The 288,358-nt window shown below is 35.8% G+C and overlaps 2 protein-coding genes across 2 annotated transcripts; both read left to right on the forward strand.

The window, feature by feature from the left end:
- Positions 1-34,789: 34,789 nt before the first annotated feature.
- LSM8 (LSM8 homolog, U6 small nuclear RNA associated) lies at positions 34,790-38,770 on the forward strand (the record flags this gene model as incomplete). The annotated part of the gene is made up of 4 exons (XM_084229191.1): positions 34,790-34,820; positions 35,756-35,796; positions 36,400-36,527; positions 38,636-38,770. The coding sequence occupies 4 exons, from the start codon at positions 34,790-34,792 to the stop codon at positions 38,724-38,726; spliced, it is 291 nt and encodes a 96-aa protein (XP_084085317.1). The 3' UTR covers positions 38,727-38,770.
- Positions 38,771-43,186: 4,416 nt separating this feature from the next.
- ANKRD7 (ankyrin repeat domain 7) lies at positions 43,187-216,282 on the forward strand (the record flags this gene model as incomplete). Its single annotated transcript, XM_084230618.1, has 6 exons — positions 43,187-43,474; positions 46,610-46,724; positions 46,878-47,051; positions 47,939-48,045; positions 48,855-48,992; positions 215,937-216,282. Exons 1-6 carry the CDS (start codon positions 43,257-43,259, stop codon positions 216,280-216,282), a joined length of 1,098 nt encoding a protein of 365 aa, XP_084086744.1. The 5' UTR covers positions 43,187-43,256.
- Positions 216,283-288,358: the final 72,076 nt, after the last annotated feature.

Below are 288,358 nucleotides of genomic sequence, written 5' to 3' on the forward strand. Positions count from 1 at the left end.
CATATAAATCTTCTTAATTTGATACTCATTTTACCAAACTGTCTAGAAAATGAATATTTCACTTTGGAAGTACAGATCACTAGATCTTCACTGTTTGTGCTTTTTGGTAAGTTTCTTGGTCAGTTCAAGGTTTTTTAGGGTTTTTTGGGGGGGTTTCTTTTTTTTTTAAAGCAGCTCTAATGAACTTTCTAATTTTGAGAGCTACATAGATTTCCATAGAGATATATTATAACCTATATTATAACTTATTTCAGTGCGATATATTCTCCATAGAGATCTATGTAGAAAATTATCTATTTTTTACCTCTTTCTGTCTCACATTGCATTATTAGGAAAGAACTTTTCAGTATGAATTTCATGAGATCAAGCAGATGACTAATTCCTGTCACACAGTTGCAATCATTTCTTAACTTTTCCTTTCCTGAAAATATTCCCTACTCTGTGATGTGTTGTTCTATATCTGTATCATTTATTAGGCAGAAAAGATTTAATATAAATACAGAGTTGATTTTTAAAGTAATTATTACAGGGAAGGAGTGCTTCCTGCATGCAGGTAATCTTACAATTCTTGATCTAGATGCTGGTTCAGTGAATGTGTTTGGTTGCTTTGTGAAAATTCTTCCAGCTGTGTAGTTACGATTTGTGCACTTCTTTGGTTCCACTAATCCACCCACAAATGCCTACTATGTCCCTGAAATATCATAATACACCCCATCCTGAAGTCACCCCTTTAAAGCACAGTGAGGTTATTTTTTTAAGGAGCCATTACTTGCTTACTTTGCCTTATATTAACCCTATACCAAATTATACGTGTATATTTAATAGGACAAGCCACATGAAAGAGTCATTATTTGACCATTCTACAACTATTTTATGAGGTTCAACCAAATAGTTTAGATATATACAATTATAGGGTATGTCGGTTGAGAAACTATATTCAGGGACTTGGAAATTTGAATGACTTAGTAGAAGATAACTTTGTGAAGATGTCTTATGATTTACATAAAATTAACACTCAATTTTTGTTATTATTCATCTTTTCCAGACAATTACTGAGAAACGATGGGAAGCTCAGACACCTTTTTCAATGTACACGACTGAAAGATGAGTAAGACATACCTCTAAAAAACATATAATCCAATGGTCTGTACTCCATTTGAATTTCAATGAAAACATTAGCTTTAGAAGTCTGTGCTGCCAACAACAAATGTTGGCGAGGGTGTGGAGAAAAAGGAACTCTTCTGCACTGTTGGTGGGAGTGCAAACTGGTCCAACCACTATGGAGAGCTGTGTGGAGATTTCTGGACCTACTAAACATAGAGCTTCCATATGATCCAGCAATTCCACTCCTAGGTATTTACCCAAAGGACACAGAAACATCAATTCCAAAGAACACCTGCACCCCTATGTTTATAGCAGCACTGTTTACAATAGCTAAGCTTTGGAAACAACCCAAATGCCCAAAAATAGATGACTGGATCAAGAAGATGTGGTACATATACACCATGGAATATTACTCAGCATTCAAAAAAGATAAACACATGCAATTTGCAGCAACATGGATGGCGCTGGAAGGGATCATGCTCAGCAAAATAAGCCAAAAAGAAAAAGAAAAATACCGGATGGTCTCACTCATAGCAGGAATCTAGAAAACTTAAATAAGGGACCAGGAAAATGAATAACTATAAGAAAGTAAAAATCAGAATCAACAAAAACTATGAAACAGAGACACTTTTGAGGGGGTGAGGGGCGGGAGGGGAGGGATTGGGATCAGAATGGGGGGGTTGCAATTGTATGGGGAATATAAAAATAAAATTTATTAAAAAAAAAGTCTGTGCTGCCAGCTGATTATTATATTTAAAATTCTATTTTCTCTATTTGTATAATTAATGTAATTTGTTTTGAAAAAAGAAATACCTGCTCATTACTAAAAAATGTTACAGAAATGTGCAAGTTAGAAGGTAAATTTCCTGTACTGGTGTGATCAATTATAAGATTTTATAACCTATTTCAGTGCGATATATTCTAGTCATATTAAGGAATCACAAAATAGTTTTGTAATAAGACCTCGGGTCTTGTTCTGAGGAAATACAAGTATAAAAAGAGGCAATTACATTCCAGAGATTCTATGCTGTCAAAATACAAACATGTTCAAGGAATCCTGTGACAAATATAAAACTGTATATAATCAATATATATATAAAATAAAATTGTCCAAAGATTCCTGTTGGAAAAGCTTGAAGGAAAGGAATACTTCTTGAATAAATATAAAGAACAAAGAAATTCCAAAAATAAAAATAAAAAACAAAAACAGTTCAGAGGATTCTTAACTTAACAAAAAGTGAAGAGTTATTTGACTACTGGAATACATCACAGTCTGCCACGGTTCAAAAGTGACTCTTTCCATTCCAACATCAAATAGTGAAGAATGAAAAGCCAAAAGTCCCTTTGCAAAACTTGGCCTGAAGTTTTTGCGGAATGTCTCAACCCTCCCAGTGATCTGGGCCAGAAGTCAGCTAGTTTTTCAGCCTTCTCTGGGATAAGTTGTGCAGTGGAGACCAGTGGTAAGGTATCAAGAAGACATTTAAAAGAGTTTATTCCAGAGCATACACTGCACAAATCCAATTCCTTTGCAGTGATAAGTGCATTATCTCTAGGACTAAGGTTAACAGAATGAATTGAGAAGGCTATAATTGTGAGAAGTAAACTAAACAGTTTTCAAACTTTTGTATTAGATCATCTTCATACTCTTAAAAACTATTGAGGACCTTAAAAAGTGCCTTAGGTGGGTTATAGCTAATGATATTTACCAGTTACAAATTAAAACCAAGAAAGAGTTTAAATATTATTTAACTCATTTTAAAGTGGCAGCAATACATCTATTACTTATTGACATGAACAATTTAGTTTCATGAAAAAGAAAACTTGAGTGACATACCTCCATGTGTCTGATGCTCCTAGGCATCTTGCTATGCATGCTGAAAATGCAAGATTCTGACAGCTCTTCTGGTTTTCTCATGGTTGTGTAAAACAGTTAATAGCCTTGAGAGATAACGTAAAGTCTCCCTGTAGGACAAAGAACAGATTTGCTTATCTCTGACTCTACATGGCAAGGCCCCAAGATCAGTTCCTCTCCTACCATGCAACTCACTGTGTGTATGACCATCCATCTCTGCCCATCCATGCCCTTCTGGAGATTTGGCACTTACTGGGGAGACTAATGTGAACTTGCTGAACCTCTGGCTATTAGCTTTGCAGTAAGTAATAAAGTCTATTGACTCCAACACAGGAGTCTCAACAAGTCATCTTATCTCGCAAACAGTGAAATACCTCAAAGACTATAGTTCTTGATAAAAACAGCAACAAAAAATATAATGAGAAGAACAATGTTCACTTTTTTGCAAAATTTTAATACCTGGATAATAGAAGAGAGGTTCTCATCTGATTTAATTCCTATAATATTTTGTTTTAGCTGGAATAAATGAAGAAAAGCTGGCCTCACACATACATGAACTGGAAAGAAACAACTTTGCTGACATGGCAATAAGATTTCAGGATCCCAGTGGTCCTGCTCTATGGATACACAGTTCAGTGCCAACTTAAGATGATTTTACTGTAGGACACTCTGCATTTACATGACTTAGCTATTCACAAAATCACTGCTCCTGAAGGTGAATTTGCAAATAATTTTAAATTATTGGTTTTGTAACTATTATTGTTGCTTCTGTTATTGTCTTTCAATATTTGTTACAAAAACTTCCTGTAAATCCACTTATCCATATAAACCATAAAATTTGTTCTCATGTGCTATATAGATCATTCATGGGTATCATTAAAAGCTGTTTATTCTTCAAAGCTGACTTAAAAATCTTTGCCTTTCTGGACCCACCAATCTCAAACTATTATTTCATAAGTGCTGGTCAATTCCAATCAGCCCTCCTCCTACCTCCTTCATTGAAAGATCCATCCTAAACTAGACTCACCAGCTCATACAAACAGCCTATCTTTGACCTTCCCAAGACAATATTAGAACATTGTCAATATAATGTTCTCCCTTAGTGCAATAAGCAATAAACTTGATTTTCCTTTATAAATAGGTTAGTTTGGTAGTCTTTATAAGATGTTGTCAATCAACAATTTCCTATTTAACTCATTTTAAAATGGCAGCAATACATCTATTACCTAGTGACATGAACAATATAGTTTAATGAAAAAGAAAACTTGAGTGACATACCTCTATGTGTCTCGTGCTCCTATGAATGGGTCTCTGTTTTTTTTAAGGTTTATTTATTTATTTATGCATATACAAGAGCTGGGGTACAGGCCAGAGACATGGAGGGTGAGAGGATTCACCAAAGATAGAGTGGGGAACAGAGCAGGCAGACTAACTGAAATACACTGCTGAAGGGAGCAGCAGGCAAGACAGGAGAGTTCCGCTTTACCATGTGGGTTGCTCTCTGGCCAGCGGGGATCCAACTCATGCTGCAGAGGCTGCAGTTTGCTTCATAGTGTGGTGCTTAACCCCTTACACCACAGGGAAGCCCTGAATGGGGCTCTGTTTTGAAAAACTAAGTATCAGATGTGCTTAATCAGATCTTTTCTGCATATATTGGGGAGAAAAAATTCTGAGGTTCTTTATTACATGAAGAAATCTTGCTATCATTAAATCCTATAAAATTAGGGTTGCCAGATTTAGCAAATGAAAATACTGGTCACCCAATGAAATTCTAATTTCATAAAAACAATGAATAATTATTTTGGTTTAAGTATGTCCCAAATGTTGCATTGGACATCTTGTTTTATCTGCCACCTCTACATAAAACCTGTGTGGCAGGATGTATGGTTCTACTTTAATAATAAACATTTTCCAATAAATAAATATTAGCTTATTCTTGGTCCTGAAAGATCCCAATCACATTACAAAACCAAATATAATAATTGTCTTACTTTCGTTTGGTAAGGAAATTATAGGTGAAGTATGAAAGAGCAAAATTTCAAGGTAAATGAAAAATTCTCACTCTCTCAAAGAATCCTGAAACTATTTTGTTTAAAATTTTGTGCACCAAATTTTAAGATTTTAGTACAAGTACAGACTATGTGGCATGACAGTAAGAAACAGAACTGAAATTATATGAAGAGAAAGTCACGGAAATGCAAACACTATCCACAGCATAAAGAAAGTAAGCTGTGGGGGTAGAGTGGAGATGCCAATGATGAGATTATTCTCCTTATAGTAACAAGTGTTGTGGGTTTTTCTTTTCCTACATATCTTCTAGGCTCCACATATTGCAATGGTACAGTCCTTACTCTGGATTTCAGGGCACACACATGGCACACCTAATATTCATCCCATCCTCATGCCCAACATTTGTTGAGACCATCTCATGTTCAAGGTGAATGAACAAGAACAATCTTCAAACTCCTTGATATAATACTACAATTTTACATAACTGAAGCATTTGGAGATTTAGTGTTTTACATATTAATAGCATCTGACATAGAAAAAATATACCAAACTGAGAGGTATATTTGTGTCTCTCCAAAATTTATGTTGAAATCATAATCCTCAATGTGACAGGATTAGGAGGTGGGGCCTTTGGGAACAGATTAGGTCAGGAGGGTAGAGACCTCATGAATGGGACTGGTGCCTTTCTAAAAGAGATCTTATGAAGATTTCTCCCTTCTATCCTTGAGGACACTGAGACAAATCTGCTTTCTATGAACCAGGAAGTGAGCTCTCACCAGACAACAAATCTATGGACAACTTAATTGATCTTGGACTTCCATTATGCAAGAACTGTGTGCAATCTGCTGTTTCTGAGTCATCCAGTGTCTGTGATGTTATAGTAGTGTAAGTGAACTAAATTCTCATATAAGGACAACAATCACATGGGATTACCCTAATAACTTCATTTTATTTAATTACTTCTTTAAAGACTCTATCTCCAAATAGTCATATTCTAAAATACTAGGGAGGTTGGGACTTCCAACATATGAACAGGGGAAACACAATTCAGTTCTTAACAATTCCCCCCCAAGTCTTGGTTTCCTCTCTCATAAAATCAGGATATTGGAAGTGAACAATCTAAAGTTTCTTCTCAATCTGTGATTTATATATAATAAATCAATTACCTGCTACACTTTATGAGCTACAAAATTAAAACTAGTCAGTGTAAGATTCAAGAAAACTAATATTCATCAATAGAAATGTCTGAAATCATGATGCCAATATAATGTTAATGAAGATCACAGATGGTAGATGTTAATTTGAATTTCAAATAGTTTTAGCTTTTTAAGTATAATGACATGATTCAGCAAAATTTGCATGAAAGGAAAAATGTAAATAATTGTCTCTATCTTATTCCAGCAGGATATTCTGCATATATCTGTTGAAACTTCTGATCAATGCTAAAAACAAAAGCTTTTTAATTGAGACTATGAAAATTAGGTAATTCTATAATACTATGGCCTACAGCTTGAGGCTATAGGAGATTTGTATTTGCATTTCATTCTTGTTCTTTATTTTCTGTAAATCTTTTACAACTAAATTTACTGAGTCACCCAGTATCTGAACTTTTCTCAAAGCTCATCATTCTTTATTAATGAGCTAGCAGCAGAAAAACTTCTGTCTTCAAATTCTCCTGAAGATATTCAGGGGGGAGCCATCAATAACCTTTCTATTGCACATCCAAAGTCTCCATAAACTCTTCCAATGCATTTTGGTCATAGTCACAACACCAAGAATGCTTTCAATGAGAAGTGATCTAGAGCAGTGGATTATAAAATTGGTCACAGCACCTTAAAAATAAGATTATCCAAATCTCATCTGTGCATATTTTGATTCAATATATTGAGCCCAAATGAAAAAATCTGACAAGGATATTACTCCATACCTTCTCTCCCCAGAAAGATTTTGATAAATATGATTCACCTGTGTTTGGCAATTGCTGCTAGAACCCTGGATCTCATAAGCTTTGTAATTTTGGAATCTATCTGCACCCCCTGGAGCATCAGCATGGTTTGGCTTTATTCTCTGTTGCCAAAGATACTCTTTATTCCACAAGGTCAAAAACCATATGTCAGGGAATAATAGCATGTTGTGAAGGTATGGAGATTCATTTGAGATATTTTAACTAACTAGGGAAATCCTATTCCCTAATCATCAAAAACCATATATCCCTGATTCTAACTTACATAAATCTGAAAGAAAGGGTTAAGACAATTTTCTTGCCTAACCTTATCCCAAGGTACCAGTCTGCAATAGTCATCTGTAAGAAAAAAATTTGGAAGATTCTGAAATGTAATAAGAACACTACTAGTTGATCAATTCAGGTATTTCTGCCTTTGCCTTTGACTATCTCATTTTATAAAACACAGAAGTTGTAGAAAAAGAGCTGCACAAAACTGTTAGTATGAGAGCAATTTCTGTCCATAAAAATGCAAATTACACCCTGGGAACTGTCATTGATTATTGCGCTGTGAATATTGACCAGTTTTGTACCCATTTGTAAAAGTCAGCATTCCTTATCTGAGAATAAATATTTGATACTTTGAGCTTTCTTTTGAGTAGTTTATAATCTCATACTTGTCTCATTAATCAATGATTTAAATAAAAGAATTGACGGGTGTTCACTCTGTAAGAATTACGAACACATCCATTTTTAAAATTTATCATTTAACTTGTTCATTTATTAGACAAAAGCTTATTGACTACATATCAAATCCCATATTTGTTATAATAGTAAACAAAAGACACATAGCCCTTGTTTTTATAACCTACAATTGAAAAAGAAACAAAGAAGTAAAAAGGTTCAAAGTAAGCAAACAGTAACAATTATTGTGTCTGTGAGTTAAGCGGATGTCTCCCAAAGATCCCAGTATACTGGCATTTATGCTCTTACGCCAACCCCTCCCTTTGCGGATGGGTTGGATTTATTTACTTTTTTATAAAGGATGCATTGGAGTGGAGTGGGATGGGATGTATGGAATGGATTGGAATGGAATAGGATGTGATGGAATATAGCTTTTTACAAGTACTACAGAAATAAAAGAAATAAGTTCATGATGCTACACTATTCACATAATAGTTCCTTTTAACATAGCCCAACAAATTTCAATTAACCAGCCTTTGTTTGTATCCCAGGGTTTCTTCTACATGTTTTCCTACACTGGACATGTCCTTACCTCCTTCCTTCCTCCTTTGCTCCTTCCTTCCTTTCTTCCAAACATGGGCCAGTGTAAGAAAAAATATAATAAAGGAGAAAGTTCACAGATTTAGAACTGGAAATGACTTATAAATAAATAACTGGGATTTATTCTGGCTGTCATTGTAAAACTTTGGGGAATTCTTTGACTATTTAAGTAGACATGTTATTGTTTACTTTTCAGTGTTGCTGTGAATATTTGAATTTCAAATTTTGAAGTAATATATTAAAGAACTCGTGCAAATAAACCCTACGTAATAGTCATCGTTATTATATTTTCCTTTTGCATGTTAATTTTCTTCAGGCTGCCTTTGTGATTTTAATAGCAAAAGAAATGGCCAATTCCACCCACGTACCTCTCCCAGGATTTAGAAAATCCTGTCTCAGTGTAAGGTAAACATCAGTAGAAAGTTTGCATCTACAACATGGAAATACTGGTCCTTCAGAGCTTATTGAATGCTCAAGAAGGGTGGTTTGTTTGCTAACACCTGTTAAGTAAAGCAGAGGCTAAAAGCACAGCAAATTTACCACAAGGCAACCTACCTAACCCCATGCATGATGATACACTGAAATATAATTTATCAACAATGTAAAATCGTTTAAGTTTTTGAAATAACTTTGGCAATAGATATTTGATTACCTCCTTGGTAAGGAAACCCAGAGAACAGGGCAGAAAGGAAGAATTCATTTTAATAATATAGTTTTGGTCTATAAAAACAATTGTATTATATGCAAGTATCACCTAATCAAAATATTGTCAAATAAATTTAAATGTATCTATTCTGAATCACATTAATATTGTATAATATTTCCCAGTCCATTTTATTCTTCTCAACAATTCTGTTTTTTTTTTTTCTTTTTCATAGACAACAATACTATTTTCTAAACAAAGTATCACAAGTAGCAGTTTCTCATTCCAGAGCAAAAGCTACGCCAGATGCGATTTTATCTCCAATTTTTCATCCAGGTTTTGATGATCATCTGTGGTTAGGAAGGAATTCACCTCTCTTCTGGGCCTCACCCAGAGGCAAGAAAACAGTGAAACTTCCCACCATTTTCAATCCAGCTATCTTTCATTAGCAATAGCTTCAGGCAGTTCATCCCTGGCCAGTACCCAGGACACATCTGGAGGCATCATCTAAAGCCCTGGTTCTTCTCCACCCTTCACCCCAGAGATTAGTGTATTGCTGGGGTGTGACCTGTCCTGAGATCCTGTGTTTGTTCTGGGAACATCATAATAATGATGATGAGAAAGGAAAAACAAAACACTCAACAAGTCTTAAAATATTAAAGCCATTTTAATTGCTCTTAAATTCAATTAATAGTAGCAGTTACTTTAATGAGTTTAGGATTTCTTATCTGTTGGATGGTTAATGGAAATTTATGTCTTCAAAAACTGTGATGTCATCATATTAAAGATTCAGAGAAAATAAAATAAAGGCTTTCAGGCACAAATAACTCCTAATTAACCGGGACAAACCAAAGGTTTTCTACCTGTGGTAGAAAAGAACCAGATGAGGCCCTGCTGTTTGTTGGGATACTTGCTGGTCTAAGAAGTTCTGCTTCTGGCTTAGGTAGAGACATAAAAGGTCTGGGTAAAGGACTATTGAAAAGAAAGGAATGAGGGAGTGCCAGGTTCTCCACCTTCCTGGAAAGGAACTGTAGAGCCCCCGCTTCCACAGTGGGAAGGCACACCCACTCACCCCCAGACTCCAGAGGGTCCTTGTTCTTTGTTTCTTCTGTTTCCCAGCCCACAAGTATTTTCCTTTCCTAATTTTTTATCTTTCATTATAAACTCATTAACCTCAGGGACTTTTATTTTTATTTTTAACATGGGCTCTTTCAATAGGTGTGTTTTTCATTTGCTCTTCCCAATACCTATCAAGCTGTATGATTTTGGGCAAAATACCTACTCATTATTTGCCTTCTTTTCCTTGCTATAAATAGAGCTGATAATGGCCCTGCCTCATGGGGTTCTTGAGAGAATTAAATGAGTAGGAAGAGGCAAATTTCTTGAAATAGTGCCTGACATGAAGGAAGCATTAAGGGGGGTAGATGTTATTGTTTTTATAGAAAGTTTCCCTTATTTTCTACTTATTCTCTGGTTAGCTTGTTTTACTGAATTCTAATTTTAGCATTATCTTTGTTTTTTTTTTTTTTTTCTTACTTTAGGTTTCCTTATCTATCAGTTTAAATCATTATGTCTTATTTGGTCTGCTCTGTTAGCAAACTTCAATGACTAGTTTAGACTTGTCTTCCCAATTTTTTTGGCCTCTTTGTTCTCCTCTTTTTTCTTTTTGGTTTGATTGTTTGTGGTTGGGGTTGGAGACTTGATGATGATTTTTAATGACTTGTCTTCATTAAGGGGAACAAGAAGGCAGTCTATAAAAGTGGTTACAAACTTTAGTATCACCTACAGTCATCTGAAGGGCTTACTAAAACAGATTGATGACACCACTCCCAGAATTTCTAACCCATTCTTTTTGGACAGGGCCCAATAATCTGCACGTTTAACAAGTGCCCTGATGATTCTGATGCTGTCAGTTTGTGGCCACATTTTGAGACCCACTGGTCTGGAGGAGTATGAAAAGCACAGGCAGTTCTTAGCCTGTAGTCCATTATTACCATGTATCCACGTGGAGCTTTACTGGATTCTACCCAACTCATTCCACTTCCTGCTTCGGTATGAACTTTTCCCAGGATCCCCTTCTATATATGTCATTGATTTGCAAAAAAAAAGTGACTATCCAAACTTCATCCCATTTTCTTGATGAGAAAATATGTGACTTTGAATCCATGGTATCCAAAACATATAATAATTGGGTTTTAGGCAAAGTATGGCATTTGCATGCTAATGAGGAAGAGCAGGGTGAACTTCGCACCCAAGAAAACACAGTTCTATCGTGTTGCTTATGAGGAGTCAGGAGTGCTCTGGTAGAAATTCAGTTCTTCATGAACAGCTGGGACTATAGCAAACTAAAAAGCTTCTGCACAGTGAAGGAAACCATAACTAAAATGAAAAGACACCTACTGAATGGGGTGGGGGGGAGCAGGGATTGCGCATTATATATCTGACAAAGCACTGATACACAAAGAACTCATAAAACTTTACAAAAAAATTAAATAACCCAATCAAAAAATGGGCAGAAGAACTAAACAGACACTTCTACAGAGCACCTTCCAAAGAAGATATACAAACTGCAAACAGCACATGAAAAAATGTTCACCATCACTTACCATTAAGAAAACATATGACCACAATGAGATACCATCTCACACCCATGAGAATTGCCCATACCAAAAAGACCAGAAACAAGCATTGCCAACTGTGTGGAGAAAAGGGAACCCTCATACACACTGCTGTTGGAAATTCAGTCTAGTCCAGCCCTTATGGAAAGAAGTATGGCAGTGTATTGATCTGCCATTTGACCCAGTAATTCCACACCTAGGCATCTACCCCCAAAATTCAAAAACACTAATTCGAAAGGATAATTGCACTCCCATGTTTACTGCAGTGCTATTTACTATAGCTAAATTATGGAAGCAACCCGTGGTCCCCCAAAACAGATGAATGGATGAAGAATATCTGGTGTGTGTATATATATAATGGAATATTAATCAGCAATCAAAAAAGATAACCTTATGCCATTTGTGTTCATATTGATGGAGCTGGAAGGGAAAATGCTAAATGAAATAAGTCAGAAAGACAAAGATAAATACTGGGAGGTGTCACTAATATGTGGACTATAAGTGACTAAACTAAAGGATAAAGGCAAGCTTAAAAGCTAAACTTTGTTGTTTCTTTTCTTAATTTTTTAAAATATTTAAAATATTTTATTTTCTATAATTCTTACATCATTTTTCATTTTTGCACAATATATGCATTTTCATTTTGGTAATATTCCCCATACAATTGCAATCCCCCTTATTTTGACCTGAATCCTTCCTCTCCCCGCAACCCTCCTACCCCCACCCCTACCGCCACCACAGTTCGTCTCTGGCCCATAGTTGCTTGTTGATTTTGATTTTTACTTTGTATTAATTAGTCTTTTTCCTGGTCCTTTTTTTTTAATTTAAATATTTTATTTTATATAATTCTTACATCTTTTTTCATCTTTGCACTATAAACCAGAGACACACTACGGGGGGCTGGGGGGGAAGGGAGGGACAGGAAAAGGAAGGACTAGAGTCAAAATAAGGGGGGGGTGCAATAGTATGGGGAATTTAAAGCTAAACTTTGAAAGCTGACTACAGAACTGAAGTACCAATTGGGGAAGGTCAAAGATGGAGTAAGAATAAAGAGGAAAGGAAATACAGTGGGTAATACCTGAGAGGGGTATCCAAATATTACTTCAATTAAAAATAAATAAATTTAATTTAAAGAAATTCAGGTTCCTATCACTGCTGTCATATAATTTGGAAATATAATTTGGAAAGAATGAAGGCAGCAACAACTAAAAGGCCTACCAGGACAAATCTCTGCCCCATTCTTTTCTCCCCAAGGATGACTTTTCCTGTAGCGGATGTATATCTCTTTTCATGCATGTTTTTATAATTTTACTTTGTTATCTGTGTATCTGCCAACAATATGTGGTATTATTATGTGTTATATATTTAGTCTGTATCTTCCCCCCATTCTTTGATCATGATCTATATCTCTCCCCTTCTACCTACATTATCCTGTTTTGTTTTTTAAAAAGATTTATTTATTTATTCACACAAGCACTGGGTACAGTCAGAAGCGTGGGAGGGTGAGAGAATTCACCAGAGCCAGAGCAGAGAACAGAACAGGCAGACGGACGAAATACACTGCTGTGGGGAGGAGCGGGCGGCAGGAGAGGTCTGCACTCCATGTGGGACCCTCGCCCGGTGGTGGGGATCGAATTGGTGCTGCAGAGGCTGCGGGCAGCTTTGTAACCCAGCGTTCAACTGCTGCGCCACTGGGGAGATCCTATATTATCCTGTTCTTAAACCCTTCACACCTCCAAATTATAAAAGTAAAGGATATGTCTGACCTAGTCCATTCTAAGGTTTTCCCTTTGTACCTACAGAGTTACAGGGTTCTGTTCTGAGAAAACTAGAGTCCCACAAGGGATACTTTATCAAGTTTGGATCCAAACCACACTGAACATTAAGATAACTGAAATCTCCCTCCTCTCCCCACTGATAGCGTTGAGTCCTGCACTGAAAGATTTTTCCCATTGAATGGATCCTTTCCTGGCATTATTTTTTTTCCTTTCTCCTGCCTCTCATACCCTGCTATCTCAATCACACTGAAATATTCCATAGTGTGGAAGATCACCTACCTGTTTACAGACAAGAGAAATCCGCTTTACTCCAAATAGCTCACCAGCAAGCTCTAAACCAGTGGGGTCAACCAGAAATCCTGCCTCATCCACTAACTTAACCCAAATGGGCTCAGCAGATTGAATGTGGGGTGATCTGCTCTACAGAAAATGGTACCCTGCAGATCACAAGCTACATAGCACCACCAGTGAGTATGTCTTTTTTTAAGCCTGATAGGCCTGAATATGATCAGGCTTCCAAGAATCTCTTCCTGCATTTCAGTTGTTTGGTACTCAACCAGTAAGGTCTCCCAAATGTTGATATTTGTTCATGTTAATGGCCTGCTAGATCTCTGAATTTTTTATTATCTTTTTCTCTATATTGTTCTTTGGGAACTTTTAGGTCTCTAACCATGAGCGAGGTAGAGGAGGGGAGAAATCTTTTATGAAGATTCGCATGGAGTCACTATCTTTACCTTTCAGTTTTCAGGTTTCTGTTGAAAAATTGCCAGTCATTAGGAAAGAAATCTCCTGGGATCTGAGATCTTATTCCTTGACAGGTGCATATAATATGTCTCTACATTAAAGTAAGCATATACTCTAGCATCTAAATTGGGACATTTTTGAGAGTACCAAGTACTAAACCATTTAGTGTTCTAGTAAGACAGAACAACACCAGATAATCCACACAAATCAGATACATGGTCATGGCCACCCTGTTAATGTGCATATTTCTGCAAAAGAGGAGCCTTCCAAAGGAAGCACCTAGCAAACAGGCTGTGGCATCACCCCTGCCAGAACCATCTGCTTATGTTAGAGCTCCAAGAAGCCTTGAAACTGTCTAAGTCATATAATATATATTTGGACACATGTGGGATCTATAGTCTAACTGACTGGATTCTTCTGATGGAGAAATCTGTACAAGTCCATGTTATAAACAGAAATTTCATTATCTGTACTGTGTGTTTCTGTCTTAGCTCAAAATGTAGAAACTCCATGAACATTTCCTTTACCTTATTCTTATAAGGACATTTTTCTTTGGATTTAGACCTATGTAGATAATCCAAGATGATTTCCTCATCTCAAGATTCTCACCTGAATTATATATGCAAAAACCTTTTTTTCAAGTAAGGTAACATACATTCTATGGACTAAAATATGGACATATCTTTTGGTAGACTATACTTTAAGTACTACAAATATACTAGTTCTTCAAACTTTAGTTAAAAGAGCCATAAAATGGGGTGATAATCAAGTTTCCCTTATTTGAAGGATAGATTTTTAATTTTTTGCAAGGAAAAAAAAAGATACCTTCCAGCCTCTACAAGTTGCAGCAGGAGCACTTTTGGTTTTAGTTTTCAGAATGTAAACATCCACACTCTCACAGAAATGCCTGGTCTTTAAACAGGTCTTGCCTCATTAGCGGTTGTGTCCACCTAACAGACAGGCACAGGGGCTCACTGATCCACGTCTACCCACACTGTTTCTTTGCCATCCAGTGATACTGCTTTCGTACATCTGTTCTCCACTGGTTCACAATCCTAAAGTCTGGAGAGGGATTAGGATCTGTGTCACCTTCAACTCTGCTCTGGCACAGGCCAAGCTCCATTCATCCTCCAGTTTTAGTTGCTCACATAGAATCCCACCACAGTAGCCACTGTACTATCAGCAACACACACTTAAAGAGCACTTGCTATTTGTCAGGAATGTTCTAAGAGAATTACATAGACTGATATGTTAAAGGGGATCAGGAATATGCCACTTTGACATAAGGATTATTTCGAGCTGAAGACACTGAGGCATTCCTGAAATGCCTTATCGGCCTAAAAGCAGAGCCTCCCCCCAAAATTCAATTGTCATTAATCCCCTCCCAAGAACATCTATAATTTTCTGGGAGACCAGTAGTGGGCACTACATGCAAACACATTTCACAAACTATCATATCACCATATAGTCTCCTAGTGGCTGATTTATCTTTTCAAAGAGTCATTTGCTTTTCTATAATTGCTTTTCACCACCTCCTCTTGTCCTATTAAATTAGGTATACAGTGTCCAAATTCTAACCACCCTTTTGAGTTACTCATCTCTGAATGTTCCCATATGTACGTGCAATGCACATGTTAATAAACTTTTGTTTGCTTTTTCTCTCATTAACATATCTTTTGTCACTTCAATTTTCAGGACTTTCACCAGAGAACTTAGGAGGAAAGAAGAAAAAAAGAATTGATTCCTCCCCTACAGAACGAATGTATTAAATTAACTCATTCAGTCACAACCTTATGAAGTAGATGTTTTCAGCTGAGGAATCTGAGACATGGAAAAGTGACTCAGTTTAGTTAGGACCCTTATTGTTACAACAGTACATAGAACCTGAAGAAAAAGCTTTTAAGAGTTGGAATGACCCGGGAGGGAGGGCAGGGGTGAATACATAAATGCAGGATGGGGTGGGAAGCTAATACCAAGCTTCTTGAGTTGGTGACAAAGAAATTGTAGGATCAACTTAGATAAATTAGAATTTTAAAGTCTTTTGGGTTTATGAATGTTATCCTGGGTCTGCCTAGACAATTGAAAGTTTACTAAACATACTAATAATATCTTTTGAAAAAAATCACATAACAAAATGAATTCAAACCATTCTTTAACTACAACAGCCTAAAACAATACTTAAATTTATCAAAAATAGACTTCTGATAGGAAAGCTAAAATTTTCCACAAGGGTAAAGCAAAATTATCATCCTCCCTTTAATTTTTTGTAATTTGATTCATAATAGTCACATGTCACTCTGAGATGACTTGGACACAGTCCCACAGAGACCAGAAAGATGAAAATTGTTTTATAGACTAACGATTATAGTTTATGTTATTATCTTGAATCATGAGCCGCCTGAACAAACAACAGGCTTTGCAAGCTTATTATTGCCAGAAAAGAGTTGCATACCAACTTTTTAAATGTGAAAATAGTTACTTCTGGAGAATATCCCAGAATTTTTAACTAGATTATAAAAAACAAGCCAGTACAACAAGTTATCTTGGCCATCTTGGTGGACACTGAACAAATAGAACGTCTCTCCTCAGAGTCAGGTACACTATGGGTGCTAAGAAGAGGGTTTTTTTAAGTTTTTGATTTTGTAGTTATTTATCTGAAGAAAGTATCTGGTTATAGTGCTTTAAGTTTTTTTCACACCAAATCAAGTGTTGCCATGCTACATGGTACAGAACTTTTGCATTCAATTTTATGTTTGTTATGCTAGAACAGAGTCACAATTCTACATAGGGGCATAACTTTAATCCTTTGCAGGTATTTTTCTAGTTCATCTCAAGTGAAGTAGCTATGACAAAGGTTAACAAAGAAAATACATACAATATTTGGATACAAATCTGCTTTGCACCCTACCCTTATCACTCTTCCTTTTATTTGTTCAAATATATTCTACTGGTCACATTTCATGCATTATTGTAAGTAGCTATAAGTCATTTTTGAAGAAGGTGAGGTATAAATAAATTGTGGATGAAATTTAATATACTTTACATACATTACTTCAAATATCTTTACATCAAGTATAAACTCAACGTCTAGACAAAAATACACATAGAAACACTGAAACTCCTCCAAACTTCACATAAAAACTTGTCCTTCCAGCTGAACAACTGAATTATTTGTGAATGAAGGTGATGAATCTTAATTCATAAATCACATTTAAAGTCTTTGGGTAGCAGATATTTTATATTCCTAAACAGGAAAATTTTTGCAACAGTCACCTTTATTAAGGAGACAGTATTTTCTTTCTAATAAAGCTTAGTCTATCTTGAAAAAGAAATGCCACATGCACATTTAAATGCATTATTTCTAAATCTGGAGACTCTAACTTCTTTGCAGAAATGGTCAAGACAGAATGAGTCACCCTCTCCAGTTGTTTACCAGCTGACAAAGGGCTAAATCTTCCCCTGGAAGTTGAGCCTTAAACCCTGAAGCACACATTCAGCCCTTATAACACAAGCCTGTTATTGGAAAGACTGGAACTGGAAATTCAGCCATTTCCATAAGTTCCAACTTCATTCTTTACAAAGAACATGAAACGCTTTTTCTCATCAGATAAAATATCTAACTAAGTTGGCTCCCTCCCAAAAGAAGTCATAGAGAAGATCTTGGGTGCAGGTAGTTTATCCGTTGATTATCCTAGGACCTAGGAGGGACAGACCAGGGAAAATGAGTTCAGAAAGTAGGAAAATTCAATGAAAGTGTTCATTGCCAAAGTTCTGTGGGCAAAAAAAAAAAAAAAAAAGCTTAATTCACCAGCACATAATGGGAAGCATGCATCACACTTCCCAGAATTATCTTCCTGAAGGACAGGAGGCTGGAGCCTCTAATCCACCAGCTTTCATCTCTCACTGGTATAAGACTGTCCTGGAAGTTAACTCATCTATATTTTCAGGATTTCTGGTATCAGAAAAGGATTTGTGGCAGAAAATTGAAAATCCAACTGCCACTTGAAATGAGAAGTACAATCTGTCTGAGCTTGCACAGAGGTATATACCACAGCTTCAGCTGAACTCATAGGTAAGTCCAAGGAATGAGATCAAGTGTCTCACAGGTATCTAATAATGTGCCCCTATGTGATGGATAGTTCATGTGGCAACCCCCAGTGAACCACACCTCTTGGGTAGTTCCCCTCTAGGTTCTTTGCACTGGGCTGTGACTAATACAATAAAACAGAACTGATGCTGACCTATTCTGGTCCTAGACCTCAATTGAGCCTGGATGCTTCTGCTTCCGACTTGAAATGCTTGCTGTAGGACCATTCCTTCTTGGACCCTAGTCACCATAGTTTAGAGCTCAATGTGACTCATATGGAAGAGGACTGAGATCTAGCGGAGAAGTCAGGGTGAGATCCCTGTCAAGGCTGTAGATGACTGATGCTGTCCCAATGACCCAGTCAAGTCACAGAACTATGAGTTGTAATAAAGACATCATTTTATATTCTGAAATTTTTTGGTATTTACTTTATTCAACAATCAGTAATTATCAGTCAAGTAACCTTGAAGTAAAGAAGGCTGTCTAAGTGCCTAAAAGGGAGAGACAGCCTCATATTCTATGACATGTTCACAGGAGACCTGAATTTTTTATTTTATCTCGTCCTTACCAAGCCAAATAGCTACCCCTGTCATATCCCTGACCATCAGTTGTAGTTCTGGAAGATTTAGTTATTTAAATAATTTAAAAAGGAAGTTTTTGATTCTTTTTGCCAAAATATGTTAAGTATTCTTCTATACATTTTTATGTATATGCTAACCTTCCTACCCAGTATGGATGGTTATAGTTACCAGATTGAATGTTCATACAAGAGTCATTGAAAAATCATTAAACAAATATTTTTAGTACCTACTATGTGTGAGTCCTAGTCTACCATGCTATTATAGTAGTGAACAAAACAGACACAAATTCCTGTCTCCTTGGAGACAGGAAGTTGACAATAAGAATACATAGACTATGCAGGGTAAGTGTTAAGCATGGTAAGTGTTCAGGAAAAAAAAAAATCTGTGAGGTTGAAAATGTTAAAAGATGGTGAAAATGTTACGTTGAGTGACCAAAGACAGCCTCATTAGTTAAACATAGATAGAAAGGCGAAGCTCTCTAAAAACTAAGACAGTAAATTCCAAAGTATAGGATCTGGGAGAGGGAGTATAAATGTAAGAGATGGAGAAGGAGCAAGCAGAGCAGAAAAAAGTCAGAAAGTTTGGTGTCTATGAAACCAAGTAAGAAAATGTTTCAAGAAGGACATTATTAATGACTATGTCAAATGCTGCTATCTGATAGTTCAAGAAAAATGGGTTTGAGGGAAAGTCAGTCAGACAATAAAGATAACTCTTTTAAGGAGTTTTGTTTAAACAAAAAGAAGAAAAATGAAGCTAGCAAGTTTTTATTCTTAAATGGGAGAATACCAGCAGTTTGTATGTTAATGAAATATTCCCAAAGAGAAGACATAATTATGACTCAAGAGGGTGAAGATTACCACATGCTTTTAGTGGGTGAAAAGGGATAGAGTATGGTCCAGCAGTAAGAAGTTGGCCTTAGCTAAGAGTACGGACAATTCAAGTTCACCCTTAGTAACAGGAAAGAAAATAGATGAGATGTAGGGGGTAAGTAGATGAGATGGGGTAGTTAGGGAAGTTCTCCTGTGAAGGCTTCAATTTGCCAGTAAAATAGGAACCAAGGAATTAGTTATGAGTGACTATGGTGTAGGTATTAGAGGTTTGAAGGGGGGCTCAGAGGGATGAAGCAATCAAAGGGAAGAGTGGATTAGGGATACACAATATACCCAGTGTAACCTATTTAGAGACAATATTTGTGGGTACAAGCCAGGGCAGTCAGTATCTCTGTGTATTTCATTCTGTTAGCTGTGCAGGTGCAGGAGCAGCAGAGTTGGAGGTAGCCAGGCAGCATTTCCTCCCTCCCTTTCTTCTCCTTATGAAAAGATCCATTCACTCCTCCCTAATAGACAGGAATATTGTTCGGAGAACTTGATGAATCTGACTTAGCTTTCAGTACTTTTCCCAGTATTGTTTTACACAGTCTTTATCTTTTGTCATTCATTTTTCCTCTCTTCTGTTGCAAAAATGCATGTTTTTCTCTTTTTACTACATATAGTGAAATATAGTTGTATAGACAATATAGTTGTATTCTGACTAACCAATTTTACAAAAGTGGTGAAGGCGACTGTGGAAGCAGAGCTATAACTGTGACTGGAATAGTATCTCAACAAAGTTAAATATCATGTATTAAGTACCTTCTATACCCTAGGCATTTAACATACACTTCTATTCCTTTCAACAAGTTCCTCAACTTCAAAGGAATAAAAGTTTAGAAAGGAAAATGAGTCACCCAGCTAACAAATGCCAAAGCTGTGGTCCAAACCCTGGTCCATGTGTCCCACAGTGCTGACTCTGGCCACTCCAGCACACTCATAGGCCTTATTGACAAAGCAACACCATGCTTGTGTCATCCTATTTTCAAGTAAACCTATTCAAATCCTGGTGAGTGGGTGTGGGCTTGCCCAAATGTCCTTAGTCCCAGATGTTATTTCCAGTGTTTTTTTTTTTTTCCCCAACATCTGACTTTATCTGCTCCTTGAGACAAATATTCTAGTCTTCATATTGCAAACCTAACACATCCTTAAATGTTGTTGAGCTTCCAATAGTGTTCTCCTGTACAATTTTAAACCTCTGGATACATTTGCCTATATTTACAATGCCTTGACACTACTGATATTTTGGGTCAGCTAATTTGTCTGTGTGTGTACATGCAGCCCTGGCTGAGAATCACTGGATTAGAAATAACCACTATATGAGAAATCACTTTTTCATTTAAAAAAAATCTCATTTATTTTTTACCTTACTTTCCATAACAATTAAAGATATATTTGTACCATTTGGTTTTAGAATATGGCTTTTGTTCTGTATTGCTTTTATGGAGGATGAGCTCTTCTTAGACTGTTACTTTTGTTGTAACTTTCAAAGAACTTCTTATCTCAATGTCATCACCTCTGGTCTAATTAATTGCAAAAGCGTCTATACTAAAAAAAAAATCTGTAATAGTATTTATCACTTTCTTTTATAGTGCTTATAAAACAAAAGTCCCTGCACATATTTCCAGTTAAAAAACTTTTATCTCTGGTGATGGATATTAGCTGTTTTTAAATTCTATTGCAAGGAAATTCATGTGCTGGCTCTTTCAATAGTCTGTCCCTATGGAATAACTATATATTGTGTTTTATGATCTTTACGAAAACCACAGCTGCCATCTAGTGGCCAGTTACCCAAACTGAGTGTAGAATGGATGAAATCAACTGTCGTATTTCTCAAATACAAAAATTTAAAATTAAATTCAATGTTCTCATATAGAAATTTTTGAATCAATTTCACATATATGCAAACATAGTTTTTAACTGCTGAGCTATTCCAATGTTCTTGCCCAAGTAAAATTAATTCCCATGTATAAGGTTTTTAGGTACAACATGTTTTTTATTTGCAAATAAGAGCTATGTAATAAACACAGAATGTCCACATCACCCCTTTGATTACATGCAAATGTCCTTTCCTAACCTCCGCTTTTTCCCTTAGAGACTTCTCTGATGAGTTGAAGTCATTTAACAAAACACAGGACACTGAACTCAACTAAATAGGAAGATCTTGGGAAAAGTTCTTCAGCTGGCAGGGCTCACTGTCATTGGGCCCAAAATTCTTCTACAATCAGACTGAAACAGTTTTTAAACCTGAAGGTTAACTGGTGTGGTTACAGAATTTACTGAATTGGGGGTCTCCCTGGTGGCACAAGGGGTTAAATATCAGCACTATGAAACTATTGGTAGCTACTGAAGCACTAGTTCCATCCCTGGCCAGGGAGCTAACCCACACAGCACAGCAGACCTCTCCAGTCTCACTCGCTGCTCCCCTCAGCAGTATATTTCAGTAGATCTGCCTGTTCTGCTCCCCACTCTGGTGTATCCCCTCGCCCCCCACCCACACCTCTGCCCTACACCCCAGATTTTGTATGCATAAATAAATCTTTTTTAAAAAATGACTGAATTGATCCATCAATTCAACCAAATAGGCTGCTAGGAAATTAGTCTAAATAATTAAAAAAATAATTATTATGAAGTATTTCATTACCACTAAAAGAACCTCATCACAAACTCATTGCCTTCATCAATTATGATTATACACTTTCAAGTGTCTCATTTATGCAATATTCAACTGTTATAGCAACAACATATTTAACTAATAATGCAGATTGGATGGAAAAGTACAAAAGAATGGAAGGAGAGTGAGAGATAAAGGTTGGCAATTCAGTTTCAACTTTAATTGCTATTTAGCACTTGAGATCTGACAAATCTATTTCTAATTCATATTTATGAGTTACAAAGTGTATTTGCTTTAGCAGAAAGGCATAACCAAATGTCTCTAGAATATGCTGAATTGTTCTATTGCTTTTCCTCTTTTGTTGAGATCACTAACATGCTTTGAAGCCAAATGTAGCATATGTATAAACTCAGGTATTTCTTATTTTTCTTAATCGCTCCTAATGCATCATCAATTTGCAAGATTCATTTTTATTACTAATACTGAAATCTTAGCAGTGGCATGACGCCCATTTCTTTACTTTCCAATACTTACAATACTTGAAGAAGTTCAAGAGATTATTGCATAGATGGAGAAATGTGGTTTTGGGATCTTCATGTCCTATTCAAAGTAATAGAACTAACTGTGGAAGATGATTATACAACATTCAACTATTGAAAGAATAACTATTAGTCCTAAAGCCACACCGTAACCTGAGACTACACACACAATCAAGATAGTAAGATGAGTCTCTTAGGACCAATCAGGCGTCACATCCCCTGTACCTCACTCATCTGCAGGAGTCCCAGCCACCCTAAGTCATTCTTTATCTCATAATCTCTTAACCCACAAGCTATGTGTATACTCTCCACTTCCTCCTTTCTCCTTTCCAAACCATTCCAGTGTCTCCTGTAATCCCTATCTGGGATCAGCAACACTTGTTTCTTTAAATACTCCCTTTACCTCCTTGCCTTACTGGAAATTTAGCTAAACCCTGAAGGGGTATGAGGACCAGGAGTTAAGGTAGGTGTATTCCTCACACCCCATTGCTGTTTCCCAATGACCTTCTGCCTTTCCCTCTGCAAAAATCACTCTTCCTTTAATGCTAAATATCACCTGGATATTACTACTGCTTCCTACAGCTTTCCAAGTTCTTCTGAAATTTCTTAGTCACATGTCATGCACTAGTCTTCTGTTATTAGCAGTCTTCCATTCCACCCATTTTCCTCACTTTATCCTTGGTGACTTTAATATCTGAATGACCCATCAAAAAGGCCTAGCTCCTGTTTCTTGATTTTCACATTCCACTGACATTTTCCTTTTTCCACCTCTTTTGCCCATTTTATGTTCACATCTTAGGTCTTTACATCTCTGAAAATATATTACCCTTTTTAAAAATTGCAAACAGAAACATAACTTTTTTAAGTTTCCTACACAGTTCATTGATACAAGTACTTCCATACAACCATATGGTTCTCCAGTGGTGTGAGGATATTGGATCCTTCCATCCTACCACTTTCTTGTTCTGCATCAGCCCCCTCCTGTCATCACATCCCATCTTGGTCAGAACAGATTCCATTATCATCAATATAGTGGCCCTCTGCAAATACCTTCAACTTTTACAACTTCCAGGTCCTTCTTTCCCTCAATTAAGTTAACCTTACAAAACCCCAATGCATGTATGAACTTAACTTGCCTCAGACTTTCTCCATTTTTACCTAAACAGGAAAATATTAGTAATCACAAAAATCACATAATCATGTCTTTACTTTAACTCATAATCTCAGACCGCAATTTGAATCTTGATACTGTTATAGGACAGGGAGAGGGGCAGCCCAAACCCTGCAAACCTGCCTATTCCAAATGGGTTCTGCCATCCGCCGCATCAACACAAAACATAGGAGACTTTAATGGGAAGGAACTTTAATACAACTAGGAAACAATACAGGTAAGGCAAAGAGTCTAGTTTCTAAGTGAAGCACCAAAAGTTACCCGTCCCCTCGTGGGTAAAAGTCCATCCAAATAGGATTGGCCCAGAGCAAGGCCCCAAAGCCTGCTACAAGTCTAAAGCATCTTCCAGTGGGGACCCACAGAAAAGGGTCACAAACAACCGGACAAGCCCGGAAGGAAAAGAGCAAAATCAGCATCAAGATAAAAACTGCCATTGTCACCTCCCCATGGGTCTCACCCACATCTGTGTCACCCAGTCTACGACCAAAAGACAAGCGCAGTTTCTTCACGTGTCTCTAGGCTCCATGCGCCTCCTCCAGGTCTCCTTCTGGCTCCATCCTGCTTCCTTCCTTCCTCAGTCTCTTCTTCTGCTTCTCCTCTTCCTGCTCAGCTCCACCCTCCCTTGGGTGGGGCAGGGAACCTCCCCCTTTCCTGGGGACCACCCTGTTACAATACTACTTAAAAATATGCTGCATTTGTCAGGTAAGTTTGCTCTTCTGCTCCCCAGAATGATCATAATGATCAGGTTCCTCTCTCTTCCATCTACTGCCTCATCTGTTTCACCTTTATCTCTCAAGTGGTGTCAATGTGCATACTTTGTTGAGATCAAGGCTGGCCAGATGGAAGCATCCTCATCCTCCCTTCTCCAAATAACCAAGTAAGTGAGTCATCATCTCACCTACATCAAACCAAGAGATGTAAGTAATATGTCAGAATATAGATGGGAACTTCAGAATTTGAGGTAATTGATTTTAGGTGGTAAGTTAGGTATGATTTCAGATTTAGAATGGTGAATACCATGTTCTGCAGAAAATAGACTTTGATGAGACACACGTTATGTTCTAGGACAGAGGTTTACAATCTAAGGACCTTGAGCCCAATGTAGCAAGTTGACTGTTAGAGTAAATAAAGTTTTATTGGGCATGGCCACCTCCATTCATTATATATTGACTCTGGATACTAGTATGTTGCAATGACAGGGATAATAGTTGCCACTGAGCCATATGACCTCCAAAGCCGAAAATATTTATTTTCCTTTTACAGAAAAATTTACCAGTCCCTATTTTAGAAAGATAACCCTGGCAACAGAATGAAGGATGATAATGGAGTCAAATTAGATGCACAGAATATGTGTGGAGGGAAACTGTGTTAGTTTAGGTAGAATGATGAAGGCTTATTCTAAGTTAATGGTAGCAGATATGGAAAAGAGAAAAAAATTGAGCTATTTCATGTACAGAACCAGTAGGATTAGATAAGTAACTAGATATGAGAAGTAAAAGATAGGTTTAAAAATGACTCCAAATTTTTTATTTCTTGGTGACTGAGAGAGTAGAAGAATTCTCAACTGTGATAGAAGAAAAGGGGTAGGAGAGTCAAAGTTTCCAGAAATATTAATGCTTTTTATTTTGGTCAATTCAATACCTACAAGAAATGGAGCTTGCTCAGATTATCCCCAAACTGATTTTTAAGGATTGGTATATAAATGGTAGTCCTGTGGGAATAGATGAAATCACTTCAGAAATATAAAATAAACAAAGTTTTTTAGAGGTCTGCATTTAAGTGTTGAAAACTTATGACCACACAAAAATCTACACACAGATGTTTGTAGCAGTTTTATTCATAGTCAAAACTTGGAAGCAAGGAAAATATCTTTAAATAAGTGAATGGATACATAAGCTATGGTATACCCAGAAAATGAAATATTATTCAGCATTAAAAAAGAATGAAGCCGCCAAACTATGAAAAGATGTGGAGAAACCTTAAATGCTTATTATTGTTACAGAATCCAATCTTAAAAGGTGACAGTCTATGATTCCAACTATACGTCATTATAGAAGAGGCAAAATTAATAGAACCAATAAAAGATCAGTTATTTTCAGGGGTTTGGAAGAAGAAGGGACAAATGTGTTGAACATAGAGGATTTTTTAGGGCAGTGAAATTATTCTGTATGGCACTATAATGATGGATATATGTAATTTATACAGAATATATACAATGCCAGAAGAGTATATTAATGATAATGCAACTTCGGAGTAGGAGAATAGAGGAAAGGGAAAGATAGGAGGGCAGATGAGCTTTATTTACCTTATTATATTTCTCAAAAAAATTTCTAGTAAAAGACGTCAAAAGAGAAGGGTCTATTTTGTCAGAAGGAAGATTAAGGGGTGGGGGCAGTAGGTCCTAGATGTCAGGAAAGGAAGGAGGTATGTTTTCCAGGGTTTATAAAACATTATCATCTGACTTTGTAGACAAGTGAAGTAGAATTAAGATGCAGAAACTCTGTTATCAGTCAGAAGCCTTGGGGAAAGTTTCGACATAATAATGGGGGTGGAAGCCAGATGGCGGCGGGGGTGGGGGGGTGTAGAGAAACTTGGCATTAAAGAAGTGGAGGCAGTGAGAGCAAATGGTTCATTCAAAAATGCTGGCAATGAAGAAGGAGAGAGAAAGATATACAGTAGTTTGAATGAGAAATATGTAATTTGTCTGGTGCTTCAATTTCAGTCCAGGTGAGTACTCAAGTAACTCACTATTTTTTGTAAAACATGGAGCCCTTTATAGTGTCAAAAATTAATAACAAATAAATATCTTTTTTCCTTAAGGGGATGTAGGGGATACCTGCAAAATAGTTCACATGTTAATATGCTATAAAAATAACATTAATGGCCTGGTTCAAATAAAAAAAGACATGAACAGCAAAGTTGGATAAATTGAAAAAGGTTACCATGAGACCTAGAGAATTTCTGGGTGGGTTGCTCCCAAGCTAGATCCCCACAGAGCAAGCTCGAATCTTGATCCAGTCACCCAATCCAAGATCTATCCTTCAACATCACAGACTGAGAAGCTTAACCTCATCCATGTGAAAAAGATTAGCAGGTCTCAGGAAACTGACCCAAACTAACAAAGCTAGTCAGAGATTATTGTTTAAACCGCTTTACTATTTACAATAAGAAGTATACTTGCCAAACAGTTTAGATATATCAGCCTGACCAGTGAGCCCAATTATCATAAGGGTGTTTGAGAAACAAAGAAACAGAACAAGGAGTTACATGACTGGATGTGTAATGACACCTGTCTTCCATGTGACAATAGCAATATCCTTGTCAAGTGGCCTCTTGAATTAGCCTAACAGAATATTCTCTCTTCAGATGAAGGCACACTCTTGTAAGTTTTCTTTTTCTGTAGCTTTATTTCTAAACATCCTTTTCCTGAAGTGCATATCCATTCCTTGCAATAAATAATACCTTTCTGCTTAGGAGAAGATACACCTCTTTAAGATGATTCTGCTTTTCTCTGCACTGAGTGCACTACACTTGTTTAACTTTCAAAGAGCTTTGGGGACATGCAGAGTTCCCTCCATATAGAAGACAACATTTTATTTGTATTTAGATGTGCACTGGCACATACTGAAGGGTGGAGTTAACATTTCCCTAATTTCAGTAATATCTGCATTTTCATGACTTTTTTACTATATCTGAGTAGGACTATAATTTCACTGTTCTTCAAATAACCTCACTTCTTTACTTAAACTTATGGTTAAAGGATATTTTATATTTCTACTATTTAATAGCAATCCAATCTATACTTAAAGAAAATAACCAATAAGAATCTTCCTCAATAATTTATGTCTCACTACTAATATGTGTGCATATATTTATGTATGTCACCACTTATTACCACAGTTGCTAAGATATGACATATTGCTTTTGTATCTTATTTCAAGTCTAATACAGCACATATAATCCTGGCCTATTATTGAACTTTGCAAAAATATTAGCTTGGTAGAACATCAGCACAATCAAAGCTTGATGTGAATGCTATTTCAACTACTAAAAAAAACTTTAAAAAGACTGTAGAAAATATGAGTTATTTATATGGAATGTTCCTTAGGATAGTATCTTTAAAATGAAACTAATTCTCCATGGAAAAATTTAGCATGTCTTTCAGGAAATTCTGTAAGAGTTCTTATGATGGTGCACTTAAAGGTTATCAATAAACCATTTATTGCTGTGGAGGTGGTGAGTTCAAAACATTTTGAGACATAAAGAGGTATAGTTCTTTTGGTCCTACAACAAAATGTTAATTTTGCGCAGCTCATTCTATTCAATTTATATAGTACCTTAAGACATGGCAACACATTTGCAAGGAATTATTAAGTAAAAGAGAAAAATAAGGAATTACGGGGTTCATTGGAAATGGTACAAAGTGTATATTTTTCAGAGGCTCTTTGAAAATGTATACAGTAATAATCAGGCACAGGCAACACAGGAGGTAAAGCTTCAGAAATATTTCTCAGTACTTTGAATTGGCAGTGGCCTTGGTAATGTTTTTTATGGAGAAAGCTTATGAACATGGATCCCAAGGGAAAACAAATATTACATTCTGAACCATAGATATTTAGGTCTTCTCACTAAAAGGATAGCAATTGTACAGGTCTCCCCCCAAGCCAAAGGACTCTGAGTGTTGCATCCTTCACATTAACTGTTAGATGTTCCTCTTTGCAGAGAAGCAAAGAACCTTCTCTGCTGCCATCTTGGCGCTATCTACTAGAAGGACAGCAGTTGTGTCATACACCTTTAAAGCTTTTCCCCCAGAAATAGGCTCATGTTATTTAAAAAAACGTAAGCACATTCAAAATGAAAAAAAAAAAAAAGCAGACATGTAAATAATATTTTAGATACTACAAATATTATATATAACTGAATTTATAAGCTATTAAGACTTTCATTTAAATTCATCTTAGGGAAGAGAGGATATTTGTTGCTGCTTCATCAGCATCCAATTCCCCCTTTTCAAACCTAAATGGTCTCACTTTCCATAGAACTCACCCAGCCCCTGTACAAAGTTGCCATGTGATTTGAGAGGATAGATTCCACCCGCTAATGAAGCTCACCAGAACATCTCTCCACTACCACCAGTGATTGGTTCAGGGATGGGTATGTATCGCATTTTAACCAGTGAATGTGAAAGAGTTACTAAGGACTCCTATGAACAAAGTGTCTTTGCTCTCTTTCCACAGGAGGGCAAAGGAATTGATCTGGACAATGGTAGAATAATGTGCGTGCTATTAATGCTACCATGAGGGGTTCTAGCATGAAAAGGAGTCCAGCACCTGGAGGAGGGCTGTAAGAATCAAAATGGTACTAGTATTCTGATGGCATCATGAGCTTATGAGTCTAGATTTCCCAAAAGTCTAAAATTAGAACAGTCTATATAGACAATTCAGTTACATGAATTTATAGATGGAGAGAAATAGATTTATCTCTCTCTCTGCTTTGCTTTTTTTCTTATTTATAAAAAGATAAATAATGTTCCCAGTAGTTAACTGTGTGGTAACAACAAACACCACTATATATTTTTCTTTCTGCTTTCCTATGGTGATTTTATATCTAACTATATTCTATCTGTGTATCACTGTTACATACATTATATGTGTGAATAAGTTAAGCCCAGCACAACATTTATATTTATGGAGAAGACTTCTGTGCATGTGAGCACACATAAACTTCACTGATATGTGTGTTTCTCTGGAGGACTGTTTGGAGAAACAAATTTAAGGTAAAGTTACTTTATTTAAGATAAAGATAAAATGAACATCTAAAATTCAGGTCAGAATGGGGAATTTTGATGCATCTGTAGTCACCTATTTGTATGAGTTCATTTGTATGAAATGGAAAGAAACTACAAAGATCATTTTCTTCACCCATCCTCATGGTCCTGTGTCTAAACTCTGGGGGCAGGGGGCAGATACAGACAGAGCAAGAAAGTTGTTCTCATAGGCTTCTGTGAGATCAGGTACACATGCAGTCTTCCTTCATAACCCAATAACAAGCTATGGTATAGAGACAAGGAGATGGGCATCCTGCTCACTAAAGATCTGAATACAGTATGACTTTCAGTTTCAAGCAAGATATTGAGTATAGATTTCTTTTCGGTATAGATTTGTTTTCTTTTGATGGTCTGAAACTTCAGAAGGTTTAAGAGGAAGTCCCCTTCTCTCCAACAGTTCTCACAGATTGCATGGGAACACACATTTATTTAAGCTGAAAAATAAAGTCAGCTAATAGGTTTGCTAAGCGTGTGCTTTGTCTTAAACTTGTGAGCTAAAGCTGCAGCTCCAAGGTTTTAATAAAAATACATTTAAAGTACATCAAGAAAATACCATGTGATGGTAATTACATTCCTTGTAATGTATAAACTTATGATACAAAAATTTAGAATTTTAAAGTAAGCTTATTTAAAGAGTTTTTTAGTTAAAACTTTTTTAATTAAAAAAAATCTAGACATAAAATGAGCAAAAAAAAAAGTTTGAATATCACTGTAGCTCACTGCTACACTGTACTTCCAGAAAAATTCCACAGTCAGAATTCTTTGCTAATTTTACTATCCCTTTTTAAATTTTACTATTTCACTGCTGCATAGTGAAAGAAAATATCAGCATAATGGAAAGACAGCTAATTGAATGGGAGATCTGCACATTATACATCCAATAAGGGGTTAATATCTAAGATATATAAAGAACTCTTTTCAACTCAACAACAACAACAACAAACAAGTAAAAAATGAGCAGATGATCTGAACAGACATTCCTCCAAAAAGGACAGAGATAGTCAACATGCACATGAAAAAATGCTCATCACTTATAGGGATATGCACATCAAAACCACAATGAGACATCACCTCACACTTGTGCGAAAGGCTTACCTCAAAAAGATTAGTAATAGCCAGTATTGGTGAGGGTATGGAGAAAAAGGAATCCTCATATACTTTTGGTGGGAATGTAAAATAGTGCAAGCATACTGGAAAATAATATGGAGCTTCCCCCCCAAAACTTTAAAAATAGAACTACCACATGATACAACAATTCCACTTCTGGGTTATCTACCCAAAGAGTTATATGCATCCCAGTGTTTATTGCAGCACTATTCATAACAGCTAAAATATGGGAACAAACCTAAGTGCCCACTGGATAAAGAAGACAAGGTATTTATACACAAAGAACTACTATCTGGCTATAAAAAGATTAAATTCTGCCTCTGCAGCAAAAAGAAAGGAACTTGATGGGATTATGTAAAGAGGAAATAAATCAGAAAGAAAAAGACAAATATTGAAAGATTTCACCTACATGTAAAATGTAAAGAAACAAAGCAGGGAGAGAGACAAAATAAAATAAAAATAAACCAGTGACTTTCACTGAGGTTACTAGAGGGGAAGTGGTTAGGGGGTAGGGACAAGGGTAGAGCAGGTCCAATGGATAATGGTGTCTCTTTTGCTTGTTTAAAAATCAAGGTTATGGGCCTCCCCTGGTGGCGCAGCAGTTGAGCACTGGGCTGTGAAGCTGCCCGCAGCCTCTGCAACACCGGTTCGATCCCCGGCCGCTGGCAAGAGTCCCGCATGGCGCTCAGACCTCTCCTGCCGTGCACGCTGCTCCCCTCAGCAGTGTATTTCATTAGTCTGCCTGTTCTGTTCCCCACTCTGGCTCTGGTGAATTCTCTCACCCTCCTGCATTTCTGACTGTACCCAGTGTTGTATAAATAAAAATAAATAAATTTAAAAAAAAAATGGCATACCAAAAAATAGAGGTTAAAAAAAAACTTAAAAAAAAAGGTTATTACAACAAAAAAAATAATTTTAAAAGGTTGCTTCAAAGATAAACAGAATAAAATCAAGGTTACCTTGTTCAAGTTATTCTCTATTTGAACCCTACTTTTCCAACTGACACAAGTAGCAGATTGAAATTCAGATAGGCCTAGAGTTAATTTCCTTAATTTATCACTTCTTAGTTGCATGATTTTTGCCAAGTTACAGAATAACAATGATTTAACTTTTTTAATTTAATTTCTTCTTTGGAGAATTAGTAAAAGAAAAAACACACAGAAATCACAGCATTATGGACCCAGTTAGGTTGAAAAACACGAGGCACAAATGGGGTGGGGGAGTGATAGATAGCCTATCATAGCAAACCAGACACACACAAAATACCCCAAACAAGTAACAAGAAAACCTCTGTAATTTATAGTGTTAAGTGAACTAAGTTCTCCATATCAATTACCTTTCTTCTATGTATACTAATTATTTCATGTTTATGGTAAATGGTCTGTACCTATTCAGAAAATTTCCTTGTAAAGAGAGACCATGATTTACTTATGTCCTTTTCTGCTTAGAGAACCCTAGTTAGATCTATTCAATAAATATTGCTGAGGCTGACACTTGTGAAACTTGTAGAAATATAAATCAGTATCATGTAAGATTGAAAGTAAATTTTAATATTTCAATTGTTATTGCCATTTTCCATGAACCATTCACAGAAAAGTGCAAATTCAGTTCCCTCAGATTCTAGCATGTGTCTGATTCTTCAGGTTAATGCAAGAGCACAGGCTACAAAGGGATTATTTCTTCTTCTCAGATTCATTAAGATCCTCTTCAGCTGTGCTTCCTGAGATCATTTTATTCATTTTTAACTAACAGAAAGTCAACTCCAGTAATGTCAGATGCCTACAGAATTCCTTTATACACTTTCCCACCTTAACTGACCAGTTTTTGATAACTCTTGACTATTGTTCTAGATATCTGGAAATGAGTTACTAATGAAGGGAAAGTTCATGACCATGTTAGGAAATAAACAAAATATAAAAGAAAACCATGGTTTTCTGCTCAAGGTTTAGAATCAGAACTAATGGAATGAGTGTCAATCCAAACATACTTTGGTTGTCTCTCTCACAGTAATAGACATTCATTTAAATGATGACTTAAGTTGAAGTATTCATTGTAAGCCTCTTAATCTTTTAGGTGCCGGATGCTTAAATATATATATATTTTGTTAGAATTTTAATTTTCCATATGAGATGCTGAACTTTATACCCATGTACTCCCAAGGTTACAAGGTTCATTTAATTTACATAAATCACATGTGTTATGTTTTCATCTTACTAAACGGCCTTCTTTGTTCTTAACAGAACATCCAAATGCCAGAGATGCCATTTCTGTCCACATCTGTGTTTCTTAGGGACTACAGAAAATATAGTAGTTTTAAGACATGTAAAAAAAATTCAAAGAGTTTCATGATACATCATAAACACTACACATCTGCTATTTATCTGGCAAATTAATTTAATGGAAACTTCACAAGGTCGTACTAAGAATTTAATGTACTTATGATGAAATTAGTTTAAGTTACTATGCTTTTTTAAAAACTCCTTATTAATAATTCATTTATCACTAATTAGTGCTTTCACTTTCTTTTGAAAGACTTCAAAGCCTTCACACAGTATCTTCCATGTTTTCACTTACATTTATTTCCCCCCAGCAATCACTGGGACAATCACCACCTAATTTCTGACTCCATGTGGTTTCAAACAGGTCAGAATAAGTTTCAGTATGCAAAATGTTCACCATTTGGGAGTGATCAGTAGGTAATTTTGTGGGTACACTGTAAAACAGATGCTTCACTTTCAGAAGAAAACTGCTGACATTTCAAGTTATTTCAAACCCACAATTCTCCAGTTAAGAAATCACAAGCCTAACTGAAATGAAGAGATTATGAAAAGGGAATTAGCTTGTCCTGGTACTTTGTATAGAGAGCCTTTTATAACTTCAACTCCTTTGAATTTAGAGCACACCAGTGAAGTCAAAATGTGACGTTTTCTGGTAACATTTGTAAATATCCAAAATAATAGCTGTTGCAGGATCTAAGGCAGCAGGTCCAGATGAGTTTACATTATTGCACAAGGAATACCCACCCAATTCCTAAGCAGGGCCAGAACCAGAACCCTCTGGTGCTCATCTAGAAGACTTACTGGACCAATCTTTTCCAGAGAGACGCAGCGGCAGACGACCAGCCTTTCATTTAACTTACCCTGAGGGACTTTGGGGGCGTGGTGAAAGGGAGACTTTTTTTTTTTTTTTTAAATGGGACCCTCGCCGGTGGCCGGGGATCGAACCGGCGCTAGAGAGGCTGCGGGCAGCCTCGCAACCCACCGCTCAACGGCTGCGCCACCAGGGGAGGCCCAGGGAGGCTTTTTTCTACAGGAGGCTCACACACCTTTCCCAGTCTAGACTGTTTCTTCAAGAAGTAACAAAGTCTCCAAGGTGGCTCACTTTCAGGGGCAAATGCAGAACATGCAAACAAACTTTCTACTGCTGTGCCCTCCAGAAACGTTTATGCTAAGATTCCAACGTCAGTGCCTGTCTACTGCCATTCACCTGATCAGATTTCATTTTCGGCCCATGGGACCCAGTATTAGGGATTCCACTTTCCTGCACCAACACTTCACCAGAAAATTGTACTCATCTACTTCACCTGCGACGAGCACCTCTCATTCCGTTTTCTCCCGCCTCCCCCGTCTTCTCTCAACAGTTTCTGCCTAGTAACGCCCACATTTCCTTCCACTCCGCTAACAAACTCCCTTTCCCAAGCTCACCCGCTAACCCCACTTTAGGAAGTTTCTTCTTTTTTTTCCGCCTTCCGTTCGCTTTTGTCTCTCGCGGCGGCCGAGATCACCGACCGGAAGAGCGGCAGAGGCGTACTGCGCACGCGCACTACCGCGTCCCCGCTGCGTCTCTCGCATCTGGTTGGTCTGTCACTTTTAATCTGACGCGGGAGGCCGCCCGGCGGTAAGTCTCGCGATATTTGCCGCCACCCGTCGGCGGAAGTTGCCGCCGGTTCCTGGCGGGTTTTTCCAGCTTCTCTCGTCGTCGCGGGAGGTGTGCGGTCCGGAGCCGCCGGGCCGGGGATCATGACTTCCGCTCTGGAGAATTACATCAACCGTATCCTTGGGCCGAGCGCCGCGAGTGTTACCCGGAACCGCGACGAGGCTCGCGTTTGCACTGCGGAGGGAGGATGCTGGAGGGGTTCGGGGTCCGCGGTCCGGGGTCGGGATCGGCGGGCCTGGGAGTTAGGGGTCCGGGACTGGAGCCCCCCGAATTTGCGGGCCCAAAGCACCGTTCAGTTTCATCCTAAAAAAATGTAATGTGATTATGGAACTTCTCGCCTATTTTTTTAGAAATCAACTGTTGGCTGTTGGTTCGTGTTTGGGAATAACACGGACAGTTGTCCTGGCGGCGACTGGACTGTGGTCTTGTAAATCCATGTGCTTGTTTAATCACAGTCTTTGCACATGTTCAAGAGGAGCAGAATCAGATTGTTCACAAATTGAATTCCTGACCCTTTACCATTTGAAATCTAAACTTTTTTATTGGTAGAAGGAAAAGAATGCTGCTTGTTGTAATGGATCGTCGTGCTTGCGTGTGCAAAGTTGGAAAACAAAAGTGAAATACTAAAGGCACTGCAATGATGTAGACATGTTAGTACCTTGTAAGATTGACTATAGTATCTTTTCTGAATTTAAGAAGCCAAGTCCTGAAAGACAGTTGACTCGTGTAACGTCACTCAGCGTTGATGAAAATTCTCATTGTAGAGATGAAGAAACGTGCCTAAGAATGAGTGAAATGTTTGGTTAAAGTCATTGGCAGTACTCAGTGCCAAATAGCCCATACATTGATCAATACAAAAAGGTTTTTTTTCCCTTTAATTGGGTAATTACGAAGTATTAAAAAGTTAGAACTCAAAAGTTTTTTGTTGTGAATATAGTGGCTGTGTTGCAAGGTTCTATAACTTTTTTAAATTCAAACCATTTTATTACCAAATTATAAGTTTTCAGTTTACATTCCCTGAGGAATGATTTCCTTGACTAAGTTGTCAGGAACTGTTGCTGTTATTACTTCTGATGGGAGAATGATTGTGGTAAGTATTTAGCTTTTTCATTCTCTGTTTACTTGTACTGCTTCTCTGTGGTTCAGATACTAGCTCTGTTGCTTTCTATCCTTGAAACCTTCAGAGCTTACTTAACCTTTCTGTGCTTCAGTTTTTCTTTTATGATGTAGGTATCAATATAGTATCTACCTCAAAGGATCTATTGATAGATTAGTTGAAATATTGTGGTGAGGTATTTAGCACAGAGCCCAGTACTACTATGTAATAAAAAGTGGTAGTTACATTGCTATAGTAGGTATATCTGGCTTCTAGATATATATGTATCTTTTATTTAGTGTTAGTGTCAGGATTACATGAGCTTTTATGCTATTTCCTTTACACTGATTCATAGATTTCCTTTATGTCTCTCAGCAAGTCTACACTAGCCAGATATATGGTGCAATTTCTTTGCCCCCTCTAAACCAACAGGGTAAGTTTTGTACCCTTAGAATACTGGTGGTTTTATACAGTGAATTTATATTTAAAACAGGTACTTCTGTTGGGTACCTGGAAACTATAATTGTAATATTGCTGCACTTAACACACTGATGTAGACCAGAATATTTTTTTTTTCTCTGAATATTTTCTTTACAGGGAACACTGAAAGGTTTTGACCAGACCATTAATTTGATTTTGGATGAAAGCCATGAACGAGTATTCAGCTCTTCACAGGGAGTAGAACAAGTGGTTCTAGGGTTATACATTGTAAGAGGTGACAATGTGTAAGTACTACATCTTTTTAAAGCAGATTAAATATACAGCATATAAGGAGGAGAGGTTTTTTTTCTGAAAATGTACTGTGTAAGCCTTATGTAGTTAATAGAATGTGTTCTTTTTTTTTTTTTTTACAAATGTGGTTTCGCTTAATTTACTTAAATTGAGGCAACTCTATTCATTTTGTCTAACTTTCTTCAGGAGCTAACCAGAGCCTTCTTTTTAAAAATTATACTGTAAACTACTGAGATTTGTCCATATTCTAATAGCTAAGGCTTCTGCCTAATACTCAATATTTTGTTAAAGAGACTTCTTAAAATTTTTTTCCTAGTCTCAGGTGTCACTGGTGTCTTGATACCAAAGTGGGAGTATTTGCACAGATATCAGTAAACACTATAAATCAGCCTCCTTTTTCTCCAGAGAGCTGTTTTTCAAACTTTGTCTACCTTGAGGATTTTAAATGGTACTAACTTTTTTTTAAAGATTTGTTTATTTATGCATACAAGAGCTGGGGTATAGACCAGAGGTGTGAGTATGTGTGAGGCGGTGTGGGGAGGGGGTGGTGGTGAGAGGATTCACCAGAGACAGAGTGGGGAACAGAACAGGCAGATTGACTAAAGTACACTGCTGAGGGGAGCAGTGGGCAAGTCAGGAGAGGTCTGTGCCATGTGGGTTGCTCCCTGGCTAGGGATTGAACTCGTGCTGCAGTGGCTGCTGATAGCTTCATAGGTTGCATCTTAATCCCTTGTGCCACCACGGAGGCCCTAAATGGTACTAACTTTTAAGCATGGAATTGAGATCTTCGACTTGTTTTTTGTTGAGAGAACAATATAAGACTGCCAGAGTTTGGTACTTTCCATCTATTAGATAATTAAAGACCTCACATAGTTTAAAGCAAAATTGTTGCAGCTGTGTCAAATTCGGTGCCTGCCCTACATATGGCAGGCACCGGTCCAGAAGGCTGCCACAGTGACACTGTGACTCATGGGCCCTGATCCCCATTCCTGGGCCTCAGGGATAAGTTTGGTTACAGACAACCAAGCAAAATAAAGTGCTCAACTGGGCAAATTCTGTATTACAAGTATTTGACTGTAGAATTTACTCTTATTAAAACCAAATAAATTTAAGCCAAATAGCCAGTTTTTTATGGAATAATTTTTTATATGTATCCTAATCTCCGCATGTAACAATAACTGTATGTATTAGAGAGTCTTGGCTTGGTTACCTATATAGTATTAATGAAATTACTGTTATGGGTGCACGTTAGTATTGAATCAAAGAAAAATTAATGGTTTTAAGCCTATTAGTCATCAAAAATCATTTGGTAGATATCTAAATATTGTTGCTACTGCTGTCTTTTATATATAAAGAACTGTACTTTTTATCTTGAATTTAAATTGAGTAAACTGCAAAATCATGAAATGAAACTACTAGATACTATATACCATTGAGACATTTAGTTCATTGATGTTATTCAAATAATAGACACTTGTATTTGCTTATCGAGTAATGGATTTGATTTTTTTTTTTTTAAAGATTTATTTATTTATTCATGCAAGAGCTGGGGTATAGGCCAGAGGTGTGGCGGGGTGAGAGGACTCACCAGAGACAGAGAGGGTAACAGAACAGGCAGATTGACCAAAGTACACTGCTGAAGGGAGCAGTGAGCGAGTCAGGAGAGATCTGCTATGCCATGTGGGTTGCTCCCTGGCAGCCGGGGATTGAACTCATGCTGCAGAGACTGTGCATTGACTCACAATGTGGTGCTTAACTCCTTATGCCACCAGAGAGGCCCTGGTTTAGATTTTTTTACCCCCAATTTAGTCCCTATATTTAGAAAAAATCATAAGATTGGAAATTTTGAGTTTTTGAATCATCTGTTCCATATGTGTCTATATTTCTTTAAAGACTCATGATCCAATTACTATATTTGATCAGTCCTTTTTATTAGTTCCTGTAGTAATGTTGCCTTCAAATCTTTTTTTTTGAGTTTTGTCATTTAAATTGATACAATTCACTGCCTCATGATAATGTAACTTATTTTACTGTGTCCTCTCAGCTTTACTCAGAAATGAGATTATTTTAACTGATTTGTTTTTCCCTTGAATAATTACAGTGCAGTCATTGGAGAAATTGATGAAGAGACAGATTCTGCACTTGATTTGGGGAACATTCGTGCAGAACCTCTGAACTCTGTAGCACACTGAGGAAAGACTACACACATGGGAGAGCTGTAAATCTTTGTACAGAAACTTACTCTGAGGATGATGTGCAGAATTTTAATGAATGTGTAATTGTGGATTTTGACTATGTATTGATTCATTGTAATATGTAAATTAAAGTATTTCTACATTTTATTGAAAAAAATTTTTTTTGCTTAAATTATAGGCTTGGTAGCTTGGTTTTATTTTTCTATTAAATGGTGTAAATATCTAATGGGAATTTTTGGAAAAATATTTTAATTATGAAACCTAGTTAAAAAGAATTTTTTATGCGCTATAAATCAAGCATACAAAGAACTACCAGTAGAGCATACATAGTTTTCTTTTCCTGCTTATTAAGTCACAAGAAGGTAAGTCTTTTATAGTTATTTGAACCATCCATATTTATCACACTGCTTTGGTAGTTGTTCCCTAGCACATTTGAAGTGTGTCTAAAAATGTTTGGTTAAGAAAAAGAAAAATGCTAATAAAGTTATATACTATATGAAAAAAAAATATGTTTCCACATAGTCTTAGAAACAACCTTAGCTTTCAGTTTGAAAACCTGGGAAATTTCCAGAATTAAAGGAGTTTTTTGTTATTTATAAAAAGGAGGAGCTACACCTTAAGTTTCCATTGAGGCAGTGTTTGCTGTAATTGTCAACAACTTTCCATAACTTGGTTCCATAAAGCTGATGGGAAAATAAGTAATTGTGGTTTCTCAGAGCATGTCAGGTCTATTTTCTGCTTGATTATTTGAGTGTATCAAGTAGATAATATTCCTCATCTACAAGTGAGCTTTCTCAAACTGTACATTTGGTTTATTACACTTTAGAAGAACCCATAGAAACAATTTGCTAAAAGTAGTGCTTAGCTATCCAGTCTGGTCCACCAAAATTCTTTTCACCTCCTGTAGGCCAAAGTCTATGTGATGAGAAGAAAATAGAAAAATGTTTACATTCTTGTAATTTAAACAAAATTTAAGTAGTTTTCTCTTGAAAGTATTGCCTTGAGGACCATATGGTCTCTGTTATAGCAGATTAGCTCTGTTTTTGTACCATGAAACAGCCATAATACATAAATGACAGGTTGTGGCTGTGTTCCAATGAAAGTTACAGTAGGTGGCAGGCTGAATTTGGCCTGCTGACCGTTGTCTTAAGGAGATGATGGCTGATTTGTATAAATGTTGATAATGGCTTCTAAAATGGATCCTTTCAGACTAGAGGTAGATTTCACTCATTTTTTTAATATTGACTAGTTTTTTGGTTTACAGATAAAACAGGAAAATATCTACACTCACAGAAATAAGACTAGTAGAACTGTGGAAATAGTATTCTTCATTGGACATGAAACACCATCTACCGGATTAATTTGATGTTCAGGAAAATGGGAGGATTAAACAAAAGTTTTGCTAGTACTGGCTATAAATATTTGGCTTTTGTAATCTAAAGTTTTATAATCAATTTAGTAATATGAAAATGATGCAACATGGGGTAAAGAAAGTAAGGCAAGAGTAAGAATTATAATGTGGGTGTTCCATACAAGGCTTCTTTCAAGTTAGACAAGAGCAGGATGCTTGACCACCCTGGGGCGGGTGACTGATGTGCTTTGCGCCCAAAGACTAATCAGTGGAACACCTTGTTAATGTGGAACGCCTTGTTAAGATTGGAGCCATGGGTGGGAGTCGGGGTGTATATCATTGGACTCACCCTCCCAAAAGCCCAAAATCCAGTTTCACCCACCCTTTGTAAACAAAAAGACCAGGATCTTGCTCTTGAGGGGCATTCTGCATCCTATAGCCTGCTACATGACTCCTGTTTCTTTATCATTGTCGTGTAGCTGATGCAACATTGTAAGACAAATATTTTAATAAATATGGTACTGTGGAGTGGTAATTATAAATTTCAAGTGAGAGTTAGAAATTATTCAATTGTGAAGTGAAATGTATTCTCTGGAGGAAATCTAGAGTCAAGATGTTTTCCCATATTGACAACGCTAATGACATAAGCCAATACACAAGCCATACTCCCTCAACAATAATCAGTTTCTAATATGTGTCTTCTGAAGTCTTTTAAAATGCCTAGTAAAATATTGTTCTAGTTGATGGCAGGAAAATAATTACCAAAATAGGAATTAAGTAACGTTATGAATAAGGGAAATAAATGAAAATATACCACATTGGTATGCAATATTCCTTGGTGCAGGTTGGTAACTTTTTATGTTCATATTTCATAACCAGTTCAAATTTGATTTCTTTTTACATGAGTATTGTAAGGAAATCAACATGATTAATATGCAAGTGTTAACATTTTAATGTTCTTTAATGAGATTTATTCTGTAAAGAATTTTGTATTTTAAAAGGCTCAGATCAATTTTAATCTGTTTTATTACCTACGCTTTGTGATGCTAGCTAGCATTATCTGTGCAGTTTAATGAAAGATGTTTCTTGGTGAAATGTTTTTACTGAAGTTTTTTGTAAAGGGCAATTAACTGCAAAAGGGACTTCATAAAACATAAGTCTTTGCCGTCAAGGAGCTTAAATACAGGGTAAGGCCATTTTCCTATAAAGTAAACATAGACATGGGGAAGGCATGTATTGCATGCTATGAGAGTCCATAGGAGAGAGAAAGGTTTAAGATCAGTGCTAGGATAGACTAAATTGATTAATAGAATCATACAGCAACTTTTATGATAATAAATCCTATTGTTTGTAGGAATTTTGCCTGTGGCTTGGGCATAAGTGGGGGATAAGAGCTTAAGAAAGACTGGACATTTTAGGTTGACAGCAGGAAACTATCAATAATTACAGACCATCTACATATACTTGACCAATTACAGACCATATACTTGAACATGGACTGTGTTGTGGCTTTGCTTATATAAAAATCATAAAAATGGAGAGAATTTTAAATAATTACAGACCAAGACAATTACCTGGAAATGCTTTCCCTTACTGCAAAAAGATAAGTAATGAAAATCTAATCAATAAATTTAAGTGAATGCAAGCATCTTAATGCCTGTCAAGTAATATGTCTTTCTGTCTGCCAAAATAAACAGTTTAAACATCACCTTGGATCATGGTGTCATTGGGGAGTCATCTAAGAACTTACTACATTTGCTTCCTATTGTCACTAGAGGTAGAAATTTAGAGCCCTGAAGAGTCCTAAATGACTTCAGTGGAAATGTCTACAGGCAGAACTAATTGAACCCAAAGACTAATAGTGCAACTATAACATCCTGCAAATGAAAACCCTTTCAACCCTATGTAGCATCTTTGAGGAAGCTTTAATTTTAGTTTTCCAGAGCAACCGTCACATGACTCTACTGTCTGCAATACCACTAGATTGGAGTCTCACCAGTGGTCCTTATGAAGTCAGAATAATATTTTGAAATTATTTTTACATTAAGTGAAGAGAACAACTAATATCAATCAGTACAACTTAATTATCAAATCATTATGAAAGTCTAAGTAAAGATAAATTGCTAAATGGTTTTACCATTTTGTCATTTCTGAGAATTGGTAATTAATTGGTAAATCACAATGTACTTTCTACTTTTCAGTCATAACAGAATCTATCCCCAAGACAACAGTTTAAGTGAACTAAGTTCTGCAATCACTAATGCACACTTCTATTTTTCTTAAAATAAGGAAGTTCCCTATCATTAACTTTTGATTGGCAACTAATGGATAAAGTCTCCCTGTGTTATGTGTGTACTACTATATATGTTACATTAAAGTTTCAGTGATTTGGAATTTGTGATACTTGAACATGGGCTGTGCTGTGGCTTTGCTTATATAACAAGCAAACAATTTAATTATAAGAACAAACCTTTAGTGAACTGAAAATGCACTACTCATTTGTACATAAACATTTCTATCAAACCAGGAGAAAGTGGCTTATAAACTTAGCTATTTTAAGTAAACTGTACATCATGGAATTTCGAGCTGAAAATAGTACAGGCCCTCTAGTTAAATTTCCCTTTTATTAAACAAGAGAAAGTTTAAAACTAGGCGTGGGTGATGGAGCAATCACACCTATTGTTCAAGAGGGGCTGTATTATGTGAACCTTGGTGAAATAATGCAGGCAGACTGGAAGGCACTATCGCTGGAGGAGATTCATCCTCACCACGAGGAAGGTAATTCTGAGTCTGTAAGAGTTCAAGCCATTATATTAGGTCTATCCTTGAAGGACAAGGGTTTTCTTTTTGTTCGTTTGTTTGCTTGTTTTGTAAGAAACTGGGTAGACTTCTGCCCAAAGGCTGTTTGTTAGATCTAAAAAGAAGTCTGAGTGTGGCAGTCCAACATCTGAATTGAAATTGCCCTGGGCGCCACTGAGACTAGCCCCCAACCTACGCTGCAGACACTGAGTGTTGCCAGGCAACCGAGAACTCGAATGGCCCCACGCAAGCTGCACCGTCCTTTTCCTGTCTTTGTCCCACTTGCGGTAGAGGGTCAAGGGACTGGCGCCCAGAGGCATGTGGAACTGTAGGAGGAGACATGCTGGTCTGACTGAGTGATTGGCACCTGCACTGCCATGCAGAAGCTTTTCACCTGGAGTCGGAAGGGTGGATCCCAGGGCCCCTCGGCACACCTAGGACAGGCTAGTGTCAGTGCCGCCCAATGGGGCTACCGCCTTCGAAATAGAGATTTAAAGAAACTTCACAAAGCTGCCTCGGTCGGGGATTTGGAGAAGGTGAACTACTATCTGCAGGTCAAGAAACATGATGTGAACCTGCGGGACAGGCAGTACAGGTGAGCAGAGCTGCCCTGAGTGACAAGGGCACAGTGGAGGGGAAACAAGACTCCAGGGCCTCCAATCATAAACAGGACTTGTCGGGGCTGCCATTGTTGTCACTCTAGAGTTCACAGACCAAAGAGGTCTGGTAACCTTCCACAGAGGGTGACCCTCCTTTTTTCAGCTTCTTAATCTTTAAAAATGCTTATCCCAGTATGAGGAAATTTCGGCTTCCCTGATTCCTTCTCCTTCACCACCACCTAGTCAGCCCTGGGTTTTTCTCCCTTTCTTCATCTGCTTTGGATTAGTTTTATTTATTTGTTTGTTTGTTTGTTTGTTTGTTTGTTTGTTTTTTGGTGTATATTGCCCCCAGCCATCTAAGAATTACCACTTGTAGGAAAAGGGAAAAGAGTCAAGATGACCATCTCTACTCAAGGATGGTATTTACATCTACAAGATTTTAAGACCTGGAAACAGTTAACAATATTAATGCAGGTTACCTGTGAAAATTTTCTTCAATTGCAGAGTAGCTTCAAACAGCTCATTAATAACCACTTACTGCAAAACAAAATTAATTTTATATAGTAAGAAACAGGTTTTGTGTTTGACTTTAATAAAAAAAAATGTACTATATGTTTTAAAATCTTTTGGGAAGTTTTTAAATTATAGGGTCTGGAAAATATCCTCTTTGATCATAGTTGGGTAACTGGTTAGAAAGAGGTTATGTGTCAGCTGTTAGTAATTTAACTCTCCCTTTTAATAAAACCAGAGTTGGCTGATTTTTTATCCAACTATCCTACACCACTCCACTGACTTACTTGACAAGATAAGGTTAACCTCAGCATAACTTCATTCAGTGGTCAATTCTCAGTTTTACCTGGCTGGCATCTCTGCCAGGTATCTTACTTGCTCTCAGCAGTAGTAATTGAAATATTATGTTATCTTTCAAGGTTTGGGATTTACTTGACATTTTTCCTACTTTTATGGACTCTTCGGACTCCTTTGCTGGTTTCTCCTCATCTTCCTCACTGGTGAATATTTAGGACTCAGACCTTGAAATGATGTTCTTTTTCTTTTAAAATCTTCACTCAGTGAAAATAACAGGTTGTTTTTAAAAATATCTATATTCCAATGCTTTCCAACATTTTATATCCAGTGTAGCCTACTCCAAATTCTAGAACAAAAATGCCTGCACTTCCATTTGGCTATGTAATAGGCTGTGATGTGCTGATAAATGTTTAACAATAGGCTCTTGGCTAGAAGTGGAGTGGAGAGAGGCCTGATTTCAAGTTACCAATGTGATGTCAACTGGCTCCATCACCGTTTAGGCATTTCAAACTGAGATAGGAAACATTGCTAAACTGTGCTTTTGTTATTCCTCTTTGAATCTGCTCTTCTCTTTCTATAGTTGCCATCCTTTTTCCCAGTTGTTTAGACCTAAATTCATTCTTGATTTCTCTCATTCTTTCACATTCTGTATCTAATTCAAAGCAAATCCAATGGCTCCCCCTCCAAAATATATATAAAATCCAACCATTTCTTGTCACCTTCATTGTTAGAATTCTAGTCAAAGCCACCATCATGCTTTAACCACAATGACTATAGTAACCTCCTGGCTAGTGTTCTGTTTTAAACTTTTTAGTTTATTCTTAACACAGTAGCCAGAATGATCCTGTAAAATGGACACCAAATGAAGTCATTTCTTGCCTTAGTACCCATGTGCTTTCCATCTCACTAGGGGTAAAAGGCAATGTCCCTTCAATGGCCCATGTAGCCCCACATGACATCCCCCCACTCTGTTACCTCTCATCTCATATGACTCTTATTTCGTTAACCTATAGCTGTTGAGGTCTCCTTAGTGTTCCACTGGAATGCACTAAGTGCATTGAGTGTCTTTGAACTTACTGATTCCTTTGTGTAAAGTGTCTTTCCCTCTGATAGCCTCAGGGCTTGCTCTCTCACTTCCTTTAGGGATTTGTCACATTATCAATGTATTGTTCCCTGATTACTCTGCTTTATGAGACAGTAAAAGATTGGGGGAAAACAGAACTTGAATGACATCAGCTAACCTGAGGCCCTAGACTAGCACTAGGCACTAGCACTCATGGGATTTAGATTTTCTATAAATTCTATGAATTAAAAAGTAACAATATAAACTAAAGTCTTAGACTGGGAATATAATACATTGGTAAAATAAATGTTAAGACTTTTTAATAAGAATACTTTTAATTTTAAAGTGTTTCTCTAAGATACTTGTAATTATATGCCTAATTTTATTCTTTCCAAAACTCAAACACCATTTTATTTTCTAAAAGAAACCTATTTTTTAAAACTCATTATAGTTAAATTTTCTTTAAAGTGAAACTAAATAAGTGTTGATATTCAAATCATTTGCATAGCCTTTTAAATTCAGGTAAAATCAATTAAAATTAATGTAAGTTTTATGTAAATATAAATAAGTACACATAGAAAATGCCTATATATATATAATAAATGATCTGGCATGATATTGGTTATAATATATAACTTCTCCACTTAAGACTTTCCACTAGTGGGGCCATGGCGCAGGTGGTTGAGCGCAGCGCTGTGAAGCTGTCCACAGCCTCTGCAGCGTGGGTTTGATCCCTGCCAGCCAGCGAGGGTCCCACATGGCGCGGCAGACCTCTCCTTTTGTGCCTGCTTCTCCCCTCAGCAGTGTATTTCGTCAGTCTGCCTGTTCTGTTGCCCACTCTGTCTCTGGTGAATCCTCTCACCCTTCTGTGCATCTGGCCTGTACCCCGTTCTTGTATAAATAAATAAATAAATCTTTAAAAAAAAAAAAACAGACTTTCCTCTAGGGCCTCCCTGGTGGCACAGGCGGTTAAGCACCGTGCTGTGAAGCTGTTTGCAGCCTCTGCAGTGTGGGTTTGACCCTGGCTGGCCAGGGAGAATCCCACATGGTGCGGCAGACCTCTCCTGTCTCACCCGCTGCTCCCCTCAGCAGTGTATTTCGTCAGTCTGCCTGTTCTGTTCCACGCTCAGTCTCTGGTGAATTCTCTCGCCCTCCTGCACATCTGGCCTGTACCCCAGCACTTGTAAAAATAAAATAAAAAATCTTAAAAAAAAAAAAAAAGACTTTCCTCTAACTTTGTTTTTTTGTTATATTGATACAGGACACCTTTGCACCTGGCCTGTGCTAATGGATATTCAAATATTGTATCCCTCTTAATTGAGAAGCAGTGTAAAATAAATGTCTGGGACAGTGACAATAGATCCCCATTGATTAAGGTGTGTTAATTTTTCCTCTTCAGTTAGGATGTATTTGAGTTCTTTTAATTAACTTTTGTTGGCATTTATATTTTAGGACATAGTATTAAACACCAATTTAATATATTATATTGTAAGTAGTAAAATGCTCATCTAGTCTTGTTGTATTGACAGGCAGTACAGTGTGAAAAGGAACTTTGTGCTACTATTCTTTTACACCATGGTGCAGACCCAAACCTGGCAGATAAAGATGGCAATACTGCTCTTCATTATGCTGTCTGTGGTCACAGCATCTCACTAGTCAAAAAACTGCTTAAACACAAAGCCGATATTGAAGTTCACAATAAGGTTGTATATTTGAACACCTATTTAGAGTTAATATTTTAGAAAATAATGAAAGCTATTCATTTGAAATAATTGATGTCCGTTGAAACCTATGCTATATAAAAAGTGAATTTTCCAAACTGAAAGTGGGGAGGAGGGAAGGAGAATGAGATTATCAAATACTGATAATATTTTTCTTTTCAAAATGTCTTTATCCATTTTACTTGACTTTGATCTTGACCTCCAAAGCAGCACCATATGTTAACAGTCATAACTGTTTAAATGTCTGTATCAAATGAAAAAGATGTGATTTTCTCCTAAGTGGATATTGATTAAAAATCATAAAGCCTACTTTTTCTATGCTGATATACTCATGAATAATGATGAGAATAGGACTGAATTAGAAAATCACTTATGCTAAAAATAATCCAACTTTCTTATTAAGATTATGGATAACTGAGAAATGTATATTTTTAAGGCATCTTAACACTTTAATTCACTGATACTTTGTCTATATGACAGCTCAAAATAAGTGCCAGCATTTGAAATTTCATTAAATGAAACCCTATAGAAGCCCAATTGTAACAATATTATGAAAAAGTGAATTGATGTTTTGCAATACTTACTTTAAAATTAGGTATTCATCACTTAAATATTCCAGGATGCTTTTGTCCACAATTTGAATTAAGGCTAACTTAGAAACCTTAATTTTATTTTTTGGCTGGCTTAGCTCCAATTTATTTCTTTGACCTTTGAATCGTATTGTGCTATGTCTCAAAATCTTTTAAAAATTAAAGTCCATATTGAGAGGTATCTTATAACCACATGTATTTTTCAAATTGAACTTAAATCTAAAAGGTGTGCAATATTGATACAATATTTTAAATAACCATTTTGAAATTTTTTTTCAGGATGGGTATACTCCACTTTTACTTGCCATTACTAAAAATAATACAGAAATGGTAGAATTTCTTCTGAAGAGAGGGGCAGATGTGAATGCTTCAGATAAGGATCAAAGGTATAATTAATGCTAAGTAAGAGCTTATAAATACAGCCACCTAGTCAGATGATATATGACATTGAGAAATGATCTGGCCACATGATTTGGGACAAATTATCTAGATTTCTGGATCTGTTTTTCAACCTATGAAATCAAACTGTTGGGCTATATTAATTGGTGGATTATTATAACATTAGAATCTTAAAATAGGAACTCAATCTCTAAATCCAAGATGCTTTAGTTAAATGGAAGTAAGGGACCCAGAACCCCTTAGGTTGTTTCCATGTCCTAGCCATTGTAAATAATGTTGTAGTAAACCTTGCAAAACACACAATTTTTTGAGTTGATGGTATATTTTCTTTAGCTAGATGCCCAAGGTGGGATTGCTGGATCACATGTATTTCCATAGTCTTTCAAGATAAATCCAGAACACTTTTTAGAATGTCTGTACCAGTTAACATTTCCACTAGTAGTGTAACAGGGATCTTCTTTCTCTGTATTCTCTCCAGCATTTGTTACTGGGAGTCCTTTTAAAATATAATTTTCTCATGGATATGAGATTATAGCTCCTTATGATTTTGACCTGCACCTCCCTTGTTAAAAATAATGTTGAATATTTACCCTTGTATCCATTTAGCTATCTGGATATCTGCTTTGGTGGATTGTCTATTCATATCTACTATCCATATTTTAATTGGGTTTTTTTTTTTGAGTGTGTGTTTAAGTTGGATGAGTGCTTTTTGTACTCTGGATATTAACTTCTAAGATGGTTTTAAAAGTAGAATGCATGTTTAAAATTCATAGATATTTTTTCCCTCTTGCTCCAGAACAGCCCTTATGATTGCTGTCAGTAATGAACCAACAAATATAGTTAGTATTCTTCTTCAGCAAGAAGTGGACCTATCTTGCCAAGATATTCATGGATTCACGGCTGAGGAATATGCTTCTTTCAATGGTTTATCTATGTAAGTAATACTGCAGCCTTTTAACAGTTATGTGGGATTTGACCAGACAGAAAAAACCATGGACTCCAAAGCACAAAGCTAGAATAGGTTCTGTAATAGGGGTAATCATGTTATGAACACTGGACCCAGGGATCCTTGATTTCCCCTGTTTGTGGGGATCAATCAATATAAGAAATACAGGTAGGCACAGTCTATAGATTAATTTGTATGTAATAGAATATACTGTGGAATGGGAATTTGTGCATGAAGGGACAATTTATGTGAAGAAGTGGCAAGCTCTATAGCTAAGGAGAGTTCTGGAATAGATTTATCCCTTATGGCTCCCAGAGGAAAACTACCATGATGGCACCTTGGTCATAGACATCTGGCTCCCAGAATTCTGAGAAAATAAATCTCTGTTGATTTAACCAACTAATCTGTGATATGCTGTCATGGAAGCCCTAGCAAATCAATACCCCAAATATAACCTAAAGTTACTTTTTCTTTGTTGCTCTAGTTGCTCATTTGTGATAGCAGGAAGAAAAGAAATGCTGGAAAATGGAAAGGATGTAAATAAAAATGGTATTTATTTGGGCCTCCCCTGGTGGCTCAGCGGTTGAGTGCAGGGCTGCAGCGCTGGTTCCTTCTCTGGCCGCCAGCAAGTGTCCCCCCCCCAAAAAAAAAAGGTATTTATTGATGAAGTTAGCTTGAAAGGACACTTGAGGACAGTAGCAAGTGTGCGACATACTTGAGGAGGCATTAATGTCTAAAGTTTTGATTTGATGATTATGTTTTATGAACTGAATTGACCATAGGTGCTGGAATTCAAACATATTTTCTCTTTATGGATAGATTTCACCAATTAATTGCTAATTATGGAAAGGACAAGAAAGTTAAAAAGATACACAAATCCGCAAAGACAACTATGGTCACTACATTTGATAGAGAAAATCAGAAGGAAGGTAAGAAAATACAAACTGAGCAAATAATTTTGCTTGTTAGTTTTTGTCTGATTCTTCAGAAGTGTGTGGCTTTCTTAAATTATATTTAGGATTTTAGTGGAAATGCTTTCAGTTTATCACCATTGAGAATGATGTTAGCAACAGGTTTGCCATATATGGCCTTTATTATGTTGCCATATATGGCCTTTATTATGTTAAATGTAAGTTGAATATTATCAAATGTGTTTTTCAGCATCTATTGATATGATCATATGATTTTTATTTTTCCTGTTGCTGAATGTTGAGTTACATTGATTAATTTTTAAATTTTGAGTCACCCTTTCATCTCTGGAATAAATCCCACTTAGTTATGATGTATGGTCCTTTAAATGCATTGTTAAATTCAGTTTGCTAAGATTATGCTGAAGATTTTTTCGTCTATGTTCATCAGGAAAAATGATCTGTAGTTTGTGTGTGTGTGTGTGTGTGTGTGTGTGTGAGAGAGAGAGAGAGAGAGAGAGAGAGAGAGAGATTTTGTTGGTTTTGGTATCGTGGTAAAGATTGTCTGGTTTTGGTATCGTGGTAAAGTTGTTTGGAAGTATTCCCTATCTCTTATTTGTTTTTGGAAGAGTTTAGGAAAGTTAGGTATTAGTTGATCTTTGAAGATTTCATAGAGCTGGTAAAACCATGTAGTCCTGGGCATTTGTTTTGTGGAGGACTTGATTATCTTTTCAGTTTCCTTGCTTGCAATAGGTCTGTTCAGGTTTTTTATTTCTACCTGATACAGAATCAGATGGTTGTATATTTCTAAGAATTTGTCCATCTATTCTAGGTTATTCAACTTACTGGCATGCATATGTTCATAGTAATCTCATATGATTTGATTTTCCATTTGATCTATTCTAATTTCTTAGCTTTCTCCAGAATTTTTTAATCTCCTCTATTGATTCTATATCCTGCATCTCGATTATTTCCTTATTTACGACTTTTATTTCTAGCATCTGTTCATTAATTTTATTTTCAGGACTTCATTTGTTTTTCTGAAGGTTTCTTTTTGGTGGTATAAGCTTTTCTGTGTTTTCTGGCATTTCTTTGAATTTCTTTATCATGGGAGTTTTGGATTCTGTATGTAATATGAAAAGCTTCCATATTTTTGTAGTTGGTCTAGAAATTTGTTCTCTCTGTGTGGTGAAATATTCCTATGGGGATTCATAGTGTCATGTGTTGTATCTTTCTATCTTCCTATTTTGAGTTTTCTAGGTTACTGTTCTTTCAAGTGTCCTAAGATTGCAGATTTTCCACTTTTCTAGTCGATGACTAGAAGTGATCTGCAGCTGGTTGGTCAGGCAGTGGAGAAGGAATTTGGAGGAGTCTACTCTCTGTTCAAAGAGGCCTGCAGGAGTGACTCATGCAGGAGTGGTGTGTGGGAGGAGTACTGCTGAAAGCCCTCCTCTCTGGGTTTCTAGACTTGTGCCTCAGTTGCCTATAGGGTCTCACTGTTGTGCTTCATGGGATCAACTTGAGTCCTGATGGGTGGGTAGGGGGGTGCCATCCTGTACCATCTTCTCCACTGGGGACCTGGCTGGCCTGAGACAACCTAACTTCCTCTGCACATTTCTACCCTTAGATAAGGATCCCCCTCCACACTAATCAGCTCTCCCCTTCCTAAGGCCACCGACCAAATACAGGAGCACATCTCTGAAATTTGCACAGCAGGCTCCTACCTCAACTGAAGTCTCTAGATGCCTCTCTCCACCCACCTTTTGTTCTATGAAGTTGAATTTCTTCAGTGTGCATTCGTCAGTGTCCACGAAGTAATTCTGGTGTTTTGAACTCTTGATCTACATTCTGCAGCCTCCTTGCCAAATACATGTTTCTCTCTCTTTTTCTCTCTTTTTTTAAGATCCACATAGCTATAAGAAGTAAAGAATTTCTGTGATTTATACTTCATTTCTTTAGGGAAAGAAAGCAGCAGAAAGTACAGAAGTACAATTTCTACTTTTGAGTATGTCCTGAGGGTAAACATTTTAACCAACCCCATTTTTTATCCTGGTAATCCACATCTCCAGTTTCTAGTGAAATGTTAATATTTTTATTTTTAAAGCATAACCTAATATTTATTAGGTAAAAAGAACTAGGCAAAAATATTGCAAAAGATGGCAAACTTTGGAAGTTGTATTTGTGTCAGATTAAAAGGGAATAACTTAGTTATGTTTTTAAAAAAATGATTATAAAATGCATAAGTATTTGTGCTAAAATTATGATTGCATTGATGCTGAGAATAGGACATAAGAAAAATGCTTAGGAGTGAAAATATTTGAAGGTAAATGAAGAAATTACAAATATCACTTGTTTTCTAGATGTGTAACCTCATTTCTACAAATCCTTTACTGCTGCCTTGAATTAGAAAAGTCTGTTTTGAAAGAGCAGTTAAACGAAATTTTACACCATTTTTGCTGACTACGTATTGAAGAAAAGTTTGTTAATGGAGAACAGCTTTTCACCTTAGAAGAAATTTCAAAAGGAAAACATCTATTTCTTGAGCCATCAGTTGAAACAATACAATTTATGTTTGGTATGTAGACAAAGAAAAACTTTTCAGTCAAACACCGAATGGGATGCTAGTGTGAAAACCCTTTGCAACATACTGTAAGCATGTATTAAAACATCTAAATAATGTAAAAGTAGTAACATTTCAACTAAAAAATAGAGGAAAAATTATCAATAACTTTGTGTAAATGGGAATTGTCTTTTGTTTATAAGTATATTTGTTGGTGATGCCTTTTTGAGTTTTTAGAAATACTACAGTAATACATATTCAGAAAATTTGGGTATTATGGAAAAGAGAAAAGACAATGCATTACCCATAGTCTCATCACCCAAACAGACCATTTGTTAAATATTTGTCATGTTTCTTTCTATAGTCCTTTAAAGTGTACTTAGGTTTTTTGTTTTTTTTTTCCCTCAAGGGAGTTTATGATTTTGTCTTTTCTTTTCTAAAACACAGTAGATAGTATGCAGTTTTCGCTGTGCTCTTTGCTGCTCCTAAAACACATCCAGGGCCTCTCTGGTGGTACAAGGGGTTAAATCTCAGCACTATGACGCTATTTGCAGCCACTGCAGCATGAGTTGGATTCCAGGCCAGGGAGCTACCCACATGGTGCAGCAGACCTCGCCTGTCTTGCCCGCTGCTCCCCTCAGCAGTGTATTTCAGCCAATCCACCTGTTCTGCTCCCCACTCTGTCTCTGGTGAATCCTCTCACCTCCCCCCACCCCGCACCTTTGGCCTACACCCCAGCTCTTTATGCATAAATACATAAAATAAATCTTTCAATAAATAAATAAAACACATCCAGCATGATCTGGCTTCAGAACTATTCCTGAGAGGATTCTCCTTTAAGCTGTGCCTTCTCCAGCTCCTCCACCGTTCTCATCACTTAGCGTGCTCTATTATCTATCCCTTTGCTCCTTGCATTTGGAATGCAAGCTCCATGAGAGCTTGAACATTTTCTTCATAGCTAAATGCTACCTCTTGTAAAATGTCTAGTGTATCCTAAGTATTCATTTTGCTGAACATGCAATGATAAACTACACTGGACAGGTACTGTTTAAGCACTTTACATATATTAATTTATGTAATATTTATATAGTCTCACTGAAATAAGTGTTATTCATATCCCCATTTTATGATGAGGATATTGAAGAACAACATGGTTTGATGACTAATTTGAGGTTACTGAGCTAGAAAACTAAGAGCAGCCAGAATAAACCCATGTACTCTGGATTTGAACTTACCCAGTCTGACTCCAGCATTTGTCTCATTAACCAATATACTACACCATCTTTCCTATGAACAGATGAATTAAATATTATACACACATAAGTGCCTTATGTGTGTGTGTATACACATCTTTCTAATTTTCAAAGGCACTTCTATGGGACAGTGGTGGCCCTATCTGAGAACCATCATAGACTGCTCAATGTGGTTGGTCCTCTGGTTTAAAACCACAGGCTCTGCCAGCACCAGTCATTCCCCGGGGGGCTGGTGCTGCAGTGCTGTTTTCCAGCAAACTGGGGACCATGCCTTTGCTTGGATTACTGAACCAACTTATTTTAACTCATTTCCATGTGAACAAATCCTTCCCACACTTGATGGGGTTGCCATCTTTTTGTGTTTTTCTAGCTTTCTCTTGTTCAAGAGTCACTTTTTATACTCACTAATTTCACTAATCCCCTCTGCTCTTTAGTTAGTCAACTTTCCTTAATGTTACTTTCCTGAATTACCTTCAGGGGCACAAACTATAGGGCCTTGGGTGAGAATCATCATCTTAACCATTCTGTCCTTGTTTCTGCATCTGGCAATCATGTGAGAGTAACTGAGAATGAAATTATTTAGCACAGTACCTGATAAAGACATGTTGTTTATCAAAATGTTAGTTTACTTTCTTTTTCCTTGGGTTGAAGAAACAAAGCTGTAACCCAGTTTTTCTTTTGTTTCTTTCCTTATTCTCTTTGGCTTACTATTTCATTTCTATGCAGACCTTAATGCAAAACTCACCATACACGCTAGCTCTTATGAAATTTCACATGCTATCAGGCATATCATTGTTTCCTAGTTTGACTGGAGTGTTACTGGGATTGACTGGGATTAAAGAAGATTGGGATATTATTCAGCAAATATCCACTCTTCTTTCCCTGACACTTTTCCCTTCCCTGCTTACTTGGCTTATGCATGTGACTTGTATGGGTAGAAGTGACAGATGGCCTTTTTCTAGAAGCCCATCATCCTCTTGCACTCTCACCATCCTCTAGGAGAACAGCATGTTCAGCTAGCTGCTACTTCTTCAATTTGGGTTCTAGCATGAGATACACAGTGCAGATCTGAATTCAAGTCTAGCTGATACCAGGAACCCAGGTAGGCTTAGCGAGGCCATAGTCTAATACTCATGAGTGAGAAATAATTGCTTATTATTTTAAGCCATTTTGGGATCTTTTACTGTCTCAGCAAAAAGCTGACTAATAAATAAATATGGGGAAAGAACCATAGCGTGTAGCTCCTGACATGTCATTCACACAATTCACAAGACATGCATTCTGGGTCCCATTCCTGAATTCCAAATACCTCCCCCCTCCCTAATTGTCCTTTAGCCCCTCAGTCCTACTCCTGCTCATAGGTCTTTCTTATTCAGAATTGATTTCCTCTTGCCAGTGAAACTTGTGAAAGCTGTACCTCACTTGCAAAATGTGTACTCAGGTGCATTCTCCAAAATTCAGGTTTTTCTTCACAATCATTTCACCAACTTCAAGGATAAAAATTTTCCATCCATCATAACATGGATGCTTCTATTCTTTGATCTATCTGGGGTATAAATGAATCTGACTCAGGTTTAGGTTATCACATTCTTCCTTTAAAAGAAGCACCTGATATTTATTTCCCAAGGAGTTGTATTAGTTTTCTATTGATGATATAACAAATAATCACAAATCATGGTTTAAAGGAACATAAATTTATTATCTCACAGTCTGGAGGTCAGATGGTACAAATGGGTGTTACTGGCAGGGGTGGGGCTAAATTCAAGATAAACTCAAATGCACAATGCATTTCTTTCCTTTTTTTTTTTTTAAGATTTATTTATTTATTTATATAAGCACTGGGTACACTGCTGAGGGGAGCAGTGGGCTCGGCAGGAGAGGTCTGTATGCCATGTGGGACCCTTGCTGGTGGCCAGGGATCAAACTGGTGCTGCAGAGGCTGTGGGCAGCTTCTCAGCCCAGTGCTCAACTGCTGCACCACCAGGGGAGGCCCCACAAAGTATTTCCTTTTTTAAAGATTTATTTATTTATTTATACAAGCACTGGGTACAGTCAGAAGCACGGGAGGGTCAGAGAATTCACCAGAGCCAGAGCAGGGAGCAGAGCAGGCAGAAGGACCGGAGTACACTGCTGAGGGGAGCAGCGGGCGGCAGGAGAGGTCTGCACACCATGTGGGACCCTCCTCCAGTGGCTGGGGAGCAGCCAGGGATCGAACCAGCGCTGCAGAGGCTGCGGGCAGCTTCGCAACCCAGCGCTCAACTGCTGCGCCACCGGGGAGGCCCAATTTCTTTATGGAGGCTCCAGGGGAGAATCTGTCTCCTTACTTTTTCTAGGTTCTATGTTACCCATATTCCTTGACTCTTGACTCCCAGAAATTTAATTACTCTGACCTCTGCTTTTATCCTCATGTATCTTTCTCTGACTCTTCTGCCTCCCTTTTTCACTTATAAAGACCCTTGTTCATGGGCCTCCCTGGTGGCACAAGGGGTTAAGACACAAGCTATGAAGCAATTTGCAGCCTCTGCAGCAAGAGTTTGATCCCCAGTCGGCCAGGGAGCAACCCACATGGTGCAGCAGACCTTTCCTGTGTCACCCACTGCTCCCCTCAGCAGCGTATTTCAGTCAGTCTGTCTGTTCTGTTCCCCACTCTGTCTCTGGTGAATCCTCTCACCGCTCATCTCTCTGGCCTGTTCCCCAGCTCTTGTATGCATAAATAAATAAATCTTTAAAAAAAAAAGACCCTTGTTCACTCAAAAATCCAAGATCCTTAGCCTAATCAAGTCATTTATCCCTTTTATAACAGTACTTCTCTTGCAGAGAGGTGCTTTTTGATGATGTCATTTTAATAGGTGTGAAGATACCTCATTGTGGTTTTGATTTGCCTTCCCCTGATATGTTTAGTGATATGAAGTATCTTTTCATATCTTATTGGCCACTTGAGTTTTCCTTGGACAACTATCTTCACTGTTTCTGTGCATTATTTGCCTAGGTTATTAGATTTTACATTATTGAGTTGTATGTCTTCTTCATATATTGTGGATATCAACTACTTCTCTATATATGATTTACAACTGCAGTGTACCAATCGTCAAATTGGTTTTTCATTTTGTTGATTGTTTCTTTTGCTGTTCAAAATCTTTTTAGTTTGATGTACTCAAATTTATTGATTGGCATGAATACCTGAAATATCAAGGCTACTAACTTGTCATTTTATTGCATATGATTGAGTATATAGAAATGATTTTAATTTGATAATTCCTTATATTAATTAATTCCACCCCCAACAGTATCTTAAGCCTTTGCTTAACTATTTTGTATATGTTCTATTTTAATATGTTCTATTCATGGGATTATTAATATTTCCCCTCTAGACATAGTTATTACTTATAAGTGATTACAATATAATCACTTATAAATCTAGAGCATTTTACACAGAGGTCTGCTTATGATACATTTTCATTTTATTTCAACTTCAGTGATGAATAATTGTGACTGTTTAGTCCCCATAGGTGAGAAAATTTTTGTTCATATAATCTTTTATTTTTTTGCTTTATTTCTGATTCATAAATGATTATTACGTAATAGAACTTTGGAAGGATTTTGTACTGGGGTATAAATATTTAAGGTGCTGTTAGGGATATTTTACTTGGCACTTGCTTCATTTATTAAAAAAAAACTGTCTTTTTTATAACAAAATCTATATTTCTATATCATCTTTTTATTTGATTCTCCTCATGTAAATGGTTGCCATCTAGTGGACAATCTACGTACAAGCTCAGCTTTGTAAAATAGGGTTATGCTGGACATATACATGATGTTACTCCAGAAAAGGAAGATGCCAAATGTACCTTCCTTTTGACTTCTATCTACACATTAAAGCGCATGCATGCTCTAGAGATAGGAGAGGCTGAACTGGAAGGAAACTGGAGCTGATGTTATCATAGAAATACATCATTATCCTTCAAAGTCAAAGTTTCCTCTTGAGAGTCAGGCATAAATGTTTCCTAAGAGGTGCTATCAAGAAAACATGTTATGGGGCATCCCCGGTGGCCCAGTGGTTGAGCGCTGGGTTGAGAGCCGCCCGCAGTCTCTGCAGCGCCGGTTCGATCCCCGGCCGCTGGGCGAGGGTCCCACATGACGCGCAGACCTCTCCTGCCTCCCGCTGCTCCCCTCTGCAGTGTATTTCGTCAGTCTGCCTGTTCTGCTCTCTGCTCTGGCTCTGGTGAATTCTCTCACCCTCCTGTGCTTCTGACTGTACCCAGTGCTTGTATAAATAAATAAATAAATCTTAAAAAAAAAAAAAAGAAAACATGTTATGATTCTATCAGCCAAATCGGTCTCAGTCTTTTGGTTGTTGCAGTATCTCAAAGTTACAACTTAGAAGAGCCTGCTACCAGTAATGATTACACATCTAAATACACATTTAAAATATATATAAGTATATATGTATCTCTCTCTCTATATATATATGTATGTAACAGAAAAGCAAATTAAATCTCACAAGCCTGCAGTCTATGTTAATTGTATAACAAGATAAAAAGACTGACTGTCACACTGAATTCTACAGTGAACAGTCTTTCAAAAAGCATGGAAGCCACAACGAATTATCTAGCACTTTACCGAGACCTTAAATTAAAATTTGCCGCAAGTAATTATTTTACAAATATATAATTCTATAATAATCTTCAGTCAGTTGTGTCAGTGTCAAACTGTTATGGGGCAACCCTGATATAAAAACGGGTTGCCTGGCTATGGGTCCTCACCCGCGCTTAAAAAGGGACTTATTAATACTCCACTACAGGCACACAAAAAGGTTAATAAAAGGCTTATTTACAAGGGAAAGGAAATTAAGGAAATATACAACTCAGGGAGAAAATAGGGAAATAAAGTCTTTAATGCATCCTACCCGATCCGCCAACCTGGAAACCCAAAGGCACTCTCCGAGCTGGCTGAATGCTGCGAGCTGGCCGAGAGCCAAAATGGGGGATCCCCTCCAAAGCCCATGTGTCTGGCTTTTATACCAACCTGGCTGCTTAACCCCACCCTCAGGTCCCAGCCACCTTCCCTTTGGTGGTGATGGGATTTGGAGTTCCCAGTGTCTTTGGCTTTGGTCTGGAGTGGGGGTGGAGTCCACAAAGCCTGTATGGAATTAGCTTTAGGACATCCTTTTCCCCCTAATAAGAACAGTGCACAGACTCAGATTACATTTACTTTATACTAATAGTTTTTTTCAGTTCTATAATTTGTATGAGTGACTTCAAACTCCACCAAATTATTCCCTCTTCTAGGCAGGATGAAAGTAAAGACTTCCTGTTGTGTAATAGAATGTGTGCTTGCCTAAAATGCCAGGAAACATTATCAATTCAGCTCTGTCACAGAGAAGTTTATAAATTTGACTGTATCTCCTAATCTTTCAAAACTCAGCTTATTCATGTGAAAATTGTTCTATGAATTAAGATCTTTAATGTATCATCTTTAAAAAATTTTTGATTAAGTATATGGAAAGGCCAAGATATTAGAACAACGAAAACATTTTGGAGAAAAAAACAAAGTGGGAAAAATCATTATACTTGTAGACTTGTTATACCCTGCAGTAATGACTATCAAAGTGGTATTGGTGGAGAAATAGCCATGAAAATTAGTGGAATAGAAGAGAGAACACAAAAATAAACCCATGGAAAAAAGCTTGACTTGTGACAAAGGTGTAATAGCAATTCAATAGAGGAAAGTATTTCAAAAAATGGTGTTGAAACAATTGGCTATTCATAGGCGAAACAAAAACCAAATAAACAAAAACAATAAAACCCTGACTTGTGTCACACCTTATATAAAAATAAACTCAAAGTGGATCTTGGATTTAAAAGAAAGATGTAAAAGTGTAAGATTCAGGGCAAAAAAACCCAGGAGAATATCTTTGGGATATATAATTGGCCAAAGAGTTCTTAGATCTGACACTAAAAGCATAATAGAAAGAATTGATAACTTGGACTTCATAAAAATTGAAAACTTATTCTCTATGAAAAATCCTGTTAAGGACCTCCCCAGTGCCGCAGTGGTTGAGCGCTGGGTTGTCAAGCTGCCCAGAGCCTCTGCAGCGCCGGTTCAATCCCCGGCCGCCAGGCAAGGGTCCCACATGGCGCGCAGACCTCTCCTGCCGCCCACTGCTCCCCTCAGCAGTGTACTTCGTCAGTCTGCTCTCCCCTCTGGCTCTGGTGAATTCTCTTACCCTCTCGTGCTTCTGACTGTACCCAGTGCTTGTATAAATAAATAAATAAATTAATTAATTAATTAATTAATTAATCTTTAAAAAAAATTTAAAACCCTGTTAAGAGGGTAAACATATAAGCTATAATCTGGAAGAAAATATTTGCAAATTATCTATCTGACAAAAGAATTTTGTCTAGTATATATATAATACTCTCAATACACAAGAGAAAAAAAAAGCAATTCATGAAAATACATGAAAAAACATTTTGTCAACAGGATATACAGATGGTAAATCAGCACATGAAACAATTTTCCACATCATTAGGGAAATGTGAATTTAAAACAATGAGATACCACTCCAACCTATCAGAATTTAGATAACAAATTAAATGAAAAAAACCAATCAGTGTCAAATGCCGGTTAGGATGCAAAGAAACTGGATCACTCATACATTGCTGATGGGAATGTTAAAATTGTTCAGCCACTCTGGAAAAATATTGGTAGTTACTTAAAAGAGTAAACATATATCTACCAGTAATTGTATATATCCAAACCAGTAATTGCATTCCTGGCACTTATCCCAGAGAAATGAAAACTTACATTCACACAAAAAAATGTACACAAATAGCAGCTTGATTTGTAAGAGCTCCAAAATGGAAGCAACCAAGATGTCCTCCAAGGGGTGAATGGCTGAACAAACTCTGTCACATCCATACTATGGAATAGGAATCAATAAACAAAATCATACCATATTATTGGTACCATGTTCTGGGTGAATCGTCAGATAATTATGTGGCGTGAAAAAGGAAGTCCCCAAAGTTATATGTTGCAGAAATAAATTCTAGCCTTTTACGCAGGCAGGGGAAGAACAAGTGGTACTTCAGGAATGGTGAGGTCAGGAAAGCTTTATTACTCATGCCTGATGTCCCAGATCTGGCTAGTCCTGTAAGGTCTGAGCACAAGTCTAGGGACAAAGGGTTTCTTTTATATATAACCATCTTACATTGATAACATCAGTGGGTAAGCACAAAAGTTTGTGACAAAAGACAGGTATTCAAGGATGCCCTGGGAGATCAATCAGCCTGGCAGCTGTCTGGCCTTGTTAAAAGGTAACCTCCTTTAGGTAATCTCATGTAGATAGGCTTTAGAGAGGCAAAACTTGTTGTTTACACTTACTTTGCATTAATTACTGAACCAGACCTGTGACTCTTTTAGCAGGAAACAGGAAAGATTTCATTTGATTAGCGGTTCCCTTTCAATATACTATGTAATTCCACTTATATAACATTCTTTAAATCAAAATTATAGAAATGAACAACACATTAGTAGTTGCAAGGGACTAAATTGATAGTGAGAGGTGGGAAGGAATAGGTGTGGCTGTAAAAAAAAGGCCCATACAAGGTCTCCTTGTGATGATGAAAATGTTGTATAACTTAACCCTATCAATGTCAATAATCTGATTATTGAATTATAGCTTTGTGTGTGTGGGGAAACTAGGGTAAATGGTAAATGAGATTTTCCTATCATTTTTACAATTGCTTGTAAAATGACAAGGTTCTAAAATTTGAAAAGTTTAATTAAAATTACACATATACAAAAAATTACAAGGGCAAAACATACTCCTCTGAAGGTATAGTTAAGTAAGGATAGTTTACTTCTTCCAACTGATACCGGAATTGTCAGGCCTAGTCTCCCAGCCAGGAACAGATCCCAGGCTGCAGGGGCAGCGCGGAGCCCCAGCCACTAGACCCCCACGGGTTGGTGTCTCACGAAGCCGCAGTAGGAAATTCGCAGACGCTCAGGCAAGCAAGCGAGAAGAGACAGGTTTGTTTATAGAAAGAAAAGTTTATTGAGGAGAAAAAGAGCAGAAATAAAGTGGGACTCCCAGGCCAGGGAACCAGGCCTGGGAGGGGCAAGGAAGCCAAAGTGGAGTCATATCTCAGGGAATATGTACTTTCTTTCCCTGATTATTCTAAAGCTCCACCAGTCTCTTTGTGATTGGTCAGTTCTCGGCTGTCTCACTTAATTTGCTACTGAGTAGGGGATCTTCACATTCCTTATCTAACAGATCTGTCTTTGCCCATTTGTTACATCTTTATCTTTATGGCCTAGTCTTCCTGGAGAGCATCTCCACACTTTATCACCTAAAGAAAACCAGGACCAACCTGGAATGTGTGTTTTTCCCATTTGTTATTAATGGTCCTAGGATGTTTGTTTTTCCCAGTGGAATTGGTTACATTCCCTTGGTTGTCCTTATCTCTAAAGCCTCCCTTAATTCTTCAGAGGTCCCCTCCTGCACTGTCCCTAAAACTGCCTAATAACCCTAGCTTGCCCTGTGTCTCACAACCTAATATAAATTTTAGAGAACTTCCCTCAATGTTTATATGTCCTTGAAACCTCTAAGTAATCTCTATGGTTGGAGAAGCAGGCTCTGTTCTATGTGTAAAATGTTTATATTTCTCCAGAGATAAGCAAGTTATTAGTAAAAATAGAATTCTAAAATAGGTGATGTATTTATTTTTCTAAACAATAGGTGGCACCTGAGTTTCACGGATAAAACTGATGATTCACACCTTTGTAGCAGAAAATGTGACTGCACTTTTCAAATTAACCTAAAATTTAATTTACATACAAAATACTGTCACAGTTTGGAATGTTTTTAAGTACTTGTTAATTGAACATTTTTTTTTCTAAAATTAATATGGGAAATTTTGCTATCCTTTTTTTAATACAAAAATAACCTATAGATTAAATAATGCAATTGTATGTCCTTTTGAGTATAATTTGTACATTATCTGAAAAAATTTTTCTCTCAAAATCATACTGGCATCTTTAAAATCTACAAGCTAATGCATTATCAAATGTTAATTTTTTAAATTTTATTATTCAGATGTGTAGAAAAACTAATTGAAGTATTCATATATGAATAACTTTTTTCTAATAAAACTTACATTATTTGGAAATATTTGCCTTCTAACTCTTGGAACTTTTGTATCTTAGCCACAAAAATGTTTTCATGTTCTTCATATAGGAGTTGAAACTTGCTCTCTGGCTATTTAAACCTGAGGAACTACCCTAACCACTTCCTATTATTCCCAGGTTATTCCTTAACCCTCCCCCCACTTTTTTTTTTAAAAGCCTAGCACCTTCTGTGTTCTCTACTTGTAAACTCACAAGTATTCAGAGCTGTTGATATTTTTCCTGATAACCTCTAGGTAATATTGTTGTAACATTTATTTATATTTATGGCTTCAATCTTTTTGGTGCCTCCAGCACATAATCCTTCAGAGAAGAATAAGAAGAAAACCATCCTGTACCTTTGCCTTGACAATCCCTGCTCTTGCCTTCAGCCTCACACCCCCCAATCAAATGGGATAAAAGCCTAAACCCTGACTAAGTGACTGGTAGAAACAATCCTAGGTTTCCACTGAGAGACTGAAAATGAATCCATGCCTTGTCATTTTTGAAGCTTTCACACCTTCGTTAAGTTTCCAAACCTAACTGAGCTCAGTTTCATTACAATCTGGTCTGTTGTGAGAATTAATTTAAGTTAAATAATATATGTGTAGCTGTTCTATAACATGGGCCTTATTAATTTTTTTATATTTATGGAGAGTAAAATTTTCAAAATGAATTCAATTTATAAATTCAACCTATTGTTAGAAGAGTAGTAAATATAAATTTTCAGTTAGCAGTTGGCAGCTATAGAAAAACTCAGAAAACAAAAAGAGAATGAGGGAAAGAAAGAACAAAAGGGAGAAAAAAGATAAGGAACAAGGAGAGGAAGAAAAAAATTCTCTCTATTTTGTCAGTGCTCAAGGTAGAAAGCATCTGCATTGTCACAGTCTCACCCTACGTGATCAGAATATTACTATGAGATCTTTGAGCTAGGAGTTTGGAAAATCAAGAACTGTCATGAAGAGAGTTTATTTTCATTTAAGAAAGTGAAGACAGACTTCAGGAAAGATAAGCAGAGCTGGAAGGACTTTGGTACTCTGAGCAGTGTGCTGGGGGAGCGGCAGTGTTAATACTGAGTTGCTGGTTAAAACCTAAAGATAGACATCATCTCAATAATGCACTATACTATCATAGTCATATACTTTCATTTAATATGATATATAATAATTTTGTGAAAGTCTATCCTATTTGTGAAAGGACAGTTTTTTTTTTGAGTGGTAATGTTTCATATATTTTTGTCCTTTAGCACTCTAAGTGTTAGTACTATTGTTATAGGACAGGGAGAGGGGCAGCCCAAGCCCCGCAAACCTGCGTATTCTAAATGGGTTCTGCCATCCGCCGCATCAACACAAAACATAGGAGACTTTAATGAAAAGGAACTTTAATAAAACTAGGAAACAATACAGGTAAGGCAAAGAATCTAGTTTCTAAATCAAGCACCCAAATTTACCCATCCCCTCGTGGGTAAAAGTCCATCCAAATGGGATTGGCCCAGAGCAAGGCCCCAAGGCCTGCCACAAGTCTAAAGCATCTTCCAGTGGGGACCCACAGAAAAGGGTCACAAACAACCGGACAAGCCCGGAAGGAAAAGAGCAAAATCAACATCAAGATAAAAGCTGCCATTGTCACCTCCCCACGGGTCTCACCCACATCTGTGTCACCCAGTCCACGACCAAAAGACAAGCGCAGTTTCTTCACGTGTCTCTAGGCTTCATGAGCCTCCTCCAGGTCTCCTGGCTCCATCCTGCTTCCTACCTCAGTCTCTTCTTCAGCTTCTCCTCTTCCTGCTCAGCTCCACCCTCCCTTGGGTGGGGCAGGGAACCTCCCCCTTTCCTGGGGACCACCCTGTTACAATCCCCCCTTTTAATTTTTATTCCACCATATCTATGGTGGCACAGATCTCATGGTGCAATCTTAGGAGACAGTCTTTTTTCAGGGTTACAATGTGTGTAAGAGAAGCAACAATTAGTCAGGAGCATTGTCCATGAATGTCCAGTATGACAGTTTTCCATTACTTGAAAATAGTCCATTATCCAAGCCAAAAGAAAAAATATCTTAAAATTGGTTCAACTTATGCAAAAACAAATTTTCTCAACCTTGATCCCAAACTTTAACAGCATAGCAAAAGTTTGCAAATTAAATCTACTTTTAAACCATTTTTCCTATTTTTGCATAAAATCACAGGGCAGAAAATAACTAACAGCAATTTTTAGCTGGCTTTGTTGAAATACTCCACACAGGATCAGAGCGAACCGGTGGCATCCAGTCGATGTAGGCTTCAGGTATAAAGTTGGTCTCATCAGACTCCACCTGGGTGGGCTTTCCTCTTCTCGAGGGTACCAGGGCATTTTCGTTGGCTGGGGTTGTCCAGTCCTGCCAATGGAGGCAAGCTTCCTCACCTTCTTTGAAGGTCTCTGGAACCCTACAAACAAGGCAAACAGGTTCTCCTCTTCTTGGTTCAGCTCTTTTTCAACTTTTTGGAAGAACTCCACACAAAGCCACACAATCAAACTCACGTTCAATTATTTTGTTAAAACAGACAAAATTCCTATGGAAGTTATGCAAAAACAGACTGTAAGATAAGTAGCAAAAAATACTACCACTATTTGTATGCTGTGTTGGTATTAAGGGGAGAGAAAATGTGACAAGTTAGCTTTGCTGGAAAAAAAATTGCAACCTTGCTGCAGATTGTGGTTACTCAAAACAAAACAAAACAAAACTTTGTGGATTTAGGACAAAATGCATAAAAAAATTACCAGTATTATGTCAAAGAAAACTTGTAAATGTCAGAGTCTCCTATGTTTTGTGTTGATGCGGCGGATGGCAGAACCCATGTAGAACAGGCAGGTTTGTGGGGTTTGGGCTGACCCTCTCCCTGTCCTATAACACTATCATATATAATATAAAGTCTATCACTAAAACATGTAATCTGATTATAAAATAGATAACAATGATTTAACTTAGCAGTTCTATCTTAAAAATAAAAATCTAAATTATAAAGTAGTTTTTTTTTAACTCCTGAAGTTATGTTTTATTTCAGCTTTTATTTTTATACTCCAGAGATTTACTGCAGTTAAATATTTTAAATCAGGAGTTATTTATTTTCTGTAAATTCAATGCTTTGTAACAGAAAAATAGGCAGGTCCCTATCTATATTTTCTACTTGAGATGGCTGGTGTTTTATAAATATATTTGTAGATGCCAGGTTTGGGTGACAAGACAAATATTTTACCCAAGTCTTTGCACACAATTAGCATTTAGCAGAAACAAATCCTTATGGAAGTGGAGGAAACACAGTCACTTATTTGAGCAGTCTCTCAGAATTTACTCTGAATTTGCCTTTGGTGGGTACACAGGATAAACTTTAGGTGCCTTAAGGAATCATGCCTCAACAACATTTTCCCTTTTACTCTTAAACTTGTGGTGTCTGTCTATTATTAAAGACATCTACAAGCGATTTAATAATATATCCAGTTTTTTTTCTTTTAAAGATAAGCTATACTCAGGATTCCACACCAAAGAAATTGTCACTGCTGGTGCACTCAGGCTACAACAAACTGTGCTGGGGAGAACATACTTCAAAATTAAATAGTTTATAGATTCCTTATAGTAGAGCTTTTTTTCAGTTAATTTACTTTTGCAAACGTTATATTTATAATTAAATGGCCAAATCAAATCAAACCTGCTGAATCTAGAGTGAACATGACCTTTGTGTTCTGTGCTGAAGCATTCATCTATAAACTGTCAGCAAATTCTATCAATATTCAATTCCCCTGCCCAGTGTGAAGCAGAAACTTCCCCCACCACACATACATCCATGAGGAGAGGAGTTAAGGAGGAGGGCAATGACATGGTCTGTCGCTTCCTATTTATGAAAACATGGTTCCCATCTTGTCTGCTCTGGGTGGGAATGCAGTAGCACACTGCAAACACATTTACTGTTCACTTATCTGTGGAAAATAGTTTCCATGAGCAAATTTAAATAAGGGGAAAATATGCTTAGATTTTTTTGTATAGAACAAATGCTGCTCTCATATATTTCCTTTCGCTTGGCAATACTGCTGAACTCAGCATAACTTGTTGGTGCTGTAAACTGTTTAATAAATCCCCAGCTCTATAATATATTGAAAATAACATGGAATATGACAGACAAATCAGCAGTGGGAATGACTGCTCATACAAAATGATCTAGTGCTAAGTTTAGTTGGATTTTATTGGCACTAGTGAACATTTTATATTGTAAAAAATCCTAAGGAGATCTTATTATTCATGTTTCCTATTAATCTTAGTAATATGGAAGCTAGTCCTTTATGAAATTGTAGCTACTGTTTTTGGTTGTGGATGACAAGTAATCTTCCTGATTGGTCCTCTTCTGATAAGTTTGTTTATGGGGAATTTCATCTACTGTCATAGCTCAAGAAGACTAATTATGACATGGAATGATTACACATACATATGCATAATATGTAGGATTTCTATTGCAAAAGAATCCCAGAAAGAAATAGAATCAAACTGTTTGATGATATGAGACTTTAATGACTTAAGAATTTAAGGAATTATATGATTAAGGAAGCCAAGCTAAGGGATGTGGAGCCTAGTGATATAGAGATGTCGTTACTGGAGTCCATAGGTAAGGATAGAAAGTATAGTAGTGGAGGAACGCAAAACACTGCCAATACATCTTAGAGAAAATAGCAAATGTGTAATACACAAACCACTTTCTCCCTGTGCACTCTAGTTTACTGATGTCTGAATTGACTGAATACAAATGGGAGCCAATTGACAAGATGCAGTTCAGAGGGTTCAGCATCTTGGAGTACAGAGCAGGGTGCAGAGAAGGGCTGAGGCTGACCCTGGCACAGGGTAGGTGGACAAAATAAAAATGACTAATAACCAATGTACTCAGACACAAACTTTATTAAAATAACCTTTTGTACAGGCTACTTCTAATATGATTTTTCTACTTTGGGCCCCAAGTAGAACCTTAATTGTAAGGTATTCCAATTTAACAAAACTTGGAGAAGCTCTTTAAATCTGTACTTAATGTGTTGTACATTAAGTGGCTTGTGAGTTCCGAGTATCTATTTGCATCTCCTCATCTACAAAGAGGTCATGCAGACCAGGAAGAAAAAGTCTTAACTTCTTTTCACCAGTGGAATTCAGATAATGCTATTTTGCAGAGAAAAAGAAAAATGGCTTCTAGGGAGATATAGGTTCTATTTAATGACTATGGCTGATTGACAAGATGCAGTTCAGAGGGTTCTACTTCTCTTATTACTACTTCTCTTATTACTTGGAAAATATTGGATGAAACAGTGTTGTGTTGGTGGTGACTCTGGAACCAGAGAATGTAGTTGTCTGCTGGGCCAGTGACTCCCTACAAGATTCTCCTATCCTGAGCTTTGCAATCCCAGCTTGGTTTGCTTAGATGACCAATGGTAAAATTTGTGTGACTAGCCAGAGCGTGTCTTGTCACAAACAACAGGATACTTTTCTTAACTCTATTAGATGTAACTGAGAAGATTCATTCTTCTTACCTGTCAAGAGTAGAAATGTAGATTTCCTACTTATTAGTCACAGTTACAGAGATCTCAAAGATAGCACTAATTTTGTCAACTTGGATGGGTGGATTTCTAGCCTGGCAATAGTTGCTTTAGTACGACAGCCAAGAAGATGACAGTGGAATTTCAGAGTCCACCTTAGAGCTCCGTTATCAACAGTGTGGGAAGTAAAATCAGTTCTGATTTGTTAACATAGGTACACACATTGGTATTCTAGGCAAAGACTGAACTTCTATAACCCAGCAGATGGATAATTGGAACATTGAGATTTGAATATTGATGTGACTATATCTGCATTTACCACCTGGTGGAGCTCACATACTGAAGATATAACTGATACACTAAGTTAAAAATAATCTATGTGTTTAAAAAGATAATCTAGTAAAAATATTAATTTGAGAATATGTTCTCCCTATAATTTTCCTTTCTCTCCAGTTTAAATAGTTTGCTATGGTTGGTGATGTCTTGCTTCAGGTATTGGGGAAGTTAGAAAGCAGAGGGGCCTGAAGAGGAAATGCAAGGAGGAGAAGTCTATGGAGCACAAGGCGATAGGAATAATTCCCAGAGATGGAAGTAGCTGAGGTCTGTGGATTTGGGAATTGTTTATTTTTCCATATTGGCATTTCAGAGAGGCAGCAGTCATTACAAGTTTCCATTAGCCCTAAAGATTCTTATGTCCCAAGTTTGATGTGGATGCAGCAGAGGCTGGAGGAGCAAGCAAACTAAGAGAATGATTTTTAGCACAGATTGATGGCTCATGACCAAGGGACTAGCTGCACCTCTGTGGAGAAGAAGCAGTCCCAAGAGTAACTGGATTGACTATCCTATCGGCATGGTCTGCTGGGGATGTAGGGTTATAATTAGTTTACATAAATTATTGAAATAGCTCTTGTGCTGTTAAATGTGTGGGCTAAATTTTTTAATCCTACAGTGATTCCTATTACAAAGGAGTTTTCCTACCAACTAAATAAAAGTTGTTTTGATTAGAATCTGGTTAAAAGTTTTCACCAGGGTGGCCACCGGGTAAATTGTCTGTTTTTGTTCAAGTTAGATTTTTTTTTTAACCTTAGGTCATAGGAATTTTCATGTTTTAGGACTTTTGTTCTGTTTCTACATGTGCACTTGCTCAAAGATATCTCCAAATGAATCCTTTATCTAGTGATTACTATGAAGTCCTGCCTACTCTGCATGTTCTAGAATAATGTTAGGTATCTTGACTGCAAGTTACATTGCAAAGCTATTGCAAGTGAAACAATATGGTAGTGGCATAAAACTAAACATAATAGATCAATGGAACAGAAAAGAGTGCCTAAAAATAAAGTCACACATGTATGGCCAATTGATTTTTGACAGAGTTTCCAAGAATATATAACATGAAATAGATAGTCTCAGTAATACATGGTGCTGGGGAATGGGTATCTACATGCTGAAAAATGATATTGGAGCCTTGTCTTACACCATACACAAATGCCAACTCAAAGTGGATTAAAGACTTGAGCATAGAGCTGAAAACCACATATCTGATTGTGGTTAATACCAAACTAGAAGAAAACATAGAGGATAAGCTCCTGGACATTGGTTGTTTTGTATTTGGCATCAAAATTACAAGCAACACAAGCAAAGAAAGTAGAAATAAATCAAACTAAACATTTCTGCGTTGCAAAGAAAACATCAACAAAATGAAAAGGGAAGTTATGGAATGAGAGAAAATATTTTCAAACCACATATCTGATAGTGATTAATATCTAAACTATATAAGGAACTCATGCAACTTATAGAAAAAAATCAAATACTCCAAATTAAAAATGGGCAAAGGAACTGAATGGATATTTTTCCAAAGAAGACATACAAATGGTCAAGAAGTATAAGAATGTGACTAATTATCAGAGAAATGCCAGCAAATCAAAACCACAAAGAGATGTCACCTCACACCTATTAGAATGTCTATTAAGAAAAAGGCAAAAGGTACAGAGAAAAAGACACCCTCACACACTGTTGGTGAGAATGTAAACTGATATGGTCACAGTGGAAAACTGTGGCGTTTCCTCAAGAAATTAAAAGTGGGACTGCTGTATGATTCTGCAATCTTATTTTGGGACATACATCCAAAGGAAATGAAATTACTGCCTTAAAAAGATACCTGTTTTTTCATGTCACTGTAGTATTATTAATAATAGCCAAATATGGAAACAACCTGAAAAAAAATGTAGAACTCATTGAAAGAGTAGAATGGTGGTTTCTAGGGACTGGGGGTGGGGTGGAGGAATGGGGAGCAGTTGGTAATAAACCACATAGACTAAATACCTTATTTACAGTGTGGTGACTACAGTTGAAGATAGAATATTAATAATTGAAATTAGCCATGCAAATAGATCTTAAGTATTCTCATACCCACCTCCCCTCATCCCTCCCCCTGCCTGCAAAAAAAAGGTTTCTATGTGAAGTGATGGATGTGTTAGCTAGATAGTAGGAATCCTTTCACAATGTACACTCTAAATATATTACAGTTTGGGCAACTGTTCCTCAGTAAAACTGGAACAAAAATATATCATGGGAGCTGTTCCATGCTTCATAACAAAGCACTTGACCCAATGCTGTGTAGACCCCTTTGAAGCCATTATTACCTGACCACTCTCCCCTATCACCTGAGCCCCTTACCTAGACCAGAGAAAGTGTGAACACACCATTTTTTTTTTTTTTATTTTTGAGAGTTGTCTAATGTTTCTATTCTCTGCCTCCCTCAGAATTCTGTATTCACTATAATGATTGGGTGAACCACTGTGACCATGGGTAGTCATATGGAACCTCTAAGGAGATGACCTCAAAAAGATTTTCTTTTTGAACCCTACAGAATGATCTTTTCATTTAATCCCTCAGCCAGGTGCCTTTTTGTCCAAACTCTACAATTCCTAAGAAGCAGCTGTATTTCCCACATCTTTAGGTAGGAAAAGTTAATAACCTAATTTGGGTATGAGCAATAATAGCCCTGTTTGTTCTTTGTGTTATGGCATTGTTTTCATAAATGGATGTTCTATTTTCATCACAAAGAAGGGGAACTAACATTTTCTATAACAACCTCATGTGACTACTTGTTCTGTCAGTCTGAGAAGAGGGGCTGTGCAGGTTCACTGCACTCCTTTATCAAGACAGTCTGAAGCTATAGATTGTTATGTATATTACCACCTTCATTAATTGTTTTATTGTCTACTATATATAACAGATTATGTGGGCTTTAGAATTTGATTTATTTTCTTCCTCTAGAACAGGGTTTCTCAACTGTGATACTATTGACACTTTCAGATGGATAGTGTTTTGGGAGACTGTCCTGGGCATTGTAGGATGTCCAACAGCATCTTCGGTCTCTGCCCATTATATGCCAATAAGCATCCCCTTCCCTGTCATAACTGCCTAATGTCCCCTGGGTTGCAAAATCTCCTCCAGTTGAGAAGTATGGTTCTAGAAGAAACTGGTCTTTTTCATATTAAAATTTCTTTTTAGATGTGTTGTTAATATGCACAACACATACTGAAAGTTTTGTATTCCCTTTTTATTTCTTTGTTTGTTTGAAGAGTCATTTAGCATTGGAAAAATACATTGATGGTGTTTTGTATTACAGCAATTTCTCTTAGCTGTACAGATATAAACCTTGGGGAAGGCTCTTTTAAGAGGGCACCCTTTAGATTAAACAGAAATGCATGCAAATGCAGCTATTGTTGTATATTTTATGTGACTATGTTCATTTATAAGTTTGTTATTCTATTATTTTTGAGAACAGAAATTCAAATGAATAGTGGAGTCTAGCTTAAAGAAGAAAACTGGAAAAATGGTGTTTTAGTTTTCTAGCACCAGAAAAAGGAGAATAAAAATTGTAGTAAAATGCAAAATGTCAGCATTTTGAAGTAGTTTGTTTTAGAGACAGAGAAATCAGATTTCCTCAAAAGGTAATCCTTTAAAAGATGTACCCAAATAGAATTTTCCCATGTTTTAAGACAATAAACCTTACATTCAACACATTTAATTTGCTAATAAAAACTATTCATTCTCAAGAATTCCTAAAAGGCATACTATAAAAAAGTACTCAGTTATTTCCCCAAAGGCTTATTTCCAAAAGATAAGAAAGCTCAAATCTAAACCTTCTTTATGACTGTGTTAAGTACATCGATTACACTACTTTTTGCTATAAAATCTCTTTTGATAGAAAGAAGCAAAAATTAAATCTGTGTTCTGCATGCCAAATCTTCGCAGTGTTTCCCAGCTGTGTTGGCATTTCACGGGAGGCTCTTTCTCTTTGGAGTCAGTGTAATGAGCTGTAATTGATGGCAGTAATGATGATGACGAAGCATGAAGTGAGCATTTCTCCTGTAAGCTCACGCAAAGGGTTTTGTGTAATCATTTCTATGTCAGTCTTTTAAATTTTTATAGCGAATGAACAAAAATCATAAAAAGAAAACTCTCCATTTTGATAGTATAATTGTTTTTGTTTTTGTTTTGCTGGCCCATAAATCTCAAAGTTCTTTTCTTGTTTGGGAGGTTTAAAAGTGGATTATTTTCCAGATCTTGAGTTTCCTCCATTCTACAAATTCAATGATTCTTCTTCAAAGTGCTTCTTATAATTTAAATAATTTTGGGAAGAAAATGCACAAATCAATGATGCAGTTATGAAATGTACTTCCTTTGTTCTTTTTGGGATTGCTACAATTTTGCTGTCAATTTTCAAAGTAATGTGTGAGTGTAACATTGTGAGTGAGTGAAAGGAACAAATAGCATTACTCCTGATGGATATATAGATAGATAGATAAATGTAGAACCATGCTTCTAGAAAAAACGTAATATTTTAATATGTAAAAAAATATTAAATATTCTGACTGGTACAAACATGTAATCCTGGAGTTGAAAGAGACCATTGAAAGGCCCAAGTTCAAAGATTTTAACTCACTGAAAAAAATCTTTTCCAAAAAGCATGATGATGTCTAGAATGCTAGTTATTGAGGAACTTCAAGGAATGATGAGAAATTTGAAGCTACATAGGGCTAGTATACTTTCTTGACTAAGTATCTCACAACCCTGTTGTTTGAGTGTTAGTATCCCTATTTTATAGAATAGAAAACCATTGCTGGGGAAAGCAAAATAATTTGCTCATCAGTTCACAGATGGAAAGTAGTTAAGTGGCATTTAAACCTCAGTTCTCTGAATTTAAGGGCAAAGCTCCTTCTGCTTTGTTGCATGCAATTTATTTTTTACCCCAACATTTTTGAAGGAATTTTCAAACATTCATAAAACTTGAAAAAATTATATATACTCTCTGCCTAGATTCTTGTTTTATATTTGCATTTTATACATTCTTTATCCATCCCTTTCTTAATCATTAATCTATTTTTTAATTGAGGCAAAGTATAACAGACACTAGTATACTTCCCCTTTAGCACATATATTCTTTTTTTTTTTAATAATAAATTTTATTGTTATATTCCCCATACAATTGCAGCCCCCCCATTCTGACCCCAATCCCTCCCCTCCTGCCCCCGCCCCCCTAAAAGTGTCTCTGGTTCATAGTTTTTTGTTGATTTTGATTTTCACTTTTTTATAGTTATTCATTTTCCTGGTCCCTTATTTAAGTTTTCTAGATTCCTGCTATGAGTGAGACCATCCGGTATTTTTCTTTTTCTTTATGGCTTATTTCACTGAGCATGATCCCTTCCAGTGCCATCCATGTTGCTGCAAATTGCATGTGTTTATCTTTTTTGAATGCTGAGTAATATTCCATGGTGTATATGTACCACATCTTCTTGATCCAGTCATCTATTTTTGGGCATTTGGGCTGTTTCCAAAGCTTAGCTATTGTAAACAGTGCTGCTATAAACATAGGGGTGCAGGTGTTCTTTGGAATTGATGTTTCTGTGTCCTTTGGGTAAATACCTAGGAGTGGAATTGCTGGATCATATGGAAGCTCTATGTTTAGTAGGTCCAGAAATCTCCACACAGCTTTCCACAGTGGTTGGACCAGTTTGCACTCCCACCAACAGTGCAGAAGAGTTCCTTTTTCTCCACACCCTCGCCAGCATTTGTTGTTGCTAGTTTTTTTAATATGTGCCATTCTCACTGGTGTAAGATGGTATCTCATGGTAGTTTTGATTTGCATTTCCCTGATGGCAAGTGATGTTGAACATTTTTTCATATGCCTGTTGGCCATTTGCATTTCCTCTTCAGAGAAGTTTCTTTTTAGCTCTTCTGCCCATTTTTTGACTGGGTTATTTTCTTTGTTGTTGTTGAGTCTCATCAGCTCTTTGCAGATTTTTGTGATCAGTCCTTTATCATTAGTGTTGGGTGCAAAAATGTTCTCCCAGTTGGTGGGGTTTCTCTTTGTTTTTGTTATTGTCTCTTTTGCTGTGCAGAAGCTCTTTAATTTGATGTAGTCCCAGCTGTTTATCTTTGCCTTCACTATCACTGCTTTGGGTGAAGTGTTTGTAAAGATGTCTTTGATGTGCAAATCACGTAGTGTTTCGCCTATATTTCCTTCTATATATTTTATGGTTTCAGGTCTTATGTCTAGTTCTTTAATCCATTTTGAGTTGATATTTGTGTATGGTGTGAGGTAGTGGTCAAGCTTCATTCTTTTGCATGTAGCGACCCAGTTTTCCCAGCACCATTTATTGAACAAACTTTCTTTGCTCCAATGCATAGTCTTTGCTCCTTTGTCAAATATTAGTTGACCATAAATCTGTGGGTTTATTTCTGGATTTTCTATTCGATTCCATTGGTCTGTATGTCTGTTCTTGTTCCAATACCATGCAGTTTTGATGATTATGGCTTTGTAGTAGAGTTTGAAGTCTGGGAGTGTGATGCCTCCATTCCCTTCTTTTTTTTTCAGGAGAGCTTTGGCTATTCGGGGTTTTTTGTGATTCCATATGAATTTCATCAATAATTGTTCTATTTCTTTGAAGAATGACATTGAAATTTTGATTGGAATAGCATTGAATCTGTATATTGCTTTTGGAAGGATGGCCATTTTAATAATGTTTATTCTTCCAATCCACGAGCAGGGGATGTCTCTCCATTTCTTTGTGTCTTCTTCTATTTCTTTTAACAGTGTTTTATAGTTTTCTTTGTATAGGTCCATTACCTCTTTTGTTAGATTTATTCCCAAATATTTGATTTTTTTGTTTCAATAACAAAAGGGATGGTTTTTTTGATTTCTTCTTCTTCAGATTTATTGTTTGTGTATAGGAAGGCTACTGACTTTTGCGCGTTGATTTTGTATCCTGCCACTTTACTGAACTGATTGATGAGTTGAATTAGCTTTTCTGTGGAGTTTTTGGGGTTCTCTATGTATAATATCATATCGTCTGCAAATAGTGATAGTTTGACTTCTTCTTTTCCTATTTGGATTCCTTGGATGTCTTTCTCTTGTCTTATTGCCCTGGCTAGGAATTCCAGTATTATATTGAAAAGCAGTGGTGAGAGTGGACATCCTTGTCTTGTTCCAGATCTTAATGGAATTGCTTTCAGCTTTTCACCATTGAGAATGATACTGGCTGTTGGCTTGTCATAGATGGCCTTTATGATGTTGAGGTATGTTCCTTGTATCCCAAGAATTTCAAGGGCTTTTATCATGAATGGGTGTTGCACTTTGTCGAAAGCTTTCTCAGCATCTATTGATATTATCATATGGCTTTTATATTTCTTTTTGTTGATGTGTTGGATAACGTTGATTGATTTTCGGATGTTAAACCATCCTTGTGCCCCTGGAATGAATCCTACTTGGTCGTGGTGGATTATCTTATGGATACATTGTTGGATTCTGATGGCTAAAATTTTATTGAGGATTTTTGCATCAGTGTTCATTAGGGAGATTGGCCTGTAGTTTTCCTTTTTTGTGTTGTCCTTGTTCGGTTTTGGTATTAGTGTAATGTTGGCTTCATAGAACGTGTTTGGTATTGTCCCTTCCTTCTCAATTTTTTGGAAGAGTTTGTGAAGGATAGGCACTAATTCGTCTCTGAATGTTTGGTAGAATTCATTTGTAAATCCATCAGGTCCTGGGCTTTTGTTTTTGGGGAGGTTTTTGATTACCATTTCAATTTCGCTAATTGTAATTGGTCTGTGTGGTGTTCTATTTCTTCTTTATCTAGCTTTGGGTGATTGTAGAGTTGTAGGAATTTGTCCATCTCTTCTAGATTGTTAAACTTGTTTCCATATAACTGTTCATAGTAGTTACTGATTATTCTTTTGATTTCTGCTGTGTCCGTTGTGATTTCTCCTCTTTCATTGATGATCCTGTTTATTTGTGCTTTCTCCCTTTTTTCCTTTGTGAGCCTGGCTAGGGGTTTGTCTATTTTATTGATTTTTTCAAAGAACCAGCTCTTGGTTTCATTGATCTTTTGGATTGTTTTTTTAGTTTCAATTTCATTTATTTCTGCTTTGGTTTTTATTATTTCTTTTCTTCTACTGGTTTTGGGGTTTTTTTGTTGTTCTTTTTCTAGATCTTTGAGCTTCGAGATTAGGTTGTTTCTTTGCGTTCTTTCTTGTTTCTTGATGTGAGCTTCTATTGCTATATATTTTCCTCTTATTACTGCTTTTGCTGCATCCCATACATTTAGGATATTGGTGTCCTCCTTGTCGTTCAATTCAAAAAAATTTTAATTTCTTCTTTGATCTCCTCATTAGTCCAATGGTCTTCCAGTAGTGTGGTTTTTAATCTCCATGAGGTAGGAACGTTCCTTGCCTTCTTTTTATGGTTTATTTCTAGTTTGATGCCTTCATGGTCAGAAAAGATGGTTGATATGATTTCAATCTTGGTGTATCTGTTGATGTTTGTCTTGTGCCCCAGTATGTGATCGATCCTGGAGAATGATCCGTGTAGCACATATATTCTTAATTAGAATTTAATTTTTTTTTATACTTTAAGGTAGCTATTTTATAAAACTGCTCAAATCTAAAGTATAAAATGGGGTGAGTGTCCATAAATTCATGTGTTTGTGCTACCCCACCATTATCAAGATCAGAACATTATTTAGGAAGACTCTCATAGCTCTTCCCAGTAAATTCCCTTCCTTCATCAAAATTATATTGATTTTTTTCCCCCTGCTTGATTAGTTTTGCTTATTCCAGAATTTTATACAAATAGAGTTATATAGTATATACTCTTTTGGGTAAAGCTTCTTTCATGCAATATCCTGTTTTGTGACTCATCAATGCTGCTGCATATGTTATTACTATCTTTCCTTATTGAATAGTATTCCATTTGGAATACACTGCATTTTGTTCATCCATTTTCTTATTAATTAATACCCAAATAGTTTCTAGCTTTTCAGGTATTAAGAATATATTGCTGGCTTCCAGTTTTTGATTAAACATATGAAAAGCCTGGAACTCATCCCTCTATCCTAACAAGAAATAAAAAGTTGATTCCAAAGCTTAGCTATTGTAAATAGTGCTGCTATAAACATAGGGGTGCAGGTGCTCTTTGGAATTGATGTTTCTGTGTCCTTTGGATAAATACCTAGGAGTGGAATTGCTGGATCATATGGAAGCTCTATGTTTAGTAGGTCCAGAAATCTCCACACAGCTCTCCATAGTGGTTAGACCAGTTTGCACTCCCACCATCAGTGCAGGAGAGTTCCTTTTTCTCCACAACCTCGCCAACATTTGTTGTTGCTATTTTTTTTTAATATTTGCCATTCTCACTGGTGTGAGATGGTATCTCATTGTAGTTTTGATTTGCATTTCCCTGATTACAAGTGTTGTTGAACATTTTTTCATATGCCTGTTGGCCATTTGCATTTCCTCTTCAGAGAAGTTTCTTGACTGGATCAAGAAGATGTGGTACATATACACCATGGAATATTACTCAGCATTCAAAAAAGATAAACACATGCAATTTGCAGCAACATGGATGGAGCTGGAAGGGATCATGCTCAGCGAAATAAGCCAGAAAGAAAAAGTAAAATACTGGATGGTCTCACTCATAGCAGGAATCTAGAAAACTTAAATAAGGGACCAGGAAAAAGAATAACTATAAGAAAGAAAATATCAAAATCAACAAACAACTATGAACCAGAGACACTCTATGGGGGTGGGGGGAGGAAAGGAGGGCTTGGGGTTAAAATAAAGGGGTTGTAATTGTATGGGGAATATAAAAATAAAGTTTAAATAAAAAATACATTAGAATGGAAAAAAAATAAAATATATGGTTGCAAAAGCAAAAACACTAAAAAAAAGAAATAAAAAGTTGAATGGACTGAAAAATCAACAACTCTTTTTAGTTCTATATGGAAGAGGGGGGAACCAGGCAAACTACTGCCGAAGATTGGAGAGACAGAAGAGCAAATTCAGGGAGTCATGATTTACAGAGGCAGAGACTTACAAATAGAAAACAATATGGGAAAGAGTGTCAGAGTAGGAAGGTCTAAATTGCAGTTGACAAACTGCTAGAAGCTTTGTGTTTATAACTCTGAGATTTAAGAACACCAGAGGGGCACTAGGATATTGGGGGACCTTCAGAATATTGTGAGATTTACCTGTACCGTTCGTCAAATGAATAAATAATGTAGGAACTGGATGGATAATACAAGACAGTTTTCCAATTACTAGTCATTTTGGTGTCCTCAATTGCTAGATACCTAAATGTTTCATTAAACATTTGACAAAAATCATTGTTTATATATGAGGACTGATCATCATTTATTAATTTGATGGGCTGGGTCTTCCTCTCATATAAGAAAATAAAGAAAAGATGTGAGATATCTCAGATGTGCATTTGAGTTTACAGCTGGGGAAATGCAAAGGCAAACACAAAGTTCTAAGAGAATCAGGATGCAATCTGGGGACAGAGTTCAGAAGTGGCATGGGTCATCTGATGATGAAGAAACATGCAGTAAATAATCCAGTAAGTATTTGCTGATCTCTGTGTTCAGCACTGAATTTGGTAATGTGGTAGATATAAGAGGAATTTAATATATCTTTTCTGTGAATTAGCTTACAATTTAGTGGAAATAATATAAATAAAAATCATTGAATTTTGGAACTTTGGAAATAACAACTCCGGTGGAAAAGGCTGAGTAAGAGAAGTTAGTAAAAGATGCAATTCTAAATCTGCGGATGAAAGGCCAAAAGCTTTAGAAAACAAAGGATAATTCAATTTGGTAACATCCTGAATTAGTCAAACAGTCACATTGTTTATAATCTGAGTATTATATTGTTATAACAAGGAGCAGTTATTTTTCAATTGGAATGACTTTTTGATAATTAATTTAAGCAGAATTGCAATTGTCAGCATAGACTGTCCTGCTGGTGCAGAGGGCAGCACATCCTTTCTTGAGATTTATTACCATGTGGAGGAAACTATGAGGTGTGACTGATGGATGCCTGTTAGTTAGTAGAGCCAAAGTTGATTTCCTTTCAGCTATTAGCATCTTCCTCTACATAAAAAAAAATTGCAGTAGTGGTCACTGTTTTTGTCATAGTGTTCTATGAGTTTGAACTCATGCACAGATTTTTATGATTATCCTCTCACCTGGATATAGAACAATTGCAAATTGCTGCAAAATTTCTGATGTTGATTCTTTTAATCAAACTCTCTCCCTTACCCCTAGCCCCTGGCAACCATTGATTTGTTCTGTTCCAATAGATTTTTTTCCCCCAGAATGTCGTATTAATGGAATTATGTGGTCCATAACCTTTCAAGACTCTGTCACTCGGCAAAATGCATGTACTTGGGTTCAAATTTTTGTGAATGAAAGGTTCATTCACTTTTATTGATCATTAGAATTCCTTTGTATGGATGTACTATCCTTTGCTTATTCATTCAATCACTGAAGTATAATTGGATTATTTCCAGTTTGGGGAGACTATAAATAATATAAACATTCATGTAAATGTTGAAATTAAAATTTGAATTAAAAATGCTTGCTCTGAAAACAACAGTTAAGAGGATGAAAGGACAAGTCATAAATAGAAGGATATATTTGAAAATCACATTGTATCCAGAATATAGAAAGTTGAGTCTTGAATTATATTAGAAAGGGTTTGCCCTGAAATAAGGAAGATGATTTTAGGGAAATTGAATGGTAATGTTGTTAGGCCAGCCAGGATTACATTTTGTTCTGAAATGAAACAATAATAGAAGCATTATAATGTAGCTATAACAGAAATGTAAAATAATTTGAAAACTAGAAATAAGCTTAAATGCTAGGCTTTGGTAGATATATATGTATGAAAAGGGATGAGATATTTGATGCAAAATTTTAACAGTGGAAGAAAGAGGTTATTGCCTTTATAAGGTTTGCTGCACATATTTAAAATATGAGAATGTCTGAGCATGAGTTCTGGCATTTGAAGAGCTTTAGATGTGGGAAGTCAGGTCACAGAAGTGATCAACCAAAATGCCATTATTCACAAAATATGTGGGGGGCGGGGGACACATGATTTCCTGGTTGTCTTAAAGGTTGAACATATTAATGGAGATCAGAGAGCAGAATGGAAATTTGGGTCGAATTAAATCATAAATCTCCTGGAATATGTAAGGGCAGAGGTGGTTAGAGGCTTTGAGAAACAAGCATAAAAGGATCTATCAAGAGCACAGCAAATGAAAAAGCATTTATGAATGAGGTGGAAAGAAAGGACAACTGGATGGTATAAAAGAAAAATGCCTAAGTCGGAGCATGTGGCTGTGGATGTTTCTAGAGATGGCAGTCTCATTTCTGAGTATTCTCCTAAGGACAAAGATACATACTTCATGGAGAGCAGCAGCTGTGCATTTAGAAATAGAGAAACTTACATTGTTTTCAGAAGGAACAATCTTGGCGAAATTTAATGCTGGTTATTACATTCCTCTTCCAGATGTTTTCTGAAATTAAACTATGTTTGCTCCTTGCTTTTTTCACTCTGACATACTCCTGGAAACCACAGTGTGAAGCATGGATTTCTAAAGGGAATAGCATTTTCCCCAAAGGATCTATGTTATAATTAGTGATTTCAAATAACTCATGTAAGACAAAAAATATGTTGTAAATGCAAAATAATAGGTGATAGAAAATGAAATTTAATAAACATATATTATATGCTGTTATGTGGCTAAGTGTTCTGTAAATTCCAGTTCTCAATTAGAAATGATTTTAAAAAAATATGTCCCAGATAAATTAGAAGGAAGCAATAATCTACAGTCTTCTATACTTTAGGTTGCATATCACTTAACTTTGCAAATGAGTTAGCAAATTAATTTTTATCTACTTATCACTATCTATCTAAACATATCTGTATCTGCCATTTTATATATTTGTATGCATACATGTTTTATTTTTTTACTTTATTTTTTTATTTATTTATGCATACAAGAACTGGGGTATAGGCCAGAGGTTTCGGGGGTGGTGGTGAGAGGATTCACCAGAGACAGAGTGGGGAGCAGAACAGGCGGATTGACTGAAATACACTGCTGAGGGGAGCCGCAGGCGAGACAGGAGAGGTCTGCTGCGCCATGTGGGTCACTTCCCTGGCTGGGAATGGAATTCATGCTGTAGTAGTTGTGGATAGCTTCATAGTGCTGACACCTAACCCCTTGCAACACCAGGGAGGCCCCTGCATACATATTTTAAAGCAGAACAGGAGCAAAAGACCTTAAAATTTAAGGGCTATTAGGTAAAAGGGGACTGGTGGTAAAATCATTAGCATTTTGAAAGAGCATACGTAGACCTATGTTTGATAAACATTACGTCTTAGACAAGTGACATAATCTTACAGAGACTATATTTTCTCATCTGTGAAATGAGGGTAGAAAGACCCACTTCCTTTTGTTCTGGGGGATTAAATGAAACAGTGGTAGTACAGATGCTAGGGAGTGTCTCACATCTAACAGGGTGCCATTAAGGGACAACAGGGTGCCTGAAAAAGCCAGAAGGACAACGAAGTTTGTCCTGGATGCACATTACACTGCTATCTTATTCCACGTTACCTCAGGGTTTCCTGTTTTTGGTTTCTCTTGCCAATATCAAAGAGGGTTTATATTTGAAAATTAGCTGGAATTTTTTTAAAAAAATGAACTCAAGTTTTGAACTTGCTTTATGCCTTTTTAGGAGACCTGGACATCTTCAGGAACTTTATCACTTATTTCTCAGGAGATAAACAGTTTGTATTAATAATGAGAAAATGCCCCCATCTATTTCAAATATATTCATTTCATAAATACATGAGTGCTCTAGAAGATTTCTGGGTAAGTCTTCCATTATCTAAATTTTACACATGAAGGTCTTTAGTGTCCTTCTTAGCTCCATTAAACAGGCCATTCTTAAGAGACATGACTTCTCTAAGATGTGATAGAACTGGACTCAAGAATTGCCCAGCTTAAAATTTTCCATGGAAAAAAAAAAACTTTCTTTACAATGTTATGGAAATTTAATGAACACCTACAATTATAATAATAGAAAACCTATAACTACATTCCTCTTAAGTAATGAACATCTTGGTATAGCAGGAGCTTGGTTAATTTAGAGCAAATTCTTTAGAGTCATCCAAATCTTTTTTTTTTTTTTTAAAAAACAGTTTTCCTTAGCAAGCACACCAGCAGGAAATCTTACCTCTTTTATAAAAATAAAGCAGACATCTCTTGATATCAACATTCTATTTCTATATTTAAAAACATGGCTAATTCATCATTACATTTTAGATCTGACTCGTGCCATCACATATCCCACAAGAACTAATTAGGTAAGCTTATATAGGTAATGATGGGGCATAGGATAGGGAATGAGAATGAAGAAAGTGTTTTTTTTCTAATCAGATTTTAGTTCCCTGTGACCTATAGATGTATTCAGTATGTATCTTAAGTTTGTACTTAAGTGTTCGATGACTAAGGGCATTTTTTTGGTTAAGAAAAAGAATTCTAATAGTGTAGACCCAGGATGACTGAGTAACTCACCCATGTGGCTTCACATGCCATCTTTAAGGGCCTCCCCGGTGGCGCAGCGGTTGAGCGCTGGGTTGCGAAGCTGCCCGCGGCCTCTGCAGCGCTGGTTCGATCCCCGGCTGCTCCCCGGCCACCACAGGAGAGTCCCACATGGTGCGCAGACCTCTCCTGCCGCCCGCTGCTCCCCTCAGCAGTGTACTTTGGTCCTTCTGCCTGCTCTGCTCCCCGCTCTGGCTCTGGTGAATTCTCTCACCCTCCCGCGCTTCTGACTGTACCCAGTGCATGTATAAACAAAACAAATAAATAAATAAATAAAGCATGACTCTATTAAAAAAAAATTAAAAAAAATCTTAGTTAAGATAGAACGACTTTGGTGGAAAGAAAAGCAATGTCAGGTAGGAAGATTACCTGGAAGATAGAGCAGACAAAGAAACTTAAGTTCTGCCTTCTCTACTGAAGTGAGAGAAGGAGATGAAGATTTCCCAGTGCTTGCTTTTACAGAGAGAAGTTTACAAGGAAACTCTACCCAACCTTCAGAACTACTCCCATGAAATCTGTCTTTTGCCATAAATATGTTTTTGGGTGGCATATTTTGCTCCCCTACAGTCCTACCTTTGAACTTCTCAGTTAAGTTCCACAACTTAGAAGTTGTCTAATCACTAATTTCACCATCTTTCAGTCCTGAGAAGAGATCAGTTCAAAAAATAGTGTCCAGTTTCTGGAGGTAGTTGTGTAGGTGGGCCCCCAAAGTTAAACCTAAATTGTGTGAGCAAGAAGAGGCATTTCTAAGGAAACAAAAGAAAAACAAAGGATAAATATTGATACAAACCACAAATTGAATGTGAAGAACTGAGGGAGGTTAGTTGAGATTTATAGATGTCCAAGATGAAATATCTTCATATGAGGAATGGCCAGGCAGTGGTTCATCCATTCACAGTTTGATGTCCTTTGGTATTTAGGAAAAAAACAAAAATTAGTCATGTTCAGGCACAGCCACTGTAGTCATCTTTCTGATGCTGATAACTAGGTCTTCTTTTCCAATTCTGTCCTTGAGAAAATTCCTCTCTTCTTGATGTCCCCCAAATGTCCTGGGGTTTCTGGGCCTACCAAGGGGTGAATTTATCCTGTCTTGATAGACCTTTTGGAACCTAGATGTTTTCATATTCTGAAGGTGTCAGAAAGAAAAAAGCAGTTCTGCTCACAAAAAATGTAATTTAATATTGATACAGGTCACAATAAGCTAAAAAAAAAAAGTTGTCTTAGCTCAGTATGATTTGAAGCTCTAGATCACATCTTCTGAGCCACCCTAGGAAACATGCAGCTTCCAGGTGTTGGAGATCTCCTGCCTGGCTCACTAGACTGTCTGGTGTAAAGGAAATCATCCTGTACCCCTCTGGATTCTTCGAGGTTGGTAAATAATCAAGCAACGAGACAGGTTGATAAACATCTAAAACAAATGTGATAACATTTATTCCATCTACATATATGGGAAAGAATCAACATAACTAACTCAACAATTTTGAGTTTTTATTTCTAATTGATAGAAAATAAAATAGAGAACTTTGAAAATAAATTTTCCTGAGTAATAAAAAACAATTCTGGGGTATAATAATACTTGTGTTATTTTTTAAACAGTTTTCAGTATGTAAAGTACAGTTAGTAGCACACATTTAATTTGCTCAGTAGAGATTTCACCTCCCTCTTTTATCATATTGGTTCTTTATTCCCTAGATAATAATTTTTGTTTGATACGTATCTTACAATACAGTTGGAGCACTGAGCTCTTAAAAAAAATCAATAGCCTTCTTATGGAAAATTACAACTCTAGCTAGAAAATTCACACATTTTGGATACTTATTTTCTAATGTGATTTGTCTAATTTTATCATCATAATAGGTCTTGGGTAAGTATTGTTTTCTTTTTCTTTTTTAAAAAAGATTTATTTATTTATTTTTATACAAGCACTGGGTACAGTCAGAAGCGCGGGAGGGTGAGAGAATTAACCAGAGCCAGAGCGGGAAACAGAACAGGCAGACTGAGGAAATACAATGCTGAGGGGAGCAGCGGGCGTGGCAGGAGAGGTCTGTAGCGCCATGTGGGACCCTCGCCGGCGATTGGGGATCAAACGGCCACTGCAGAGGCTGCGGGCAGCTTCCCAGAGCGCTCAACCACTGCGCCATCAGGGGAGGCCATGAGTAGGTATTTTTTTCATAACTAACAGTCAATAGAACCCAGGTTCAGAGAGATGGAGTCACTTTACCAAAGCAAGTGACACGAGTCTGTATTTAAAGTTCCATATTCTGATCTTAAGTCTAGTGCTTTTCTCATGATTTGATAATATTCCACAATAAACTGTTGGAAGTAACTTACTGTGGTTGTTGCAAACTATGCATCTTTAAAGCAAAGATTATTAAATCTTCTAGGGAGCAGAGAGCTTCTTTCAATTGTTTTTAAGAGAATAAAACCATAAAGGAAAATTTTATTCTACAACATAATGAATATTTTATAGGAGAAAACTTTTCCAGGCTGTGCGCTGTGAATCAAGGCCGCGCAGGGACAAATGAAACTCCTGAGAGCAAGAGGCAAGAGAATGTTGTAAAATAAGGTAAAATAGTAGTCAATCAGTGACCATGCAGAGTCAGGAAGGTGAGCGATTCAGTCATTGTGGCTGAATATGATACACAATAAGCACCTTTTGCTAAGTCATGAGACATAAATGACTTGGGTGTCCCTAATCTTGAGAGATTCAGGTAATCCTAGATTTATTTCTATTTCTTTATGGATGATTGTCCTTGATTATATCACTCCATCTCTGAGTCTCACATTGAGAGTTAGTTAAGTAGACAGAAATGACAAATGACAAATTTTAATCAAATTTCCCCCAAAGCTGCACCAGGTACAGAGATCTTAGTGAATTCAGGAGAATGTGGTTCTCTGTCATTTGAACTCTGTGACATTATCCTACAGTGTATCACAGCAATTAAAAAAATAAGTCATTGCAGACACCTACATGTCCCTAAGCTTATGAAAACTGGATTTTCTAGGACTTGGTGGTATGTAAATTACAGATATCAACTTTTACTTCTCTAGCTCAGTAACTTTCCTCTTGCTTCCCAGACATTAACCATAGTTTTTTAGGCTACTGGACCCTCTCTGCCAACATAGGTTTATGACTCTAATGGATTTGTCATTTTCCTGCTGGAAAGGAACTGAAAAGCTAGTGAAAACTTATCATTTTCAAGCTTTTAAATGACTTTTAGGTTAGTGCTAATAACTTCTGAATCTATAGTTCATAATTTTTGGTTAAATCATATAATTCTCCTATTTTGTTTACAGTCTCAAGAGTCTTAGCATAAAATGCTACTTTCATCATTCTAGACCCTTAAGAAAAATTACCTGCCAGTTTGAATTAAAGGCAGTTCCTTTTGTAAATAAAAGAAAACTGTGCTGTTCAGAAGAACTAAACAAATCCTAAACATTTTGTTCTGATACTTTAAAAATTTACACAGGAGGATTAAAAAAAATAAGCAACATAATAATATGTTTTAATTATTTCTTTTTTTTTAATAATAAATTTTATTTTTATATTCCCCATACAATTTCAACCCCCCATTTTGACCCCAATCCCTCCCCTCCCTCCACCCACCCCCCAAAAAATGTCTCTGGTTCATAGATTTTTGTTGATTTTGATTTTCACTTTCTTATAGTTATTCATTTTCCTGGTCCCTTATTTAAGTTTTCTAGATTCCTGCTATGAGTGAGACCATCCGGTATTTTTCTTTTTCTTTCTGGCTTATTTCGCTGAGCATGATCCCTTCCAGCGCCATCCATGTTGCTGCAAATTGCATGTGTTTATCTTTTTTGAATGCTGAGTAATATTCCATGGTGTATATGGACCACATCTTCTTGATCCAGTCATCTATTTTTGGGCATTTGGGCTGTTTCCAAAGCTTAGCTATTGTAAATAGTGCTGCTATAAACATAGGGATGCAGGTGTTCTTTGGAATTAATGTTTCTGTGTCCTTTGGGTAAATAACTAGGAGTGGAATTGCTGGATCATATGGAAGCTCTATGTTTAGTAGGTCCAGAAATCTCCACACAGCTCTCCATAGTGGTTAGACCAGTTTGCACTCCCACCAATAGTGCAGAAGAGTTCCTTTTTCTCCACAACCTCGCCAACATTTGTTGTTGCTAGTTTTTTTAATATGTGCCATTCTCACTGGTGTGAGATGGTATCTCATGGTAGTTTTGATTTGCATTTCCCTGATGGCAAGTGATGTTGAACATTTTTTCATGTGCCTGTTGGCCATTTGCATTTCCTCTTCAGAGAAGTTTCTTTTTAGCTCTTCTGCCCATTTTTTGACTGGATTATTTTCTTTGTTGTTGTTGAGTCTCATCAGTTCTTTGCAGATTTTTGTGATCAGTCCTTTATCATTAGTGTTGGGTGCAAAAATGTTCTCCCAGTTGGTGGGGTTTCTCTTTGTTTTTGTTATTGTCTCTTTTGCTGTGCAGAAGCTCTTTAATTTGATGTAGTCCCAGCTGTTTATCTTTGCCTTCACTATCACTGCTTTGGATGATGTGTCTGTAAAGATGTCTTTGATGTCCAAATCACGTAGTGTTTCGCCTATATTTCCTTCTATGTATTTTATGGTTTCAGGTTTTATGTCTAGTTCTTTAATCCATTTTGAGTTGGTTTTTGTGTATGGTGTGAGGTAGTAGTCAAGCTTCATTCTTTTGCATGTAGCGGCCCAGTTTTCCCAGCACCATTTATTGAACAGACTTTCGTTGCTCCAATGCATATTCTTTGCTCCTTTGTCAAATATTAGTTGACCATAAATCTGTGGGTTTATTTCTGGATTTTCTATTCGATTCCATTGGTCTGTGTGTCTGCTCTTGTTCCAATACCATGCAGTTTTGATGATTATGGCTTTGTAGTATAGCCTGAAATCTGGGAGTGTGATGCCTCCATTCCCTTCTTTTTTTTTCAGGAGAGCTTTGGCTATTCGGGGTTTTGGGTGATTCCATATGAATTTCATCAATAATTGTTCTATTTCTTTGAAGAATGACATTGAAATTTTTATTGGAATAGCATTGAATCGGTATATTGCTTTTGGTAGGATGGCCATTTTACTAACGTTTATTCTTCCAATCCAATCCATGAGCAGGGGATGTCTTTCCATTTCTTTATATTTTCTTCTATTTCTTTTAACAGTGTTTTATAGTTTTCTTTGTAAAAGTCCTTTACCTCTTTTGTTAGATTTATTCCCAAGTATTTGATTTTTTTTGTTTTGATAATAAAGGGGATTTTTTTTTTTCATTTCTTCTTCTTGAGATTTATTGTTTGTGTATAGGAAGGCTTCTGACTTTTGCATGTTGATTTTGTATCCTGCCACTTTGCTGAACTGATTGATGAGTTCAATTAGTTTTTCTATGGAGTTTTTGGAGTTCTCTATGTATATTATCATATCATGTGCAAATAGTGATAGTTTGACTTCTTCTTTTCCTATTGGGATTCCTTGTTTGTCTTTCTCTTGTCTTATTGCTCTGGCTAGGACTTCCAGTATTATATTGAAAAGCAGTGGTGAGAGTGGACATCCTTGTCTTGTTCCAGATCTTAATGGAAATGCTTTCAGCTGTTCACCATTGAGAATGATACTGGCTGTTGGCTTGTCATAGATGGCCTTTATGATGTTGAGGTATGTTCCTTGTATCCCAAGAATTTCAAGGGCTTTTATCATGAATGGGTGTTGCACTTTGTCGAAAGCTTTCTCAGCATCTATTGATATTATCATATGGTTTTTATATTTCTTTTTGTTGATGTGTTGGATAACGTTGATTGATTTTCAGATGTTGAACCATCCTTGTGTCCCTGGAATGAATCCTACTTGGTCGTGGTGAATTACCTTATGGATACACTGTTGGATTTTGATAGCTAAAATTTTATTGAGGATTTCTGCATCAGTGTTCATTAGGGAGATTGGCCTGTAGTTTTCTTTTTTTGTGTTGTCCTTGTTCGGTTTTGGTATTAGTGTAATGTTGGCTTCATATAACGTGTTAGGTATTATACCTTCCTTCTCAATTTTTTGGAAGAGTTTGTGAAGGATAGGCACCAATTCATCTCTGAATGTTTCGTAGAATTCATTTGTAAATCCATCAGGTCCTGGCCTTTTGTTTTTGTGGAGGTTTTTGATTACCATTTCAATTTCGCTAATTGTAATTGGTCTGTTTAGGTGTTCTATTTCCTCTTTATCTAGCTTTGGGTGATTGTAGAGTTGTAGGAATTTGTCCATCTCCTCTAGATTATTGAACTTGTTTCCATATAACTGTTCGTAGTAGTTATTAATTATTCTTTTGATTTCTGCTGTGTCCGTTGTGATTTCTCCTCTTTCATTTATTATCCTATTTATTTGTGCTTTCTCCCTTTTTGCCCTTGTGAGCCTGGCTAGGGGTTTATCTATTTTATTTATTTTTTTGAAGAACCAGCTCTTGGTTTCATTGATCTTTTTGATTGTTTTTTTAGTTTCGATTTCATTTATTTCTGCTTTGGTTTTTATTATTTCTTTTCTTCTACTGGTTTTGGGGTTTTTTTGTTGTTCTTTTTCTAGATCTTTGAGCTTCGAGATTAGGTTGTTTCTTTGAGTTCTTTCTTGTTTCTTGATGTGAGCATCTATTGCTATATATTTTCCTCTTATTATTGCTTTTGCTGCATCCCATACATTTAGGAAATTGGTGTCCTCCTTGTCATTCAATTCAAAGAATTTTTTAATTTCTTCTTTATTCTCCTCGTTAGTCCAGTGGACTTCCAGTAGTGTGGGTTTCAATCTCCACGAGGTAGGAGAGTACCTTGCCTTCTTTTTATGGTTTATTTCTAGTTTGATGCCTTCATGGTCAGAAAAGATGGTTGGTATGATTTCAATCTTGGTGTATCTGTTGATGTTTGTCTTGTGCCCAGGATATGATCGATCCTAGAGAATGATCCATGTGCGCTTGAGAAAAATGTATACTCAGATTTTTTTGGGTTTAGTGTTCTATATGTGTCTGTTAAGCCCAAGAACTCTAGATCCTTATTTAGAGCTTTAGTGTCTTTACTTATTTTTTGTCTTGTTGATCTATCCATTGTTGATAGTGGTGTGTTGAAGTCTCCCACTACGTATGTGTTTTCTCTGATGTCTGTTTTCAGAGATGTCAATAGTTGTCTGATATATTTTGGTGCCCCTTCGTTTGGTGAATACATGTTAATGAGTGTTATTTCTTCTTGAAATATTGTCCCCTTGATCATAATGTAATGACCACTGGGGTCTCTTTTTATCTTTTTAAGTTTGAAATCTCTTTTATCTGATATGAGTATAGCTGTTCCTGCCTTCTTTTTTGGTCCATTTGCTTGTAGAATTGTTTTCCATCCTTTAACTTTGAGTCTATTTTTATCTTTTGCAGCTAAATGTGTTTCTTGGAGACAGCTAAAGGTTGGGCTTTGTATCTTAATCCAGCCTGCAACTCTGTGTCTTTTTATTGAAGAGTTTAGTCCATTTACATTTAGAGTTAGTATTGATATGTTAGCATCTGTATTTGCCATTGTGTTTGTCTTTCCTTTGATTTTATTTATTTATTCTTTTAATAACTTTCTTTGGCCTTCTTTTGTTGTTATTCGTCCCTCTGAGGTTCTGGCTTTAGGACTCCTTGTAGTATTTTTTGGAGTGGGGGTTTAGTCGTAATAAAATTCCAGAGTTTCTGTTTGTCTGGGAAGGTCCTTATTCTTTCTTCAAAGAGAAAGGAGAGCTTTGCAGGATAGAGTATTCTTGGTTGGCATCTATTTTCTTGGAGTCTCTTGACTATGTCCCTCCACTCTCTCCTTGCCCGTAGTGTTACTTCAGAGAAGTCTGATGTCAGTCTGATTGGTTTCCCTTTGAATGTTATCTATTTCTTCCCTCTTGTTAGTTTCATTATTTTTCCTTGTCTTGGATTCTTGGGAGCTTTACTATTATGTGTCTTGCTGTATTTTTCCTTTTGTCATGGAAGTTTGGTGTTCTTCTTGCTTCTTGTATATCAATTTTCAGCTCCTTCTTCGCATTTGGGAAGTTCTCTTCAATTATATCCATGAATATTTTCTCTGTTCCTACATTTCTCTCCTCTCCTTCTGGGATTCCTATAACTCTTATATTTCCTTTCCTCATGGAGTCAGATAGTTCCCGAAGTCTTTCTTCGGTCTTTTTCCTTCATACTTCTCCTTCCTTTTCTGTTTTAGTTCTTTTTATTTCTGTGTTTTTGAGAGTACGTATTCGTTCTTCTATTTCATCTATTCTGCTTTCATTGCTTTTCCCAGAGTTCTTTAGCGTCTCCATTAATTCTTTGATCTCCTGCATTTCTTTTACTTCCCTCTTTAGGGACTCAATTTCATTCTTCTGGTCATTAATTATTTTCCCCTTATCATTGTTTTCCTTTATGACTTCTGTCAGTTTTTTAATCACAGCAATTTTAAATTCTCTATCTGGAAGGCTCAGAAGTTCTTCCAAGTTACTGTCGTTGCAATCTGGTAGATGGTTTTCTTTTTGCGGTGTGCTTTTTTGCTGAGGAGTTGCTGGGTTGCATGTGGTTTTTCTACTCCCTACTGCCTGTTTTTAATTTGCCGTATTCCTTGTGACACTGTGTTGCTGGTACTGGCCGGCATCTTGGGCGACCTTCCCAGCTGACCACTGGCTCCTCTGGGGAACTTCTGCTGGGTTCACAAGTCTCCAGCAAAGAAAGGTCCCTGCTGCAAAATGGCGATGTGGGAACGTGCTCCGTGTATGCCCCGTCTGCCCCAGTGGTGGGTGCTGCTCCCCTCTGGGCTGGAACTGCAGGCTAGAAGGCGCCCGGCATGGGCAAGCCTCCCAGCTTACCTCTGGCTCCTCGGTGAGCCTTCTGCTGGGTTCATACAGTCTCCAGCAAGAAAGGTCCCTGCTGCAAAATGCCGGTGCCGGGGATGCACTCCCCTGCACGTTCGGTCTTGTTTCAATTATTTCTTGTTGTAATTATATGTTACTGTATGAATAAGTTTGTTATAAATTATGCAATAAATATAATTATGTTATAGATATAAATATAATTTATAATTATTTATATAATTATAAATATAACATAATTATAAATTATGTTATAAATTAGTTAGAGATCATGGAAAACATATAGCAAGGTAGCAGACTGCAATGAAAATTGTAGCATGCTGGATTCAGATGATTCTAGACTCATTTCTGTTTTGTTGTGGCTGTGAGACCTCATCTGAGACAATCCATCTCGAAACTCATATTTCTTATTGGTGAATTGGGATAATAATATTTGCCTCCCACACATTATTGACTGAATTTTACCCCACATATTTCAAATATAATATGTATGAGCCTCATGGCACTACTTACATAGCTCCTTATCTTAATCAGTACTTCCACCAGGTAATGTGGTGATTTATATTGAGTAGTGAAAGGTATTTTACTTATAGGTGAAAATAACAGGAGGTGAATTTTCTATGGAAAAGGGAGGGACACAGTTCTCAACTCCATTGTGGGAAGACCTCCCGAGTATTGCTTTCTGTGCTTTTTGCCTAGGAAAGTACTGTCTTCAGATTGACTAAAACACTTCCTTTAATTAATTTAGAGAACTCCTTTAATCAAATTGAGGCGTGTGCATGGCTAGGCTATGAGAATGGTTTGGGATCACTGTCTGGAACATACAAGAAAGGACCAAAGATATTTTTCTTAAACAATGCAAGAATTAGGGACTTGATAGCTATCATTGCTAATTTTCAGAATGATCATATGTAGGGAATATTGGACTACTTTTATGAACATTTGAAAGACAAGACTAGGATGAATAAGTGGACATTATTACTTGTAAATATTATTTTTGTTCACAATATTTTATATAAACTCTTTATAATCCTATTCAATAGGTTTCAGTAAGAATGCAGTTAATTCATTTTGATTATTTTCCAGACAAAACTTGGAAATATTTGTGAAGTCACTAAGTTTTAATCCCATATAAGTTTCAATTAGAATTATTTTGCTTGAAAGAATTATCCTTGTAATATGAAGTCTTCTCATAGTGAGAGTAAGGTATATATCTTTAAATATTCCTAAGAATATTTCCTGTTTGTAAAAAAAAAATTAAAAATTTACTTCCGATTATCCTTGCAATTATTGATGAGGTTATTTCCAATTTAGTCCTTGTATTTTATTAATACTATGTTTATTGACATAGTAAAAAAAAAGATGACTGGATAAAGAATTTACTGTATATATACTCAATGTAATACTATCAAAAAACATGAGCTATCAAAAAACATGACTTTAGTACCTTTTGGGACAAAATCAATGTAATTGAAGCATAATGCTGAGTCATTATGCTAACACTGATAATGTTTGAAATTGTTTCTTAATGATTTTGCTCTATCTCTATATCTTGTTATTTCTTAGTGACTTTAATATTAATATGACCAATATAAAATTTAGTCCATTCCCTCTTTTAACTATTTTACATTCCAAATTTATTGAATTCAAATAAATTATTTTGATTACAGTTATACTTAGGACTCATTAGCATAGCCATCTACATAATTGATCTACCCAAATATTTTTGGAAGATAATCTGAAGAAAAATGGATACTGCAGTGAAACTTTATATCGAAAGTGAATCTTTTCATTTAAACAGTTGATGAAAATGATTTGTTCATCTGTTGCTGTAATAAGGTTTTCTCCAAAATGTGTTCTTGCATCCATGTAGATATTTGCAATATGATTTTCAGCTATGCCTGAACAATACCACATTGGGTTCTTCTGTTATCTCCTATCCTCCTGTGTCCTCAGGTTGCTTTTATTTCAAAATCCAAAATAAAAAAATGGCATCCAGACCGCCTACTTGGGAAAGTCCACTGCTGTCCTCTTCAGTATCTTTGATGATTCCTGGGTCATGGAGAATAGAGGTTAGTTTTCATTTTTTGTGAGTGGCAATCTCTTCCTCTTAGCTGTCACTCTGAGCGCCTGCCACTGATGTCCTTTTCCCACAGCGGGCTCCGTTTCATCTCTCTTCTCACTTTTTCATAGTATCATTGTCTGATTTCACACCTGGGTATCTTTTATTGATGTTTTAATGAGTGCAGCAAGCACAGAAAACAACTTAATTAAATACTATCACTGTTGTTGGAAACATTTTGCATCATTCACACATTGTTCCTTCCATTATTAACACATGATCTTCCTCAGTGGCCATGTTCCTCTGGATAATCCCCTCCTTCCAACATATTGCTGGAACTACTCAGCTCCACTCTCTCTTTTCTCCTGACTTGTTCTCAAAAATGTTACAGCTTCCCACTTGTACAGAAAATTTTAGTTTTTTCATTGTTTTATCTCCTCTTTATAAATCACACCTTGGACATGGTGGAAGTATGAATAAGAAGTTACCTTTTTTGCTAAACGAAGTCCATCAAGGTATTTTTCTGTACAAAAAAAAAAAAAAGACAAGAGAAAGTACAACCTCAGATTAGTATTGATATTTCCCTTAAAACCAAAGTCACACAGTTCAGTGAACCTTGACCTTATCCTCAGTCTCTACAGACAATAGTGCCTTTTTGACAGCCTAAGGTAAGGTAAAGACTGTCCTAAGCATTAGTACTAGGGGAATGTTCTGGCTTGTCTCTCTTCACTTTATTATCTGTGGGACTGAAAGAAGGAAATTTATGTTATAGACAACAGGAATGAAATGGAACTTTTATGTTAAACACAAGAAACTTCAAAAGATAGAGAAACAGTTTCCAGGACCACATGAGTCTTACAGATTGCTTTTGAATTTTTATGATGTTCATTATTTGTAAGCATCTCTCTTTAATTATATGGCTTCCATAACAGTTTTCTCCTCCCTTCTAAAGGAACAAATTATGTAGAATCCGTCTGTGGTTAAAAGTCAGCATCTGATAAAAATGTAAGTAAGAATTTGTTCCCCATCATAATTGTGAGGAATCATGGTTCCTATTGTATAATTAAATAAGCGAGAATGCAGAATAATGAAATGACTCTCAACCCATACATCATAGACTGGCACAGTTGAAGAGTAAGGTCAATGAAATTTGTTTCTGACTCACTTTTTAAATTTCTGGGTAAAGTTCATTCTCTCTAGAGTGCATGGAGCTGTTTTTATGGGAGCAAGAAACTTGTGTAGTAAGAGGAGACTGTTCATAATCATCTCATTAAACTTAAGAGGGTAAGGATAAGAGTCAACTTCACAGACTGTGTGATCCAGGTCAGTTAACTGATGGGTAAAATTCCCTTGTTTTTATATATCCTCTGTGGTTTGGAGCCTTGCAAATTGTACATTGTTAAACTAATTTCATACTCTCATTTTCAAAGTGTTTAGGCTATCATTTATTATCAGCACAATGCAAAATATAAAATAATCAGGAATATGTACATAATAAATTAGTTTAAACAGAAGTGACTGGTCATGGGTTAAGAGTAATGATATTACTTAGTTTTGTATCATCTTGCCAAATCCAGGGGGAGCATCACAGTTAAACACAGCAAGAGAATTCTGTGACTGAAACGGATAATAAGTTGGAATTGTCTATCGCCAAATAAAAGTGTCTATGGCAGACACTCGAGTCTTTTTGCACCATAAACTGCTAGAAAATATCTCCTCTCAGCTTCAATGGGGTAAGAGACATGGTCTTCTGATCGTTATAAAGTAAGAACTCTTAAATGGACTAACTTGTAAAGCACCTTAAACAATTTCTGGGCTTACGTAAGGGCAAAATAAACATAAATTTTCTTTTAATGCTGCATTTGAGGTTTTTAAACAAGTAAAGGAAAACTTTTCATAGGACTTGCAGAAAAAAATTTAATTCCTGTGCAAACTTTGAATAAAATTTCAAGATTTTTAAAGAATTTTAAAATAATGTTTCACTAAATTAGTTGGTTTTACTGTGTTTTTAAAAATTACTCAGCTAAGATGACAGTAAATAACTTACTTTTGAGATAATATTTCCCACCTTTTAGACATAGTTATGGGTAAAATGCAAATTTGGTATGAATTTATCTAAGAGAGCTAGTATATCCAATAGTCTTTTTCAGAGTAAGGACTGACCTGAACAGCAGTACAAAGGGAGTGTTCTGGCATGACCCTCTTCACTTTATTATCTGTGGGACTGAAGGAAATCAGAAGTCCAAGCCCTCAGATATTTTGCCCCAAGTGCTGCCAACTATACTAAATATTCGCCTGTAAATAAGCACTGCACTTGTTAGCCTGTCTGATATTTTTGTCACCTTCCAATCTGCCTTACTTTTCCAGTTGCACTGTGTAACCTTTTATCCTTGTTCCTGGGGGATTTTTCTAGATACTTGATCACTTTCCCTGACTTCTTCCTGCTCCTCTAACTGGTAAGTAGTAACCCAGTTTTTTCTCCTGACTTTTAATTGCAGCATTTCCTAGGGGATTTGTTTATTTTGTTTCTGATTCAGATGTACTATGAAGTTACTCTTAGTGTTTTTTAGATTTTGAAACACTTGCCTGCCTCCCCTCCCCACCAACCCAGTTCCAATGCAGTTTGTGGACTTGTTAGGGTGTTGTATGTGGTTGTTGTTTGATTAACAGTTGCAGATTTGATTTCTTGATACTTCAAGTCCTTTATTCTTACTCTTTCCTATTGCTGCTCACAGTTTGACAGGCTATATTTATGTAATTAGTAATAAACATGGAGAAAGAAAGTAGGGAGATTTTACCTAGTGCTTCACTGATGTCAGACTCGGTCTATTCACAGATAATTATTCAGTGGGGCAATTTTTGTCCCTGATTTGGAGCTACTGTGCATCTTGTACATAGAACTTGGGATAACATTTTAAATAGAGAATGAAAACCCAGACCATATACTTGGTGTTTTGTCTCAAAAACAAAATATATGGGGAGTTTCCAACATATGGATGCTTTGGTGTTAAACTTTAGGCATAATCTATATTGCTATCCATGTGGAAACATTAAACTAGTAGATATTTTATTTGATATGGTTATTATCCAGAGATGTAAATCATCAAATGAACCTTAGTAGAAGGAGTTACATATTGGAAATAGGAATAGTAATTTAAGACAAACAATAAAGATATCCATTAAAATATCTATTAATATAAAATGAAATAACTCTGGTAGTTACTTTCTTCTATTAAAAAATATATTTAAAATTATTAAAAAACCTGCCTAGACTGAGGTAGATTGTATTTATACAGATTAATAATGTCAAGTGACTTTTATTTTGTCATATTAAAGGTGAAAAAATTGTACGTGGTTACTCAAGGCAAAATTGATGATTTTTTAAAACAAAACTATTTGGAAAGAATTTACTTGTAAGTATGCATTCTTATATTGCCAATAAACTCATGACTATCACAAATGAAGGGAAACAGAAATTTATGTATAAAAGATAGTTGTTCTTTACCAGTTTCATTTTAACTTTGAGTCTTAAGACTCTATTAATGTGTAAGCAGTAAAGGGATACTCTCTGTCTGCAGTATTTTGTATTTTTTAATTTCAAGGCCTCTGTTGTGGCAATCACATACTGATTAAAGACATTTGTTTTTTCATTTTTCTACTAATATTTTAAGTCATAACTCAAATGATCATAAAGAGATATAAGCATAAATATTTAATATGCAGATCTGTGTAGTTTATTTTCCCTAATACTTTAGTTTCCAACTCACTTTCACATTGCTAATCATTCATCCAGAGTTCCTGTGCATATAACTATAAACTCTGCCTCCCCAAACCTCCCATTACTCAATCAGTAAAATGGGGATCTTTGTAATAATGATAGTTCTAATTTCAGAAGGGATTCAGTGACGTAATACTTGTAAATCACTTTAGCATGGAGCCTTGAACATTATAAATATGTAATTAATGCTTCATTTACAATAATCATATTTTTATATTATTTCCCATTGTCAGTAATTATCATTGCTCTGGCATCTTTTTCATTGCTTTTACATTACCTTTCCCATATGTTTGCTTCCTTACTAATTACCTGCTCTGATAAGGTAGTGGTTATCCCTAGTCATCTCTATTCCTCAGGGCTTTGCATGGACCTGCATTATTATAAGTCAATAAATGTTCGACATTTGCCAGATTCCCAGCTTCAATGCTAAAGCAATAATAAAGTTTCACACTCTGGACTTGTAGAATGGCTAAAGAAAATGTTTCTTCATATGTTGGAAGGCAAAAGGATGTGTTATGTACCTTCCTAAAATTCTTTCAGTGTAATCTCTGATGAGTATTCTTGGGATTTCTGGCAGTCATTCTCTGTTCTTTCTGTGGGGTTAAACCAAATTCTTAGGGCCTTACATTTTTAGCACTTGGAAGTTATTTTACTTCCTGTTTTTGAGTTTAGAACTAAATGCTATGCTTTTTCTATTGTGTGCGAGTTTGGTGATGCTATTTTTTTTTAAAATTTAAAAACATTTTTTTTTAATTTATGCAATAGCTGGGGTACAGGCCAGATGCGTGAGAGGGTGAGAGGATTTACCAGTGACAGAATGGGGCGCAGACCAGGCAGACTGTAAGCACTGCTGAGGGGAGCAGTGGGTGAGACAGGAGAGGTCTGCCGCATCATGTGGGAATCTCCCTGGCTGGTCGGGAATTGAACCTGCGCTGCAGAATTCACTGCAGAGACTGCAGACAGTTTCGCAGCACTGTGCTCAACCTGCTGCGCCACCAGAGAGGCCCCGTGATGTTATTTATTTTATGTCTTTTTCTAACCTCTGAAAATGGAATGGCAGAAGGTATCTTTGATTAGTTAACTCTTCTGTGTCAATTTCAAATATCAATAGAAGTGATTTTTTTCCCCTGAATTTTCATTTTTGACAATTTCAAAGTTTGTGCATTTTTACTTACTCAGAGACAATATTATTGGAGTATATAGATTTCCTTAGATTTAACATTTAGTAGCTTGTTTTTAATATTACCATGTTTCTCTAGCCAAGTTAGAAGTAGTTTTGAGTCTCAGTAGGATTTGTCAGTTCTGTTGACATGAACACAGGTTTAACATTTAAAACTGAGTCCAAGATAGTATCAGAGGAAGTTCCTTGCTTCACTCCTGAAAGGATCATCCAAGGTATCTGGATAGGCACTACACCCAGACAATCCTGTGGCTTGGGATAAAACTGGAACACTTCATAGAAATCAGAGACTGTAAGAGGTAAAACCTCTGTGCCATTTTCTAACTATATTTATAACTATAACTGTGGTATTAAAACTGAGCAGATGGTTAGAACAGGAACCTTGAAATTAGGTTTCTGAGGTTTCTATAGCCTCATTCTTGCCACTTGCTAAGGATGTCATGTTGGGTGAGTTATTTCAGTCTTTTCATCAATATATCCTGTCATGCAGGATTATTGTGAGTAATATTTCAGAAGTTGTCTCTTTGTGTAGTCCCTGAAATTTGGTTTAAGATTTGAGAGTTCTGTGAAAGATCTTTTATTAGTCTACCCTATATAATTTACATTGATTTTAAAAGTTGGGGATTTGTTGGATGCTATGAGGAGACTTGAACTAACCCTTGAACTAATCCTTTGTTACAATACAGTTTCTCTACCTTAATTATAAGTAGGATAAACTCATGGTCTGCTATCATCAAGGTAGAAGTGACTTGTATATATCAAAACTTCTTAGGATCATGATTTTCTTGGGCTTACTACATCCCTAAAGCTGAACACAAGAAAACTGAATGGCTTGGTTTGCATGATCTCTGGTTTTCACCTCAATAGAAGGAGTTGCCAACAGTAATGTCTCAATTCTTAATCAGGGTCCTACATTATCCCTTACCTCTTTGTCTTATGTATCTTAAAGAGGGATGTTCAAAGTTATGTTAAAAGGGGAGTCTTATTATTTTTTCGCCTACAGTAGAGGGGCACTATGAATAGATAAACTTTTAATCTTATTTTTGCAGACTAAACTTAGTAATATTACAAATTGACATGTTTTTGGTGACTACAATGTGTGGATCAGTACAGATTTATTTCTAATTTACGTACCTTAAGTAGTACCAAACCATAACATCTGAACTAAATTACATTCTTGCAAATTCTTTATTTTCTTTTCTCCAAAGAAAAGATATCACATTATTTTGGAAATTCCCCATACAAGTTGTGAAAAAAAAAAACCCATCAAATGTTTTGCATGCAGCAATTCAATGTCATTCCCACTTTCCTCTTAGGGAGTACTCTTCATTTAGAGTGAATTGTTCTCATTTTCAAGGTCTATGGAAAATGCCATCTTCTTATACAGGAAACAATTTTGTGGTAAAACTATCACTATGAAAACAATTTGTTGGATTAACTGAAATATTTTAATTATATCAAAGTATGATAGCTTTATCTTAATAATAGTAAATATAAGGATAGTTTATGTATTACATGACCCTATTAATAAAGTTGGTGGGATCTATTTATTAGTGTATTATAAAAAAAGAAACTTCACTCATTTCTTTGGAAACTGAAAATAGTCTGTAACTTTCTTGTTAGAGATATCAAATATTGAAAAAATAAGCAAATCTTATGACTATATGCAGGAGTTTTCACTTGTGATTAATAAACAGTGTTTTCATATGTAAAATATTTATGTATATAGATAATTCAGTTTCACTGGTACTAGAGATATTTTGGAAGCAATATTAAAAATAAAACATTTATGTTTAAGACAAACATCATAAAATGTCATATGTTATCTTTTATTAGAAACATTTTGACATCACAAGGTTATTCTAGATGTTCCTTTTCTATTTATAATTTCCCTTCTTTCCTAGTATGAACATTGCCTTTCATGTTTTTTATTACTTCTGTGTAAGAAACTTTGAGATATTCACTCCTAGCAGATTGGATATAACCTAACAAGAAAAAATGTCATGAATCAAATGCATGATGACCTCAGGCTAAAGCCTGTCTGTGTTACTGTCCATGGAAGGAAAACAAATGCAAGCATCTTAACAAGATTTATAGATTTCTGTTGATTCACCTCAGGGATATTTTAGAATGTCCCAGAGTACAGTGGTTTTGTGATAACCAGTGGAAGAAGTTATGGCCTGTCAGTTTGCACTTTAAGTAAACTCCAATTACTCTTATGGTGTGTATCAAAACTAAGTTTTTTGTTATTTGATAGTATGATGAAAGAGTACAGATATGTGTATTGCTTTTTTAGTACCAAGATTGTAGTGTCAAATTCTTCCAGTGTCTAGAAGACTATGTCAGTAAGCCCTGGTATTTATGTCCCACATGTAGAGGTGAGTACAAAGACGGTGTTTTATATTTTAGGAGCTTATGGTCTACTTGGGGAAATATGCAAGCTAACAAAAATTTACTTGGGTTACCTTTAATACTAAAATTTTGGCTAGATTGTACATGAGAATGAGGACAAGAATAGTCTAATGGGAATGCAGAAATAGGCCAGGGATCATAGAGTAATTTAGAATCTAAATCTAATTAAACTTTAGCACTTATCAGTAAGAGCTTCTCTATCCCCCTCACTCAAATATATAGTCTTTATTGTTTCTGCTTCACTGAAATCATCCGTTTCACTTTCTATTATGGACATCTTTTATCTGCCTCAGTTTCAGCTTACTTTTAACATAAACATAATCATATTTTCACTTGTGGATTACTCTGGACCCTGATATTTCATGACCTTTCTTCATGTGCGTATTTTTAGCTCCTGCTTTTGCTGCCAGCTCTTCTGCTCCCTCTATAGCTCTTGTTTAGAATCTTAATGGAGGAACTTGAATAAATTATCTAATTATTGTCATGCATATTTGGTTACACTTTAGTACTGACCAAACTATAGATTCACTTCCCTTTGGTCAATTGCTATTTGTTGGTCCACTTCCTAAGAGGCAGAATCCTATAGTATATAGAATGTGGCCTCCTAGAGGTAATGAACTACTTGACATTTCTCCCTCATCCTGCTTTGAGTTTCTTAGAAAAGGACCATGGAAGTGGAAGGCATGGCTAAACAATCCTGAATAGGAAGAAATGCAATATGCTCGAAAAAATTTACATTCTATTTTCTATGTAAGTTAGATGAGAAAAAAATTACAACTTTTGTAGCAGGTTTGCGGGGTTTGGGCTGCCCCTCTCCCTGTCCTATAACACTTTGACAAATGCAACTGAACTAGTGGCTTCAAGGATCCAGACCTCATTAACAAGAATGAAAGAAAGAGGTGAAAGGCTTAGAATAATTAATTTTAGAATTTAGAGAACATTTGTAATTATCATGGCAAACTACCCGAGACAAGGAGACTGAAATATAGATTGAGGTAGATATGATTGTAGGTCTACTGACTCCAAGTTCATTGCTTTTTTTATTATAGCCTAATGCCTGCTTATGCAACTTAGGGAAAAAAAATATGTGTAATCTAATAATTTGAAAGGGAAACTTAATGCCTTGCTTCCTATTTTAAAGTCCTTCATATCGTAGATCTTTTTCTGAATGACTCCATTTATGGTAAGGGCAAAAAGAAAGAACTTTTTAAATTAAGAACTTCTAAAATTTATGATCTGATAAAGAACATCCATAAATTACTATATTGATGTTTAAACTTTATCTTTGAATATCAAGTTTTTATTTAAGTCAGAAATGAAGTCTTTAACTTTGGTTCAAGATGACTGATTACTTATATTTAACACTATATTTCCTTAAGAAATCATAAAAATGATAAAGATACTTTGGAATTTACAGAAGAGTACATGGGAGCAATCATTACACAATATATTTAAATACATTTCTGAAATGAAAAATGGATTGAAGAGTGCTAACTGATGAAACAGAACAGAGAAGTCATAACTTAATACATGTTCAGAGATATGTTGATTAAAAGGGAGTTGATCTGCTTGGTAGAATCTCAGAGAAGCTCTGAACTCTGGCAAGGTGGTTATGTGAAGGTGAAAACAAGAGTGAAGCAAGAGTGAACAACAGTTATCGTCTGAAGTGTCTCCCTCTAGTAAATGAGGAAAAAGCTCTTTCATCTGGTCTATGTGGAATCCCATCAGCACAGAGTACAGTCTGGAGCCTCACATGCGCATGCTGACGTGACATCTACAAGCCCCTTCTTCACAGACATAACTCACAACACATAATTCTTAAATGTGTGAAAGCAGACATTTGAATACAATGTGAATATGGGAGAGTCAAATATTAATGAGAAGAAATATTAGAATTAGAGAGTGAATCACAGGAGAAATGAAATCTAAATCTTACTTCATTTTATCCCCCTATTAATCCTGCAAGGCACTCAGAGTAAAGCTTTGCAGAATCCTATGAATTTTCCCTCATGATGAAAAAACTATCTCCTCTTTGGAATTGAATCCTTAATTTGTAGGGAGGAAGGGAACAGACAGTTTTCCTCTTGGAATACTAGTAAAAACAGATTTCAGCTGGAGAAGAAAATCAGAAAAGTCTGTCCCTAATTGAGGACAGGGAAGCATTTAAATGGCTAAGAGAGTCAACATACTGGGTTGAAGGATATGGTATCTGAAAAAGTTTAAAAAATGAGTTTGACAAAAATTTAAGGAAACAGGATACTAGCATAATTCCAAACTATCTTCACCAAATAGAAAAAGTAGCTTTATAAACAAGAAATGTGGCATATAACACATAAATCAAATGGCCAAGTTTAACATCATCAGTAATAATAAATGTACATTAATGTATGTATAGTATCCAATGTCGTGTCTCTGAAAGTATGCATTGAAAAAGGAATATTTCATCATAAATCATATCACCTCATTCTAATTATAAAGATATATCAGAAAAACTAAAAAATTGAGGAACTTTCTACAATATACCTGATAATTACTCTTCAAATGTGTCAAAGTTGTAAAAGGCAAATCAAGTTTTAATAACTATTAGCAATAGGAAGAAAACTATGACCATTAAAGACTATGCAAGATCCTCAATTGGATCGTGAAATAGAAAAGGACACTTGGGAAAACTGGTGAAATCCAAACAAAGTCTCTTATTTAGTAATGTTAATTTCTTAATTTTGATCATTGCGTAATTGGGGCATTCTAGGTGAACAATATAGAGGAACTCTACACTATTTTTACAGCTCTTACTAAATCTAACGTATTTCAAAATATGAAACTAATTATATGCATAATTGTATGTCAATTATACCTCAAAAGATCTGTCAAAAATGTTAGAATTTGAAAAAGACTCTAAGGTATCTAAAAAATAATGAAGTGAGTTAATATAGGTACCAAGAAAAACAGTAGATTAAACTTTTGGGAGAACAATGTTCAGAGATAAAAAGGAGTTTCAGTACAATCATAGTGACTGGGAACTTAGAAAAACATTACAGATACTGTAAAGCCATAAACATGGATAATTCATTTAAATTTCATGATAAAAACTTCCCCTTTGTGGGGCACAGGAGTTACAGCTGTGGGCATAAAGAGTAGGAATTGTAATTCTAGGACTCTTCTTGGAAAGAAAAAGAACTTACATACTTACAAATCACCATCTGCTACCTGACCTTTGCAGGTGTCCTCATTTTACCAAATGTGGTTTGTGGGATAAGAAATGTAGGTTTAAGTATCTTGTTTGAATTTTCATAGTTGACCAGAGTATTGATAAAATAATATTAGCAGGGGTAGAAGAAGGGGTGTTAGGAAGATCATCTTTATCTGTCATATCAGGAAGTCAATAGATAACATAAAGATGATTGCATAATAAAATGTACATAGAGCAACATTATTTGGGGGAGAGAAGTTATTAACTCAAAGAACTAAAAAAGAAAAAGTAAAAATAATTGCTGGAGGGCATGGGAATTATCAAGAAAAGGAGAACTTGAGACAGAGGCGTATAGTCCTTCATTATAAACCTTTCTATGATTTTTGAACTGCATATTTGTTCATATTACTTTTTTAAACTGTATTGGCAATAAAGCTAATAATGCACTATATCTATAAACCAATTAGCAGGAAAAATATGTATGTGTATATTCTTTCCTATGTCTATGTATATACACACACACACATACAAACATGCATATATGTAAAAGAATCTTACACGTCCCACATTATAAGCTATCAAATGTAAAACTAAATCACCGAGCATGATATCTAGCAACAGATTTAGAGATTTAGTGGCAGCTGTCTTCAAGCTAATTATTTAAGCAATGTCATTTTTTCCAAACTGAAGACAACAAACTGGTACATTTTCTTAAAATGAAAATCACCCAGCAACCATGTCTAAAGCCTATTTGAATATAAGTAACAAGTTCATTTGTCCAAAGCTCCTTGAAGATTACTCATTTAATTGAAGCCCTGTACGTTTATAATTGAAAAATGATACTGATAAGTGATTCTTTTAGGAATAGGTGCCTAGTGAGTAAATGTTTGGGATAATTTGACCTGAAAACTGATGGTATGATTAATTAAATATATAGTAAGTCAACTATTGTGAGACAAAACGGAGTGAATATTTTGAAAAAAGTTAATTTACATCCTAGTATTGAATAATTGAATAAGAAATAAGTTTACATAATTGTTGTCCTATATAGATTCATGTCAAAATCACGTCCCTTTGTGGTTCAGCAAATGACATTTTTAGGAAAGACATCATTGACATTCACAACTGAACCTCAATGTTACTTGAGATGATTTCACTGTGGATAGAAGATCCAGACAAATATCTTGGCTAGAAGTAAGAAAAGAGGAATTTGGTACTAAAAGAACATCCCATCTAAGTCCTTAGGGAAATATGAGTGTCCATAATCAAACATAAATGGATCTGCATAATTTAACACTACTCCAACTGTCTCAGATATTTATTCACAGGGACTTCTTCCCAGTTGTCCACATTTTCCTGGCTCTCCGACCATTCGCTGGGATTCTGGTAGGAAACCTATGTTCCTTTGTTCTGATTGTCTGTCCTAAGTAATGATCTTCAGCATTCCTTTTAGAAAAAGGTCTCAGAGGGGCCTCCCTGGTGGTGCAAAGGGTTAAGTCGCAGCACTATGAAGCTATCTGCAGCCACTGTAGAATGAGTTTGATCCCCGGCCAGGGAGGTGGCCCATGTGGTGCAGCAGAACTCTTCTGTCTCTCCTGCTGCTCCCCTCTGCAGTGTATTTTAGTAGATCTGCCTGTTCTGCTCCCCACTGTTTCTGGTTAATCCTCTCACCACCCTGCACCTCTGGCGTGTACCCCAGCTCTGTATGCATAAATAAATAAATATTAAAAAATAAAAAAAAAAGAAAAAGGTCTGGCAAATACCACTTTGGCTTCAGTCATTTGTGTTGGTCAGAGATTTGTTCATTCTACCAGTCTCCCAACTGGGAAAGGAAATGGAAACATTTGGCATGGACTAGAAGCATTTGTAGATGTGGTTGTCTGGTTGACCAATCCCAATATGCCCCCCGCACCCCCCCACTCCGATTTCTGGTCCCACTTCTTCCCTTTCTCCTTTTTCACAGAGCAATGATAGCACAAACCCAGTGGAGTCACCTTTTTAAATCCCAACTCCACTACGTATTAGCAATGTACCTTTGGAAGTACAGATGCCTTTAGAAGTTTCTCCTTTCCAAGACTGAGCTTCCTCATCTATAGAGTATGAAAAATAATTGCATTTCTTGATAAGATTTTTGTTATGAGAAGTGAGATTTAGCATGCAATGTGCTTGGTTAGTACAGTGCTTGGATGTAACTGGAAGTCTAAGAATGCTAGCTATTATTATTTTACCTTTTTTCTCTACTGTCAAAAATACTTTGTAGTATATGGTGTGAGGGCATTGATAAATAATCTAAACTTGAAAAATGTGTCCAAAATTAATTACTAAGTATAAATAGGTTGGTGGCCTACTCTAAAATTAAGAAATTAAATGACTTTATCTGTGAGGTAATCTATGCTGCTTAATTCTATGCTAAAAAGACTATTTTAAAATGTATACTTGGGCCTCCCGGTGGTGCAAGGGGTTAAGCACAGCACTGTGAAGCTATCTGCAGCCTCTGCAGTACGAGTTTGATCCCTAGCCAGGGAGCTACCCGTATGGCGCAGCAGACCTCTCCTGTCTCTCCTGCTGCTCCCCTCAGCAGTATATTTCAGTCAGTCTGCCTGTTCTGCTCCCTACTCTGTGTCTGGTGAATCCTCGCAACCCCCATACATCTGACAGGGACCCCAGTTCTTGTATGCATAAATAAATAAATCTGTAAAAAAATAAATAAAATGTATACTTGCAAAAAAATCTATTATAACGTGGATTATAATTTTTATACATTCATCTAGCAAATCCTGTGAGGAGAGGGTTAGCATATATTGCCTTGTAATTGAAACCCAAAATTGTTCTTTTTTGTGCTGCTTCCTGAAACAAATTTCCTTCCTATGTTTTTTGAGGAAGTTTTTCTCAGTAATGTTCAGTTCCATATCTGCCATTGATTTAGGATAAATGACTAACTAGTATTCATATAATTAACTGATTTTCTAAAAACTATAATGATTATGTCGAAGCCAAATTTGGTAGGTTTATTTTTTCTCCCAGTGATATGCTTTCAATATTCACTTTGATGGCAACTAAAATGCTGCTCCAGTGCTCTTAAGATGCTGTCAGTGCAGTTTTAGAGTAAATAACATTATAATGTCAATGTATGACCAAGAAGGTGACATGATGTCAAGGATATGCTCTGTACGACTGTATCATAAATTCAATGGAAAATGCATATTTATGGAGACTTTCTTAAGATGTCAAAATTGAGTCATGCAAATGTTGTATTACTGAGAAAATACAAATCAAGTCATACAAAACTTTGTTAAAGATTATGTAAATTCTACTGAATAAAGATAATTTCAAGTAGTGGCAATCAGATTATAAGGTGCTGTCACATCTCCTGTGACACTCTGGGGGCTTTCCCCAGCCCCTGTTGACAATGCCTAATGTCCTTGGAACTGAGAGGGTTTTATGGAAAATAATTTACAGGTTCTTCCACTATGATTTGCTGGTAGTACTAAGGGAATTCCAATTTTATGATGGGTTAAGGTAATTAAGATGCTCTAATTCCCAGTGATGGCTGCCTTCCAGTCTCCTGTTGTAGTACCAGAAGAATGGAATGGAGATTTGGAACTATTGAGGGCTTCTCTAGGTAGAGAAAGGTGCATGTTGGACTCTCAGCTTATTTCTGGATTTCTCCCATTATAAATTAATTCCTTGGGTTAAAATTTTTAAGTGCGTTGCTACCAGGAAGAGCAGCAACACATCAGACTGTTTCCATGTTTACTGAAATGCTTATTAAAGTTCAGTAAATAGATGGCACACATCTGAATTTATTGGGATGTTTGTGGCAAAAAGCAGACTGTTTCCTTGGCTTTCTAGCAGTTATTAAGTCAGAATATCTGGGGGTTAATATTTATTTCCTCCATATAAGTGTGTTCTGAAAAGGCCTAGTCACCTAGTCTGGGCTAGGGAAAATCTAGTCATTAATCATTCTAGCTCCAGATCTGGCACTTATTTATTTCTCTGGTTTTTGGAATACTGTTTCTCTGTTTGAAGCAGTGTCTGCTACTCAGTATTTTTCAAAGATCCTTTGGAAAGGACATTAACAAGATAAAAGTCTTTGTTGTTCCCTTTCACCAGTTCACTCACTTTTGCCTAGATAGACTGAGAAGCAGCACCCAAAACTACTTGCTTTTTGTATTTCATTCCTAAAAGGAAGGCAATAAAATAATTTATTGTCTTAATTGGAACACTCCTGTGAGAGAAAGCTAGTGCTATTTGATATTATGCTGGACTATAGGAGAAATCAAAGCTCTTCCAGACAAAGTTAGACATGGTCATCTTAACTCTACGTGCTTAAAGCAGTAGTACCAATTAAACTTTACCAATCAATTCTAAGTTACCAATTACAGGCTCTTAGTCAATTTTTCTGACAGAAATTCAGCTCAATGTATCTTTATAAGGCCAATTATAATTCTCTTGGTGTCCTCTGTCTTCCTTAGTCTTTCCCCTAAAGTCTACTCCTTTATCCCTGCGGTTTATTACATGAAGACATTGACCAGAAGGATCTGCAGAATCTGGGAACTTGTTGGGAGTTTCTTTGGCCCAATCTTTTAACTACAAATTCAGAAACTTGGGGATGTGGCCCAGTACTCAGTATTTTAACAAGCCCTTCAAGTGATTTTATTGTACAAACTAAAGTTGGATAATCACTGCCTTAACCTAGGATTGCCCATATTATTTTCTTTCAGTTTAATATGCCCATGATACTAATTCACTCTCTTCTCCCCTTCTGCATGAGTGAACTTGTGTGTTAATAATAGGTAAAACCTGGAAACAACCCAAATGCCCAAAAATAGATGACTGGATCAAGAAGATGTGGCACATATACACGATGGAATATTATTCAGCAATCAAAAAAGATAATCTCATGCCATTCACAACACTGTGGATGGAACTAGAAGGAATTATGCTCAGTGAAATAAGCCAGAAGGAAAAAGAAAAATATCGGATGGTTTCACTAATAGCAGGAATATAGGGAAACCCAGTAAGACATCACTGTAAAACAATAAAAAGAGTACAAAACACAACAAAGCAAAAATGGACAATTATAAATCAGAGACATACTGCAGGGGAGGAGGAGGGAGAGGGATCAGAGGGAGGGAGGGAGGAGCACAGGAGACTGAAGTGACAGTACATGGGTGCATTGGTGAAGGAAACTCTATGGGGACTATACCTGAGGGGGTGGGAAGCAAATATTGTTTAAAAATGAACAATGATGTAAACGATAAAAAAATTAATATTAAAAATAATTCTCGATCTTCTTCAATTGGTGAAGCTGAAAGGGTAGGAGGACTTGGGGCCTGATTTATTCATTTATAAGACAATTTTTAAGCATTTCTTATATAGTAGATATGAGAATATGAATGAAAATCAGATTTAGATTCTGCTCTTAGAGCTGTGAGCTGTCCACTAGAGAGACAGAAATGTAAGTCAACAGTTACAAATGTAAGTCAATGTAAGTCAACAGTGATAAATGCTTAGAACTGGATACTGTGGACTAAAGTTTCTTTACACGGACATTTCATAGAATTCATCTCTCTAGATCACAGACCCACACGCTGTAGGCTTCCTAAGGGATGAGGACACCTCAGAGGTCAGTGTTAGAATGCAGATTTTAAAAACACCATGCTAGGGCCTTTACTTTTAAATATGATTAGCTTCAGGATAGCTACTATCTTATCTTCTTACAAAATTAATAGTCATTAATTTTTTGGTCTGAGGGGATTTTTCTGTTAAATACATCAAGTACTTAGGAATCAACACTAAATGAATGCACCTACTTGGCTTCTAAAATGACCTTAGAAAAATAATATTAGTCAATATTATTTAAAATTTCTTCTTCTCAGTTTCCTCATTTGCCACGTGTTATTAGAATAATGAGTTCTTTCTTTATAGGTTTAACGTGAGAATAAAAAAGCTAGAATGATATGAGGCACTTAGTATACACTCAGTAAATAATATTTTTTAATACATTATTTAGTTTTAGATAATTTTGTACTTTTAGTTTTAACACTAGGAAGGTTTCTTTGCATAATGTCCTTTACATTTTTGAAGGTATACTGGAGAGGGCTCTCATGCTTTTTGCTTATAAACACTGATTCAGAGAAAATGGTAAGAGGCTTAGACTCACAGCAAGGTGGGTTGATTAGACTAGATGGGATGAGATGAGATGAGAAAGTAAATATCTTGATTAGGAGGAAATCAAGAAAATGGTTAGTTCTATTTCAGAATCCATCAATCTGTCTGATTGACACATAGACTTAAAAACGGTCATGACATGGCTTATTCACTTTTCAACTAATTTAAAAATTATAAAAACTTAATGACCACATGCTGTTAAAGCTCCATTTTAGAAATTAGCAATTGATTTTGTGGCACTTTGCAATTCTTAAAGTCTCTTCATTAGTGCAGAGTGTAATCTAATCACATTTGCAGAGCGAAAACTAGACCTTTAGATAGAGGGATAGTCTGGAGCCAGGAAAATTGGTCTTTCCTGATTGCCATGACAAATACTGAGCCCTTTCCAGTCTCTCAAGAGAGTCTTTCTTCAGTGATCTCAGCTTATTCTAGCCAAGGTGTTAATGGTTTAATGGTACTTCCCTGGGGTATTTTGTTTGAAAGATGAAACCTATAAACACAACAGTGACATGAATAGCAATTCGGGAAGAATTTCATCAGTCTAGACAGACTGCTTTTTTTGGAGGTTGGATTATCAATTAGTTAACTTTTCCTCTCTATAGACCTATGTGTGTGTGTGTGTGTGTATGGTTTATGTGTATACATGTATATAATATATACATGCATACATAAATATAGTATATCATGAGTACATATATAACAAAGTGTATAATATGTAGTATGTTGTGTCTATATAGGTGGATATATATATATATATATATACTTGTGTACATATATATCATCTATCTATCTATCTATCTATCTATTTATCTATCTATCTATCTATCTATCTATCTATCTATCTATCTATCTTTCTACCTGTTGGTGATGTCACCCCTTAGAAAAGTGTGTCTGGTAAGTGGCAAGGAATACCTCATTGTGCTCAGTGAGTGATGCCATTAAGCACTTATATCTTATGATACCCTTCTTTTGATTCATGATTCTGAAATTACTGAAGACATTATGTAGTGTTTTTTTCTGGGAGTAAATGCACTGAACTCACTAAGACAGATAACCACTTTCTCATTCTTATTCTGATCAAAATAAATTGAAGTCTTAATTTTCTATACTAGGTTTTTCTGACATTTAATAATGTCACCTTTCTTAAATTCGATTATTTCGATGAATACTTAGGAGATAGAATTTCTACCCCTCAGTACCTGAAATCCAAACAATAGGACTTTGTGAGGTGAATACCACCATAAGGATTGAGGGATGAAGAGCCTCGGCCTCATTACAAGGTGTTCCTCCTAGGTCTGCATGGTCTTTGATCTGCATGACCTTTATTTGCCATCTTCAAACCAAGCCTGTCCTTTGAGACATAATTTGAATATAAATCTATTAAACCACACCTCATGCTCTAATTCAGAACTAGTCGTGTGGTTCAGGATAGCCTTGGCTCTCCATGCACTCAATCTCTCCATTTCACTTGTAACACATTTGACTTAAGAACGACACCATATTCAATTTCTTGGTTAGAACAGAACCTTGAGGCATAGCTTATAAATATAGCAATTTCATAAATATATGTTGCCTCAATTAGAAAAACTCAAGGGTCTCTTCAGGGCCTTGAGTCAGACAGCATTAGACAATCACTGGAGACCAGGTGTTTTCTCACAAAATATGAAGTGTTCTTACCAATCAAAAAGAGAAAATATAAACACCCGATAGGCACACATAGCAAATAGCCAATTCATATATACACAGAAGCAATAAAAATTTCCAGTACAAATATGAACAATCAAATTAAATAAACGAGGTACTTTTTTTTAGATGCTCTTTTTTTTTTAACCAACATATTGACAAAGATTTTAAAGATACTCAATATCTCATATGTGGGAATATGAGGAAAACAAGTATTTACATAAGATGGGATTCAAAATAGAACTGTTAACAATTAAATTGATACAATCTTCCTGGAAGTGTTACAGAGCAGCCCCGATTTTGAACTGGTTCCTGGCTGTGGGTCCTCACCCGCGTGCTTAAAAGGGACTTATTAATACTCCACTACAAACACACACAAAAGGTTAATAAAAGGTTTATTTACAAGGGAAAAGGAAATAAGGAAAATGTACAACTCAGGGAGAAAATAGGGAAATAAAGTCTTTAATGCGTCCTACCTGATCCGCCAACCTGGAAACCCAAAGTCACTCTCAGAGCTGGCCAGACGCTGCTAGCTGGTAGAGAGCCAAAATGGGGGACCCCCAAAGCCTGCGTGTCTGCCTTTATATCAACCTGGCTGCTTAACCCCACCCTCAGGTCCCAGCCACCTTCCCTTTGGTGGTGATGGGATTTGGAGTTCACAGTGTCTTTGGCATTGGCCTGGGGTGGGGGTGGAGTCCACAAAGCCTGTATGGAATTAGCTTTAGGACATCCTTTTCCCCCTAACAGAAGGACATTTGGCAATATGTATGAAAGCCTTTAAAATGTGTATACTCAATAACTCCAGTTCTTGGAATTTATGTAATAAAATGACCAAAGAAGTAAAGAAAAATAGGTGCTCATAGATATTTACCAGATTATTCTGTACCTTTTTTCTTTTGCCACTATAGCATATATTCCATTTATATAAAAATCTTTCATCATACTTTATAATCCAAATATATTTTAATGGCTATATAATATCCCATTATATTATTGCAGTATAATCTATTATCCTAAAATTAAATTATTTTCACATTTATGTTATTATAAATAATGCTACAATGAATTATCTTCCTCTACATATTTCTTTACAATCAGGTCCTAAAATAGGATCTAGTCAGACAAAGGAATAAGAAATATATGTTTACATGGTTGACATGCATTGCTGAAATGCTTTCTAATTTTGCTTTGATTGTTTTGATTTAAACTTCTACTATCAGTACATATGAATCCATCTTCCCATTGCCTCATCAGTAGTATTAAACTTTTAAAATCTTTTTTTAACTCAAGAGATGAAAAAATGGTTTACTATTATGCTTGTATTTTTCTTCCTTGATTATAGTTAAGGTTCAACTTTTCATATATTTTTAAGTCACTATTTATTTCAAATTTTATAATTTGTCTTTTCTTTGACTTTATTTTGTGCTGGTCCTTAGGAGTTTGCCTCATTGATAAGTGTGACCTTTACACACAAAGGTAGTAAGACCTTTTGTTGCACATGGATTTTATAATCTTATAAAATTATTAAGTTCATATCTGTTTGTTTTTGAGGTATATATTAATGACTACATTTTAAGAGATAATGTATGTAGACTAAAAAACAAATACCTATATAAATTTGTTAAATTATTTACATTTATGGTTTAGTTCATCTAGATTTTCCTTGGAATATGCTTTTATGGGAAAGGAGGTTTAAATTTAAGGTTATGAAACAGGTGATCTAATACTACTCATAGGGTCTAGAAAGAGAGAAATTGCTATAGACTGAATTTTTTTTGACTTATAACAGAGAAACCAAATGTTGCACCCACAAACATAAAATAGTGCAAGATCTCATTATCAAACAAGAAAATTATAGTTTGTAACTATCCATTTGTAAAAAAAGTATAACAATATTTATTATTAATAGTAAGAATGTAAAGCAACCAGAACTTTCACAAACTTTTAGTGAAAATCCATACTAGTGCAAATATTTTGAAAAGTAATTCAGAAATTCCAGTAAACCTAAACATATGTCTTTTCCCTGACCAGAAATTCCATTTCCATAGAGGAAATGATGACAGCATAAACAAAGCTTTATGTTTGAAATGATCAGTGCAGTTTCTATAATAGTTGAAAATTGAAAAGCACTTCAATGTCCATTAACTGGAGAACAATTATTATAAATTGAAATATGTTCATGCAATGTATAATATTCTTATCTACAAATACTGTAGTTTCAATGAACAAAAAACTTACTGAGAGAAAAGGAATTTTAAAAAGGGATATCTTAAATGTATACATATTAAATTATATCTCTATATAAAGTTAAAAACAAAAAAGGGCATATATTTTCATGTGTGTATGTATATATATGGATATATATGCATAACTTGTAAAGTATGAAAGCATGCATTAGTAAATAAATTTTAAATTTATGTTAGTAATTTTAATTTAGAGTGAAAGAATGATTAGAATGAAGTCAGAGTATGTTACACAGGGATAATTTTAATGTGACTCCAAACAATTATGGAAAACATTAAGATTGGACAGGAAGTAAGGTAGATCAATAGATCTTTTATATTCTACTTCTCTGTGTGCTCAAAACTCAGCAGTGTACTTTGGTCTATGTACCTATTCTGTTCTCCACTCTGTCTCTGGTGAATCCTCTCACCCTCCATACCCCCACACCTCTGATCTATACCCCAGTTCTTGTATACATAAATAAATAAATCTTAAAAAAACTTACTATAAATATTTCAATGTATTTTTTATTAAAGTAATCATAAACTAGTATTTATTTTCTGTGTAGTAATATTGTCCTCCTTTTATGTCTCTGATAATTAAAGTTAGCTATAAATATAATTTGTCTAAATCATTTGAATTAAGCTCATCCAAAATGAAATAAGTGAAATATTACAAACTTTAAAAAAGTTGAGACACAGATGTTGACTGTGTTTAGTATCATGTTAATGTTTCTGATGGGGGTGGTCCACTAGCATTAGGAACTTTGAAGTAAGCCAATTTAACTTTAAATGTTTTTTAGGGCAAGACTTTGTATATATTTCAATGCAACACAAAGAAACATCAGTTGTTTTACTTATGGCAACTAGCTGAAGTGTTTGCTCTGGGGAAGTAAAAGTATTGTTGGAACAGGAGAAAAAGTGAAACGTTTTTTGATTAAGCTATTTGTCATTAAGGAGTAAATTATTAATAGCTTGATTGAAGCACTGCCAACAAATTTGCTTTTGAATTATGTGCCTTAATAACTTGAATGAATGCACCTCCTTCTCTCTTTTTTATTATACCATGTTTAGAGTACATCTTTAATCAATCTTATTTACTCATTTCCCTTCTTAATTTAATACACATGTTGATGAAAACACTAATGGTTTTAAACTGTTCAGTCCTCCAGTAAGAAATACTGAAACAGACGTTGCAGTAAATTCAAAATTATTCTATTATTAACATCTTTATAATCAATGGTTATGCTCTTACTAGGTCACTGTCATAGTGAAGCACAGTGGGTATTTGCCCTCAAGGGATCTGTAAAGTCCTCTTGGAAACTGAGAATTTCTTTCCATTGATAAATGTTGAATGTATTCTAAAAGAGGTTGAAAATTCCTATTCATGATGTCTAACAATGGAAGAAAAGTTGCTGGTTTGTTGCATATATCATGACTTGTCCAGTATAAAGATTGCATCTATAAATACTGCTGTGCTATCTGACTTTCTCATGCCCAAAAGCACTTTTAATTATTGCATTCACTTTTTAAAAGTGTTTTACATTCATGAAACTACATTTCCTGCATATTCAGGATTGATATGTTCTTATTCTTTTCTCACTATCATTTGATGGTCCACATTCAAAGCAGACAAATATCATACCTAACAATAAAATTCCAGTGGTAATTTATTTTTAGCAAGGATATTGTTTTTAATTTCTGTTTCAGAAAAAATTAGATAGAAACCCATCATTTGAAGATATTTTAAAAATTCCCTCTAAGTAAATCACCTGTGGTTGGATTTTAATACTCAGTTGAGCCAATAAAGTATTATGATTTCATTATTTTTATTAGGGAAATGAATGTTCTTAGCATTCATATTTCTACAGAAACAATAAGGTTTAGACCATTGAAAGAAAATCTTAGAAGGCATGACTGCAAACAGCATTATGTCACTTAGTAGGCCTTGGGGATAAATTCTACAAAATTAAAGTCTTTATATTATTCATTTACTTGGGACATGTTCATCACCTGTACAGAGTTTAACCTATACCATGGTGACAGGACACATTATATAGAAGAAACAAGGTGTATACGCAAATAACTGTTTTGGGTTTTCCAAAGACAGATTCAGAAAGTAAGCCACGAGAGTTGGAAGCATTTAGAATTTATTTCTGCTTTGTGGTAGACAGGGAATTGTATCTTAACTTTAAAGAATGGACAGGATTTAGATGTGATGGTGATAAGAGGTGGAGAAGGCATTTCCAGCAAAGGAAAGAACTTTAGCAGAGGTGTAGAATCATGACTATGGGGTATTTACAGGGACCTGTGAGAATGATTAGAAGCCAGTCTCCATACAAGGAATAGCAGAAAGAAAGACTAAATGACTAGCAGAGAATAAAAAACTACTCAATAGCAGATTAAGTAGCTTGGGTTCCCTCCCTCCCTCCCTCCCTCCCTCCCTCCCTCCCTCCCTCCCTCCCTCCCTCCCTCCCTCCCTCCCATCCTTCCTTTTTGAGGGAGAACAATTTTAATAATGGTAATGATTATATTGCACTGTTACTGTGTGCCAGTTTCTTTTCTGAGCATTTTCCACATATAGGTAATTTAATTCTTGCAAATATGAGTTGATTATATTTTTATCCCTCATTTCTAAAGGAAGAAATGGAGGTCCTTAATGTCGTTTTTGGAGTTGTTGGGTTTGGAGAATGGGGTCCTTGTGTTTACTCTGGGAAAGGTTTCACCAGAGCTCTCCTTTCACCAGCACTGGTGAGTTCCCAGGTGAGTTTCTCCATGACACAGACATTAGTTGTATCCCAAAGGGCAGGTTTATTATTAAAGGGAGAGAAGAATAAAGGACACTTGCATAGCCACAAACAGGCAGAAAGAGCTGCCCGGAAAAGGACAGGTTTGCTGAGAGAGGCCTGCAAACCTGACACCCCCTACAATAGTCTGATACCTGCTTGGGTCTTGTGCTTTGTGATCTAGGCATTGGTGCCTAAGGATCTTAGGTCCTATAGCTGGGTTAATGACTATTAATCCCTTCTACCCCCACCTCTAGCTCTTGGCATCGTGTGAGCCAGGTTTCTGATTTTGTGGTGCCTCCTTTACAGTTTTTCTATCCTTATCCTCCATCAGTCCATAATAGTATAGTAACTCCTTTCAAATCATGCACTTGAACCCAGTCATACTCTGGAGCAATTGCTGAGCACTTGAAATGTGACTAGTGAAACTGAGGAACTAATTTTTTAAACAGTATTTGATTAATTTAATTAATGTTGACTAAGTTGAAAAATATTACACTTGACTAGTGTTGCAGGACCCCTGGATCTAGAACCTCCTTTTTTTTTTTTTAAAGATTTAATTTATTTATGCATACAAGAACTGGGGCATAGCCCAGAGGTACAGGGCAGCGGGGGCGGGGAGATGTGAGAGAATTCACCAGAGACAAGAGTAGGGAGCAGAACAGGAAGATGTACTGAAATACATGCCAGAGGGGAGCAGCAGGCGAGAGAGGAGAGGTCTGTTGCGCCATGTGGGTTAGCTACTTAGCTGGGGATAGAACTCTTGCTACAATGGCTGGGGTAGCTTGAAAGCACTGAGACTTTAACCCCTGTGCCACCAGGGAGGCCCTAGAACTCCCTTTTTATTGAACCCCAGGCTAATAGGAATTCAGCCAATCACCACTGAGAAACAGACCTTCACCCTGCAGAAGCCTCTTATCTTCAGGCAATGATTCCAGAACCAGTTGAAACCTGTGGCCTCACAAAGGCAGATGGCAAAAGAAGCTAGCAGCCCTATCTGCTCTGCACTTGCCCAATTACAGCTCTGTCCCCCAAAACACTGCCTGTTACCCTGCCCTGCAACCACACAACACAGGACAACTCCCTCCCCCACCCCCCCACCACCACTCCCCGCACACCACCACTCTCAGCTTGGGAGCAGGGCCCTGGCTTGAAACCCATTGACTCTTTCAAAATTTGTGAGGGATTATTTGGAGAAAACCAGGCAAAGAGCCTTTGGGCTGTGTGATAACAGTGCTTATTTTACTGGAAGCACAAGTCCAGAGCCTGTGCTTTTTATCATAATATTTTGAGCAGAGAAGAAAAGATGATGTTCCATAGCAGTAGTTCCCAAACTATCTTATCTGCAGTAAGAGTAGAAGAAATGTTCTCATAGAAACAAGCTCAGAGTCCAAATACTGCACAGTATTTTCCCCAGTTGAAAACCCACAATTACATGACTATATTAGAAGGTTATATAGTAAATATATCATTTTAGTTTTTTAAAAAATCTAGTCTTCCTCCAACTTAATTGGCAAGAGACTCATCCACTTAACACATTGAACTAGTGTTTTGCTTAAGCTGCCTTGAGGTAATGCTCCTCTAGGATGATTAAAATGACAGCAAGAATTAAGAGGCTGTGCAGTGAGGAGAGACTACAGGCTTCCTAGCCTTCAGGCTGATTGCTGAACATGGCTAGGTGAGAATTAATCAGAGTTCCAACTGGGCATATGGCAGTGAATGTAGAATGGGTATTAGCGTGTGTGTTTGTGTGTGTGTGTTTGTGTGTGTGTGCAAGCAAATGGCATATCTGATGTGGGAGTTATATATGAGGTTTAACAGAATTTCAGGGCTAATTAACTGTGAGGATGGTTTGCCATAAAACAGAAATAAGGATTAAAAGAAATATATTTATGAGAACGTACATTCAAGTTTTTATATTGTTAGACTGATGTGTTGATAGAATAGGCTCATTTATTAGATATACTGGGTATGTATTCAGTGATATTGAGCAAAAAGTTTGAAATGTATGTTGACTCAACATGGAAGAGAAGTTATGACTGTGGTAGAGATTTTGGAATTACCCAAATAGGGGCACATATTGATATCTTGAGGATAAAATTGCTAAATTGCTAAGGGAGACAATTTAATTTATTATTTTATTATATATTATTTATTGCATATTTTATTACTTTATTATACAGTTATTTTATTATTTTAATATATTTATTTGGACAGAGAATTAGAGAGGACCAAATACAGAATCTTATATTAGTTTAATGTAAATTCATGTAGCTTGCATATTGTCTATAAATATGCACTTTTGTGTTAAGCTATTTTATTTTATATTTATTTTTTTTAAATTTTTTTTTTAATAGAGGCATGTTTTATTTTATTTATTTATTTGTTTGTTTGTTTTGTTTATACATGCACTGGGTACAGTCAGAAGCGCAGGAAGGTGAGAGAATTCACCAGAGCCAGAGCGGGGAGCAGAGCAGGCAGAAGGACCGAAGTACACTGCTGAGGGGAGCAGCGGGCGGCAGGAGAGGTCTGCGCCATGTGGGACCCTCCTCCGGTGGCCGGGAGCAGCCGGGGAACGAACCGGCGCTGCAGAGGCTGCGGGCAGCTTCGCAACCCAGCGCTCAACCGCTGCGCCACCGGGGAGGCCCTGTTAAGCTATTTTAAATAGTCTGAGACATAAATAACTGGAAAAAAGAACTGAACATTCAAATAAAATCTCTAAGTTTAACTTTATATTAATTTTATTTGACATTAATGAATTCCTGTGTGCAATTAACTTTTTTGTTAAAAAATCAATAAATATATTCTGAGCATTTTTTATATGCCAGGTATTGTTTTAGATGTTGAGTTTACATCTTTGAAACATACTTTCTGAAGATTTCTGTTCCTTAACTTATTAAATTTGATTAATATTTAATCAATCATTTAGGCAGTATTATTTTATTGAGCATATAGTATAATATAATTTCTTAAAAAGTAATGAAAATAGTCATGATTTCATGGGAAAAAGGAAAAATCACCCATGACTTAAAATGAAGAAATAGATATATTTCTGTATATTTCCATTAAATTAAAAATATGAAGCAGTGGGCTAAATTTAAATGAGAGATGGTAGAACTTATAACAATAAACTTTTTACTAGAAATTAGAGACAGAAAATGAGTTTCTAAAAAGGTTATTAAAGGTTTTTCACTGGGCTTTTTTTAAGAACATACACAGAAAACTTAGTTTGGGAACATCAGACTCTCAATATGTGATTTTAATATCTTTCTAATCCTTTAATTTTACAAATTAAATAAAGGTTTACATGAAGTGTGCATGCTTACAGGTTTTAGTTAGGACAAAGTTAACTTTGTCAGCATGTGACAGTGGGTAACATAGGGACCCAAACTGTTAAAGGGTGCATGCTCTAAAAGGGATTTGGTCATCTACATACACAAAGTCAAAGGAAACAGATTCCTAGTGTGATAGATTTTTAATAGAACTGGTATGCCTAGAAAGAGAGAGAAGAAAGGATTTCAAATAATAATGCCTCAATGAAACTACCAACATTACTCAACACTTGTGGGCAAATGTCCAAATAGGCTGGGCCTGAAACAGGGCTGCTGAGCCTGAAAGCTTGCCAGGAGTGTAAGGCACCAGGGAACCATAAAAAAAGAGGTTAAGTAGCTTCCAGAGAGTTGATACAGAGAGAGACTCAAAATTCAAAACATTCCACATGAACCAACATGAAATCAAGGTAGTAGCTGCCATTGTCTCCGCCAAGGACCAGGAGCAGCTTCCCCACACATCTCTCACCCATGTGCATCTTCTAAGTGTCTGTACATGTCATTCCTCCTCACATATCTCTCCACATGCCCTCTTTCCATGTATCTCCTAGCCCGCTTCTTCATTCCACATCCATTTACATATCCACCTTGCTCCCTCCCAGATGCCTCCCACTCAGGAAGTCTGGTTCATGGTACGCTAGGACTTGGTGTCCAAGGCCATTGTGTGTTAGTGGGGGTAGAGAAAATCACACATTCAAGGCTCCAGCCCTTTTTACAGAGATGTATTTTATAACAGTTTAACATGAGATGACTCACACATGCCCCTGTAAGTTTAGTACATATTCTTAAAATTAAAGTTATAGCAATTCATGATATAAGTAGAGGTAAGGCACTAATCATTAACAAAAACTTAATTAGTAAAAAATTTCATCTTCATTTTTACTGAGTTCAAGAAATAGTAATTGTTACTAATGGCGACAGAGAGGTCTGGACTTCTCTTCCTTCCCCTTATCAGTTTAGTAAATTTGAACTACTGATTAAGTAAGGGGCTGTCTTGGAATTTAAATCTCCTCTTCAGGATCATTCTACTTGCCAGGAGATGGCACTAATGCACTTTGCTCGATAGTCCAGAAAACAAATCTATAAGCCAAAGGTTTCCTCAGTAATGCATGATGTAATATTGTGTGAATTAAACACTTTATTTCATTCCACTTCCTACCCTTCAATTATTTCTGTTGCATCTTAAAGATTATTAGTTATCTCGCCATGTCTGTATTAAAAGGCCAATTTGTTTTACCCTTAGTATATAATATGTGCTTTAACTAAATGATCTATTTCATTTTGTAATTTATTTTAAGAAATGGTCTAGCCCCAGAAAGAATAAAAATATTTATGTATTGAAAGTCCAGAGGTACTAGGCTTATAAATAACAATAAAATGCAAGAATGTCAGTGGAGCTCAAATTCAACATAAGATTGAGTGGTGATCATGTGAGCACCACTCTTCATATTAATTTCCTTCATTTTTGGTAGTTTTTATAGTTAATGGATTTTTTTCTTTATGAAGATATTTGAGTTTTTGCATCCAATAAGTTATAAGATAATCTTATTCAAGGATTCAGTACTTAACAATTTTTACTTTAATGTTTAAAAATTTTTAATCCTCTTGTGTTGTTACAGACATTCAGATACTTATTTAAGAGTATAACTCAAAGAATTATTTGTATATTTTATGCTATGTGTCAGGTATTATGCCAGCTGCTGAAGATATGAATGAAGATGAAATAGTTTAATATCCCTGCCTTCAAAAATCTCATAGTCTTCTGTAATGCAGATCTCTCTACACCTTAAATTGTTTTAATATTTTTGATGCTGTAATGCAGATTGAACTAATGAATAGTTTGTGATGCTCTTAAAAATTAATTAATGAATTAAAATTAAGAATGTGGAAGATACCTACAATGCCTTTGATGTTTCTAAAATCGTAATGTCTGTTCTGTAAATATCAGTCTCTTTTTAACTCATATTTTAATATTGTACCTTCATGAGGTTGACACACTTGCTGCAAAACCAAATCAATAACCAATAAAAGACAAAACCAAAGTGTTTTATGAAAGAAAAAGTTCCATTTAAGGAAAATTGGTAATAAATGTCAGAATAACTTTTAAAGTCAGTTCAAGGAGGTATCAAATCACTGTAGTGAAACCCTTTTCTTCATCAAATACAAGTGTCTGATTTAAACTCTGATGCCCAGGTATTGACCTCAAAGTGGGTTAGCTGAAATAAACTCATTTCCAATCTTACAACTAGCTATGTGCGCAGAGGTGCCTTTATTTTACAAATCCTCGTCATTTTAGATAACAAGTTGGGGCCTACTTGTGTGTTTTCCCTTTATTTTTGTCTCTCTTTCTGCTTTTTAAATTCTGGCTTTTATGTTTTAAATTCATGACTAAATAATGAGCCTTGAATTCTTAGACTCCCTTTCTCTCAACCGAATTGAAGCAGAACCCTGGGCCTGTACTCTCTTTCTCTACCTGTGACCTCACCATGCCTGGATGTGCTTATATAATTTCCAGGTTTTTAAGTAATAAATCTTTGTTTTTTTTCAAAGTTTCCTAAATGTTTTTGCTGCAGGGATTCTTGCAATCTTAATAAGAGCAGGAGGACCAGTTCAGCCAGACCATTGATTATCAATAGGTTGAAACCAGCACAATATAATGACATTGTTGTAGTACCTAATCCTCACAGAAATGGTTGCCTATTGTTGATTTCCAGAAAGCACAGACCATATAATGTTTATAATCTTTATGTCCATTAAATAAAAACTTAGAGAACAAGCAAACAATAATAAAATGACAAGAGAGAAAGAAGCATGAAATAAACTATAGTTTTGTGAGTTTAAGTTCTGAAATTGTAGTCTATAACAGGCAGAATTTATGTCCATAAAAATGACAAGTTTGTGATAGTTTGGAGTCTTATACCCATGGAATGACAGGATGAAATGGAGGAGATCATGAACTCTTGAGTCAGGTTTTTTGAAAAATGACCAATAAAAATATTTAGTGTTGTTTAAAACCCCCATGTTACAACTGTATAAATGTATCCTATTAAACAAAAATGACATTTAATAGTCAGAATGATTTTTAAGTGAGGTAAGATTGGGGATAAGTATTTGTTCATGCCATTATTTCCAAATAGATGTTCCTATCTGCAAATGGGTAGTTCTAGCATAAGTAACACAGAAGAGACATGTGTATGTATTTACACATACACACACACACACACACACAATCTAGATCACAAACAAAAAAATTGTTTCAAATTTACTGATTAAAAACATTGTTATGCTCCAAATAAAAGAATGATTTTCAGATTTCTTTAGTAGCAGAACTTTTCTTTAAAGGAATTCTTAAGTAGATGTCTAACATGCAAAATATGTAAAAAGAAGTTCTTTTTTTCTAGAAGGACTTGGGGATCACTGCCATTTATTTTTTTTTTTAGACCCTGACTCATGATTACTTAACCTCAAGGCTATAAATTTCTCAACTTAAAAGACTTAAAGTTCAACTTAAAGTTCTTTTCCCCATGGCTCACAATAGCAACATTTGAGAAGGTCTTTATTTTCCTCTCCTCCAATAAGAAGTAAATTAAAGCATAAAATTCCCATGTTTTTCTCTACTTGCATTTAAAAAAATTTGTGGTAAGAACTCAACCTGAAGTCCATATACATACATATACGTTTTTTATATATAGTGTGCATATACACTATATATATATTTTTATGATGATCTTTTCTTCACTGAATTGCCTTTGCAATTTGGTCAAAAATCAATTTTCTTACATGTCTAGGCTGTGCCTGGATTCTATTCTGTTCTAGTCATTGATTTTTTTTTTTGTGACTAACACACTATATTAATTATTGTAGTTTTATAATTGTTGAAATCAAATAGTATAGTCCCCAACTTTGTTCTTTTTCAAAGTTGTTTGGGGTATCAGATCCTTTACATTTCTGTTTCAATTTTAGAATCAGCTTTCATTTCTACCAAGAAGACGATAAAGAAACATAAAACAAGCCCTCCTGGAACTTTGATTTTATTGAGTTGATGCTACAGATTAATTTAGAGAATTTACTTTTGAACAACATTATATCTTCTTGTTTATAAGCTCAGAATATCGCCCCTTTGTTCTATCAACAATGTTTTACAATTAGTGTCTATTTCTTCAACATATTTTTTCAGATTTATATCTAAGTATTTTAACATTTTTGATGTTATTGTAGTTTTATAAAAAAATTCAATTTTTGAATTTCTTGCTATTATATAGAAATGTACTTGATCTATCAAGCAAAACTTGGACCAGAGACTACTAAAAGAATCAAGAATGGGCCTCCCCGGTGGCGCAGCGGTTGAGCGCTGGGTTGCGAAGCTGCCCACAGCCTCTGCAGCCCCGGTCGATCCCTGGCTGCTCCCCGGCCACTGGAGGAGGGTCCCATATGGCATGCAGACCTTTCTTGCCACCTGCTGCTCCCCTCAGCAGTGTGCTTTTGTCCTTCTGCCTGCTCTGCTCCCCGCTCTGGCTCTGGTGAATTCTCTCACCCTCCCGCGCTTTTGACTGTACCCAGTGCTTGTATAAATAAATAAATAATAAAATAAATAAATAAATCTTTAAAAAAATAATAAAGAATCAAGAAAGACACTGATATGAGCACGAGAAAGGAGGAGAGGCTAAAACTTAATCCAAGCTCAAATCTATTAAAACAAAGAGCTGAACAGATTTTAGAGCTACAGTGGGTGGGTGTGGAAATGTAGGTCACCTGTTTTTGCTAATTGATAATACACAATAGAAAAGTAAATATCTCCTATAGGTAGTTTTAGAATTTGGAGAAAAGTGTACACTGTAGTTATGCTCCTACATTTCCACAGAAAAGAGAGATTTGGGCCTCTCTGGTGGCACAGGGGTTAAAGACACAGTGCTATCAAGCTATTGCCAGCCACTGCAATATGAGTTCCGTCCCCACCAGGGAGCTAACCCACATGATGCAGCAGACCTCTCCTGTCTGGTCTGCTGCTCCCCTCAGCAGTGTATTTCAGTAGATTTGCCAGTTCTGCTCCCCATTCTGTCTCTGGTGAATCCTCTCAGCCCTTGCACCTCTTGGCTACAATTCAATTCTTGTATGCATAAATAAATAAATAAATAAATCTTTTAAAAAAAGAAAAAGAGATGAGAATTCTGGGTGACTACATTATAAAGGGAGAGATCCCAGGTCTTTGAGAGTGGCTTAAATATTTATACCTCAGAGAAAGGATTTATAATGAAAAGTCTACTAAATTAAATGTACAAAAAAAATGGGGGTGGGCAACAGAAACTTATAATCAGGAAGATGCATATCTAAACTTGAGTCAAAAGGAGAATGAGAGTCATGGCAGCATAAATCTTTCCTTTTGTTTCTCCCCTTCAATTTACAATGAATAAGACACCCATAACGGAACAAAATGACCTCTTACAACATTTCTAATTCTAATGTTTTCATGATTCTATGTTTTAAAAATTCTCTAAAGGTCTCTTCACTGGTATAGAACAGACCTTAAAGGAGATTAAATTTTCAAAATTCTAATAACTATGATATTCTTATATCTGTTTTGAAAACTTTTCCAGAAGGGAAGGTGGAAGGCAGATGGGTAATTGGGGATAGAGTGGACAATGAAATGATGAAGGTTTTTACAATTGAATGTTTAATGGTGAACTTAATGTAGTATATACACCTGTTTCTTCTCAATGAGGCACTTCTGAAACTTATGTAAATGTTATAAGGCACTGTTACTTCAATTACAAAAATGATAAAAGAAATAAAATAAGTTTCTTTTCAAATCTTGAAAAATGAAAAGACTGATTTCTGATTATCTGTATTCTTTCTGTATACATCATTTCCATTAGAGATTAAATTAACAATGACAAATTACTATTAAAAAGGACTTCATTGAAATTTGTGAAAATTATCTATGAATAACAACTGCCAGACAGAGTACAAAGCTTAATTATATATAGTATACAAAGACAGATTTGTATTCATGAATGCATAATTATTAATGACAAAGAGAAAAAACTTTTGACAAGTAATTGTTTCATTGTGAAAACAAAATTTTAACTATTATTCTAGTTCCTTCAGGAATAACTTTGACATATCTCACATTGGCTATTACATAATTTTACTTATATGTTCTCTTAGGTGTTTTTGAAATGACTCTGGCTCTGGGGACTTCAATGTGAAACTATTTTCATGTTAATGTACTTCAACTCTGCTCCAAGTACCCCCTACACAGTCCTGTTATGTCTCTACTGTCTACTGTTGTCTATCCAAATCCTCATTTAACAGACATCAGCTTAAATATCAGTTCCAGGAATGCTTGAAGAACATTTTCCAGGATACCTTGAATAGATCAAATATCCCTGCTATTCACTCTCATTGAACACTAGTCTTTTATAGCAGTAATAATAATCATGATTAAAATAACATGATTATTTGATGTATGCTTTGGGGGCTATGATGCCAAGCTCTAGGGGTTATGACTTGTCACTGAGTTCCCAGTACCTATCCAAGCACAGGGTAGGTCCTCAATGACAATTAATTGAGGGGATAGGGAATAAATGAAGGGTAGGTGTTGATGCTTGATGGGAAAGTATGATTAGATTTTGGTGTCATTTTGTGCTCTCAAATGCCTTGGCTATATGCAATAAGACATATGAATGCACTTTAACACAGTTGGGAATATTATTTAAATACTTCTGGTACTGGGGCCATCCTGGTGGTGGAAGGGGTTAAGCACAGCACTGTGAAGGCATCTATAGCCTCTGCAGCGTGAGTTCAGTCCCCAGCCTACCAGGGCGCTCAGGGAGCTAACCCACATGGCGCAGCAGACCTCTCCTGTTTCTCCCGCTACTCCCCTCAACAGTGTATTTCAGTCAATCTGCCTGTTCTGCTCCCCACTCTGTCTCTGGTAGCCTGTACCCTAGTTCTTGTATGCATCAATAAATAAATCTTTTAAAAAATTTAAATACTATGGTACATATTTTCTTATAGCAGCTTCATTTATAATTTTTTTTTGACCTAGAAGAACTGGGGGGTAGGCCAGATATGGGGAAGGGCGAGGGGATTTACCAGAGACAGAGTGGGGAGCAGAACAGGCAGATCTACTGAAATATACTGCTAAGGGGAGCAGCAGGCAAGACTGGAGAGGTCTGCTGTGCCATGTGGATTAGCTCCCTGAATGGGGATCAAACTCAGGCTTTAATAGTGATAGTGCTGAGACTTAACCCCTAGGCTACCAGGGAGGTCTTTCCTTTATAATTTAATTGGTTTAGATTAAAAATCATCTAGCTTGTTGGTTAGGAACTTGAGATTAGTTAAGTTTGAAGTTGAGTATTCTAGTTAATTTTAGTCAAGGAGGGGAACTGTTTCCATGGATTCACAGTATAAAAACCCCAACTGTGTGGTACATTGTCTTGATATCATCAGTAGCATCACTCAAAAGAGCAAAGTCGTCTTAGAACAATTGTGTGTGGTATGTAACTTCACTTTAAATTCAAGTTACCCAATATTTATTGAGCTCTTGAGATTACTGAGAGAGTAACTGGCTTGAGAAGCACAGTATCTAGCAGAAAACCAATACTGAGTCCATCTCTTATAGATAGTTATTGTCATTTTGTATGTCTGCTTTGTATGTCTGCAGCTTGTCTGATTTACCTTCCCTTTTTATGTGAATTAAATGTCTAACAATTCTGCCATGCCCAAAATAGTAATTTATGTCAATAGATACAATTTATGATAAAATTATGTCACAAATTTTAGCTGCAGATTTTTGATTACTCAGACTCTCCCATATTGTGATAATTTGATAAATGGAGCTATTTTATATCACAATTTGAAAACTTTTCCCCACAAACCATAGAATAATAAAGCAGGCATTGTGGACCAAACCCCATTAAAGTAATTTTTCATTGATTTTCAGAGGAATATTTGAAATACAGGCAATTGCTTCATCTATACATTTCCTACATTAGTCATACATACAAATTGTTAGCAAGTTTAGAATTTCAAGCAATCTAGATAACTCATTACCTATTGTAGAGAAGTAATATTTCATATACTCTACTCCTGCTTCATATTGCTACCAGTTTTATACTACCACTCAGTACTGTTTTGTAGATACTGCATTAAAAAGAAAACAATTTTCAGGTAATTTCAGTACTAATTGATAGGTATTATTTATGAAATTATAGAAGCAAGTTACTATGCCACTTCACTTGATGAAATCTTTTTCACACTGAAACTTAAAGGAAAAAATGATTTTTTATTGAGATAAGTTCAAGAAAGAAAAATTACGTACACTGCGTCAGAAATTTGAATATCTTGCAAGCAGCCTGCCAGACTCAGTGAAGTCCATAAAGTAGTGAAAAAGAAAATCAAATCATTGGATCTTTTGTTCTATTTAGGGAAAGTATTTTGACTCTCTTGATGACTATAGAATCCTTTCACTGAGTCATACTTTTTTCTGCTAACATACTTTTGACTAACTATTGTGAAAACAGCCTCAATCTCTCCATGTCTGTCAGAAAGAAAAAAAAAATTCAGAATTTACTGGGATGAGTAAGAAAGTCAAGTAATTTATTTATTTGACTTAATGAGCTACAATATAATACTGTAAACAATTGTAATGTTCCCTTGATGCATTTGAATTTTTATTGTCTTTGAATTCATAAAATACAGTGGAATCCAAATTTATAAGTTGGCATTGTTCCAAAAGTTTATTATTGTTCTGTCCTAGTCTCAACCTGTCTGTAATACTGCTGTTGATTAGAAGTGCCCGGGAGCACTCACCTGGACCTGGTGAGCTTCCCACAGATACTTCCCCTTTCCAAGCCTATGTTAACTGGACTGACCCTTGCAGTTTTTATTATTGAAAGATGCCCTTAGTGTACAACCATCAGGAAACTGTGGGGAAAAAAGGTTTATTATTTATATGACCTGGAAATTACCTAGCAGACCAGAGGTTACACAGTGAGGTTGTAGGAAAAAGAGTGTATATGAGGTTCTGCTTGTAGTGGGGTGGAAGGTGGAAACCTGGCACTTCCAGGGCTCACTGCTTACTGGTGAAAATAACACATAACAACAGGAATCTGAAGTGAAGAAAAAAGAAGTGACCAAAATGGTCAATTATTGAAAGAAACCAAGATATTTAAAACATAGAGCTTCAGTTGGGGGAGGTTTTTTTCTGACTCATTATCAGTTTGGAGTATGGCAATGTATTTATTTGGATAGTCCTCTTTTTTTTTTTTATAATAAATTTTATTGTTATAATCCCCATACAATTGCAGCCCCCCCATTCTGACCCCAATCCCTCCCCTCCCGCCCCCGCCCCCCTAAAAGTGTCTCTGGTTCATAGTTTTTTGTTGATTTTGATTTTCACTTTCTTATAGTTATTCATTTTCCTGGTCCCTTATTTAAGTTTTCTAGATTCCTGCTATGAGTGAGACCATCCGGTATTTTTCTTTTTCTTTTTGGCTTATTTCGCTGAGCATGATCACTTCCAGCGCCATCCATGTTGCTGCAAATTGCATGTGTTTATCTTTTTTGAATGCTGAGTAATATTCCATGGTGTATATGTACCACATCTTCTTGATCCAGTCATCTATTTTTGGGCATTTGGGTTGTTTCCAAAGCTTAGCTATTGTAAACAGTGCTGCTATAAACATAGGGGTGCAGGTGTTCTTTGGAATTGATGTTTCTGTGTCCTTTGGGTAAATACCTAGGAGTGGAATTGCTGGATCATATGGAAGCTCTATGTTTAGTAGGTCCAGAAATCTCCACACAGCTTTCCACAGTGGTTGGACCAGTTTGCACTCCCACCAACAGTGCAGAAGAGTTCCTTTTTCTCCACACCCTCGCCAGCATTTGTTGTTGCTAGTTTTTTTAATATGTGCCATTCTCACTGGTGTAAGATGGTATCTCATGGTAGTTTTGATTTGCATTTCCCTGATGGCAAGTGATGTTGAACATTTTTTCATATGCCTGTTGGCCATTTGCATTTCCTCTTCAGAGAAGTTTCTTTTTAGCTCTTCTGCCCATTTTTTGACTGGATTCTTTTCTTTGTTGTTGTTGAGTCTCATCAGCTCTTTGCAGATTTTTGTGATCAGTCCTTTATCATTAGTGTTGGGTGCAAAAATGTTCTCATCAACAAAAAGAAATATAAAAACCATATGATAATATCAATAGATGCTGAGAAAGCTTTCGACAAAGTGCAACACCCATTCATGATAAAAGCCCTTGAAATTCTTGGGATACAAGGAACATACCTCAACATCATAAAGGCCATCTATGACAAGCCAACAGCCAGTATCATTCTCAATGGTGAAAAGCTGAAAGCAATTCCATTAAGATCTGGAACAAGACAAGGATGTCCACTCTCACCACTGCTTTTCAATATAATACTGGAAGTCCTAGCCAGGGCAATAAGACAAGAGAAAGACATCCAAGGAATCCAAATAGGAAAAGAAGAAGTCAAACTATCACTATTTGCAGACGATATGATATTATACATAGAGAACCCCAAAAACTCCACAGAAAAGCTAATTCAACTCATCAATCAGTTCAGTAAAGTGGCAGGATACAAAATCAACACGCAAAAGTCAGTAGCCTTCCTATACACAAACAATAAATCTGAAGAAGAAGAAATCAAAAATCCATCCCTTTTGTTATTGAAACAAAAAAAATCAAATATTTGGGAATAAATCTAACAAAAGAGGTAATGGACCTATACAAAGAAAACTATAAAACACTGTTAAAAGAAATAGAAGAAGACACAAAGAAATGGAGAGACATCCCCTGCTCGTGGATTGGAAGAATAAACATTATTAAAATGGCCATCCTTCCAAAAGCAATATACAGATTCAATGCTATTCCAATCAAAATTTCAATGTCATTCTTCAAAGAAATAGAACAATTATTGATGAAATTCATATGGAATCACAAAAAACCCCGAATAGCCAAAGCTCTCCTGAAAAAAAAAAGAAGGGAATGGAGGCATTACACTCCCAGACTTCAAACTATACTACAAAGCCATAATCATCAAAACTGCATGGTATTGGAACAAGAACAGACATACAGACCAATGGAATCGAATAGAATATCCAGAAATAAACCCACAGATTTATGGTCAATTAATCTTTGACAAAGGAGCAAAGACTATGCATTGGAGCAAAGAAAGTTTGTTCAATAAATGGTGCTGGGAAAACTGGGTCGCTACATGCAAAAGAATGAAGCTTGACCACTACCTCACACCATACACAAAAATCAACTCAAAATGGATTAAAGAACTAGACATAAGACCTGAAACCATAAAATATATAGAAGGAAATATAGGCGAAACACTACGTGATTTGCACATCAAAGACATCTTTACAGACACATCACCCAAAGCAGTGATAGTGAAGGCAAAGATAAACAGCTGGGACTACATCAAATTAAAGAGCTTCTGCACAGCAAAAGAGACAATAACAAAAACAAAGAGAAACCCCACCAACTGGATAGTCCTCTTTGAAGTGGATGGTGGCAATCAGGCAATCAAAGCTTAAGTCATACATTTGCATTACAAAGAGAAAACCTAACTGTCAGGGTGTTTATGCTATAATTAGTTGTTTTAATTTTAGAACACACAGTCCCAAAGAATTAAGTCTACAAATGGTGATTAATCTGGAAATTATTAATTCAGGTCAAAAGAATATGTTTCCCATAGTGAATGATCTAGTAAAGGACCTAGAACCTAGTCTATCCCTTTCTCCATTAATTATTTACTTGGGTAAGCAGGAAGAATAAATGTCTGGGATAATTCAAAACCCACTGAAGTAAACATGTTTCCACATTAGTGACTTTCTACATATGTAAAATGGTAAACTCAGAATGTATATTAATAGGGTTTTAAAGGGCCTCCCTGGTGGCGCAGTGGTTGAGCGCTGGGTTGCGAAGCTGCCCGCTGCCTCTGCAGCGCCGGTTCGATCCCTGGCTGCTCCCTGGCCACCGGAGGAGGGTCCCACATGGCGCGCAGACCTCTCCTGCCGCCCGCTGCTCCCCTCAGCAGTGTACTTCGGTCCTTCTGCCTGCTCTGCTCCCCGCTCTGGCTCTGGTGAATTCTCTCACCCTCCCGCGCTTCTGACTGTACCCAGTGCTTGTATAAATCAATCAATCAATCTTGTATAAATAAATAAATAAATCTTTAAAAAAAAAAAATAGGGTTTTAAAGATAAAACACAGAAAATGAATATCCCAAAATAGCTAAATAAAAAGGAACAAATATGCAATAAATCCTGCAAATTTATAAGTAAGTGATTGTAACCAGAAATTCAAAAATTCTATTAGCTTGTTTTTTGACATTAAGTGAAACTCTATTAGAGGTATAGAAATGAGGTATATTCATGATGCATCAGCCAGGACAATGCCTTGATGAAAAAAGACCACTTGGGCCTCCCTGGTGGCACAAGGGGTTAAGTCTCTGTTGTCTGATTACTATAAACTATCTGCAGCCACTGCAGCACAAGTTTGATCCCACAAAGAGCTAACCCACATGAGCAGCAGACCTCTCCTGACTCACCCACTGCTCCCCTGAGAAGTGTATTTCAGTAGATCTGCCTGTTCTGCTCCCCATTTTGTCTCTAGTGAATTCTCTCACTACCACCCTCCTCCTCTGGCCTACACCCCAGTTCTTGTATACATAAATAAATCTTTAAATAAAGGCCTATTGAGATCTTCTTTTACTGTTTTCTGCATGCATCATTTGAAAAATCATTTTCAGATATTCTAATAGAATTAAACATGGTTGGTCGGTGGCATTTCTAATTTAGTCATTTAACCCAGCCTTTTTCTCCAGTGCCTAATTACTCTTAGCATTATCAGTTGGCATGATAGAATGTGGTAATTAAGAATATATCCTCTAGCTTTACCAATGTTAGCTATATTAGCAGTTACTGGTAAATATAGTCAATATTTGCTATAATATTTATCTTCAGTTTCTATTTGTTATCTCTCTCTCTATCTTATCATCATGTATTTTGTGAGTATGTATACATTTTTACAATAAAGAAATTATTTTATTTTATTTTTTAAAGATTTATTTATGCATACAAGAACTGGGTACTGGCTAGAGGTGCAGGGAGTAAGAGGATTCACCAGAAACAGAGTGGGGAACAGAACAGGCAGATTGATCGAAATACACTGCTGAGGGGAGCAGTGGGAGACTCAGGAGAGGTCTGCTGTGCCATGTGGGTTGCTCCCTGGCTGGGGAGCCAAGCCATGCTGCAGTGGCTGCAGACAGCTTCATAGGTTGCGTCTTAACCCCTTGCACCCCAGGGAGGCCCAAGAAATCATTTTAAAATAAGAAATTATAAGACAATATTATTACCTCTAGATCAATGCTTTTATCTGGGAAAAAAAAAAAAGCCTTGCTATTGAAAGAGGTTAAAATCACATTCCTTCTTGATTTTGGATACAGTACTCAATATACATTCAACAGTATGGGCAGTGTTGTACTGGAAAAAAGGAAACCACCTCACATCTCCTAGTGGGCTTCCTAGCTTTTTGACCTTGAACTAGTCACTTGATATCTCTTTAGCTGAAAGAAGATTTTGATCTAAAACACTGCCTAGTGGGCCTCCCGGGTGGTGCAGCGCTTGAGCGCTGGGTTGCGAAGCTGCCCGAGGCCTCCGTGGCGCCGGTTTGATCCCGGGCTGCTCCCCGCCCAGGAGAGGAGGGTCCCACATGGCGCGCAGACCTCTCCTGCCGCCCGCTGCTCCCCTCAGCAGTATACTTCGCTCCCTCTGCCTGCTCTGCGCCCCGCTCTGGTTCTGGTGGATTCTCTTGCCCTCCTACGCTTCTGACTGTATCCAGTGCTTGTATAAATAAATAAATAAATAAATAAATAAATAAATAAATAAATAGATAGATAGATAGATAAATCTTTAAAAAAAAACAAAGGAAAAAAACACTGCCTAGAATACCCTTCTAGTTTTAGATCTATAGTTAGGGAACAATGTTTTAAAGTACATATATATTTTATATACTTATATAGATAAACACATACACATATAATTTCACATCTAATTTTTGCTAGTATCGGTAGTGTTAGATATGGAATATAAATCAGAATGATGCTTTGAATAGTGAATTCAACCATAAATATTAATGATTTTGTGGATACATACCTCTAAAGAGGTGTGAACCAATACTCTGAGTCAGATACAATGTTGTAAATCAGTCTTATCTCAATTCAAAAATATTACAAAATATTAATGATTTTTCTCTTAACTAACCAGGTAACATAACAGCCTTTTAAATATTTGATATATGGATATAAAGACATAGAGATTCAAAAGCTGGATAGCTCATTAAGATACATTTTATTTAAAAAAAAATTTGTATTGAATTTTTACATTATAAGCACTTTTAATTTATATGCTGTTTTGGGTAGTAAAAATCCAACATCCAGTTATTCCAGAAACAGTAATTTAACTTCACGACCTTGTTTGGGTACTAAGTAAAAAATAAGTCATAAGTCAATCAGCAAATTCTTTCTTAAAACAGTCTGTGACTTGGAAAAACCAATTAATCCACCTTTTTCTTTTCTTTTTTAAAGATTTATTCATTTATGCAAAAAAGAGCTGGGATGTCAGCCAGAGGTGTGGACAGGTTGGGGAGGGGATTGGTGAGAAGATTCACCAAAGATTGAGTGGGGAACAGAACAGGCAGACTGACTGAAATACACTGCTGAAGGGAGCAGCAGGCAAGACAGAAGAGGTCTGCTGTGCTATGTGGTGGGTCAGCTCCCTGGCTGGGTTTCAAATTGTGCTGCAGTAACTGCAGATAGTTTCATAGTGCTGATACCCCTTGTGCTACCAGGGAGGCCCTAATTAATCCACCCTTTTCAAAGATTAATAGCCTGTCAATGAATTAAAACACCTTTCCCCAAATTTAGTTCCTGCAATTTGAATTATAGATACATTCACGGGGATCCTAACACTACACTAGGACACTACAAAGCTTGAATTATTTCAAAATTATATGTGTTTCGTATAAAAGAAAAAAAAAATCTTTAGGATAGAATCCTTGAAGGGGAATTAGAACAATGAATCTAAACACCATGGTATGTCCTGCCTAAGGCATCCTTTGAAATTTTGAGTCTTGTCCCTATTTGACAATTATTTTAAAAGTGAAAATGTACTTATTGTTTTGTCTCCAAAGTTGAGCACTTTGCAAGTTTGTTAGACATTCATGTTTATTAAAATTCTTCCACACTTTCTGTATCTGGGAGCATTTTTAGAGATAAATTCTTACTTTTACTTCACATCTTCTGGAATGATGATATTTCTTTTACCTTAGAATTTTATTTACTTTTCAAAAGTAGTATGTTATATAAAATATTCTGTAAAACATTTGCTTTATCCTAATTTTTCTGTTTTCTGGTGTCTCTTAACCTTTTAATGTCCCAATATTCTAATTCATTATCTCAGGCTCACCAACATGTATCATTTATTGTGCTTACAAAGTACTTAGCAAGGGCCTCCCTAGTGGCACAAGTGGTTAAGTGTCAGTACTATGAAGCAACCTGCAACTACTGCAGCAGGAGTTTGATCCCCGGCCAGGGAGGTGACCCACATGGTACAGAGATCTGTCTTATCTTGCCTGCTGCTCCCCTCAGCAGTGTATTTTGGTCAGTCTTCCTGTTCTGTTCTCCCCTCTGTCTCTGGTGAATCCTCTCACACCCTGCACCTCTGGCCTATAACCCCGGTTCTTGTATGCATAAATAAATAAATAGTTATTTATTATTATTATTATTTTTAAAGATTTATTTATATTTATGCAAGCACTGGGTACAGTCAGAAGCATGGGAGGGTTAGAGAATTCACCAGAGCCAGAGTGGGGAGCAGAGCAGGCAGAATGACGAAGTACACTGCTGAGGGGAGCAGCAGGCAGCAGGAGAGGTCTGCGCACCATGTGGAACCCTCACCTGGCGGCCAGGGATCGAACCGGCGCTGCTGCAGAGGCTGTGGGCAGCTTCGCAACCCAGTGCTCAACTGCTGCGCCACTGGGGAGGTCCGTGCATAAATAAAAAAAAAAATGTACCTATCAAGCACAAAATCTTTAGAAGTGCTTTATTGTCATTAGGTAACAAAGACCTGCTTGGCAATAAAGGCTTTCCACAAAGAGGGTTCGATCCAGCTCTCACTTTTTTAGTTTACTTTCATGCATCTAAGTTCCACATTCTAGCCAATCTTAATTGTATCCACTTTCCCTCCAATGTGTGGAATATGGAATGTTATCACAATTGTGTCTTTGCTGATTTTGGTTCCACTCTTGACGACCTTATCTTCTTATTTCTAATGGAAACTTTATAAGGAGCATTTCAAAAAAATCACATTTCTTCATGTAAGCTCATTTGATTTCAGTGAGTGTTTATCACCATTTATGGCATATACTATGTATCATATACAAGTTGCCCTAAATTACTCTACGTGGTGATGTCAGCACTTGAAGTTGTGGCTTCGTTGACTCCTTCACATGACACTGTGGGACTTGCGACTTGCCTCATAACAGAATTTGAATGTACACTTGTTTAATTGAATTATACCTAAATGGTAGTTGGTTAAATTGAGTCTTATTGAAAAGGTAGAATCCAGGCCTACAGCAAAAGTTCTCAAAAATTCCTATGGATTTTCATATTTGATTTACTCACTGAGCTGGAAGCATTGGAATAATTGCCCTGATTTAAAGAATATATTTATAAACATCCCTTTAGGGAAATACCTTTCCTCTCTTTCCTTCAGACCCATGAAATAATTCCACAAGTAACTCTTCCAAAAGCACGATGTGCTTTAGGCAATAAAACTTTAAAATACAGTTAATATTTAAAGAGGACAGTCTGAATATGAGAAGTAGAGAAAAATATCCCTTTATGCTTAGAGAGATTTGATTTTTTCACTCTTCACTTTAAAGAAAAGGTAAAATAGAGCTGACAATATGGACAGGAAGTGATTTTTAAAAAGTGACTTTAACAAAGAGATAATAGAAGGTCCCTAACTATCATTCTAATTAGAAATTGGTACTTATAAAGTATTTTAGTATGGGAAGACATCTGCTTTTAACCAAGATGTAGTAACAGGAAGTAAATTTAGTCTACCAACAGAAATAGTAAACAAATAAAATATAAAATTGGACAGGTAGATCAAAATATTCTATGGGTGGGCATGCTGGACACACAGAGGTAGCAGTAGTAAACACTGCTTATGTTGTTGAGATTGTGGCGAGCCTTCATAATCATTTTGTATGTGAATCATGTCAACACTAGGGCAGAAAGGTCATTTGTAAAAACTGGATAACATCAAGTGGGGTCTCAGTTTGCTTGTTTAGTGCCTCTTCCATCATAGATGTTTTCAGATGGACTTTTAACATGTAATACATAGTTCTTTACACTCTGTGCCCCCCCACTGTGTCCATCTTCCCCAGGCATTATTTTTCTTTGATCTTCCAACCTTTTCTCTTTTAGTCCTCACACTAAGATAAACACTTAGAATGGGAACCTATATAGTTCTGGGGATACTTCTCCTTCCACACAAATGAATGACCAGGTAAACTTCCATAGCCTACATCCATTGGAAAGATTTTTACAAAACTTTGTCATGTCTTTCAAGCTCTTTCCTGAGTGAAGTTGTAATGCAGTCACTGTCCACTTTTGACTTAAATATGTATACTGTGGCAACATTATGTGAAAACTTGTCTTCAGATATAAGCTTCACACTTTTCTCCTTCAGCTTATTACAGAGGAAGCCCTGCCTGGTCACACATATGAGCTGAGGGAGAGTTAGTGACTGAAAAGGGGTCTGAGACACCTGTTTATGTAGCTTGTCTGCATCCTCTGGTCCCATTTGTACTTGGTCCCAGCTTATGACAGACTTATGCTGGGCCCACCTGTTTATAACTTGGTAAGTATTACAGGATCCAGATTGTGCTGCGCAATTTTGGGTGCGTGTCACTTGGCTTTACATGGTTAGGTCTATCATGGTCAGAAAATGTGCCAGAAGCTGTTTTCTAAAAGCTTATAAGTCTCGGGGACCTACTTTTTATTTTTTTCTGCTGGGCTATTCATAAATTTGGTACTGTGTCTTTCTGCCACTTACTTTTCCAAAATTGTAGCATTTATGGAATTGTATCACCTAGGAAGCAAGTTCCTTTGAACCTCCTACATGATCCTTTCCTATTCTAGATTCAGCTCCAAAGTGACATAATTTTGTGTCAGTTTTGCTTTGTGGTATATGGGTGAGAGACTATTCTAGGTGTGGAATAACATATTCTTTTCAGAACCCAAAGATGCCTGTGCTTCTTTTTTAAAGTAAGGAATGCAAAAATGCAACACTGTATCTTTGACTTTGGAGGAAATATCTTTGCCCATTACCACTGAGCCCCTACACTTTTACTGAAGTGGCAGTTCCCTGAATTTTCAGAAGTTATATCTTCGGCTCTCTGTAGCACTAGTGTTTTATCAGGTCTTTCAGTATTTAAACAACTGTTGTTTATCTTGCCCAATTATATTTATGAACAAATGTTCAGGGTGATTTTTTGGTGGGATGTATATATGGTCAAAATCTCTGTCACATTATGACAGAGTTGGAAGGATGAAGCTAGACCAGCTGCAAAACTTTAAATATATATTGTTATCTGTTGTATATGAATTTTTACTTTTTCTCACCCTCTTTTCCGATTGAGATAAAGAAGAATCCATTTTCTAAATCAATTCCTACATACCATCCAAATTAATCTAGTCTAGGAAAACTGCCCATCTGACATGGCATTTGTGAATGGGATACGATTTGGTTGACCTTAAGGTAGTTTACAGACATTCTTTAGGATTTATCTAGCCATTGTGGGAGCCATATTGGTGAAGTAAATAGTATATGTTCCTACATCCTAAATGCTTTTAAAAGTGGCACTAATTTCCATAGTCTACCCCAGGATGTGATGCCATTTTTTATTTATTTATCTTGGTCTAGCGTTTGGAGATCATGTCAGAGGATTCCATTTGGACATTCTTGGTCTCTTCTACTTGGTCTCTTCTACCACAGACCAAGTACCCAACATTGCTTTTTATTTAACTGCCAAGAATGCCAGTTCATTTGAGATTAGGTACACTGCCACTGGGTGAGTGTGTGAATCTGGTTAATATACTGTAAGCCAGACTTTGGTCAGGACTCCATTTACTATCTAGCTCCCACATGCCCCCATTCTAATATGGAGGTCATGATGACACCGTTTTTCTGGTATTGATGACATCTTGAATCATGTGTCCTCAAACATGGGTATTCTGCTTTCCCAGGTATAAAGCTACTGAGGTGAATGGCCACATATCTGTGAGGAAAGGCAGGCTATCATTCCACTACATACTTTTCTCAATTTGTGGAGACAATTTCTCCTGAGGACTTGGTTCACTCATTAATTGATTCTGTTTCTAAAACCTGACTACACTGGGAAAGTAATAACAACATTTGATTGGGGAAACCACTCTCAGCCTTTTACACATTGATTTCGCTCACTTTTTTTTTTCCCCTCACATTTTTTATTGTGGTAAAATATACATAATATAAAATTTACTATTTTAACCATTTTAAGCAATTCATTGGCATTAAGTAGATTTACTTTGTTGTGCAGATAATACCATATCCCTTTATAGAACATTTACTCATCTTAAACGGAAACACTGTACCCATGAAACATTAACACCCTATTTCTCTTTCCCCTCCCCTCTAGTAACTAGTAGTTTACTTTCTGTTTCTTGTTCATGTTTGAGTATATATATTAGGCAGTAACCTTTTTGACTGCTTGCCTATTTGTTCCTGGGGATGCGTGTTCTATTAACTATTTCCATAATATTCTACTGGTTTGGCGCTCTGGCTGCCACTCTGATCTTGTTGCTCATTAAAATAATTATTATCCCCAGGTTTCTGGCAGTTAAGCTGCACCACCTGGTCTTTATTGCTGCAGGGCCCTACCATCCCTTTTGCTATCAACAAGCTAGTTTCTGTGATTAGCTCTACCACCAGCCCTGGCCTACAGAGGAGAGCTATTACTGGACTTGTTATGATGCTAATGATGCTCATACCAGCACATTTCCCCCCCCCAGTTTTATTGAGAAATAATTGACATACATCATAGTATAAGATTAAGGCATACAGCAAGATGGTTTGATTTGTATATAATATGAAATGATTATCACAATAGGATCAGCTAATATCCATCTTTTCATATAGACACAATAACAAGAAAGGAAAAAAAAATTCTCCTTGTAATGAAAACTCTTAGGACAGACTCTTAACAACTTTCCTATAAATTATACAGCAGGGTTAGCTATGGTCATCATATTGCACATTACATCCTAAGTATTTATTTATCTGATAACTGGAAGTTTACATCTTTTGATCCCCTTTCTCCAACTCCTCTTCTCCTCACTCTGCCTCTGATAAACACAAGTCTAATCTCTTAATCTATGAGATCAATTTTTGCTTGTTTGCTTTTAGATTCCACATATACATGAGATAAGAGAATTTGTCTTTGACTTCATTTAGCATAATGATAGCACCTTTCTTAAGATTTTGGTAAATATTATAGTCTCTAGGCCTTCTCAAGGAACATAGTCCTCTTTTGAGTTTTGTGGCCTCATATAACAACTGTTATAACAAACTAAATCCCTGAGCTTTTAAATTCCTTCCTCTACCATCTGCTATAGCAATTCTATATCTCAATCTTGGGTGACTTTCTACTAGCTTCTGTTAGAAATCCCAACAACAAATTTGTACCATCTCTTGACTTTTCACTATTAAATGCTGTCTTCAAGTCAATAAACTCTATATCCTGTCTTATGCCCAGATGCCTTGACTGAGCATCTGCTGTGTCCAGTTGTATAAGTTTTGTCTTGGCCCCTGTGATCATGCCTGCTGCTGTCATAGCTCCTTTGGGGCACAGTCTATTTCCTCCTTCCCCAGCTGCATTGTCTGTCTTCACACTAACTACTGGTTCCCCAGCCTTCCTTGGACCCTCTTCTGAAAGTAGAGAGTTCCTATTGGCATGATTTGGTAGGTTACTGTTGACATCTAATGATTTTGTTACCATTAATTTATATAGAAGAATTTTAGGCATTCCTGGACCTAAGAAATAACCTACCAAATCAAAACCAAACAAGGACCTTTCCTTTTGGATAGTGGGGTAAACATATTTAGCTCCGATGGCTGGGAAAAGAGGCCAGGGAAGATCCTTAGAGGACATATATTGCTTTTGTACTATTTTTCCACATGGAAGGAGTGTTAGTGTTGAATGGGAAGGATTGTCAGAAAATAGTGGGAAGTCAAAATCTTTACTTATACCCATCTGATGTTCCTATATCATGTTACAATATCCTAATGTTACCCATCTTCAGCATGAAAGTCCTACCTTGATTGAATATTCAACCATCTTTGGAGCCAAGCCGTTCTGACAATTGAATACTGGTCTTGATCTTCACCTTTCTACTTGCCTACTGTATGACAGGAGGGCTATTTCTAAACTACCAAAGGGATTCTCGTGCCCTCAAACTTAACTTGCAATTATTTGTTAATTACTCTGAGATTTTCATTATCCACCTTTAAGGAAGCAATTGAGTAAAAATTATTTAATCCTGTTATCTTTATATTTATTAATTAACCCCATGTACAGTTCATGCCTGAGTTTTCATCCATTCAGGGCATAACTCACCACATTTCCCAGGTTGCTACAGGTGGATGTTTTAAGAGTTGGAATATTCCCTCATGTCAGAGGCTGCTATATTCAACTTGCCATTCAAGATGAGAAGTACCTTGTCAGCTGCGAGTGAGTTACATTTCTCATTTCCCATCTTAAAAGCTGCCATCTCAGACTAATCCTGATACCAGCTGTACCCATTAGTTTATCTAGAAATCAGATGTTGACACAAATTTTATTGGAGGGTAATGAAAGGAAAAATGAATAAGAAAGGAGGCAATCAGACAGCGTGCAGAACTGAGTGTCTCTGCTGCTCAGTAAGGATCTCTGGAGTAAAGATTTACTAGAGGAAAGTTGATAGGATTCAGTCCTTTCCTTAGCTTTAGTCTGTTCTTTGACTGGAAACCAAGCTCGCAGGTTGACCTTGAATCAAAAGATAAGGCAGATTTTGAAAGAACTAATAGCTGGATGGTATCACTGACCACATTCCTCACAGTTAAGCAGTTGAGTCTTCTTAAAGGGGATCTGCAGGTCACATCATCATGTTTGCCAGAGCTCTCATAAAATATCTGCTTACTTATTAATTTTTGAATCTTTTTCTGATTGTGAGAATAAATCCAGAAATTGGACACCTCAAATGCCGTTTAGTAGAGATGTTCTTCACTTCTCTGAGGGAAAGGTAGATAGCTGGCAGAGTTGCACTGAAGAGAAAGGGCCTCAAGGGGAAATTAAATGATTAAATGATTATCACATTGATTTCAACTGTACGCACTAATGTGTTCTTTACTTTTTCATACAATTATTGATTTCAGGAGAATGTAGAGTTTGAAATAAAAGGATCAAATCCTTCAAAGGCATCTTACATAGGCAATGTTAATTAAGCAATGGGCATTTAAAAAAATACCATAGATATCTGAGGTATGTTCAACTTAGAAATATAATATTTGCATGAGGAAGACCACATGAGGAAATACTAATAATTAGGCACCTGGAATATAGGTTTCCTGTGTATACCACTATAGTTCAGGTAATGTGGTAACTTAAGGCCAAATTGTTTAAATTTTACTTTTATTACTCTTTAGAAAGTAGACTTATCCACTAAATGAGTAGTTAGTGAATAATATTGCAGAAAATCCAACTTTTAGACTTTCTAGAAGCTCATGATTTATTTGTCAGTTCTATCTACTTCAACATTTATTATACTTGTTAATTAAAGCATATCCCCAAAGATCTCTGCTTGCCAACCATGTATTACCCTGATTGGAAGTGCTCTACATATCTCAAGGTAGAGACATTTAATAAAAGCATTGCTCAAAACATTCATCTGACCAATTCATATTGGCCTCTCTACTCTGGGGAACCATATATACTTGAAAGTAGAGTTTCATTTAAATGTTGCATGAATAGGTTAATTAACAATTCTACATTGGTCTTTGCCAACAGATTATGCATTTATTTGTCAATTTCAGACTCTTAAGGTTCACCTAGCACAAACAAAAAGGCAAATTTGCTATAGGAGTGAAGGAAAAAAATGTCTAAAATAACTGCTGCCTAAAGCAGTTATTTAGTCCTTCAATGGATTTGCATATAAAAATTTGGGATTTGAATTGAATTTCAAAGCAGTGTTCTGAGGATAATTTATAGCTCTCTTGGAAAGAAGGAGAAGGGGAAAATAGGAAAGAGAAAGAAAGCAATCAGTATGATGGGGAGAGACTAGAATTCTAAATGCAACAGAGCAGGCATGGGGGTGGGGGGGATTCTGTAATGGGATGGTCAGAAGTTCAATACTAACATTCATCATTTCCATTTTTTTATTGTAAATCCTAATTTGGCTTCTTCAAATCTTTGGTAGACTGTTATGTACATAAATGTTTATATATATACACATAAATGTTTACATATATACATATATACATAAATGTTTATGTATATAAATGTTTACATATATACATATATACACAAATGTTTACATATATAAGGTTCATGTTATATATATATATATATATGGTTAATGTTATATAAGGTTAATGTGTTCTCTTGTTGTGAAATTGCTTGATTGTTTTAAAGAATTACAGGAAAAGATTGCGGCAAAATTCTATGACTAGGCTGATTCAACTCAGAGAGGAACATCAGCAACAAGAAAAAATTCACAGAATTAATTCAACAGAAGCCAGGATGATCATGCAACTATCACACCCTTCCATATTCCACCCATTACCCCCTAATCCTGTGATGAACAAAAATCTTGGGAACTTAAAAATTTTTTTCCATTAATAGTGGGATTAAAGTTCAAGTTCATTAGCTAGGATTTAAGGAGGAGGTGATCCAGTTAAAATCTGAGTTGCATAGGGATACTGGGATCCAAGGATAGGGATACTATTGGCTACAGTAATAATGTCACCAAATCTAAATAGTTTCCTCAACCACTAATCTGAGTTATTGTGTGTGTGTGTGTGTGTATGTGCGCACACACACATTAGCTTTTTAAAATTTAATTTTTAATTTGATTGTGGTAAGAACACTTAATATGAGATCTTCTAACCTGGTTTTTAAAGCCCACTGTGGGAAAGAAAGTTTTTAATATTCAATAGGTCCAATATTATACAGCAGATCTCGTGAATGTTCTTATCATGGTTAAAACTTTATACCTGTTGCATTTGTTTTTATTCACTTTAGAAGACTTTCATTCTCCACATGGTAGAAAATTCACCTTTTAGCAGTTATCCAGAAGAAATGCCTCAACTTGCTGGGCATTCTACAAATGCTGAAAAAGGGTATGATTTCCTTGACTCAGATGATGTCGTATGCACCAGCCAACTGTGATATTATACAATTTGCTTGTATACTAGTAGGTGGATTTTGTTTTAGAGAATTTTGGGATGCATTATTTCTATGTTCCTGTAGCCATCCATTTATTTTTCTGATATATGTGTCCCCCAAAATGTAACAGGTGTTTTAATCCACTGGTTGAAGAACATTATAAACTGCCTTTTTCAATCATAAATCATGTCAACATTGAAAAATAACATCTACTAAGATTTTAGGGACATGGTAGCAAATTATTAATAGAACAATTGAGACAAGGGGAAGGATGCAACTTATTACAATCAGGAATGGATGATTGATGGTAGAGCAAATTTTTTTCATGAAGAATTTGTTACAATCCCCAAAGACCATCTGGAAAGTCTTCACTGGATGTTTACCAGTGTATTTTGAGTTTAATAACAGTCCTAGACATCTCTTAATTAATCACATCTGTCAAATGATGTTGAAGATAGACACCTAAACATGATCTCCTCAAGGACAGTCTGGCTTTAGTGACTAATTAAGAACTTCAATCACTCAAAGTAAGAGGCTTGAAATTGTGATATATTATTTATTGATTTTCAGCTGCTCTATCTTAGATCTCACAGGGTATAGAATACTTAAGCTATGTTTAAATATATATTTGGTGTATGTGTGAAAGTATGTATATGTAAATGTTTTCAATAGGTGATATTTCTGATTTTCATGACCAACATTGTATTCGTTTGCTAAGTGATGGCAAACTGGCTATTCTTTATAAATTGTGTTTACATGAGGGATGAGCAGTTTATGAAAAATGATTTCCTTTTATTTGCATTATTCTTTCAGTCCTCTCCTTATTCTTAATATTTTCTTATAATATACTGAAATAATGAATTAACCCTAAGGTCTCAGTTGTTTAACCCAATAATAGTTTTCTCTTGCTCAAGAAACATATTCTGTGCAAATTAGAAAGGCTTTGGAATTACAGTCACTCAGAGACAGAGGCTGACAGAGGCTCTGCTACCTTATATTTGAACCATCTGGAATACAAGGCTCCCCCCATTCCTGTGATAGGGAAAGAAGTCTCTAGAGGGCTTCTCACTTATAATTCAGCGCTTTGCTCTGGAAAAGACATCTTTAAATCTCTTAGCAGAACTATTCACTTGGCCCCACCAAACCGAAAGGACTGGAAAGGTTAGTAGGGCACATGAGGCAACCAGTGAGCAGACTGTCTTTGCCACACTATGTTCCAGACTTAGATTTGTTGAGAAGAGAATGTCTAATGAAACTAAGTAAAAAAAAAAATGTAAATACCAAACTCCTTATTCCTTTTTTTTTATTCCAATGGCACAGCGCATATAAAAGATGATGACATCTTCAGACTCCAAGCTTACTTTCTTCCTGATTTACATGCAGAGGATATTGCTCTTTCTCCCTCCTGTAGCTCATGAGTTGAGTGTGAATTACTTACTCAGTGTGTGAGAAAAGTCCTGAGATTTTAAAGTGACACTTTCCCAGAGTAAATGAACACACAAAATCCTGCAGAAAACTAATCTATTGTTCATGTGGTGTAAAGTTAATTTCTGGTCAAGAACTTAATTTATGGTAAAAATACAAACCTTAATGCCTGCACCTCCTTAACTCATTCTTACTTGACCCATACAGGCTCTTTGAATGGCCACAGAGGATGGAAAATACTTCTTTTTTATCCTTTGTTCCTAATCTCCTAATGAGCAGCAGGTTGAACGAACAGAACCAATCCCTGTGTCTAGCTATTTACTATAAACCACTGCCTTTTTATGGAGCCTTTCCCATAAGACCCATAGTAGAATAGGAGTTGATAAAAACCAAATGAGATGTAGTGAACTACAACAGTAATCAGAGATAACTAGCTATATTCATATTGTAGAGAATATTAGGGCTTTTCTTGTGAAAAATGATTAGCATAGCAACTAAGAGATTATTCTTTTCATTTAATGACAACTTAGAAAGTAAACTTAAGGAATGTGCTGATTCTGGCAGGTATGATGTGCCTAGCTATTTAATAAAATATCACAAATTGATTCTGAATTAGATTCAGTAGCAACTCAAATTGCCAGCAGAGAGAAACATATTCTCCAGTGGAGAATCCTGTAGTGAGTCTTATTTATAAGATCAAAGTCATTTTTGCTTCAATCAAATACAAATACATATTTATTCAACAATTTAGGAAAAGACTTTGTGGAATAAAAGTCTGGTTGAATTTCTTTTGGTATCTATTTTTGCAAGCTTTTTTTAAAAACAAAGTCACTGTTGTGGGTTTTTTTAGAGATGAACCATATGTCACAAATCAGGATCAACATTTATGATAACTTATAAAGAGAGGAAAGTGGCTAGCAAAAAAACATTTAAAGTATAAAATTGGATACTGAAGGGCCTCCCTGGTGGCACAAGGGGTTATGACACAACCTATGAAGTTGTCCACAGCCTCTGCAGCACAAGTTCAGTCCCAGGCCAGCCAGGGAGCTACCCACATGGTGCAGCAGACCTCTCCTATCTCCCCTGCTTCTCCCTTCAGCAGTGTACTTTGGTCAATCTGCCTGTTCTGTTCCCCACTCTGTCTCTGGTGAATTCTCACACCCACCCCGCACCTCTGGCCTGTACCCCAGCTCTTGTATGCATGGATGGAGGAATCTTAAAAAAAAAAATTGGATACTGAAAACTTTCCATCAGAGGTCTTTAAAAAATAGATTAGATGTTCATCTGTGAAGAGTTCTGACTTTTGAGATAGGCACTTGTTTTGTGTGGCTAGAATCACTAGAATGGTCATGAATGCATGGAGATGGAAGAAGGCAGTGCATATGAGCACCTGGGAGAGAGAAAGACAGCAAGACAGACTACACATTTCTGCATTTCTCAGGAGAACGTAAAAGCACAGGGGAGAAGGTTATAGGTTCTCTGGACGAGAGAGTATGGGATTGAAACCAATGAGATGGTGGCGGGTTCTGCAGTGTGTGAACTAATTCCTCTCTGAAACTCCTCCAATCTTTAGCTGAGTTACCGAATGAATTCTTATGACGAGCTCTTTTATAAAAACCAGCACAAGGGCTAATATGCAGTGTGCTAGGATCCATAAGCAGAGACAAACTCAACCCAGAACTAAGTTTGGAGATTTGTAAAACTTTTATGGAGATACCATACATGTAATAATTACTGATACCATTCAGGTAATAAAGTCTACATGGTAACTAAACCTCAGTAGATATTATACAGGCAAGGAAGAAATATTTATTATGCTTTATCGATTGAGGTAAAACCAAGGTAAAACAAATAATTATGTGATATATCTTTAGGAATTAGGGAATTCCTACAGCTTTCAAGATTAGACAAGTATCTCTGAATGGTAGTAGTAAAGAAGTAGAAACTTGGACCTACAACTGAAATGTTACAAAACACAAATTTATAATATGCACCCCCACCTCTTTCATAGATTGTTCTGCTTGCACAATTCTAAAATTACTGGGTTTTGTTATTTATTTATTTATTTATTAAATTTTTAAAAAGACTTATTTATTTATGCATACATGAGCTGGGGCACAGGCAAGAGATGTGGGGGGTGAGAGGATTCACCAGAGACAGAGTGGGGGACAGAACAAGCAGATTGACCAAAGTACACTGCTGAGAGGAGCAGCAGATGAGTCAGGAGAGGTCTGATGAACCATGTGGGTTGCTCCCTGGCCGGCTGGGGATCGAACTCTTGCTGCAGAGGCTGTGGATTGCTTCAGAGTGCAATGCTTAACCCCTTGCGCCACCAGGGAGGCCCCGGTTTTCCTTTTTTAATATGCTCACTTATTTTGTGTTTTCTTTTGATGCACTAAAATTGCTAGATAACAATATTGAATGACCCACCCAAAGTTCTGTACCCACAGGGAATGTAGATTGGTTTCTGTGTTTTTGAGATGAATACACATGACTAAAATTTTCTAAAATTTACATGTACTGTCAATGCAGCATTTAAAATTTGGTGTCAATTTACACAAAATCCAATATCACTTTAGTTATTTTTTAATCTAAGGACACTGTTGAATACTTGGGAATTTTTAAAGAAAATCAAAGAAATTTAATTTAATGTCTGCTATGCTATCCTAGCTTCTCTCTGATAAGAACTACAGTCATTCAATTAAGGACACTCATTCACTGTTGGTGGGAATGTAAATTTGTAAAGTATGTGCATTATACAGATTCTTTAAAAAAACTGAAAATGGAAATGCCATTATAATCCAACAATATCCTCCTAGGTATTATGCAAGGAATAGGAAAACACTAATATGAGGTGTTTTATGCATCATTACATTCATTACAGCATTATTCCTAATAGTCAAGATATGGAATCAGCCTAAATGCTTATCAGTAGATGGCTGGATGTATCAATTGTGGAATATATACTCAATGTAATGCTATCTATCTATTAAAAATGATGCAGTTGTGCTTTTTGTGTCAAAATGGATGAATCTTGAGGTGGCTATGCTAAGTGTCATAAGTTAGAAAGTGGTTGTTTCAATCATTTGCAGAGTATAAACAACCAAAACAAGCTAACTGTTAAAGCACATTATAAGTCACTCTCCAAATTTATGAGAAATACAGTCATTACCGAGGGGAAGAGAAGGGACAGGGAGACACTGGGATTGGTGGGGGGTAATGAGATAGTGTATTGACATCAGAGCTTTGGTGGAGGATGAGTGAAATGTGTGCATGTTGAGGTGTGACATTTTCTCCCTAAGTTATATAGTTATAAAGCTGAACAACAAATCAGTAAAATCTGACTTAAAAAATATGGTGTAGGCCCTCACTGGTGGTTGTTTAAGTCTCTGACCTATTAAGCTACTGTCAGCCATTGCGGCATGAGTTCAATCCCTGGCCAGGGAGCTAACCCACATAGCTCAGCAGGCCTCTCCTATCTCATCTGCTGCTCCCCTCAGCAGTGTATTTCAGTCAATCTGCTTGTTCTGCTTCCCACTCTGTCTCTGGTGAATCCTCTCACCCCCCACACCTCTGGCCTACACCCCAGTTTTTGAATGCATAAAAAAAATAAATCTTAAAAAAATATGGTGCAATGTAGTCAAGCTCTACACAAACCTTTGCTGTCTTGGTCCGTCTATGAATTTGGCATGTAAAAATATACAATAAGGTTATATTCTGTTATAGTACATAGAGGTTCAGGTATCTGATTCAAGAATGAATGTGTTCTCTGTTGATTTCATCCAAAATGACATTCATTAAGATGCCTACATTAGGGCCTCCCCGGTGGCGCAGCGGTTGAGCGCTGGGTTGCGAAGCTGCCTGCAGCCTCTGCAGCACTGGTTCAATCCCCGGCCACTGGAGGAGGGTCCCACGTGGCGCGCAGACCTCTCCTGCCACCCACTGCTCCCCTCAGCAGTGTACTTCGCTCCTTCTGCCTGCCCTGCTCCCCGCTCTGGCTCTGGTGAATTCTCTCACCCTCCTGCGCTTCTGACTGTACCCAGTGCTTATATAAATTAAAAAAAATTATATGCCTACATTAAATGGCATACTAATAATTTTATGACTGACATGTAATGGTGAGTCACATAGGAGTGGCTGTTTGTTGATGGCATATTTTTATTATGTGTGTTTTCTTTAAATATGATCATAAGTGACTGCTTCTGATGAGCATATTATCAAGTTGTTATGTCAGATAAATTATATTACAGTCGAGGGAATGGAATCACTTCAGGTAATTTGCATGATTCTCAAGATTCTAAAGTTCTGAACATGAATGTCGCTTTCACTGTGTCTATAATGAGGTTTTCAGAGAAGGGGATATATATAGTAAAGTCTTGACTACTGAGTACTTTGAGCCAAAGGGGTTAATCTAAAGAGGGGACATACTTGGATTGCTCTTCGAACAAATCCACTGAGGATAGAATTGTAAAGGTGAGAAAAAGTATTAATAAAATATAAGCCACTTTTGCATATCAGCAAAGAAGGCTGTGTTAGATAGCATTATTTTCAGATTGTCTTTCTAATTGACTTATTCTAGTCTTTAACATATAAAGATCTTTCACAAATAAAATATTTTTATTTATATTCTTGCTAATAACTATACATATTTATTTTGGAAGAGACATTTATTATGAGAAGAAGTGGGAGGGAAAATGATATTCAGATGACAAACTGAATGAGTCAGTATAATTCAACTATATGGCTTTTTAGTCCCAAGAAATTCATCTTATTATATCAAGTGTTGAGTATTATGGAGTCAGTCACTAATTTTGTAACTTATCTGATGAAAATATTTAATTACAGATTCATAACTAATATATATGGATACAGAAAAGATGTGAGAAAAAAATTTCCATGTGGACAGTCATTATAGTTACACATGATGAACTTCTAAACATCTGTCTTCTAAGCACACATGATTGCTGTCTAAAATATAAATTGCTAAAGTTGAGAAGTAAAGCTACTGTTTCAAAGAAATTAGGTTTTTGATATCATTAAAATTACACAGAGGTGAATTTTCTATGTGAGTATTATTTTCCTTTCCTGCATTTTACTACTACAACAGAAATCTATTTTTAGTGAATTAGATGATTTCTTGCTCCCTAAAAAATAGTATGTAGGGTATTTGACGAATTAGTGTCTCCATGGTGAACAAGTTATTGACCAGGGCTGTGAAATGAGAATGTCCATGGGGATCCCTGTGGCCATTGATAAACAGGCCCCACTGTCATGGTTCTTTCTGAACGTGTTCATCGTTTTTCATCTTTTCTCAGTACCTTTGCTGCTTTTTGGGGTGTTTTTTTAGTTTACTGTGTCATTTTACAAGTACTTATCAAATATAGTTTAAGTTTTTCCTACCTAAATTTTGTGAGCTGTGTTTCAGCTCACAGTTAAGAATAACATGTATTGATACTACATTAAATTCACTATAAAAAGTCTAGTTCTGTCCTTCACCATACAATTGTCTAGAAACCTGGATTTTAGTGACTTGTAAATCAGAAAGTTCTTGTTTATAGATATTTTGTAATTAACATTTCTGTAAGAATTTTTGTTATTCATGAAATCTGTCTTGTGAATTTAAGCATGTACAGAAGAAAATTCATATGGCACATTTTCCTTCCTATTATTCTGCTAGTATTTAATGCTGACTGATCCTTGAGCCTTGGGTGGTTATGGCTGGTGAAGTTAGTTCATGTATTACATTTAAATAATGATATATATATTCTATAAATGGTGCTATTGATTAAACCAGTCATTTATCAAGATGTACATTAGGCCTCACATACCTGGAATTAATCGGCTGTACTTGGTTTCTAAATATAGACTGCCACTGACAAATTATTCTCCTTTAAAGACAGCTGATGTTTGCAGGGGGAAGTGTGTTTCCACATATGTATAATAAAAGTAATTTCTAAATCAAAATCTAAAAGATCAAAAATTATTCATTATATTGTAATTGCTAATAATTGGTTTATTATTCTTCATCACTTCCTTGTCTGTCTTCTAGATGGGTAGAATTTTAATAAAATTTATATTCCAATACCGGCCTAGAGCTCAGTTAATCAAAGGAATTTTTTTTTATTTTTAAATCTAGTCTAGAGACAGTTGATCAGATGTTATTCATAGTTTTGGCAAGACATAACCATGGCCCTTAACCAACTTGTGTCAGAAAAGAATAAAAAAAATACACATTTGTAAGGGTGTAGTAAAAATAGACCAAATGCAGAAGAGGTAGATTTCTTAGATAATGAACTGTTTTTTTAAACTATAAATATTGTTAAATATTTTTAACTATGTACAGCATCCAGGCACAGCTCAAGAAAATGGATCTGTCCCTTCTCATTTTCTATGTCCCATCAAAACCAAATCTAAGTGTAATATGAGATAGAACAAAATCCAGTATAAATTGATATTGAAAATAAAGATAATCTAAGTTGTTGGTTTGTTTAATGCTTAAGCCCATTTGTAAACATGACCATGGAGCCAATGTTATTGTTATAAAAGGTAGGAAACATTAAGAAAATTCATAATTAGAGGAATTAACACAAAAATAGAAATAAGTTCTATTATCTTGCTTTATCTATAATTTATGCGTGTTTTACCAAGGTAGCTTTGGTTTATAGCAATGTGTGTCATTCAGAAATATTGGTCCCACCTTTTCAGGTATATCTTACAACACCACAAAAGTGTTAGACCTCTAATCCTAATTTTTTTTCCTCTCTTAAAAGTAAAAATAAAATCATATATGTCTTTTGGGGCAGTCTTTCACCAGATATGTGGTTCTGAGACCTGAGTGTCAGAATAACCATCTGTTATTCACAGTAAAAATAGTTTGGCAGGGTGTTGTAGAAATTTAAGGCAAGAGAAGACTTTCTACAGGAAGTACTTTTGAACTGCCTCAAATATGGCTAAGGGTATGAAAGAAGAAAACTGGGGTTTTATCATGTTGGCATCAGCGGGTAGATTTATCTAGTAATTAGGAAGTATGGGTAGGAGTATCAAAGAAGAAACTCAGCTATGGGAAAAGCAATAGGAGGCATTAAAACCCGCAGAAGAGGTCTCACGCACGTTCGAGTACAAACAAATCTACCTGGACAGATGTTTAGTTGTTGTCGTGAAGTTGCTAATGTTAATGAAAAATAAATTTACCCATAATTATATTACCATCCCCAAATTAAATGCTTTCATTTGTTTGTATAACCTTTGTTAATATGCAGATAGAATGTCAGTGTGGTTATGAACTATTCTTTCACAGTCTCTTTCCCTTTAGAGTATATCAGAAAAACTATTGCTGTTCAGTGTTTTTCCCTGTTTCATAACTTTACATATGGTTGGTTATTATAATTAATCTTACAAAATCAGATATATAGCAAACACAAATCTTATTTTATTTATTTTAAGTTGTATAGCATTTTTTAAAGTTGTACAATGTGATGATTTAATATATGTGTACCTTGTTATATGATTACCACAGATGTGTAACTTGCGATATGATTACCACAATTGAGATAGCACATCCATCAGCTAACTTAGCGCTATATATATATATATATATATATATATATATATATAAAGACTTATTTATTTATAAATACAAGAACTGGGGTACAAGCCAGAGGTGCAGGGGGGTGAGAGGATTCACTAGACACAAAGCAGGGAACAGAGCAGGCAGACTGACTGAAATACACTGTTAAGGGGAGCAGCAGGCAAGACAGGAGAGGTCTGCTACTTCATGTGGGTCAGCTCCCTCATCTGGGATCAAACTCATGCTGCAGTGGTAGCAGACAGATTCATAGTGCTGCGACTGAACCCCTTGTGGTACCAGGGAGGCTCTCATTTAGCTATATTTTTGTGTGTATGGCAAGAACCCTACTAAAGATACTCTTTTAGTAACTTCCAGATATCAATATATAAGACACAATTATTAATTATAATCAAGATGCTATACATTCCACCCCCAAAATGATTTTACTTTATAACTAAAGTCTTGTGCCCTTTGACCATCATCTCCATTTTTACCCTGGCCTCAGCTGCTGGCACCTAATGCTCTATACTCTGATTCAATAAATTATTTTTATGTTCTTCATATAAGTGAGATTCTTGCAGTATTTATCTTTCAGTGTCTAGCTTATTTCACTTAACATAATATCTTCTAGGTTCATCCATGTTCCAAATGGCAGAATTTCCTTCCTTTTTATACTGAATAATATTCCAGCATAATGTCTTTATCTACTCATTTGTTGATGGGCACTTTGATTATTGTCATCTCTTGACTACTGTAAATATACTACAATGTCAACACAGGGGTGCAGATAACACTTCAAGATAGGAATTTCATTTCATTTGGATAAATACCCAGAAGTGGAATGAATGGGTCAAATAGTAGTTCTATTTTTAAATTTTTGAAGAATCTCCACACTGGTTTGCATAGTGGCTACCCCAATTTACTTTTCCACCAACAATGCCCAAGGGTTCCTTTTTCTCCATACCCTTCCAACACTTGCTATACATTGTCTTTTTGGTAAGTCATGCTATCAAGTGTGAGGTAATAGCTCACTCTATTTTTTATATTCATTTCCTGTACCTGTTGGTCTTTGGTACATCTTCTTTGGAAAAATGTCTATTCAGGTCCTTGCTCATTTTTAATTGGTCTATTTTTTATTTTTTTGCTATTGAGTCGTATGAATTGCTTATACATTTTTGCTACTAATGCTTTATTAGATACATGGTTTGCAATTTTTTCATAAATTGGCTTATTTTTCATATATGTGGGTGAATATTATTGATTTTGTTGTTTTACAAGACCTAATATTATTATAATTTATAAATTTGCTTTTATATACTTTTAATGAATAATTGAATATAGCTTCTACCCAGAAACTTGAGAATATAATGAAAAGCTTTTCAGTTTGTATTCATAACACACTCAGAGGTTTTCATTTTATCCTAAATTAAACACTATAATGTATCCTGACTAGCAGTATTATGTCACTTAGTGGGTAAACAAGTAAAAAATATATTTTAATTTTGTGGTATATAATAATTTTTTGGTATACCAAATACATTACTTTTTCTGAAGAATGGTATTTTTACTGATTGCCATATATGTTTCTGTTGTTTTGAAATAATTTAATAAGATTTTGTACCTGATTAGTCCAAATAGTTTGCTATTTTATTTGGTGTCATGCTATTATTATTGTTGGTTTTAACACTTGTATAATATTTTTTTAAATAGTACATTTTTTTTGGTGTTTTGGAATTTATTAATCTCTTTAGAAATCATATTTGATAAAAAATACAAAATTAAAGTGAGGAAAGGGCATTTTGTAATAAAGATGTGAACCTTAGTGGGATTGGAATAATAATGATAACATTTCATTTTTCATAGCAAGACACATCTTGAGTACGGACCTCATCAACCCACAGGGTACCTAGTGAGGCAGAAAATAGAATTTGTGTTTCAGAGCTATGACAGAGAGTTAAAACAACCTATCTTGGGACAATTTCACTTAGGGCAGAGGTGGAATTAGAATTAAAAAGTACTTTGGTCAACTTGAAACTAAGCTCATTTAAGACATATCAATAACACACTGTTTTTCTTTAAAAAGGAAGTTTAACATTTTAAGTTTTTCTTAAAAAGAAGCTGACAGATGTGTGGTCAGTTAGAAGCTTGTAGTCAAAGGAACCATTTAAGTGGAGTTAGAATTTGCATGCAGAATATATTCACTCTCAATGACTAGGTATATCTATGTACAAATGTTATCAAAATGTATTTCTTTTTTTCTTTTTTTAAGATTTCTTATTTATTTATGCATACAAGAGCTGTCAGGCCAGAGATCCCGGGGGCGAGTGCATTCACCAGAGACAGAGTGGGGAACAGAACAGGCAGACTGAATGAAATACACTGCTGAAGGGAGCAGAGGGCAAGACAGGAGAGGTCTGCTATGTCATGTGGGTTGCTCCCTGGCCGGCTGGGGATCGAACTCGTGATACAGAGGCTGTGGATTGCTTCATAGTGCGGTGCTTTGCCCCTTGTGCCACCAGAGAGGCCCTCAAAATGTATTTCTTAATACAAATGTGACAAGAAAGGATTTATGAAATACAAAGATATGTCCAGGGCTTTCCTGCCATCCAACTACCCACAAATAATAGGGTCTGGCAACTTGCTTTCTTGGAAAGTTCTAAAAACCTTTCTCTTCCCTTATGTTAAGACCTGTGCCTTTCCACTTAAAGGACTGCCAGATAAAATACAAAATACCCATGCAATATTTGGTACATGGTTATGCTACAATATTATTTTTTATCTGAAGTTTAGATTTAACTGGCAATCCTTAATTTTTATTTGTTAAATCCAGCAAACTTTTCCTTCCACCCACTGACTGGACATATGAGAGTAAGAAAGTCCAGTTGTACTTTTCCTCTCTTGTGCTATTCATTCATTCATTCATTCATTCATTCATTCATTCATTCATTCATCTACCACATATGTAATATCTAAAATTTATATTAGATCCTAAATGTAGAAATGGACAGTAAAAATCTCTCCTAAAAAGTGATCAAGTTGAACAGTCATTAGCTAATACAGTCATTAGTATTCTTAATGCAGAATTAAGAATAAGAATTCAGAATTCTTAATAAAACTGAAAGAAGGGACCTTTCACTCTCATGAGTGAGGTTGGGTGTCAAGAAAACACCTCAAAGAGAAAAGGGTCTCTGACTAAAGCAACTGTTGTGATTGTAGATGGGAACATAAAAAGGCAAAAAGCCAGCCTGAACATTGAAAAAGATAATGGTTTGCATGGGGACGGAAACAAATGAAAGTAACATACAAATGCTTGAAAAATTTTTCCCCCATCTGCATTTTATAGACTAATCAGTATTTAATTACTTGTTGAATTATTTCCAGATTGTTTCCTTTATTTCTTCAAAAGTACCCTCAATTGTAAAAGGGGCAGTTTTTAAACTGGATGAAACATCTCACATATCTGGTGTAACTTTAATAATGTCTTTGAAAACAGTACTATTGAAGTTAATTTCTTAAAACCTAACAGGGTAATGTTATTGAGCCATAGCACCAAGACCTACTCCTCCAAGTACAGATACTCCATGTTGCTTTCATGATTTAGAGATGTTGTTTTCATGATTTAGTTTTGTTCATTATTGCATTTCAAGAGCATATGTTACAATTGATGGGATGAAAACTTCTTTATCTTTGAATGAATACCATATAAACTATGTCCAGTTGTGAGATGAAACTCTCAAGGTCATTCTGTAGGGGCAAGATTAAGCAGATATTTAGCAGCATGCATTCGTGCTTTACTGGATTTCTCAAACTTAGCACACATCAACCATCTGGAGTGCAGAGGCAAACTTCATGAATTTGTTCCAGTTTGCTGTGTTTCTCTTGTGGTGAAGCACAAAGTAATAAAGAGATAGTTGTTGGTGGATAATAAGATAGGGAGTTGGGGTGAGTAAACCCACTATATAGTGACAAGCAGCTTGCAAATAGCTCAGTAGTGGCTGGAAATTTATGATAACATTAGTTATACACCATTAATTTTATCCTTGCTCACACTGGGAAGTAAAGGAAGGTAGAGTCATTGAATCCAAGGGTTCACAATAAACCCAAAATTGACCACCAGCTTCTGGCTGTTCAATACATCATCAGTGCTGGCAATATGTATCCTAGAAAAAGCAAGATCAAAAAGACCAATGAAGATCCTGTGCATATATATTAAAGGTGTTTCTTCTTTTGCTTATGGCATAGTAAACATATTTAATGATGTGAAGTGTGTCTCATTGTCACAATTTCTAGAGCTCTTCTTTCTATATCACTTGTTTGGGGGCTAATTTTAAATCAACAGTGCATGTACTTTGGTGTTTCTGAACACGGACAAAATTTGCTTCTTGGATTCCCACATCAGGTTTGCCAATTAGTGCCCCTGTGAATATGACCTTGAGCAGGTTGATTGACCTATCTGGGCTCTCTTTACCTACAATAAACAGATTACAAGCGACTATTAATAATCACTTTAAAAGTTAATGTTCTAAGTTAGAAGGCAGTGACTGTCAGAGTCAATTAAAAAAAAAAAAGACCTAACTCTATGTTTTGTAAAAGAAACACACTTTAAACATACAGACACAGATTAGAAGTAAAGGGTCTGAGAAAGACATATCATACTAGCAGTAATCTATACTACAGATAGGTGTGTGGATTGGTACAACTACTTTGAAAAACAGTTTGACAGTATCTATTAAATCCAATTATATGTATAACCTATGATTTAGCAATTTCTTTCTTTAGGAATAATTCTAAAAGAAATTCATCCATATTTTCCCCACAAGAAATGCATATAGATGTTCATATCAGCACTATTTCAATAGCCCCAAACTACATATCAGTGATAGAATGGATAAACATGATTGATAGACTCATACAACAGAATACTATACAACAATGAGGATGAATGAACTATGGAACAACAGTATGAATAAATCTTACAGATAAGTGGAACAAAAGAAGCCAGCCAGACACAAAAGCGATTTATTGATATAAAATACAAATAAAGTACAAAACTGAAAATAATTGGAGTCCAGATAGTGGTTACTCTATTTGGGAGAAAGGACAAGCAGTGACTGAAAATGGCATTGTGGATTCTTGACATTTTCTGCTTTGTGAACTGAGAGCTGATTATATGATTGATGTAATCACTTAGTGAGAATACACTGGCCCATATACTTATGGGCTGCTCACTTTCTGTACATATGTTATATTTTAATAAACAAAAATCCTAAAAGGAAACAAGAAAAATAGAGTTGCTCAAAGAGAATATAAACCCTGCAATTGTGAAAAATATCAGAGAGAAAAGAGAGAATCATTATAGGTATTACTGTGTTAACACAGAGATCATGTTGTTAAACTCAAATTGTGAAGGAAAATGTTAAGACTTTTACAAAGATGACATATAAATGTTGATAAATATTTTATATTTTTGTGTATATCTAAGAATAGCCTCAGGAAGTGTGAAGAACACACTGGAGATTCTGAAAAATGCTAAAAGCAACAAAAATGTGTTTTCAGGCTTAGGAGTAATAAGATGAACAAAGAAAGGAAGGGACAAATGGTTGGGAGTTATAATCTGATATTAGATTAAAAATAAGCAGAACTGTACTCTTTTGTTCTTTTCTTCTAAATAGATCACTCTTTAAACTTAAAATGGTAGATTGTGATGAAAGACAGGAGTAAAAACATGAGGGCCACTAAGTATTTTTAAGTAAATTCAAATTTCCAGATAAAGGCAATTTTTTTCAGAGGTGCTGAAAACCTTGTTAAGGTTCTTTCTACATTTGTTAATCTTTCAGGGATAAAAGGAAGTGGGAGGGAAATCATAAATCTGGAGAAGGGTAATATTTTCTAGTTTTTTAAATGGTTGCTTCTGGAAGTTATAGGATGATAATGTTAATATTGATACTTTTTAAATTTTCAGGCCAAATTTTTAGACCAAATAGTTTTGTTAATACAAAGTCTGGGCGGCAGGTAATGTGTGGTGAGAGATATATTCTTTTGTTTAATTCTTAAAAGGACCTACCATATATATTTTGATAGTTTTCTCCTCATAGATTAAGAAATTATAACTATTCCAAAATTATGAAGCCATTATAAATTTAGCTGATCCTGAAATTTATTCTTCTCATTTGTCACATTCCATAGATTCATGTGCTTTCAAGCAGTACTACAAATAAAACTGTAGATAGAGTATATTGTAATTTTACAATTGCTTTTGACAAAGTGAGTTATGAACTCCATCTAGACAAAGTAGGCTAATAAGATTCATGCCATAACTACAATATTATCTAAAAAGGTTAATTAATAAACTAAGTTCCAGAATACTCTTGCCTCTTCCTGACTGAAATTGTTTAATACCTTAATGATAATTAAAGAGGTGAATGGATGACAACAGATAGAGATTACTGACACACAAATTGTTAAAGGAAATTTACATTGATTCTTGCTCAGTAGTTATTTACTGAGTGCCTGCGAGATATTAGATCTGCTGGCTGCCTGTGTTGCAGCAAGATAGAAGTCAAGCATTGCCCTTGCTCTTGTGGAACTCTGCTTAGTGTGGGCAGATATTGTATTAGAAATGAGTGCTTCTCAGCGTAAGAATTTAAAACTGGAAGTAACCTATGCTGAGTGTTCACTCAAGCTTTCTGGGCATATCTTTAAAGTCAGAGTTGAAGAACAAGTAAAAGCAAGCTAGTTGAAGGAACTTAAGGAAATGTATTTGGGGTACAGTGGGTGAGGTTAGAAAAGGCTTTTCAGGCAGAAGCAACAGTTAACACAAAGGCCTTAGGGCAGAGGAGACCATTGTGTATTTTCTTGTATGAAAATATACAAAATGCCAGGAGTATGGCTGTCATTAGAGCTATAATGACGAGCTGAAACCAGAGATGAAATGAAAAAAGGCTGTAGATAACATTTGGTATTTTCAAATATATATATAATTTCAGAATGATGTGAGATTTGGGTTGACAAGAAGAGGTTTTATTTGGCTACCAGTCTCAATGAAAGAGAAAGCAAAAAGATAAGCAGCTCAAAAACAAAAACCAAAAATCCACATTCAACTGCTTTTGCAGGGATTTAGGAAACTTATTCTTCTACTGTGAGTTTGTGTTTATCAAGAGATGGCACATTGAATGTTGTTGTAGGTGCTTCATTGAAAGAGATGATTGAAAAACTATTATTTCTGCAGTGGATTTGGAGAGTTCATTTGAGAAACAAGTTAAGAAGCTGTGAGGGCTCAGTCTTCAGAAGAGCAGATCAAGCAGAGACAACACTGCATCTTAAAACACACGAAGAATTGTCAAGTAGAGGAAGCAGATCTATAGTTTTAAAAAAAGTAGATTGTGGTTTTTGACAATAATAACTTTCCAAGTAAAGCAGCTCTCTCCACAACATATTCCCGGCCAGAGGCATATTTAAAGGGAGACATAACCATTTTTTAAGGATACTGTCAATCTTTTATTGACAGTCGGAGATAGAGATTGAACTACATGACTTTCTCATTGCTAAGAGGCTGTGATTATGTGTTTCCTGTACTATATTTTATTTTTATTGTGTTACACTGTCATGGGTTTAAAATTGGCAGTGGTTCACAATTAACTTTCAAGATTATTGCTTTCTAATTATCTACCAGAATACTGGCTTCTATCTTATAGATGGCTTAATTAGTTGTTCAACTAAAGGTCTTGAATATAGTTATGTTTGATATACAGATAGCATTAGCAAATGTGATTAGATAACAGAAATCAATTAGAGGAATAAGAGTTGTAAAAGAAGAAATAAATAATATGCATTTGGAGATAATATGATTTTTTATTAGGAAAACCCCACAGAATAAATCATAGAATTAACTTAAAATAATTCAATAAAGTACATAGATTATAGCATTAAAAAAGTATGCATATGTTGCAAGTGGTTGAATGGAATGTGTATGCTCTTTGGAAGCATGAAGAGGGCATGAATATTATGGAAGCCATGCAGGCTTTGGGTCCAGGAATGGCAAGACCAGTAGAATTGTTAGGGGGAAAAGGATGTCCTAAAGCTAATTCCATACAGGCTTTGTGGACTCCACCCCCACTGCAGACCAGAGCCATCAAGACATTGGGAAAGACAAATCCCATCACCACCAAAGGGAAGGTTGCTGGAACCTGAGGGTGGAGTTAAGCAGCCAGGTTTGGTATAAAACCAGACACGTGGGCTTTGGTGGTGGTGGGGGGGGGCACCCTTTTGGCTCTCAGCCAGCTCGCTGCTCTCGGGCAGCTCTCAGAGTGCCATTGGATTTCCAGGTCAGCCGATTGGGTAGGATGCATTTAAGATTTTATTTCCCTATTTTCTCCCTAAGTTGTACATTTCCTCATTTCCCCTTCCCTTGTAAATAAACCTTTTATTAACCTTTTGTGTGTGTCTGCAGTGGAGTATTAATAAGTCCCTTTTAAGCGCGTGGGTGAGACCCACAGCCAGACAACCTGTTTTATATCGGGGCTGCTCTGTAACAGGATCACCCCATTGCTGACTGTGGAGAAATTTAATAAATTTGACTTGTTTTATCTTAACAACCAGACCGTTCCTTCTGTAGCTCAGAGGAGAACTCCTTCAATACCATCTGCTGGAAATATCCTATAATCTTTATGCTCTCCCTAGAGTTCTTTAGGTTTCCTATTTATCTTTGCTCAAGTTTAGCTGGATTATAAAGTTTATGATTATGAAATATAAATTAACAACAAAAACAAAGGAATATATTATAGTACAGTATAAAAACACAAACTGAAAGGAGATATTAGATCTGGGTTCACATTTGAGAAAGTCAATCATTTCTTTCTAGAAAATGCATGTTTCTATCATACACATACATAATCATCATTTATGAATTGTTGAATCAAAATAAAATAGTCTAAAATTTATGAGGAAAAATTATAGAACGGTGGAAGAAAGAGGAAATTAAAAAGCATGGAGACAAGGATTCGAAATTCAACTTTGCCCTATCTTGGTTGAGGAGTGATGCAGTAAGTGAAATTTTTCAAAGCTCTGTGTGTGGGGGTGTGAGGGGTGGGGGTTTAAATCTGCATAAGTAGTGGGGGAAGGAAGAGATCAATATGAAATTGAATGCATCACAAGGTAGTAATACCTTAGGAGATCAGGTTCCTCTACTGAAGGAAAAAATTACAAAATAACTGAACAATTATCTTTCTTGTGCAATCCTCTTTATATTAAAAATGAATACATTAAATCAGTGACAATTTGACTCTCTGCTTGAATAGCATATTGTAGTCAGGCCTGTGTTCAAAACTTAGATACATTAGGTCAACATTAGTTGCAAAAAATTTCCTGTTGCAAATTCTTTTACCTTCTTAAGATTTTTTTTTCACAATATTACAAACTTTTTGCCTACAGACAAGTACAAAATAGACTGTTACATCAACAGAAATTTGTACCATTCTTAGAGATTTTGAATTGTAGACTCCTTGAGGCAAAGCTTAATTATTTTGCTAATGTGAAGAGGAAATGCAAAGTTAGCATCTTTAACAGAGATATAAATTTGATGATGTTGGAGTAATACTTTCTTGTATTTCTGCAGCATTTAAGTGCTAATTATGTACTTTTGCATTTAACAAAATTTGACTTTTTAAGCACTCTTTAACAGGCTTGGCCTATAAACTATCTGACTTTCACATACAACAGAAAATATCATCCACAGAACAACTGCTATCTTCCTGTAAAATTAATTAGCTGTTTAACCACTTTAGAACTTTAGAAGTTAAGTTTAGAGCCCTTGGGCTAATTTCTGTGAGACAGTGATAGAACAGATGTGTGATTAAAAATTATTTTAGAAGTAATAATGGCAAAAAATAATTGTTGTTAATGTAGAGCATCAGAAGGAATGGACTGTTAAAAAAAAATCCATCTGGGACATAAAGAGACAAGTTCTCATTTTTTTCTTTCTTTTGAACACTTAGTATGTGTGATTTGCTTTGCTTTGATGTACTGGCAAAGCTTTATTTAAAAATTCAGCCAACAATGTGTTGGTTCTCAAAACATGTTTTAGGTCTAGGCCTGGGGATCTGACAAGCATCAATAGTTAATTAATGCATCAGTTTAACACCACATTTAGAAACATTTTCATTTTATAGGCAAATCACAGTTTCCTCCATCCCTTATTTTAATATGCATATTTTGAGGAAAGTTAACAATCATTGAAAAAAGTCATAAAAACATAGGAGAAGATAGTTTGGGAATGTAAAAGGTGAAGATAGTTCTTGTGACTGTCAATATTATAGGTAGTCAAGGCTAAGATTTCTAAGTTAAACAAAATTTAGAAAAATCACATATACATAAGCCATTTCAGTACTAGGCCAGATAAAACAGTGTGCAATTTGATTTTATAATTGGAGTATATAATGAATTTAAATTTAATGTAATTATACTTCATTTACACCTACTCCATTGAAATTTATTTTATATATTATTGCTTCCTGTTTTCATCTCTTGCCTTTTTTAGATCAATTATTTTTAATTATTTAGAAAGTTCACAATAGAACATTTATACAATGTTGTCTGTTTTATTCAAGAGTATTGCTTCAGAACCCTTTAGTTCTTTTTCTTTCTTTCCTATATTTTATATTATTTTTTTCTTACATATTAGTTTACATATATATACCCCTACTAGATTTCCTATTGTTATTTTTTGCATAGTTTATACTTATTTATATTTTCCTGTTGACATTTTAATTTCATTATCTGCTATTTAATTTCTAAAATTTCTTCTAATTATTTTAAGGGATTTTAGTTTTCCAGTAAAATTTTCTGTCTTGCTTTCTATTTACTTCAACATAGAAAATGCATATATAAAGGTTATCTCTGATAGTTCCAATAAATTCATCATCTGTGGGTCTTGCAGTCTGTTTTTTTTTTCTCTAAAACATTTTATTATGTACTCTTTAAATTGTATTACTGTAACAGGGTGGTCCCCAGGAAAGGGGGAGGTTCCAAGTTCCCTGCCCCACCCAAATGGAGGGTGGAGCTGAGCAGGGAGAAAAGAAGGTGCAGAGGAGACTGAGGAAGAAAGAAAGCAGGATGGAGATCCAGAAGGAGACCTGGAGGAGGCACATGGGGCCGAGAGACACGTGAAGAAACTGCGCTTGCCTTTTGGTCGTGGACTGGGTGACACAGATATGGGTGAGAGACCCGTGGGGAGGTGACAATGGCCGCTTTTATCTTGATTTTGATTATGCTCTTTTCCTTCCAAAATTGTCTGGTTGTTTCTGATCCTTTTCTGTGGGTCCCCACTGGAAGATGCTTTAGACTTGTGGCAGGCTTTGGGGCCTTGCTCTGGGCCAACCCCATTTGGTTGGACTTTTACCCACGAGGAGACAGGTAACTTTGGGTGCTTGATTTATAAACTAGATTCTTTGCCTTTCCTGTATTGTTTCTTAGTTGTATTAAAGTTCCTTCCCATTAAAGTATCATATGTTTCTTGGTGATGAAGCGGATGGCAGAACCTATTTAGAGCAGGCAGGTTTGCGGGGTCTGGGCTGCCCCCTCCCTGCCCTGTAACATTATAACTAAATTGACTGTTGAGGTATAAAACTTTACAAATTCTCTCAGAAATAGTCTATTTCAGGAATAAAAGCTTAACATTGAAAATGTGCTATTTAGGTTACCAAAATACACATTGAAGCTTTCTTATAAGTATTAGTTGAAATTAAACTATTTGATACATCTTTTGAATTATTGTGCTTTGTTATCTGTTGAAGTGGGAAATGAATGAATTATTTCTGATCACCCATATAGTTTGGTTAATTTAGAAGTAGATTATTTTGATATTAGTATGCAAGTGAAGCTGTCTTACATTTTCTCAGTTCTAATTGAAAGTAGACTCTTAGCTGTGTATTTTCACATAAAATTTAATAATAGCTTATATTAGTTTAATTTCTATATTTAATTTTTTTCCCAAAATTGGGGGCCTCCCTGGCAGTGCAAAGGTTAAGACGCAGCACGATGAAGCTATCTGCAGCCACTGCGGCATGAGTTATGACCCACATGGCATAGCAGACCTCTCCTGTCTCACCTGCTGCTACCCTCAGCAGTGTATTTCAGCCTGTTCTGCTCCCCACTTTGTCTCTGGTGAATCCTCTCACCCCCCTACACCTCTGGCCTACACCCCAGCTCTTGTATGCACAAATAAATATTTAAAAAAAATTTTCCCCAAATTATATTATCTAAGTAGCTGTTGAAATACAACCCACTATAGAATAGAATAATTACCAAAAATCATAACTAGTTGGAACCAATCATTAAAACTTTAAATTCCCATGTAGGAAAATAGAAATGAATTAGGATACAGATGACCTAATACTAATTAGCTTACTGACTGTTTCTAATTCACATGTTACTTCTTAGTTTGAGTTTTTCAGATCTCAATAAAATAAGTGTTAAATCCAGAACCTCATTTTATCAGCTTTCTTCTAAGCTACTTCCTCTCTCCCCAATGCCTTAACACATATTCTACACACATATCTTACCAAACTACTACTTCTATTTTCCATTTGTGAAGAAAGTGACACATAAATACATGTATTTTGTTTGATATTCTTAAATTGGATACATTTAGTTTTGTTTTCTTCTTACTACACATAGCAGTACATTACCTATAGGTTTTTTTTTTCCCTTTTAATCTTTGTATTCTCAATGAGAGAAATCACAGTCTGCAAATAAAATCTGCTTGCAAACTTGCAAATAGGCATGTAAATAAAAATTTTAATAAATTCTCGAGGATATATTAGTTGACAATTACAAGATGTAGATTTCTAAGTCCTGTGTTTGGTAAGTCATTTAAATTTTTCTACATTTATAATTGCAGATACATGCATCTTAATATAGCTTGCTACTAGGTAATATTTCATTCTTTTCTAAATTTCACAAATTTGCTCTCTACAGCATTCAAATATTTCCAGCTGTTACCACTTTGGAATTTCCAATATACCTGGGGTAGTAAAATAAATTGAGAGACCAAAGGTTAAGTGCCTTTAACAACAAGAGAGGTGCAGTGACTGTCTCCAAATGTTTTGCCTGAAGAGAACTAATATTGTTATAAAATTGAGCTGTTACATGAAAGAAAAAAAAAAAAAGGCGAACTATGAATTGTGTGCTTCCTTGGCAGGTTTGGTAATGGATTTGACAATTCTGTCATTCAGTCATAAACCTCCAATTACGGCCAAGGCACTAGAGCCACTTCAAGATAACAAATAAAGGCTTCATTTACTCACTGTCAAATCACTCAATGTCCTCCCTGTTGTGTCACTAACTAGCTAAGAGTGAGGATGGCAAATAGGAGCAATTTATATAACTAGGCACTCTATAGATACCCAGAAACAGAATTTTAAGTATAGCAAAATTGCTTGATGATGGAATATGTCAATGGAATATTCATGTCATTAATTCTACTTATGTCATTCTTGTAAAAGCAAAATGTAATCAGTAGACTTGCAGCCTGCCAAATATTATGAAAATGTTAGGTGGATTAAACTGCTTTTGTTCTGAAAAATAGCAATAGAAACATCAATATTAACTTACCATATGAATTAAAATGACTTAAGTATTGTTAATTTACTTCCTAGCTAAATTCAGAATAAAATTGGAATAATGATTGTATAGAAATGATTATGTAAAGAAACTTTCTCATATTTAGCATGCTGATTTGTTTATTATTTATAATATGCTTATATATATGCATTTATGCAGTACATATATATTATGCATTTAAATATATACATAAATATATACAATTGTGCATCTAAAGTTCTATATGTCTAGATGAGAGCAACCAAGGACAATATTTTAGTATATGATAACAATATAAAGTCCTTTTCTTTTGATTTGCATACCCTCTATTATTGAAAGACTGAAGCAAAACTTTAATTTTATTCTGAACAGATTTGGGGACTTCTAAACTTCATAAAAAGATTATATCAAGGAGGGAACATGGCAAGATAAATGTGGGAATAAAGACCTAGATATTGTCTGACAGGAAGATATATATTTATATGCATATACATGTGTATATATGTAAGTTTCAGCTTTATTGTGGTATAGTTGATAAACAAAAATTTTCATATAATTAAGGAATACAAAATATGATAAGTTTGAACATACATATATGAAAACATCTCCACAATCAATCTACCCCCCAAAAGTTCCTTGTGTCCTTTAGTAGATTTTCAGTTTTGATTTTTTTTCTGTAAGGTGAATATTAAATAAATTCACTTGTATGAATCTAGAATAGAAATTAATAGAACTAGAGACTAGAATGGTGGTTGCCAGTGGCAAGAGAGGGGAAATAAGATTTAGTTACATATTGAATTTTAGATAGTCTATGGAACATTCAACGAATTTTTAGTTATAGAATAAAATCTACACATAAATTTATGCACACTTACGCACACACAAATGCCCTTACCTTATTTCAATCAATATCACTTGATGCTTTACTTTCCTGTGTATCCTGTACTCAGGAGTCTCAGACTTTCTATGAGACCCCAAATTCTTCATTCCCTGTTGCGGCAATGTTTTTTCTGCAGTATTTCATGATTCTGTTGTGGATAAAAGCCAAAATTAGTGTAACATTCATAATAATCATGTATACCAGCCAAATACTAATTGTGACTATTCTTAAGTATATTCATACTTTAATAAACATGTTAGTGCATGAAAATATTTGCTAAGGGATATAGTGCTGAAATCTTTATTCCAATTAAGAGTTATAATAAAAACTGACTTCACTTCTAGTAGCAGAAAATCTTTCAAATGCTTTACATTCTCTCTCTTTCTGTATTGCTTATTATGTCATAGGGCAAATACCAAAGACAATTACAACTTACATATAAAAGTGGGAATAGAGTGGGTCAACACTTCTAACATAATTGAAGCACTAGATAAAGAAATATGAAAGGACAAGGTGCTTGCCCAGTTGGCACCAATAATTGAGTATAAGCTGTAACTTAAGTAACAAAGTAGTCATAATTCAATAGGATGGCTTATTTAAAACATGTACAAGATTTTATGTGTCCCTAGGAGGGAAAGCAACTCTTTCCTGCCAAGCAATAGTGGAATCTGAAATGTTTCTTGGAGAGGTAACTGAAAAATAAGCTTATTATGATACAAATAATTCTCCCCCCAACAAATATCAGATTATTTCAAGTAATATATATTATTTTGAATGAAACAATAAAAAATTGGCTCATCAATTGAACTCATTTAGAATATTGAAACTCTAACACCAATAATTTTTAGACATTATAATATTAAATGTACACTTGTTTTTTAAGGGATAAAATCATCTATCGTGTTTTTAAATTAAGGCAAATTAACTTAGATAAACCTAATTTGCTGTTTTAACTAACATTTCTTCCATAATAACTGTAAAATTGATGCTTAATCATACTTCCAGAAATTGTATTTTATATTGAAAACCAATACAATAAAGATATCCCTATATAATGTGTTGCTAAATTGCAAACTTGAGTTGACACATATTTTAGATTAATGTATTAGTTTATTTTGTAGCAATTTTGTTACTGGACAGCTATTATTTACTGTGTAATATTAGCCATTTGAATGAGTTAAAGAGAAATAGATCACTAGAAGAGGAATTCTTGTTCTGTGAAAGGTCATTTCAAAAGATGAATGTTAATACTTAGTTCAAAGGGCAGTGAGTTGCTAATAACTTTTATATTTTTACATTAGAGGCATAGAAGACAGATTTGCAAATTTGCTTCTATGTATAGTACACAAGTCATCCTGATATGCTGAGCTTCAAGTGTTCTGTTGTTTCAAGTATGTTATTGTAAACACCTTCTTGAGTCTTGGAAAAGTTATATTTTTACAGTCATCCTACTTATACTATTTTGTTGGTTTTTCCTCCTTCTTTTCCTCTTTCTTATCCCTTTTCCTCCTGGTCCTCTCCTTAGTCTTTTTTTTTCTTCCTTCTCTTGTATTCAAGAGAATGAGTTCAGCTATTCCATATCTAATAAAAAGAAGTTAAATAGAGCATATCTGTTCATATGTATTATACATACATATTTAATATTATTAAAGATTCATGGGAAATTGTAAAGATAGTAACAAGGAGTCTTGTGTGCATGTCTTATTTTCTCCCATTGTTTGCATCTTACCTGATTGTCATGCAGTGTCACAACCAAGATGTGACAATGATACAATATGTATGTATAATCTTTAAAGGGATGGAAATTTTGAAGGGGTACATTCACACCAAAGGAATAGAAAATCAACCAAATTCTCTAATTCAAGGTATAAGAAAAATAGTGCTTCATAAGACTGTATTCTATCCATTTTTTTTTAGTATTTTGTGTATGGCACACAGTCAAAAAGAAACTCACATTACAGCAATTTCTGCGCTCATGAAATATTAGGTTATTGCTTGGTGATATATTTTTGCACATACCATATGTCCTATTGATGAACATGGACTGGACAGTCATTTAAGACTATAGTGAACTAAGTATTACATTGAATAAAATTTTCCTCTTCATCTGCTTTAATTTATTCTACTTGTAAATGCCATTGCTTTCACTAACTACAGAATAATTCTTACTCTGGGATCAACTACACAGTTTAGAATTAGACATGTGTTGCTTTATCATTATATGAAATTTCAGGGTACCATTTTAATTACCATAACTTTTATAAAAATATTAGAGCTTAGACAATGACAAACATGATTACATTTGAACCCTCCAAATTATCCAAATTATGTATCATCTCTTCTTCATATTTCATTGATAGAAGTTTCAAAAAGTAAACACCTAAACAGATATCTATTGTATTTAAAGTATTATCTAATATATATCAATTTATTATCGCTAATAAATCAATACTTATGTTAAAATTTTCAAAATTACTTTCTTTTTGCTTTGCATATTATTAGAAAAACTGTTCTAAAGCTTTTTCTCTTCATTTATTATCACTGAAATATTCTTACTTTTTTTTTTTAAAGATTTATTTATTTATACAAGCACTGGGTACAGTCAGAAGCACGTGAGAGTGAGAGAATTCACCAGAGACAGAGCAGGAAACAGTACAGACAGACTGACCATACACTGCTGAGGGGAACAATGGGCGGCAGGAGAGGTCTGCACGCCATGTGGGACCCTCACCCGGCGGCCGGGGATCAACCCGTGCTGCACAGGCTGCAGGCAGCTTCGCAAACCAGCGCTCAACCGCTGCACCACCGGGGAGGCCCTGAAATATTCTTACTTTTAAAGAAATCCATAAAAGTGAAATCTTGTAAAGGGCAATTCAATTATAAAGAGACTTGCATATATCTTTTCACTTAATATTATGATGAAATTACAAGTACTTATTACTTTACACTATGATAGTATGCACAGACAATATTGGATCAAATATAGTGATTATTTGTAGAATTGTATCCACCCAAATTCATATGTTTGAATTCTAATCCCCAGTATTTCAGAATGTGATTTTATCTGAAGGTAGAGTTTTATATGCATAAACAAGCTAAAATGAAATTATTAACTCGGAACACCATACAATATAACTGATGGCCTTCTTGAAAGGCCAAATAGAGACAGTCATACACACAGGGGCATGTGAAGGAAATATTGGGGCGATACTCCTGTAAGCCAAAGAATACCAAATATTGCTAGTCATTTACCGGCAATTATGGGGGAGACATGAAACGATTTTTCCTCACACCCCACAAAAGAACTCAATCTTGTTGAGTCTGATCTCAGACTTCCCGCATCTAGAACTGTGACAGAATATATTTCTGTTGTTTATGCCATTCAGTTTGTGGTAATTTGTTACAGTGACCCTAGCAAACTAATACAGTAACATATTACCATTGGTATATTAAGCTGTAATATGAAATCTTAAGCAGCATTTCTCCTTAATAACAGTTCTAAGTGCAGTACATATTGCATTTGAATAATTTACTTTGTTGCTGTTGCAGTAAATGTAACTGAATGAGATTTTAATAAAGGATTAATGGACAATATAGAGTAAGCTTGATTAAGGAGTAAAATGTTATCCTTCATAGAAATTCCATGTAAATTCTATAGCTAAATTGACTTTTCAAATGCTACCGGATCATACCACTTCTCTCAGATGCACTGGATTTACACATCAGCAATCTCTAAAATCTTTTTATGTGTTTCTTCTTATGAAGCAAACAATACAGTAATCACACTTAAAACTGAGGTATAGAACAATTTGTAATCTCATACTAAAAGAGGATAAAATGCTATGCTCACTTTGGAAAACATTTTGCAGGTTCTTATAAAATTACACATATTCTTAATATAAAACAGCTCTTTCACTCCTAGGTATTTAAGATAAAATAAAAATGCATATCCACAGAATGATTTTTTTTAGATTTATTATTTTTATTTATACAAGAGCTGGGGTACAGGCTAGATGTGTGGGAGGGTGAGAGGATTCACCAAAGACAGAGTGGGGAACAGAACAGGCAGACTGACTGAAATACACTGCTGAGGGGAGTAGTAGGTGAGTTAGGAGAGGTCTGCTGCACTATGTGGGATTCTTGCCAGCTGGCTGGGATGGAACCCTCCCTGCAGAGGCTGCGAACAGCTTCAAAGTGTGGCGCTCAACCGCCTGCGCCACCAGGGAGGCCCTCCATAGAATGATTTGTTAATAAATATTTATAGCAGGTTCATTCACAAGTGTTCAAACTTTGAAATAATGTCTAACAACAGGTTAATGGACAAATTAAATGATATATTGTTATATATCATTAAATATAATATATATTAATCAACAAAAAAGAAAAATTTATGAATGGAATACCCATCAACAATAAAAAGTATAAACTACATACAATCTGGATGACTCTAACTGATAAAAGTTAGACATAAAATATCATATAATGTATGATCCCTATTACATGAAATTCTAGTAAAGAAATGTTTTCTCTAATGGCAAATCCATGTCAGTTGAGATCCATTTAAGGGTACAAGGGATTTACTCCAAAGAGGTACCGGAGAACTATTTGGGTTTTGGAAATGTTTTATATCTTGAGTATGGCTGTTACATGATTAAATTCAATAACTGCATAATGTAAATTAAGTTTATTGCTTATAAGTATCAAAGCACAGGCTTTGAATTTAGGCATGCTTAGATTTGAAATCTGATTTTTTTTTTTTAACTGGGAATGTGATTATGAGAAATTTACATTTCCTGAACCTCAGTTCCTTCATGTATGAGGGAGATCAGGGTACTCTTTACAAATACCATTAATATATTTGACTGTTACTTGTAAACTCTTCCTATGCATCAATCATTCTGCCAATAACCAGGAAAAAAGGGTTTACAAAGAAGGCATGATTCTGGTCTGTATGGAACTTGCAGTCTGGAAAAAAAGGTAGATATTAAAGACTATCCCTAAAGTGATAAAACTACAAAAGGAAAATAAAAGCTCTTAGAGCAATGAAAAGGGGAATTAATGAATAAATATGGACCTCAGGCTGTAGTATCAAAGAAAGCCTCCTTCAGGAAGGACTGTTTCAAATGTAATGTGAGGCATGAGAAATGTTGACCAGTGACAGGAAGCAGAGGGGTGTCTGCCATAGGAAAAAAGTTCATGCCATAAGCTTAGGGTATTTATAGCACCAGAGGAAGGGCTAAATTTGGAGTGAGATGATGTAGTAAGGAAAATCACAGAGGTTCTCCTAAGTTACTTCTTAGAGTCAAATGAGGTGATACAAATATTTAACTCAGGAAACATGAACAAATCAGTACTTTCTTGGACCAACCATATGAATCATGTTAACTAATGTTGCTGTTGTCAGTATTGCAATTATTTGTATGCCTGTAAAGTATTTCAACTGAAATTTATCTTTCTCTAACACATTTCTTTCAGCCTTTGAAGGGTACTATATATTTGCTAGGAAATTATGAAAAGCTAGATTCAATAGAAAATATAATTTGGAGAGTACTAAAGTCTTAACAATTTCATCACACTGTTGTTTTTCCAGATTTTGGCATTTATTATTTTTAGACTACAGTAACTACTCTAGTTTTCAGTTTATAAAGTGTCACTATGCTGTATTTATCAAAGTTGCTCTGACTCTTTCACACATGACATATTAACAATCCCATGCTTTGGTTGCTACTGTTTGTATTTTTGGTTTTCCAGGTTGATCTTTTAATTAAGAAAACAATAGAATAAATTGAATTGGTTATATGTACTTTTGTTGCTATTTTCATAAATGTCAACTCTGTGGACTTGTCAACTACCATCAGGATCTGTACCCTGTGAGAATAAACATCAGTCAGCTGACTTGCTGAGCTTTTTCTAAAGCTCAGATTTTATGGATTTTTACTTCTAGTTGATATTTTTTCCCTTGAATGCAGGAGTAACTTATTAATCTTGTGCGTTGGCAGAAGAAAACTTATTTTTTTCTTCCACAAAGATTTATAAGAAGGTCAATAACATAAATAAAAGGTAAGAAACGAAGAAACTGTGTGTATAATACTGATTAACAAACTCAATTTACCTGAAATGGAATAAAGTCAATCAAAATGTTTTGAGACTCTGAGGTACTCTTCTTTTTCTCTCACTATTGTAAAACTGTTAGTGGGCAGAATGAGGGGTGGCCCAGGACCCCCAAACCTGACTGCTCTCAATGGGTTCTGTCATTCACCACATAAAGACAAAATGCTCTCCTACACAAGACCTTTAATAAAAGAGCTTTAATATGATTAGTGTGTAATAGAGAGAAAAGTAAGATATAGTTAAACTAGTTTCCAATTAAACACGCAAAGTTATCCATCCCCTCGTGAGTAAATGGCCAGTCAAATAGGATTGGCCCAAAGCAGGGCAATTGGGGCCCAAAATCTTGCCACAAGTCTAAGGCACCTTCTGGTAGGAATTTATAAAAAAGGGCAGAAGGTGCCAGGCAAGTCTGGAAGAAAAAGATAAAATCAAAATACAAGTCAAGGTAAAGGCTGCCTTTATTAACTTCCCATGGGCTTCTCACCTATGTCTCTGTTTTTTTCAAGTGTCTCCTTTCATGTCCCTGGTTCAAGTCCAAGGCCAAGAAGCAAACACAGATTCATCACATATCTCTGCTCCATATTTTCTCTCCAAGTCTTCCTTCTCAGTCTTCCTCCTTTACTTTTTACCTTCTGTCCTTCTCCCAGTCTTTTCTAGCTTCTCCTGGATGCTTAGCTCCAATCTTTCTTGGGTGGGGAAGGGAAGTTGGAAACCTCCCCTTTCTATGGATATCACACTGTTACAAAAGTGTAGCGTAAAATATGTTCTTACCATCCATGTGTTTAGAGATATCTATATAGGTAAGAAAGAAGAGTTAATTAAAAGCAATGATAGCAATATACAAATATTTTTTGTTGACAGCTGAATGCACAGTGGCATTAAATTTGTTCTTCTGGCTAGGAGTTGTGCTGTATTGAATGTTTGTTATATTTATGTTGTTGTGAGGCTTCAAATTCCTCTAGGATATGTTCTCTGAGGGTTGTGGACTTTGCTAAGTACTTTTCAGAGAGTATTTTTTTTTAAAGATTTATTTATGCATACAAGAACTGGGTATTGGCTAGAGGTGCAGGGAGTGAGAGGATTGACCAGAGACAGAGTGGGGAATAGAATAGGGGATTGACTGAAATATACTGCTGAGGGGAACATGTGGGTCACCTCCCTGGCCAGGGATCAAATTCATGCTTCAGTGGCTGTGGATAGCTTCATAATTCTGAGACTTAACCCTCTGCACCACTAGGGAAGCCCCAGAGATTATGTTTTGCAGGTCTTGTAGTTGTAAGCCCTGTTGATGTGAGTGTGAAGTTGGGGAAGTGGAAGCATTCTATAATCTTATGACTAAATTTCATTCTTTAGTGGGCTTGGACCCCTGGGCTATGAATTTCACGGTAGTTTTTGTCCCCAGTTAGATGGAATAGGAATCTTTGAAGGGGCAAAAGAGTGATAAATGTCCTTCTCCTGTTGAGGTAATAAAGCTTTTAAAGTCTTCTCCTTCATAAAGTAGTCTTTTGTTATGGAGGATGTCCTAGATATGTTTCAAAATTCTCCTCTCCCTAAGTGTTCTGACTAGAACTTTTCTGGCTCTTTACCACAAGCATCTTGTGCGGTCTTGGATGCCAACCAGCAATAAAATGGACCCACCAAAAACTGTAGCCCCAGGTGTTTCTCATTCTTACTTTAGTCCACTTTCAGCTTCCAGCAGGTAAGGAGATCTAAATTGTGACCTGGAATTTGCTTGTCTCTCCAGTGGGTCTTCAAAAAAGTAATTGGATCTGTGTTTGTGAAGTTCCTTTTGTTGTTGTAGGATGAGAATGAGAACTTCCAAGGACTTCTCTTGATGCAAAAACAAGAACCTTCAAAAACCATTTTTGATACACTAAAACTAATGTTTCTAAGCCGTGAGTCTATAAATAACATGTTTGGTATTGTAACAATCAGTCTAAAGCGAAGCCATGAGGAGTTGAACATCCTGCCTCATAATGAATTCTTCTGATGTCCGCTTCTATCTAAATTTTTATAAATGCAAACTGCAGATAAGCAAGGAAGTAATTATAGCTGTGGTTCTAAGGCAGATTAACATACTACATTTTTGTCATGCTTTTCAGTTTGAAACCCATTTTAGTGTGTTACTTAATTTGCATATGAAGTTGATAAAACAAAAAGCTACAATAGCAGTATCAGAGGAAACATTGTGTATTTCTCATCTTTAATACAGTGTTTTATTTCCAACTTAATTTACTTGAAGAATATTCTTGTGTATGCTTTATATTCTTATATATGTTGTGTGTTTCCATGGTTCTTGCTTTGGGATACAATATATATTTAGAATTGTCAATGTGTCCTTCTCAAAGTGAGCCAGAAACTAACATTGTGATCTGGTAATGTTGAGATCAAGGAAATATTTGTAATTGCCAATAAAGACATAAGAATTATCTGTATATACTAAAGGGCTTCATATAAAGAGTGAACATTCTGTCATATGAAATATAAATAGAATAGAGGAGAGAACAGACAATACAGAAATGGAGAATCAGAAGAAGAGACTCTTACAAGGTTAGGAAATATTTTCTTTAGTCAAACTCAGATGTTTAGCTCCAGTTCCCTGGTTAGAAGAATTAATTACAACTTACTAGAAATGCACGGTACATAATGTTTATAGCATATGTGTATTTTTTACACATATATTGCCAAAGGAATCATATTTCCTGCCGCCATTTACATGCAGCTACCTTGGTCCAGCTACTGGGAATTACGGGCAGACCTTACTGGCCAGGTGAAGTTACAGAACAGGGAAGACAGGTAGGCTAAAGGAGAGCTCTTGCTTCTGTGGCCTAATTTGCACCCTGGTACTGATGGGAAGGAGACATGGCAAGAAACACATGGAGGAGAGACATGTGGAGACACTTGATAGACACACATGAGGAGAGATACAAGGGGAGGCTGACAATGGCAGCTGCTATCTTGATGTGGTGTCTCCTTGTCTTAGCTCTCTGGGATGTGCTTCAGAACTTTCTCATGGGTCATTTCCAGAAGGTGCCTTCAACTTATGGTACGTTTTCAGGCCTTACTGGCCCACTTTGGGCTGACTGTTTGCCTGGGGATTTGCCCACAAGATGATGGGTAACTTTGTGTGTTTTATTGGAAAAAAGTAGTCTTTCTTTTCTGTTCTCTCTATGCACACTAATTCTATTAAAATTATCTTACACTAAGAGTCTCCTTTTTTTTTTTTATAAATTTTATTGTTATATTCCCCATACAATTGCAACACCCCCATTCTGACCCCAATCCCACCCCTCCCGCCCCCGCCCCCCTAAAAGTGTCTCTGGTTCATAGTTTTTTGTTGATTTTGATTTTCACTTTCTTATAGTTATTCATTTTCCTGGTCCCTTATTTAAGTTTTCTAGATTCCTGCTATGAGTGAGACCATCCGGTATTTTTCTTTTTCTTTTTGGCTTATTTCGCTGAGCATGATCCCTTCCAGCGCCATCCATGTTGCTGCAAATTGCATGTGTTTATCTTTTTTGAATGCTGAGTAATATTCCATGGTATATATGTACCACATCTTCTTGATCCAGTCATCTATTTTTGGGCATTTGGGTTGTTTCCAAAGCTTAGCTATTGTAAACAGTGCTGCTATAAACATAGGGGTGCAGGTGTTCTTTGGAATTGATGTTTCTGTGTCCTTTGGGTAAATACCTAGGAGTAGAATTGCTGGATCATATGGAAGCTCTATGTTTAGTAGGTCCAGAAATCTCCACACAGCTTTCCACAGTGGTTGGACCAGTTTGCACTCCCACCAACAGTGCAGAAGAGTTCCTTTTTCTCCACACCCTCGCCAACATTTGTTGTTGCTAGTTTTTTTAATATGTGCCATTCTCACTGGTGTAAGATGGTATCTCATGGTAGTTTTGATTTGCATTTCCCTGATGACAAGTGATGTTGAACATTTTTTCATATGCCTGTTGGCCATTTGCATTTCCTCTTCAGAGAAGTTTCTTTTTAGCTCTTCTGCCCATTTTTTGACTGGATTATTTTCTTTGTTGTTGTTGAGTCTCATCAGCTCTTTGCAGATTTTTGTGATCAGTCCTTTATCATTAGTGTTGGGTGCAAAAATGTTCTCCCAGTTGGTGGGGTTTCTCTTTGTTTTTGTTATTGTCTCTTTTGCTGTGCAGAAGCTCTTTAATTTGATGTAGTCCCAGCTGTTTATCTTCGCCTTCACTATCACTGCTTTGGGTGATGTGTCTGTAAAGATGTCTTTGATGTGCAAATCACGTAGTGTTTCGCCTATATTTCCTTCTATATATTTTATGGTTTCAGGTCTTATGTCTAGTTCTTTAATCCATTTTGAGTTGATTTTTGTGTATGGTGTGAGGTAGTGGTCAAGCTTCATTCTTTTGCATGTAGCGACCCAGTTTTCCCAGCACCATTTATTGAACAAACTTTCTTTGCTCCAATGCATAGTCTTTGCTCCTTTGTCAAAGATTAGTTGACCATAAATCTGTGGGTTTATTTCTGGATTTTCTATTCGATTCCATTGGTCTGTATGTCTGTTCTTGTTCCAATACCATGCAGTTTTGATGATTATGGCTTTGTAGTATAGTTTGAAGTCTGGGAGTGTGATGCCTCCATTCCCTTCTTTTTTTTTCAGGAGAGCTTTGGCTATTCAGGGTTTTTTGTGATTCCATATGAATTTCATCAATAATTGTTCTATTTCTTTGAAGAATGACATTGAAATTTTGATTGGAATAGCATTGAATCTGTATATTGCTTTTGGAAGGATGGCCATTTTAATAATGTTTATTCTTCCAATCCATGAGCAGGGCATGTCTCTCCATTTCTTTGTGTCTTCTTCTATTTCTTTTAACAGTGTTTTATAGTTTTCTTTGTATAGGTCCTTTACCTCTTTTGTTAGATTTATTCCCAAATATTTGATTTTTTTTGTTTCAATAACGAAAGGGATGGTTTTTTTGATTTCTTCTTCTTCAGATTTATTTTTTGTGTATAGGAAGGCTACTGATTTTTGCGTGTTGATTTTGTATCCTGCAACTTTACTGAACTGATTGATGAGTTGAATTAGCTTTTCAGTGGAGTTTTTGGGGTTCTCGATGTATAATATCATATCATCTGCAAATAGTGATAGTTTGACTTCTTCTTTTCCTATTTGGATTCCTTGGATGTCTTTCTCTTGTCTAATTGCCCTGGCTAGGACTTCCAGTATTATATTGAAAAGCAGTGGTGAGAGTGGACATCCTTGTCTTGTTCCAGATCTTAATGGAATTGCTTTCAGCTTTTCACCATTGAGAATGATACTGGCTGTTGGCTTGTCATAGATGGCCTTTATGATGTTAAGGTATGTTCCTTGTATCCCAAGAATTTCAAGGGCTTTTATCATGAATGGGTGTTGCACTTTGTCGAAAGCTTTCTCAGCATCTATTGATATTATCATATGGTTTTTATATTTCTTTTTGTTGATGTGTTGGATAACGTTGATTGATTTTCGGATGTTAAACCATCCTTGTGTCCCTGGAATGAATCCTACTTGGTCGTGGTGAATTATCTTATGGATACATTGTTGGATTCTGATGGCTAAAATTTTATTGAGGATTTTTGCATCAGTGTTCATTAGGGAGATTGGCCTGTAGTTTTCCTTTTTTGTGTTGTCCTTGTTCAGTTTTGGTATTAGTGTAATTTGGCTTCATAGAACGCGTTTGGTATTGTCCCTTCCTTCTCAATTTTTTGGAAGTGTTTGTGAAGGATAGGCACAATTTGTCTCTGAATGTTTGGTAGAATTCATTTGTAAATCCATCAGGTCCTGGGCTTTTGTTTTTGGGGAGGTTTTTGATTACCATTTCAATTTCGCTAATTGTAACTGGTCTGTTTAGGTGTTCTATTTCTTCTTTATCTAGCTTTGGGTGATTGTAGAGTTGTAGGAACTTGTCCATCTCCTCTAGATTGTTAAACTTGTTTCCATATAACTGTTCATAGTAGTTACTGATTATTCTTTTGATTTCTGCTGTGTCCGTTGTGATTTCTCCTCTTTCATTGATGATCCTGTTTATTTGTGCTTTCTCCCTTTTTTCCTTTGTGAGCCTGGCTAGGGGTTTGTCTATTTTATTGATTTTTTCAAAGAACCAGCTCTTGGTTTCATTGATCTTTTGGATTGTTTTTTTAGTTTCAATTTCATTTATTTCTGCTTTGGTTTTTATTATTTCTTTTCTTCTACTGGTTTTGGGGTTTTTTTGTTGTTCTTTTTCTAGATCTTTGAGCTTCGAGATTAGGTTGTTTCTTTGAGTTCTTTCTTGTTTCTTGATGTGAGCTTCTATTGCTATATATTTTCCTCTTATTACTGCTTTTGCTGCATCCCATACATTTAGGATATTGGTGTCCTCCTTGTTGTTCAATTCAAAAAATTTTTTAATTTCCTCTTTGATGTCCTCATTAGTCCAGTGGTCTTCCAGTAGTGTGATTTTTAATCTCCATGAGGTAGGAAAGTTCCTTGCCTTCTTTTTATGGTTTATTTCTAGTTTGATGCCTTCATAGTCAGAAAAGATGGTTGATATAATTTCAATCTTGGTGTATCTGTTGATGTTTGTCTTGTGCCCCAGTATGTGATCGATCCTGGAGAATGATCCGTGTGCACTTGAGAAAAATGTGTACTCCGTTATTTTGGGGTTTAGTGTTCTATAGATGTCTGTAAAGCCCAATTGCTCTAGGTCCTTATTTAGAGCTTTGGTTTCTTTACTCATTTTTTGTCTTGTTGATCTATCCATTGTTGATAGTGGTGTGTTGAAGTCTCCCACTACGTATGTGTTTTCTCTGATGTCTGTTTTCAGAGAGGACAACAGTTGTCTGATATATTTTGGTGCTCCTTCGTTTGGTGAGTACATGTTAATGAGTGTTATTTCTTCTTGAAGTATTGTCCCCTTGATCATAATGTAGTGACCATTGGGGTCTCTTTTTTTTTCTTTTTGAGTTTGAAATCTGTTTTATCTGATATAAGTATAGCTGTTCCTGCTTTCTTTTTTGGTCCATTTGCTTGTAGGATTGTTTTCCATCCTTTAACTTTGAGCCTATTTTTATCTTTTGTAGCTAAATGTGTTTCCTGGAGACAGCAAAAGGTTGGGTTTTGTTTCTTAATCCAGGCTGCAACTCTGTGTCTTTTTATTGAAGAGTTTAGTCCATTTACATTTAGAGTTAATATTGATATGTTAACATCTGTATTTGCCATTGTGTTTGTCTTTCCTTTGATTTTATTTATTTATTCTTTTAATAACTTTTTTTTTTTTTGGCCTTCTTTCATTGTTATTCGTCCCTCTGAGGTTCTGGCTTTAGGACTCCTTGTAGTATTTTTTGGAGTGGGGGTTTAGTTGCAATGAAATTCCGGAGTTTCTGTTTGTCTGCGAAGGTCCATATTCTTTCTTCAAAGAGGAAGGAGAGCTTTGCGGGATAGAGTATTCTTGGTTGGCCTCTGTTTTCTTGGAGTCTGTTGACACTGTCCCTCCACTCTCTCCTTGACCGTAGTGTTTCTTCGGAGAAGTCTGATGTCAGCCTGATTGGCTTTCCTTTGAATGTTATCTGTTTCTTCCCTCTTCCAGCTTCATTATTTTTTCCTTGTCCTGGATTCTTGGGAGCTTTACTATTATGTGTCTTGCTGTATTTTTCCTTTCGTCGTGGAAGTTTGGTGTTCTTCTTGCTTCTTGTATATCAATTTTCAGCTCCTTCTTCACATTTGGGAAGTTCTCCTCAATTATCTCTTTGAATATTTTCTCTGTTCCTACTTCTCTCTCCTCTCCTTCTGGTATTCCTATAACTCTTATATTTCCTTTCCTCATGGAGTCAGATATTTCCCGAAGTCTTTCCTCGTTCTTTTTCCTTCGTACTTCTCTTTCCTTTTCTGTTTTTGTTCTTTTTATTTCTGTGTCTTCAAGATTACTTATTCGTTCTTCCATTTCATCTATTCTGCTTTCATTGTTTTTCCCAGAATTCTTTAGTTCTTCCATTAATTCTTTGATCTCCTGCATTTCTTTTACTTCCCTCTTTAGGGACTCAATTTCTTTCTTCTGACCATTGTTTTCCCTCTCTAGGGACTCAATTGCATTCTTCTGATCGTTGATTATTTTTCCCTTATCATTGTTTTCCTTTATGACTTCTGTCAGTTTTTTAATCACGGCAATTTTAAATTCTCTTTCTGGAAGGCTCAGAAATTCTTCCAATTTATTGTCGTTGCAATCTGGGGGCTGGTTTTCTTTTTGTGGTGTGCTTTTTCTCTGGAGAGTTGCTAGGTTGCGTGTGGTTCTTCTCCTCCCTACTGTCTGTTTTCTAATTTGCCGTATGCGTTGGGACACTGTGTTGTTGGGACTGGCCGGCAATTTGGGTGGGCTTCTCTGCTCCCCTCTGGTTCCTCCAGGAGTCATCTGTCAGTTTCAAGCAGTCTTTACTGGAGAAAGGTCCCTGTTCTAAAATGCCGATGTGGGTACTCACTCCCCTGTGCGCCTGGTCTGCCCCGGCGGTGGGTTCCTGCTCCCCCTCTGGGCTTGGACTGCAGGCCAGAGGGGGTCTGGCGTGGGCGAACTTACCCCGCTCACCTCTGGCTCCTGAGGAAGCCTTCTGCAGGTAGTCTTTACTGAAGAAATGTCCCTGTTCTAAAATGGTGATGTGGGACACACTCCCTGCGTGTCTGGTCTCAGGCACACTCTTCTGCGCGCCTGGTCTGCCCCGGCTGTGGGTGCTCGCTCTCCCTGTGATCTCAGACTACTTGTTCGGAAGGGGCCCAGTGGTCTAACTCCCCAGCTGGCCACTAGCTCCTTCAGGAGCCTCTGCTGGCTTCAAGTCGCTAGGTGGCGCCAGAGATCTCTCCTAGAGCCCTTGGGGAGCTGATTTTCCACCCCGTGGGACAGGGAGCAGAGCGGGGATGGTAGGGTACATCTCAATGGCTTTGGGGTGCTGTGTCTGCCTTGTGCCCCACCATCGTGGGGAACCCACGCCCCTAATTTCGTGCCCCGGGTCTCAGTTCCAAAGCCCTCAGTTCCAGGATGTGGGTTGTAGCCCAGATCAGTGGCGCGGGAATGGCGCCTTTTGAATCCTGCTTCCCTGCCTGGGTGCCTTGTTCCTGCTCACTCAGGGAGGGCCTCCGAGGTCTCCCCCCAAGCCTAGGTCGCAGCACGGGGACCTGGGCCCGATGATCTGATCGGATCAGCGCGCCGCTTTCTGTGCAAGCTTACTGGGCGGCCGGGCTGTGTGCTCGTGCTGGTCTCCTCCTGGGGGGCGGGGCTCTCTTTAATGGCGCCTGGAGCTCACCTCCACGGCGGATCCTGCAGGGTTCTCCACAGCTCCCGTTCACGGGGTGTGCTGGCTGAAATAGTTCCTTTCCACTCACAGTCCCACTTGCTGCGTCCGTTTTTCTTGTTGGCCGTTTTGGTTTGTTGTTTCCCTCCTCTCTGCCGGTCGGAGAGTGCCGACTTTTGGGCGGGGGAGGGGAGCAGGGTTCTGTGCTTCCCTCCCTTATGGTCCTCTTTTATGGCCGAGTCTCCTTTGTTTTTATGAGGTGGATGACAACATCTATCAATAGTTTTAGAGCATGGAAGTTTGAGGGTTGTTGGGTACCCTTTGGTCACATGCTAAAAATATAACTAGTTTGAGAATATGTATGCAGTACAGATAGTTGACCTTTCCTTATCTCTGTCTTAGAGTGATTCAGTCATTAAAAATTTAGTCTTCTTGGGCCTCCCCGGTGGCGCAGCGGTTGAGCGCTGGGTTGCGAAGCTGCCCGCAGCCTCTGCGGCGCCGGTTCGATCCCCGGCTGCTCCCTGGCCACCGGAGGAGGGTCCCACATGGCCCGCAGACCTCTCCTGCCGCCCGCTGCTCCCCTCAGCAGTGTACTTCGCTCCTTCTGCTGCTCTGTTCTCCGCTCTGGCTCTGGTGAATTCTCTCACCCTCCCGCGCTTCTGACTGTACCCAGTGCATGTATAAACAAAAACAAACAAATAAAAAAAGAAAGAAAGAAAACATGCCTCTATAAAAAAAAATAAAATAAAATAAAAAAAAGATTTATTTAAAAATTTAGTCTTCTCTTCATCAATTCTGAAATGAAAACCCCCTGAAAGTATTGCAACTTTGGACTGTGGAAATAGAGATAGTACTTTTCAACATACTCTGCAGAAACTATTCTCAAAATTTAGCATGCACCAAAATAAAATGGGAAATTTGCAAAAAATGCAGATCCTGACCTAACCTGCAATGGTGATACACTCTGTTTTAGAACAGTTAAATTGAAATTCCAGAATCAGTATTTTTAACAAGCACTTCAAAGAAGTGTCATATTGTGTATTTTATAATACACATTGTATTTTTAAAAAAGATTTATTTATTTATTTATTTATACAAGCACTGGGTACAGTCAGAAGTGTGGGAGGTTGAGAGAATTCACTAGAGCCAGAGTGGGGAACAGAACAGGCAGACTGACAAAATACACTGCTGAGGGGAGCAGCAGGCGTGGCAGGAGAGGTCTGTGCACCATGTGGGACCCTTGCTGGCGGCCAGGGATCAAACTGGAGCTGCAGAGACTGCCAGCAGCTATGTAGCTCAGCACACAACCACTGCGCCACCAGGGGAGGCCCTATAATATACATTGTATTTTATAATGTATTTATATATATAGTATATATATATTGTATATATAGTTATATATATGTATTATATATATAGTTACATATTTTCTTGTTCTGATAAATTTATGTTTCATTAACAATTCTTCCAGTAACTTACATAGCTAATATGATAGTAAAATGTTTATGTTATTAGTGTCTCTGATATTATCAGCATATCTCTATGATAACTTTTCTCTGTAGGAGGGAATGTTGTCACTGAATTGGAAAATCTAAATGCAATGGTGATAATTGGGTCCCAGGCCAACTGGCTATCTACAGTTGCCAAAGCAAGGTGACCATGGTTACCATAATGAAAGAAGAGTCAAAGTAGCAGACAGATAGTCTAACTCTCAGACATCTATGTGGTGTTGACTAGTTAATCATGATGTTCTTAGAAGTGAATAGATGCAAAGTTCATTAAATTCTTCCTCAATTTGTGTAAGTGGAAGAGTTCTAGGAAAGGTACAAAGGTCTACTTTGAATCATTAAATAGTTATGTCCCCAATCAATTCACAGACTTGAGTCAGTTTATAGACACAGTCCTTAAAGGTATGTTATAAGCAGTTTCACTTATGGGCTTCATATATTCATAGGCTGAATATTATTACTGTTTCATTTACATATAAAGAAATTATTGCTCCATTTAACTCAGGGATTTTTTTTTCCCCTAGGGAACTAGCCAGAGACAGATAAATAGGTTTTGAACTCACGTCTCTATGTTAAAATCTCATGTTTCTACTATTCCAAAATGCAACATATTTCTCCCAGCTTTTGGATCTAAATGATTCTTGCAAAAATGAGGAAAAGTGCTAATGGAATTCATTCAATCAATATAAAGTTGCAGTGAGAAATCTTGTCTTTCTATAAATCACTGTGCTAGATAGATTCAAGGACCTCAAATCCCATATTTTCCTTTCACCCCTTCCTGATTACAATAAAAATAAGTCTGACTCTAATGGTAAATTGGAAAAAGTACTTTAAAAAACAATTAACATAAATATCAAACAATATTTTTAAGGAAGTACATTGATATAAAATATAATCACTGTATATTGTCAAATCTGTTGTTCACAAAATAGGGGCTTGTATAATCCCACCTATTCACGGTGAATTCTTGAATTCATTTCTTAACTTCTACTTTAGAGGGGAAAAAATAATTTGAGTCAATCTCACCAAATAATTCACTGAGAGAAGACACAAAAATAATCAATAATAAATTATTGCTTCCTTTGTAACTCCTGCTTCAAACTGAGGCATGTTCTTTCTAGGCAAGGCTTAAAGTTTCTCTTTGTAGTTCCCCTCTGTGTCTCCCAGGATTACAATTGCTAATGTAAGGGCTGCTGAAGGTAGCAGTAAGAGGTCTTTAGAAGTAAGCTGTTATTGTTCTCAGTTATCTCTTTATAATAGTGAGAGTAACTGTACTCTTATCCAAGGTAAGAATTATGCTGAAAAACCTCCAAAAACAAGGATTTATCACTTTCTTTATATGTTAAGTGTAAGTGGTTCACAAAGAGGAATTTTAAAAGCCAATTAAGAAAATTGTCCGGTAGTATTAGGTTGTCTTCTTAAAATTTGACATGAATAATCTGAGATTCTGAAAAGAAAATGACAGAATTTTTGGACCCAAATAATACGTTAGCCAACTAATATCTTTCTTATTAGTATAATTTTTTTAAATAATAAATTTTATTTTTATATTCCCCCATACAATTGCAAATGCCCCATTCTGACCCCAATCCCTCCCCTCCCGGCCCTCACCCCCCAAAAAGTGTCTCTGGTTCATAGTTTTTGGTTGATTTTGATTTTCACTTTCTTATAATTATTCATTTTCCTGGTCCCTTATTTAAGTTTTCTAGATTCCTGCTATGAGTGAGACCATCCGGTATTTTTCTTTTTCTTTTTGGCTTATTTCGCTGAGCATGATCCCTTCCAGCGCCATCCATGTTGCTGCAAATTGCATGTGTTTATCTTTTTTGAATGCTGAGTAATATTCCATGGTATATATGTACCACACCTTCTTGATCCAGCCATCTATTTTTGGGCTTTTGGGCTGTTTCCAAAGCTTAGCTATTGTAAATGGTGCTGCTATAAACATAGGGGTGCAGGTGTTCTTTGGAATTGATGTTTCTGTGTCCTTTGGGTAAATCCCTAGGAGTGGAATTGCTGGATCATATGGAAGCTCTATGTTTAGTAGGTTCAGAAATCTCCACACAGCTCTCCATAGTGGTTGGACCAGTTTGCATTCCAACCAACAGTGTAAAAGAGTTCCTTTTTCTCCACAACCTCGCCAACATTTGTTGTTGCTAGTTTTTTTAATATGTGCCATTCTCACTGGTGTAAGATGGTATCTCATAGTAGTTTTGATTTGCATTTCCCTGATTACAAGTGATGTTGAACATTTTTTCATATGTCTGTTGGCCATTTGCATTTCCTCTTCAGAGAAGTTTCTTTTTAGCTCTTCTGCCCATTTTTTTGACTGGGTTGTTTTCTTTGTTGTTGCTGAGTCTCATCAGCTATTTGCAGATTTTTTTGATCAGTCCTTTATCATTAGTGTTGTGTGCAAAAATGTTCTCCCAGTTGGTGGGGTTTCTCTGTTTTTGTTATTGTCTCTTTGGCTGTGCAGAAGCTCTTTAATTTGATGTAGTCCCAGCTGTTTATCTTTGCCTTTACTATCACTGCTTTGGGTGATGTGTCTGTAAAGATAACTTTGATATGCAAATCACGTAGTGTTTTGCCTATATTTCCTTCTATGTATTTTATGGTTTCAGGTCTTATGTCTAGTTCTTTAATCCATTTTGAGTTGATTTTTGTGTATGGTGTGAGGTAGTGGTCAAGCTTCATTCTTTTGCATGTAGCAACCCAGTTTTCCGAGCACCATTTAATGAACAAACTTTCTTTGCTCCAATGCATAGTCTTTGCTCCTTTGTCAAAGATTAGTTGACCATAATTCTGTGGGTTTATTTCTGGATTTTCTATTCAATTCCATTGGTCTGTATGTCTGTTCTTGTTCCAATACCATGCAGTTTTGATGAATATGGCTTTGTAGTATAGTTTGAAGTCTGGGAGTGTGATGCCTCCATTTCCTTCTTTTTTTTTTCAGTAGAGCTTTGGCTATTCAGGGTTTTTGGTGATTCCATATGAATTTCATCAATGATTGTTCTATTTCTTTGAAGAATGACATTGAAATTTTGATTGGAATAGCATTGAATCTGTATATTGCTTTTGGTAGGATGGCCATTTTAATAATGTTTATTCTTCCAATCCATGAGCAGGGGAAGTCTTTCCATTTCTTTGTGTCTTCTTCTATTTCTTTTAACAGTGTTTTATAGTTTTCTTTGTATAGGTCCTTTACCTCTTTTGTTAGATTTATTCCCAAATATTTGATATTTTTTGTTTCGATAATAAAAGGGATGGTTTTTTTGATTTCTTCTTCTTCAGATTTATTGTTTGTGTATAGGAAGGCTACTGACTTTTGCGTGTTGATTTTGTATCCTGCCACTTTACTGAATTGATTGATGAGTTGAATTAGTTTTTCTGTGGAGTTTTTTGGGTTCTCTATGTATATTATCATATCATCTGCAAATAGTGATAGTTTGACTTCTTCTTTTCCTATTTGGATTCCTTGTATGTCTTTCTCTTGTCTTATTGCTCTGGCTAGGACTTCCAGTATTATATTGAAAAGCAGTGGTGAGAGTGGGCATCCTTGTCTTGTTCCAGATCTTAATGGAATTGCTTTCAGCTTTTCACCATTGAGAATGATACTGGCTGTTGGCTTGTCATAGATGGCCTTTATGATGTTGAGGTATGTTCCTTGTATCCCAAGAATTTCAAGGGCTTTTATCATGAATGGGTGTTGCACTTTGTTGAAAGCTTTCTCATCATCTATTGATATTATCATATGGTTTTTATATTTCTTTTTGTTGATGTGTTGGATAACGTTGATTGATTTTCAGATGTTAAACCATCCTTTTGTCCCTGGAATGAATCCTACTTGGTCGTGGTGGATTATCTTATGGATACATTGTTGGATTCTGATAGCTAAAATTTTATTGAGGATTTTTGCATCAGTGTTCATTAGGGAGATTGGCCTGTAGTTTTCCTTTTATGTGTTGTCCTTATTCTGTTTTGGTATTAGTGTAACGTTGGCTTCATAGGACGTGTTTGGTATTGTCCCTTCCTTCTCAATTTTTTGGAAGAGTTTGTGAAGGATGGGCACTAATTCGTCTCTGAATGTTTGGTAGAATTCATTTGTAAATCCATCAGGTCCTGGGCTTTTGTTTTTGGGGAGGTTTTTGATTACCATTTCAATTTCGCTGCTTGTAATTGGTCTGTTTAGGTGTTCTATTTCTTCTTTATCTAGCTTTGGGTGATTGTAGAGTTGTAGAAATTTGTCCATCTCCTCTAGATTGTTGATCTTGTTTCCATATAACTGTTCATAGTAGTTACTGATTATTCTTTTGATTTCTGCTGTGTCCGTTGTGATTTCTCCTCTTTCATTTATGATCCTGTTTATTTGTGCTTTCTCACTTTTTTCCTTTGTGTGCCTGGCTAGGGGTTTGTCTATTTTATTGATTTTTTCAAAGAACCAGCTCTTGGTTTCATTGATCTTTTGGATTGTTTTTTTAGTTTCAATTTCATTTATTTCTGCTTTGGTTTTTATTATTTCTTCTTTTCTTCTACTGGTTTTGGGATTTTTTTGTTGTTCTTTTTCTAGATCTCTGAGCTTCGAGATTAGGTTGTTTGAGTTCTTTCTTATTTTTTGATTTGAGCTTCTATTGCTATATATTTTCCTCTTATTACTGCTTTTGCTGCATCCCATACATTTAGGATATTGATGTCCTCCTTGTCATTCAATTCAAAGAATTTTTTAATTTCTTCTTTGATCTCCTCGTTAGTCCAATGGTCTTCCAGTAGTGTGGTTTTTAATCTCCATGAGGTAGGAAAGTTCCTTGCCTTCTTTTTATGGTTTATTTCTAGTTTGATGCCTTCATGGTCAGAAAAGATGGTTGGTATGATTTCAATCTTGGTGTATCTGTTGATGTTTGTCTTGTGCCCCAGTATGTGATCGATCCTGGAGAATGATCCATGTGCGCTTGAGAAAAATGTGTACTCCGTTTTTTGGGGGTTTAGTGTTCTATAGATGTCTGTTAAGCCCAAATGCTCTAGGTCCTTATTTAGAGCTTTAGTTTCTTTACTTATTTTTTGTCTTGTTGATCTATCCATTGTTGATAGTGGTGTGTTGAAGTCTCCCACTACGTATGTGTTTTCTCTGATGTCTGTTTTCAGAGAGGACAACAGATGTCTGATATATTTTGGTGCTCCTTCGTTTGGTGAGTATATGTTAATGCATGTTATTTCTTCTTGAATTATTGTCCCCTTGATCATAATGTAGTGACCATTGGGGTCTCTTTTTATTTTTTTGAGTTTGAAGTCTGTTTTATCTGATATAAGTATAGCTGTTCCTGCTTTCTTTTCTGGTCCATTTGCTTGTAGGATTGTTTTCCATCCTTTAACTTTGAGCCTATTTTTATCTTTTGTAGCTAAATGTGTTTCCTGGAGACAGCAAAAGGTTGGGTTTTGTTTCTTAATCCAGGCTGCAACTCTGTGTCTTTTTAGTGAAGAGTTTAGTCCATTTACATTTAGAGTTAATATTGATATGTTAGCATCTGTATTTGCCATTATGTTTGTCTTTCCTTTGATTTTATTTATTTATTCTTTTAATAACTTTTTTTTTTTGGTCTTTTCTCGTTGTTATTCGTCCCTCTGAAGTTCTGGCTTTAGGATTCCTTGTAGTATTTTTTGGAGTGGGGGTTTAGTTGTAATGAAATTCCGGAGTTTCGGGCCTCCCCGGTGGCGCAGCGGTTGAGCGCTGGGTTGCGAAGCTGCCCGTGGCCTCTGCGGCGCCGGTTCGATCCCCGGCTGCTCCCCGGCCACTGGAGGAGGGTCCCACATGGCGCGCAGACCTCTCCTGCCGTCCGCTGCTCCCCTCAGCAGTGTACTTCGCTCCTTCTGCCTGCTCTGCTCCCCGCTCTGGCTCTGGTGAATTCTCTCACCCTCCCGTGCTTCTGACTGTAACCAGTGCATGTATAAACAAAGCAAACAAACAAACAAACAAACAAATAAATAAAAGCATGCCTCTATTAAAAAAAAAAAAAAAGAAATTCCAGAGTTTCTCTTTGTCTGGGATGTCCTTATTCTTTCTTCATAGAGGAAGGAGAGCTTTGCGGGATAGAGTATTCTTGGTTGGCATCTGTTTTCTTGGAGTCTGTTGACTATGTCCCTCCACTCTCTCCTTGCCCGTAGTGTTTCTTCAGAGAAGTCTGATGTCAGCCTGATTGGTTTTCCTTTGAATGTTATCTGTTTCTTCCCTCTTGTCAGCTTCATTATTTTTTCCTTGTCCTGGATTCTTGGGAGCTTTACTATTATGTGTCTTGCTGTGTTTTTCCTTTCGTCTTAGAAGTTTGGTGTTCTTCTTGCTTCTTGTATATCAAATTTCAGCACCTTCTTCGCATTTAGGAAGTTCTCTTCAATTATCTCCTGGAATATTTTCTCTGTTCCTACATCTCTCTCCTCTCCTTCTGGAATTCCTATAACTCTTATATTTCCTTTCCTCATGGAGTCAGATATTTCCCGAAGTCTTTCTTCGTTCTTTTTCCTTTGTACTTCTCTTTCCTTTTCTGTTTTGGTTCTTTTTATTTCTGTGTCTTCAAGAGTACTTAGTCGTTCTTCCATTTCATCTATTCTGCTTTCATTGTTTTTCCCAGAGTTCTTTAGTTTCTCCATTAATTCTTTGATCTCTTGCATTTCTTTTACTTCTCTTTTTAGGGAGTCAATTTCATTCTTCTGACCATTGTTTTCCCTCTTTAGGGACTCAATTTCCTTCTTCTGATCATTGTTTTCCTTTATGACTTTTTTAATCATGGCAATTTTAAATTCTCTTTCTGGAAGACTCAGAAGTTCTTCCAAGTTACTGTCGTTGCAATCTGGAGGGTGGTTTTCTTTTTGTGGTTTGCTTCTTTCCTGAGGAGTTGTTAGGTTGCGTGTGGTTCTTCTACTCCCTACTGTCTGTTTTCTAATTTGTCGTATGCATTGGGACACTGTGTTGCTCGGACTGGCCAGCATCTTGGGTGAACTTCTCCGCTCCCCTCTGGCTCCTCCAGGAACCATGTCTGGCTTCTGGGGTAGCTTTCTGATGGTTTTAGGCAGTCTTTACTGAAGAAATGTCCCTGTTCTAAAAGGGAAAGCGGGACGCAGTCCCTGCACATCTGGTCTCAGGCACACTCTTCTGCGTGCCCGGTCTGCCCCGGACGTGGGTGCCCGCTCCCTCTGTGGGCTCAGACTGCTGGTCAGAAGGGCCTGGCATGGGCTAACTTCCCAGCTGGCCACTGGGTCCTCCAGAAGCCTTCTGCCCTTTTCAAGAAGTCTTTTCTTAAGAAATTTCCCTGTTCTATGGGGTGTTTGTGACTTTTTTTCTGGTCACTAGGTGTCGCCAGAGATCTCTCCTATTGTCCTTGGGGGGCTGTTTTTCAACCCCACCACCCCCGTGGGACAAGGAACAGAGTGAGAATGGTAGGGTAAACCTCAACGGCTTTGGGGTGCTGTGTCTGCCTTGTGCCCCACCGTCGTGGAGAACCCACGCCCCGAATTTCGTGCCCCGGGTCTCAGTTCCAAGGCCCTCAGATCCAGGACGCGGGCTGTAGCCCAGTTCAGTGGCGCGGGAATGGCGCCTTTTGCACCCCGCTCCCGTGCCTGGGCGCCTGGTTCCTGCATACTCAGTGAGGGACCTTCACCTCAGTGAGGGCCTCCGCGCGTCTCCCCGCAAGCCTAGGTCGCAGGCGCGGGGACCTGGGCAACCGCGATCCCAATTTGCATTTGCTTTTCAAGCGTGCCAAACGCGCCGCTTTTCCGCGCAAGCTTACTGGCAGCCCGGGTTGTGTGCAGGTCTCCCGGTGTCTTTGTTGTTCTCTAATGGTGCTCGGAGCTGTTGGCTCACCACCTCGGCGAATCCTGCAGGGTTCGCCACAGCTCCCATTCACGGGGTGTGGTGGCTGCAATAGTTCCTTTCCACTCACAGTCCTGCTTGCTGCGTAGTTTGTTCTTGTTGGTCGTTTTAGTTTGTTTTTTTCCTCTTCTCTGTTTGTCAGAGAGTGCAGACTTTGTGGGTGGGGGAGGGGAGCAGGGTTCTGCGCTTTCCTCCCTTCTAGTCCTCTTTTATTTATTAGTATAATTTTTGATTCATCTTATCATAAGCATGTGGCATTAGACTCATGGTGAGATAATCATACTGCCACCAACTAAAAACTAACTTTCTTTTCAGTACTGTCTTTCTATTGAGGGCTGTTTCATACTATTGAGGGTTGTTTCATATCATTTTATTAACTCTGTCTTTTGATGCACCATAAGTATCTACTGATCCTATCTGGTCATTGCCAACTTTTGTTGTGTTATTTATTGAAAATGATCTGTTCCTATACCATTAGAATTCTTTGCTTTTCACATTCAGCTGAGAAGCATTCCACAAACATTTGTCATAGGGTTGCTTAATTGTCAATATATCTATTGACTGCAAGATTTTGGCTATGTTCTTTTTCAAACTTTAAAACATTTTTCTGATACCACACTTCCTTAATAGAAGAGAATTAAAAGACTGACTCAACTATGAATGGCGAATGTAACACTATAATTGGTGCTGGACTCATTGCAGGGGTAAACATTTCAATACATAAAAATTAATAAAAATGGATATAAATAACGAGGTGATATAAACAGGAGAATTTCAGTTACCCACTATTTTTTGTCACATCTCTGATCATGGTGAGTTACTTTTATTTTTAAATTTTTCCTCCCACGTTTGGGATAGATACCTTATATCCAGCTAAAAGGAGTTATTTGGCCTTTTCTGCTGCTCTATTAATACTTTCAGTGGTTGCCCCAAATATTTAAGAATGCTAAAATGGAACAAAAAGACCTAAACATATATCATGTTCTAAGAAAAGAGACATTTACAAAATATCAGCTAAAGAGAAGTTTTTACTTTACTTCCCCAATGGAATTTTTACTTTAGATCTTCACTTCTTAAATGAAATTTTGCTGAAAACATCAAATATAAATTATAAAACAGTGGGCTTCTGATTAAAACAGTGCAGGAAATGAGCTCATTAGGAAAGTACTATCAGAGAAATGCAAATTAAACCCACAATAACCTACCACTACATACCAACTCGAATGATTAGAATTAAAATAAACAAACAAAACAAACCATTCCAGGTACTGACAAAGGTGTGGCATAACCATCATTACTGGTCATGACGTAAAATGGAACAGTCATGTTAAACATAATACTACGGCAAATTTTAAAAATGATGCAAATAGGCTTAACACATAATCCATTCATTTCATTACTATATGTTTGCACAAGTTATAAAAACATATGCTCAATTTTACATATGTGTTCATATAAAGGTGGTAACCTTTAATACAACAACTGAAAAAAATAGAAATAGAAATATCCAACAAGTGGTGAAAAGATGAATAACTTAGTGTATCACATAGGAGATACCTTCTTTTTTTTTAATATATATATTTTTTTACAGAGGCATGTTTTATTTATTTGTTTGTTTGTTTGTTTATACATGCATTGGGTACAGTCAGAAGCGCGGGAAGGTGAGAGAATTCACCAGAGCCAGAGCGGGGAGCAGAGCAGGCAGAAGGAGCGAAGTACACTGCTGAGGGGAGCAGCGGGCGGCAGGAGAGGTCTGCGCGCCATGTGGGACCCTCCTCTGGTGGCCAGGGAGCAGCCGGGGATCGAACCGGCGCTGCAGAGGCTGTGGGCAGCTTTGCAACCCAGCGCTCAACCGCTACGCCACCGGGGAGGCCCGGAGATACCTTCTTGCTCCCTGTTCCATGACAAGTTTGAGAAATGACCAGGTATCTATCTCAGGTCCCTAGACACCCTAAATAGTCCCTTAGCTCTATAATGTACACACAATGTGAAACATGCTTTAACACTATAAGGTACCACGCAAATATCAAAGCGTGGGGTGCTTCTGTTCTTAGATTCTCCCAAATCTTTTGAGGATTTTCTGCAGTTACCTTTCACATTTGAGAGAGATGGGGGGTGGGGAATGTGCAGCATAAATAAATACAAATCCTACAATCTAACATTGTTTCCTTTGATTTATCTTTTTCTTAACTGGCTCAGGGGAACTTTGTTTCATTTAGAGTAAGAAAATTAATTATGGCTGATAAATTATAAAGTGAGAAGTCATTTAACATCCGTTTCTTCTTTCCTTTACTATGAAATCTCAATTATTTTTTTTGTGAAAGTCACAAATCTGTGACTGTTAAAACTCTGAAGGAAAGCTTTTATGATGCCAAATTGTACCAACAAAAGTTGTATAATCACCAGGAAGGACATATTATATAATGTCTCTCTATTTGTGACCATGAAGGTAGTGGATAAGGAGATGCTTTCAGAGACTCAAATCACATTTGCCAGATGTTTTTTTTTTTTTTTTAACTTTAAAAAAAATTAATTTATTTATTTATACATGAATCAGGGTACAGGCCACATGCGGGGTGGTGGGTGAGAGGACTCACCAGAGACAGTGCAGGGAACAGAACAGGCCGACTGACGAAATACACTGCTGAGGGGAGCAGTAGGCAAGACAGGAGAGGTCTGCCGTGCCCATATGGGACCCTTGCTGGCTGGCTGGGATGGAACTGGCGCTGCAGAGGCTGTGGATAGCTTCACAGCGCTGTGCTAAACCGCCTGTGCCACCAGGGGAGGCCCATGTTTTAATAGAGGATATTATTATATCTGGGAGGATTTATCATTACAATTGACTAGCAATGTTTTTCATCCTTTCCTTTCCCAAATGGGAGTTTAAAAATTGTACTGTTTTTGTTTCTGCAGCACCATTTAATATAGAATGAAGCAGGAAACATATCTATTAATTTCTAGTCATTAGTCTTATGTGGACTAGCTGAGGAATGCCCATAACCCGGGGGACTTAGACTTTGAGAGAGATGCAGTAGGTGAATTAGTCAGGTTCCCTTCTACCCCTGTCTTGTGAACTGGTAAATGTATTCTTTCTGTGTATATTTTCAATATACCAAAAGGTGTTATTATATTAGAGATCGTTAGTTTTTCCTAAAATCTATTACTATATTCTTCCTTTAGAAATAAAATCTTCAAATTGTAACTGGCCACAGGTTCTGCCCTCTTCCTCTGCTCCCCACTACTCCACCCCCACCCTATTCTTTGTAGCTTGTGTGGTCATGGACCAGCGAAATGTGAGCAGATGTGAGATGGGCAACTTTCAAGACATGGTATGTCCTTTACTTCCTATGTTTTCCATTCCTAGCACCTGTAAATTGGATCTTGATTATAGTAACTGAAGCTACAATTTATGTGTGGAGGATGGTAGGAAATAAAAGTGGAGTAAAATGGGTCATCAATATGGCCAATGCTAGACTGGACCACACCCATAGATTCTTATGAGAGCATGGGCTATATTTTTACTTATTTAAGCCACTATGGTTTTGGGTTTTTTTCTTATAAGATATTCCCAAACGACCTAAATAATACAAACATTCTTTCAAATGTAGTATGTATTCCCTTAGTCCTTCAACTTCTTAGCTTTTTATATTCACAAGTTTGGACTCCTAAAAATCAAAAACCCTGATCCCTTAGAGTAAAAGAAATCCTTTAGTTTTGATGTCTTCCTCAGGCAATGGATGCTGCCAATTCATTGAAGAAAGGGGCAAGACTGTTAGGAAACTGTGCATGTATGTATGTGTATGTTTATATAGTCCAAAATATTATTCTGCTACCGAGAAAGTCTTTTCATACTATTTACTTCAATTCTGAGAGCAATGCCTATGATTGTTTCATCTCCCTCCCTTGAGATGGTATATCCTAAATGGATTTTACTCTTAACTTTTTTATTTACATTTAAGATATACTCCTTGTTGGTTGATCTATCAAAAATTTATTACATTTCTCTGTGCTTTCAAATGCTCATTCTTTCTAAAATTGTTTCAAACCTTTTTCAATATGTTTAAATATCCAGCCCCCTACTTCCTTCATGTGCATGTCACAGAGAAAATAGGAAAGGTGTTAGAGTCAACTGTAACAAATTATCATTACTGCAGCAGGCTGCGCCTCCCATACTGTCTCTTGACAAGGACCGGGCATTGGGGGAGACTCCTGAGAAGCAGGGAGTTCCTGTGCTCCCCCGAAGAGGGAAAGTTGTACTTCCCAGAAGAAGGAAGTTCGTGCACTTCCCAACGAAGATCTGAACTAGGGAGTCTCCATGGCAACGCCTGCTAATGCTCTCCTCTTTGTTCTTGGTTAATGCTGAAGTAAGTTAGTTATAAATTGGCCTGTGAAAACCTAATTCAGACCCAGGTGACAATTGGCTTATTGTTCTTACCCATGAACTATACAAAAAGAAGTAAAAAATTGTTTAAGGTATAGTTAGGAAAGAAATGTTTTGGCCCTGAGAAATATGGAGAACAAGCTGCCCTGAAACAGCTGTGCTAGGAAACCATAGCCTAACCTGGGGGGTACCTGTTTGCAACAATAATACATTTGCTGGGTATGCAAGAGGTTAATTATTTGCAGGCCATGTGGAGGTTAGGAATTTCTAGTTAAGAGTTAGACTTCAGTAGAACTTACATAGATTTGATGAGTTGTTTTAGATCACTTTGAAGTAATTGATAATAGGTTAGATGAATTGAGTACTAGAGAATGGGTTGATTTTAGTAATATAGCATAACAATGGACTTTCATGTCCACTCTGAAATTAGTAAGGCTTGACAGGATGATTGATTGTTACTGAATATTGTACTGTCTTAGACAATTGATTATGTTAGAAAAAGAGTTGTACCTAGGAGAGTAATTGTCCCTGTTGATTTTCTTAATCAGATTAAAGAAGTGTCCTTTTGTAGTATGAGATCAAGAGGGTCTTTGTATATTCATGAGAAAATATGTAATGATTGTCTCTGTTCTGCTTTGATGCTTATGCTGATGTAATCTCAGTGCTCAACTCAAGGTATAAATAAAGACCTGCTGAGACCCTCAGTAGGAGATACTTGCACGAGCTAAGGTGTCTGTGTCTACCTCACTTCTACCTCGCTCCACTTCCCCTCAGCCCTCCGAGAGAAAACTTGGCCGACGCCATCCTCTCCTCTTTGAGACCTCTGACACAACTTCTAGCTGGAGCTGGTCTCCAGCACATTACCACATCTATAAGCCAACCATCTTTTATATATCCATATCACTAATCATTCATTTTAGACTGGATTTATGGGTAGAGGTATAAGTCCCTTTAAGTAAGGCAAAGCAATCATCTAAGCTTTTCCTCAACATCATATATTAGTTACCTCTTCTTCTGTATATTGCTCTATTTGTAACTGGGTTAATTTCATGATTATTTAAATATAATTTCAAACGATTTCTCCCTTTTGCAGATAATGGATAGGTCTATTACCTTGACTGGTGATAGCTTGATAGGTGTATGCAAATGTCCAAACTCACCAAATTTTATGCATTAAATATGTGCAGGTTTTATATTTAAATTATATCTCAGAAAGAATGGTATTAAAAAAAATTGCCCTTAACTCCATATGTACCTCCACCAATGGTCTCACCTCTCTACAGCCAAAATGACTCTTCAGGCCTCCCTTCTGAGCCTTCATCCAAATAGGAGACCATATATGCACCTAAAATTTAACAAGATAAAAATTGAACATATAATATTCACTACTACTAGTACTCTTTTTATGTTCTATAAAAAGAAAAATCAAGGAGAATATATTGATTAACAGGTCATTCACTGATTTCTTAGATACAATAAAAACACAATTAGTGAAATAAAATTGATACATTACACTATATCCAAATGATGAGCACTTGACTTTTCCCAGTTTTATTGAGATATAATTGACATATAACATTGTGTACTCTTAAGATGTATAATGTGATGCTATGATATGGAGAAAAAGGAACCATTATGCTTTGTTGGTGGGAATGTAAACTGGGGACAGTTGCTATGAAAATAGTATGAAGGATTCTCCAAAAAAATTAAAAATAGAACTACCCTATGAGCCAGCAATCTCACTTCTGGATATTTATCCAAATGAATTGAAATCACTATTTTGAAGTAACATTTGCACCCTCAAGATTTCTCTCCAACTCTCTTCTGCCTACAAAACCCCTGCCCTGTTTTTGTATTAATTCTCAAAGTTTCTAGCTCTTTCTTTGATGATTGACTGCCATCAACCCAAGTCTAGGTTTGTAGTATAGATGGAATCGTATCTTCACTCTAATGTTTATATTTTGCTTCACACAGATGGCATAAAATACCAATACAAAAAAAATTTATAAAATAGTACCAATTTTGCATTGTAATTGTATTAACACTGACTGTATACTAAGTGCTGTAAGAGACTTTGTCATGTCTTTTGCATTTCAGTTTATTATAGTTAACAGTATACTGTTAACTATAATAAGAAACTCATTTATCAAATATAGAATATAAATTATAGTTATATTTATAATATAAATTATAGTTATATTTAATATAATGACACTAGCTATAATGATATTATAATAGAGAATACAGAAAGGGAGATACATAGACAAAAACAGGAAATATAAGAGAATAAATTTTAGGATGTTAGTTGTGGGCAAAACTGATGAGAAATTTTAATTGAAAAAGGCATTTAAGTGGTTTCTGAATGGTGGACAGAATTTGGATCTACAGAAATGTTTTTAATGTAAAAGAATAATATTTATCAAGAGACCAAGATAGAAAAATCCAAGCCCTTTTTTAGAGACTAGAGGGAAATCCTTTTGATAATTGCAAAGGAATCATGTAAATAAAATGAATACTGAGTAGACAGTCATGCCATATTCATGACTTTCTTAGTATAAAATTAAAGATTGGCATTATTTTGGTTTCTCCAACAAATATAACACATGTGAATGTGGAGAAATACATATATATTTTTATTTTATGATCTTCTTCAGTCAAAATTGTGCAAAAGGCACAATGTGGAAGGTAGAGCAGATTTGCCTACATAAAGTGTTACTGTGACATTCTGTATTCTCATAATATGTGTATTACATTAAACATGATATTTTAATGACACAAATCAAGGGTTTTTGTTTTTGTTTTTAAAGATTTATTTATTTATTTTATACAAGCACTAGGTATAGTCAGAAGTGCGGGAGGGTGAGACAATCCACCAGAGCCAGAGTGGGGAGCAGAACAGGCAGACTGACAAAACACACTGCTAAGGGAAGCAGGGGGCGAGACAGGCGAGGTCTTTCCCGCATGTGGATATCTCCCTGGCTGGCCGGGATCGAACCCACACTGCAGAGGTTGCAGTCAGCACTGCACTCAACTGCCCTACCAGGGAGGCCCAAGGTTTATTTTTCCAGGGCGTCATAAAATGAACACCTAGTGAACAATTTACTAAACATATTTCTGTCTTAGGAATATAAAATCAAGTACAATATGAATTTTAAATCCTATAAGTAAATTAAAATGAAAACAAATGATCAGTGTTACCATGAACTGAGCTTTATTATAAGTTTTGATAACTTATCTAGCATGAATGGTATTATCTCTTAAGGAAGATGCTTTATAAATAATGAAACTCACCCCATTAAGTCTATCTAGGGATTTCTGAAGGCAGCTTAGGAAAGCCTTTGAGACTATATCCATTCTTTATGTATTTCTGAAACAAGTGTCTAGCTAAATTATTTTTTAATTTGAATGTTCTACATGGAATCCAAAACAATACGTTCTTTATATCCTAACTGGGTCCAGCCTGGATACCAAGGCTGAACACCTAGCAGATAATTAGAGTTAAATGAAGGTTTCTCAGTGAAGGAGAAGAAACAGTGATAAAGGGGCGGAGCAACATGGCGGCGAGGAGACGCTGCGAGTAAGATCTCCCATTAAAAAAAGTTAATAGGGAAGAAAAGCGGCAGGTCCCAGTGAGAACTGGGACACGGAAGATAAACGGACGACTCCAGCAAACTGCCCAAAGAAGAAAGTGGCCATAAAAGAGGACCAGAAGGGAGGGAAGCGCAGAACCCTGCTCCCCTCCCCCGCCCACAAAGTCGGCACTCTCCGACCAGCAGAGAGGAGGGAAACAACAAACCAAAACGGCCAACAAGAAAAACGGACGCAGCAAGTGGGATTGTGAGTGGAAAGGAACTATTTCAGACAGCACACCCCGTGAACGGGAGCTGTGGAGAACCCTGCAGGATCCGCCGTGGAGGTGAGCTCCAGGCGCCATTAAAGAGAGCCCCGCCCCCCAGGAGGAGACCAGCACCAGCACACAGCCCGGCTGCCCGGTAAGCTTGCGCAGAAAGCAGCGCGCTGATCCGATCAGATCAACGGATCGCAGCTGCCCAGGTCCCCGTGCCTGCGACCTAGGCTTGCGGGGAGACCTCGGAGGCCCTCCCTGTGTGAGCAGGAACAAGGCGCCCAGGCAGGGAAGCGGGATTCAAAAGGCGCCATTCCCGTGCCACTGATCTGGGCTACAGCCCGCATCCTGGAACTGAGGGCTTTGGAACTGAGACCCGGGGCACGAAATTAGGGGCGTGGGTTCCCCATGACGGTGGGGCACAAGGCAGACACAGCAGCCCAAAGCCATTGAGGTGTACCCTACCATCCCCACTCTGCTCCCTGTCCCACGGGGTGGAAAATCAGCTCCCCAAGGGCTCTAGGAGAGATCTCTGGCGCCACCTAGCGAATTGAAGCCAGCAGAGGCTCCTGAAGGAGCTAGTGGCCAGCTGGGGAGTTAGCCCACACCTGGCCCCTTCCGAACAAGTAGTCTGAGCCCACAGGGAGAGCGAGCACCCACAGCCGGGGCAGACCAGGAGCACAAAAGAGTGTGCCTGAGACCAGATGCGCAGGGAGTGTGTCCCACATCACCATTTTAGAACAGGGACATTTCTTCAGTAAAGACTACCTGCAGAAGGCTTCCTCAGGAGCCAGAGGTGAGCGGGGTAAGTTCGCCCACGCCAGACCCCCTCTGGCCTGCAGTCCAAGCCCAGAGGGGGAGCAGGAACCCACCGCCGGGGCAGACCAGGCGCACAGGGGAGTGTGTCCCCACATCGGCATTTTAGAACAGGGACTTTTCTCCAGTAAAGACTGCTTGAAACTGACAGGTGACTCCTGGAGGAACCAGAGGGGAGCAGAGAAGCCCACCCAAGATGCCGGCCAGTCCCAACAACACAGTGTCCCAACGCATACGGCAAATTAGAAAACAGACAGTAGGGAGGAGAAGAACCACACGCAACCTAGCAACTCTCCAGAGAAAAAGCACACCACAAAAAGAAAACCAGCCCCCAGATTGCAACGACAGTAACTTGGAAGAACTTTTGAGCCTTCCAGAAAGAGAATTCAAAATTGCCGTGATTAAAAAACTGACAGAAGTCATAAAGGAAAACAATGATAAGGGAAAAATAATCAACGATCAGAAGAATGCAATTGAGTCCCTAGAGAGGGAAAACTATGGTCAGAAAAAAGAAATTGAGTCCCTAAAGAGGGAAGTAAAAGAAATGCAGGAGATCAAAGAATTAATGGAAGAACTAAGAATTCTGGGAAAAGCAATGAATGCAGAATAGATGAAATGGAAGAACGAATAAGTAATCTTGAAGACACAGAAATAAAAAGAACCAAAACAGAAAAGGAAAGAGAAGTACAAAGGAAAAAGTACGAGGAAAGACTTAGGGAACTATCTGACTCCATGAGGAAAGGAAATATAAGAGTTATAGGAATACCAGAAGGAGAGGAGAGAGATGTAGGAACAGAGAAAATATTCAAAGAGATAATTGAAGAGAACTTCCCAAATGTGAAGAAGGAGCTGAAAATTGATATACAAGAAGCAAGAAGAACACCAAACTTCCACGACGAAAGGAAAAATACAGCAAGACACATATAGTAAAGCTCCCAAGAATCCAGGACAAGGAAAAAATAATGAAGCTGGCAAGAGGGAAGAAACAGATAACATTCAAAGGAAAACCAATCAGGCTGACATCAGACTTCTCCGAAGAAACACTACGGGCAAGGAGAGAGTGGAGGGACATAGTCAACAGACTCCAAGAAAACAGATGCCAACCAAGAATACTCTATCCCGCAAAGCTCTCCTTCCTCTTTGAAGAAAGAATATGGACCTTCCCAGACAAACAGAAACTCCGGAATTTCATTGCAACTAAACCCCCACTCCAAAAAATACTACAAGGAGTCCTAAAGCCAGAACCTCAGAGGGATGAATAACAATGAAAGAAGGCCAAAAAAAAAAAAAGTTATTACAAGAATAAATAAAATCAAAGGAAAGACAAACACAATGGCAAATACAGATGCTAACATATCAATATTAACTCTAAATGTAAATGGACTAAACTCTTCAATAAAAAGACACAGAATTGCAGCCTGGATTAAGAAACAAAACCCAACCTTTTGCTGTCTCCAGGAAACACATTTAGCTACAAAAGATAAAAATAGGCTCAAAGTTAAAGGATGGAAAACAATCCTACAAGCAAATGGACCAAAAAAGAAAGCAGGAACAGCTATACTTATATCAGATAAAACAGATTTCAAACTCAAAAAGATAAAAAGAGACCCCAATGGTCACTACATTATGATCAAGGGGACAATACTTCAAGAAGAAATAACACTCATTAACATATACGCACCAAACGAAGGAGCACCAAAATATATCAGACAACTGTTGTCCTCTCTGAAAACAGACATCAGAGAAAACACATACGTAGTGGGAGACTTCAACACACCACTATCAACAATGGATAGATCAACAAGACAAAAAATAAGTAAAGAAACTAAAGCTCTAAATAAGGACCTAGAGCATTTGGGCTTAACAGACATCTATAGAACACTAAACCCCAAAAAAACGGAGTACACATTTTTCTCAAGCACACACGGATCATTCTCCAGGATCGATCACATACTGGGGCACAAGCAAACATCAACAGATACACCAAGATTGAAATCATATCAACCATCTTTTCTGATCATGAAGGCATCAAACTAGAAATAAACCATAAAAAGAAGGCAAGGAACTTTCCTACCTCATGGAGATTAAAAACCACACTACTGGAAGACCATTGGACTAATGAGGAGATCAAAGAAGAAATTAAAAAATTTTTTGAATTGAACGACAAGGAGGACACCAATATCCTAAATGTATGGGATGCAACAAAAGCAGTAATAAGAGGAAAATATATAGCAATAGAAGCTCACATCAAGAAACAAGAAAGAACGCAAAGAAACAACCTAATCTCAAAGCTCAAAGATCTAGAAAAAGAACAACAAAAAACCCCCAAAACCAGTAGAAGAAAAGAAATAATAAAAACCAAAGCAGAAATAAATGAAATTGAAACTAAAAAAACAATCCAAAAGATCAATGAAACCAAGAGCTGGTTCTTTGAAAAAATCAATAAAATAGACAAACCCCTAGCCAGGCTCACAAAGGAAAAAAGGGAGAAAGCACAAATAAACAGGATCATCAATGAAAGAGGAGAAATCACAACGGACACAGCAGAAATCAAAAGAATAATCAGTAACTACTATGAACAGTTATATAGAAAAAGTTTAACAATCTAGAGAAGATGGACAAATTCCTACAACTCTACAATCACCCAAAGCTAGATAAAGAAGAAATAGAACACCTAAACTGACCAATTACAATTAGCGAAATTGAAATGGTAATCAAAAACCTCCCCAAAAACAAAAGCCCAGGACCTGATGGATTTACAAATGAATTCTACCAAACATTCAGAGACGAATTAGTGCCTATCCTTCACAAACTCTTCCAAAAAATTGAGAAGGAAGGGACAATACCAAACGCGTTCTATGAAGCCAACATTACACTAATACCAAAACCGAACAAGGACAACACAAAAAAGGAAAACTACAGGCCAATCTCCCTAATGAACACTGATGCAAAAATCCTCAATAAAATTTTAGCCATCAGAATCCAACAATGTATCCATAAGATAATCCACCACGACCAAGTAGGATTCATTCCAGGGACACAAGGATGGTTTAACATCCGAAAATCAATCAACGTTATCCAACACATCAACAAAAAGAAATATAAAAGCCATATGATAATATCAATAGATGCTGAGAAAGCTTTCGACAAAGTGCAACACCCATTCATGATAAAAGCCCTTGAAATTCTTGGGATACAAGGAACATACCTCAACATCATAAAGGCCATCTATGACAAGCCAACAGCCAGTATCATTCTCAATGGTGAAAAGCTGAAAGCAATTCCATTAAGATCTGGAACAAGACAAGGATGTCCACTCTCACCACTGCTTTTCAATATAATACTGGAAGTCCTAGCCAGGGCAATAAGACAAGAGAAAGACATCCAAGGAATCCAAATAGGAAAAGAAGAAGTCTAACTATCACTATTTGCAGACGATATGATATTATACATAGAGAACCCCAAAAACTCCACAGAAAAGCTAATTCAACTCATCAATCAGTTCAGTAAAGTGGCAGGATACAAAATCAACACGCAAAAGTCAGTAGCCTTCCTATACACAAACAATAAATCTGAAGAAGAAGAAATCAAAAAAACCATCCCTTTTGTTATTGAAACAAAAAAAATCAAATATTTGGGAATAAATCTAACAAAAGAGGTAATGGACCTATACAAAGAAAACTATAAAACACTGTTAAAAGAAATAGAAGAAGACACAAAGAAATGGAGAGACATCCCCTGCTCGTGGATTGGAAGAATAAACATTATTAAAATGGCCATCCTTCCAAAAGCAATATACAGATTCAATGCTATTCCAATCAAAATTTCAATGTCATTCTTCAAAGAAATAGAACAATTATTGATGAAATTCATATGGAATCACAAAAAACCCCGAATAGCCAAAGCTCTCCTGAAAAAAAAAGAAGGGAATGGAGGCATCACACTCCCAGACTTCAAACTATAGTACAAAGCCATAATCATCAAAACTGCATGGTATTGGAACAAGAACAGACATACAGACCAATGGAATCGAATAGAAAATCCAGAAATAAACCCACAGATTTATGGTCAACTAATCTTTGACAAAGGAGCAAAGAATATGCATTGGAGCAAAGAAAGTTTGTTCAATAAATGGTGCTGGGAAAACTGGGTCGCTACATGCAAAAGAATGAAGCTTGACCACTACCTCACACCATACACAAAAATCAACTCAAAATGGATTAAAGAACTAGACATAAGACCTGAAACCATAAAATATATAGAAGGAAATATAGGCAAAACACTACGTGATTTGCACATCAAAGACATCTTTACAGACACATCACCCAAAGCAGTGATAGTGAAGGCAAAGATAAACAGCTGGACTACATCAAATTAAAGAGATTTTGCACAGCAAAAGAGACAATAACAAAAACAAAGAGAAACCCCACCAACTGGGAGAACATTTTTGCACCCAACACTAATGATAAAGGACTGATCACAAAAATCTGCAAAGAGCTGATGAGACTCAACAACAACAAAGAAAATAATCCAGTCAAAAAATGGGCAGAAGAGCTAAAAAGAAACTTCTCTGAAGAGGAAATGCAAATGGCCAACAGGCATATGAAAAAATGTTCAACATCACTTGTCATCAGGGAAATGCAAATCAAAACTACCATGAGATACCATCTTACACCAGTGAGAATGGCACATATTAAAAAAACTAGCAACAACAAATGTTGGTGAGGGTGTGGAGAAAAAGGAACTCTTCTGCACTGTTGGTGGGAGTGCAAACTGGTCCAACCACTGTGGAAAGCTGTGTGGAGATTTCTGGACCTACTAAACATAGAGCTTCCATATGATCCAGCAATTCCACTCCTAGGTATTTACCCAAAGGACACAGAAACATCAATTCCAAAGAACACCTGCACCCCTATATTTATAGCAGCACTATTTACAATAGCTAAGCTTTGGAAACAACCCAAATGCCCAAAAATAGATGGCTGGATCAAGAAGATGTGGTACATATATACCATGGAATATTACTCAGCATTCAAAAAAGTTAAACACATGCAATTTGTAGCAACATGGATGGCGCTGGAAGGGATCATGCTCAGCGAAATAAGCCAAAAAGAAAAAGAAAAATACCGGATGGTCTCACTCATAGCAGGAATCTAGAAAACTTAAATAAGTGACCAGGAAAAAGAATAACTATAAGAAAGTGAAAATCAAAATCAACAAAAAACTATGAACCAGAGACACTTTTAGGGGGGCGGGGGCGGGAGGGGAGGGATTGGGGTCAGAATGGGGGGGCTGCAATTGTATGGGGAATATAACAATAAAATTTATAAAAAAAAAAGAAATATAATGAAAGAACAGAAACATGAACTGAGGATATATTGAGTAATAATTACCTCCTGATCATTGTGCAAAAATAAAAACATTTCCATTTCTCTGAAAAAAAAAAAAAAAAGAAACAGTGATAGCCTGATTTAGGTCAATGGGATCTAATTCCAGAAAAGAATGGGCCCAAGAGGAGAGCAATTAATCAAGGATGTAATAATAATTAAAATCCAGTTATAAGAAATGATGATGGTAATTTAATATCAAGTTACTAATGCAGACAGGGAAAGGGCAGTTAAGCCTTTTAAAGTTAAAACATCAGACACCTGCAATTATTGGACCTGGAATTATGCTAAATGATATAAGAAACACCCAAAAGATGGGAACACAGTCTCTAAAACAGTTAGGGTACCATTCAAGCTAAGCATTTTCCATTAATCTTATCAGTTATCAGGAACCTTATCAATTCCAGAGCATAGTTTAGGGGTGAGTTTCGAGGATGGTTTTACATAATTGACCTAATAGCCACAGAGGGATATTAATATAATGACCATGCCTTCTTCATCTGCTTTCTTAAAGTTACCACTGTAAACATTCTCATATGCTTTATGTGATAGTCTGTACATATTGGGTGTATTTGTTGGGGTCCAGTCTGGAAAACAGAGCCCAGGCCATTTAGAAAAATGGAGAGACTATAATAAGTCTGGGAATAGTTAGCTTTTTTGAAGAACTACAAGTCAAACATGAAGGGAACCAGCAAATAGTAACAGGTGCTATCTCCCTTTGGGAATAGAAGGATAAAAGAAAGAGATGCTTTTACCAGGAGCTGTATCCATGAAGGCAGATCCTCTCCAGAGAGAAACCGATCCTGAGAAAAGACAGTCATAGACATAGATAGGATTCCCTATGGGCACTGCCCTATGAGCTTTAAGAGTCCCTGCTCTGAATCTCACATTTATAAAAAATGAATGTGTTTGTGTTAATGTATCAAACTTAAGCAATATATTTTAGTGTCTTTGACATATCAGTCAAATACTCCCCAAAACATAATGGGTGTGAAGAGCAAAATCTTAGTTGTGAAAGTAAGTATAATAAATGATGGCAAAATACTCCTTTTAAATGTTCTGTTTCCCAAACAGAAACATACTATAGCCAATTATATTTATCTGGGTCAGATTAAAAATCAGTCAGCTGGAATTATGCTCATCTAATCAATACTTGAGGAAAAATTTCAGTTTTTATAATGTCATCATGACAAAGTAAATTTAACAAAAAAGTGTAAGAGTGAGTCCTTTACCTTAAAATATTTAATATTCAACTTGCCCAATTGATTTTATGCACCTAACAATTGACAGGTTTTAGGTTTGATGGATTTTATTTATAATTCTAGGAAGACTAATGAAAGAAACTACCTTTTCTTTAATGACAAATTGCAGACAACTTTATTGTCCTACTGTTAACAGGTCTTTGTAAGGGAAAACTAAGTTGTTACCCTTTCATGAGAAAACTCTCAATAAAGTAGTCCTAAAAGGAAAGAAGCTAATACAATGATGGCTATACACGAAAAATCCATAGCTAACATAATCTTCAACAGTGAAAAACAGGAAGTATTTCCTTAACAATCAGCAATAGGACAAGGATGCCCATTTTGCCATTTCTATTAACTTAGTAATTGGAGTCCTAGTCAGAGCAATCATGAAAGAAATGCATCCATATTAGAAAAAAAGGACTATCTTTATTTGCTTTGTATATAATCCCCAAAACTGCCAAAAAAAAAAAAAATCTAGTGCCTTTCCTTTGATGTAGAATAAACAATGTAAAGTAAGTTTTAAAAATAAATTTAAATTTGAAAAGAAATACAGTAAATGTTGCAGGGCCTGGGGAGAAGGTGAAACAGCACATTGCTATTTAATGGGTATAAAGTCTAAATTACATAAGGTAAGTCCTAGAGATCTCTGTATCTCGTACCTATAATTAACAGCACAGTAGTGTACATATGGATGATAAACCTAAAAGAGAGTCAACCCCTGTTAAAATGCATTGTTCCCTCTCTACAGTAGAAAGAGATAGAATGCCCATAGTTTGTGCCTCTCCTTCTGTGACAGGACCAGATCAGGGACTCCCCATTGATCTCTGACCTCAGGTGAGATATTCAACAGCAGTGCTAGTTAAATCTGTTTTCCCATAATTTTGAGCCCAGGCACAGGATCCAGTCCTGTTACCATGAATATCCTATTCAGGTACCTCTTATAATGCAATTTTGTAGAACAAAAAAATTATATTCCTTAAGAACTAAGTCCTAGGTAAGGAAACCTAGCATTAATAGAACTGATTTTGGTCCAGGATCTGGACCTGATCTGGTTTATTGCTGCAGTAGTCATCATATATCATGGACAAACATTATATATCTGGGCAGAATCAGGGACACATGCCAGCAAAATTCAGTACCTCTAGGTGAAAAATATGCAAGAAGTGGATTCCAGTTGGACATGACCTGGATTTGTATGATTCTATAACAGGAAGTCTGAAAAATGAGTCAAGTGGGGTCGGCAATGGGTTTGCATTTTAAAAATATTAAGAAATAAATCCTTGATATTGTTTAAAGTTGTGGAAAACATTTCGAATGAAATCCTTTGAAATGAGTGTCAAAGTCTTATCTTCTCCAGTTTAAAATGACAGGTAGAAACAATATATATGAGGCAGATATATCATTTCCAAACCAAGTCTAAGTTGTTCTATTTTCACAAGATAAAGCAAGAAAAGTAAAATAATATTTCCTGGGAATACAGTGATAGATACATCATTTCCTTGTTTACGTAGCCTACTGTAATTTCTGTGTTTTAAAAATGCACACAAGGGCCTCCCTAGTGTCACAAGGGGTTAAGTCTCAGCACTGTGAAGCTCTCTGCAGCTGCTACTGTAGGAGTTTGATCCCCAGCCAGGGAGTTAACCTACATGGAGCAGCAGACCTCTCCTATATTGACTGCTGCTCCCCTCAGCAGTGTATTTCAGTCAATCTGCCTGTTCTGCTCCCCTCTCCTGTCTCTGTGAATCCTCTCACCCCCCCACACCACTGGCCTATACCTCAGTTCTTGTATGCAAAAATATATAAATCTTTTTTTAAATGCACACAATATGGTAATCATCTTCAGCTATACATGGAGAAATAGCCTAAAACTCTTAGGTATACTGGAAAAGAAGCAAGTGAGAAGTTAAAATTTACTGGGAAAAAAAGAATCTATGCCTAGAAAGGAATTAAAAGATCCTTTTTTAAATAAAAGAAATGATCCTAAAATTTAATAGATAGCAAAATAATGTAATAAGTTAGGAGACAATTAAATATTTGAAATGTGTTTAGCCTGTTAAAAGAGTGAAAATTCTAGTAAGAGAATTGAACAAATTGAAATCTCAAGGGAAAGGCTATCATTATTTCACACCAGAATTGAAAATTGGAATCGATGTCAGAAAACACAAAACAAAGTTACTCTCTAGAATACACTTAATGACAAGTGGGCAAGTTCAGTCTCAAAGGAAATTAGTGAACAAAATTATTTGGAGAAGTATTTATCTAAAGTAAGAAACCCATTTAAGCTCATCAAACACTGAAATGGAAATTTTTCCCTTATAAAGATCTGTTAACAGTAGGACAATAAAGTCATCTGCAATTTGTCATTAAAGAAAAGGTAGTTTCTTTCATTAGTCTTCCTAGAATTATAAATAAAATCCATCAAACCTAAAACCTGTCAATTGTTAGGTGCATAAAATCAATTGGGCAAGTTGAATATTAAATATTTTAAGGTAAAGGACTCACTCTTACACTTTTTTGTTAAATTTACTTTGTCATGATGACATTATAAAAACTGAAATTTTTCCTCAAGTATTGATTAGATGAGCATAATTCCAGCTGACTGATTTTTAATCTGACCCAGATAAATATAATTGGCTATAGTATGTTTCTGTTTGGGAAACAGAACATTTAAAAGGAGTATTTTGCCATCATTTATTATACTTACTTTCACAACTAAGATTTTGCTCTTCACACCCATTATGTTTTGGGGAGTATTTGACTGATATGTCAAAGACACTAAAATATATTGCTTAAGTTTGATACATTAACACAAACACATTCATTTTTTATAAATGTGAGATTCAGAGCAGGGACTCTTAAAGCTCATAGGGCAGTGCCCATAGGGAATCCTATCTATGTCTATGACTGTCTTTTCTCAGGATCGGTTTCTCTCTGGAGAGGATCTGCCTTCATGGATACAGCTCCTGGTAAAAGCACCTCTTTCTTGCATCCTTCTATTCCCAAAGGGAGATAGCACCTGTTACTATTTGCTGGTTTCCTTCCTGTTTGACTTGTAGTTCTTCAAAAAAGCTAACTATTCCCAGACTTAGTCTCTCCATTTTTTCTAAATGGCCTGGGCTCTGTTTTCCAGACTGGACCCCAACAAATACACCCAATATGTACAGACTATCACATAAAGCATATGAGAATGTTTACAGTGGTGACTTTAAGAAAGCAGATGAAGAAGGCATGGCCATTATATTAATGTCCCTCTGTGGCTATTAGGTCAATTATCTAACACCATCTCAAAACTCATCCTCAAACCATGCTCTGGAGCTGATATAAACTATTCTCTCTCTCACACAAAACACCCACCCCCACTCCCACACCCCCACACCCATGCACACCACAGGAAAAACATGCAAAAACCACATTAAAAAAATCAACACTACATAGATGGTTTACTGAAATCTTATGAGATTGTAACATAAGTATACATCAACTACTTATGCCATCAGTAAATGCTACTAAAATACTTTCTTTTAATTACTAAAGAAATTAATAACCATTGTGAGTTGTATACTAACAGATTTTTCATATGATAGTATATACTGGTCTGAGAACCATTATTTTAGCTGACATTGATTTATTTGCAAGGCTAAAAGAAGTATAGCTTGCAGCAGACTAAAATATAAGATATTAAAATATATAGTCACCTTAAAACATTAACAATTATGTTCTAGAAAAATCTTCCCATTAATTTCATCTGATCTATTTCATGGCTGACATGTGGAAATCATGATATGGATCATTCAAATCCTACAGTACCCAAATATTTGTTTTCAAATAAGTTTTACAGGAAAAACAATGGGACAATATTTCAAACACATGTAATATGCTTATTTATTCATTTCTCCCCTTCTTTAGCATTAGTATTCAGCTGAGCTGTGGAGTGATATTGAATAGTGGTGATGGAGATATTTCAGATCTACTTTGTTCTTTAAAGATTATGCTTTTGTACACAGCCTATTTCCTGAGGGACAGAGTGATATTGGTAGAGTAGCAGAAATGGAAATCATATTGAAGTTACACAGAAAATGATGAGGCACTCTGGGAGAGACTGAAAGAAAACCTTAAGCTTAATTAAAGTTGACTTAGATACAACCACTAAGGAGGGAAGTGTTAGACTAAGTATTTGGTATTGATTCATGGGTCATTATGAACTTTTAAATAGTTTTTCAATGATGCAAAATTATACTTTCACATAAAAAGCATTTCACATAAAAATTTAGCAGTCACAGAGCAATACAGACAGAAACAATATTTTCTAAGGATATGCTGAAAATAGGATACTTATAAGCATGGAAATAAAAATAAGAAGATATTAGATTTTATTTTGTATAAAGATTTCAAAAATGGGAGATTCAAATTGCTATGACTTCAAATACTAAATATTCTATCAAAATATTAAATATAATATTTGTTAAATGCTTAGAAAAAAATGCTGGTAGTCTCAGGTAGGTCTACAATAGAATATTTAAACATAACTTTCTCCATCTTTTCTAGATATCACCAAATTGCTATCCAAAACAGCTAGATTAATAATAGCTTTCCACATTTATGTATAAAACTTTGTTTTTCTACAACCTAACAAAAACCTGATATTATTTTTTCCATTATATGTCAACATAGATGAAGTGTTTTATTGCCTTTAATTTGTATTTACAAATTAGATATGTGGAGAACCTAAATTACATCTTTCATTTTCCTAAAAAATATTGAACATTAATCCAATTCTATTTATAGGGAAGCAGTTAAGTGATTTATGACATATCCAATTTAAGCAGCTATTGAATATTGCACACCTGGTAAAAATATAGATTAGGTTTTTTTTTTTTGTACTGACCTGACAATATATTGAAAAGTCAATAACTGAATAAAGCCAATAAAAATGTAATAGGGTATTTCAGAGTAGAGATTCGCAATTATGGGTTAGGCTTGTTAAGAATGATTTTGAAATTTTTAGTCTGTATACTCAATTTTTAGGATAGTTTCTACTATAAATTTGCACTAATGTACATTAAAATAAATTTTGAGTTTCAAAAAATGTTATATTATCATGAACAACTGGTATAAAAGTTAATATTATATTGCAAATCCCATCTTTTAAACATTATCTGATATTATTAATGTTGTCCATGAGAATAAAAATTCAACCTCTTTGTACCATTAATCTTTACACTTTTATTTTGAGGTAACTGTAAATTCACAGGCAGTTGTAAGAAATAATAAAACAGATCCTGTATGTTCTTTGCCCCCAAAGGTAATGTTTGCATAGATATAGACTAATTAACTTTTATATCAAGAAAATGTTCAGTGCAATTTTTAGGGTAAATATTGTGCTTGTAGTTAATTTTCAGTATGCATAACGACTTTAGACTAGAAGTGAAGGTACGTCACTTTACATCTTAGATTTTATTGGAATAAATTCCAGTAAATTCCTGCATTCAAAGATTGCAGGAAGGTCTTCTATAGACTCAAAGTTCTTTAAGCCAATAGTGATCAAATGTTTCAATTTTGCACTACTATGAAGAGAAAACATAAAATGCATAATTATGGTAGATTGTATTATATGCATAAAATAGAAAATAGATAAATTAAAATATTTACAAGCATTATTACTTAAAGCTAAAGAGCCTAAATTTTCCTAAAAAATACTGTTTTTGCCTTTTAATATGTTTAGTTATATTTGAGAGTCATGTTTCATTCCTTTGAAATACAGTACTTCAAATCTCTTAAGTTTGGTTTATTTCAAAGCCCGCTTTAAAGGACTGTCAGAAAAGGAAAAAAATATTGGCAAAAACAAAAGCTCATTATTGTTGTGTTTGGAGATAAGTGCAAATGAATACTTAATTATCATTGGGAAACCTTGAACATATTTAAAAGTGAAGAGATGGAGATTGAGGAGAAAGGGAAAAAAAAATCAAATTAATGGAATAAACTCCCAGGGAACACGGAAGGAAATAGGACTCATCTGTGTGAGCCTTGGACCAGAGGAGCACCTCTTCCTCTAAAACAGAAGGAGGGAGAATGTTATGGTTGTCGATCCAAATATCCTGTGAACACTTCACCTTAGACCAAGTTTCTCATCTCACATGAGAGAAAAACAGTCACAATTTCCATGGGACTGAAGCAGAAAGAGTAATTCACCAAAACTACAGCTCATCTATTTTTGCTACAGAAACTGAGTTTACAAATTGTTTCTAGGCCAGGTGTTTATACTTACATTACAATAGTTATTGCTTCTTAGCTCCTGTAAGCACAATTACTTTCTGTCTAACTGCCTATCTCCTAACAATACTAGTGTGTGAATAGAACTGGGAGCTTCACATTGCAAGATGAAGATTTCACCTTTTCTTTTTGTCTGCATATTATACTCCTGTTTTCTGCTTGTTTTACAGGTTAGATCCTTTGACAGCAGATACTGAAAGATGTTTATTAGCAACCAGCACCTGTGAAGGGAAGAGGGAGGAAATTTCACTGTGTAGAGAAAGAAGTGCTGCCACTGGCTCAGCAAAGCTTCAGCCAACCTTATGGAGAGTTCTGAAGCAAGAATGCTCATCCGTGCCTCCTGCTTTAGCTGAGGTGACCAGGATATTTGACACATATCCCATTCAATCTCTTGATGCAGGCTATTCTTGGAAGGGTATAATTTCTGCCAAGGATGGGGTACACCTGGAGGAACTGACTTTACAACTCCATAATTCTGTTTGTAAGGCATATAGAGGATATAACTGTACATTATAAATTATTGGCCTGTAAAGATGTTTTGTTTGTCCAATCATGCTTGATATACACTGAATGTGCCTAGCTGGCCTCCATCAATTGCATTCCTTGACTGAATATTAAAACCATTTTGTTTTGCTATCCGTTGAGCATAGTAGCAGGCTCTCCCCCTCACCTCTGACTCTTCAATTGCATCAGCAAAATATAGAAAGCCACTAGACACCAGGAAATTTGATTCTTGAAATTCAAGAAAAGGATGTATTCTCATAACCTAGTGGTCATTTCAGTGTCAGTAATATAAACGAAACAGGACAGAAAATATAAGTCCTACTCTTTGGATGACCTTAGGGCATTGGGGTTGAAAAAGGTCTGCAGTTGTTTGGAATGATTAAGAAAACTCTGTTCCTGGCCACACTCCACAGTAAGCTCAGGGGAAGAAATTTAAGTTCTGAAGTTGCAACTAGGCATGGGGATTGGGAAAACTGATAAAACAGCAAGAATATGAAAGAGGGCCTGTACCATGAAGAAAGAAAATGAAAGTACTATGCACAAAGTAATCTAATCAGGTTTAATACTAAACCTGATCAGGGATGCATCAGAAGTAAGACTTGGATGTAAAGTTGAGCAAACCTTTTGACAGTCTTGGTGTCTATATTCACCTTGGTAGTCTACAACCTTGCACATACCTGGGGATCATAAGTATATCCTGGAATGAGTGCTCTGAAAGTAGAACACATAACTAAATTCATGCAGAAGTGGAGAAAGCGTTGATTGCTGCAGACTGTTCCAGGTATGAGGCAGGGCCCATCTGCTGTACCAGATGCCTTGTGGTTGATTGGACAACAAATGTGTGGGAGGCAAAAGACATCGCTTTCCATGAAGGCCAACAGGAAAGGGGCCAATGACACAGTGCCAGGACTACTCCTCACCTCTGTCAGTAGCCTCACGATCATATTGTGTTCTCTAACTTGACAAGAAAACATTCGCTATTTTGTGGAGAGATGACTGAGATGTGTTTTGTGGTTTAAAACAAACCTTTGAATGTTCCTGATAAAAGGGAATTTTGATAAAAGATCTGTGTCAGTTATACAAATCTCTGTTATTTGAATTTTCTATGCCGTCTTTAAACAAACTAGGACAGAAATATTTTCTGTAAATACTTAATTGTACAGTATTTCTTAAATTGACCCTCAATTTTTCAAAGAATTAAATGTGAGTAATCTATGTATTTTCTAAGATCCAAGACTTTTATTTAGTTCTAATTATATGGGCAGAGGAACCTGAAAATCACAATATAATTAAATTTCGATTTCAGATTTCTAATTCCTTCACTTGTAACAACAGTTTCGAAACACAATTATGCAATTAATTTTGTGTTTAATTTTTTCCATATCATCATAGACTTGATGCCATAGCTTTCTGTAATGCAAGCTAAATATTTATCTTAATAGAAAAAGACTGGAGGGTTTTGGGGATAGGTTCCCATCTACACAGCTACAAATGGGTGGAATGGTACTGAAACAAAATTCTGTCAGCCTCCAAAGTGGATGATCAGTCACATACCTCTGCTGATTTACTATATTATTAAATAACCACTTGATTTTGGACAATAACTAGACTTGTATATGTTAGTTTCTTTATCTATAAAGTGGAGAGAAATACTTAGAATCTTATTGAGGGTTGAGGAAAATTAAATGGTATTATATACAAAAAACTGAATACTATATAAGCCGATGGTAACTTTTATTGACTTAGACTATAAGTAGTTTAGTGTATTTATAGGATTTATTATTAAATATAGAAGTTACATTTGGACTTACTTATCCTAATTAGAAAAGGATCTATTTCTAAGTTACCTTCCCAGATTTTGGCCTATACAAATGCATAGAACTCTTGCATTTTTTTTTTTTTTTGACAGATAAGCTATTTCTTCCCCAATCAGGCTTTGTACTTGTCTTACTGAATCATGCTGTGATGTTGTGAACAGGTGGTAACAAGAGGGTCCTGAGATGAAGCCTCTATTTGCAAGACCTCATATTTGGTTATTTAAGTGAGGAAATCGTGGTCTCCTCAGAAGCTAGAGCGCAAGCTACTTCCATTGGCAAGGCAGGAGCAGGATGACATAGGCTTGAAGATCATGAACTTGATCTGCTCCAGTCCCAATGAACCTTTTTCAGTTCTGAGGCTCCCACCCTTTTCCAAGCAATACTTATATGAGAGAACTGACAGGGGTGCAAATTTCAACTTCTGTTATCATTTTAAAATCCATTCAATTAAAGTTTGTGCTGATTTTAATTAAGACTAGGCCTGTGACTACAAGGAACAGGGGTTTGTTTTAGGAATGTCACAGAAGTTCTTTTGTAATCTAATTTAAAAGGAAAGTTTAAAGAGCTGAGCTTGTGGTTTTTTTTTTTTTTTTCCTTCCTAAAAATGCTCCAGGATATCCCTTGGGGTTGTCACGAATGCATTAAAGGGTGAGGAAGACAGTGACTTGGTCCCTCCAGAAACTTGCTTTGTCACCATAAAATGCAGGAGATAATGTGCTTACTCAGGTGCCATTTCATGATGGGGCTGAGGTGCTTCCCAGGTACTTCTTGTAAAGAGCTCAGCACTATGTTCCTGAACAAAGCCATGACTGAATTGATTCAAAATCCTCATCACTGGGGGTGGGGTGGAGTGTGTGTCTCTTTTTTGGGTCCCCATTCCTATGTCTTAATCACTCAGTGAAGTTCAGACAACATATTATTTTAATAGAAAGAATTTAATATAAGCAATTGTTAACAAAGGATTGAAAAATAAAAAAGGCAAAAGTGAATGGTAACATAGAGGTAGTAACTATTAGAAGCATCTATCAACCTTAGGGGTTAGCAGCAAGGGCAGAGTCTAAAATGATTAAAAATTCGAAGCATGAGAATTTTCAAAGTGAAGAGGAATGATTTGTTGGGGGTTTCTGGACCTCTGAGGGTGTCATTTTATAAAGTTTCACTCTTAACATAAATTTATAGTTTTACTTTATGAGCACTGGAAAAATCTGTCACTAGGACTCTCTGCCACTTCCAGGGAAAGGAAGCTGGACAGAAGTAAAAACAGGAACAGAAAATAATATTTGAAGTGAAACAGAAAGGGGTGTGTATCCTTATTTTTTTTCTCCAGGCTTTTGTCTATTTTCCTAACATTCCTTACAGAAGGTATGATAGGGAGCCAGCTGTAAAGCAGAAGTTCCAGACAGCATCACAGAGCAGAGTGGATTTGGATCTAGAGATCCCCTCTACATAGAGGGAATTTCACTTGCAGTGTTACACCTAAGATACAAATATTTTATATATCATTCACTTACGAACTACAGCCACTGAGCTCTTTGTTTTGTCAAATGTCCTGTGCTCACAAGCATGGTTCCTGAAGATAATAACTTTAGGCAGCCTTGGTGTAGAATCTGGGCTTTATGACTAAAGACCTGAGTTTAAGCCAAGCTTGAAGAGATAACAAGTAAGAAAGGAAAAAGAACAGTACAACACAACACATTTCGGATGTATTCTTCCTATCAGTACTTGAGACTGGATTGGACAAGAAAATTGGTATTAAAAAAGATAAAGCTACAGGGCATCTTTCGTTCCTTATATTGGTACATTGAACTGCTACTATTGCTATTACTACTATTTCTGCTTTTAAGAATAATTTTCATTTATAGATAGTCAAGCAATGAGGAAAAAGTTTATATGTTTTATTTGGCTATATTTTCAAGAGCATACTGCAATGAATAGATTCCTTAGGCCCTCATTTTTGATGCTCCTCCAATGTTTTGTTTCAGTACTCAGGAGGATAAGTAACTTGCTTTGTATTTAGTGTCAATCTACATAGTAATTATTGTGATTGGAGAAATTTTATTTTATTACTATAATTTTCACTTTGATTCTGGGAAATGGCATTTTGGTTTTTATTTGGCAAATAAAATCCTCTATGAATTCTTAATGAGGAACACATGGAAGTTCATCAAAGGTTTATATCCCCATGGCCATATTTGATGCAAAATACAAGTGTTAAAAAGTCATTTACTAAGAGCCTTAGTTAAGGAACAGGAATAAACCAAGAGACTTTTAGTTACAAAAAAGGAGTCATTTTTATTGGCTGCATTTCAAATAATGGCAAGGTTATGCTACTGTTGACAGATATTCTTTACCCATCTGTTAATAATGCTTTATGCTTTTGGGTGTTAATAAGCAAGTATTTTACCTTCAGCAATACCAAAATCTAAAATATATCACCTTGTATTAAGTGTTTGTCATTGGTTTTAAATGACTGTAATTTTTTATATATAGAATCATTATTTTCTTAATCGTCAGACTCTACCCAAAAATATAACTTGCAATCACTAAAGTTTATATAGAAATAATTTATCATTTAGATTCACTTAAAAATACCTTTAAAATAGATGAATATTTGTGTTTCATTTTTACCATTTTCAAAGCTCACATTTTTTTTGTGGAGATCTAAGTTTCTGTCTGGATTCATATTTCTCTTGCTAGAAGAAATCCCTTTAACATTTCTGATATTGTGTCTGTACTGGCAATGAACTTTTTTTTTTTTTCAGAAAAATTTCTTGATATCACCCTCATTCTGTAAATATTTTCACTGGTTAGAGAATACTAGGTTGACTAGTAGATTTTTTTTTTTGAGTACTTTAAGTCATTCTACTGATTTGTGATTTGCAGTTTCTGTGAAGTCTACTATTCTTACCTTTGCATTTCTGTACACAGTATACCTTTTCCCATCTCTGGCTACCTTCAAGATTATCTCTTATTTTTGGTTTCAGCAGTTTGGAAATATGACGTATTTGTGTATACATGAATGTATTTAACATTCATCTTACAATCTTTAGGTTTCTTCAATCAATAGCTTGATATATATTGCTATTTTTGGAAAAAGCAAAATTTTAATTTTACCTATATTGTTCTGCCCCATTCTCTTTCTTTTTACTCCTGGTACTTCACTTGTTTGTATGCTGAACTGCTTGATATTGTTCTACAGCTTCTGATTGCAGTCATTTTTCAGTCTTTGTCCCCTTTATGTTTCTCTTTGGATAATTTCTACTAAACTTAACTTTGAGTTAATTATTTCCTTAGCTGTGCCCTTTAAACTTTGTTTTAGAATTATATCTCCTTGCTAAAAAACCTATACATTTATGCATTTCAAAACTTTCCTTTAGGCCATTAATACCAGAGAGTTTCACTTACTTGTGAAATATAGAGCAACAAAACAATGAGTTAGGTAAAAACGAAAGGACTAACAAATCCTTGAAAACTGACTGTAGAATTGAGGCTACCAGAGGGTGAGGGGAAGATCAGAGTAGGCAGGAAGTGGCACATGGACCAAGGTAGAGACTCTGGATGGCTGCCACCACCATGGAACCCCTCTGAGGAAGTGTGATTCTATGCACGTGAGTCATATATAGTGTAATCTAGGGTGAAGTTGGATGGGATGGGAAACAAAACATGTTCAAGTCTATGTTGAATCCAGCAGTTAACCTAGAAACAAGATACTGAGAGTTCTTTTCCTTTTAGATAACCTCTAATAGGTAAGTTTGCATAGTGGGTTCTCAGGCATAAAATGTGAAAATGCTCATATCCAGCGCTAGCTGCATTTCAACTGCCAATTCATCTCAGCCTAGTGACTTTATAATTTGTTAAGTTAGGAAGTTTCATTTGCAAAAGGAGTATATTAGATTCACTCTAAAAATTATCTGATTGTGAAAATATATGAGTTCATCCCATAAACTGACAATCAATATTTCTATCATTTTCCTCTAGGTCGGTCTCTAGGGGCAACTCACAAGTAAATAAATGCCAGTTATCTTCCACACACAGAAACAACTATCTTGAAAATAGCATTTCCAATATTTTTGTTTGTATAAGTAACCTTTCTAACTTTTAGTAAGGAAAAACATGAAAAGGAAATCTAGTTGTATAAATTAGAAACTAAAGGGCAGTATCTTATTTCATATCATATTTAACACTAATAGAATATATGCTGCAGACTTTTATAATTTTTGTTATAAAGATACATTATATTATATTTAACATTATGTATTCTATAACTAACATTTTGTTGTAAAGTAACATTACATTATAGCATTTTATAAGTTTCAAGTGTGCATCATTATAAGTCCACATGTGTACATACTACACTAAGTTTACCACTAAAAGCCCAATTCTCTCCTTCACCATACAATTGACCTCTTTTATCTGGTTTATCTACCTCCTTTCTTCCTTCCCCTCTGGTATCCTCTAATTTGTTCTTATATTTTAAAAGTTTATTTTTGTTTTACTTAGTCTGTTTGTTTCTCTATATACCATATATGCGTGAAATCATATATCTCCCTCTGGCTTATTTCACTAAGCATAATACCCAGTAGGTCCATATGTGTTTTTGCAAATAGCATGATTTTTTTGAGAGTCGTATTTATATACATATACTTGTATACACTACATACATACACACATACACACATATATATATGCACCATGTCTCTTTATTCGTCAATGGGCACTTAAGTTTTGGCTATTGGCAATTTTATATAATGTTGCAATGAAAATGGGATTGAATATAACTCCTCAAATTAGTGGTTTTGTAGTTTTTGAGTAAATACCTAGAAGTGGGATAACTGAATTGTATGGAATATATTTTTAATTTTGTGAGGAATCTCCATATTCTTTTCCATAATAACTGTACCAATTTATATTCCTACTAACCTTGTACAAGAGTTCCCTTCACCTTCACATCCCTTCTAACATTTGTTTTTTGTCATTAGAATAATAGCCATTCTCATAGGTGTGTGGTGACATCTCATCGTTAATTTTTATCAATCATCTCCCTATTAATAAGAGATGATGAACATCTTTTCATGTGTCTGCATGCCTTTTTTGAACTAGAGTATTCAAATTCTCTGAACATCTTTTAACCAGGCAATGTTTTGCTATTGTTGAGTTTTGGGAGTTCCTTACATATTTTGAGTATTAGCCCCTTATCATATGATGTATTATATCTTCTCCCACTCCCTAAGATGTCATTTCCTTTGGTTAATAGTCTCATCAACAAATGTTGGGAAAACTAAATAGCCACACACAAAAGAGTGAAAGTAGACCACTACCTAATATCATACATTACAATGAATTCAAGATGGATTGAATATTTGGATGTAAGACCTGAATCTGTAAAATATGTAGAAGAAAATATAGGTCATGAATACCTTGACATCAGTCTTAGAGATCTTTGGACACTAGATTTCAGTGGCATGGGAAACAAAAGCAAAAATAAACAAATGCTACTACATCAAACTAAAAATTTCTGCACATTGAAAGAAGTGATCATCAGGGCCTCCCCTGGTGGTGCAGTGGTTGAGTGCTGGGCTGTGAAGCTGCCCGCAGCCTCTGCAGCACTGGTTCGATCCCCGGCTGCCAGTGAGGGTCCCACATGGTGCAACAGACCTCTCCTGCCACGCCCGCTGCTCCTCTCAGAAGTGTATTTCGTCAGTCTGCCTGTTCTGTTCCCCGCTCTGGCTCTAGTGAATTCTCTCACCCTCTCGCGTTTCTGACTATACCCAGTGCTTGTATAAATAAATAAATAAATCTTTAAAAAAAAGAAGTGATCATCAAAACAAAAAGTAGGTATTTTGGGCCTCACCGGTGGCGCAGTGGTTAAGCGCTGGGTTGCAAAGCTGCCCGCAGCCTCAGCAGCACTGGTTCGATCCCTGGCCACCGGGTGAGGGTCCCACATGGCGCGCAGATCTCTCCTGCCGCCCGCTGCTCCTCTCAGCAGTGTACTTCGTCAGTCTGCTTGCTCTGCTCTCTGCTCTGACTCTGGTGAATCCTCTCACCCTCCAGCGCTTCTGACTGTACCCAGTGCTTGTATAAATAAATAAATAAATCTTTAAAAAAAATAAAACAATAAACAGGTATCTCTCCCAGTCTTTTAAAAGCAAACAAACAAACAAACAAAAAAAGTATGTATTTCAATTGATGTTTGAGAAGACTCTGTTTACATCTTGGTGAAAAGAAAATTGATTTAGGAGGATTAACATGCATTGTAGGTTGCAACAGACTTCATTTCAGGTGACTGATTTAGAGAAAGATCTTGGCTAAATGAAGTGTAAAGAAGCAATATGGTATTAATCATTAATGAAGAGACTAATTTTATAAATGATCAGATTTGTTCAGAGTCTAGACTAATAATTCTCACGTTTCCTAAAGAAATTCCTAAAAAAATTTTAAAGAGACATAATATGAGATCACATTTGTGAAACTGACAATGCCATGGTTCAAAAGCTTGAGGTTTTATTTCTATTAGGCTGTTGGCCAATAAAACAAAAGATTGGATTATAATTTGTCGTTCTTGCTTTTGGAGTCATAAAAATTAGTATGTAACACATAAAATAAATGTAGCTGAAACTTTTATAGGGAAATTGTAGGAAATAAATTAGCTTAAGTCTATATGTATTATTTCCCCCTTACTATCTAATATTTATATACAGTTTTATAGTTTAAAATATTTAAAATAATTTTTAAATGAAACCTAGAATTTGATATAATTTGTCAATTTTCTTTGGAAAATTTCTTAACTCAATATATACATTTTTGGAGGGAAATTAATGCTTACTATCATAACAGTTGGCCTATGACAGGAGCAGTGCCAATACAAAGACCTGGCGACTAACTTCCAAGAAGCTGAAAATTTGAAAACTCTCTCCTCTGTACATTTTATATGTTTAAATACAAGCTATAACATCTAATGGTAAATTAAAAATTCAGTGGTAATTTTTAATGATACAATGGATCATTTTAAGTCATTTTGAGAGCAAGCCTTGATATTTATTTCCAACTATTTAAAGGGTGAAGAATTTGGTTTAATTCTGTCTCAAATAGTTAGGCATTATAATAACTGCAAATAGGTTTATATAAAGATAGGCTTAAACTTATGTTTTAAAAATGTTCTTCGGCCTTAAAAGAACAGTATACTTCTTTTGTAAGTATATCTGTATCTATATTTTTCTCAGAATTTCTTAATTGTATGCATTTGAATGCATTGCAATTTTCACCTGAAATGTTTTCATACAAGAACAGGAGTAACACACACATATTCTTGTAATTTGGGCATGCCACTTTGTAAAAACAAACAAAATATAATGAGAAAATTACTCTTTTATTATGAGAGAGGCAGACATATGGAATTGCAGCGGGAGTGTAGCTCTTGTGTCAGATTTGCTTGAGTTTTATTCTTGCTTTGCTACTTCTCAGCTATGTAATTTTGGACAAGGCACAATCTGTGCCTCCAGATTGTGTAAAATGGAGAAATAATCGTATCCATGTCATTACATCATAATGATTCCACCAAAATATACAAATATTGAGAATGGAATCTGATACATGATAAACACTTAGGAAGGCTTGCAATTACTATTATTACTATTATTTTTGAAATAAATTAAAATTAAATCCTGGCTATGGAAGCATGGCACATTAACTATTAGAATTTTGAAAAAATATGCGAATTCATAGAAAGCAGTATGGCAAAAGAATTAGTCCTTCACATATGGGAAAGTCTTATTTTGAAGCCTTCCCATTTTGTTATATTTTGTGTGTTACAGAACTGAATATAGTAATTATTATTGGACATCTCTTGATTGGTAAAGTCTCAGCTTAACTGATTTGCATCAGTAAGATTTACCAGGTTTTTCCTTTGCTCTTAGGAAATGGATAAGAAAGCACCTTACCAAACAGTTCTTATCAAAAGCAAAAGGGAAAAAAGAAAAAGCTGATGTAAAACTGTGCCTATTCCCTGTTCTGAAGGCTCAAAGAACCATGGCCTAGAATGGCACTGGGGAGCTGACTGTAACAGCACCTATGAGCAGGACTATCTGTAAGCTCAGCCAACCTCGTGCTCAGGTGGCAAACACCTGATTCTCCTATGCATTGCCAGTCAACTCTTCAATCTGCTTCAAAGTTATGATGACCAGGACTGGTATTATTACATCAGTTTGGGCCCAAAGAGATTCACTTCTTTCATTATTCTTATAGTAAAAGCCTTGAAGCCACAGTTACAGATTTGAATTTATCACTCACAAAAAGATGCTTATGTGAGAGCTGTAGAAACCATATATAATCAACATGTTCCTGTACGAATGCTGTAAATATACTTTTAGTGTTTATCGAAGAATATATTTGGTAATTTCATTATGTCATTTTGAAAAAATTCCTTAGCTTTTTTAAAAAAGCAAATCTTCCTGTCCTTCTCAGATTGAGTATCAGAAATAAAATTTGGAGAGAAGAAACATGAAGCAGGATGCTTTTATATAAATATGATATATTTTACTTGGAATAAATAACCAAGCAAACAGAAATAATCCATCTATCTTAAAAATGAAAGTAAATGTATTGGAGTTAAACAAAAAGGTCCTGTGGGTAGAATTTTCCATTGAATAATATAAAATGAAAATCTGGCCCATGTACCTACATCCTATTATATCGTTACCCTGACATTTCACTATTTATATTGCTTCTGCAATTGGAATTATTGAGCAAGCACTGCTGACATTGCAGAGTTTATCTGTGTATGACATTCATTACAGTAGTCCAACTTGGTCTCCCTAGCTTCAATAATGAAGTTTGCTGCGGTCAGTGAAAACAGTTTGATTGGTTTATAAAAGAGACAGCTTTGTTCAAAACAAGTTACACAAGTAGCCTAGAAAATGTTATTGGGAAATTGGTTGAGACCAGATAGGAGTGAACCAGTTTAAACTACTAGTACAAGAACACTGCTTCTTTTAGAAAAAAAATGAAGATTGCAGTGAGGAGCTGATGAGACTATTTGTTCTCAGCCAAAAGAAGAGAAGAAGATAAGGAAGAAGGCAAAGGAAAAGAAGTAGGAGGGGGAAAGTACTTATAACAACTAGATTGAATTTACCATCGCCAGACTGAATAAAAATCATATGTTGAAAACACATGATTATTCAGTATAAATCTGTATTAACCATAAGACCACCTCCTCCACAGGCACTTGTAGCTATTCCTAGTTGACGATAATAACTTTGAATTCTTTGAGGTAGTGGTTCTCAAATTGTTGTCCTCAAATTGACAGCATGGTTATTATCCGGGAAATTATTAAAAAAGAAAAATATTGGCTCCCCTTTGGTCTTAGTCAGACCCAATGGGATCTGTTTACTAATAAACCTTCAAGTGATTTTGATGCATGCTTAAGTTTGAGGATGCTGCTGTAGCATGCACCTATCCAAATTAATTAAACACATAATTATATCCCTGTGGCAGTTTTTCTTTTTTTAAAAATTAATACATTATATTTATACCCATATCAGTTAAAAATTTCTTGAAGGGAGGCATATATACACTTAGCATATGATTCACTATTCAAATCCTTATCTTTAGAACAAAGTCTTCATGACTGTCCTTCAGAAATAACTTGGCAAAACAAATTTTTTAACTCACAGATTCTAATAAATTCTATGCAGGTAAAATGACAATCCCCTCCACGATCTGTACTTTTCTTCAGAAGGCTTATAGTAACTAAAATCAGTATCTGGATATTAACAATTTAGAATTTTCACATGGCAGCCACCGTCTTCTCTCCTATCAATTTTAAGTCCCAAAGGTATTTTTTTCTTTGCCTTTTCAGGGAAATAAAAGTAATAATATGCTTACAAGTGGTTGAACACCCCTTATAAACTCATTAAACCCTATCAATGCAGCTGACCTATATAACCAGTCCTTTTGTCTGCTTTCTGTCTATTATTTTGAGAAGGAAAAGTTTGGCCACCTCTAATATTTATGATGAAGAAGGCATGCTGTTTTATATTTCACATCACAGTATCAATGTTCTTATCTCAGTTCACGAATTTAAACTCTAAATTTGAGATTGTCTTAAACCTGAAGTTTCTTTAGAATAATAATGATCAAACAATATTGACATAGATGCATTTTTATTTTCAAATTTTTGCTCAAAAATAAACATAAAGCTTCAATGTTACAATTTATATGTTTCAATGATAGGATTCAGAAATTCCTTTTCACTTATAAGATATACAGAAGGGTAACATTTTATGTCTTATATCACTATCATCCCATCATTCTTATTTATAGACTCCATTTAAACTAGAAGGGAAAACTAGCTTTTTCCAGAAAGTACTATCATAATATTTATATTCACTGATGTATATATTAGTCTCATCCTGCCGGCATTCACAGGACTACAGCAGTCAAATCCAAGAAAGCTAGCTCCTTTCATGGCTCATCCAAGTTTCTTTTGCTTTCATCTGGATAGGATCAGGGCTACAGATAATAATGTTTTTATGTAATATCTGACTATGAGGTCAAGTATTTTTTCCTCATGGTAGTTTCATATTTTAATTTAGATTTTTAAAATGATCTCTCCATCCATAATTTTTTATTCTGGTTCTGACTTGATGTCACCTCTTATTTTATATTTGAAGCCATTCCTATAGATTTTCATTTTCATCACTTGATGCTATACTGCATGTTTTAACACTTACAGTATGACCCACCAAACAATCATGTCATGCTCTAGTAGATACCATGTCTTTTTAATGATGTCCAGACTTTATTTTATGTGTGCTCCTCAAGATAGAGTTCAGGTGTTTCCGTCCCAAACTTGATTGAGAATGATACAAAAAGTAATAAATGTTTTTAAAAATTGTTTTAATTATTATATATATTTTAATAAATATTTTACATCATTCTTGTTTTTTGTACAATGCATGCTTCCTCCTCTTAGGTGTATTTCCCATTAAATTCCCACCACCAATTTACCCATGCACCATCACCCCAGTCCCTTGTGCTCTTCCCTCCCTTGTTTTGATCCCTCTCCCTCCCCCATTAATAAATGTTTTTATTACATATGATGATGTATTTGGTCACTATATCACTGTGAATTTTAAATCCCCCAAGGTGTTTATTCAGAATGCACTCCTTCATTGAAAATGAAAATTTGTATTTTATAAATAAACTTCCGTGTCTTATTTTTTTTTAGTGTAATGCTTGGTTTCACTTTTGCAACCTATTGATTACTAGCCAATTTTTTTTTTAAATACATCTTCAACTTATTCAGAATGTCTCTTCATGGGATGTTAGAATTTACATTTTATTAAAGTTTCACATTATTTAAATATATGATCCTCAGTCAGAATATTTTCAAAATGCTAAGTGCATGGTTACCAATGAATTGTGGAACATTATAACATCATGTCTAAACTCTAAGCAATAGTATTTTTTGTAAATATGAATCTCACCACTGGGTCCTGCTGTAACTGGGAGAGAGATGGGAAGTAAAGTGGAGTGGTGACTCGGTCTATGTTGTTGCTATTTACCCAGATCACCTCCCTTTTGTAACAAAACTAGACTACAAACTAGGAATAAATTGGGAAAAAATCCTAACCCTTTTTGTTCTCTCTTCTCCCTAGCCCTTCTTGTGATTAACTGTTAACTTGCTCCTGGAAACTTGGAAAATTGTTTGTGTCACATCCCTAATAAAAATTCTCTATTCCCTTCTGAGGTTGAAAGTGTCATCAGAACAAACATCTGCTGTTTGCTGAGAAAATACCCTGCTGGAAAGTCAAACACTGATTCTGTTGCCTAGACTGCCTGGTACCTCCTCAGATTTGGAAATCCCAAGCCCCACACTTCCCTCACGTTCCTTACCCCTTATATAATCAGCACACTCCTGCCATTTGAGGAGAGATTTTGGGGGATGCCTATCCTACTATCTCACTTGGTGGCCATCTCAAATAACTCCTCTGTGCAAACTTAATCTCATGGCTCAGAGCTTGGCATTCTTGGCATGAGTAATAGATCCAGTTTGGAAGCTTACAACTGCAGTGAAGATTCAGCCTACCAGTGGATCCTGCTGATACTATGACAGAGTAGTAGTATGGCTACCACCTGATTCTACCAGGTTCAGGAAGGAAAATAACCCCCCTGCTCAACCCATCTGACAAAATTGGGCAGGAGACTCAGAGTTCTGCTTTTTGTTTATTTGGTGTAGAGGCAGGGTTTAAGACCAGGTGCTTGCTCTTTCCTGCTAAAATCAAGAGAAGGATAGTAAAGCCAGAGAAAGGAGTCTATGTATTTTGGTGTTGACTAGAGCAATAGGGCGAGTACTGTTCAACAAATTTTCTATTGCTCAATCACCATTTTCAAAACCTGTCCTTTAGCTAAAAGAAAATGATTTTCCTTGGGGCTTTTTAATATCTGTGGCTGTTTATAATTTTGGATTGGAGGCTTCGGCAGTCTGGGAAAAATTGGTGTCAATAGGAAACCCAGGGAATTCACTGTCAGGTTGCATCACTTACAAAGTCCTTCGGTACTGTGCCTTCTTTTTCCCAACTCTGGAATATTTTACCATTGATTCATTTTGTTGTTTTACAATTTATTTAAGAACTTCCCTTTTATGGAACCCAGTTCGGCTTCCTTTCTTCCACACTTGTTAATAATGTACTGCGTTAAACATTTACATGAGAAATAATACTGTAAACATTTTTGATTTAAAACTTACAAAAATAATGTGTCTTGTACAGAACACTGTAAAAAGTGTGACAGTTAAGTGGCAACTGGGATTGGAAATCATATGGCAGGCTTTAATTTCTCTATTGTAATCTCCAAGTGGAAGTGCATATAGTTCTGTCTTCACTACCATTGCTTTCCAGGTTCGTGAAGGGAATGCAGTGCTGAATATTTGGAAAGAAAGCAATTTTGGTATCTTGTAGCTTACTTCCCTTGAAATGTTTTACAGAAGTTCTGACGGTTATTTTAATTAACCAACTTAATATCTTAGTGTAAAATATAAATTATCTGTGGTCAAATGTAGATTGTAAATAATTTAAACATTATTTTTTTACCTCATAAACTTCTTTTAAGCATTTCCTTTTAGATAATTGCAGAGGTGTATCTTTGTGTTGGTAGACAGTGTGTCAGATACTTATGGATGTAGGATGGAGTAAGGGAACAAAATTAAGGTAGTTTTTTTACCTCATAGAAGTAAGATTTCACTGAAATACAGCTATAGAAGCAAAAAACAAAACAAAACAAAACAAAACAAAACAAAACCAACCAGTATCAGCAGTGACACATTAACTCAAAAAAATAACACTTACAAATCCTAGGGCAATACAATTAAAGTTATATGTGTTTAGGGAATTAACAAAATTTGAGAGAAGAGACAGAATCTTGCATAAACAGAGTATACAAGGTGTGAAAGAGAAAAAGAACATTCTAAGTAGACAGAAAAAAAATGGGCTAAAACATGTGTTGCTGGTAAAAGTTTCCTAGGGAACTTGAGGAAATGGAGCTGGAAAAGTAGTTTAGACTAGACCACTAATGGCCTTGTAAAAAGTCCCGAGAAAAGCAGCCTCTAAGTGTTAAACTTCAGTATGGAGAAATGAGGTTCTATAACCTGTCAGTCAATAATAAGTATTCATTGCAAAGGGATGTCAGGATCAGAAGTGCTTCAAATTCATATCCTTAATGAATAGCAGACTATATTTTCAAATTTTTAATTACCTTGAGGATTTTGAATCTTACAGTATCTGTTATTCCTAAAAGTTCTGCAAAAGATATACCTTGAACAAAAAGCTCAATGACTAAAATTATCTGAAACCACTAATATAATGAAGTCCTTTTATTCTACAGAAGAATACATCAAGCTAATACAATGCTAATAAAGAGGAAGCCCAGTAATCTTGACACTTATTCTCTCAAGACAGATCATCAATGAAGACTAGTCAAGGAAATAAGAGTGTGACTTTGGAATAACATAGACTGATATATAGAAGCAGCTGAGAAAGGGAGGAGAATCGAAGGGCATAGCAAATGAAACCATCCTGCAAAAACCTAACAAAACCTAACAACCTACTATAATCAATGTAGTTTTGGAAACATTTTTTAGCTTTATGAAACATGATTATAAGTAAAAATACAGAGTAAGACATTGTCTTAAAGGTGAAAGTTTATATTTTGTTTTTTTAACTAAAAAGTTAAAGACAGGGCTCTGATCCCAGAAAGATGTTTTAAAAGTTTTGAAATAATTTTGATTTATGCTAAATTTTAAAGAAAGTACAGAAATTTTCCCTTTGTTGCTCATCTAACTCCACCGATGTTTAACATTTTATATAACCAGGGTACATTCATCAAAATTAAGAAATAAACATTACTACAACACTTTTAACAATACTAAAAACTTTATTCTGATTTCCCATTTTTCTACTAAAGTGCTCTGTCTGTTCTAGGTACAACCAAGAATATTACATAACGTTTGGTCCTTGAGTCCCTTTACTCTGATGGATACCAGTTTCAATGTACCCTTATTTTTCATAAACTTGCACTCCTTAAGAGTAATTTTATTATTTTTTATTTTGTGTGAAATGTCCATAATATTTTCCCCCTCATGTGTTCTGATTTTTACATTGGGGTAATGAATTCTGAGTATGACTAGGAGAAACGAAATGACCTTTTGTAACATCACATGAGAAAGTCTGTGATATCAATTTGAATTATCATTGGAGATGCTAGCCATGGTCCACTGGATAAGGTGACATCTGCCAGATTTCTTCACAATAGTTACCATCTTTTAATTTTCATTATCTGCTTGTTAAGAGTCACTGTCTTGCACATATTCAGAGGAGAAAGTATTACTCTTGACCTCTTAGAGGGAGGCATACCAATGAATTTGTGGACATATATGAAAGTCACTGAATAATTAATAAATATATTAGAGGAAGTAATTGTGTCTGTAACAATATCCTTTTTCTTAAAGATTCACACATTAATTTTAAGCATTCTTCATTGGATCTTCAGTGTAGCTGTTATTAGTGTCCTGTTCTGATGGTGAATTTCTATTTCCTTCATTGCTTCTACATTTATTAGTTGAAACTCTTTCATAAGGCCAAGGACATGTTGGGATCCTTATGATTTCTTAATACAATGTGGTTTTATTGTATTGTATTTCTGAAACATGGGGCACCTACTAACGATTTCAACAGATAGGTGAAATGATCTGAGCTCCTTCTACATAAATCACACCAACTACAATGTTGAGAATAGATTATAAGAGCTCCTCAGCAGAAGTTGAGAGTCCAGTTAAGAAGCTATTGCAGTAGGGGCCTCCCCGGTGGCGCAGCGGTTGAGCGCCGGGTTGCGAAACTGCGCGCGGCCTCTGCGGCGCCGGTTCGATCCCCGGCTGCTCCCCGGCCACCAGAGGAGGGTCCCACATGGCGTGCAGACCTCTCCTGCCGCCCGCTGCTCCCCTCAGCAGTGTACTTCGGTCCTTCTGCCTGCTCTGCTCCCCGCTCTGGCTCTGGTGAATTCTCTCACCCTCCCGCGCTTCTGACTGTACCCAGTGCATGTATAAACAAAACAAACAAACAAACCAGCAAACAAATAAATAAAGCATGCCTCTATAAAAAAAAAAAAAAAAAAAGAAGCTATTGCAGTAAATGAGGAAAAAAGAGGTGGTGGCTTGACCATGTTAACTAATGAACAGTTGAAACAAAATTAGATAAAATCAAAACAACTGAAACAAAATTGGATGAATCAATAAAGAAGGAAAAAAAATTAGAATGGTTACTACAAAGTAAGTAATAATGTGGGAGAGGGTGAAGGATAAACAAGAACAGAGTAGGATAAAGGGTACAACGGTGAGAGTCAGCTTGAAAATACTCAACACTTGCACACAGAACAATTGTGAAAGGGAAGAATTGGAGGGAATAAGTAGGCCACATTTTGCTAAACAGGAGGCTAAAATTAGGCAGAAAAACTTCAGCATGACTATCAACCTGAAAACCTCAATTAAATTTAATTTTAATTAAATTGATGGACATAACTTGCCCACTAACATGGCTCTAGTCAGACCCATCTGTCAGGGCAGCATGACTGCCTTGTGAAAGATTTATGCCAGATTCATAGGCAAGGGTGTCAACCTAAAATAGTTTTGAAGATTATTTTAAGCAAGTAAAAAATAATACCAGAAAATAGTACAGTTGTCTCTGAAACATTCCACAGGGATTTTTGTGAAGCTTTAAAATTCTAAGAAAAAATTAGACCTAATAGTTTGGATTCAGAACTGTCTTAATCCCTCACAACCTGTTGGAGTTACTCAACAATCTTGTATGTTTCCACTAAAACATAACATCTTAAGAAATACTAATTTTTGACATTATTGTGGAATATGGCATACACAAAGAGCTTTGTTTTACATTTCTATCCTAATCTGTTTCTGTAGAACTGGTATGTTATACTAGACCTCAGTTTTGTGTTAGGTAGAAATAAGAAAGGCAAGAAATTCTGTTTAACGATAGGGTATATTTTCAACTATTAATTCAAATTTGATGAATGTTCCTTTCGAGAGAATGTTCTCATGGCAATTGAAACAATTATACAGGTGTTTTTGCATAATTTGGCAACATAAAACAAGTAAACTACATCAACTAAAAAACATCTGCAGAGTGAAAGAAAGTATCATTAAAATGAACAGACAACCTACTGAATGGAAGAGAACATTTTGTATATCACCCATCAAAGGTCATAATTTACCTTTTTTAATTAATATTTTCATATATTCAGTCATAGTTATATTTTAATACAGAATGATACTTTTTGGTTTTTACATTTCTTTATGTTTTCTTTTTTTGTATTTCATACATGTTCTGGACTTTCACTTTACTTTTCTCATTTTGTTAATTTAGGACATTTATAATATGTAGCAACTTTTTAAATATTTATTAACATTTTCCTTGATTTATCTTCAGATGTAAACTTAAGATTTAATGGTTATAACCATAGGAGATGTCATCATAACCTTATTTATTGAACAGGTTTTTTTATTTCACTTTCAAATGTTGAGATTGCTTATGTCTTTTATATGTAATGTGATTAAAGTGTTTGAGTAGCATTAAGAGAAATCATTAGTCTAGACAGTCCTTCTTTATGAACTTAATATTGTTGTGATAAATACTGAAGGGAGCATTTTGCCACACTTATACATCCTTGGTTACCCTGAGTAGTGCATTGCAGCATAAATCTGGCATTGGCTTTTCCTTTTGTAATGTGAACATTTGATTTAAGTTTTGATATGGAGGCCTGATTCCAATTGAATCATTGCCTATCATGTGACTAAACAAAGAGCCAGGTTGGCTCTCTCCACAGATTCTTGTGTTAAAGACTTTGGTCTGTAAGGAAGACAACCATTTGGAGTTAACTTGCATTTTCTTTTTCTTTCTTTTGCATCACTATAAATCCTCTCTTATGTTCTAAGTTTACCAATAAAGAGTGAGCTCATGAAACCTTAGGTCTCCACCCTCGACCTCAATATAAGCAGGGCCCCAGGTCTGTGTGCTCTCTCTATATATGTATATATGTATATATATGTATACACACACACACACACATACACACACACACAAGCCCTCACTGTCTAAGTGCAGGCATGCCGTGTAATTTTCCAGGTCTTTTACGTAATAAACCTCTATTTTTCCAAAGTGTCTATGGTTATTGCTGAAAGACATCCTAAAGTCATAATAAGAACCACAAGTACTGGTCCAGCCATAATTGATACTGATACGCTTAAAATGACACAGTACTTAAAGTTAAAAATATTGGAGGGGGGGATCTCTAATTCTGTACAAAAAAATGCTCTCTCAACCTAGTTTAAACAAATCTTCCTTTGTCCCTTCTTGTGATTTCAACTTTTTTTCTCTTTAAGATAATAACAATGACAGTTTTAAACTAGTCATCTCTTGCTATACAGCTTTGTGTTTTTGTGTGTGTGTTTTCTTTGAAAGGTCAATTTCTCATTTGTCTACAATGATCTTTCTTAATCTGGCTCCGTCTCACCACTCCATTCAAACTATACTCTGTAAGGTCATCAATAACCTTTAAAATTTTGGATCTAATTATTTGATATTGCTGACCATGTCTTTCTGCCTAAAACGTTCCTTGGGCATGAATTATAACAATTTCTCCTGCATTCTTAACATTTTCCCTTTAGTCTCCTAGCTCTTCTTCCTCCAGTCGTTTTTTGACACTTGCTTTTTCTCCAAAATTTCTTCTCAGACTGTATATGATGTCATAATCATCCCTTCCTATGATAATGTTGGTGGGATATGGTAATAAAGTTGCTTAAGTAAAATTACTCATGCAATATGTTTTAAGCAATTATAGTATTAACTCATGATAGATATGAGCTGAGGTTGCAAGAGAGATATGTATAAGGATGATGATAATATAATGAAAAGTGGAAAAGGTTATTCATCAATATGAAAATGGATAAGTAAAAATTGTATATGTAGATGAAAGAGTAATGTGATGCAATTAAAATGAATGAACTTGATCTCTACATGTTGACATCAGTACATCTTTGATATATAAAAAAGCTTCACAAAAAGCTGGTTGAACAGAGATCTATGGTACTCTAAAGTGACAAACATTAGATCCTTCATAGTTAGATATTTGACCTGCCATACAGAGGGATTTTTTTCAGATAGAAAAGTTATTTCTCATAATAACCCTAATTCTAGAGGCCACAATTTTTATTCTTCTGGATAGTTAAAGAGTAGTACAAATTTCATGTAAGTCTGCAGGACCTCAGATCAAATTAATCCACATGTCAAAATGGTGTAATTTGTGAAGGCCTGTACTGAACACATTAGGGAAGCCTATATTCCTCACATGTTTCAGTAACCCCAAATCCAAGCAACATTAATTTACACTAATTTCTACATAATTGCTGTTCTCCAACAAAGAATCCACAAAGACATCACTAGAGTCTATGTTGTGGAATGTTTTGCTTTTTAATTTTTACAAAGAAATTCAATGAGCGTTACAATGATAATTAATGAAAGACCTAATATTCAACCAATATCTCTTTCTCTCAAATCCTTTTGCTCATATCAATTCCTATAAGTCAATTCTAATTTTACAAAAAAAATCATGATGGGCCTCCCTGGGGGCGCACGGAGTTAAGCACAGCACTGTGAAGCTGTCCATGGCCTCTGCAGTGTGAGTTTGATCCCTGACCAGCCAGGGAGCAACCCACATGGCACTGCAGACCTCTTCTGGCTTGTCTGCTGCTCCCCTCAGCAGTGTACTTCAGTCTATCTGCTTGTTCTGCTCCCTGCTCTGTGTTCGGTGAATCCTCTCACCTCCTGCACCTCTGGCCTGTATCCCAGTTCTTGTATGAATGTTTTTTTTTTTTTTTTTAAAGAAATAAAATTCTTCACCAACTATTTAAAAATCATGATTCAGGGTTATAAAACACAATTTATCATTTAACAAATAATTTATACCGATAGGGGTAAGAATTAAATTGGAGTAATTCCACTCTACCTACTAAATTTTTGGTATTGTTCTGAAAAGATCCTGTTGCGGAGATATTGTCTACCAGTATAAAAAAATCAACAAAATTCCTTGAATAAGTTTCTATAGTCAGGTCATTTATTATTGATACTCAATAAAGTTAATTTTTAAAAGCTACAATATTAGAACCAAACCTGTTTCATTCATAATCATACTCATAGTTTGTTCTTATCATCCAAATCATTACTGCCCCTCCCTCACTTTTCCAAAATGAAGATAGGTAAGATTGAATTTTATTGATATTTGTGATAATTAAATTCATTAAACACCACAGTGTTCATAATATTGACATTACTTATAAATATTTATAGCATATGTTCTCACTCTATTTTGGTCTTTATGTTATATATTACTTTATTAAATAGAAATTTCAACTGGAGTGAAAAAGTATCTCCTCTTACACACATTCTCACTCTCATGCACACACATATACTACTTGATTGTTAACAAAAATAAAATTCAGTAAGTCTCTTCACTATTTTAAGTGGTTGGTAACTGTATCTTTACTGCTATTTAATTCCCTGAGAAGAATGAGCTTTTTAAAATAAATAAAGTTGGTAAGATGAGCTTTATATGTATTTTATCCAAAGATAAAATTTCATTTTTATCTTAACCAATGCAGTATGGAATAACAGTTTCTAAACAACAAAGAAATTGTGCCAATATAACTAGCCAAGGGAAGTTTTTACAGAGTACATACTGAACATCTGAAAAGTATTGATCCTAGAAAGCAAATGGAACAACTCATTGATCTGAGAAGAAAGAAGGGGTATTGCAAGCCATAAAAACAGTAGGAGAGGAGTCTTAGCAATAAAGAAGATCACATCTTACTGACAGAATTGAAAGGAGATTGAAAATGTGGAAGTACAGAAATATTTTAAGGTGGAATTTTTAGATATTTTAAGTTTAAAAATATAAGAAAAGGTCATCAGGGGATATAAAGTATGAAGGTTTTGAGGAAAGCACTGAATTTGAGAAAAGCACTAAATGGGGTAAACCTTAGCTCCGGCTAAGTCTCTAAATATAGGGGACTTGAAAAATCATTAATGACCATAAAGACTCAGTTTTCTTATGTGTAAAATAAGCAACAGTGACAACCACAGCCAGTCATAGCACCGCTGCAAAGATCCAGTGGGGAGCTTGCTAAGCAACACAGGTTCTTGAATTCTTTCAGAAGGGTTCTATTTTATGAAGTATCAAATTTGGAATCCTTTGGATCAAACAACTGTTAAGGTCTAAATAGCCAATATAATTCCAAAAATTTGTTTTACTGAAAAATTACAGACTCTATCCTCTGAACAATGTCTTAGAAAGTTGCCAGAGCAATGCAACAATATTCAAATCTCATGTTGGGGAGATTAAGACTCATTTGAACATATTTGCTTGCAATCAAGCCTGGAGTAGTGTCTTGGTAGGCAGATCATATATAAGGTTGGTTAGATTTTTATGCAGATTAGAAGGACGTCCCCAAAATCTTTTTTCCCTGACAATATATTGGCATTATTACTAATTATGCCAATGAAGGCCATGTCTAACAATCATTAGTTAATAAGCCATTAATTTTCCAATGGAAAATTAATTATAGTTATGCAAAATAGCAAAACCTTTTTTAATGATCAAATTAAAGATAGCTGAGGCTTGTAGTTGTCTCTATAGAGTGACATTGCAGATTAATTATGCATCTAACTATAGTTGGACTGTGAATTTCAAATCAGGGAATTCCTTAAACTGTGACTGAAGCCATTATTTACCTGATATCATACCATCTATGACTGAAAGATTTATAGTAAATTATAGAATATTACACAAGATAATTATAATTAATATGCCATGGCTGTTGGAAGTCAATCACAGTATATTTAAAATATTGATTTGCTCACAGATGTAGTAATTATAGCGAGTATGAAGATTCAAAGTATGAAAGAGGGTAGAGAGGGAGGGATTGATTAATTAAAATATGTTACCACTAAAGAGAATGGCTAAAGTTCATGCAATAAATCTAACACACAAGGGAAAGAAAAAAAGATTTCCCAAAAGAGATTTTTAAACTTTTAAGACCTGTAGTTCATATAAAATGAATGAAACAATCCTTTCTTCTAAGATCCTAAAGCATTCTGTATATTTTACTGTTGTTAAAATTACAATTGGAATAAGAAGTATGACTAGAACTCTTCTCTCCCCATTTTTGAATGAGTTTTCCACAGCAGAAGTGTCAGAATACCAAAATAAGTATAAATTCCTCACTTCAATGTGCAGACTTAAGTTTCCAAAAAAAATTTCTTCCCTGTATTCAGGTAAACACATATGTCAGATGAAGTTTGTAAGGAGCCAGAGATCATGAAATGAAGTGATTGGTAAAGAAATTTCTTTAGATCAACTTGGTTCCCTACAATACTGCAGACTCTCCCTCTTAGGGAATACTTATAACTGAATAAACCAAATGGACAGTGGACTGAGGACTTTTAGAATGGAAGAGATATTGATAAAGACTAAAAATACAATAACCTAATATATGATAAATGAATGAATCCATGACAGAATGACTAAATGAATATATGAGATAAATTTATAAATTAAGTATAAACTTTCATAGGATACTGCTTCTTAAGTAATGCAGTTTTCTGTTCTCTTGCTGGATGAAAAATGAGTAGTCTTATATGATTTGCATATGACACACTTTTACATAAATTTTTGTGAAAGCTTTTAGTTTGGGCATATTTAGAAAGCTGGTATTATTATAACAAATATAAAGTTCTCTTTTAAGGAATCTTTAACTGAAAAGTTCATGCAATATTAGACCTTTGTGTAGAGCTTTCTGGAATTGGCTTGGTAATTCTGTTTACAGAAAGTTTGGGATTTGTTTCATTATAGAATTAGCAGTCTCACTAATGACCAGGAAGTTGTTCTTGCTGCATGTGAGAGCAAACATTGTAAAACAAGAATGATTGCTTAGCTCATAGTTTCCCAAACTTTTTTTGTATATTAGCATCACTTTGGGATCTTTTAAAAATTTGAAAGCTCAGCCCCTACCCCAGATCAATTAAGTCATAATCTCTGTGGGTAAAACAGGCATTCATATTTTTTTTGTATTTAATTTTATTGAAGCATTCCAGTTGATTACCGGCAAGTTTGGGAACCAGTGGCTTCTTAGCATATGGCTCAAGTTTCTGGCTTACATTAGCAGTAAGAGCAGGCACTCGGCAGTAATTTTAATACTCCGTCAGGCACTGTTAAAGCTTTATTTGCATGTCTACTAAATCTGCTATAGAGAAAAATTTATCTTTGGAAATCCCAGTGTGCATATTTATTAAACTTTTACAATAGCTCCTCCAAATGGCAAGAGCATATTTATCTGTCATGGAAATAACTATATCTGAATGGATATACAAATAGTATATTTATAACCATTTAACCTCATGTTACAATACTGTATAAATAAGTCCCATGAATACAGTCAGCAGCCTAGTTTACAAGGCTCTTTATTATGACCTCAGATTACTTAAAAAAGTAAGAAAAGAGATCACTATCTCTTTAGACTTCAAATCATAGTGTTACAAAGAACCTTTAGTATTATTCTTCTACTTCTGCATTTCATCTTCCCACCAAATTCTAAATAAAAAAAACTATCATCAAATGAAAATTATGTTCAAATTTTTCTTACCCCATATATTTCTTAGATTAAGAAATAGCTCAAAAGAACATAAAGAAGGCAAAGACAATTATACTTATTTGTTGACAAAGGAAACATCTAAAAATTGTCCTCTGCCATTTGCTGGATGCAATTTCATTTCCCTTCAGAATCAAAAAAGGGGAAAACAGAAAGGTATTTGGTGGTCCCTTCTTTCCTCAGCTCCAGTGACCTAGGTAGAAGTCTTTGGCGATCTTAACATATGGACAATCATCTTTATTATGAAGAATATTGTCAATTAACATGGGTCTTAAGAGACAGCCAAGATGGTCATAAACTCATTCTCTTCTGTATGGATGTGTCTGGTTCATGAGAAACATGTCTCATGAATTAATATCCAGGAATCTTGCTCAATGTCAGCACAGCATCCTGGTCTCAACTTTCTCATCACAAAAGCTAGTCAACTCTTGTCTTCCCTCTAAAATTCCATGTGGGAGGAATCCAAATAGGAAAAGAAGAAGTCAGACTATCACTATTTGCAGATGATATGATAATATACATAGAGAACCCCAAAAACTCCACAGAAAAATGAATTCAACTAATCAATCAGTTCAGTAAAGTGGCAGGATACAAAATCAACATGCAAAAATCAGTAGCCTTCCTATACACAAACAATAAATCTGAAGAAGAAGAAATAAAAAAAAAATCCCTTTTATTATCAAAACAAAAAAAAAATCAAATTCTTGGGAATAAATCTAACAAAAGAGGTAAAGGACCTATACAAAGAAAACTAGAAAACACTGTTAAAAGAAATAGAAGAAGACACAAAGAAATAGAAAGACATCCCTGCTCATGGATTGGAAGAATTAGCATCATCAAAATGGCCATACTACCAAAAGCAATATACAGATTCAATGCTATTCCAATAAAAATGTCAATGTCATTCTTCAAGGAAATAGAACAATTATTGATGAAATTCATATGGAATCACAAAAAACCCCGAATAGCCAAAGCTCTCCTGAAAAAAAAAAAAAAAAAAAAAAAAGGGAATGGAGGCATCACCCTCCCAGACTTCAAACTATACTACAAAACCATAATCATCAAAACTGCATGGTATTGGAACAAGAACAGACATACAGACCAATGAAATCAAATAGAAAATCCAGAAATAAACCCACAGATTTATGGTCAACTAATCTTTGACAAAGGATCAAAGAATATGCATTGGAGCAAAGAAAGTTTGTTCAATAAATGGTGCTGGGAAAACTGGGTCACTACATGCAAAAGAATGAAGCTTGACCACTACCTCACACCATGCACAAAAACCAACTCAAAATGGATTAAAGAACTAGACATAAGACCTGAAACCATAAAATACATAGAAGGACATATAGGTGAAACACTACATGATATGCACATCAAAGACATATTTACAGACACATCACCCAAAGCAGTGATAGTGAAGGCAAAGATAAACAGCTAGGACTACATCAAATTAAAGAGCTTCTGCACAGCAAAAGAGACAATAACAAAAACAAAGAGAAACCCCACTGACTGGAGAACATTTTTGCACACAACACTAATGATAAAGGACTGATCACAAAAATCTACAAAGAGCTGATGAGACTCAACAAAAACAAAGAAAATAATCCAGTCAAAAAATGGGCAGAAGAACTAAAAAGAAACTTCCTGAAGAAGAAATGCAAATGGCATATGAAAAAATGTTCAAAGTCACTTGTAATCAGGGAAATGTAAATCAAAACTACAATGAGATCCCATCTCATACCAGTGAGAATGGCACGTATTAAAAAAAGTAGCAACAACAACTGTTGGCAAGGTTGTGGAGAAAAAGGAACTGTCCTGCACTTTTGGTGGGAGTACAAACTGGTCCAACCACTATGGAGAGCTGCGTGGTGATTTCTTGACCTACTAAACATAGAGCTTCCATATGATCCATCAATTCCACTCCTAGGGATTTACCCAAATGGCACAGAAACAGTAATTCCAAAGGGCACCTGCATGCCTATGTTTATAGCAGCACTATTTACAATAGCTAAGCTATGGAAACAACCCAAATGCCCAAAAACAGATGACTGGATCAAGAAGATATGGTACATATACACAGTGGAATATTACTCAGCATTCAAAAAAGATAAACACATGCAGTTTGCAGCAACATGGATGGAGCTAGAAGGGATCATGCTCAGTGGAATAAGTCAGAAAGTGAAAGAAAAATACCGGATGGTCTCACTCATAGTAGGAATTTAGAAAACCTAAATAAGAGACCAGGAAAAAGACTAATCAATACAAATTAAAAATCAAAATCAACAAGCAACTATAAACCAGAGACACACTGGGGGATTGGGGAAAGGAAGGACTAGAGTCAAAATAAGGGGGGCAGTGCAATTGTATGGGGAATATAACCAAAATGAAAATGCATACATTGTGCAAAGATGAAAAAAGATGTAAGAATTATATAAAATAAAATATTTAAATAAATAAAAAAAATTAAGGGAAAAAATTCCATGTGGGTCACATGATAGGCCTCCTTCCTTGACACAATGGAAGGAACAACTTCTCCAAAGTATTTCCTTTGTAAAAATTGTATATGTGGAGAGGCAATTTCCATATACTCATTGGGTACCTTGCATTTATTTTCTCTGTTTCAGTCAAAACTAAGATGAGTCTCATTCTAATATTTCTGTCTTTAAACACTCTCTAAATTCTTTATGAAACAAAGTATCAAAAAATGCAAGCCTTTATATTCATACTACATAAAAAATATCTAGCCAGGAGCTCAGCGACCACTAAGACTAGATTGGTCTATGCTCTTGTGATTAGGAGGGGTGGATATATAATAAAGACCTGTAAGTACTTTTAAAAATGGGAATGTACAGAGTGTATGCAATATTTTATGAAGACAGAGACAAAAGGATATGAAAATTCTTATAAAAAGTTATGGAAATATCAGGGCAGAGATAATTTGAATTATGTGTTCTTACTACTTATATTATCGTTCATCTCCTAATTATTGGAAACATATTCTTGTTTCCTCATCTCAAGTGTATACTTTTTCTTGGAACCTTCTCACTATTTGTAGTAGTTCCACATTAAGTCAACACAATAATTAAAAGAAGTAAAGTCATTTCAAGACAGAATAACTTTTGATATTCCAGGAATTATCTTTAACCATTCTTCTTAGAATATATTCTAATTAATGCATAATTACAGTAAATGAAAAACAAAAAAATAAATATTTACTATCAGTTGCTTTTATGGAAACCCATAACTACAACATGATTTTTCTAAGCAACATTCCTTTAGGTCTAATTTAATTGGCCATTTACCATTTCATAAATATATCTATTTGACATTTCTACCTTAGTTGTCAAATTTCCAGATTCTTTAAAATGCTAAGATTCAATACCTGTATAGTAAGTAGTAACTAAAAGAGTTTTGGAGGTTGCCATGTCAATATGTATGAACCTGTTGTAACAATAATGGCTAACATTTACCAAGGGTTTACTCTAGGCCAGGCAATATGCTAAGGGATTTACACGCATGATCTCCTTCAATTTTTGCATTATCCCTTGGGGCTGGTTATAATCATCCCCATTATGTAAATTATCATATGGAGCCCCAGAAGCATCATAATTTCACAAGGTCACAGCCAATGAAGAGTCAGCTTCTAGCCTTGGCAGGATAAGTTTAGTGATATTTTCTAAACCCCCACAACTTATTACTCCTTCACATTTCCAACTTTAGCATAGGCTTCCCTAGTCAAACTGAAATTTTTGCTTAATTATATGATTACCTCTGTATCCTTTATACTAATTTGCATAACATTATTATTTATTAGAGAATTAAATTTGGAAGAATATTTTAGCCTATTATAAATGGATTATCTGTAATATTGTTTCATACATTGTATATTCTTTCATTAGAAGGAAAAATATTATTTACATGTGGTACTTTGTAATATTTATCTATCTGGAACTTCATGAAATCTGCCAAGAAGTGAAAATATTGTTTATGAAAATGACACATGTTCACATTAGTTAAAAGTACCCTAAATACCACCTCACATGCTATATGTGTATAATGCATACTGAAGAGTGGATGAATGCATGCATACATAAATGCATGTTTATTCTGCATAAAAATAGTTAACATAGAAATACATGAATGTATGCGATCCTGTGTGTGTGTTGTTATTTCAACAATTATAGGTTTTCTTCAATCTGTCCATGATCACTCCTGCAATGGAAATATGATCATATGACTTTAAAGGAAATTATGTGGATATAGTTCATAATTCATTTCTTCAACATTCAGAGGCTAGATTTTCCACTTGCTAGCATGCAGTTAAATATGGTTAAATATCCTAATTATCAATAGGATAAAAAAATCATAACATATACTCTCATTAATATGAGAGGAAAATTAAAAAAAAACACAGCTGAAGTGAAGTGGAAGATAAGAAACACAGTATCAATTATTGCTTTTCTATGAAGTGTTAAAATGTTCCCAGTTTATATAAAATCTTATCTATCCTCTTTCACTTGGAAGGATTTTACAATATCTAAAGGGAACTGTAAGATTACTATTCATACTACAATCATGACATCACTAATGAAAATCCTACCCATTGGCATAATAAATATTTTAATAATCTATAATATATCCATATCAGCAATGCTGCTATAAATTGTCACTGATAACAGAGAGATTCCAAAGTTTAATTTCAACACTGCTATGGACTGACATTTCAAATCAGATAACCAAGAATTCTTGACTCCTGCATCATTAAATACAAATTCAGTTCCAGAAGTATATTGCTATTATTTTACTATTTTGAGCATATTTGAGTTGGAGTGTGATATTGTTGGGCATGGGTTTTATAGTTTCTTACCCATTTCATTGGTTTTGTAGGAAGACTAATATATTGTGAAATGACTAGAAAGAATAATTTTGATAAAAGTTTATAAATCACTAACAAAATTATGATTGCATTAATATGTAATTGGTACTGGAACTGCTAAGACAAAATAAATTTATTTCTTTTTTTAGAGATAATAAATAATTGCAACAAAATATGGAGAAAATATGGATTAGGATTCCAGTGCAAAATTTAGAAAACTTGAAACATGAGTAATCTACCAAAACATTTAGCAACAATGTCTTGAAGGCCATGTTGAACATCAGTAAGTCAATGTGCTGTTCTGGAGAAACACAAGCTTATGAAATGCCATTTACATCACAATCTGCTTGAATAAACAGTTTTCTCATTGTCCTCAGAAAATCATCTGCCAAATGCTTTGTTGACAGAGCAAGTAAACATCTACAACATTTATTGATGCTAGTGCTGTGAAATGGTAAAAATACATTTTGTGTCAAAGAAGGACAACATGGGCAAAGCAAAAGTTTCTCACTAAGGAATTAGATTAGATTTATATACAGGACAGCAGCTGACTGAAGTGTTCTGAATATGCTTTTATGGTTACAGAGGGTGTGAAAATGAGGCAGGGTGATGTGTGCAACCTTTAACCAGAACATTTTAATAGCAAACATTCTGAAATGTAAGAGCAAGAGCATGTATTCCATTGCTGGTGTTGATACTGTTGAATATTCTCTACATATGAATGAAGCAGTAAAAAGCTGTTCCCTTAAATCTATTTAGATTTCCTCTCCAATAAACTAACATTTAACTTGAACCTGGCAAAGTAAATCATTCCAAATACAAATGCCCCTCTCTACTTTGCAGAGGCACAGAGCGACGGAGTAGCAATGAATGTTCATTTTGAAAATAGAACTGGGTACAGCTGTTGCAGTCAGACGTCTCTGTACAGATGAACTGTACATAAACGAACAGGCAGGAATTAACCATTATGTCCAAGAAAATCATATCTGGCTCAGAGACTAAAATAATCACTTTTCAGACTTTGCAAAGTGGCATTTCGATTTGCATCAGAGAACATGCCATAAGCATTTAAAATTATCAAGAGAAGAAAAAAAGGAAACAAAATTGTAGAAATATAAAAATTCCATTGAGGACAGACAAATGCTGCTCAAATAATGCTCTAGGTTTCTTTTCTCCAGTGGAGCTTTTTACAGCTTCAATAAATTGACATGTGGTGGCATGTGTTTCACAAGGATCAGCAATGACACTTGAATTCAACAAATCCCATATCTCTGAGGAGTCACCAGTCTTGGGTATTGGCTTCAGCTATCAGAATAAGTATTATATAGGTATATAAGAATAACTAATATATATATATATAATATGTGCACATATATATTATTAAACCATATATCTTCATCATTGCATCAAAATAGATATTCATTCTGCTGAATTTCTCATCTTAAATTATTTTTAAAAATCCCTACCTCTGGCATGTAAATACAGCAAATCATTTCACTCTATCAAAAGCTTAAAGCAAACTTATTTTTTCATGGAATTTTGCAGGAGTAGGAGGAAGAAACACCAAATGATCCCAGTGAACACCACTGATATGTAACTTTTTTTATAATACAGAACTTCCTTAATGATCATATATTAAATATTTATCTCCAACCAATAGGGCTTATTCAAATCTCACTAACTGAAATAGTTTTACTTGGCAATCTCAATGTCATAGACTAAAATTTGAAATGAAGAAAGAACCTCTAAATGGTCAAGCTGATATATCTGTTTACTTCCTATATAGCATTTATTTCTTTATTTCAAAAGATTATTACCAGTTTTTCCAAATTAAAAGTAAATTAGAGTATTGTAATGTTTAGAAAAATGTTCCTTAGTAGCAGATTAAAAAAGTGTTTCTTAGTAGCACTCTGATAGCTAAGAATACATAGAAAATCAAGCTAAATAAATTAATTAAAAAACCATTGCCCTTTTTGTAGGTCACTAATATTCTGGTTACCTATCTCTATAGCCCTTTAAAATGTGTTTACATAGGGAAGAGTATATTTGATGCTCATATTGGTGATTCATTTCTGGTTATTTATTTATTAATCTTTTCTTGAGAGGCTACTATGCTACAAGCACTGTAGGAAAAGAGCAAAACATTGACTAAGCCCAAATACCTGACACATACCCTTCAGGAATGAACACTAGACTAAGAATTTATAATGGTTTCTACTCTTAGGGAAATATAAGTCAAACTCCTCAATCGATGGCTTAGAAAGTAGACTCTCAGGATGGGATAAAACTCTAGGTCAATGATTCAATATCGTAAATTTTGTCTCCTCCCTATGTTTCTCACATTTCAATTACTGTTGGAACTAAACTGTGACCTACACAAAATCCTTCCTGAATACATCTCTGGCTGAGCAAGTCTTGCCAATCAGGGTACAATAATACTGGCTCATGATAATCAGTTGGGATTTGCCCAGCTCAGTAATAGTGGAAAAGAACATTCTAAGCAAGGTACATAGCATGTATAAAGATGAGTGATCTACTTTTTAACATGATGTTCAACAAATAATTGCTATAATGAAAGCCCTTTAGGGGAAGAGGCATCTAATGTAGCTGAGATATGCACCATTGACAGACTAATGGTAAATACAAATTGATAAGTTGGAGTCAGACTGTTAAGGGTCTTGGATATCTTACTAAGAAAGTGAGCTTTACTCTTTAGTCTGTGTTAAAAAATTAGACTTTTTTTTTTAAAAGATAAACACCAATTGATTTCATATTATAAAAATATCATTTTAAGGGTTCTATAGAGAAATTTGGGCATGGGGAGAAACAGCAGTAGTCAAAATGTAATAATAGCAAAGAAGATAGATGATTCAATCTAGATCACCTTATTAGAAAATGTTCAGAGTACATATCTCTGGAAGAATGTGTTCCCTGAGGTAAGACTCATTTCTGCCTCCTGAAACTTAGCATGCTCAGCAAATAGCACCTGCATGAAATATAGAAAGTCTTTTTTTGAAAGAATGAATGATGCACCATTGTAGTATTTATATAAAAAATACCTTTCATTTTATGCACATAGAATCAGTTTTTATACAAAATTTCAATGTACTGTTTTGATACTATTTATAAATACTTAAATATGGTTTTGTGGTGCAATATGTGAACAGAAAATAGGGATTAAGGGCATAGTTCTCTTTTTTCAACCTGCCGGTGTTTTAGCTGAGGGTCAAATTCTACAAATACAGTAGATTTATTGAGATAGTTGGACTAGTTTCCTAAAACCAGAAATAATATGGGCTTTTCTACAGAGTTTAAGTGTTCCAAGACATAAAATATTCATGATTTTCTTCTAATGAGCTTATGCTGAAACATGTTATCTATAAGTTCTCTGATGTGCCATGTCTGTGAATATAGTGTCATGGGTAGTTATTTTATAAAAATCAGCATCCAAGATGGGTTTCACCATCTCACTTCACAAATATACTATAAATTTCTCATTCTCATTTCAATTTTCTTTAAGTCTTAGTTTATATAAGAAATTCATATTAAACATTTTCTTGTCAAAGGTGGCCAAATGTGGCATATTTCTTCATTTTCCTTGAAGTTCAAAGCAATGATGGATTCTGGATTTTGATTATGAGCACAATCCAGACTTACTAACTTTCAATCAAATAGTCCTGCAGCTCAGAACAAGAGTGGGGCTGTCTGTAATATACTTTTCCTTTTTATTGACTAGTTCATTAAGTATGAGGACATGACCCAACTTTGTTATCTAGTCTGTTTACTCTTGCTAAATATTCCATTCTCAAAAGACCTTTGGAACTAAAAACAACCTAAAGCTTTATTGAGATTTGTGACTCTGATACACAAATCTGAAGTTCTGGTTAGAATTGCACATAGATTGGGCAACAGTAGCAAGGATGCATCCATAATAGCTGTCAAACAAGATGGTCATTAAGCACTGTCTGCAGTCAAGATTCCTTTGCCAGATGGCACGTCAAGAACGCTAGACAGAACATGTAACGCTGCCAAGATATTTACCATGTCCTTTTAACTTGGGGATGGTAAAAAAATAAAATTAAATTAAATAAAAGGCCCCTGAAAATGAAACTCCTAGGAGTACTTTCTAGCCATAGGATTGCTTATATATTTACAAAGACAAACACGTGTTGATATTTAGAAGCATAAATTGCTTCTAAACATTATATAAAACATTTAATAAAATTTTTACAATATTTTTCATCATGGTAGTGTACTTCAAATGCCTTTGCTTTTGTGTCATGTTCAGGAGATATTTATTTCAACCAACATTTCTATCAATTAAAAAAAATTCCCCTTTCTTTTGTATCTTTACATCTAGAAATTCTACTAAGCATACATTTTGAATCTAATTTCTTTTAACAACTAGCTATAATTTCAGTCCCACTGTTACATATCCAATTTTTATGCTTTTGAAATTCCATACTTATTACATTAGATTGTCCTTCATATTGAGGTCTCTGGGATATTAGTTGTGAATCTAATGAGCTTACGTTCTTTTGCATATTTGTACCACACTGTCTTAGTCACTATATTTTTGAAGTATATTTGAAATTAGATTGGAGTCTCCCTGGTGGCACTAGGGGTTAAGCACCACACTATGAAGCAATCCGAAGCCTCTGCAGCATGAGGAAGCAACCCACATGGTGCAGCAGACCTCTCCTCACTCGCCTGCTGCTCCCCTCAGCAGTGTATTTCAGTCAGTCTGCCTGTTCTGTTCCCCACTCTGTCTCTGGTGAATCCTCTCACCCCCCCCCCACCCCGCAACTCTGGCCTATACCCCAGCTCTTATATGCATGAATAAATAAATCTTTAAAAAAATAAATTTATAGATAAAACAATTTTTTCCTTTTTTAAAAAACTCAGTTTAGATTTATCTATCTATAAATTCCCCCAAATATAATTTTGTATTATTTTATATTTTATCATGTTCTTTAAGAAAACAGTCTGTTTGAATAGTGATGTGATAGACATTCAGCAAGATGTGCATGCTAATTTTGTGATACTGAAGGAAACAAACTAACTTGCTAATTGAGAAAGTACCTATTTTAGAACATGAATTTAGATTATAGTCCCTGGGGAAATTAATTTTTTCTCTTTGTAGACATAAATATGTTTAATTTAATAGATGCAATAGTTGAACAAATCTGTTTACATCATTCTACTTTAATCACCTTCCATTTTCTTTCTAAAATAACCATAAAATCCTTCATCTGTGTTTTCCATGGGTGGCAATCATGGAGATACTGAACAATAGCATAGCAAGGTGAGAGTACAATGTCTCATTTCACTCATTAGCTCCAGAGTTTCTGGTAGTGACTAATGGAAGGAAAGGGAATCCAGGGAAAGGGATCTAGTAGAGTTTCCAGACTTTCCATACAGAAAAATATACTCGATATAGTTTTTATCACACAAACAATATTTTTAACCTTGTTATGTGTCATATACTCTAAGTGTGGAGAGCAAAATACACTAAATAGCTGCTCTGAAAATAAAATTAACTTGCAAAATAAATAATGCATTACTTGAAAACGGAAATGGAGAAAAATAGAACAGGTGAAAGAGGTAAGAAATGCTGAGAAAGTAAGAGGAAATGAGGTCAGAGAAGGACCAGGCTACCAGATCTGTTAGCAAAGAACAATGGCTTTTATTCTGGATGAGTCATGAACACACTGGAAAGTTTTTATTTTACTTTTTACTATTATTAAACACCCTTACTTATTTCTTCACAATACTGGATTTCTCCCCTCAGATGTGGTCACCATAGTTTTCCCACCACCAAAGCGCCCAGTCTTCCACTATGCTCTCCTCTCCTGCTGTTCTCTACTCTCTCCCTCAGCCCCCAACTGAATGTATCATAATTAGGGTCTGCTTTCAAGGGTCAATCTTACAGTTTGTCTTTGTCTGATCCTTTGATTTCTCTAGATGCCACATATAAGTGAAACAATCCGGTATTTATCTTTCTCCCTCTGACTCATTTTGAAAGATTTTTAGCAGGGAAATGCCTTGATCTGAATATTGTTTTAAGATCGCTCAGACTGCTTGGTTAAAAATAGACAGTAGGGGACAGGTGTGGAATTGGGAAATTGGTCAGGAAGCAATTGTAGTAATCCAAGAAAGCGATGCTGGAAGCTGGAAATGGATGAGTTGGCGAGGAAATAATCAGAATTCGAATGTTCTGTCAGTGGCGCTGACAGAATTTGGTGAAATATCATTCATTTGGTGTATAAATGAAAGACTGAGCTAGAGCAATGATACTGAAATGAACTGAGATGGAAAACCTTGAAAAACAACAGATTTGTTGGGAAAGACTAGAAGTTGGATTGGTTTTGGGTAAGTTATACTTGAGATGCCTAGTAGATAGCTAAGTAAAGATACTATGCAGATGGTCTGGATATCTGAATCTGATGTTTGTCCTGGATAGAAACATAAATCTGGGAGTATATCATATAGGCGGTATTTAAAGCCATAAGAGAGAATAAAATCACACAGGAATAACTATGTAAAGAGATAAGGGCTGAAGAAAGAGCCAATCACACTTTAAATCTGATATTGGAGGTACAGTAGATCCAACAAAAGCAACAGAGAAAATATTTAATGGGGCAGGAGAAAAACTAGAGTGAGGTGTCAAGGAAGCCAATGAACATCTCTTGCATAGAGTGGTCTTGATGGAAAGGTAAGATGCAGACTTAGAATTTATCATCATGATAGTTGTACTGAGGCCCAGTATGTGCCCCAGCTATGATTGTTGTTAGTAGAGTTGTGAGTTTCAGAGACAATAGTGACAACTATATATGATTATAAATAATTGTTTGAAAGAATTTTACTATGGGGTAGTGCCTGGAAGGGAAAGTGGGGCTAAAAATACTTACTGTTTAATCTGTTTTTGTTTATGTTAAGATAGTAGAAATACATGTGTGTGTTGATAACATCTAGCATAGAAAAAATAGATGAATGCAGCATGGTATAGAGGAGTATTGCTTGAGTAGTGCCTCTGTATGTTCTTATTTTTTTTTATAATAAATTTTATTTTTATATTCCCCATACAATTGCAACCCCCCCATTCTGACCCCATCCCTCCCCTCCCGCCCCCCACCCCCCAAAAGTGTCTCTGGTTCATAGATTTTTGTTGATTTTGATTTTCACTTTCTTATAGTTATTCATTTTCCTGGTCCCTTATTTAAGTTTTCTAGATTCCTGCTATGAGTGAGACCATCCGGTATTTTTCTTTTTCTTTTTGGCTTATTTCACTGAGCATGATCCCTTCCAGCGCCATCCATGTTGCTGCAAATTGCATGTGTTTATCTTTTTTGAATGCTGAGTAATATTCCATGGTATATATGTACCACATCTTCTTGATCCAGTCATCTATTTTTGGGCATTTGGGCTGTTTCCAAAGCTTAGCTATTGTAAACAGTGCTGCTATAAACAAAGGTGTGCAGGTGCTCTTTGGAATGGATGTTTCTGTGTCATTTGGGTAAATACCTAGGAGTGGAATTGCTGGATCATATGGAAGCTCTATGTTTAGTAGGTACAGAAATCTCCACACAGCTCTCCATAGTGGTTGGACCAGTTTGCACTCCCACCAACAGTGCAGGACAGTTCCTTTTTCTCCACAACCTCGCCAACATTTGTTGTTGCTAGATTTTTAATATGTGCCATATTCACTGGTGTGAGATGGTATCTCATGGTAGTTTTGATTTGCATTTCCCTGATGACAAGTGATGTTGAACATTTTTTCATATGCCTGTTGGCCATTTGCATTTCCTCTTCAGAGAAGTTTCCTTTTAGCTCTTCTGCCCATTTTTTGACTGGATTATTTTCTTTGTTGTTGTTGAGTCTCATCAGCTCTTTGCAGATTTTTTGTGATCAGTCCTTTATCATTAGTGTTGGGTGCAAAAATGTTCTCCCAGCTGATGGGGTTTCTCTTTGTTTTTGTTATTGTCTCTTTTGCTGTGCAGAAGCTCTTTAATTTGATGTACTGCCAGCTGTTTATCTTTGCCTTCACTATCACTGCTTTGGGTGATGTATCTGTAAAGATGTCTTTGATGTGCAAATCACGTAGTGTTTTGCCTATATTTCCTTCTATATATTTTATGGTTTCAGGTCTTATGTCTAGTTCTTTAATCCATTTTGAGTTGATTTTTGTGTATGGTGTGAGGTAGTGGTCAAGCTTCATTCTTTTGCATGTAGCAACCCAGTTTTCCCAGCACCATTTATTGAACAAACTTTCTTTGCTCCAATGCATAGTCTTTGCTCCTTGGTCAAAGATTAGTTGACCATAAATCTGTGGGTTTATTTCTGCATTTTCTATTCGATTCCATTGGTCTGTATGTCTGTTCTTGTTCCAATACCATGTAGTTTTGATGATTATGGCTTTGTAGTATAGTTTGAAGTCTGGGAGTGTGATGCCTCCATTCCCTTCTTTTTTTTTCAGGAGAGCTTTGGCAATTTGGGGTTTTTTGTGATTCCATATGAATTTCATCAATAATTGTTTTATTTCTTTGAAGAATGACATTGAAATTTTTATTGGAATAGCATTGAATCTGTATATTGCTTTTGGTAGGATGGCCATTTTAATAATGTTTATTCTTCCAATCCATGAGCAGGGGATGTCTTTCTATTTCTTTGTGTCTTCTTCTATTTCTTTTAACAGTGTTTTATAGTTTTCTTTGTATAGGTCCTTTACCTCTTTTGTTAGATTTATTTCCAAATATTTGATTTTTTTGTTTCAATAATAAAAGGGATGGTTTTTTTGATTTCTTCTTCTTCAGATTTATTGTTTGTGTATAGGAAGGCTAATGACTTTTGTGTGTTGATTTTGTATCCTGCCACTTTACTGAACTGATTGATGAGTTGAATTAGTTTTTCTGTGGAGTTTTTGGGGTTCTCTATGTATATTATCATATCATCTGCAAATAGTGATAGTTTGACTTCTTCTTTTCCTATTTGGATTCCTTGGATGTCTTTCTCTTGTCTTATTGCTCTGGCTAGGACTTCCAGTATTATATTGAAAAGCAGTGGTGAGAGTGGGCATCCTGTCTTGTTCCAGATCTTAATGCAATTGCTTTCAGCTTTTCACCATTGAGAATGATACTGGCTGTTGGCTTGTCACAGATGGCCTTTATGATGTTGAGGTTCGTTCCTTGTACCCCAAGAATTTCAAGGGCTTTTATCATGAATGGGTGTTGCACTTTGTCAAAAGCTTTCTCAGCATCTATTGATATTATCATATGGTTTTTATATTTCTTTTTGTTGATGTGTTGGATAACGTTGATTGATTTTCGGATGTTAAACCATCCTGTGTCCCTGGAATGAATCCTACTTGGTCGTGGTGAATTATCTTATGGATGCATTGTTGGATTCTGATAGCTAAAATTTTGTTGAGGATTTTTGCATCAGTGTTCATTAGGGAGATTGGCCTGTAGTTTTCCTTTTTTTGTGTTGTCCTTATTCGGTTTTGGTATTAGTGTAATGTTGGCTTCATAGAACGTGTTTGGAAATGACTCTTCCTTCTCAATTTTTTGGAAGAGTTTGTGAAGGATAGGCACCAATTCATCTCTGAATGTTTGGTAGAATTCGTTTGTAAATCCATCAGGTCCTGGACTTTTGTTTTTGGGGAGGTTTTTGATTACCATTTCAATTTCGCTGCTTGTAATTGGTCTGTTTAGGTGTTCTATTTCTTCTTTATCTAGCTTTGGGTGATTGTAGAGTTGTAGGAATTTGTCCATCTCCTCTAGATTGTTGAACTTGTTTCCATACAACTCTTCATAGTAGTTACTGATTATTCTTTTGATTTCTGCTGTGTCCGTTGTGATTTCTCCTCTTTCATTTCTGATCCTGTTTATTTGTGCTTTCTCCCTTTTTTCCTTTGTGAGCCTGGCTAGGGGTTTGTCTATTTTATTGATTTTTTCGAAGAACCAGCTCTTGGTTTCATTAATCTTTTGGATTGTTTTTTTAGTTTCAATTTCATTTATTTCTGCTTTGGTTTTTATTATTTCTTTTTTTCTACTGGTTTTGGGGTTTTTTTGTTGTTTTTCTAGATCTTTGAGCTTCGAGATTAGGTTGTTTCTTTGAGTTCTTTCTTGTTTCTTGATGTGAGCATCTATTGCTATATATTTTCCTCTTTTACTGCTTTTGCTGCATCCCATACATTTAGGATATTGGTGTCCTCCTTGTCATTCAATTCAAAGAATTTTTAATTTTTTCTTTGATCTCCTCATTAGTCCAGTGGTCTTCCAGTAGTGTGGTTTTTAGTCTCTATGAGGTAGGGAAGTTCCTTGCCTTCTTTTTATGGTTTATTTCTAGCCTGATGCCTTCATGGTCAGAAAAGACGGTTGGTATGATTTCAATCTTGGTGTATCTGTTGATGTTTGTCTTGTGCCCCAGTATGTGATCGATCCTGGAGAATGGTCCGTGTGCGCTTGAGAAAAATGTGTACTCCGTTTTTTGGGGGTTTAGTGTTCTATAGATGTCTGTTAAGCCCAAATGCTCTAGGTCCTTATTTAGAGCTTTAGTTTCTTTACTTATTTTTTGTCTTGTTGATCTATCCATTGTTGATAGTGGTGTGTTGAAGTCTCCCACTACGTTGTGTTTTCTCTGATGTCTGTTTTCAGAGAGGACAACAGTTGTCTGATATATTTTGGTGCTCCTTCGTTTGGTGAGTATATGTTAATGAGTGTTATTTCTTCTTGAAGTATTGTCCCTTTGATCATAATGTAGTGACCGTTGGGATCCCTTTTTATTTTTTTGAGTTTGAAGTCTGTTTTATCTGATATAAGTATAGCTGTTCCTGCTTTCTTTTGGGTCCATTTGCTTGTAGGATTGTTTTCCATCCTTTAACTTTGAGTCTATTTTTATCTTTTGTAGCTAAATGTTTTTCCTGGAGACCGTAAAAGGTTGGGTTTCGTTTCTTCATCCAGGCTGCAACTCTGTGTCTTTTTATTGAAGAGTTTAGTCCATTTAAATTTAGGGTTAATATTGATATGTTAGCATCTGTATTTGCCATTGTGTTTGTCTTTCCTTTGATTTTATTTATTCTTTAATATCTTTTTTTTTTCCTTGCCTTCTTTCGTTGTTATTCGTCCCTCTGAGGTTCTGGCTTTAGGATTCCTTGTAGTATTTTTTGGAGTGGGGGTTTATTGGTAATGAAGTTCCATAGTTTCTGTTTGTCTGGGAAGGTCCTTATTCTTTCTTCATAGAGGAAGGAAAGCTTTGCGGGATAGAGTATTCTTGGTTGACATCTGTTTTCTTGGAGTCTGTTGACTATGTCCTTCCACTCTCTTCTTGCCTGTAGTGTTTCTTCAGGGAAGTCTGATGTCAGCCTGATTGGTTTTACTTTGAATGCTATTTGTTTCTTCCCTCTTGTCAGCTTCATTATTTTTTCCTTGTCCTGGATTCTTGGGAGTTTCACTATTATGTGTCTTGCTGTATTTTTCCTTTCGTCATGGAAGTTTGGTGTTCTTGCTTCTTGTATATCAATTTTCAGCTCCTTCTTCACATTTGGGAAGTTCTCTTCAATTATCTCCTGGAATATTTTCTCTGTTCCTACATCTCTCTCCTCTCTTTCTGGTATTCCTATAACTCTTATATTTCCTTTCCTCATGGTGTCAGATATTTCCCGAAGTCTTTCTTCGTTCTTTTTCCTTTGTACTTCTCTTTCCTTTTCTGTTTTGGTTCTTTTTATTTCTGTGTCTTCAAGAGAACTTATTCATTCTTCCATTTCATCTATTCTGCTTTCATTGCTTTTCCCAGAATTCTTTAGTTCTTCCATTAATTCTTTGATCTCCTGCATTTCTTTTACTTCCCTCTTTAGGGACTCAATTTCATTCTTCTGATCGTTGATTATTTGTCCCTTATCATTGTTTTCCTTTATGAGTTCTGTCATTTTTTTAATCATGGCAATTTTAAATTCTCTTTCTGGAAGGCTCAGAAGTTATTCCAAGTTCCTGTCTTTGCCATCTGGGGGCTGGTTTTCTTTTTGTGGTGTGCTTCTTCCCTGAGGAGTTGCTATGTTGCGTGTGGTTCTTCTACTCCCTACTGTCTGTTTTCTAATTTGTCGTATGCGTTGGGACACATTGTTGCTAGGACTGGCCGGCATCTTGGGTGAGCTTCTCTGCTCCCCTCTGGCTCCTCCGGGAGCCCTCTGTCAGTTTCAAGCAGTCCTTACTGAAGAAAGGTCCCTGTTCTAAAATGCCGATGTGGGGACACACTCCCCTGTGCTCCTGGTCTGCCCCGGAGGTGGGTTCCCTCTCCACCTCTGGGCTTGGACTGCAGGCCAGAGGTGTTCTGGTGTGGGTGAACTTCCCTGGCTCACCTCTGGCTCCTGAGGGAGACTTCTGCAGGCAGTCTTTACTGAAGAAATGTCCCTGTTCTAAAATGGCGATGAGGGACACACTCCCTGCGTGTCCAGTCTCAGGCACACTCTTCTGCGCGCCTGGTCTGCCCCGGCTTTGGGTACTCGCTCCCCCTGTGGGCTCAGACTACTGGTCGGCAGGGGCCCGGCGTGGGCTAACTTCCCAGCTGGTCACTGGCTCCTCCAGGAGCCTCTGCTGGTTTAATGTCGCTAGGTGGCGCCAGAGATCTCTCCTAGAGCCCTTGGGGAGCTGTTTTTTTTATTTTTTCACCCTGTGGGACAGGAAACAGAGCGGGAATGGTAGGGTAAACCTCAACGTCTTTGGGGTGCTGTGTCTGCCTTGTGCCCCACTGTCGTGGAGAACCTACACCCCGAATTTTGTGCACGGGTCTCAGTTCCAAAGCCCTCAGGTCCAGGACGCGGGCTGTAGCCCAGTTCAGTGTCCACCGAATGGCGTCTTTTGCACCCCGCTCCTGTGCTCTGGTGCCTGGTTCCTGGATACTCAGTGAGGGACTTTCACCTCAGTGAGGGTCTTTGCGCGCATCTCCCTGCAAGCCTAGGTCGCAGGCGTGGGGACCTGGGCAGCCGCGATCCCAATCCGCGTTTGCTTTTCCAGCTCGCCGCTTTTCCGTGTGATCAGGATCTGCATTTGCTTTTCCAGTGCACCGCTTTTCTGCGCAAGCTTACCAGGCGGCTTGGGCTGTGTGCTGGTCCTGGCCTCCTCCTGGGGTGCGGGGTCTCTGTTTAATGGCGCCTGGAGCTCACCTCCACGCGAATCCTGCAGGGTTCACCGCAGCTCCCGTTCACGGGGTGTGGTGGCTGAAATAGTTCCTTTCCACTCACAGTCCCGCTTGCTGCGTAGTTTGTTCTTGTTGGTCGTTTTGGTTTGTTTTTTTCCCTTCCTCTCTGCAGGTCGGAGAGTGCCGACTCTGTGGGTGGGGGAGGGGAGCATGGTTCTGCGCTTTCCTCCCTTCTAGTCCTCTTTTATGGCAACTTTCTTCTTCTGGTAGTTTGCTGGAGTCACTCGTTTATCTTCCGTGTCCCAGTTCTCACTGGGACCTGCCGCTTTTCCTCCCTATTAACTTTTTTTAATGGGAGATCTTACTCGCAGGGTCTCCTTTCTGCCATGTTGCTCCGCCCTCTCGCCTCTGTAGGTTCTAAGGGACAGACAGGCTCTAAACAAAAGTGGAAATTTAATAAACAATAGAAGTCATAAGTCTATATATTTAAGCAACTATTTTACCACTGCAAAAGGAAAAAATAAACTTAAATCTCAAATAGAGTATTATTTTATTTTCTATCTGGCACTTCTATTCTTTGGAAACATTTTACTAAACTGCCTTTATTTGTTCAGTTTTCCTCAGATTTGATATGAGTGATGCTCAATTTAAAAGTTCATTTGCAACCTATCCAAATTTTTTCACATGTTGAAGAACTATTCCATATCAGCAACAGATGGAAAACATTTTATATGTGTAAGAGGAGAAACTTTCATTTTATCAGTGAAGAAGTAATATTATCCTTTGCGAAATAGTGATGCTATGTGAAAAAATGAGATGCAAATCTAGATAACTACTTTGTGTTCATTAAATACTGAAAGATGTTTGCCTAGCTCCACCATATGGAGATTGCCTTTTCACTCTCTATTTGTTCATATGGTTTTGGACAGCTATATGTGGAAAATGGGAGTCTATCTTATGTTAATTAGGCCAGAGAAGAACATTCTTTCAAGCTGAATCAAAGTTGATTCCCTGGAAATTGGGAATTGTGCTAATTCAAGTATTGGCCAGTCTCTTAACTTATAATGTGACAGCTCAGGAAATATGTAATACCATGTGTCATGTTGATTATACTGGCAAACAGACAAGTAGTTTCAAAAGGCATGGGAGATCACAGAACACAAATGAGATTCCTATGTCTGCCTGTTGTCATGTTCTCATATATTCCAGAAGCTTGATTCAGTGTTCTACATGATATTTCATATCTTCCTGGTATTAGGAATGGAGAATACTGTAGCTAATGGGATAATACACTTAAGTGCGGGGGGCGGGGGGGGAGTGTTTCAAAAGAAATGTTCAGTAACAGTGACATGGATGGTAAAAGTGTACAGATGAGGAGTCAGCTTTCAATATTGCCCAGGACTGGAAAGTTTTCAGTCAAGAAGTTGAGAACATAAAGAGTTTCCAAAGAGCACAGTTAGGAGAGTCCAATAAGTGACTGACACTGGAAGATTATTCAGAAAATGGAACCAGTGATGTGTTCTTCAAATAGAGTGATGAAAGACAGGATGGCATTTGATAGGTGATAAATGATAACAGACTAGAAGAGCATAAAGTTACTAGTTGTACATTGAACTGTGATAATTTTGTACCTGTTAGCAAAATCTTACAAGGAATTACTAATGGTGCCGGAAAAACTTGTCTTCTTCTGTTGCCTAAAGAAAAATTAAACCTTTTAGCCCCACTGCACTCACGTTCCCATTCTGAAGGAATTAGCTTTGGGGGCAGAGGACAGTGATTCAGAAGGACTGAAAGGCTAAGCTTTGAACAGGGATTGCTCTCCTGTAATGGCACCTCTCTGAGAATTTCTCTAATATGTGACATACATCTTAAGATGAGCCCAGCTCTATTCAACCTACATTCAAAGATTTCTCACCTGTGGAAAAGTAGGTGATAGGTGAAATGGTAACTGGTGTCATTTATGTTTACTTGAAAATATACTATATCAAATAAAAACCTTTGTTTTCTTTCCACTTTTACAACCCAATATTAATATTAGGATGATGTATGAGAGTGAACAAAAGACAAATAGTCTTTCTCTACATTATCTCTCTAAATCATCTTCAGTAATTGCTTTACAACAATATATTTAGTATTTAATTAATTGCTCAATTCTTGATCAAGTTTTAGATAATATAGTTTGGAACAAAGAGAATTTAGTTCAACCTTCAACTCTGCCTTGTATACTATGGTTAATTACAGGAGCCCTGGATATTCAGTGCCATCGTCTACTAAAGGAAGAAATGTCACCCGTGTCACTGTTACTGATCATTTCACAGATTATTTTTTTTTGCATTTTAATTATTCATGTAATACTCCTGACAAGAAAATCAATCCGAAGTAACCTCTGATTAAACACTTGGTTCCTTTTTTCACTTCTTAAGCCAGCCTGTGGATATGGGAACCATAGGTACTTCATCATGGATGAGCTGACTGCTGGCATGCCCACACTAGTTAATAGTAGCAATCGGTTTCAGAAAAGACAGGTTTCTTATGGATGCACTTATTTAAATTTTAATACCTATAATGTTTGGGAGACAGATGACACCATGGAAAAGGAATTAATTATCTTCATATTTTCATCACAGTTCAAAGTGCTCCAAAATATTCAATCATTGATCTTCCTCTTAAATAAGAATATCCTATATGCCTGTTCTTTTAAAGATATTCTGAACTTAGAGCAATAAGACAAGAGAAAGACATACAAGGAATCCAAATAGGAAAATAAGAAGTCAAATTGTCATTATTTGCAGATGATATGATAATATACATAGAGAACCCCAAAAACTCCACAGAAAAACTAATTCAACTAAACAATCAGTTCAGTAAATTGGCAGGATACAAAATCAATACGCAAAATCAGTAGCCTTCCTATACACAAACAATAAATCTGAAGAAGAAGAAAGCAAAAAAGAAATCCCTTTGATTATCAAAACAAAAAAAAATCAAATACTTGGGAATAAATCTAACAAAAGAGGTAAAGGACCTATACAAAGAAAACTATAAAACACTGTTAAAAGAAATAGAAGAAGACACAAAGAAATAGAAAGATATCCCTGCTCATGGATTGGAAGAATTAGCATCATCAAAATGGCCATCCTACCAAAAGCAATATACAGATTCAATGCTATTCCAATAAAAATTTCAATGTCGTTCTTCAAGGAAATAGAACAATTATTGATGAAATTCATATGGAATCACCAAAAACCCCGAATAGCCAAAGCTCTCCTGTAAAAAAAAAAAGGGAATGGAGGCATCACACTCCCAGACTTCAAACTATACTACAAAGCCATAATCATCAAAACTGCATGGTATTGGAACAAGAACAGACACACAGACCAATGGAATCAAATAGAAAATCCAGAAATAAACCCACAGATTTATGGTCAACTAATCTTTGACAAAGGATCAAAGAATATGCATTGGAGCAAAGAAAGTTTGTTCAATAAATGGTGCTGGGAAAACTGGTTCACTACATGCAAAAGAATGAAGCTTGACTACTACCTAAAACCATGCACTAAAACCAACTCAAAATGGATTAAAGAACTAGACATAAGACCTGAAACCATAAAATACATAGAAGGACATATAGGCGAAACACTACATGATATGCACATCAAAGACATCTTTATAGACACATCACCCACCCAAAGCAGTGATAATGAAGGCAAAGATAAACAGCTAGGACTACATCAAATTAAAGAGCTTCTGCACAGCAAAAGAGACAATAACAAAAACAAAGAGAAACCCCACCGACTGGGAGAACATTTTTGCACACATCACTAATGATAAAGGACTGATCACAAAAATCTACAAAGAGCTGATGAGACTCAACAAAAACAAAGAAAATAATCCAGTCAAAAAATGGGCAGAAGAACAAAAAAGAAACTTCTCTGAGGAGGAAATGCAAATGGCCAACAGGCATATGAAAAAATGTTCAACAACACTTGCAATCAGGGAAATGCAAATCAAAACTACCATGAGATACCATCTTACACCAGTGAATATGGCACATATTAAAAAAAACTAGCAACAACAAATTTTGGCAAGGTTGTGGAGAAAAAGGAACTGTCCTGCACTGTTGGTGGGAGTGCAAACTGGTCCAACCACTATGGAGAGCTGTGTGGAGATTTCTGGACCTACTAAACATAGAGCTTCCATATGATCCAGCAATTCCACTCCTAGGTATTTACCCAAAGGACAAAGAAACATCAATTCCAAAGAGCACCTGCACCCCTATGCTTATAGCAGCACTATTCACAATAGCTAAGCTTTGGAAACAACCTAAATGCCCCAAAATAGATGACTGGATCAAGAAGATGTGGTGCATATACACCATGGAATATTACTCAGCATTCAAAAAAGATAAACACATGCAATTTGCAGCAACATGGATGGAGGTGGAAGGGATCATGCTCAGCAAAATAAGCCAGAAAGAAAAAGTAAAATACCAGATGGTTTCACTCATAGCAGGAATCTAGAAAACTTAAATACGGGACCAGGAAAAAGAATAACTATAAGAAAGAAAATATCAAAATCAACAAACAAATATGAACCTGAGACACTCTATGAGGTGTGGGCGGCGGGGAAAGGAGAGATTGGGGTCAAAATGAGGGCGTTGTAATTGTATGGGGGATATAAAAATAAAATTTAAATAAAAATAAAGATATTCTGAACTTAGAGGTGCTCTTTTAGTTAGCACAGTACAAATTGTTAACTGTGCTTTTTGATCTTGTATTTTATATATTTCATTGCATCTTCATATTAAAATATATTTCAGTTTCTTGGCATATTTATTGAAATAAAATAATGAGATTATGATCATAAATATACATGAATGAGAAACTGAAAGGTATGGATTATATAATTGACAAGGTATTTGCCTCACCTTTTCATAAATAAAAAAAAAAAATCCATGGCTGCTGCTCTTAAAATTGACTTATTTCAGTATTAAAATCACTGAAAGTAACCAGTCAGGTTTCTTTACATTATGGGATGCTCAGTGATGTTTTACAAATATGAAAGTGTTACCTTTTTGTTCATTTGTTATATGAATTAAACATTAACAAAATTAAAATGGGCTTAAAACCTAGAAAAAGGTCGACATGTCCTCCAGGGAAAACTGAAGGTTATTATTTTATATTAAATTTCTGTGACTCTAATTTACCACTTAAGCAATGCAGATGGAATAGTGACATAGCTGTGTGGGAGAAGAAGTCAAGAGCAGTCTCATTTAATATCCTTATATGAACTCTTTCAACCCTAATCTTATTGTTAGGATTTAGGTTCTTTTCAAACATTTTATGAAGGGATTTATTTTTTGCGTTTATAGTTCTATTATTGGAAAACCTGACTTACGTTTTACTTGATGAATTTTTTAACCACAATTACCAATAACTAAGACCATAGATTCATTTTCACACTGATAAACTACTCTGCACTGTTACATGTATAAACTCAAGATTTCACTGATGAATAAAAAGTTATTCATCTTAACAATGACTGAAACTGAGCTATCAAAGCACTAAAATAATTTGATTTATTCTCAAAAGAAACATATCCAGAAAAATCAGTTAAGAAAAGCTAATGCTTGAAAACCTAATGAGAAGTTTACAATATTATTAGGCTAATGCGTTATTTCAATATTTGAGTTTTAAAGCTATCAAAAGATGACTCACAGGTTTGAAAATGATGTGCTTCTGTTCCACTCAGAATTGGCACTAAAAGAAAGCTACTAAAGTTGTCAACATTTCAAGCTACTATCTCCTCAAAAATCTTTGTAAAATTGACTCTTAAGAGATAGTTTTCAACAACAGTGTAATACATTCCTAAGAATATTATACAAACTAAAGTTAAAAACAATTGCACAGGGTCTCCCTGGTGGCACAGGTGGTTGAGTGCTGCACTGTGAAGCTGTCCACAGCTTCTGTGGCACGGGTTCAATCTCCGCCAGCCAGAATCCCACATGGTGCGGCAGACCTCTCCTGTCTCACCCGCTGCTCCCCTCAGCACTGTATTTCATCATTCTGCCTGTTCTGTTCCCGCTCTGTCTTTGGTGAATCTTCTCACCCCACCGCACATCTGGCCTATACCCTGGTTCTTATATAAATAAATAAATCTTAAAAAAAAAAAACCATTGGACAAATCAAAATATAAGACACATCATAAATATTCTAGATTTTTTTTGTCCAATTAAATCAGATATTTCATACCTTGCTGGTTTACTAAATGTTGCACTTTTGAATCAACTGACTGATGATGTAAATGTAGTCTCAGGATGTTTAATAGTCATGATTTACAATAAAACACGGCTAAAGTAAGAAGTGTAAATAAACAAATATTAACTCCATCTTTATGAGAATTTGAATATAGCTATTTCTAGTCAATCCAAAATTTCACTTGGTATAAAAATATGTTAATAAAAAAATAGGAAAAAAAGAAAAGCATGGAATTACTGGGAAATAAAAAAGGTTTCAATCAGATGTCAAATTAGGAGGAATTCACTTAAAATGAAAAACAAGTGGGATAATATTCCTTGGGAAAAAAGAAAAGGACATTATATACAGCAAACCCAAGATAACTAAGACCATACTTTACGATACAAGGGTATGATTTTTCTTCTTTTCTGTTATGCATTCTTTTCCTGTTTCTATACAAATTCATATAGGAGTTTGCAAAATAGACTACTGCAATTTTTAAATAATATTTATATTTATCTGTTTTACAGAGATTAGAACATTTGGAGCATATTTACTAGTTGATAAAAATAACCAAAAATATAAATATTTCAAATATTTTTCAAGGTATAAAATAATCAAAGATACAAAGATGCATCTGGTTTACATTCAGAAAACTTTCCATCCAATAATAAATATTTTTTTAAAAATTACTTCACAGAACATTGCATTGTTTTTATGGACTGAATGTTCATGTTCACCTCCCCTCCCAATTTCATATGTTGAAATCCTACCCCTTAATGTGATAGTATTAGGAAGTAGGGTCTTTGGGAGGTAGTTAGGGTCAGAGGAGTCATAAGTGTGAAACCCTCATGTATGGGATTAGTGCCCTTTCAAGAATCGAGAGAGCTTGCTTCTTTTTGGACTCTACTATGTGAGGATACAACAAAAGAAAAGCTGTCTATGTACAAGGAATGGGTTCTCACGAGAACCTGAACACACTGGCACCCAATCTCAAACTTTCACATTCAAAATACATTTGTTATTTATAAGCCATTCCATCTATGGTAAATTGTTACAGCAGCCTGAGCTGACAAAGAAAATTGCTATTTTTTTCTTTTATTCCCCTACTTTTTTTCTGGGTAGATAACAGCTGCATCATTTCATATTTAAAAAAAAAATATTGGTTTGTTTCCTTTTACTTTGCAAACAAGAATGTAATAAATAAGCATAGTCTATCTAGGTAATTAGTTCCTAGAAGCATAAAAGAATGACAATAAACTGTACTTACAGGCAATCATGACAATTTCTTCCATACATTAATTTTTATCATAAATTCTCACATTTTTAATGGAGTAAGAAAGCAAAAATAGAAATTATTTAATTTTATCCCTATTTTGCCCTGCCCCAGAATTTTAAATATAAGATTATTCTACTTTCAATTCCTGAAGCAGAAATAGTCAACGAATAAACATTTCATTAAGGAAAAAAACGTGCTTTTTAAGAGTAAGATATCTTAGTAATTTTAATTAATTTTTTTTTATTACTCAATGCTATGCAGTTTGAGATAAAAGTTTACTATCACAGACAGGTCTAGCCTAATTTTCTAGAGGCATGTTTTTGGGGAGAGTGTTTAGGAATATATCTACCTACAAATGAAACACGACAGCAATACATAGGTACCTTTTGCTATCTATAGCTTGCAGCGAGCTTTTGGTCCACATCCATAATGAGCAGTGAAATCAGGAATTGATTCCTGCCACTGCTTCTTGGATGACATTTATAATTTGCAATTGCCTGTTGCTACATTTTCAAGTATATACATCTCACTTTTCTAATTAGACTTTAAAATCCTTGAGAACATGAAATGTCTTGTTCACTTTTCACTTCCCATAAATACCTAGAACACTATCTGAGTCTGCCAAGTTAATTATGCATTGTAGTATGAAGCTGCCTTAGAAAGCTGGAGTCTAGCCAAAAGGTCACACTTTTTATCCTGGAAAAAAAGACACTGCTAAGTTCATATTCTTGCTGTTAGTATGCTTAATACTTTTTTATTTTCAGACAGATGGTATCTGAGCTTATATTTATCACTTTCTAAAAGTGATTAATGATTAAATATTCCCTGTTCTTACTTGCAGAGGTATAGTATGTTCTGTACTACCAGACGAAATATAACCTTAACTGGACCTCATCCTATGCCTTCCACAATTTGCTGCATTCTAAATTCACCTGTAGTCCCAAGACACTTTCTCTTGCTCAGGATGAATCAATCACATTAAAACAGAGGGGTGATATTCAAAATCTGGGGTAACAGTTGTGACACAGGCCAATTTCTTATGAGAAGGGAGCACTAAACAAGTCAATGCCACACACACTTAACAGATATGGCCATATCGGTACACACTGACTAGATATCACAATTGAAAATGTATGAGTTCATAGAAAAATAAATGTTAGGGAGAATCAGGTTTGAAGATTCTATTAGCATCTTGGGGCTGTTTTAAGCTTATAATCATAAATTGGACTGTATAACCAACATAAATTTGTTTTCTCACAGTAGGCTCAGAATCCATAGACAAGGTATTGACAGAGTTGATGCCCTCCACAGCTCTGAGGCAGTATCAGCTCCATGCCTCTCTTCTAATTTGTGGTGGCTGCCAGAAATTCTTGGTGTTTAGTTGCTGAAGGCTTCATAATTCCATCTGCCCCTGTCTTTACATGGTATTCCCTCTGTGTGTTATATTCCCCTTTCATTCATCTTATAAGAATACAAGAATATCAGTCATTATATTTAGGTTCCACACTAAATTCAGGATGATTATTTAATTAATTACCTTTGCAAACATGCTATTTGCAAATAAGGTGACATTCACCAGTACTGGAGGCTAAGACTTGAAAATATCTTGGACACAAATAAATCCACTACAAAAATAAAATATATCCCAGGTATTTTGCATACAGCCATGTATTAAATTTTAACATTATGTTATAGACAAATCTTACTCCCCCATTTTCACATGAGGGCACTAAGACTTAAAGATGTTGAGTGTACCTCAAAAAGGGTAACTTAAAATTCTAGAATTAGAATTTCATTCAAGGATAAAAGTTCAAACTTTTCTATACGAAGCACAAGACCTAATTAAAAAAAAATATACTCAGGCTAATCTTGTGACAACTAGAAAAAAGATGACAAACAAAAATTTTCCTGCCATTGTGGCTGGATTTCAAAGAATAATTTAACTTGATTATAGATCTACAAAATCTGTAATAAGAAAGTGCATGCATTCTCTCTTCCTTATTATTTTTGGTGTAGAGGATCCTGAAAACAAAGCGATACATTATTGAGAATAGGTGACAACTAGACAGAGGAGTAAGGAGTGGATCAGAGCAAAGCCTGACTGACTAAGGACAATGAAGAGAGGTGTGATCACAGAAACAGCCAGGTCTGCAGAGCTGTCCTTCTGCTCATTTGCATTAGCCTCATCTCCATATTCAGGCACTCTCTCATTATTTCTGAGCTCTTCTTACCATATGTTTTATTAATGTGTCTCATTAATGTTTCTGAGTTTTTTCTCCCATTGTTTAGTTTATTCTCATCTTTTACCTTTCTGGTTGTGTAAGCAAGATGTCTGCGTTTATATTAACATGTATGAGTGCACTGTAACATTGAATTTTCAAAGGGCGTACCAACTGTAAATACAGTTCTTTCTTAGATTTTAAGATATGCATATTAATTTTGAAGTATAAAAGACATTTTCTAAATAATAGAAATGCTGAAATAAACTTGAAAATAGAAGTGAATTACTAAATGTAAAATTTGTATGATAAAGGTGAATAATTTTAAAAGACTACCAGGTTAGCAATTCATTTTCTCTACAGACCATGCATAATTTATAAAAGATGAAAAACTAATTGCAGAAACTACTGAAATTCAAAATTCTTCAGAGTTCTATAAATCCTCTTAAGAATCTGGTTATAGAACGTGAGTATAGAGAATGTGAGGTAATATTGCAATGTGGACTTTGTAGGTTAGCAGTATCTCTTGTTCTAAAATACTTTTCTTTGAAATAATTACACTATTTCTGCTGTTTTAGCAAATGATTAAGATTGCTATTTGGGGCTAACTGCCAGGTGTAAGAACAAATTAATACGACAACAAATTCACAATGCCATCTACCATTCCAAACTGGAAGGAGCCATTTTAGAGTCAATCCAACATAGCAACTGCACTGAACTGAATCAATGTTAAGTAACATGAGCCAAATCTGGAACTTCTAGGAAAAAAAAGCAAATCAAGAAACAACACTTATTAACTGAATCAAACAGAGGGAGAACAACCTACCATGTTGGAAATATCACAACACAGTTATTCCAAAATCAACACCTGTACTTAAAGATGTAAGTCAGCTAAATAATCATTTAAACACAATCTAACATCTTAATATTACACCTCATGTTTATTGAGTCTTTTATAGTGAAAGGCCAACACAAGTGATAGGAAAAATAAGAGACTACGCTTTAAAATATCAATATATACCCTTTCTTTTCACTAAATTTGAAAAAAAAAAAGACTTGTAATTGCATACAATTTGGGTGAATACTGTGACAATTAAGCTTCTTTCCCCGTCACAGCTTGCAATGACAGCTTTGTTTTTCAGATTGCTTTTGTTTCTGGGTAAATTTTAGTGCTCATTTCAATTTATGCCAATTTGTATTCTTCATTCGTATCATGACACTAAATGGTAGATGATATTTCAGACATAAATATTATTTTCAGTAAATGAATCAAAATGGCAAAGTACAAATATACAAAACAATTGCTCTTACTAAAAGAAAGAGTGAAGTAAGCAAGCAGACAAATCATTCGATTTTGCACTTTTACAAAACTCTTCAGAATTTCATTTGTACAAGTTGCTAATAAAGTCATAATAACTTAGAACCACTCTTATTATTATTCATTTTATCTCCAACATCTCACTTTGCTTCAAAAAGTTTGAATGTATCTTTCAATATTATTTTAGAGAATGACAAAAGAAGCATCAGTTTCTGAGATGCCTGTAATATTATAACTAAGAAATTTATGGTGGATATAGATCTATTCTCCTAGATTAATGTTTTCTGAAAAATTATCTATACAATATGTCCACAATTTAGAACCTAAGAAATGTAAATGTATAGGAGACTTTTAGAGACTAAGTAATTTGCCTCATTATCACATATTACATAAAATCTTCAGTTAATTAAATTTTGTGAAGTGTTTTTCTGTAGTATAATTCATCCTCTAACAACATGGGGGTTAGGAGACTGACCAGCAGTCAAAAGTCCTTGTATAACTTTTGACTCCCACAAAAGTTAATGATTAATAGTCTGCTATTGAGCAGAAGCTTTAATGATAATAGTCAGTTAACACATATTTGTAAGTTAAATGAGTTAACTAAAAAATAATAGTCTCAATGAGAGGCAAAGAGTTTATTAGATAATCAAAGTGAGAACCAGCAGAACCAGGGAAAGAGCCCAAAAGATTACTCTGTGAGAATGTTCAGAATAAACATAACTTTGAATTTAGTTTATATAGCTAGAAACAGTGAGTCATTGACATTAAGACTGTAATTATTCTTGATAGGCAGGATTTCTGGTTCTAAATTGTGCCCATCCATAGATATGCTGATGCTAGAGGAAAGTAAAGCAAAGATCCAATCTCCTTCCATCCAGAATATCAGGTCTGGCAATCATTGTTAAATATATATATATCTGAAAATACTGACTTTAGGTGGCAGAATTTTGCATATAAAATTGATCCTATTAAGATAACTTGTTGTTTGCCAGCCAGATCAGAGATGGGGGTCCCCAGAAAATTTTACACTGTGTATTATGTACTATATCACACAATAATGTAAGCTAAAGAAAAGAAAATGCTACTAAGAAAATCATAAAGAAGGAAAATACTTACATAATGCCACACTGTATTTGCTGATACAGCAAGGTTACATTTACAATACACATTTTAGTGAACTTTTGCAACTTAAGCCATATTAAAGAATAAATTGTAAACAAGTACGAAGAAACTGATACTAAGCCTGTTTTGCCAATCACATGATTTCAATAATTGCTTCTTAAGCATTTTATTTAAAGTATGTTTTTACGTGATTGAACATTCAAATGGTGGATTTTGAATTCCATTTGTCAACTGTTGAATAGATTGTCTTAGAAACCTGTTTTATAGTACTTTTGTCATTCCTTTGATCTTTTATTCAGCAAGCAGCAAATACCTAATAAGCAGTAAAGTTACTTGGCAGAGTGTGAATAATAAATAATCTTAACTATAAGGAGGATTTTACTTTGGAGAAGACAAACTTAAGGAAAATAATCATGACGTGAGAAACACTTGGTATGCCAGGAGAGTAAATAATTGCAAGTAGAATAGAACTAGCAAGCGTTCTGATGCAGCAAACAGATTTGCTAACTGGAGACATGGTTTTGAATCTAGTATATTTTTACTCTAATATTTAATAACTGTCCTATTACTTTCACATACATCCTTGTTAGAAACTAAAGTTTATAAACTAAAAATAAAACCACCACAACAAATTCATCCAGATGACACTGATTAGCAGTACTGCCTTTTCCTTGGATAAACATTTATTCTTTTGCATCTTATCATAATGTCCCTATAAACAGTAGTGAGTAAACAATGGAGAAGGAGATCCAAAGCATTTAAAACTACTTTGGAATTGTTATGAATGAGACTTTGAAACCAATAGTATATTTGCCTCAATTTTGTACACTGATCTTGCCACCTGGACATTTCTGTATTTTAAAATAAAATGAGAGACAGATTGAGGAGACCAGAATTAGAGTCAGAAGATCTAGGTTCATACTTCTGTCTTTACAGATTTTAGAATTTTGGGAAATTATGTCATTCTTCTGTCAAGCTCAGTTTTCTGTTGTGATTATCTCTCACAAAGTTGTCATGAAAGAAACTTAATTGAAATATTTTTATCAGCATAAGCTAGTTTATTATTAATATAACAAAATTCAAGATACTGTCATTTTTTTGAGCTTATTTTTGTAATTACGTATATAAAGGAAGAAAGATGGAATTAAGCAGAGGATTTGGATAAAGATGAAAAAGATTATAAATGTACCTGTCTAAGATTTCTTCACTTAATTATTAAATGTAGTTCTGTACTTCAAAGAATGAAAGTAAAGAGGAAAACAAAGAAAGTAACTGTAATGATGACATTTGCACAATCTCTAATAAAAAGCACAGCTTTCCACAGGGTAAATCTTGGCTTTGAATTTGACTGTATTTTGTTCAGAAATTTTTAGTTTTAATATATATTAAAGAAGTAAAGTAAGTTTAAATATATGATGAATCTCTACCACAAATGAAACAAAGGACTATAGACATGCAGTAAACACAGAATTATATGGATATGTCAAAATACTAATTGAATCTGTTTCTGTTCCTACATATGATGAAAAGGATACTGTTTTTTTAACCCAATTTTTGCTTTAAAGACGATACCCTCTATCAGTTAAGTAAGAATTAAATTAAATTTTTAAACAGAATCATCTACTTAGGTAAAACTACAATTTAGTCCCCATGAGTAATGTACAGAAAACATACTCAGATCTTAATTATAGTCCATATATTTAGAATTATTTGTTACATTCTATTCTTCAAAACTTTCACATGATATTTTCAAAGCAGAGAGGTTGATGGGGAAGCTTTCCTAAGAATCCCACATCAATGAACAGATTTCTAGTTATAGACAGTTTTGACTCTCAGTTCAAAAACAAAGTTCTCCACCTCTAGGAACTATTAATTGCCACACACTTATTACTTGGATTATTATATGTTTAAGTTGTTCTTTCTAATTTTCAATGATGAAATAGTAAAGATTTTTTTCCCTTTAATTCTAACTCTATTGTTCCCAAAGGTTATTCTTTGATGCTGTGACAAAATCTGACCGATTGAATAAAAGATAGAAGATATTTATTTTAAAAGCAGGAAATGGAGGCATGGCTTCTGTTACCTTCTGGGTTGTCGAGAAAGGGAATTCAGAGAGTTTGAGATCTGTTATTGTTTTTTCCTTAATAGGAAAAATAGGTGAAAATAGGTGGAGGGTTAAGCAGGGTATTACAATCACATGCAATGTTTTAAGCCAAATTCCCTCAATAAAAATGATATAATCAAAAATACATAATTGCAACACAGAAATAAAAGTTATTTTGGAAACAGAACCTACTTAGGACAAAATGCCTCTTAATCTTTTCTGCATGACTATAGATTAAGCTGCAAGGTTGATAAATTCCATTTTTTATTATTTTTTAAAAGATTTATTTATGCATACAACAGCTGGGGTACATGCCAGAGATGCAGGGGGTGAGAGGATTCACCAGAGACTGAGTGGGGAACAGAACAGGCAGACTGGCTGAAATACACTGCTGAGGGGAGCAGCGGGCGAGACAGGAGCAGTCTGCTTTGCCATGTGGGTTGCTCTCTGTCCAGCCAGGGATTGAACTCGTGCTGCAGAGGCTGCGGAATGCTTCATAGTGGGTGCTTAACCCCTTGTGCCATCAGGGAGGCCCAAATTCCATTTTTAAAAAATAATTTTTCTTTATTTTACATGAAAGAATTTAAGATTGCAAATTTGATGGGAAATATTGAAAATGACCAGCTCTTTCAATCCAGGTATTTTTAATAAAACCAGCATTTTCTAAAGACTCTTCTTAGATTCATTTGCGTTTCTCTTTGTGTTTGCAGTAAGTAGTCACAGCTTCTGGCTTCCCAACTTTCTTATCTCTTGCTCCTCTGAATTATTCTGGAAAATGAATTATTGTATTGCTAGGAAGCAGTGCATTCTCATGCTGTCTGATTGTCACAAGAATTCACTTTGTCGGAAATGCTTTTTCTCTTTTTCCATTGCTTAGAATACTGCTTAAGGGACTTTTTACTTACTTTTATGAAGTGAATTTTAGATGCAATTCTTATACAATTGATATTACAGAGTACTTATGAGCAGATGCATAATTCATTTTTTGGTATTCTATGTATGGAGATGGCCTATCAGGAAGAAAAGATAACATAAAATTTAGCTGCTTCAAATTGTGAATCTTGGTAATCATGAATTTAAGGAGTCTTGAGCTTGGCATAGATTACATGAGATTCTTCTCCACGTAAAGATCTCCTCTACGTACAACGTAATCACCACTGCTCATCATCAAAGTGCTCATCATTGGAAATTGGGCACTCATGGGAATGGGATTTTGAGAAAAAACACAGGTCTATTGACTCAAGTCCTGTACTGTATCTCATCTTGTTGTCCACAATGCTTAGACAATTTGGATCAAACTGTCAACAGAATTTTTTTTCAAATAACTCAAGACAATTTAGGACTTCGTTTTGAATATGCAAGTTTTTTTTTTTTTTGTTTCAGTGGATGAACTTGATTGGAATAAGTAATTTGAATGCTGACTTTTCTTCTTCGAAGAAGGTATACTATACTACCTGGGTGGTGTTACTAAGAATTAATTACTCTAGTGAAGTTCAAATCTGAAATTTGGTCTATAGAAACTTAAAAAAAAACTGCATTATATCTCATTAATGGGCTGTAATGAAACTAACTTTGCAACAGCTTCAAAAAATGCCTCATTAATTTTATTAACAGTATAGACAGTGTTGTAGTGAAATATATAATACACTGTGAGAAAAGAGAATTGTTCTCTGATGTTATTAGGTCAAACTAATTTGATATTGTTGCTCAGATTCTAGTATCACTGATGATTTTTATTATTTTATTTATTTATTTTTAAAGATTCATTTATTTATACAAGCACTGGGTACTGTCAGAAGTACGGGAGGGTGAGAGAATTCACCAGAGCCAGAGCGGGGAACAGAACAGGCAGACTGATGAAATACACTGCTGAGGAGAGCAATGGGCGGCAGGAGAGGTCTGCGTGCCATGTGGGACCCTTGCCAGTGGCCGTGGATCAAACCAGCGCTAGAGAGGCTGTGGGCAGCTTTGCAGCCCAGCGCTCAACCGCTGCACCACCAGGGGAGGCCCTGATTTATTTATTAATTAGGAAAAATGAAAAAAATCTCCAACCATAATTACAGATTTATCTATTTCTTTTTTTGATTTTTCATATTTTGATCATGTAACTAAAATACATTATTAGTTTTATTTATAGGATTATTACATCTTTACCTATTAATAACTCTTTTCTTGAATTCTACTTTATCTAATACTAATATAGCTAGATCAGATTTCTTACTTTAGTGTTTCAGTCCTTCCACTTCAAACTTTTTACTTTAAACCACAGACAGTTTTAAAGGGGGGTATTGGGTCTCCCCGGTGGCGTAGCAGTTGAGACCTGGGTTGCGAAGCTGCCCGCAGCCTCTGCAGCACCGGTTCGATCCCCGGCTGATCCCCGGCCACAGGAGGAGGGTCCCACATGGCACGCAGACCTCTCCTGCCGCCCGCTGCTCCCCTCAGCAGTGTACCTCGGTCCTTCTGCCTGCTCTGCTCCCCGCTCTGACTCTGGTGAATTCTCTCATCCTCCTGCACTTCTGACTGTACCCAGTGCTTGTATAAACAAAACAAACAAACAAATCAACAAACAAACAAATAAATAAATAAAGCATGCCTCTATTTAAAAAAATAAAAAAATAAAGGGGGTATTCAACTGTGTGATGATAGATGAAGACTACACCGGGTAGTAATCACAACAAAGAGTATACAAACATCAAATTTTAATGTACACTCAAAACTTATACAGTGTTATAAATCAATGCTACTGCACTAAAATTCATTAATGAAAAAATTAAGGACATATCTAGTAAGTACATCCATGACAAAAAATCTACTGTTATTAATATGGATATAGAAATTCTTTTTGAAGAAAAGTGAGATACTTTAACAATATTCCTAGTGGGTAGCTCATTGTAAAGATCCACATAGATCACTGATGGTTCTTTTGATTATTTTTATTTGTTCAAAGGTAGACATAAAGATTAAATGAAAGAAATGTTTTAAAGAATAAAGATATTTCATTAGAAAACAATAATATTAATTTTACAGACAAAATAGCTTTTTATCCAAACTTTCTTTTTAAAATACAATGTGAATATCTGATTTAAAAAATTTTCTTTTGAAAAAATTATTTTATTAATGTAATGTTGGTGTGTTGGCTCTAGGTTCATATTCTTCAAATGTATGTAACCACATCACACCCATCACCAAAGTACTAATGTCCCTCTATTACAGTGTAATTGGTTACCTTCCCTCTTTGCTCCCCAACCCCATCCTCCATCTCCTGGTGGCTTCAAGTCTGCTGTCAGATTTCTAGGTTTTGTTTTGGGTTAGTATTTTCTGTCCCTTTGTTTTATCTATCTATTTTCCATATACGTATGAAATCATCTGGAATCTGCCTTTCTCTTTTCGACTTATTTTACTTAACATATTCCCCTCCAGTTCCATCCATCTTGTCATGAATGCCAATATGACAATCTGATTTTTAATTTGAACACTTTTCCCATGTATATTTAATGTAATTATTCATGTGGTTGGATTAAAAATTATTTTTTTTTTAAAGATTTATTTTATTTATTTATACAAGCACTGGGTACAGTCAGAAGCACGGGAGGGTGAGAGAATTCACCAGAGCCAGAGCGGGGAGCAGAGCAGGCAGAAGGACCGAAGTACACTGCTGAGGGGAGCAGCGGGCGGCAGGAGAGGTCTGCGCGCCATGTGGGACCCTCCTCCGGTGGCCGGGGAGCAGCCGGGGATCGAACTGGCGCCGCAGAGGCAGCGGGCAGCTTCGCAACCCAGCGTTCAACCGCTGCGCCACCGGGGAGGCCCTAAAAATTATTTTTAAAAAAGTTATCTGTTTTTCTATGCTTTCTTGCCTTGAGTTGTAATAGCTCTTTACATATTTTAGATAGAAGTACCTAACCAGATATGTAATTTTCAAATATTTTCCCTGAGAGTTATATTTTCACATTCTTAGTATTCTTTGAAGCACAGAGTTTTCAATTTTGATGAAGTGGAAATTATCTATTTCTCTTTTGTTGTTTATGCTTTTGGTATTTATATCTATGAATCTTTTATTGTAAAGGTTATGAAGGCTCACCTCTAAGTTTCCTTTTAAGAGCTTAATAAGTTTAGCTCTCTCATTTAGGTATTTGATGTGTTTTAACTTAATCTTTGCAGATCTTGTGAAATAAGGGCCCAATCTCATTGTTTTGTGTGTTTTCATCCTGTGTCCCAGCATGTTTGGTTTATTCTTCCCATGCTCTGGTCTGGAAAGGTCCATGAGGAGAAAGGTTAAAGTGGTTATGAGGTTTCTGCTTACATTTTTCTCTTATGTTTACCTTTTTGCAAGTAAAAAGTCTTTTGCTATCTGTTGTCCAGCATATTAGAAGAGGTGTCCCATATAGTTGCCCAATTTTAACATCTGTTGTGGAAGACAAGGTCCAAACGAGACATTTGGTCATGACCCCTTTACTATTCTTACACATCAGTATCTATAGAATTTGATTTTTCAGAGTTTAGTCAGGCAGGTGATGTAATATTTAATAATATTAAGGCAGTTGTAGGGGAAAAACTTGACATTGTGAGAATGAAAAGGTTATGACAGGGTAAGATAAAATAGACTTGTCTCCAATAGCAGAAAGGGACTCACAAAATCTAGGTGGTGTTTTCATCATCTCAGGAATCACTGATCAGACCCTAGTTAAAACTGGGTACAGTCAGAAGCACGGGAAGGTGAGAGAATTCACCAGAGCCAGAGGGGAGAGCAGAGCAGGCAGACTGACGAAATACACTGCTGAGGGGAGCAGCGGGTGGCAGGAGAGGTCAGCACACCATGTGGGACCCTCGCCCGGCGGCCGGGGATCGAACCTGCGCTGCAGAGGCTGCGGGCAGCTTCACAACCCGGTGCTCAACTGCTGCACCACCGGGGAGGCCCAAAACTCAATTTCATACAGAGGAATGTGTAAGAAGCTGTCATAGAGTCTACTTAGGTGAACAAGAAAACTTTTTTTTTTATAGTGATATAGAAACTGACAATGAAAACTGGGAAATTCTTGTATGATTTTGTATATTCTTGTGTATATCCCTTATGACAACTGAGTATTCTCTCTGTCTGACACCTGTCTGACTTTCATCCTGAGATACAAATTGGTATAATGAATAACTGTTACAGCACGGATTGCAAGAAGGTATATAAGACCACTTAGGTGAATTTTGCAGAAACATGAGAGGAAAAAACACTGACTCAATGAAATGATGAGCTAATGGGGGGCCATTTTGTACACATATCCTAGAGTATCAGGGATAAATATTCACCCTGACAGTAAAGAAGCCAGAGTTTCAAGAGGGCCAAGTAGTTCTCTTTCTCTTCTCATGGAGAGATGTATGCAGTTGGGTTCCTGGTGTAAATCATAACCCAGAATGGTCATGGAAATGCATTTCAACCACTAAGGCTTAGTTTCCAAGTATGTTCATGTGGATAACTGTAGCACCTACATATAGGTTTTTGTCAGGATAAAATCAAACTGACATAAAGTATTTATTACAGACTTTATGAATTCAATAAATATTTTGTGTTTAACCAAATGCATGTATTCTATGTGTCCAACTAAATAATTAGGGAAATGTATTCATAGGTTGAGAAGACAGACAATCAGAATGTTATAATTCCATTTCATTCATTCACATGCAACTAGTCTAATATTTCACAAATGAATGGGACTATCATAATAAGAAAGGATATAATAGTGAAGGTTCATTCCAAAAGATATTTTTTGATCAGCTGGGGTTGTCTTTATTCCAAAACATAATTTAGGTAGTGTTTTTTATGTTTTAAAAGGGATTAAATATAAATCAAAATTATATATGGAATAGTAACAGGCATGTTACTGAATATCTGGAAGAAAAATCGGATAATTATCTCTAGTGATGAAGAGTTTAATCTAAGAAGACCAATTGTACATAAATCTTATTTTTAAAAGAAATTTTAGATTTTCCTAGGAACTCAGAAGAACTCTTATGAAATTTCTGTGAACTTGATATTACAATAAAAAGGATAATTTTCCATCTGTATAAACAATTTTTAATGATCTAGTGAAAACTTCATACTTCTATCTTCAAAGATATAATGAATGTGCTTATACATGTCCTATATATACACTATAATAAATAATCTTAAAGTATCATACTAGAGTATAACCATTGTTCCTGAGGGGGGGAAAACAAATTATTAAACTAAGAGATTATTAAGCAAAATAATTAAGATTCTTTTACATTGATAAATAAATACACAAACCAAACAGATTCTTTACTGACCAAACAGTTGAGGAAAAACCTAAGAGAAACACACAGTTTTAAATGGAAAGAAAAAAAACACAGTATCTAGACGAATATTGAAAACTCCATTTTTGACAAGCAATTATACTATTCCAGGGCACTGAATAAATTATTTCAGAAGCTTACATCATGAGGAACACATTTCCTTTCAGTGTGTTCAAATGCAAGTCTAAGGCCACAAAAATAACTGTTAATTCACATGGCAATATAAACTGGTCATTTACTGTTTGAGGAGAGGAAGTTTGTTAGGAAATTTTACTGCATTTCCCCCCCTGAATTTAATGTTAATAATGAAAGCTATTTTTGAAACATGACACAGAGATTTAGGGACAAAAAGCTCTGCACATCAAATAAAACCATCCTAACAATGAAAAGGTAATCTATCAAATGTGAGAAAATATTTGCTAAGTATATATATATATATATATATATATATATATATAATAAAGGTATAATATCCAAAATATATTAAGAACTCATATAACTCAACAGCAAAATAACCCAACAATTGGGTTAATATATGGGCAAAGGAACAAAAGACAGCTTTCCAAAAAAAACATATAAATGGCCAAGAGGTAAATGAAAAGTAGGTAACATCACTAATCATCAGGTAAATGCAAATCAAAATCCCAATGAGCTATCACCTCACATATATTATAAAGGCTGTAACCAAAAAGATAAGTGGTAAATATTATCTTTAATAAATGGTTTTAGGAAAACAGGAAAGGCATACACAAAAGAATGAGCTGGACTTCTATTTTATACCATACACAAAAATCAAATGGATTAAAAATGTGAATCTAATACTTGAAGCCATTAAATTCCTAAAAGAAAACATAAGGCATAAACTCATAAGCATTGGTTCTGACAATAATTGTTACATTTTGACACCAAAAGCAAAGACCATAAAAGCAAAAATAAGTAAGCAGAACTATAACATATAAAAAATTATCAAAGGTGGTCAAAAAGTAAAGACTTCTAGCTATAAAATAAATAAGAAAAATAATGTGTAACTATGTGAGATCACATATGTCAACTAAAATTTTTGTAGAAATCATTTCACTTTATAGATGCATGTCAAATCATTATGTTGACTATCTTTAAAAAGTGTATTATGTCAATCATATCTCAAAAAAGTGGAAGAAAATAAGCAAAAAAGAGATTTTGTTGGGACATTGAAAGTTGTAGGCTAAGGGAAGAATTAATGTAATATTCCATCAGTAATTCTGAAATGAGTCTCAATTTTGGAAAAAGATGTGAATAGTGGATATAATTAAAATGATATGTGATTTCCTCTGGTTGTGCCGAATGTTCCAGAAATAACTGCAGTTTTAAAAACTAAAAAGATGGATGGATTAAATGGGTCAACACAATATGGACTCCAAAAAAGAGTCAAATAATTAAATCTAAAGTGAGAACATTAAAATTATTGACTGTGAGGTCTTCACAGCATCAGGTGCCACATGAAAGACAGATGATACAGATTTATGTCAATGATTGGGATATAAAGACTTAGTTCTGGAAGCTACAGAAGAACATTTATTAATATTGTCTATTTGGAGTGCAATTCCATATATTTTTTCTCTTCCAATTTTCCCCAAAATTCTTAAAATAAATCATTCTCATTTATTTAAATAGATTCTCAGAGAAATTCAATGATTTGTCTAACATGATGGTGTACTATGACAAAGCAGGGATTTTAAGCCCATCTCCAAAGTCCAAAAGAAGAAATTGAGGCCACAAAGAGGAATTTCATAATAAGGAGTCAAGGAAGTAGGAGATCAGTGGTGCTGAGCATTCAGGTGTGGAAACATCATCAAGAATGGACATGAAAATTACTTAAATTCTATGATGGAAACAACTCAGTGTTAAAAACTAAAACTTAGTCATTCTTCTAACTTAGCAGGTAGATATAACATATACTCAAATGCTAAACTAGAGAACAACTGTTTATAAAACAAGACAGCTGCTTTGATTAAAATGATTTTGAATTTATTTCATTTTGAATGGTAAAAGCCAATGCCAAAATAATGCTCCAAGACAGCTTTAAAAAAGAAAGTTGCTCTGATGAGACTCCTTCATTATGGCAAGTTTTTCTCGGTTCATTCTTTCTGGGTTGGCTTCTTATTGTTGCTCTCATAGTTGACTTTGGCATTATAAATAATAATCATGCCAGGTTAAAAGGTGTCTGTCAAGGGCCTCCCCTGGTGGCACAGTGGTTGAGTGCTCGGCTGCGAAGCTGCCCGCAGCCTCTGCAGCGCCGGTCCCACATGGCGCGCAGACCTCTCCTGCTGCCCGCTGCTCCCCTCAGCAGTGTATTTCGGTTGTCTGCCTATTCTGCTCCCGGCTCTGGCTCTGACGAATTCTCTCACCCTCCCGTGCTTCTGACAGTACCCAGTGCTTGTATAAACAAATAAATCTTAAAAAAAAAAAAGGTGTCTGTCATAATTTCAGGATGATATGCAGTATGGATTATGTTCCTGACTACTTTGTCATTTTTTTTTTGTTCATATAATTTTACAATGTGGAGGAAGACAAATTGATCAAGTATATATCGCTAGAGTTGGTCAATAATATTAAAAACTAATGCTTACCTGGGTAGTTAATAAAAATACAAAGAGAAGAATTCCACATGTGACCTAGTTACTTATGACTAAAGAAACTTACACCACCTGGGCCTCCTCTGGTGGCGCAGTGGTTGAGCACTGGGCTGCGAAGCTGTCCGCAACCTTTGCAGCGCGGTTCTATCTCCGCCCGCCAGTGAGGGTCCCACATGGGCACAGACCTCTCCTGTCTCGCCCGCTGCTCCCCTCAGGAGTGTATTCCGTCGGTCTGCCTGTTCTGTTCCCCACTCTGGCTCTGGTGAATTCTCTCACCCTCCCGCACTTCTGTCTGTACCCAGTGCTTGTATAAATAAATAAATGAATATTTTTTTAAAAAAGAAATTTACACCACCTAAAGGACACTGCTAAAAAGGAGTCTCAGGAATGACAGGCAGGTGTGTGTGTACATTTGTGTGCACACCACTCAAATATTATACACTATACAAATCTGGCTCTCCAAATATGACATTTTTATAGCTAGCTAGTTTAGAAAATCTGAAGTAAATTAACTAAAAGATCAAAGAGAACAGGAAAAAAGAGAAAATTAAATTAAAAAAATTAAAATAAAATAAAAAAGAAAAATTTGCAGAAACTTAAATAATGTAGGATTATAGATTTGAAACCTATCATTGACCTCCTCAAATCTATTTTCATATATTTGAGAACCATACGCAGCCAATAATACCAACTACAAGATCTTTAGTGCATTTTTGTAAATTATTGTACACTTTCCTGGGTAAATTATTTTTGATAAAGCTTTTGGGACCTATATCTTCATTCACTTTTATGCAGAATACCAACCAGGAGATGCCATCATCTTTAGGTTAGATTGATTTGTAAAGATTATTTGAATGCCATTTCTAGTATCATGAGTATATGCACTTCTTTAAGGACTCAAATAACATTTGATTTTTAAAGATACATTAGTGGTTTTACAGTTTATTTTTAGTTGCTAGAATCATTATAATAAATGTTCTCATAATAATTGAACTGGGTGAAATATTTTGTTTTAAATGTTGCTATACTGTGTGTGTGTATACATATATATATAATTCATGATGAGTTTAATTAATTAAAAAAAGTTTAATTAACCTTTTTCACATAGCATGTGAAAAAAGGTATAAATAAGCAGCTTATTTATACCATCTGCTTCATGTGCAGGATTTAATTCACTGATGATAATACTGTCAAAGAAAAGGAATTTTAATAAGCTAGACAGCACTTGATTTACTTGCATTTTGATAATTAAACTATAATGTGTATTAAATTATATATAATTTATAGGGAGAGATCATTGTATGAAATTTCATTTATGAGTAAATACATATTTTAAATGGCACATGGTGAATTCCTTTTTAAAATTTGTTACATGAGTAATCTAATTTTAGTCACCCTAATGTTTCTCAACTATTTCACAATGCAAACTTCCTGGTGGGGACTAAGAACCTGCATTTTTTTTTTTTTAAGATTTCTTTCTTTCTTTATTTATTTATACAAGCACTGGATACAGTCAGAAGCCCGGGAGGGTGAGAGAATTCACCAGAGCCAGAGCGGGGAGCAGAGCAGGCAGAAGGACCGAAGTACACTGCTGAGGGGAGCAGCGGGCGGCAGGAGAGGTCTGTGCGCCATATGGGACCCTCCTCTGGTGGCCGGGGAGCAGCCGGGGATCGAACCGGTGCTGCAGAGACTGCGGGCAGCTTCGCAACCCAGCGCTCAACCGCTGCGCCACCGGGGAGGCCCTAAGAGCTTGTATTGATGGGATGTGGGAAGAGGCAAATGTCAAAGAAGTCCTTGTAAGAATTTCTATTGATAGTTCTCGTTCATGGAAAAAGTAAAGGAATTTTGTATTCTAGTTTATACAGAGGTTCTTCAGGCAAGGTGCTGGTTACCCTGGTTTGAAAAAGACCCCAGTCTCAATCTTTATAAGTACTTGCTCATTAAATGCATTTCAAAGTAACAATAGTATAATTTCTGCAACAATGTTTACTTTTTAGTGGATAGCATACTGCTATAGTATGCTTGTGTTGGTAAATACCATGTTGCTAAAAATATTACCTGTTAGTTTAAAGAAATCTAAATGAAAAATAAAGATTTATGAGTAATATAATATATATCCTGTTTGTCCTAGCTCTCATTTTAGAACAAGCTAGCTACCTCCATCATCTCTTCATTCTAGTATCACATATTCTTGTGACTTTCCAGACCCTACCTAGGCCTGGACCTTCTCCATGGCCATGAGGTCATACTGACAGTCACTCACAAGTATGTGAGACCAGCTTTCAACAGTTAAGTTCACAGTTTATCCATTAATGTTAGGATTTTAATAGTGACTATTTCATGGCTTGAGAAGATATGTTTGTGGTTATGTAATTTCTGAGAAATCCTCAGATTGCCTGTTTCCTCTATGGGTATTATCAATTTGACTAACCAGCTCTCTGAATAAATTTATCTAATATTTTGATTAGTTTGAGAGCTCTTTTTGTATGTATAATATGATAATTTTAAGTCAAAGACTTCTGAATTAATGAGATAGATATTAGCCATATGGAATTAGGAAACATACCTGGTATGATAGCAGCAAAAACAAAACAAAATGAAACAAATGTCTTCAGGTCTTTGAAAATATGACTAAAGTCTCATTTGATCACCCAGTATTAGGAATGGTAGTCTGAATATATCTTAACAAATGTTTCATTTATTTCTTTCCTCCTGACCTATCTCAATTTCCTTTCACATTGCATCTTGACTAGATTATCTTTCTTAAAGTTTCATGTAGATGAATTCAACTGTGTGGGAGAATATATGAGGAGGATTATCTTAGTCATATGATGCTGAGCTTATAGTTACATTTTCTCATCCTCTTAACATCTTCAGAGAATTTTTTCTTCCTAGGCTATTTTGTATTTAATGTTTATATACATATACATATATATATATACACACTTATATAGTAAACCTTTATCTATATATATATTTACATATATAACTATTTTTATATAATATGTTAATACTTATTAGCTATGACACATACATGCACTTAAATAAAAAATACAGGATTTTCCATTGTAGAGTTAAGCTTCTCAAACAATAAAAACAGTTATCACTGTAAAAATAGTTAAATTTTGACTGAATCCTTAGATAATTAAAGAGTGTGCCCCTGGAGAGTGAATATATTTACATTATCTATTCCAAATAACTTAGAACCTAGAAAATAATTAGGCCATAGTATCTAATAAGCCATTATGATTTTATTCTTTACTTTAAGCAATTGATTACTTTAAGAGATTTCATCATCTGTAAAAGCCATAATGCCTAGAGGTGGTTCCTGCTTATTATAAAAGCAATTCAACATACCTTTCATCTGAACTCATATTAATTCTCTAGCTTTATTGTGCCTTTTAGAATAATTTAACTAAGTGATCAGTTTTTAGTCTGCATTAGAGAAGACAGGATTTCTTGTTGACTTTAGAGGTGTATTTAATAACAAAATTAAATTGTGTACTTCCTGTACCCCAGGGGATTTTATGCGTGTAAAATAAATAAACAAGCATGGCTCAAGAGTCTATCATGACCCAGCTGATAGGTTCCTGCACTCTACAGCATGCATTCTGCAAATGTTCCAAAATGCCTGGTGCCTGTGGCAGTAAATGTACTAAGCTATCAGCTGGTAAATGACTTTGGAAATTAGTTGGAGGTTAATTCTCTGCCTCATTGCCCCCCCAAAGTGGACAACTGTAATTGATTTTGATAGCTTTCATGAAGCACTTTTTTCCTAGTGAATAATGGAAGAGTACGCACAGAGACATCCTCTGGATGTAAGAATAATTAAAAGGGATATCAATGAGATATCATTAAGAATTTATGTCTCTATCTTAATAAACTCTCTTACTTTAAAAAGTCTTGCTGCTTTCTTTAAAAAAAAACCTACTAATTCTAAATTGTCAAAATGGCCAAGTATATTTAATTTAATGCAAATATTTTGAAATAGAACTAATACTCTATTTCAGTACATATTATAGAGAAGGAAGGAGAAAAAGGAGAGAAGTATTTCCTTCTTTCTCTTCTTATAAAGCCATTGACTTATTGGATCAGGATACTATCCTTTGACTTCATTTAATCTTAATTGCCTCCCTAAAGCCCTATCTCCAAATAGAGCCACATTGAGAGTTAGAGTTTCAACATATAGATTTGGGAGGGAGAAACATAATTCAGTCTCCTGCAGATACACTTCTAGTGCTTTACCAATACTTTCTGAAAATATACACTAGTAGACGCTCCACTTTCCTCTCAGTTAATGGATACTGTGTGATATATTTTAGATCATCTTTCTGAAAGTCCCACCAACCAAGTTGAACCTATTAAAGTCCATGTCTGCTACGGCTTTGCTTGTGAGGAGGTGAACAGGACATTTTCTTCCTCTATGCTCTTAGGTTTCTGACCTGTGTTTGACATGGTTGAAAACAGGATCCTTAGAAGTTAGATAAGACTATTTGGCATAATGACTATAGTGCAATTGCTCTTCAGTTCTATAAATTTGCTAGAAGGCCACTGCTCTATCAGAATTATTTCAGAGCTGGCTGTTTAAACGATGGAATTTTCTAAAAAAAAAAAAAAGACCTTTACTAAAATTTTTTTCCTCCTTATAATTGGTGCCACATTCTCCATGACCTCAGTTTTCTTTTTAGGTGGCTGATGGCTAGCAGACATTTTTCAGAGATGCTGGAAAGAATTATGCAGAGTTTTCTTCCTCCCTTCACTACCTGAAAATAATATTAAGAATGGTTTTCAGATATTAACTATGGCAGAAACTTTAAAAATAATAACCTAAAAATAAAATAAATTCTACATAAAAGAGAAAATGAAATACTGAAATTCTGAGGTGAATTTAACAACTGTCTTGCTCCAACAGAAGACTGGACAAATGAGCTGAAAGATAAGTCAACAGGACATATTCCAACTAAAATAAAATCATAAAGAAAAGCCAAGAAAAGTGTGTGGGGAGGTGGTAAGAATAGAGGAGAAAGAATGGGAAAAGAAAGTCAGAAAGGAAAAGAGAGAATGAGGTGAGAAATAATGCAAAGAGAGAAAGATAATGCACAGAAACTATACTCATAGACAATAATCAGAATGATCAGAACTGATGCAAGATAGTAACTGTTAGATTTCAGAAGCTCTACCTCCAAGTATGAAAAATAAATAAGAACTACACCTATATGCATTATAATCAAATGCTGAAAAATTCAGACAGAAAAGACATAAAATTAGCGAGACAAAAGAGAGACAATCAATCTGAGATCTTGCATTTCAATAGAAATAGTGGAAGCCAGAAAATAATGAATGCAAAGTAGTGTTCAAAGGAATTTATTCCTGTAAAATGTCTTTGAGGTGTATATCATGTAGTGTTTTGCCTATATTTCCTTCTATATATTTTATGGTTTCAGGTCTTATGTCTAGTTCTTTAATCCATTTTGAGTTGGTTTTGTGCATGGTGTGAGGTAGTGGTCAAGCTTCATTCTTTTGCATGTAGCGACCCAGTTTTCCCAACACCATTTATTGAACAAACTTTCTTTGCTCCAGTGCGTATTCTTTGCTCCTTTGTCAAAGATTAGTTGACCATAGATCTGTGGGTTTATTTCTGGGTTTTCTATTTGGTTGCATTGGTCCATGTGTCTGTTCTGGTTCCAATACCATGGAGTTTTTATTATTATGGCTTTGCAGTATAGTTTGAAATCTGGGAGAGTGATGCCTCCATTCCCTTCTTTTTTTTTTTCAGGAGGGTTTTGGCTCTTTGGGGTT

Source organism: Talpa europaea (genome assembly GCF_964194135.1).
Source record: "Talpa europaea genome assembly, chromosome: 3".
Classification (NCBI taxonomy): domain Eukaryota; kingdom Metazoa; phylum Chordata; class Mammalia; order Eulipotyphla; family Talpidae; genus Talpa; species Talpa europaea.